The 280,000-nt window shown below is 46.9% G+C and overlaps 18 protein-coding genes across 37 annotated transcripts in view; 12 read left to right on the top strand and 6 right to left on the bottom strand.

The window, feature by feature from the left end:
• ZG16 (zymogen granule protein 16) overlaps window positions 1-1,101 on the top strand; it is a 4,887-nt gene extending 3,786 nt beyond the window's left edge. Inside the window, exon 4 of the mRNA XM_033171041.1 lies at window positions 488-1,101. Coding sequence (XP_033026932.1) covers window positions 488-809 — 322 coding nt within the window. The 3' untranslated portion in view covers window positions 810-1,101. The remainder of the gene's footprint in view (window positions 1-487) is intronic.
• A 42,709-nt stretch (window positions 1,102-43,810) lies between these two features.
• DOC2A (double C2 domain alpha) lies at window positions 43,811-56,647 on the top strand. The gene is made up of 10 exons (XM_033170458.1): window positions 43,811-44,077; window positions 49,170-49,249; window positions 51,393-51,467; window positions 52,479-52,588; window positions 52,709-52,835; window positions 53,668-53,727; window positions 55,110-55,267; window positions 55,637-55,718; window positions 55,851-55,947; window positions 56,290-56,647. The coding sequence occupies exons 1-10, from the start codon at window positions 43,846-43,848 to the stop codon at window positions 56,427-56,429; spliced, it is 1,161 nt and encodes a 386-aa protein (XP_033026349.1). The 5' UTR covers window positions 43,811-43,845; the 3' UTR covers window positions 56,430-56,647.
• A 2,989-nt stretch (window positions 56,648-59,636) lies between these two features.
• Window positions 59,637-71,082, bottom strand: INO80E (INO80 complex subunit E). 2 transcript variants are annotated; one of them, XM_033169768.1, is made up of 7 exons: window positions 70,915-71,081; window positions 66,264-66,334; window positions 65,540-65,592; window positions 64,930-65,005; window positions 63,652-63,769; window positions 61,392-61,520; window positions 59,637-60,492 (listed from the first exon to the last, which is right to left on the bottom strand). In XM_033169768.1, exons 1-7 carry the CDS (start codon window positions 71,002-71,004, stop codon window positions 60,289-60,291), a joined length of 741 nt encoding a protein of 246 aa, XP_033025659.1. In that variant the 5' UTR covers window positions 71,005-71,081; the 3' UTR covers window positions 59,637-60,288. The 2 variants fall into 2 exon arrangements, with proteins under 2 accessions (XP_033025659.1, XP_033025660.1); XM_033169769.1 differs by lacking the exon at window positions 61,392-61,520 and having other exon boundaries at window positions 70,915-71,082.
• A 459-nt stretch (window positions 71,083-71,541) lies between these two features.
• HIRIP3 (HIRA interacting protein 3) lies at window positions 71,542-81,550 on the top strand. Its single transcript, XM_033169958.1, has 7 exons — window positions 71,542-71,722; window positions 73,569-73,689; window positions 73,843-73,996; window positions 76,340-77,790; window positions 78,510-78,684; window positions 79,914-80,012; window positions 80,762-81,550. Exons 1-7 carry the CDS (start codon window positions 71,646-71,648, stop codon window positions 80,902-80,904), a joined length of 2,220 nt encoding a protein of 739 aa, XP_033025849.1. The 5' UTR covers window positions 71,542-71,645; the 3' UTR covers window positions 80,905-81,550.
• A 1,467-nt stretch (window positions 81,551-83,017) lies between these two features.
• On the bottom strand, window positions 83,018-89,896 carry LOC117058290 (dual specificity protein phosphatase 14-like). 5 transcript variants are annotated; one of them, XM_033169361.1, is made up of 2 exons: window positions 89,767-89,896; window positions 83,018-85,748 (listed from the first exon to the last, which is right to left on the bottom strand). In XM_033169361.1, exon 2 carries the CDS (start codon window positions 85,741-85,743, stop codon window positions 85,099-85,101), a length of 645 nt encoding a protein of 214 aa, XP_033025252.1. In that variant the 5' UTR covers window positions 85,744-85,748; window positions 89,767-89,896; the 3' UTR covers window positions 83,018-85,098. The 5 variants fall into 5 exon arrangements, with proteins under 5 accessions (XP_033025252.1, XP_033025255.1, XP_033025254.1 ...); XM_033169364.1 differs by lacking the exon at window positions 89,767-89,896 and adding an exon at window positions 89,179-89,202; XM_033169363.1 differs by lacking the exon at window positions 89,767-89,896 and adding an exon at window positions 88,451-88,815.
• An 8,199-nt stretch (window positions 89,897-98,095) lies between these two features.
• Window positions 98,096-121,418, bottom strand: SEZ6L2 (seizure related 6 homolog like 2). The gene is made up of 18 exons (XM_033169484.1): window positions 121,138-121,418; window positions 117,133-117,360; window positions 116,272-116,589; window positions 116,017-116,150; window positions 114,551-114,743; window positions 111,579-111,764; window positions 110,017-110,188; window positions 109,421-109,584; window positions 107,350-107,544; window positions 105,496-105,634; window positions 104,094-104,290; window positions 103,067-103,261; window positions 101,767-101,958; window positions 101,322-101,513; window positions 101,152-101,190; window positions 100,910-101,027; window positions 100,480-100,582; window positions 98,096-98,662 (listed from the first exon to the last, which is right to left on the bottom strand). Exons 1-18 carry the CDS (start codon window positions 121,208-121,210, stop codon window positions 98,633-98,635), a joined length of 2,868 nt encoding a protein of 955 aa, XP_033025375.1. The 5' UTR covers window positions 121,211-121,418; the 3' UTR covers window positions 98,096-98,632.
• Window positions 121,419-127,942: 6,524 nt separating this feature from the next.
• Window positions 127,943-132,165, top strand: ASPHD1 (aspartate beta-hydroxylase domain containing 1). Its single transcript, XM_033170585.1, has 3 exons — window positions 127,943-129,116; window positions 131,206-131,319; window positions 131,902-132,165. Exons 1-3 carry the CDS (start codon window positions 128,360-128,362, stop codon window positions 132,009-132,011), a joined length of 981 nt encoding a protein of 326 aa, XP_033026476.1. The 5' UTR covers window positions 127,943-128,359; the 3' UTR covers window positions 132,012-132,165.
• Window positions 132,166-135,242: 3,077 nt separating this feature from the next.
• Window positions 135,243-144,349, bottom strand: PAGR1 (PAXIP1 associated glutamate rich protein 1). Of its 2 annotated transcripts, none has more exons than XM_033169369.1 (5): window positions 144,264-144,349; window positions 140,530-140,672; window positions 137,588-137,984; window positions 137,338-137,420; window positions 135,243-135,631 (listed from the first exon to the last, which is right to left on the bottom strand). In XM_033169369.1, the coding sequence occupies exons 3-5, from the start codon at window positions 137,980-137,982 to the stop codon at window positions 135,447-135,449; spliced, it is 663 nt and encodes a 220-aa protein (XP_033025260.1). In that variant the 5' UTR covers window positions 137,983-137,984; window positions 140,530-140,672; window positions 144,264-144,349; the 3' UTR covers window positions 135,243-135,446. The 2 variants fall into 2 exon arrangements, with proteins under 2 accessions (XP_033025260.1, XP_033025259.1); XM_033169368.1 differs by having other exon boundaries at window positions 137,588-137,987.
• KIF22 (kinesin family member 22) lies at window positions 138,065-158,202 on the top strand. The gene is made up of 14 exons (XM_033169367.1): window positions 138,065-138,075; window positions 144,669-144,684; window positions 145,816-146,021; window positions 147,180-147,307; window positions 147,451-147,599; window positions 149,586-150,026; window positions 150,120-150,273; window positions 151,520-151,625; window positions 151,795-151,972; window positions 152,851-152,971; window positions 153,062-153,138; window positions 154,904-155,107; window positions 156,839-156,898; window positions 158,013-158,202. Exons 3-14 carry the CDS (start codon window positions 145,822-145,824, stop codon window positions 158,046-158,048), a joined length of 1,854 nt encoding a protein of 617 aa, XP_033025258.1. The 5' UTR covers window positions 138,065-138,075; window positions 144,669-144,684; window positions 145,816-145,821; the 3' UTR covers window positions 158,049-158,202.
• Window positions 158,203-162,609: 4,407 nt separating this feature from the next.
• On the top strand, window positions 162,610-168,546 carry KCTD13 (potassium channel tetramerization domain containing 13). Its single transcript, XM_033169525.1, has 7 exons — window positions 162,610-162,759; window positions 164,406-164,673; window positions 165,824-165,993; window positions 166,435-166,524; window positions 167,010-167,062; window positions 167,197-167,392; window positions 168,169-168,546. The coding sequence occupies exons 2-7, from the start codon at window positions 164,412-164,414 to the stop codon at window positions 168,409-168,411; spliced, it is 1,014 nt and encodes a 337-aa protein (XP_033025416.1). The 5' UTR covers window positions 162,610-162,759; window positions 164,406-164,411; the 3' UTR covers window positions 168,412-168,546.
• Window positions 168,547-172,769: 4,223 nt separating this feature from the next.
• Window positions 172,770-178,837, top strand: LOC117058329. Of its 2 annotated transcripts, XM_033169444.1 has the most exons (5): window positions 172,770-173,441; window positions 174,241-174,288; window positions 175,895-176,734; window positions 177,464-177,496; window positions 178,468-178,837. In XM_033169444.1, exons 1-5 carry the CDS (start codon window positions 173,330-173,332, stop codon window positions 178,515-178,517), a joined length of 1,083 nt encoding a protein of 360 aa, XP_033025335.1. In that variant the 5' UTR covers window positions 172,770-173,329; the 3' UTR covers window positions 178,518-178,837. The 2 variants fall into 2 exon arrangements, with proteins under 2 accessions (XP_033025335.1, XP_033025336.1); XM_033169445.1 differs by lacking the exon at window positions 174,241-174,288 and having other exon boundaries at window positions 172,772-173,441.
• A 723-nt stretch (window positions 178,838-179,560) lies between these two features.
• Window positions 179,561-185,992, top strand: LOC117058342 (protein ALP1-like). The gene is made up of 2 exons (XM_033169469.1): window positions 179,561-179,652; window positions 184,449-185,992. Exon 2 carries the CDS (start codon window positions 184,621-184,623, stop codon window positions 185,974-185,976), a length of 1,356 nt encoding a protein of 451 aa, XP_033025360.1. The 5' UTR covers window positions 179,561-179,652; window positions 184,449-184,620; the 3' UTR covers window positions 185,977-185,992.
• On the top strand, window positions 180,256-191,671 carry TMEM219 (transmembrane protein 219). The gene is made up of 6 exons (XM_033169470.1): window positions 180,256-180,511; window positions 189,371-189,537; window positions 190,371-190,593; window positions 190,705-190,813; window positions 190,882-190,993; window positions 191,109-191,671. Exons 1-6 carry the CDS (start codon window positions 180,271-180,273, stop codon window positions 191,235-191,237), a joined length of 981 nt encoding a protein of 326 aa, XP_033025361.1. The 5' UTR covers window positions 180,256-180,270; the 3' UTR covers window positions 191,238-191,671.
• Window positions 191,672-196,424: 4,753 nt separating this feature from the next.
• Window positions 196,425-233,578, top strand: TAOK2 (TAO kinase 2). Of its 2 annotated transcripts, XM_033169253.1 has the most exons (20): window positions 196,426-196,809; window positions 206,696-206,868; window positions 207,408-207,479; window positions 207,664-207,765; window positions 208,397-208,442; window positions 208,539-208,635; window positions 210,165-210,278; window positions 210,777-210,868; window positions 211,035-211,128; window positions 211,291-211,372; window positions 211,931-212,098; window positions 212,186-212,398; window positions 213,494-213,622; window positions 214,718-214,954; window positions 216,269-216,397; window positions 217,888-218,091; window positions 219,071-219,310; window positions 226,677-226,889; window positions 228,404-228,586; window positions 230,147-233,578. In XM_033169253.1, the coding sequence occupies exons 2-20, from the start codon at window positions 206,737-206,739 to the stop codon at window positions 230,654-230,656; spliced, it is 3,057 nt and encodes a 1,018-aa protein (XP_033025144.1). In that variant the 5' UTR covers window positions 196,426-196,809; window positions 206,696-206,736; the 3' UTR covers window positions 230,657-233,578. The 2 variants fall into 2 exon arrangements, with proteins under 2 accessions (XP_033025143.1, XP_033025144.1); XM_033169252.1 differs by lacking the exons at window positions 226,677-226,889; window positions 228,404-228,586; window positions 230,147-233,578 and having other exon boundaries at window positions 196,425-196,809; window positions 219,071-222,592.
• A 1,825-nt stretch (window positions 233,579-235,403) lies between these two features.
• LOC117058054 lies at window positions 235,404-246,329 on the top strand. The gene is made up of 8 exons (XM_033168953.1): window positions 235,404-235,612; window positions 237,987-238,164; window positions 239,210-239,396; window positions 240,441-240,522; window positions 240,981-241,059; window positions 243,237-243,314; window positions 244,565-244,690; window positions 246,089-246,329. The coding sequence occupies exons 2-8, from the start codon at window positions 237,994-237,996 to the stop codon at window positions 246,224-246,226; spliced, it is 861 nt and encodes a 286-aa protein (XP_033024844.1). The 5' UTR covers window positions 235,404-235,612; window positions 237,987-237,993; the 3' UTR covers window positions 246,227-246,329.
• Window positions 246,330-247,837: 1,508 nt separating this feature from the next.
• CDIPT (CDP-diacylglycerol--inositol 3-phosphatidyltransferase) lies at window positions 247,838-253,354 on the top strand. Of its 2 annotated transcripts, none has more exons than XM_033168955.1 (6): window positions 247,838-248,284; window positions 249,425-249,559; window positions 250,699-250,852; window positions 251,186-251,267; window positions 252,995-253,076; window positions 253,180-253,354. In XM_033168955.1, the coding sequence occupies exons 1-6, from the start codon at window positions 248,242-248,244 to the stop codon at window positions 253,329-253,331; spliced, it is 648 nt and encodes a 215-aa protein (XP_033024846.1). In that variant the 5' UTR covers window positions 247,838-248,241; the 3' UTR covers window positions 253,332-253,354. The 2 variants fall into 2 exon arrangements, with proteins under 2 accessions (XP_033024846.1, XP_033024847.1); XM_033168956.1 differs by having other exon boundaries at window positions 248,030-248,284; window positions 249,510-249,559.
• Window positions 253,355-260,163: 6,809 nt separating this feature from the next.
• Window positions 260,164-276,049, bottom strand: PRRT2 (proline rich transmembrane protein 2). Of its 3 annotated transcripts, none has more exons than XM_033168960.1 (4): window positions 275,839-276,049; window positions 265,055-265,688; window positions 263,557-263,689; window positions 260,164-261,213 (listed from the first exon to the last, which is right to left on the bottom strand). In XM_033168960.1, the coding sequence occupies exons 2-4, from the start codon at window positions 265,673-265,675 to the stop codon at window positions 261,203-261,205; spliced, it is 765 nt and encodes a 254-aa protein (XP_033024851.1). In that variant the 5' UTR covers window positions 265,676-265,688; window positions 275,839-276,049; the 3' UTR covers window positions 260,164-261,202. The 3 variants fall into 3 exon arrangements, with proteins under 3 accessions (XP_033024851.1, XP_033024848.1, XP_033024849.1); XM_033168957.1 differs by having other exon boundaries at window positions 275,831-276,042; XM_033168958.1 differs by lacking the exon at window positions 275,839-276,049 and adding an exon at window positions 275,609-275,764.
• Window positions 276,050-276,934: 885 nt separating this feature from the next.
• Window positions 276,935-280,000, bottom strand: part of MAZ (MYC associated zinc finger protein) — a 13,362-nt gene continuing 10,296 nt past the window's right edge. For 7 of the 9 annotated variants that reach the window (XM_033169177.1, XM_033169176.1, XM_033169181.1 and 4 more), the window contains 2 exons: window positions 279,253-279,460; window positions 278,137-278,254 (listed from right to left, as the gene is read on the bottom strand). In XM_033169177.1, the coding sequence (XP_033025068.1) occupies window positions 279,273-279,460 (188 nt within the window). In that variant the 3' untranslated portion in view covers window positions 278,137-278,254; window positions 279,253-279,272. Of the gene's footprint in view, window positions 278,255-279,252; window positions 279,461-280,000 lie in introns of all 9 variants that reach the window. The other 2 variants (XM_033169184.1, XM_033169178.1) reach the window with 1 other exon arrangement.

Genomic DNA, 280,000 nt, shown 5'->3' on the forward strand with positions numbered 1-280,000 from the left:
ATATTGTTCATTGAGAAATGTGGCCCTTGACCCAGGAAACACTTCTATTGCTGTTGTACCATACGAGATGACATTTTGGGCTGCCATGGTCGGCAGCCCAAAATGTCATCTCATATGGTGCAACAGCAATAGAAGTGTTTCCTGGGTCAAGGGCCACATTTCTCAGCAACAAATTAGGAATATTTTTTTGGGGGGGGGAATAGGGGGTGTCCTTGCAATCGGCTGAACAATTATGTGAATTGTGCAAGGGAAATGAGTAACAAATGTGAATTTATTGTGCCAAACAAATGATAACATGGAAAGGCTGTAGAGAACTTCTACTAGATCCTTTGGGATGGAAAGGGGTGTACAGGAATCGAGCAGACTTAGGAACCACTGAGACCTTCTGTTTTAAGGGACTTAAGCGTGGCTAACTCTGCACTGGGCTGTTGGCCTATCAGGGAAGATAGAAGATGGCCTAAGATGTCTGCCTTTTACCTTATTCCAGTCTCCAAGTCCGTTACGGCAAGGAGTGGAGCAACTACGTGGGGGGCTCTTCTGGCGACCTGGAGGAAATCTTCCTGCACCCTGGCGAGTCCATCATCCAAGCCACTGGGAAATACAAAACCTACCTCCGCCAACTTGTGTTTGTCACCGACAAGGGGCGCTACTTCCCTTTTGGGAAGGACACAGGCATCAGCTTCAACGCAGCTCCTCTGTACCCAAACACCGTCCTGCGTTACTTCACCGGCAGATCTGGTTCGGTCATTGACGCCATCGCTTTCCACTGGGATTACTACCCCAGTGACTGCCCCTCCTGTGGAAAGTGAGGGAGCACAGAAGGGAGAGACCAGCTGATCAATGGGGCAGGGGGCAGGGACAGCTCAGGGCCTATGTATTTCCACCCAAATCTTGGGGATTTTCTTTCCCCTTATCGACTGATTATTCGTGAGGCAAATAATTTTCCAGCACATTTTCTGTTACCTCTTTTGTTAACTCTGTTGAACCAACGCCTACCTCAACCCTGCCCCATGTTTTCAGAGCTTCCTCTCCTGTCAAACAGCTAGCGCAGCACTGCTGTCGATCGGCATCGAGCAATAAAAAAGCAAATTTGAAATAAGGGATTGTGGATCTCTTTATTTGTTGTCAGTCTTGAATGTGACATCATCACGGCAGTGTGACATCGTCACTGCGACTTAGACAGAGGTCTGAGGTTCTGTTTTGGAGCAAACCCTGCACAGGAGGGGTCAGGAGGCGGGCAGGTGTGGAGGACTCCCTGGTCCTGAATGGGGTAACTGTGCCCCTGAAGGACCAGGTGCGCAGCCTGGGAGTCATTTTGGACTCGCAGCTTTCCATGGAGGCGCAGGTCAGTTCTGTGTCCAGGGCAGCTGTCTACCAGCTCCATCTGGTATACAGGCTGAGACCCTACCTGCCCATGGACTGTCTCGCCAGAGACATGCATGCTCTAGTTATTCATGGGCGCAACATCGTTTGGACTACTGCAATGTGCTCTACATGGGGCTACCTTTGAAGGTGACCCGGAAACTGCAACTAATCCAGAATGCAGCTAGATGGGTGACTGGGAGCAGCTGCCTTGACCACATGATGATGATATAACTGGTAAAAATATAGGGAAGTGAATATGTGACAGTCAGGGGAAGGGAGATTTGTCAGGAAAGAGCAGATTTGTACAGGCCACAAATGTCATCTGCAGCCTGGCCTGCTTACATAGGATAATGTGTTGACTGCTGCACGCGAGAAGGCAATTTTGGAATGTTCCATGAGAACTACCCAAAACACTTGTTTTTTTTATTTAAAGAACAAACTATCTCGCATGAGTGAGAAACAGCCCTCTCTTTATCAAGCCTGTTTTCTTGTTAAAGGGAGGCTTTGTTTACTTTAAATTCAGAAGAGCATGAACAAAATGTGATTCCCCGCGTTTAGTCTGAGGTGGTCCTGCAGCCTCAGAACTCCTTATCTCATTCAGCTGCCGGCGAAAATGAGACCTTGAAGATCTGGGTGTTGACTGGAAGTGCAGGATTCAAGGTCGTCTTGCCCTTTTAGAATTGCACCTGGATTCAGCTGTAAACAAGCCCAAGTTTTAAAAATGGTTATACTTTGGCTTCTATTCTTACGTTGCCCTCTCTGTAATTCTGTAATCTCCCATACAAGGGAATTACCTAACCAAGGCCTGCATAGCTCCCACATAATTTGCTGGACCCAAAGCAATGCTTTTATAGATGTATATCATAATAGCTCAAGAAATTATTTGCACATCAGGTAAGGTGGGCAGACTGAGAAAACCTTTGCAAAAGAAGGGGCATTAAAGAGGGAGAGCTGAAGGAAGAAAATGGAACTGTTGGGTGAACAGAGAAGAATGACAGTCCCAACTGCTGCTTCCTGGCAGGGCTCTTGGGCATTTAACAAATTTATGGCAAACAGAAATTCAGCTGGTAAATTTCTCACTGTCTCTGGATGCTGCCGAGAGAGAGAGAGAGAGAGAGAGAGAGAGAGAGAGAGAGAGAGAGAGAGAGAGAGAGAGAGAGTCCAGATTTTACTTCTTGGACTTCTGCTTGTCATGGAGTTCAAAGAGCCACTGTGGGCACAGTGATCAAGAGTACCAGATGAGGTCTAGTGAGATACAGGTTAGTGTCTCTACTCAGCTGTTAAAGTCAGTCACTTCCTCTCAACCTAGCCTACCTCACAAGGTTGTTGGGAAGCTAAAAAAGAGGGAGCCATTTCTGCTGCCCTAGAGAAAAGGTGGGGCATAGATACTAAATGGCCATGAGCCCTACTTCCAGGAGTGGGCAATGCTCTTTCAACCCCAACAGAAAAAGGGAAATAATTTTAGACAAAGGCTCAAGTTCAGGGGTGGGAAACAGCAAATGCAGGTGCTTATTTGCACCAGTTTCTGCTCCACCAGGGCTGGCTCAAGACGTTTTTCAACCTGAGGCATGATGAGCCATTCCCACCACCCCCCTCCCCTGAGGCTGACTAGCCGGGCAACTGAATCTTGCTTTGGTCGCATTCCCACATTCATTGGGAACTCGGGGAACTGTAGCTCTGGGAGGGCAGTAGAGGTCTCCTAGGCACTCTCAGCACCCTAACAAACTACAGTTCCCATAATTCTTTGGGGGCAAACCATGACGGTGCAAGATGGCGTCAGTGTTTTACACTTATCTTGGGAATGTGGCCTTTGTAAAACAACGCCCTCCATTGCCCCTGAGGGCAACAAGCTAGCTCAGGTACCGTAGGGCAAGGCTGGGCAAGCTGCCCCCACAGCTCCATCCTCCAACACTTTCCGGCCACTGACTCCATGTACCCCCAGCGTCTAATGGTAGGGCCGGCCCTGGCTCTGCTCACGTCTCAGAGTGCATCCTTTCAAAGAGGGAACACTCTCCCTCTTCTCCAAAGGCCTAGGAAAGTTTTTTGCTATTAGAAGGTTAATGCCCATCCGTAATACTGTAGTCTCTAGGTGTGGATGTTTGGCGGGAAGAAATAAGAGGAGGCAACGTCTGTCTTTATTACCCTTCACACATGCACACACCATTTCGGGGTGTGCCTTCAGTCAAGCTTGACCATTATGACTAGAACCAGGGCTTTTTTTCCAGCTGGAACTCAATTCCAGCACCTCTCAGGTGGTGCCATTGCCATTCTGAGAGAATGAGGGAGGCGTTCATGTTGGGTTCCAGCACCTCTTTTTTCTATAAAAATAGCACACAGAGCCATTCCTCAAAACGTATAGCCCTGTTGGCCTTTTATTTAGATATTCCTTACCAAGCTTTATGCTCAATATCTATTTTAATAAGTTATTAGATAGGCTCCACACAAATTATATATTGTGTGAAGGACAAGCGGGCTTCGGAGAGGGATTCAGTAACAACAACCAGTGTTTTATGTTGAATCACATCATTAGAAAATACACCAAAACAGTAAAAACAATCGTTTTGCGGCCTTTATTGATCTCTCTGCTGCTTTTGAGTCCATTAATCACAGCAGGTGGTGGGAGAAACTTCTCAATGCTAACATCGACCACAGGCTTCTCCTACTCATTCGAGAAATGAGAGTCAGAGTTGGTCTTAATGGTGGCTTGCCTGAGGCCTTTAAATTGACCGAAGGAGTGAAACAGAGCTGTATTTTAGCCCCTATGTTTTTAATCTTTATATTAATGATGTAGTTCTTCACCTAGTCCAAGTTCCCTGGCAAATAGATGTATGCTGATGGCATAGTTCTCCTTTCGGTCTCCCACTCGGGACTTACAAATCTATTGATGGTTTTTAGTTCATACTAGCTGGCCCAGCCACGCGTTGCTGTGGGGTTTTTTGCTTTTTTAAATTCTGACCCCGAAAGTATTCTGGAAGCTCCTGTTTTCGTTCTTCCCTGTCCCTAGAGCAGGGGTCAGCAACCTTTTTCAGCCGTGGGCCGGTCCACTGTCCCTCAGACCATGTGAATGAACAAATTCCTATGCCCCACAAATAACCCAGAGATGCATTTTACATAAAAGAACACATTGGTCAGTGGTATTGATCACTTGGGACTGTGTGTGTTGAACATGCGAAGCTGCGGCGGCCATTTTAGGTGAGGGCACTTGGGAAATTTTAAAATGCCTGAGTGTGCAGCGGCCATTTTAAGTGAGGGCACTGGGCACCTTATGGAGGCCTACTGCGGGCCCTGATGACATCAGCAGGCAATCCGCCTTTCTATTGGATGCTGTTGGAGTCTTCATTCCTTTTGCTGGTGAGGTATAATAGGCACGCCACTCCCCCCCCCTTTATCCTTTATTTTAGGTATGACAGGTGTGGTTTTTTTAATTTTTATTATGCCAGATCCTTCCTTGATGGTCAAGTTAAGCTTTGTCATAATATGATGCTGTTTGGTGCAGCGGTTACAGAGAACATAGGTTTCTGGCGTACACACAATGGGAACATTTATATATATATAGATTATAAACAGGAAAGCCTCTCCATAAACTATTCCAAGACTAATCTGATGGTCTTTGGAAAACACAGCCCTAGATATAAATGGAGTTTGGGTCAACATGAATTAGAGCCTACTTGCTCCTTCAGATAGGGTTGCCATATTTCTAGACTTTTCCAGACATAGCTGGTAAACTCTGTCTGGGCGGACATCGCTGAAATGTCCAGGAAAATCCAGACGTATGACAGGCCATGTCAGTAGTGTATATTTTGACTAATTTAATAAGAAATTGCTCAAAAACTATTTTTAAAAAATCTCAACAACTTTGGGCAAAACTAAAAAAAAAAAAAAAAGCAGCTCAACAACATTTGAAATATGGCAACCCTGCTTCAGGTATCTTGGAGTCCTTTTTTGTGAATCCTTGTATTGGAAGTGGCATATTGAGGCAGCAAAATCCAAAGGGCAGTAAAATGGTAGTAAATGTGATCCCACAAATATTGTGTGAAGCTGAAATTTGAGGCGAGGGTTAGAAACGGTTCAAAATAAATTTCTTAGATTATTCTCCTTACCCAATGAAACATCAGCTGCACTTCTACGTAGGGAAGCCAGATGGGACAACAGTCAAGGCAAGAGTAGACTGCTCTCGATTCAACTACCCGGAACGATTACTTCCTTACCCTTCAAGCGATTTCCTGCCATGTGCTATATGGAACCAGGGAACAGTTATTGGTGGAAATCAAACATTCAACGTTGCCTGTATTATTATTATTGAGATTTTGCAGACGTACTCTACTGGGCAGAATCTAGAAGGGACAAGTGGTTAAATCTTCCAAAAGTTCTCTGTGGTTTCCACTCTTAAAAACAGAGCATTTTAGAGCCAGTTATTTGTCTAAACTCTTGCCTTTTCCATTAAGATTTTCCTTTATTGAGGTGCATTTCCAAGCAATGCCCTCAGCTGTGCTGGATGGGCGTTATAACAAGATAGACTCTGTACATGCAGGCAACTGCAAATAGAAGACATCCTTCATTATTTGTTACATTGCCCATTACACAAAGAACCTAGGAGACACCTTCTAAATCCCCGGTTTGTTAGAGAAAGCAATCTCTCCTTGGCAGAGAGGGTTCTGTAGCTGCTGAGTGACTCAAACGCCTCAGTGACTCGTAAAGTGGCCTATTTCATGCTGGTGGCAAGAAAGAATTGGACAAAATAGTAGTAAATTGTAAGGGAGATTCGTAGGTATAATTTGAAATACACTGTATATACTGTAGTCACTGGGGCTCCCCATCTATAGTCTCGCTTGCATTGCATGGTTCTGTTAGTTTAAACAGAGGGTTTGTTCTATGTTTTTGTTGACTGTGTTGGTTTTATCATGGCCTGCGGCTAGCGCAGTAAACTTATTGAACTGAGCTGAAATATACAACATGTCACAACAGTGGTCGAGGCAAACCTCCAGCCGCAAGGACCACTCTTCCACACAAGCTCACCTCAAATCTGCACACACCCAGCCCAGGCAAGGATGCACTACAAACCCAAAAGGCAGGTGCATTGTGCGATGATGCCACAGAGATCTTGATCAGTGCTGTCAAGTATCCCGTTTCCCCCGGGAATCTCCCTTATTTCAAGCAGTTTCCCGCTGCTATCCCTTATTTTTTATATCCCTTTAATTTCCCGTATTTTCAAAGGAAGCAGGTCCTCTCCCTCCCCCTGCTGGCCAGGGACTGGGAAGACCTCACCTCCTTGCAGCCTCAAAGCAAGCGGGAGCCATTTCCCACGCTTACAGGCGTCGTAGCCCACGGGCAGCGTTTCCAAAATACAGTAAGCCTACTGCGCGCGTTCACATCAGTGCCGCCCACTTTTGCTTCTGGCTCCGCCCACCACTGCCATGTGACTGTCCCCGGGATAGGTGAGGCTGCTGATCCCTTATTTTCAAATCCGAAACTTGACAGCTATGATCTTGATTTTTTTTATTTATTTAAAAAGTAGCTAAAAGCATGAAAGGGGAAAGGCCCGTGTTGAGCACCACCATAAAAGCTCTTACATAATTTCAAGATAGGGGTTTTCCTTTGGAAAGATGTCAAAAATGAGAAAATGTATAAAACCCGGAGGGTGGAGCAATGCCGTTAGACCGGTACATCGTGCCACCTGCAGCTTCTCAGGAAACTTCCATTCCTGAAAGTGAAAAATATTTTCAGGGACCACTTTGAAGTAAAGATAACTCTGCGTAATACACAAATAAGGACATAGCCACGGTAAGACAAGGAACCTATTACAAAATTTACTTGTGCAACGCGGCAGGCTATAAAGCGAAGCTGCGGAATATGAGAAGTTCTTGCTGTGACAGAGATTGGGCACTCACTGCTGTACAGTTCTGTTTGTATTTATTAGGGCCCTCTTGCATGCTGGGCTGTGGATTTTAATGAATTGTTAAGTAAAGACACAGAATGAAAAGCTCACATGGAAGTGGACTTTGTTTCCCCAGTCTTAATCCAACAAAGGGTGCTTCCAGACTGTTGCTATTTGGGAGTGCGACTGAAGTCACCTACGAGTAAATCCAGGTTGTGCAATTGTATTTGGTTGGGAAACAGGCTTCTCTCTCCAAATTCAGGCTTTCTGTGAAAAGGAAAGTGATAGGAAAATGCACTGGAATGTGTGGGGTCACACTTGCTTTGATGCAGCAGCATCTAACCTCTCCAGAAACAGATCAGGATGAGTGCTCACTAAATACCGTGTTTCTCCTAAAATAAGACACCGTTTTATATATTTTTTTGCTCAAAAAAACACAGTATGGCTTATTTTCAGGGGATGTCTTATTTTAACCGTGTCGCATCGGTACGCTGCATAGCCACGCCTCTCCAGGCTGTTTTAATGGGAGGTACCATGTCACTATGGCTTATTTTCGGGGTATGGCTTATTTTTGGGGAACGGCTTATATTTCGCAAATGCATAGAAATCCTGCTATGGCTTATTTTATGGCTATGTCTTATTTTAGGAGAAACAGGATAGCCAGTGTCATCTAACCTCCCCACAAGCAAATTGGGATGAATGTGCAACAGACAGGGTGTCTCGAAGTACCCAAAGACTCCGGCCAATACTCCAATACTGGCCCTCAACTGCATGAAACATTTAAGAACAGAATGACAAGCAGAAATTCAGCATATGAAAGTTCTTTTTCCTCCCAGCATGCAGAGTCAATGACAGCAAAAGCTTCACCAGCTGAATTTCTGCTTGCCAGGGTAACTGTTCAAAGCAGCCACAGGACCCTACCTGGAAGCCAACGTTGGCACCGTTATTTCACATCCACTCAGCATTCTTAGGGCCAAAGCAGGTGTTAAATGCAAATCTTTGCTTTTAAAGTGCAACTTTTTTCAAATAGCAAAGTGTGCCATCTTTTTTTCAGGGGAGCTGATAATTAGTGGCATAAGATCGGACACGGGGGTAACTTAACCCCTTCCACCCATCCTGCAGTTTTGAAGAATATCTTTCCTCTGAAGGTGCTCTGAAGGCAATGGGGGATGGCAGGCAAGCACTCATCTGAACCAGGGTGGAAGACAAGGAGGGAGTGACTGCCAGTGGCAGCCCCTGCCACAGCAGCACCCAGGCGAAGGTAGAGAAAACGTCCACCATCCCAGGAAAACACACAGAAGGAAAGTTGATGCAAGATTATTTGGCCAAGAGCAATGTTGGGGAAGACACCGATGTGAGTTCCACCTTCTTCATAGATTACAGGTTTATAAGGAGGCATTTCCTCGCCTTGCTTTTATACATGCGTAGCAGTTGTGATTCTTGCTTTGCTCCTTTGGACTAGATGCTCCTTTGGGTCCATCCCAACTCTGCTTTATCTGCACATACATTTTTGACATGCTCTTAATACAGGCTGGGTGAGGGGAATTACTGGGTTCCCCTTATGGAACCACTATAGGAGAGGCAGCATGCGAAGGGTCCTCCGAAATCTGGAGCCAGCCTTGATCAAAGAATGCAGCATGGAAGGGAAGTCTGTGCACACAGGGGGAAGATCCTTGGGTCATCAAAAGTATTGTTATGGGTTTGGGAGGGTCAATCTGCACGATAACCCAGATCCCTTCCAAACCTGTGATCTGGTGCATGTGAGCAAGAGTCTATGAGAGCAAACCAGCCAAACCACTTCCTTTCTTAAGGTGGCCAGCTAAGTACAGTCGTACCTTAGATCTCAAACGCCTTGGCTCCCAAACAAATCGGCTCCCCGATCAAAACCCGGAAGTGAGTGTTCCGGTTTTCGAACTATTTTCGAACATCTGGCACAGCTTCTGCGGCTTCCGATTGGCTGCAGGAGCTTCCTGCAGCCAATCAGAAGCCACACTTTGGAAGCCGAACGGACTTCCAGAACGGATTCCGCTCAATGTCCAAGGTACGACTGTACTGCGATTTACAAATTCAAATAGGTTGCCCTAGAGACAAAGGAGTGGGTCTTTTGCTACCCCACCTGGCTGGGTCCCCTGTTATCCAAGGAGGAAGAACAATAGGCTGGGTGGAGGGCTGTAAGAGTGTGTGTTGGGCTGATGCTGGAAGCTGGATACACAGAGGCACAACTTAGTCTGTGGTGCACTTGGAGTTCCTCTGGAAACCTAATGGGGAAGCAAGATCTATCGGGATGTTAACGCTGTGACCCCCGACCCCCTCCAGTGTTATACTCCAAAACTTCTGAAAGGCTGCTTTACAGTATCCAAAACTTCCAGACAGCTGCTTTGCAGTATCCACACTTACCTGGGAATAAGAACCATTGCATTTGTATTTATTTCATTTTCAAGAAAACATGAAGAGACAGAGAGGAGGTATGATAGTCATCTTCAAATATCTAAAAGGCTGACACGCGGAGGATGGAGCTGCATGCAACAGCATACAGTTAAACCCTCATTTCCAAATTAAGACACTTGATTAAGATGTGGGATGAAGGAGAAAACAGTTTGGTAGCATAAAAATAAACAAACAGCCTACACTCTAGAGTCTAAATAGCGAGACAATCTTAAAAGAGAAATCTCAAACTCACCGGTGAGAGGAGCAAGGCTAACCCATGGTGACAAATTTTTTAAAAGAGAAAATAGTCCCCATTTGAAACACTGTAGAATCAGAGCAGGCGGGTGATGTGGGGAAGGAGGACCCTCCAATCTGGGTATTGCCATGTGGGTCTGGGTAAACTGCAAGGGAAATGGCACAGCTCAACAGGTAGGGCTCTATAAAACTGAACCACCTGGATAGCTCAGCTGGTGCTGATAAAAACCAATGTTGCAGGTTCGATCCCCGTACAGGACAGCTGCATGTTCCTGCATTGCAGGGGGTGGGACTAGATGATCCCTAGGGTCCCTTCTAAATCAATGATTCTATGATTCCATGACTGCTGAGGGAGAAGGGCCATTAGCAATCTTCCACTGCTCAGGAAGGCAGAAATAAAAAGTGGGAAGTGGGAAAGGTTGCTACTTAGATAAAGAAGGTCACTCACCTCTTCAAATTCAGCCTGTATTCCCATTGTGCATGGAAGATGCTTGAAATGTGAGAGATTGGTTTTCTGTGTGATGGGGAAGCCTGGCTATGATGCAGGTTTGCTTTTTATTAGCTGGACCTGATTGCTCGCTTCTTTGCAGTCGCCCCCTGCTCATGTCTGGTGAGTTTGTGCCTTGAAGGAGACCTCCAGAATCCCTCTCTCCTTTGGTGAGGGTCCTGACAATGATCAAAAGTTAATACCTGGTTGCAATGTGCAGATTTAGCCTTCAGGTGGAGACATTTGGCTGCAAGAAGCCAGCTGCACCACAAGAGATCAGGGATTAAGAAGAACCCAATACCTTTCTTAAATGGAAGGCAAAATCAGATGGAAACAGGGACTCTTGGCTTGTCCGGAAGTGGTGAATGGTATGATAGAAAGAGTACTGTCTGGCGTATAAGACTACTTTTTAATCCAGGAAAATCTTCTCAAAAGTCGGGGGTTGTCTTATACGCCGGGTGGAGAATCTGCAGTCGAGTATATCTCAAACTCTATATTTTAACTGGAAAAGTTGAGGGTCGTCTTATACGCCCAGTTGTCTTATACGCCGGAAAATACGGTAATAATGGCCACCGGCTGCATCTTTGCCATATATTTAAAGCACATCCCCACCAGCCAAAAATCATGGGAACTGTAGTTTACTCCTACAGTTCCCAGCACCCTTAGCAACCTATAGTTCCCAGGAATCTTCTTTGAGGGGGAATATGCTTTAAATGTAGGTGTGCATGCAACCATGATCTCTGAACTCTTGTTCACTGGGAGAAATGTGGGATCTGATTTCTGTGTCATGAAGGGGCCGGGAGACAGATATATGAAGGCTTCTTCTAGGAAGGAAATATTGCTTAGTGGTTGCAGGCACAGCTGTCAATTTTTCCCTTTTCTTGCGAAGAATCCTATTCAGAATAAGGGAATTTCCCTTAAAAAGGGGGGAAATTTGACAGCTATGGTTGGAGGGGATGGGCTGAAGGAAACCAGCACTCCTGATGGTTTGGTGAAGTAATCCCAGAAACAACATTAAAACCTAAGGGTGGCAGGTTTTACAACACAAATAGTTTTGTTCAATTGTAGCAAGGAATCTCTCCCATGACAATGTGTTATTTTTACTGCCGTTCCGTTTAGTGTGTCAGTCAAATTTCCACCCCTTCTACAAACCTCACTAATCACTCAGTAATGAGCAATTGGCCTGTAAAACAAAGGAAATGGCACAATGAGGTGTGAGCAGCCAGTCGAACTCCATGTGCCTGACTTTTCAGCTGAGATATTTGGTGGTGGTGGGATGGTGTCATTTGGAGAAAGAGTGGAATAAATGACCAAGCATAAAAAAACCACTACACATATTACTCAAGAGTGGATGACTAGTGGAACTCCCTGCTGCTGTTGCATGCAGTAATCAACCCAGTGAAATCTCTCTGATATTTAAGTGGTCATCTGCATAAATACATACAGTATATAGAAGTGCAGTACAATGTTCCAAAAATGAGCTTCAGAGAATGCTCTAGCTCTTGCCCTGTGTCAGATTGGAGTGCCTTTATTCTTTTGTGTAGGAATAAATGGACACGACTCTGACATAAGATTTGCTATATTCAGAAACCTGTGGGAGATGGTTTAAAACTCCCTGGATAATCTGTCGTTGCCTTTAAGGTAGCCATACTGGGGGGAAAGAAACTTCAGTGTGAAACTGCTAATTTAACACTTGGCTTAACATTGCTTTTTAATAAGAGGGGTTTTTTAATTAAAAAAATGAGTTGCATAATTATAACTTGGAGAGATTTATTTTCCACAGGGACTTAAAACAGTGCCGTACTAGCTGCAGAAGAGCCTCAGATTATTTTTTCCTGAACTACAAAAGTCTGAAGCAGCATAATATATATCACATAGAGAGTTTTCTTTACTGAAAAAAATGAATGATTAATTCCCTCCCAAAAATGTATGTTATTAAAAATTGTGTGTGTATGAATTTGTCGTCTGAGCTCACAAAACAAGGAGATGCACTTTTCCAACCAAATGCCACTGAAGGAGACTTTATAGATTGAAACACATGTGTTACACCTGGGCAGCTGTGTCTTTTTTTTCATTGCTGTGGGGCAGCCAGTTTGAAAGATATATTCAGCCAACACAGTTGTGATATTTTAGAATATATTCATGTGATGCTATATACAGCTCGCATAAGGTAAAGGTAAAGGGACCCCTGACCATCAGGTTCAGTCGTGTCCGACTCTGGGGTTGCGGCGCTCATCTCGCTCTATAGGCCGAGGGAGCCAGCATTTGTCCGCAGACAGCTTCCAGGTCATGTGGCCAGCATGACAAAGCCGCTTCTGGCGAACCAGAGCAGCGCACGGAAACGCCGTTTACCTTCCCGCTGGAGCGGTCCCTATTTATCTACTTGCATACCCACATTTTAATTCTAGAATCAATGGAGATGGAGGACCAAGGTTTTCCCCCTACATAGTCCACACACAATCTATATCTACTGCATTCCCCCCCCCCCTTTTGCCCCTTCTTGAGAAATTGGTTTCAGTCCAAAAATGAAAGCTCATTACAGATTAATTCTGCCTTGCCCTGCTACATTAGGGTTGGTGCATACACAGGCAAAGTGTAAAGCCACATCAGATTGGTTATTACTGCATATTCTATAAGCCACAGACTCATTCCTTGTAAAGCTGTAAGAACTATTCATACTGTACCCATAAAAATACACGAGGCTTATTTAGTACCTTATTCTTTTGCAACAAATTTGTTAAGTTTTTAAGCTGCATCAAGATTCTTTGTTGTTTTCACTGCAACCGACTAGGAAGGCTGGTTAGTCCACTCGAGCAGCCTTCTCCAACCTGGTGCCCCCCTCCTGATGTTTTGGACTACAGCTCCCATGCTGACTGCGTCTGATGGGAGTTGTAGTGCAAAACATCAAGAGGGCACCCTGGTTGGCGAAAGCTGCTCTAGAAGACCTTCAAGCAGAAAAGTGGAAGCCAACGGAGAGAACGGAAAAGAGAAATACCATGATTGTAAAAAGGATAAAACAAGTGTACCAGTGTGAGAGCCAGTGTGGTGTAGTGGTTAAGAGCGGTAGACTCGTTATCTGGTGAACCGGGTTCGCGTCTCCACTCCTCCACATGCAGCTGCTGGGTGACCTTGGGCTAGTCACACTTCTCTGAAGTCCCTCAGCCCCACTCACCTCACAGAGTGTTTGTTGTGGGGGAGGAAGGGAAAGGAGAATGTTAGCCGCTTTGAGACTCCTTTGGGTAGTGAAAAGCGGGATATCAAATCCAAACTCTTCTTCTTCTTCTTCTTCTTCTACCAATTTGAAATATATTTACATAACATTTTACGCTTGTGTTTATATTTTAGAACAAAAGGTGCTCTTTCATTTATTTCTGGAGACGTTAAATAAATACAGTTGCAGAAGTAGTCAAATACTTTTGCAAGGTTGTAACGATTTCGGTTCTGTTTCATTCTTTTATACTGTACGCGTATCAGTACAAACATATGCAGATTTATAGAAGTCAACACTAGCATTTCTTGGTGGGAAACCAGATGGAAATGACCTGTGAGAAGACTTAAACTTCAAGTTATGGCTGGGTAATCCTAGGCCCGCCCTCAAAGCAGCCCACGGTTGGCTACAGTTGTGAAAATACAATGCCAATCATTTTGGAGAATACACTAGGAGTCTACTTTGGCTTCTTGAAAACACCTGGCAGTGGAAGAAGACATGATCAGCAGTTCCCGAGTTCCTGGGCCAAAAACCAAGATTCAATAAACCAGCTCTGCGGATCCCATATTTTTATTTCCTGTAGGTCAGCTTTCCTGGCAGGTTATAGGGAAAGTGATGAGAATCAGCAGGTAATATAAAGCTTTCTATAAATAATAAAGAGGAAGTATTATTATACTTGTGTTGAGAACAACTTGTGTGTGGAAATTGTACTGAGAACAACTAGCCTTTCTGCACAAGGAGTCTGAGGAACAACAGAGTCTGTAACACCTAGATTCCTCCCAATTCATTTATTTCTTTATTTTTCATAACAAAATAAAAAATAAAAAAATCAATCCTTCCAGTAGCACCTTAGAGACCAACTAAGTTTGTTCTTGGTATGAGCTTTCGTGTGCATGCACACTTCTTCAGATACACTGAAACAGAAGTCACCAGACCCTTATATATAGTGAGAGAGTGGGGAGGGGTATTACTCAGAAGGGTGGTAGGAATGGGTGATCGGCTGATAGGTGTGGAAAACCTGTTGACGACTGTTAACGACTGCAATTGGTCTTACAGGAAAAAGCAAGGGGTGAGATGGCTAAAAATAGCTTTGTCATGTATAATGAGATAAGAATCCAATGTCTCTGTTCAGGCCAGGTCTCTCCATGGTTTTAAGTTTGGTAATGAGTTGCAATTCGGCAACTTCTCTTTCCAGTCTATTTCTGAAATTCCTTTGTAATAAGACAGCTACTTTGAGATCCTGTATAGAATGTCCTGGGACGTTCATACACAGTTCACCTTTCCTCCAAGGAGCTCAGAGTTGCAGGCTTGGGCTTCCTTCACTCGGCAAATACCACAACGTTCTTGGGCAGCCAATACACAAAGAGCGATAGATTATGGATAACTGTAAGTTGTCCTTTTATACGCGCTTCTCTGGATAGAAACACCTGAAGTCTGTGAACTGCCCTGAGACCTTTGGATGAAGGGCAGTATATAAATTTAATGAATGAATAAAATAAGAAATGAAGCACGAGCCCTCCCAAAACAGTTAAGAGTGGCTTAAAGCTCTCTGGTGCCCTATTGCAACAAACCTACTTTTAAAAAAAGTAATTTTTGCACTGTGGAAATGCAAATGGGATGAACAAAGGATTAAGTGGGAAAGGTGTAAAGAAAACCCGCAAGCAAACAAGGGTGGAATGCTCATTGCCATGTAACCTCCCTGTAAACAAAAAGGAACAAATGCTCAATGAAGTCTAGAAATCGGTAGTGGCTCAGTGGTAGAGAACCTGCTTCACGTGTCCCAGGTTCCCAGGTTCAATCCCCAGCACCTCCCATTAGGACTGGAAGAGATCCCTGTCTGAATCTCTGCTGGTTGGGTGCAGACAATCCTGAGCTTGATGGACCAACTGGCCTGGCTCAGTGAGAGGCAGCTTCGGATGTGCTTCACTGCATAAGCTTTGTGCAAGCAAATCGAGATGAATGCTGAATATAGCGGCATTCTGGAGAAGTCCATTCTAGACAGGCAGCCATGGGGGGAGCCAGAAAAGATTAACCAAAACACAGGACCTTGCGGCTGGCCGGGGTGGGGGTGGGGGTTGGGCTTGCCCAAAACTGTGCCAGGAAACATTTCCAGCAGTGTGAATTTTATGCAAACGCGTTAAATGATTCATATGGAGCATAGATTATAAAAAAACAACAATTGCCCACCAGGGGTTTGGATGGCACAAAGCTACGGTACCCTAAATTGCAGACAGCGCTAGAAGAACGACGGACTCTCGGGAAGCTCTGCTTGGAAACACATTTATTTACCGATGAAAGGGTTGGGCAAGTGTTGATGCAAAGCACAGCTGGAATTGCCAGCTAGGGATAGAACCTGTGGCAGAAAGGGCTATAGGACAAAGACATTGTGCAGGAACCATTATTCTTCTTTTGCAAATAGGTCTTTCCCCCAAGGTGCTGTAACAAGCAACAAAGACTCCAGAGTTGGCTGGCTGGCTGGCTGGCTGATTTGCAGGGGCCTGTGGCAGCACGGGAGGGCGTTTTAAGCTCCCTAGCAATATGGGGATTTATTCTCAAGAGCAGCTAGACTCAAGTAGCAGTGGCTTTGTGTGTGTGTACTTAAGGACTCTCTGTTGTTGGTTCATCAGACAGCTTTGAAGCTTCTCTCTCATCCTCAGTGCTCCCCAGCTGTAAAAGTCAATGTGCATCTTCCCACAGGGGTGGAGCAAGGGGGGGCGTAGGGGGCAATCCGACTCGGGTGCCGCCCTGGGGGGGGGGGTGACACTCAGGGCAGCGGCGTGGGGCGCGGCAACTTTTAAGGCTGCAGCGCACGAACAGCAGCACAGTGCGAACAGCAGCACAATAGCGTGCTAGGGAGCGGCGCCCCGCCCCCAGGGGGGTGCCCCCACGTTTGCCGCCCCAGGCAGCAAAGCGGCTCCCTACACCCCTGATCTTCCCCCAAAGTCTGGTTTATATTGCTGAAACTTCATTCTGGAAGAGAGAGAGGTGTGACAGCATAGAAATTTTCCCCAGATCAGGTGGAGCCCTGAACGGGTTGGAAAGATGTAGGTCCAGCAAGCGATCTGGGGCAGAGGGAGAAGATACAGACAGGTCAGATCACTCATTGTGGATCCATCTGGACTCTAGTACAAAACGAAGCTGTTCTGAGGCAAAACCCCGCAGAGAGATCAGCTAATGGGTGACTTGTTTTGAGGAGAGCTGTCTCAACCAAGGCTGACTGATTTAAAATGCAGTTAGGCCATCCTTTTCTCAGTTTGGATCGAAGCTGCTTCAGGGATGAACACATCAAAACTCAGCGTTTCATAAGAAACGACAGGCTCAATTCAGGACAGGGAATAGATATGGATTGTGGCTAACATCACCCACATCTACACCATACATTTGAATGCCACTGTGAACGGTCATGGCTTCCCCCAAATTCTGGGAGCTGTAGTTTGTTTTGGGTGCTGAAAGTTGTTAGGAGACTTCTATTTTCCTTATAATGCTAAAATTCCCAGATTTGTTTTAACAGTCAGCCCTTCTTCCCAGGGAACTCTGGGAACTGTAGCTCTGTGCGGGGAATAGGGGGCCTCCTAACATCTCTCTCAGCACCCAGGACAAACTACAGCTCCCATAATTATTTGGGATAAGACTATCTGAAGTGGCATTGCAGTGCTTCAAATGTATGGTGTGTGGGGCCATTTTGTGTTCCCAAACCAGCAGCGGGAACACATGGGAGCTAACAGCAGTGTGTACACAGTCTGAGCCCTTTTATATTCCCTGGGTCTAACCATACTTTTGAGGCCCTGTGTCCTTGTTGAGGCACATGGTGCTTTAACAGGCAAACACTTGGGCCTAGAGCCTCACATGCGGTGACCTCTCCATGTTTTTTTCACCTTTTGTATGGTAGAGATGCCATATTTCAAAAAGTGTAAATCCCAAAATCCCTGAAGTTGTTTGCTGCCTCCTCTCCCTGTGTGTCATTGCTGGAAGCCAGAATCAGGACGGATCACATCTTCTTCTGTCGCTGTACATCCCTGTGAGGGCTGCTGTTTTACTTGCTAAATTAACATGCAGCTTGAAGCTGACTGCATATTGAATCCCTTTTCTGGGAGATAGCTGGCTCAGCTGCTTGCAATCACACAGAGGGGCACTTGGTTGGGAAAAATAAGAGAGCTTAGGTTTATTACTGGAAATGCATTATTATTGGATAGCAAAGCGTTCCTAGTTCTAGCAAAAGCTAAGTTGGAGATACAAAGAGTCGTGCCTGCTATTTGATCTCAGCAGAGGTAGACCCAAGGCTGGCCTTTATCTAAAAGGTCCAAAGGAGAAGTGAAGAGGGAGCCCGGAAGTGAGAGCTGCAACCGAAGAATATTAGTTTAAGGTCAGCACAGGGGGGGGGGGGGAAACATACCAATGAGCCAGTTTAGGAATTGGGAGGCTCCCTTCTCTGTTTTAACCCCATGCAAATCCTTCTTAGTGCGGGAATGTTAAGGAAGGTAGGAGAGGATCTATTGTTTTGATATTATCCCTCCTCACTCGCGCTAGTGAGTAAACAGCAGGGCACAATCCTTTTGCAACTTATTGGAAGCAAGTTGATGAATCCTTTAATTAAGCAATCCAGTTTGGCTTGTCCAGTCTGGATTGTTCCTGGTAAGTTTCCCCTTTTTTTCCCTCTTAAAATACAGTAATAATAACACAGTGCAGTCTTCTTTAAATGTAAGAATAGAGTTTTACTCACATTCAGTTCACAGCAGTAATCTGAAGGCAGGCTTTATCTTGTGCTTACAGTGAAAAGAAGTCTGAGCTACAGTGAAAAGAAATCTCAGACTTTCTGCTTGTGGGCTCCATCCTACGCGAAGGTTGAGCCATGCGCTGGCTGAGAGCCAGGGGAGCAAGAGTCCAAGAGTAAGAGAGAGATGGTTGCGTGGCCAGCCCTTTTATCTGGTCAGCTAGGGTCATGCCCTTCTGCCTGGTCACACACAGGGGGAGGAAGCTCCAGAGAAGGTATGACAGAAAGTCCTCCCTTTCTGGAGCCACATTTCCCCGTGTATCCATAATAGGGAACAGGAAAATGTTGTACTTGACTGCTCTAGTAATAATACATCCCACACTCAGAAAGCTAAAGTGAATAGCTTCCAACAAGCATTGGACATTATCAGAACCGGCTCTACCATTAGGCAGAATGAGCCGGCTCCGTCAGGCAGCTGGTGCATGGGTAGGAGAGAGCGGTAGAGCTGTGTTGCCATGCAGCCTGCTCCGTGCCCACTAATCTAGGCTGCTGCCCTTAGGAAGGTGCTCTCCCATCTCCAGAGCTGAAATAAGGGCCAGTGTTTGGTCTGGGAAACAACAGAGGGTAATGGGCTGGAGGATCTAGTCAGGGAAGAAAGATCCGCTAAGAGAAATAACTGTCCGTAGAGATTGGGGGGGAGGCAGTTTGATCAAGGAGGGGTGAGGCAAAGACCAGAGGAAGCAGAGGTGAAAGTGAATAGCTGAGGCCTGAATATTAAACTATTCGTCCCCAGTGTGTGAACATTGCTTTGATGGTGAAGATCAGAAGAAGGGAGCCTGTGGCTGGATCAGGCGAAGAGGCAGCCTGGTGTAAAGGCTTCACTCGAAGAAACTCGCACAATGTTAAACAAAAAAACAACAACAAAAAAAACCCAGCTAAACTGCTCAAGCAGCTGGAAGTAAAAGTGGAAGAGCTTTGGGATCAGAGTTTTGGAGAACTGTTATCAAGCACACTTAAGAACCCAGGGTAAATATCAAAATCCCTTAATATGCATCATATCCATTTAATAAACAATCATAGTTCATCCTGTTGTCAATTCCATGCCTAAGCCTAGCCTACTAGGCCACAAGAAGGCTTTAAAGGCATTCTAAGAGACTGGCAGCAGCAGAAAAGTGTCACATTGAGGAATTTGTGTTATTGCGGCACAAAGTTCCATACAGCCTGAAATGTAAAAATTCAAGAAGCACAAATACCTAAATATACGCATATATATTCAAGATACTTGGAGGCCTCACAGAAATTGGCCTTCTCTGGTGTCAGGAAACCGCCCTCCCCATGGCCGGTAGCATCCCGGGATCGTTTGCAGTACAGGGAACCGCCTCCTTTGTTCACCAGTTCGTCATCCCCCTCCTCAGGAGGAAGTGACCATTCCTCCAGTGGGGAGGGGGAGTTGGAGGCAGGAAGTCTGCGCAGGGGCTGTGAAGGGATGGCAGAGCCTGAGTACCAAGGGGAAAGCGGAGAACAGGGACAGTTTCCTGCGCCCCGAGTTCGCAGACAGGAAAGACGTGGAAGGGGGAGGCGGGGGTTCAGGATCCCGCGCCTCTTTTGCTGGACCAAGAACCGGAAGGGTTCATTCCTGGACTCTGCGGAGGGATGAGATGGACGTTTGAACTTTGGCTCCACTGTAAATATCTGCACAATAAAGAACTTAGTTTTTAGAAGTTCTGCGTTCGGCTGATTTCAACCACTGAACGTCCTTACATCTGGGATGCAATCAAGGGTCACTATGGAAATCTGGTAGATTGAGAAACTCCACTGGCCAGGACAGTTACCCAACAGCTAATCGTTGTCAACCTACCTTTCAAACAAAGAAACAACAAGGAATCTTCTTCTTTTTTTGCTTGAAATGAGTAAATTATGTTTCAGATCCTTTGCTTTATGGATTGGAAGTATTTTGCTAGTGACTATGACATGTGCTTCCTTTCTAATAATCTCTTATTGCCAGATCACAGCCTCACAGAATGCAAGCACTCTTTATCTCAAAAGGGTGGCTTCAAGACTGGTTCTTATCCCTGAAATGTTTAAGTCATGTCTCTGTATCAGGGACCCCTCACTCACCGCCATAGTGCCACTGTCATGAAGTGTAAGAACTCTCTTGGGCTCAAGATAAGCACAAAGACAGTTTCTTCACCCACAACGTGAACCCAGCTTCAAAGTTTATGTTACAAACATGCATATCAGCAAGTCAAATGCTGGATCAGCGAGACAGTTCCTTATCAAGGAGGTTGTCAACCTTGTATTAACATCTCATGAATCAGGCAGGGTGTCTTTATTTTCTTCTGCCGACTGGCACATGAATTTTGATTTATATATAGATTCAGCCTTCAGTTTACCGAAGACATAAAGTGCAAATATTTTAAGAGCAATTGCAAAATCGCTTAAGGTATTAGAGAGCTGGAAGTGTGTTCAGGGCAATATCACTGGAACCAGACAACAGACACTTACCACAGCTGTCCTTTACCCAGTTCAAACTGGACCATAGTGAGAACCTGCAGAACGGTTGTTTGTTGTGGTTGGTTAGTGCTCACCATGGGATAGGAAAAGGTGTTTGTTTGGAGGAAAGAAACAGCACTATCCAAAAATGCCCTTCATCTTTGCTGGGTTAGATCAAAACTCTCTTTACTGCTGCAGCACCGTCTCACTAAATAATTTGTCTCCATGGAAGATCACAAGTAGATCACGACAGGCAGACACCCCCTGCTGTTTATTTCAGAGATGTGGAAACCAGACATACAAGTGGGGACAGCAACAAAATTGTGATGCTAAAAGGAATGTTCCTGTTCAGGATTTTGTCAGAATCTAAGCAGAGCATTCCATTCCTGTTCCACCCCCCCCCCCAACCTCCCGTGCTCCATTACTATTTTCCAGTTGGCATTCTACAGAGCATGCTCAGTCTTTAGGATGTATGTGGGAGGGGGGAGGCGTTGCCCTCTTGCCAGCTGGGGAACCGCAAGGGAAGAAGGCTCAGAGCCCAGGGAGTAGAGGTGGGATGACAATGAGTGGTCAGAGGGAGAAGATGGAAGAGACTGAGAGGAGGAGGTGTTGGAAGCTGAAGAGGTAGCAGAGCTTAGTGATGGGAGTTGTAGTTCAAGAACATCTGGGTTGAGAAAGCCTGCTCTAGAGAAGCCTGCTCTAGAGGGTCCATCTTCCTCAGCTCCCTGCTCTTCTCTCCCAATTAACCTCCGTCTCCTGAGCTTAAGAAATGCAGAGAAGATTGCCCCAAGGTCTCGGATTCGGGCCCTGAAATCTCAGGTTCTGGGATGTTCCTGATCTGGCAACTCTGGGGAACAACATGGTCCGTTTGCTTATCCAGTCATCCCCCACTGTGCCATGCCCAATAAATCCCTCAACATAATCAAAACATAAACAAAAAAACCCCCACCTAAGAACATTTGAGGGACTAAGGAGCCGAGGAATAAGAAAGCAGTGCAATTAAAAATGTAATCATGGTTACAAAAGAAAAGCAACTAGGAAAAAAGAATCCCCCAAGGTTGTGTGTGTGCATAAGAAATATGAGATAATTTAAAAGGATGAGAAAACAAGCTGGAAAGCTCATCTGATTCCACAACATTCTCAGAAGCAAAAATAAAATATGGATTTTGCTTTCAGCTTCTTAAGACAGTATACTAATGAAAGACAAATGTTTTCAAAAGGGGAAGGGAATAATAGGCTTTGGTGATTCAAAGACAGTGAGGGATTGTTAGGCCTTTTCCCCCCAATTACTGGACTTGTGGCACAGAAGCCCAGAGAGAGGGAAGAAACAGAAAGTTAAAGCTATAATTGAAAAGGTTCTGGGTTCTGGGATATGGGCCATATCCTGAACTTGAGGCAGCTTCACCTTCAAACAGAAAACCTGTTTCCTCGGAAGTCCCCGAGGGGCAGAATGACTGGCCACCTTCCAAAATATAGTAAATGCAATTCTTCTGACATTTGGCTAGTTTCCTGGCTACCAGATGACAAAGAAAGTGAGCAAATCGAAGAGTGAGAGATGAAAGGGTCAGAATCCAGCTCTGAGCACGGAGCAACAATTGTTTTCTTGCCCACCGTACACCACACAACAATACAGACCTGTTGGTTACAATCACACAGCATTAAAGACAGTAATACAAAAAGATTCCAAGGAGGAGGAAGAGAAAGAGAAAGAGAGAGAGAGAGAGAGAGAGAGAGAGAGAGAGAGAGAGAGAGAGGTTGTTGCTTATGTACCCAAAATGGCGCCACACAAACACACACAAGGAAGGGATCAATAGGCTTGGGGCAACTTTAAGGTTTGCAGAAGTACAAAAATACTTGACAGTATTTTTTTCCCCAAGGCAGGGGAAGAAACCCCCAAACAGCCAAGTGCCCAGCATGATCAGCAGCCCCACAATATTGACTGACAGTTGTGAGGGGAGAGAACCAGGAATTGAATAAAACGGCAGGGATTCCAAATGACAGCACTTCAATATTTTGTTGCAGCCCCACACACCTGTGCCACTGCTAACAGCCTTGGTTTGACTGGTCTGCCATGAATTTGTCCAATCTTTTCAGAAAACCCTCTCAGATGCAGAAGCTGTGGCTTGGGAGAAACTTTGGTGGGTTCGTCCCAGAGCGGTGCTGTAATGTTAAAAGGTGAGGCGAGTCCCTGACGGCAGCCAGGCAGGCAAGAACTGAGCACCAAGGCCCACCTGAGCCACCCCCATCCAGGTGGTGACAGGGCCTGTAAATGTTACAGCAGTGCCTCAGGACGCAATTATGGAAAAAGAGACCCATGCTGACATCGCATACTCTCCAACATTTCTCTGATGAAAATAGGAACATCCTATTCAATAGGATGGGCTCCATGATCACTGCAGATGGTGACAGCACTCACGAAATTAAAAGACGCCTGCTTCTTGGGAGGAAAGCAATGACAAACCTAGACAGCATCTTAAAAAGCAGAGACATTAGCTTGCCGACAAAGGTCCGTATAGTTAAAGCTATGGTTTTCCCAGTAGTAATGTATGGAAGTGAGAGCTGGACCATAAAGAAGACTGATCGTCGAATAATTGATGCTTTTGAATTATGGTGCTGAAGGAGACTCTTGAGAATCCCATGGACGGCAAAAAGACCAAACTTATCCATCCTTAAGGAAATCAGCCCTGGGTGCTCACTGGAAGGACAGATCCTGAAGTTGAGGCTCCAGTACTTTGGCCACCTCATGAGAAGAGAAGACTCCCTAGAAAAGACCCTGTTGGGAAAGATGGAGGGCACAAGAAGAAGGGGACGACAGAGGATGAGATGGTTGGACAGTGTTCTCGAAGCGACTAGCATGAGTTTGGCCAAACTGCGGGAGGCAGTGAAAGATAGGTGTGCCTGGCATGATCTGGTCCATGGGGTCACGAAGAGTCGGACATGACTGAATGACTGAACAACAACAACAACAACATTCAATACTACTACTACTACTACTACTACTACTACTAATAATAATAATAATAATAATATTTATACACCACTCATCTGACTGGGTTGGCTCAGCTTTCTGGGCAGCTTCCAACATATATAAAAACGCAATCAAACATTAAACATTTAAAAACTTCCCTATGCAGGGTCACAATACCCTCCAACCTGTCTCCAATGAAAATAGGAACATCCTAAGGAAAAGCGGGATATTCCAGGATCAAATCAGAAACTGAGACGGCTTCTGTAAATCCCTGGAAAATAGGGACACTTGGAGGGTCTGCCAGAGGTGTAACTGGGGGGTGGGGGGGGCAGTGGGTGCCACAATGTGTGTGTGGGGGGGGTGACACCGTGCCCGAGCCACACGTGTCTCCTGGGAGTGACACAGTAGCTCGGGAGCCTGCAGGCTCTGCGCTGCCAAAAACGCTCTTCAGCTGAGAGGAAGGTGGCTGGTGGACTCCCTGCAGGTTCTGCGCTGCTCGAAAAAGCAATGTGGGAATGCAGGGTGCCGGAGCCAAAAGGGGCTTGGGCACTGGGTTTCTAGTGCACTAGCCCACCCTGCCTCGCGGGCACTTTGCCCTACCTCCCATGCACTGGGCGCCCAAGTAGCTAGTCTGCCACTGGTCTGCTATTGTGAGTGTTGTGTATTGATTCAAGGGTTATCATATCTGTATTACTATTGTCTATATTCACATTAGGGGAAAGTAACTGCCTTCCTGTTCCAGAAGGAACAGCTACTGTTGGTTCATTCAAGTTGCTGCATTTGGATCCTCAGTCTTATTGGTTCCCACCAAAAGGCAGCTTTGTGATTGCTTGAGATTGTTCCCTCCAAAATGTATCCTTTCTAGCCAGTCTACTGTCCCTATAAATGTAGCTTCCCTCTCCTCAATTCCCCAGTCTTGTTTACTTGAATAAAGAGTGTTACATGAAGAAGCTGTCTTCTGCCTGCTGTGTCAGAGAGCCGAAGTCACTTGCTGAATCACTATTCCCACACTACAACACTGATATCTTGAGCAGGGGCAAGGAAGCATTTTCAGCCCAAGAACTTCATTACCACATGGGCAACAACCAGACAAAACAGAAAAAGGAAAACCCACATTCAAAATCAGGAGGCCGACAAAAGCCAGAAAAACTGATACCTTCAAATACCAGGAATAGCTGCAAGTCCCCGAATGCCCTCTGAAAAAAGAGCTTCCCAAGAAGAGTGAATTGTGTTGCAGATGTCTGACTTCAGGGTTATCAGCATGGATGGCCCTGGCTGGATTATCTGTGTCCAGGACAAGCTGAACTCAGCACACCAGACTAAGCTACCAAGGCTATTTAGGCTTTCAGGGACAAAGCTGGATTCATGAGAACTCCTAAATTGTGAATGTGATGAAAGTCGGGCTGCAACCCCACCTTGGGGAGGGCAAAGGCCGGCTGACCATTCCATGAGAGCCAGACACCAACAACGCCTCCATCTTGTCAGGAGTAACCTTTCCGTGTACTGACCTTCATTCTGCTGCTGTTCCCAGATGCTTTGTGATGTAAAGGTTAAAAGGGTCCAGCAGCAGGTGGTGGGGATGTCAGATGACCTAGAGAGCAACTGGCAATCAAAGCAGACAGGGCTAGATGGGCAAACGGCCTGATCCAGTACAAGGCAGCTTCATATCTTCAAATTTATGTAGGGATTCACTAACTCAAAAGGAGTAGAATCTACTTTGTACTGCTCACAGATTCATATACTGTACCTTGCAGTCTATCCTTGCCCATCCTTCCCTATAGGCACAGCTTTGTGTGCAGTTTCTATGGTATAGAAGTCTGGATTTCTCAAATCTATATGTGGTTGTTGTTGTGGTTGTCCACCCATCTGACTGGGTTGCCCCAGTCATTCTGGGGCATTATGGAATAATGTTTACTATGGAATAAACAAATTTACATATGCAGGACAGGAGGGAATAATTTCTTCTTCTGATCATCAGAGGGAGCAGCAGAAAGCTTTTGCCCTGCGTTCTCTTGACAGCATTCTGAGAAAATGTTTTTTGAACCAAAAAGGTGTGAGGGAAAGGCAGTCTGAACATGCTCAGAGGCATTCCCATCTTGAATGTACTTTGGGCATTGAAAACCAGCCCCAATCCCTGACATTGCCACACACTTTGAAGCTACCCTTTGAAGCCTTGAAGGCTAGAAACTTGATTTATTTTTTAATGAAAGACGCTTCTCGGGATACTACATTTTGAACTTTTCTTTTGCTTGCATCAAGGCACAGAATGATGCACGACCCACCCCCCACCCCCCGCATCCGAACAGTTGTACATGACTGCAAACATGGCTGGACCAGTTGTTTGGGAAAGGTATTTCTCCCTCTCCTCACTCCCACTCTTTGCCACCAGCTTGGGACCCCCACCATCTGCCACCAGCGAAAACACGGCTGTCTGCACAATCCCAGCTGCGATGTTTTGCGTTTCGTGACATACCCAAGGGCTGAGCTGCTTGATCTCCCACCCACACCTTTTTGCCACACAGCATCCAACCTGCAGTGCGCTATGAGCCACGTAGTCAGTGCCAAGTGCCAGACCTTTGCTACTCTGCAGGAAAAGGAGGCAAAAAGAAAAGCCCATCCGTTCAGACAGAAACGCAGTATTGAACTTGCTCAGACCATGGGAAGAGACCACAAGGGCCATCCAGTCCAACCCCCTGCCAAACAGGAAACACCATCAAAGCATTCCTGACAGATGGCTGTCAAGCCTCCGCTTAAAGACCTCCAAAGAAGGAGACTCCACCACCCTCCTTGGCAGCAAATTCCACTGTCGAACAGCTCTTACTGTCAGGAAGTTCTTCCTAATGTTTAGGTGAAATCTTCTTTCTTGTAGTTTGAATCCATTGCTCCGTGTCCGCTTCTCTGGAGCAGCAGAAAACAACCTTTCTCCCTCCTCTTGTTTGTTTGTTTGTGTGCATAATGTATAAAATGTATGTAGTGTATATACACCTTCTTCCTCTTTCTCCTATGCTTTCCTTCTTAGGGCTTGTTCGTCCCTTTTACCATGTTTTTAAAAATTATAAAATAAGAAAATAGTGATGGAATGAATGGTGTGAGGCCGGGACACAACCCACTCTGGGGTACACAGAAAAACCAGAGTTAAAAAGAAAGCCTCTATTTCTGTCACTGAAATGAACACATAGTCTTCCCTTGTTTATACCTGCCTCCAGTGTCTTCATTGCCATCCTCTGGAAAGATTCATTTTGTTTGATATCCTTAAATCTGAAGGAAAGGAAATGCATAACTTAGGTTATGTTCACGTTACTGCTTACTCTGCATGCAATGCGCTGCCACTGCTGGTTTTTGAAGCCACATTCACAGGATGTTAGCCACAACCCATATGGATCCTGTTGTTTTTTGTTAAATACTGCTCTGCAGCGAGTTTCTTACTCCATCCAGCTTCAATCCGACAAAAAAAAAATCTGGATGTGGGGTAAGCAGTAATGTGGCAGCCTCGTGAATCGCAGTTCCGAGGGCGGAGGAAGCAGGATTGCAGGGCCAGGGAAACCAAAATGTTCATGCACCCTCAAGGGAAGACATCCCTGCAAAATGCAGCTTGAAACGCAGCAGAAGGGGGCTGACCTCACTGAATGTTATGCCGTTAAATGCGAACATCCCCTTGGAAGACAAATGGGTTTATTATGGCATCAGCCTCCATGGACCAGAGCCCTCTCTGTGCAAACCTGTTAATATTTATAAGTCCATTAATATGTAAGATGCCACAAGATTCCTTTTTGGTTTGTCTCAAGCTGAACTTGTTCTTTAAACAAGGGGGGGGCCTCTCAAAATAATGAGCATGGTGAAGTGCACTTTATAGCCCTGATGACCCAGGGGGTGGGGTGGCCGGAGCGTTGCACTGGAACCTGAGAGACCACGGTTCAGATCCCTTCCCCTGAGTGACCTTGGCCCGTTTACTGTCTCTCAGCTTAACTACCTCACAGGGTTGTTTTCGGAGATGAAGAGAACCATGTTTGCCGCCTTCAGCTCCTCGGAGGCAGGTTGAATAGATATCTTCATACTGTATAACACTTATATCCCAGCTGTCTTGTAAGGAGCTGAATATTTTATTCTTAATTACTACTGTTCTTTCCTTTCTCCTCTCTGCTTTGAAGCCTTGATTCCATGAGTTCATCAGAGATGGGGGTCATGTCAGCATGCAACAGGTCAGAGAAAAGTTAAGCGGACAAGGAAGAAAAGAGTCCCTCGGAGTTTGTGCAGAGTGCATTTCCTTTGTAACCAAAGTCTGTCCATCTCCTATAGAACTGGGAGGGTAGATAGGACCCAGTATCTCTCTTATTTCCTCAAGTAATTCATTAGTTCAGCACATCAAGGAATATGATGATTTAACTGGTGCATATTAGTTGTTTTTATCACATTAAACATCAGGAAGCTGCTTGACAGTGGAGCAGAAGGTGATGGACTCCTTCCTTGGAGGTTTTAAGCAGAGGTGGGATGACCATCTGTCATGTATGATCTAGCCGATTTCCCTGAATTGCAGGGGGTTGGGCTAGATGACCCTCGGGATCCCTTCCAACTCTAGAATTCTTTGATTGCATACCAGCCAACATTTCTCCAATGAAAATAGGGACGTCCCATTCCATAATGATAATTTTACTATTTATACCCCCTACCATCTTATTTGGTTGCCCCAGCCACTCTGGGCAGCTTCCAACATATATAAAAACATAATAATAAACATTTTTAAAAACTTCCCTATACAGTGGACGCTCAGGTTATGGACGTAATCCGTGAAGGAGGCACATCCGCAACCCACAGCGTTCGTATCCTGCAGTGTTGCGTCTGCGCACGCGCGTGAGGCAATTCGACACTTCTGCACATGCGCAAAGCGCAATTTAGCACTTCTGCACATGTGCGAGTGCCAAAACCCGGAAGTAACCCATTCCGGTACTTCTGGGTTCGGCGCGGAGCACAACCCAAAAAGACGAAACCCACAGCGGCCGTAACATGAGGTATGACTGTACCGGATTGCCTTCAGATGGCTTAGGGTCAGAAATGCTTACCTCCAACATTTCTCCAATGAAAATAGGGACATCCTAAGGAAAAGTAAGACATTCCGGGATCAAATCTGAAAGCTGGTTTGGGGGGTCCCTTTGCAGCAGAAAAGGCAGAATAGAAAGTTTCTACAACTTTCCCACCCACCCCAGCCTGCACATGTACCCCCACCTCTCAAATCCGCTCAGCTCTATTCCTCTCCCAGAACCCCCAGGGATCTTGGCTGCCAGCCCTTCTGCTTCAGAACAACCTGTTGTTCTTCAGCCTTTATTGCTGAGAAGTTTTCATCCATTTGAGGGGGGAAATAATCCTACGTGCAGAACTCTTTGTTTTTGTCAGCATCTGCCAATATTTCTTTTGCCCTTAAGGTAACCCAGCTGTTTATACAAGATCGAGATCAATGTGCTGTTGCTAAGATGGAAGAAGGGGAGATAAGGGTGGAGATGGATGGATGGATGGATGGATGGATGGATAGATGGATAAGATTTTTTATGACTAGGATTCCTAAGAGAGCTGCAAATGTATTTCCAGCAGCAATTTACCACAGAATTTATCGAGACAAGCCAACCACTGTTGTTGAGTTCACTCATTTGGCCAGTGGCACTTTGGCATTAACTTGCTATTTAGGAAGGATATTGACAAGCTGGAATGTGTGCAGAGGAGGGCAACCAAGGTGATCAAGAGGCCAGAAACCAAGCCTTATGAGGAACGGTTGAAGGAGCTGGATATGTTTAGCCTGGAAAAGAGGCAACAGAGAGGAGATAATGATGGCCATCTTCGAATATCTTAAGGGCTGTCACATAAAAGATGGAGCAAGCTTGTTCCCTCCTGCTCTGGAGGGTAGGACTCGCTCGAACCAATGGTTTCAAGTTTCAAGAAAGGAGATTCCGATTAAAAATCAGGAAGAACTTTCTGACAGAAGAGCTGTTCCACAGCGGAATGGTCTCCCTCAGGAGGTTGTGGACTCTCCTTCCTTGGTGGCTTTTAAGCAGAGGCTGGAAGACCATTTGTCTTGGATGCTATAGTTGAGATTCCTGCATTGCAGGGCGTTGGACTAGATGACCCTCAGGGTCCCTTCCAACTCTACAATTCTGAGATTCTATGATCCAGTGGTTGTAGTCTACCCCTGTGTCCCTCCGCCTGCCCACCTTGATGGTTGAAAGAGGCCATTTAGACAGCTCTATAAGAGAGTATCAAGCCTTCAGTCCTCCCTGGCACGGAAACAGCTGGGTGAAATAGCCTTTTCAGACACTGTGTTCTTCTCCATGGTTGATTCAAGAGATTAAGCAGATATTCACTGTTTTCACCTCAGATATTTCACATTCAGTTATGCTGCTGCGGCATTCATGCCAGTACAAAAAGAGAGGAAGAGAGAGGTTGTGAATAATACAGCGACTCATTGTATCACGAAACAGTGCAACCTGCACATTACTGTGCCTACTTTCTGAAACATCCCACACTCTGGAAATCTTGCCTTTTCATCCTAGATGTGTGGCAGATTTTGGTGTCTCTTCGCTAATGAGGGAAAGGTATTCCGTGCATGCTTAAAGGTGCTCTCATCTTTCTTCCTTACTTCGCATACCTTACAGCTGACTCCTCGCAGCCAATGCAAATTTATGTCCAGTACTTGTTTATTGTATATTTATCGTTTATTACTTGTGCTTACAGGCACCACCAGATGTGGCCCCAAGGCAGGTTACAAAACTGTCACAATTGCAAGAGGTCACTTTTACAAGAACAACCTCCAACACACATGAGGCAGGAGGAAAAGTCCACCAGAAATCTCATTCTCCTCAAAGTGCTTCAGGGCCTAATTAATCTCTAGGACTCCTGAGCTCTTGCACAAAACCTGGGCTGGAGTTCCTCCAAGACGGTGAACTGGTAAAACTCAGACTGGAATCGCTTTAATGTTACGACGACTATTAAGAAACAAAATGAATTAAAATCGTAAAATAAAAACACAAGACAAGGTGCAGTACTGCCAAAGTAACAAAACTGCAGTGCAAGAATTGGGGAATGACTTGAGCGACAGCTTGTTTAAAACCATGCCTTTCTGTGCTCGGTTTTCTAGCCTGTAAAATGGGAGACATAGCAGCCTTCCTCAAAGGCCTGTTGTAGTATGATAGTATGATTCATAAATATTAGAAATGAGGGTGAAGGCGGGTAACGAATCAGAACCATTGGCGCTTGCAATTTAGAAATGCTCTAAAGTGATGACAAAACCTCCTGGCAAAAACTCAAGCTTAGTCAAATCCAAGCACCTCAGCTTATTACCACATAGGCACAGGTTCCTCCATTCTCCAGGGAGAGGGGAAGTCATGCTCAGGCATCAGAAAACAATTCCAACCTTCCCAGGCAAGTCATAAAACCATCATCAGCGAAAGAAGTACGCTAACTTCTCAAAATAACGTTTGTTGCCATCACAAACTCACACAAGAAGGATGTTGCTTTTGAACAGTCACATTCCCCAAAGCAGAAATTGTCAGCCCCCAAACTCATCCCCCCACATCCCTTCCTCACACACACCACAAACCGCAAGGGATTATGCTGAACCTCAAAATGCTAATGGCTCACAGAAACACATTGACAAAAGATCAGAAACAATTACAGACACCTAAGATCAAAATCTTTCTAGCCAGGTAAAAAAAGGAGTTGAAAGGAGGTGTTGCAAAGCTAAGCCACACACCGACAGGGAAAGGAGTTATATAACACATGAAGCAATCCCTGCACATACAGATTTTCTCTCACTTACTCATACTTTTATTACAGATGCATGCACCTGAAGAAATCGTCATAGGACGCACAAATAGGAGAGCAATCTTACAGAAAGTGCTAATTATCCCAAAGGGTCATAAACAGCGGAAATAACCGCACACAAACTTCACCCTCAGGTACCCTCACCAAGACACACAAACAGGGAGTGGGAGGGCAGGTGTGGGGATAACAAAAAGAGGGGAAGGAGGGAGGGAGGGGTGGATGGAGGGAGGGAGGGGTGGACAAGGTGCACAAGTAAATGGGTTGGCAGGATGTGGGGGTGTGAAGGCCGCAAGGGAGACACAGAAAGCAAGGCGAGATGGCTTATCATTAATAAAGGCGTCTCAGGTAGAGACTGTGGCAGTCAGACAAAGAGTTGGGAAAGGCTAGAGACGGAGGTGTCTGCGGCTTGGAGCTGACGGAGGGATCCCTGTACAAAACAACACCTACGCCGCCACCCCCCAGCTGCGGCTATATTGCAGCTATGGTCGAGGGATTTCCGCCCTCCTTCGGGCAGTCACCCTTTTAGCCTGTTTCTGGCTGCCATTACACACACACACACACACACACACACAGAGGGCACAGCAGTATCACAGGCCAGAGGAGGAAGGAGAGGATCCTCTACAATACAGGGCTAACCTGACTAATAGGCAGAGGGAGGCAGCTGCCTCAGGCAGCTAATTTATAGATACTGTACTTGTACTACCAGGGAAGGGAAATGTGGGTGAGATTTTCTGCTTCAGGTGCCAAAATAACTTGGCTAGTCCTGGGTACTCTGCTTTAGGACTTGGAGATACAGGGAGCAATGAGCTGTTTTTGCCTCAGGCCATAAAAAAATGACTTGAGCTGGCCCCGCCTATATCCACAGTCAATTTCAGAGGCACTGTCAGCACCCCACAGAGGATCCCTAAAGCCGAAGTCACCCACGTCTAGCTCCTATTGTATAGGAAGAGGAACAACACACTGTTACTAGGCCGGCCAGCAGTTTTAAGGGGAGTGCAAGCTTTCAGGTATCACAGCACTCTTCATCAATCAGCATGAGTATTCAGAAGGTGGAATAAATTGCTGCATGTCCGTTTTATATTTTATTTCACATTGATCTCCGTGTGTATGTGTGTGTGTGCACGCGCGCGCGCACACACACTCTTTCCTGAAATGAAGCTGAAGGTTTTATCAGCAGGCTGGCAAGTGTTACAACAAAGAGTTTTAGAAAGCCTTGGTTGAGGCCAGAGCTGTCATTGATCGAAGAACAGATCTAGACAGGGAAGGAAACAAAAGGAGTGTGAGGTGGGGAAAAAGACTAATTGGGCCAGCATGAAGCCGCCAAACGAGACTATGGATTTAAAGGTTAGAGATTCTCCTCAGCTCCCCATAAAATTCCCCTACTGCCTGTCAAATGGCCGCCCCCGTTGGGATATAATTAAGAAATGGGGCCCAGCTGGTGAGGTGAGACCAAAATGACAGGTGTCACTCAGAGAATGGAGCCTCAGCTGGAAAAGGATAGAGAGATTGAATTGGCTGGTCCAAAAAGGCAGGGAGGGTTATCAGGGTATCAGTGTGTGTTTCGGGTGGGGGGAATCTTTGCTTTGTTGAGGAGGGCCTTGGCGCCAGTCCAGAAAAGGTTGGCATCGGATAGGGGGTGGCAGGTGGGGACAAAGGGAAATGCGTCAGCCTCGGCGAAGGAGGGAGGGTTAACAAGGCGATGTTTTAGGATCTCATTAGCACAGTGTGACTTGCTTTCTCACCACGGAACCTGCCACTTAATTAGGTCTCTGCTGGGACACAAGCAAGCAGATGCGTCACTCATTACTTCCCTGCCTTTGCTTTATGACAGGACTCCTGGGTTTTGTGGGAGGAAAGTAGGGCCTAATGGGACATGCGAGAAAGGCAGAGGAGTCAGGATTCCGCCACAGGAAAGCGAAGGAGCTACTGGTTAGACGGAGAGGGTACTGGAAGCCGGGCAGGTGTTTGAAGAGAGTGAAGGGTCTGATGGGTCCATCAACAAGAGAGACACCACAGATTGGCCATGGTGGCCAACCACCTGTGTCTTGGTCTCAGTTGCTCCCATATGTAAAATGGGTATGCTAACGGCCTGAGAAGGAAAGGAAAAATAGCAAGGAACCAATCGGAAGGAAAGAAGGGCACCTTATTGGGAGAAGCATGAAAAAGAGAATAGGGCTCCAGCACTGTTATCATGCAAGCAACACCTGTTGAAATCCCCTCTTCTTCACGACTATTAAGGTCACTCTAGGGAACCTCCAGGTTTGTGAAAATAATATGGTGCCACCCGTGTTTCGAACTCGGTTCTTCCTCAGGGACACACTTAAGCAACCATCCTAGTTTCTCCACACTGTTGCAAAATCATTGAAACTGGACTGGAATTGGTTGTTTAAGAGTGCCCCTGAGAAAGAGCTCAATTCAAAATGCATCAGGCTCAATAATAATTATAAAATCTTTTGCATAAAGGGCACTCGGAACATAATTTAAAACCAACCAGCTGATTTGAAAAGAATTTTCCTCCCCTTTAGAAGTCTTTCAGGCACATTCCTGGTTTTCTTCTGAACAGATTTCTGGAAGTTTCAAAATGTGTGGTTTTCCACAGTACTTTCTAGAGGCAAGTTGGTACTTGATTAATTTGCTGGACAATTTACAGCCATGTTTGACTGACTAATTTTTTATTGAATCTATTTTGAGCTACTCTCTCCCAGCTGTTCTGGAGCAATCTCTATATTCCCTCTCAACACAATCCTAAAGTCCTCCCCAAACCTCAGCTTTACTAGATGCTTTCCAAACCTCATTTCAAATGTGTTCTTCCTGGTATCTCCCAGACTATTATCCAGACTTCTATGCCATTTTGGCTACATTCCTGTCTCCTGCGGCTTAAATTGTCCCCCAGATGACAGACTAACTGCAACTGTAAAGGATGCACCCCCCCCCAAAAAAAACTACAAATGGGAAAAGGGCCCAGCCTTTTCCATTACCAACAGACACATCCACCCTCCTGTTAATCATTTATCCTGTCATAAAAGCACACCCTTCTCGTTATAAATCAACCCCTGAAAGTAAAACTGCCTGTTACCAAAAGAAAGTAGAAAATAGGCAAGATCAGATTCAGGACACCGGAGTTCTGTATAGCCAGCTGTATTCTGGAGATCCCATTTACCGGTGACCCATAAATCACACTTTATCTTCTGCCAGCACTTACACATTGGAGCTAGCCTGAAACAAATGCAGACAGACAGACACGCATGCACAGACTTCTCAGGCCCTCTCCTGTCTCTGAAATCTTCCGTTGTGACTGATATATTTCTGCCCTGAACATTAGCCAAGCAACAAGAGAGGCTACCATCCATGCCACAATGACTTAGAAGGGAAGGCGAGAGGCCAGGGGGCGCCATATTTTGGTGTCACACAGGGCGCTGATGAAATTTGAAAGCCCACCATCCACTAGTGACCCAGGGCCTCTACTCAGCCAGCCATGAAGTTAACTGGGGTGGCAGGTCACTGATCCTCTAGGACAGGGGTAGGCAACCTAAGGCCCGTGGGCCAGATGCGGCCCAATCGCCTTCTTAATCCGGCCCGCGGACGGTCCGGGAATCAGTGTGTTTTTATTTTATATATATTTTTATTGAATAATTTCTTGATTTACAAAGGAATTGCAATGTCTCTCTCGTATTTTTCCGTATAACATTTTTACAAATCAGTTTTTGTTGTTGAGACATTAGGAAGAAAAGGGGGAGAGAGGTGGGTGGGATGGGGGTATAGGTGAGGTGGGGTGATGATGTTTCTATTTTACTTAATATGAGTAGGGTTTGTTGTCAGCGTTGTTTGTGTAACCAGTAACCTGAAACTGATACGGCGACAAACAGAAGAAGACACCTTCACCCCGGTATGGTTCCCCTTCATCACACACACACAGCCCAACAAGACAGTGACAAAAATCTACCGACAGCATACAAATCAATATGGCTAACCTGATCCAAAACACCCATCAACCCCACTCACACAGGAAACCAAAGATAACCACAGCCAACCACAAATGAACAATCACACCCTACGCCAACCCCAACCTCTCTCACTGGCAATGGAGCACAAGCGAACAACAGAGAACCCACACAAACAACGCTGGCATCAGCGTGTTTTTATGTGAGTAGAATGTGTCTTTTTATTTAAAATGCATCTCTAGGTTATTTGTGGGGCCTGCCTGGTGTTTTTACATGAGTAGAATGTGTGCTTTCCTCCCTGTATAAAAGCCCCTTTTGTGTATGAACTGTGGGAACATGGGGTATCTCCCTAGAGCAGGGGTCAGCAACCTCCCTAGAGCAGGGGTCAGCCATGGGCCAGTCCACCGTCCCTCAGACCATGTGGTGGGTCGGACTATGTTTTTTTTTGGGGGGATGAACGAATAGAATGTGTGCTTTTATTTAAAATGCCTCTCTGGGTTATTTGTGGGGCATAGGAATTCGTTCACCCCCCCAAAAAAAAAACATAGTCCGGCCCACCACATGGTCTGAGGGACGGTGGACTGGCCCATGGCTGAAAAAAGTTGCTGACCCCTGCTCTAGGGAGATACCCCATGTTCCCACAGTTCATACACAAAAGGGGCTTTTATACAGGGAGGAATGAGGGCCACATACGCGGACTGATGGGTGTGATGATCGTACCGAAGGTCACAGGATACAGGATGGAAAGCTACGATTGGTCAAATCTTCTTAGTCTTCGCGCAGAGGGTCACATGGTCCTCTTCCATAGCATCACTGGCGTAACGGTTATTTCTCTCCCCGTTATTGGGGAGCACACAGGTGGAAAGGACCGCGAGCCCATGGGGCAAAGCGGAGGCATGCAGTCAGCGCCAGCCTCACCCACCCATCAAGACAACCTCCATAATAGAGAAGCATCGGAAGGCAACCCTCTAGCAACCACACCATGTTGGGTCTCATACAGGAGGAAGTTAAGAAGAGCGCTGAGAAAACCCTGAGATCTGAGGCACATCTGGATATCTGGAGGGATCAGGTATTGCTGATGAGTTGTTGGTGTTTTTTTGGGGGGGGGGGTAAGGGGAGTTTGGACGAGGTCCTGGCAGAAATGCAAGCTTCCAATTCCCGCCTTTGTTCAGCTCCCTCGACGCCTCCAGAGACAGGTGTCGGCGCCCAGATCCTCGAACCAAAATATCACACACACACACACACACACACACACACACAAACAAACAGAAGCTTCTGTTCAAGATGCCCCCCCCCCAACAGCCCCGGAGGCGGGAGTGAAAATGTTTCCAGGAATAGCAGCTGAAGACAGAAACGTGCCAAGCAAAATCTGGACAGTCTGTGCTAGGATAATCAGGGGGCTTGGGAAGAGGGAAGCGGGTAGGGTGGGTTGGGTTGGGGTGGGGAGAGCAGAGTTGTGGCACAGGGTGGGTGAGAGAGGAATCCACCATTTCCAGAGGTGCCCCTTCCTTGCTTCTCGATGCCACCCTGCCAACCGCTCTACGTTTCCCAAATGCCAGAGTCACGGCGTGTACAGTGTCTGGGACAGAGACAAAATGTCACCCGCCAGTTGGACGGCAACTGCATTATAATCAGGCAGCCAATTAATAAGAGAGAGAGATATCACATAAAACTATTATAATTCCTTTTCGCACGCCCACCCTGCTTCGCAGCGGGGAGCCTGGGACTGCCTTTCAGGTGGCAATGAGAAGATGGGGTCGGGTGGGGCAATTGGCAAAAGTGGTCCATATCCCATCCCCCTGCAGTTTATCTGCTTAATTAAACTCTCTGTTCTCCAGTCTCTCGGCCCCTCTTGCTTCAGAAAGTGACAGATAGCGGAGAAAATTAATGGCTGCAAAGGGAATTAAATTGATCCCTTTTCTCGCTGTGGTTCAGAAGGAAATAAACCCGTAAAGGCCAGATACTGGGGCCTGTGATGTTAACACCAACGCAGCCGCCAGCAGACGGATTGTCCAAGAATAAGTTCCAGTGCCCCCTAGAGGGGAAAGATCCCTCCCCAAAATCCAAGTTTCTCGTAGCATTTTTTGTACGTGGCCTGAGCACCATTCATGCTAGTGCATGTGTGAATGCGGTTAATGCAAGAGGGGAAGTGAAAAAATAGGTGTTCAATGTACATTCTAGCCAATGCACCTTTTGCATTCACATAAAAAGAGGCAGGAAATGTATTTAGAGTCATGTGCAAACACCACTATGTAGAGAGGGGTAATATATATATATATATATGCTGCCAGTGTGGAAATAGTGCTCCTAGCTTAGGGATGATAAATTTGAACGCAGAATGAATTAAATCTACATGCAATTGCTAAAGGAACATCCTGATGAATGAAAATGGCAGTTTTTCAAATATGACATTTTTTAAAAAAGACAAAACAAAATGCCACCGCTCACTTTCACAGAACAGAAAGCCATCTTATTTCTGACAGTTTTGCGAAGGCAGGTACCTCGCTGCCTTTCTTTGAGTTATGAATTTAACTGTCAAGTTCAGAGATAACACAAGCTGACACTGTAAATGTTCTTCCAATCAGCCAGACGTTTGGGGCTCAGACTTTTAAAGCCGAGCAGAAGCAAGAAATATGTGTGGTTCTTCTTTGCAATGGCAGCAATGCTGAACACTTGCTGCAAGGCCCAAATGCGACTGTAAAATACACAGGGTTTTCTTTTAAAACCTGTGTTTCACAGTCCTTTACTCAATCCAAGGTCGTTTCTGAAGCACCATAAAGAGTTTTCTTTCCCAAGGTTAGTTTATTTGGTTAATCAGTATGCTTTTTGAATCTGTGATTAAAACTCCAGTTGATGAATTGCCCTGGTTAATTGATCTTGCAGCTTCCAGCCCTAGTTAAAATCTTATCATGAGCCTAGATGTATTAATTAAGCATCTATACACCTCCTGGGATCCCAGGAGTTGTGGATCCCATTTTCCCCTGCTCTCCTACTCCAAACCTAGGAGACTTTGGGACAGAAGGCACTCTGAACCTGCACATTTTGGGTCACCCCAGACATCCTTTTTATTAATGATCATTTGTGCACAGGATGCTATCAGGGAGGTCAGACGCAACCCTGCTTTTGATACACAATTTGCATGTGCAAAAGGTTTTGAGGCGGTTCTACTGCTTTATTTCCAATCAGTGCATATCCTGTAACTTCTTGCTGAAATCCCATAACTTTTCATAACACAGATTTGTGGAGGGCAGGGCGGGGTTGTCCTGCTTTTGTTGTGCTATACCCCCTCCGGAGAGCAATAATGTAGCAGCACTGGGGAAGCATTGCAGAACAACCGATAAAGCAGAATAAACCCACCACAAGCGCACCATGTTGTGTCACAAACATGTTGCGGAATACACCCTCCAGTCTGGAGTGGGGGCCTTATTCTGGTCCACATATTCCAGGCAGGCCCTCGCAAACCATGACTCTGATTAAGCCCCACTTTCCAAGAAACTCAGGATTTGTGGCCAGGCTCCCCTGCCTATTGAAAACGCAGGTTTATCTATTTGACTAACACACTTAAAATGTCATTCAACAGCATATGCAGCAGCATCACAAATATTTCCTGGTCTGGAGTAGGTCCAGGACAGGGTTGCCATAGTAACAGAGGGGAGGGAGGGAGGGGGGAGAGCAAAAAAACTTCAGTCCCCCAAAACTCAAGGGACGCAATAATGCCACGCAGCTTCAGATATTTTAAAGGTCCTCTGGGCTGCATTTGCAACCTCACGACACAACCCACATAAAATGAAAACAGAGTGGCAAGCTGAGTAGAATTCACAGTCGGGGGCGGGGGGGGGAGGCATCCCCACCCCTGTGGGGTGGGCAAGAACTTGTGGGTTGAGATGGCAGGGCCATGGTCCAGAGCTTACATGTTCTGCGCTGCTACTTCTTCGGAGAAACCCACAGACTGGGTTTTAAAACATGCTTGGGTCAATGAATTGCTTCCATATTCTTCCCGTCACTAACGTGCCCATACAGCTCCTGTGCCTTCTTGCCTTTTGCCCAACCCTGGCACGATTTTCTCCATGCCCAGGTTCAATACACACACACAACTTGCACAAACTGCCCTGCCATGGGGCATGTAACACTCCCTCCCTCCCTCCCCACCCACACTCGGAGTTAAGCCAATGACTTTTCATCCTTTTACCCTGGCCCCAAACCTCTTGGGCCATCTCCCCACTGAATCACCCACATCTACAAACACACCACTTTTTTCTTTACTTTTCCCTATACAGTGTCTCGCTGCAGGGTGGGTGGGTTTCCATCCATTCTCCATACTTGCAAATACTCTTCTCTTTCACACACACACACACACACACACACACACTGAACACAAACACACAATTCCCATCCAGTCTGTCACATCAGACCCCTTCCCCTGTCTGTAGCCCATTCCTTCCCTTGACAATCCATTGCATTGGTGGGTGTTTTAAACTGCATTTTCCATGTGGTTTTGCAAAGCTTGTGGTTTGTTTGCTTGTTTGTTTTTAACAAAAATCCCCACCTACCCTAAGACTAAAGCATATGATGGGACCAGGGCTTTTTAAAAAAAATAAATGCAAAATTCTTCAACCTGTTATCTTTCCTTCCCCCCTATTCACAATGTACACACTTAGAGGGAGATTTAGGATATGTATAGTCGATCCAACCCTTTACTTTCTACTTAAATATTGCAGATCAGAAATGCTTGTATCGTCCCCTATTCCTATGTTATCAAGCCCCAATCTTTAGATCTGATTATCAGATGCCAGATCACTCTCTCTGGGTGTAAATACATGCACAGACATACAGCCAGTTTTCTCTTGCTAGACACAGGCATTCAGTCCAAACAGATCAAGTCAATCCTTCATCGTCTATCGAATCTAATCTATGTATTGCATATCAGATCTCTGCACCCTGCACCTCCCTTTCCCGGTTCTCCATTGTCTCCACCTCCCTGCCTGCAACCCCCCCTCCCTTGCGCTCTCTCTCTCCTTCCCTCCCTCTCCCTCTCTAAGTCTGTGGGATCCCCCAATCGACCGCCTCTCATTCGCTTCGCTATCCCCCTCCCCACCGTTACCTGTTGACAGGAGCAGCCCCAGGTAGGATGGGGGCACAGGGTGGGGGGGTTGGGGTCCCGTGGATGTGAGGATAAGGTGCAAGCACTACTTTGGGGGAAGGTGGGGAGACAGTTGTGGGGGGCAAGTTGGGGGAAAGGGGGTGGGATGTGGGGTTCCAGGTTCTGGAGGAGTTTCTGAAGAAGTGGGGGAGTTGGAAGAGTTGCTTGAGAGGTCTTTTTGTGCATTGGGGTGGGGTGGGGTCTAGTGCAATTTGGGGGGGGAGGTTGGTGGGGGGGTAGAAGAGGCAGCTTCTAGGGGCAGTTTTTAGGGTGTGGGGCTGGTGCAAGATGGAATCACAGGGAAGGGGCGATTCAGGCATCTCTCTTGGAGTCCGGTGGGGAATTAAGGATGTATTTGGAAAGTAAGGGGGGGAGAAGTGAAGAGGTAAATTGCTTCGAAGTGGGGTGGACGGTCTGGGGGAAGGGAATAAGTCAGGGGGGAGAGCAAGGTGTTAGGTAATTACAAGTTATTTGCATTTATTTACATATGTGTGGGGCAGATGCTGGGCAGGAAGATCCGAGGGCAATTCTGAGAGTAGGTGAAACTGATTGAGAATTGACAAGTGAAGAGAGAGAGAAATTCACACAGACATAAAAGAAATAATAATAAAAAGACGACTCAATTTAGCAAACTCATTCTATTAATATCGGTTAATAATCCAATACCAATTAATTAAAAATAACCCTCGCAGGAACGCCGGTCTCTAAAGAAACTGTCATATCAAAATGCCATTATGCTTCTGGCGATGCAATTTCCTTATTCAATTAGAATCGGCTCACTACCACACACACACACACACACACAAACCCAGCACAGTAAATGAATTCTACAGCTTTTGCCCGTGTGTCTACGGAGTTGTAAATCTTCCTGCTTGGCCCATCGACGTTCCATTACAACATGACATCGATTTGTGAATGCTTCATTTAATGTCACTTCTGTGGGATTTCATAGAAACAAACAAAAAACAGAAGTCACTCGCCATGCGAGCCTGTATTGTCTACTCAGGAGTAAGCCCCACTGAGTTCAGTGAGAATTACTCCCAGGTAAGTATGTGCAGGATTGCAGCCTCAGTGCATGGATGGACCTCTGAAGAGCTCAGTTCTGATGCTTCAGAGGAGGGGGGGGGGAAGAGCCATCAGTTTTGCCCATTGCGCCTCACTCTGTAACTTTTGACTTTCAATAAAGGAACGTAAAACTCATTTGTAAAAAGATGGACAGAAGAGAGCAGATTTCCTGCATAATGTGAACAGATGCAGCTGAAAGTTCTTCCACGGTATTTTCCAGCAAAAGAGAGAGAAAAATCCACCATTAGCCGAAGCATTCCTTTCAATTTTACTGGGAAAGTTTCCCTTCTTTAGAGAATGGGAAGCATACAGAAAATGGGCACCAGCACAGATCTTTGTGGGGCTCAGTTGACACCCATAAGGTGTGAAGGAAGGCTCTCTAAACAAACATTGGACTCGGGAACCAGCTGTAAGGAATCAGACATCAGCCTGCCTGGTTAAGAAAAGGCCAACACATTTAAGGACTCTATCTTAGGGAAACGATGACTGGGGAAGGATCACAGTCAAGGAGCATAAATTTACACTTGGTGTGGAAAGAGAAAAATTATCTCTCCCTCATAACACGTGAATTTGGGATTATCCAGTAAAATTGATGTGTAAAAGATCAGGGTACAGGAAACATTTCTTAACATGATGTGTAATTGGTTTATGGAATTTGCTGTCGCAGGATGTAGTGGTTTAGATGGCTTTAAAGGGGGATGAGAAAATTTCATTGGGGGGGGGGGCGTCTATTGTTCCCTCTAATAGTTAACTTGGAATTGGAGCCACTGAGGGTAGAGGGGGGGATTTTCACATGCTTGCATAAGTACCCCCACAAAAAACTTTTGTAAAAATAAATAAATCCCTAGAGTGAGGGTGGGGAGGGCTTAAACAACCCATTAAGGGCTGAGCATGCTCAGTAGCCATGGAATTGTTGCTGTTGGCATCCTTCTGCCTCCAGAGACAATGGAGTGTGCCTTCAAACCATTGTGTTAGCAGCACCGAAGTGACCTCCTAGGAAACAATCCTGAGCAGTGCATATGGAGGTCCTGGGTTGCCCCAGACGATAAGATCCCTCTTTTGGCCTCGCTGATGTGGTCCAAAGGAAAGCAGGGCAATAGGTTTGGCACCAGCTTGGCTGCAGGAGTTGCCGGAAGGTGTACAAGGCACCACCCAGCCATCTTAGGGATTCCTCTCTGGATTTGTGTAGGGTTTACTCCCTAGCCTTTTCTTCTCCTGAAGGCATCCTGCAAAGCAGCAGAGGTTTAGGATCGGAGCTCTTCTTCTCCTACATGGGCTACCTTCCCAGGTTGAGCAAATCAGAGGGTGGAATGGAGTGCCCTGGTGGGAGGCATGGCTGGCTGGCACCCGAAGCTGGAGTACTCTTGCTAGGTGAAGATTCACTGGAACACTTCGCTGCATGTCTCACTCATTGATGGCTGTCAGTCAAGGTGGGCTATTTGGAACCACAATAGTCAGAGGAGGCACTATGCCCCTACTACCTGCTAGGAGTTTGCTAAGGGTGCTGGGAATTGTAGCTCTGTGGTGGTTGAACCACAGTTCCCAGGATTCTGTGGGGGAAGTAATGTGCTTTAAATACATGGTGTGCGCGCATCCTTCAACCGCTGAACAAACCTGGGCACACTTACCTGAGAGTGACGGCCCCATGAAGACTTAAAGGTAAAGGGACCCCTGACCATTAGGTCCAGTCGCGGATGACTCTGGGGTTGCAGCGCTCATCTCGCTTTACTGGCCGAAGGAGCCGGCGTATAGCTTCCAGGTCATGTGGCCAGCACGACTAAGCTGCTTCTGGTTTACCTTCCCGCTGGAGCGGTACCTATTTATCTACTTGCACTTTGTGCTTTTGAACTGCTATGTTGGCAAGAGCAGGGACCAAGCAACGGGAGCTCACCCCGTCGCGGGGATTCGAATCGCCAACCTTCTGATCGGCCAGCCCTAGGCTCTGTGATTTAACCCACAGTGCCACCTGTGTCCCATGCAGACTTACTTCAGAGTAATTAGACACAGGATTGTGTTCCACTTCAGCCAACATCTGGTGCTCACGGTAGAATAATGAATCAAAATAAACATCTCTTTTCATCTTCCACAGCTGACTGCACGTCCAATGACCGTCCGACGTGGAGAACGTGCTCCAGTCCCTATCAGGGAACACATGGCCATTGATGTGTCCCCAGGGCCAATCCGGCCCATTGCCCAAATATCTGCCTATTTCCCACATCCTGGGCTGGACGGAGTGTTGGCGACACGAGACAGAATGAGGGGTCAAGGGGCTGCAGCCATGCCCCCTGGAACCGGGGAAGGAGAACCGGCGGACGGAGACGATTCTGATGAGTACAGTGAGTATGAACCCTCCCTTCCATGCCTTTGAAGGGGAGAGGACCCAGGTGTTCTGGATCAAACCATCTATTCATTCCATGGAGGGTGGAGAGGGGTGTAGGCGGCCTGAACCACATATCTGATGCATGCATGTTCACACATGCAGACTCTCTCTCTCACACACACACTGGCTGTCATTTTATGCACCAGCTCTTGCCTTTGCACATTTTCACAGCCACACAGGTGCGTGAGTGCATACACACCACCTGCTTAATTACACTGAAAGCAAACTTACCCTCCAAAGAATCCTGGAATCTGTAGTTTGTTAAGGGTGCTGGGAACTGTAGCTCTGTGGGGTGAACTACAGTTCCCAGGACTCTTTGGGGGAAAGCCATGTGCTTTAAATGTTGAGTGAATGTGCAGCTAGTAGCTCTGCCTTATGTGCATACGTACAGGCACAAATTCAAGACATTTTCACACATTTAAAGGTCCATAAATTTTCCACATACTGTCACCCAGCGCTTTACTGCAACAGTCCTGCCACCCCCTTTTTATACCTCTATTTTCTCTCTCACACACTTACTTCCTTAGACACTATCTCTCCCCTGCATCTGAGAACATAACAGTGTTGCATTTTGTCACAATGCATTTCATGCAGTGGTTCTCAGAAACACCAAGCCTTTCAGATGATCTATACTTCCCAGCTCTCCCATATCACAAACACAAACTTGCCTAAATTTTACACAAGAATTCCCACTCAGAAGGGGTGCCCCGTAGAACCTCCTTTACATGTGGAGTCAATACATTGAGAGGGCTCTTGTGGCCAGCCCTGTTTTCACCACACAATGACTCAGCAATCACATCACTCTCACTCACAGCCTTGCATGCAGACCCTCATTCTTCCTCCCTGCCTCCTCGTATACACACATCAAGGCATCCCTGAGACACACGCTGACCTGCGAGAGGAAGCCCCCCTAACCTTACTTCTGGACTTACCTCTGAAGATAGGGACGCGGGTGGCGCTCCGGTGTAAACCACTGTGTCTCTTGGGCTTGCTGATTAGAAGGTTGGCAGTTTGAACCGTTGCTCTGTCCCAGCTCCTGCCAACCTAGCAGTTCGAAAGCACGCCAGTGCAAGTAGATAAATAGGTACCACTGCAGCGGGAAGGTAAATGGCGTTTCCATATGCTCTGGCTTCTGTCACAGTGTCGTTGCGCCAGAAGTGGCTTAGTCATGTTGGCCACATGACCCAGAAAGCTGTCTGTGGACAAACGCTGGCTCCCTCAGCCTGAAAGCGAGATGAGTGCTGCACCCCACAGTCGCCTTTGACTGGACTTAACCGTCCAGAGGTCATTTACCTTTACCTTTTACCTCTGAAGAAGCATGGATAGGATTGTGCTGCACATCTCCTGTCTCAATAATACGAGTTGTGCACCAAGGCTGCCAACTTAAGAAGACTCCTTTGGAAGTCTGAAAAGTGACAGAGGCCAACATGACTTACTTTAGTCAATGTGCTGAGATTTAGGCCAGGATTTGAGATACTTCAATGCTCACACAGGTACACACCTGTGCTCTTCTTCACACACATTTCTGTGTTCTCTCTTTCTCTCTCTCCCTCTCCCATACGTACACCTCCCCACAACTATTTATCACAAACAACTTTTCTCAGTTCACACACAGGCAAAACTTCCAAATATTTGCCTTCTTATCATAATAGTACTAGGAGTCCCCATCCATCGCAAAGATCCTATGGCAGTAAGGTTGGGGTCTGGACAGCAGAAGTAATGCTCAAGTCAAGGGCTGGCAATCTTTCTTCAGCCAGAGGGCCACATTCGCCTGTAAGCAACCTACCAGGTGCTGTGTGCCAGTGGTCTGGGGAGACAGGGCTTAGCCTGGGAAGTGTCCCGAGGGCCAGACAGCGCAGCCTAGAGGGCCGCCATCTGTATATTTATTGAATTTGTATGCCGTCCTTCATCCGTACATTTCAGGGAGGTTCGCAACATAAAAAAACAAGGTAAAAACACAATACATAATAAAAACAAGAACAAACCACAATACAAACCAATAACACCCCCCATGCACCTAGGCCTGAGGTCCCCCAGCCCCTGACTTAGTGGTTAAACCTGCCAGACAGATTTGGCTTTGTTTAAGTAACAGGCACAGGTGATGTGTTGCCAAAGGAATTAACGGTTGGAGAGCCTTCTGACTCGCTGTGAGAACATTTTGTGTGCATCCCCCGTGGGCCATAAACCGTGGGGCAAACCTTGGTTCCAACTCTGCTGAGTCAGAAGAGATCTACACCACGAGCCCCGGTTGGGACGACATCTGAGCGAAACCAAAGCTTAGCTCGGTGCAGCAGAATAGCAGAAAGAGCTGGGCGGAGCCAAGCAGCTGCAATCTCCTCTCTCAGTCGGCAGCACAGTTGTCCGTTTGCACTAAGCTGTGACTTGGCTTAGCATGGCAGGCAAACCAGGCCACCACGCTGTACACACCACAGCCCCAGCAGTCATCGAGAAGCACTCTGGTGCAGAGAGCAGAAGCTTTCTGCTCCCATATGGTACCAATTCACAAGAGACGCACACAGAGATGCAGTCACACACTTCTGGGGACAAACTCGCACATAGCAAATGGCTCGCTCAGCCACCTTCTCTAACAAAAACAAACCCACACAAACTGACACCCTCAGTGACACAACAGCCTGCCTTTAAGAGAAAGACGGTTTCGTATTCTCGTCTACGCATGTGCACACAACACACTTGCACGCAAGCAAGCTCATAGAGTTGCATGTGTAGTTACACACACTAGAAAGGAGGGAGGGAAGGGAAGGTGGAGGGGTGGAAGGATGAATGGATTGGGGTGGTGGTGGTAAGGGAGAGCCAGAGTGGAGGAAGACAGAAAGGAAGATGGATAGATCAAAGCAGAGGGATGGATGGGAAGAGACAGAAGGACAGAAAGGTAAAATGTCCATGCCAGAGGATGGATGGATTTTGATGGCCGTAAAGCAATTTATGAACCAGTGCAAGTAAAGATGCGCCCAGGTGGAAAGAAGCAGGGACAAATCTGTAGGTGGACTGACACATAAGCCCATTTTATACAGTCTTCCAACCATGCAGCCTGGATGTGGTAGGTGGGGGAGCAGCAGAATTGCACCGCTCTCCCTGTTCCCCATCTCCATGTGTTCCCCAGCTTTGTGTGCACAGAGCTACAAGTGTACCACTTGCACAGGCTCTCTGTCCATGCAGCCTGCTTCTCTCTTGACTGTGCGGGGAACACCTGTGCATGTACGACTTGCAAGCATGTAGGCTGTTCTGTGTACCCAGAACTGAGGTATACAGCGGCTGGAGATGCAGACAAAAGCATGGTCCTCTTCTGCCTCCACGTATTTCGACTTTGTGGGTGGAAAACTGTGTGCGGAAGGGATCTGCGGCTAAAGAGCAGTAAGTAAGATGCACGGAGTAGGTAGACGCCTACGTTTTTGCCACACCAGGTTTCTACCCCACAATATATGGAGTGGTAACAATGCCTTTCAGCATGTGCAGATCACAGAACCTTGAGTACTACAGCTTCTCCCCACTCACCTGAGATCAGAAGGTAGGCCATGCAGGTTCAAAGGGTGTGATCACATGACTCCCAGGCAAGATCCAACTCTGCTCAGAGATCTGCCCTGGTTGCTGATTTGATATCAGGCCAGGTTCAATGTGTTATTATTAGTATTTGTTGATGTTTAGTCGTTTAGTAGTGTCCAACTCTTCATGACCCCATGGACCAGAGCACGCCAGGCACTCCTGTCTTCCACTGCCTCCCGCAGTTTGGTCAGGCTCATGTTGGTAGCTTCGAGAACACTGTCCAACCATCTTGTCCTCTGTTGTCCCCTTCTCCTTGTGCCCTCCATCTTTCCCAACATCAGGGTCTTTTCCAGGGAGTCTTCTCTTCTCATGAGGTGGCTATGGAGCCTCAGCTTCAGGATCTGTCCTTCCAGTGAGCACTCAGGGCTGATTTCCTTCAGAATGGATAGGTTTGATCTTCTTGCAGTCCATGGGACTCTCAAGAGTATTAGGTAGTAGTAGTAGTAGTAGTAGTAGTAGTAGTAGTAGTAGTAGTATACAAAACCCTTAACAACTTGCTTTACCTATGAGATCCCCTTACCCCACATATTCCCACTCAACCACTTCAATTGGTGGAATTGGCACAGCTACAGGTGCCACAGAATACCCATTCAGCAGGGGTAAGAATTTGATTGTTTAATGCACTTTGGAACTCCCCGTCTATTGAGATCAACAGGTGACTTCACTGTACACTTTTCAGTGCCTGCTAAAAACATTCTTACTTAGACGAGCCTACCCAGATGCTTAGAAAGCTGAGGCAATTTTAATCTGTTTTCTGTATTTTAACTTTTGTATGTTTTAAAGCAGGGTTGCGAATTTTTCTCCATTTTATTGTTCTATCTTTTTGTAGACTGCTTTGAGGGTGGTTGTTGTTTTTACATACAAGTACCGTATAAATTTTATTAAATAAATACATAAATGACAAGAAGCTTCCATTGCTGTAAAAACAAAAAGAACATGCACACACATACACACACACTTTTCCTAGACCTGATGGTTGTAAAGACGGAATCAGAACTATATGGGTTATGCCTGATAAAGTATACCAATGGGAAGGGAGTTCAGCAGGTTTTACAGTACTCAGGATATAGGGCTCTGTTGCACCGCTCAGCCCCTTTGATTCTCCCCTCCCCGAGCAGAAGCAAAATAAATTATGCATACTTAGGTAAATTGGCTTAACTGGTATGATTTATGCAGGTCGCAGCATAACATCCCAGTTTTATTAGTGCCTGGGTTATCTGGGAGAGGTGGGGTTTCGATTATTATTATTTCAATCTCAAAGAAAACAGCTGCATTTATATGCCAGATGGCTGACAGATGACTTCTACACAAACCTATAGTGGTGAGCAGTGCAGAAAGGTAGACAGGTAATATAGGGAGATGGAGGGAGCTCAATATGCAGGCAGATTGTGAGTATGATTACAAGGAAGAGAAAGGAAAATGAAAATTCAGATGCAACTGACTGATTCCTTTTCTCCATTCTGTTTGGCACCCGATTCCTTTACTAGCATCGCTTGGGACCCTTGAATTTGACATTCTCTATGATCCCGAAAACTGCACCCTTGACTGCACCATCCTACGGGCCAAGGTAATGATGGCAATCTGGCAAAGTGCCACCAAAACAACCGCTCTCCTGCTCTCCTGCAAATGGATGATGCCTTTTGATTCCGACCCGCAGGCTTTCTGCATTATGTGTCTCGTTTTCACAACAGAGGGACATGATTTAATAAGAGAGGCCACACAAGGAGGGAAAATCTCATTATGGAGCCAACGCTGCTCATTTTCAGTCTGTTTCTTTTCTCTCGCCTGCATTTCAACCCGTTCCTTCTCCTCCAAGCCTCTGGAAAGCAGAGAGGCTCACTCAAAGGCCCACCTCTCTCACACAAACCCCCGTGGACTTCAGCTGGCTCTGTTTGCACAACCCTACCCTCACATACATGCCAACAAACACAAGCCCCCTCTCCCCTGCCAGCTGGTGGGCTTGCAGCATCTTCAAGCACCTCGGCGACGCGCCAGGCAACCGGGTATCCGCAGGCATCTGGGGTTGCCGTGGCAACAGAGAAGGGATGGGGAAAGCAAGGGAAACAATGCGGCAGTTCAGAACCACAGCAAAAGTAACGCTTGCCCTCCATCATCATTACCCAGAGCCCCACCACCACACCTCAGGCTCCCCCACCCCCCACGATTGATGACCATTAATCCCACCCAACATAGCTTTCTCTTCTCTTTGCTCCCCTAGGTTGCAGGGGCTTCCTCCCAAACTATTCTGGGTGTGTTAACATGATGTGTTTTTTGTTTTTCCTGCCTTATATATAACTGGAAGTGCCATTTTCCCTGTGGTAATCCTTCAACGAAACCAATTTAGCTTGATGCTTTAGCAGTGGCTCTGAACAGTGTTTAAGAAATCACAACACGAACCTTTCCAAGACTCAGAATAATTTATTTTAGCCACGAGTGGCGTTGAGTCTGTGTTCCCTTCAACAAAGGCAAGCCGACACTTTTATTGGGATTATTCAAGAAGCCCTCTCTGCCCGAACACTTGTCTCGTCCCAGATTCTGCAAAGCTCACTGAGGCTCTCCCCAGAGTTCTCCTGTGTTTCTTATGCCCCATAAACAACCTCACTCTAATTCTGGCTTCATACATAGAAGAATGCTTTTGAAGAGTGTCTAAAAACTTCCATTGGCTCAGAAGGCAGCAACCAGCTTATTGTCTAGGGCAGGCATAGGCAAACTCAGCCTTTCAGATGTTTTGGGACTACAACTCCCATCATCCCTAGTTAACAGGACTGGTGGTCAGGGATGATGGGAGTTGTAATCCCAAAACATCTGGAGGGCCGGGTTTGTCTATGCCTGATCTAGGGTGAGGTGCCCAGAGCATATTATACCAGTTCTATATCCATATCTCTGGCTCCCTATTCATTTGCAGGCCTGATTCAGAGTGCAAGTCTTAACCTTTAAGTCCCTAAATCAGCGGTGGGGAAACAGTGGCCTACCAGATGTTGTTGGACTTCAGCTCCCATCACACCCAGCCAACATAGCTAGTCATCAGGGATGATGGGAGTTGTAGTCCTTCAGCATTGGGGTGAAGGCACAGATACTCCCATCTCTGCTGTACCTGCAGTTGGGACTCCCTCCTCCCCTCCTGCTTGGACATGTGGCTCAGCAACGATTTCTGTCCCTTACCCTGGCATCTGAAATACAGTGGAAGAGAAGGAACACCAGGCAAAGCTAAATTTTGGGCGGCCCATAAGACCACCTCATTGCTTGCTTTTAGTCAAGCAGCAGAGACTTGGCTTCTTAAGCATTTGTATGGAAGGGGATAATCCTTTGCATTACTGATTTGGCTTCGGCTTGAGGTATCAGCTGATTTAAAAAAAAAAAATCTGCTGCAGGTTTGGTTTGCTTTGCTGTTGCTTGTGCTTTGGTTGTTTCTATTTCTTCATTATGTTAACGACCTCAGAGGTCTGTCCATGGAAAAGTGGGATGTTAGCCATGGCATTCAAAACATTTATACTGTAAGTCAAGATATGCAGTAGAAACACTGTGCATAAGGTCAAGACAACTGTCACACTTCTTCCTGCTTCTGTGTAGGAATGTGGTCGTGTGTGCAACAGTCTAAGGACTGCGTGTCTGAGAAAAAGAGCATGAAGCATTCTCTTGAGATGTTAATGAAATGTATAAGGACAATATTTTGTTTAAAGGGGAACTGATCATGGTCTTCTTATTCTCAGGGTCTGAAACCGATGGATTTCAATGGCCTGGCTGACCCCTATGTCAAACTGCACCTTCTGCCCGGAGCCTGCAAGGTAAACATGGCTTCAGGTTCACCTCCACTTTCACTGTCTCACAGTTCCTGAGCCTAGCACTATCCAATATACACATGCAAAGCTACCACCACCAACAAGCCATGCAGAGAAAAGATGAGGTGTGTAACCAAGCTGGCGATATTGTGTCCCTATAGAACAGGAGGAAGGCAGTGTTTCTCAGGCCCCATCAGTGCCAAACATTTAAAGCAGTACAGTGTTACCTCTGGTTACGTACTTAATTCGTTCTGGAGGTCTGTTCTTAACCTGAAACTGTTCTTAACCTGAAGCACCATTTGAGGTAATGGGACTTCCTGCTGCTGCTGCTGCACCGCCAGAGCACGATTTCTGTTCTTATCCTGAAGCAAAGTTCTTAACCTGAAGCGTTATTTCTGGGTTAGCAGAGTATGTAACCTGAAGCGTATGTAACCCGAGGTACCACTGTATCATAACATTTCATACAGTCTTCACTTCCCCCAAAGAATCTTGAGAACTGTAGTTAACGGTACTGAGCGTTGTTAGGTGACCCGTTACCCTCACAGAGCTACAATTCCCAGAGTTCACTTACTCATGCATCTATGCCTCCAGTAGGTTTTGCTCCCAGGTTAACACTGAGCAAGCGACAAATAAGTTGAAGGACTGTTCCCCCTGTTTCTTTGTAGCTAAGCAGAGTAGCTCATGCAGCCGGCCTCTCACTCCAACATACAGGGAGAAAGAGATGGAGCAAGCCAGAGCCACGCACTTCAGTAGACTAGGCCACATCAGGCAAATATCAGAAACCAGACTATTCTACTGCAGTCTCCTTAAAATACATTCAATAAAGCACACTTTGGAAAAGGGGCTATCAGTAATTATCAGGAGAGAATAGAAAGACATTGATAATTCCATGCCACCATTCTCCTGTTTTCAGCCTAGGAAACAGGTAAGCCTCTGGTCTTACTAGAATATTTTGCTCTTCCATTCCAATTCCTCCCCGCCCACCCCCCACCCCCCAAAAAACCTTATCCTTTCCAGGCGAACAAACTGAAAACACGAACCCAGCACAACACTCTCAACCCTGTGTGGAATGAGGCTCTGACTTACAATGGAATAACAGCTGAGGATATGGCCCGGAAAACTCTGCGGTAAGACCCCCCGCCCCACCCCGCTGACCTAAAATCCCAATCTACAGGGCCCTCTTTCATTCCCATACTCTCTTTGGCATTCACACCCTTGGATCCTTTTTCTCTCTTTCTGCTTCCCAGAATCTCCGTCTGTGATGAGGACAAACTGACCCACAACGAGTTCATTGGAGAGACCCGGGTGCCCCTGAGGCGCCTCCGGCCTGGCCAGAAGAGACACTTCAATCTGTGCTTGGAAAGACAACAACCAGTGAGTCAAGCACAAGCGGGTTGCGTATCTCACAATGAGTCAGGATCTATTGGTTTATTTTACGAATTGATAAGGATCCTCAAGCACATCCTCTAGCTGCTTGGCTGCCCAGCCACTTGTCCCCCTGTCCCAACCCCCACTAACAGCTTGTGGGCCCTCCACTCCATGGGACCTGTCTGAGTTTCTCCCCATGCTCTGCCAAACTCGGTGCTTTCTGCCGATCACCAGCATCTCATAACTGATTCTTCTTTGCCAGCAGTTGGAATAGTTGTGAATGCTTCATGGCGTAAAAAGCCCAGCTAACTCACAACGAGTGGAGGTAAAAAGACTTGTAGGCAGCAACCTGTCTGTAGCATATTTTATGCGCATGATTTTTGTGATCCCCCAGTGGGCTAGAAGGTGTCTCAGAAGGGGCAAGGAGGGGAGATAACTCAGGATTTTGAGTGGTGAGGATGAGTCTCCTTGCTGCTCCCCAGCGACCAACAAAAGCAAAATACATCGCCTTACCAGCAAGTGTACAGTTCCACAGAATTCAGATTTTATAGGTGTAGTAGATTAACACATCTCTATCCTGTCACTGATTTCCACCCACCCACCACCCATGCACGGGATATATTGCATTTTGATTCTATTAGGTTAATCCCTTATGCCTACAAGTCATCATAGTTGTGTACCAGTCTGTACTTCCAAATGTCAGGGGAGTTTTTCCTCTCCCTCCTGTGTGCACTTGCTCACTCATTCTCTCCCTTGACTCCTCCAACTTTGCTCATATTTCTGTTTGGAAGAGCAGGGAAAACCGATTTTTTTCCTCAAACATCGCTTCCCTCAACAGCTGGCATCCCCTTCTTCCATGACAGCAGCTCTGCGTGGCATCTCCTGTTACCTGAGAGAGGTGAGAGCGTATTCCCGCCCCCTTCCTATTCCTAGCATTATAAAACCTGTAGCTTAAGAGTGAGGAACTTGAGGGCCACATTTTTCAGCCTGAGGGCCACATTCTCTTCCAGACAACCTTTGAGTGGGTTACATGTCAATGGTGGGTGGGACCAGAGCTAAAAGTAGACAGAGCAACAAATGTGAATTTTACCTCTGTACAGTTTCAACACACACACACACACTTTACACACGCTTTTTACCCTCAATAAGAGCAAGCAGGAACCGTTATACGAGTTCAATGACTTATTCCAGCCAGGCAAAAACACCCAAGGAAGATGCAAATCGGGGTGGTGTTTGACCCTGGATACGGGTCCCAAAGACCAGATACAGAAACTTGGAGAACCACATTTGGTCCCTACTGTCTCAGGCTTTCCATCTCTGCTATAGGTTCTCTCATCTCTCAAGGAAAGGACTTACCCTTAAATAGCCAAAGGAAAAAACCAGAAACAATTATATCAAGTTAAAGGACTATGAGGCAACAAGCATCAGTGCATACCAGCTGGAAGCAAAGCAGCCCAAGCAATAGTCGGAATACTGTACTGCCGCCACCATAAGTAGGCCTACTGGCCAAATCCCAGCTGACCAATGTGAAGTATCTCTTGATATAATTTAGTTATATAATTAGGGCCCAGAACTTAAGCCTGCCAAGCAGGCTCTTTCCTCCAAATATTATTCAGCTGTGAAGAAAAGCTGTATGGTCCTCTGTAGCAAAGTGATTACAATGTTGGACTACCGGTAGGAGTGGAGGGCCCCAGTTTTTTAATTCCAATTTCAACCATTAAAAATAAATTACCATGGAGGAGACTTCCAGTCAACACCTCTCAACCTAAGCTACCTCACAGGGTTGTTGTGAGGAGAAAAATCGGGGGGGGGGGGGGAATAGGGTAAACATGTACTTTGGTTATTTGTAGTATTTTGCCCTGCTATCATGCTCACCCTCAGACACATCTTTCTTCTAAACCACTTCAGAGGTTTATTATTATTAATTATTACTATTACTACTACAATAGTCATGTGGTATATTCATTTTTGTGACATAAATAAATAGGGTTGAGTCAGAAATATGTTGCCAGGCTGAAATTTCGGGATAGCGGGCCTGACGGGATAGAGGATCAAGTCAATGTTAGCAGGCAATGTGCCAAGGAAATGCCAGGGAGGGAGAGCTGCCTGCCAAGCATGGGTGAAGGAGGCCCGAGAGGCTTTCTGAAGCCTTAACCTGGGGTGTCAAAATGCCCAAGCTGCCCAGCCCTGACAGGCTGCAAAGGTTTGTTTTCGGGAGGCTTCTGGGTGGATATTTTGCACAAAAGCACTCCATGCTGTTTCCTTTTCCTCACTCCATAGCTAGAACCCCCAGCTGGCTGGGCCCTGGAAGAAAGGGGTCGTATCCTGCTCGCCCTCACGTACATCTCCGAGCGCCGTGGATTGCTGGTGTCTATTCTTCGCTGTGCCCACTTAGCTGCCATGGATGTGTGTGGATACTCAGATCCTTATGTAAAAACGTGAGGAATTGTGCTTACACTTGGCCATAAGAGAGAGGCCTACCCTTTCGCTTAGCCTGCAGGCATATTCAGAAGACTAAAAGAAAAAGGAAATCCCATTTTTAGGAAAGCTTTCAGGGATTGTTTTAAAACGAACATGGAATCAACTTCATTACAATGCTGTGTCTGTGTAGTCATTTTGCATTTTCTTCTGTATTTCCAGCGTTTTTGATTTTACAACATAATGTTCTGCAGCTGTACGGTGGTGGTTTTTAGCACTTGCATGCAGAATTTTAAGGGTGGCTCGCAGCCTTTTGGGGGAAGGAGACAGAAAGGAAGACGACAAATAGTCTAGACAAACAGGCTCACTCCCCGTTGTTGTTTTGGCAGGTACCTGAGGCCAGACGTAGAGAAGAAGTCAAAGCATAAAACAACCGTGAAGAAGAAGACACTGAATCCAGAATATAATGAGGTGAAGAAAGAAAGACGAGAGAAGTAACTGCATGTTCTGGGACTTGGGAGGCACAGTCGGAGCGAGGGGAAGTTGAAGAGCCAACATGCTTCAATAATTCTAATTTTGTCTCTTTTCTGTGCCCCACAACAGGACTTTTTCTATGAGATCGAACAGCCAGATCTTGGTCAGAAATCCCTGGAGATAACAGTTTGGGATTACGACATTGGGAAATCTAATGACTTCATTGGTGAGAAGAGCAAGGGGAGGTGGCCGGGTTACAAAATGTGGATATGCCTTCTGGGACCCTCAACCAACGTCATAGATTTATAAAGTGGCTCTCTCATGGGACCGTGGAAACTGCCATTTCTTGTGAGCGGCTGTCTCTATGATAAGATTTGCAGATGCCCCACCAAATTAAAGCTACCAAAATTCTTTGCTAGAGAAGCCACAACACCAAAACTGGTATAAAACAGACAGAGGCATGCCCACTACTTCACAGGATGTCCCACGGGGGGGGGGGGGTCCCTGTGCTTTAGGGTAGAAGGCGCTATTTGCAAACATCAAGGACCAATTTATCTTTCTTTTACAGGTGGGGTGACCCTCGGTCTAGGGGCCCCTGGAGAATGCCGACAGCACTGGCTCTCATGCCTTCAGACCCCCGACTGCCGCCTTGAGCACTGGCACACGCTCACCAACGAGCTCCCAGAATCCTCCACTTTCGGCCCCTGAGAAGCCACCTCGATTGCCTATATAGAGTTGCATCCTCCCGCCCTGCCTGCCTGCCAAAAAAAGGGAGGGGCACAGCACCAGGGGCCCCTCCTTTGCACGAGGACGTTTGCACGTTTTGAAAATTACTTGTCGTTGGTGTCCATTTATATTACGCTCTAGGGAAGGGCTTAAATGGAATGAATCGTCTCTTCTGGTTCCATGTGTTTTAAGGCATTGGGGAGTGGGAGGTGGTCATAGCAGAGTGGAGGAGCCAAGGAAGAACAGGAGGAGCCCAGGAAGCCACTTGCAGAAAAAGAATTTGAATCTATGAAAAGTCACAGAAATAATTATCCATCCTCTTCCTCTCTTAACACCTTTCTTTCCAAGCTGACCATCGCTCTGAAATCCCACTACTTTCAAAACAAGGCTTAGCTTGTATTTTAAGGGACAAGATATTTGCTGGCACACAAAATTTGAAGCATCGGTTTAGATTTCTTTTTCTTTTTTTAAAGCATATTAAAAACCCACTTCCCCATATGTAATTTCTTTCAGCGGTCCAAAATATATTTCCTTCCTCTTTCCACACCAGCTCCTTTCGCTACTCAACTTAACTTCAGAGTGCCAAATACAATTTATACTCCTAAATTGCTGGAGAAAAAAAAATATGGAACTTCCTGCATGGATTATAGGGGCATTCATCTGGCACACCTCTTCCTGCTAACTCATTGTTAGAGGCCTGCCGACATAACTGTTTATCCCTTGTTAGAGACTCTGCAGTCTCTCTTGTTACAAGCAAGGTTGACCCCACCACCACCCAAGCAGTTTTAAAAACAAGGTTGCAGGAAATTTTTGTGCTGTTAATTCTTGCTTCCATTTCTGTCAGAAAGCTCAAATCACTGGAGGAGATCCAGGCCGAGAGCAATCCTAACAGCGGGCTGCCCAGCCTCTTCTTAAAGACTTCCAGTAAGGGACAGCACCTCATCTCTGGGCAACTGAGTCCCCATTGTGGAACTGCTATTTCTATTAAAAAAAGTTTCTCCTAATGTTAAGCCAACACCTGCTCTTCCTGTAACTTAAGCCCATTACATCCAGTGACAGTCCTGCGCTCTGGTGCAGCAGAGCAAGTCTTCTATGTAAGACCCCTTTAGGTATTTGAAAGGTGCTTTCTTCTCCAGGTTAAACATACCCGGTTCCTTCAACCTTTCCTCATAGGGATTGTTTTCCATACCCTTAACCATCTTCCCTGCCCTTCTCTATATCCTTCTTAAAGTGTAGCATCCACAAATGGACAAAGTACTCCAGAAGAAGTCCAACTAGCACAGAATAAAGTGGAACTATTACTTCTCATGTCTTGGAAATGACGGCTGTATTAATGCCGCCTAAAATTGTATGAGTCTTACACAGTACTACTGGCTCATGTTCAGCTCAAGAGCAACTAGTCCTGGGATCCTCTTCATTTTTACTGCTGCTTCCACACTATACCTGTGCACTTGATTAGGGCCATGATTATTTTGCCTAAATGCAAAACTCTGCATTTGTTTCTGTTGAATCTCATTTTTCTTCCGTCCACTTTCCAGTTTCCCAGGCTATCTTTTCCTAGTTCATAGCATTTAATCAGCTTGCAAATCACACTATCATGGGGGACTCTATTAGGTGTTTTGCTGAAACCAAGATCATTGCATTCAGTCGTTCTTCAATCCACTAAACTAGTAACTTGATTTTATACACACACACACACACACACACACACACACTCATACACATACATACACACACACATACACACCTCCCTCACACACACAGTATATATAGACACACATTTATTCTTTGCAATCCGTGCAGGCTTCAAGGTGCTTGCGAACTGACTCCCTTGAAATCTATTCTAGTTATTCTCCCTAGCACTGAAGTCAGATAGACTCGTTTCACAGATCCTCCTTTTCAAGATTTGGAACAACAATTGCCTTCAGCCCTGTGGCACTTCACCTGTTCTCCAGGATCTCCCAAAGATGATTAAGACAGAAGTTATGAGTACACCAGTGAGTTCCTTTTAGTACCCTCTAGGATGCAATTCATCTGGTCCTTGAGACAAAGTAATTTCAGGTAGTGAGGCATTTCCTGATGAAATTTCTTACCAATCTCAAACAGAAGCACTGGCCACACCACTCATGTGCTGACTATGCTACTTATGGAAGATGGAACACAATTCCCCTTTGTGGGGGGGAGACAAGAGGCAAAATAGCAACCGAGCAATCCAGCCTTCTGTGACACCTGTTAATATTTCACCATCCTTACTGAGAAACAGGCCTAGTGTCCTTCCTCTTCCTTCAAACACATCTTTTTATTGTTCTTGGTAGCATTCACCAGCCTCAGCTTATTCTGATCTGCTTTCCCAGCAAGTCTGGACTACACAATCCTAGTCTGCCCTTCCATCCATTTCTTATACAATACATGCCTTTTTAAAATCTTCAGCTCATTAGGCTTTTCTACAGCTGCACTGGCTTTAAGGGGGAAAAGGTCCCATTTTCTTTTCTCGCTGGCTTGTTTGAGATGGCTCCCATTTTCTTCTCTCATTGGAATAGTGCCTTTAGTAACTCCTTTTGGGATTTATCCTGGTCAATGCTGCAAATTCTGATAGAGAGTCATGGGAACAGGCAGTAGGCATAAGCCAGGGAGACTTATGTGTCCATCACATACTTCCAGGCCTAGCCTGGCCATACTTTTAGACAGGATAGGGAGGCCTGCCACAAACAACTGCGTTTGTGGTACCATTAAGGGCAGCACATTGTCATGTATTTAACTTAATGTTCTTTTAGTAACAATTTGGGGGACCCATTTGACCTTTCCACATCAGGCACAAAACCATCTTTATTCATCTCAGCTAGACACACATCTCCCCATCAAACATTTCACTTGTTCATTAGAAGACACTCAGTACCCAAGTGACACACCCATTTTCTGGGTAAAATGTGAATCAGCTCTTAGAAAGGCAGTCTTCCATCTATCCTTTTGAGCAAATGTTTGCAGCTAGGCAAAAATTTGGCATTTGCTCTTACCTTAAAATTCCTGTCACCCAGGCATGAATCACGACATTTTTTGTCCAGTTTCTAAAGATTACTGTGTGTGCGCGCACTTCTATTTGTAACGACGGGATGGTTTCTTGTATACATCCTACTACCACTTTAAAATATCTGTAGCAAAAATAATAATAAAAACATCGCAACAAGTAGCAAAATTTGGGTGCTTACTAGAAACCATCTAGTAAAATATATATATTTTAAAACACTGGTGATCTTTCTATTTTATGTAGAACAATCCCCAAGTGGGTTCTGAAGGATAAACTTCTCCACAAAAAAATTTCGGAAGCAGATTGACTTCAAATGTTTACATGCGCAGCGAAAACCTCTCCTAGTCCTTAAAAACGTTCACTTTTTTCTCCCCTCAGGAGATTTCCAGCACTTTTTCAGAGTTCCCTGCCTTTAAAGGGATTTTTTCTTTTGTAGTTAAAAAAGAAGAAGATTCTTCCCACCTCGTAAAGGGATGCACTTTTTCACAAAGATTTTTCTTAATCAATACAGTTTGTAGATGAAGGTACATGACTGAAGAGAATCAAGAAACCTCTGGCCTCAGTAGGAGGCAAATTCTTCTAAGGGCTCATGGGGTTTAGGAGAAGAGGGAAGTTTGGGGTGGGGGTTTGGGGGAGGGTATGTGTAGAAACTGCAACTGGAATTTTTTATATATATAAAAAATCCCATTTATTGACTGGTTTGCATGTTTTTTGGAGTCTGTAAACAAAAATAAAAATAAAAATTGTGGGGCGCAATCCCCACGCACACCACTGTGAGGCCTGTGTCCTTTGAGCAGAGAGTGCCGCTTGCCACTGTCACTCGGGAATGTCGATTACCAATTCATCATCACCATCCAGAGGGTCTTCGCCACTTCCCTCCCCTGTGTCACTGAACATCTGGTGGGGCACCGTACTGAGGATGGTGGGCGGCGGCAGCTTGGGGGTCCCGCGGGGCGAAGGAAAGGGCAACCCCACCACCACAGATGAACAGTCAGAGTGGGAGGTGGGGGGCAGCGGGAGCTGCAGTGGGGAAAAGAACAAGAAATTGTGGGTGGGAGAGTGATCCAGGCAGCGCCGAACCTCCTTCTCCTGCCTTGCATTCTCTGGTCCCACACAGAAAGGAGCAGCACGTTGCCCACCCCCGTATGAAATGGCAGAATTTTGCAGAAAATTCCTTCCACACAGAGTAACACTGTACTTATTTTAGCCTGCCCAAGCCCATAACATTTGACGTCTCTTCTAGAACTTTCCATGCTTGCTACCGAGAGCTTAGCGTTTATCCAGGATGTGTAAGGACAGCATGAGCGAGCCTTCCAATAATTTACAGGGTGGGTCTGCAATGTTGTACGTAGCACTGAGACCCACCCAAGAGAACCTCCTCTTTCTGCCATGCCCCACATCGTTTTCTTCTTACAATGCCTCTGTGTCTTTTGGCTAAAAAGGTGCCGTATTGATGGGTTCAAACAATCCCCCATAACAAACAAAAATTGTTCTGTGAGGCAAAGTGAAATTTCCCAGCGGCTCGCTCAGAAAAACCCTCCACAATTCCCAGGGTTCCCTGGAGAGAAGCCATGATACCACAGAGGTTCAAAATGAGTTTTTTTAAGTTTGCAGCCTAGTTGCAGCTTCATTGCTTTTCTGTGTTATCATGCCCTACTGTGTTCAATGAGAATAATTCAATCTACACGTGCATAGAAAACTTCACAATGTGTATGTGTATATCTACATAGAAAAGAGAGAGAAAAACACACCAAAAATTATATTCTATTCTCCCCACCCCCAAATTATATTGCAATACAGCAATATGAGCCCCAAATTTAATTCAGTCCCCTACATTCAGACTTCAACCTGTCCACAGTGGATTGCAGACACCCTCCGCCCCCCCCCACCCCACCCCACCGACACAGTCTAGATGGTACCTTGAGCTTGCGGGGCCTTTGGGGCCGCCTGGCAGAGCGGGTGGCGTTGGCATCAGGTTGGGGGGGCCCAGGCTCAGGCTCTAGTGCCAGGTAGTCAGAGGGGAAGGGAGCATAAGGGGGTGAGGCCAGCTGGGTGGGAAAGAGGTGGAGGCGGGGTGGGGAGATGGAATAAGAAATCAAAGTATGAATGATGAGCATGCAAGCCCCAGAAAGGGGTTCCGAGTAAGAAGCCACACACATACAATTTGAGAAATCTATGCCTGTGAGCTTGAGCTGGTCAAACATCACCACCAACCATCTTAAGATCAGACCAGAAGGCCATCCAATCCAGTCCCCTCCCAGCAACTCATGTTCAGAGGTAGCGTGCCTCTTAATATGGAGGTTCTACATAGCCGTAACAGCTAAGTAGCTTTTGGCAGACCTCTCCCCCTCTGCAGATTTTTCCAAACTTTTCTTAAAGCCACCTGAGCTAGTTGCCACCACACTAGTTGCCACCACACCCCAGCGGCAGCGGACTCTTTAAGCAATTGCACATTTTGTGAAGCAATATTTTCTTTGGTCGATGCTGAATCTTCTCCCCATCATTTTCACTGGGTGAGCCCAAGTTCTGGTATTATGAAAGGGGGGGGGGAGTCTCTCTCCACCTTCTCCACACCATGTGTCATTTTATAAATCTTTTACCACAGCCTTCCCTACTCTAGTGCCTGCCTCAAGTTTCAGATGACAAGTCCCATCAGCCTCAGACTTAATTCTGAATAGACATGCATTAGGATTGCTTGGTTAGTCATCCCTCCCACCTACCCACCCCTAAAAGGCATAAAACTTTAGCCCTTCCTTGGCAGTGGAAGGGTTCCAGTTTCTTGATCATTTTGGCTGCCCTTTTCAAGCAAACGTCAAGCCTTCGTTGAAATGGGCCTTCTCTTTGAGGGGACCGGATGTACATACAAAACATGACTGACTACCCAAACACATTCCTCAGACCCAAACACTGCATGGGTGTGCATTATTATACAAGGTGTAGGTAACTAAACATCACCCCCCCCACCCCGCATACCAGTATGATGAACTCACTTCTCCCAACATATTATGCTATCTCTGGCCAAGGCAGAGAGAGGCTCAATTTCATGTCTATGTTATATAGCATGTTAGCAACCACAAATAAATGTTGTAATAGAAAATAATGAAGCGAAATGGAGGTGGTATGGGAAGGAGAGGGTGAGGAACAGCCTTGGGCGTTCTGACATCCATATCCAATGTCAGTTCAGCCCTTGAAGTTAGGGAAGCCATTTTGAGATAGAGGGCCAGAGTACACATTATGGCCATAATGAGAAACGCTGACAGGAACAGAATACCGCTACTGGCTCAACCGTGGAACTTTTTTGGTTATCCTGCCAAACTCAGCAGCAATACCAAAGACGCCAGAGTGACCATTTTGAATGCTGGCCAAGAATCTTAGCCAGAGTGGGCAATGGCGTTCAAGCGTCTGTCAGCGCAGCCATGTTGGATAGTAGGCCTACACAAGATGAGCGCCTTTGTTTCGTCTTGGCCTCGGAAAGCAAAGGGAACTTCATTGCCACTCTAATCCCTGACAGCATTGCCTCATCTCTATGGTAGGCCATGTTAAAGGTCAGGTTAGCTGAACTAAAATCTAGCCAAGCCATCTCATATTTACCCCACACATTTAAAGCACTAGGTTGCCACTTGGAACAGGCATGGCTTCTTCCCCCAAAGAATTCTGGGAGTTTTGGTAAGGGTGCCGAGAGTTCTTAGAGAGAGCCAGTGTGGTGTAGTGGTTAAGAGCGATAGTTTCGTAATCTGGGGAACCGGGTTCGCGTCTCCGCTCCTCCACATGCAGCTGCTGGGTGGCCTTGGGCTAGTCACACTTCTCTGAAGTCTCTCAGCCCCACTCACCTCACAGAGTGTTTGTTGTGGGGGAGGAAGGGAAAGGAGAATGTTAGCCGCTTTGAGACTCCTTCGGGTAGTGAAAAGCGGGATATCAAATCCAAACTCTTCTTCTCTTCTTCTTCTTAGGGAGCCCCCTATTCCCCTCTCAGAGCTACAATTCCCAGGGTGGTTTAACAGTCAATCCCTCTTCCCAGGGATCTCTATCCCTATCTCTCAGTGGCTTTAAACCTACAGGGCGAAGGTGACCCAAGTCTTTCCCTAGTTCACAGCATCTGAAGGCAGTGCCCGCAAGGTTTGATTTGAGCAGCCCTATCCTACCCAGTCCTTTTACCCAGGCAGAAATGGAGTTACTCACAGAGGTCAAGTAGGGAGATGGCGTCCCTGAAGCCGGGAGCCCAAAGCCGGAAGTTGGCTGGAGGGAAAGGCCTGAAGACGAAGGGGATGAAGCGCTGCCAAGCTGCGGACTTTGTTTTCTGTGGGCAGAGAAGGAGAAAGGAGTTGTGGATGAAAAGTTGCCACGAGCGCAAGCCACAAGGCCAGGGCACCTATGGGCATGGTTTGCGCATGGTGCCAAAGAAATCATACTGAATGGCTCAGTTTACACATCACACATCTACCCTGTACATGCCTATCATTACTCAATTACAATTGGATTTATACCCCACCTTTCCCTTTAAAGAAGCCCAGGGTGCCAAAATAGTAAATACTTTTTTGTATTCTAAAAAATAAAATAAAATCCAGAGTTGCCAGGAACAGTGTCTTTCAGCGATCAAATGTTCAGGTAAAATTTCTCTTGGAAGCCAGTACTGAGGGAGGGAGACACACCTCACCAGAGAGGGCATTTCACAGACTGGGAATGGCCACTGGAAAGACCCGTCACAGGTCAACACCAACCAGGCAGCCCCCAGTGGCAGCTCCACCACCACCACCAAGGCTGTATCTGCTGATCATGTCTCTTCCCCACTTGTACTGGGAGGAAACAAGACAGAAATAAATATTGGTTTGGTTTGTTACGTATTTTGTGTTCTCATTTTGCATTTTTATGCTGTAAACCTCCCTGCAACCTTCGGATGGAGAACGGTATATAAATTTAATAAATGAACTTTAAAAAACAAAGCCATGATAGCTGGCACAGTGTTCAGTCCAACCTTGGGATTATGGTTTGTTTTGCTCCAAAAAAAAAAAACCCCACCACCAGTAAGCCAAGAACAACAAAACATGGCTACAGACCATGGTTTAGTTGGGAGCCACAAAGCCAGGAATGACTGTTTATGTTTCCTCCCAGTATGTTTGGGGTAGGGGAAAGCAGGGGTGATTTGCTTATGCGCCGTAATGTGTGGTTTATGGCTTACTGCGGCATGCAGTGGACAATCAGCAAAACATACATCTTTGCTTCCTGTAAAGATCACCCCCTTGGCATATACCTAAAAGTGGTCCTGCAAAGTCATGTAGGAAAACAACATATGGTCTTTTTGCTTCCTAAAAAGGGAGAACATTTTAAAAACATGCTGAACTTGGGCCAAGCAGAAGGATTCTGCCCACTGGGGGAGCCCACAGAATATATCATCCCGTGGTTGATTGCAGTGATCTTCGACACTGATCCTTACCCTTCATCCTGGGCTCACACACTCACCTCTTTAGGGACTGTGGCTCTGACCCCTTGGGGACCTCCCCATCACTATTGTCAGAGGAGGCTGTTGCCTCCGAGTCTGAAATGGAAAATTAGTTTCAGTCAGATCTCCATACCAACGTTCGGCCGAGGAACTAACATACATGGGGGTAATTTTATCCATACAACACCTTTGCGAGGCAGGTTAGACCACGACACAATTTGGGCTAGATTATCCTGTAATCTTCAAGGCTGAGTGGTGGATTTGAACTTGTGTCTTCCCAGCCTAAGCTCATGCTGCTTCACTGCACTGATTCATATGATCAACTCCTAGCCCAAGAGCTCTTGCCCCAGATCCTCCTCATTTTGGGCCTCAAACTGCCGACATTTAGGATTAAGCTATAATGTCCTTTCAAATTACTTTTAGCTACCAGTCTTTCTACCACCACATTTATTGAATTATACACTACCGTGACATAATCATGACACTGCTCTGTTATCTTGGACAAGGCTGTTACTGCTGCTGTGGAAACATTTCATTTTCTTCCACTTCTTTGCACATGTCCAAGACAGTGTGGGTGGGCCACCCTCCCCAAAGCACACAACCAGAAGAAAGTCGTGAGCCTTGAATTACCTGATGATTCTTCATCCACGTTCTCATACTGGAGCAGGCGATCAAGCAGAAAACTGGAAACAGGAAATGATCAGGAGGAGAGGAAGTCACAATCTCAAATGCAACACTTAATTTCTAAGTGGAGAATGTTTGAGGCCAGCACTCTGCTACCTGCATCAGAAGCCCTGCTCTTCAAACCCAAGTGCACAGAAAATTCAGTAGCAGAAGAAAGGCACTCTGCACGTACACTGAGGCACTTCCCTCTATTTTTAGTGCTCAAAGTCTCAAATACTGCTCTGGTATTGAAAACAAAGTCTGGATCTCAATGATAGACATCTTTGACATAAACTAAGTCCTGCTGCCACCTCCGATATCCTGTTCCTGCTCCCTCCCCTCCAATTATGGAACAGACACCTTTTAAAGGCAGAGCTCGCGTGCAACATTATTAGTAGCTTTTCAGGCAGAAACCAGACAGGTGCAGTTTTCCCTATCATGAGATGCGTTGAGGTCTACTGATTTTCCCCTGTCACATAGCTTTTAAGGACCCAGGAACCCTGCCAAAAAGAGATGGCAACCCTACCTATTATTTATTTGTTTGTAGAATTGATATCCCGCCCTTCATCACTAAAATATTTCATTTCTCCCGCACCAGGCCCATAAGCATCTCTCAGTGTCAGCTCCACAACCTCCCCCATCATCTCCCCATTCTGCATCCCCTCTGCCCTTCTCTGTCGCATCAGCTCACCTTTTATCCCGTGAAACTTTTAAGAGTTTCCTTTGCGCTTTTCTCAGTTCTTCCTGGAAACATTCTTGTTCCTGAGAAATAACCAGAGAGACCATGCAAGTCAGACTGAGACCTTAAAACAATATTAATATTACATTTTTATTCATATTGAACAAAAATTATTTTATTGTGAATGGATGTAAAGGTGGGAAAATTTGTTAAAATTTGTCTCTGTGAGTAAAGTGGGGGGGGGGGGGAAGAAGCTGGTAGTACTGGTTTCTTAACTGTCTAGTGAAATGCCCTTGTAAAATGCATTGACAAAGCCAAAACAATACCTTCCTTGGTGGGAAAGGACTTTTTGTTTTGGAATTTAATCTTAGAGGGGAAGCTGGGAAAGGGGGAGAGATTCCACCCCCCTCCACCTTAAATTAGAAATGGTAGAAGAAAAAAATCCAATGTTGAAACAAACCAGCAAGGTTGTAAGTCAAAAGAATATAAAATATGAATTTTACGATTTGCTTTCAGAATTTAAAAGAGAATTGTGCGAGATAAAGGAAAACGTAGATAAAACAGCTTCTCAAATCCGGGAAAATACTAATTTACTTTCAGAGGCTTTGGGACAACTTAAAGAGGTAAACATACAAACCACTGAGGTGGCAAAGGTTGAGGTGGTAGGCTCGAGGAAAATACAAGGGAAAGTAAGGGTGATCCACAGTAAAAACGGCACCTCGTGTGAATTGATCAGGGAGGATTTTACTTTGATGGAGACGAAACAGGAAGGAAGGGGAAAAGGTATGAGAGGCTACAATATGTGGTGGCAATGTAAAGTTATTAAGAAGGCCTGGGAGGTAACATACAGGTGAAAATCGAAAAATTAGAATATCGTGGAAAGGTTCATTTCTTTCAGTAATTCAACTTAAAAGGTGAAACTAATATATGATAGACTCATGACATGCAAAGCAAGGTATGTCAAGCCTTTATTTGTTATAATTATGATGATGATTATGGCGTACAGCTGATGAGAACCCCAAATTACCGGTAACAATTTCAACTTTGGGGTTTTCATCAGCTGTACGCCATAATCTTCACAATTATAACAAACAAAGGCTTGACATATCTCGCTTTGCGTGTCATGAGTCTATCTCATATATTAAACTCCAGTAGCTAATGAAAACAATCGCTTACATAAATGGACTTTTCCACGATATTCTAATTTTTCGAGTTTCAACTGTATAAAAATCTGAAGAGAATGTTGAAAATGACATTTGTTTTTTTTAAAAAATAGAAGCTATGATTCTGAAAGGTACAGGACTTAATGGATTTACTGGGCAAAAGAATTTGTTCCTGCACCTGAGAGTGGACACCAGGCCAAGACCAGCCCAACCCCATAGAAGGAAGAAGCCACCGCCAAAGAAGATTGGTAAAATAAATTAGTCAACTATGCAGGACATATTAGGCAATTTGAAACCCAAAAGGACATTGGTTTTCTCTCTTTTTTCTTTTATAAATAAGGGAAATGTTTAAAGCATAACCTTTGTAGATAGGCTTTTACATTAGTTGAACTTTTAAAAGTCACTTGTAATAAGATGAATAGGCCTAAGGTTTAAAAATTGCATTGTCAAGAATATAAGATTTTAAGGACGTGCATGAATAAGAGTAAAATAATGGAACCAGAAGGGGGAGTGGAGGGAAGTCTATTAAGATTACGGTCTAAGTTTTTTAATGTGAATATTATTATTGCTTTTTATTTTGGTTGTTTTTGGAAAATTAATAAAATGTTATCAAAAAAAGAGAGAAAAGAATGCCAACCCGTTAGTCAGCCATTCTGGAATTAATTGCAGGACAACAAAGTGTGATTTTTGCAAGCTCTTGTGATAACTATGAGAATTATATTTTGAACCTGAAAGGATAAATACCCACCATCTAAACTCTTGCTACATTTGAACCTACTTTTTAGAAATGCAAATCTCGCTTGGATATCTTTTTGGACAGCAAATATTGAACTATATGTCTAAACTAAAATTGATGTATTGACAGTTACTGTATCATTAATGTGAGCCGACAAGAGTTTTTCTTTTACTTTCCTTTTGTTTTCCCCCCCCCCTTTACTAAATTAGCAATAAACATTTTTTTTTAAAAAAAAAAAAACACTGTCAAATCACTTAATCAAATAATATTTATATGCCAGAGGGAAGGGGTGCTTTTTTGATTTCTACCAAAGGGTCAGCTCTGCCCCCAAAAATCATCACTATCTACAATGAGGGGGGGAAAGTATTTTATCCCCTGCTAAATTTGCCCGTTTGCCCTCTGACGAAGAAATGACCAGTCCATAATTTTAATGGTAGGTTTATTGTAGCTGTGAGAGACAGAACAACAACAGGAAAAACCCCAGAAACCCAGAAGACAAAAGTCAGAGATTGATGTGCATTATAATGAGTGAAATAAGTATTTGATCCCCTATCAACCAGCCAGATGTCAGGCTACCTGGTATTTTCACTGTATGTAACTAGCTGATATTAGAAGCACCTGCTGTAAGGGAGAGGTCTTACCTATAATCCCATCTCGTTACAGTACCTGTACAAAAGACACCTGTCGACAGAAGCAATCAATCCAGCAGATTCCAAAGTAGCCACCATGACCAATACCAAAGAGCTGTCCAAGGATGTCAGGGACAAAATTGTAGACCTGCACAAGTTTGGACTGGGCTACAAGACTATTGCCAAGCAGCTTGGTGAGAAGGTGACAACAGTTGGTGCAATAATTCGCAAATGGAAGAAACACAAAATAACGGTCAACCTCCCTCGGTCTGGGGCTCCGTGCAAGATCTCATCTCGTGGAGTTGCAATGATCATGAGAACGGTGATGAAGCAGCCCAGAACTACACGGGGAGAACTTGTCAATGATCTCAGGGCAGCTGGGACCATAGTCACCATGAAAACAGTTGGTAACACAGTACGCCGTGAAGGACAGATGTTGCAGAGCCTGGAAGGTCCACTTGCTCAAGACAGCACATGTACAGGCCCGTCTGCAGTTTGCCAATGCATATCTGAATGACCCAGGGGAGAACTGGGTGAAAGTGTTGTGGTCAGATGAGACCAAAATCAAGCTCTTTGGCATCAACTCAACTCGCCATGTTTGGAGGAGGAATGCTGTCTATGACCCCAAGAACACCATCCCCACCGTCAAACGTATTATGCTTTGGGGGTGTTTTCCTGCTAAGGTGACAGGACACCTTCACCATGTATTGTCAAATCTTGGGTGAGCACCTCCTTCCCTCAGCCAGGGCATTGAAAATGGGTTGAGGATGGGTATTCCAGCATGACAATGACCGAAAACACACAGCCAAGGCAACAAAGGAGTGGCTCAAGAAGAAGCACATTAAGGACCTGGAGTGGCCTAGACAGTCTCCAGACCTTAATCCCATCAAAAATCTATGGAGGGAGCTGAAGGTTTGAGTAACTACACATCAGCCTCGAAATATTACTGACTTGGAGAGGATCTGCAAAGAGTGGGACAAAATACCTCCTGAGATGTGTGCAAACCTGGTGGCCACCTACAAGAAACGTCTGACCTCTAATTACCAGCAAGGGTTTTGCCACCAAGCACTAAGTCATCTTTTGCAAAGGGATCAACTACTTATTTCACTCATTATAATGCACATCAATCTCTGACTTTTGTCTTCTGGGTTTCTGGGGTTTTTCCTGTTGTTATTCTGTCTCTCACAGCTACAATAAACCTACCATTAAAATTATGGACTGGTCATTTCTTCGTCAGAGGGCAAACGGGCAAATTTAGCAGGGGAACAAATACTTTTTCGCCTCACTGTACATAGCACGACATTTCACACTAGTCTTCTATTCCTTTGTTTCATAGAGATTCCTTGCTGTTCTGCTGGTTTTAAAATGCCTTCATTGAATATACTGTAAATGTTTTAACTGTGGTGAGCTGCTCTCCAGACTGAAGAGCAGGATATTAAATGGCTATAAGAAAGCACTTCACACAATTCTTTTTTAAAATGGTCAGACAATAACCCTGCAAAGTAGGTTAGCACTATAAGCTCCCACATATTGCTCACTCTTAACCTACAGCTGCCTATCACAGAGCTCATGGTAAATATAAGATTTGAAACAGGAATGCAGAACAGAAACAGCTTCTCCAGTTCCCTGCTCCCCAAATCCCCAGAAGAGCCCCCCAAACCTAGCACACACCCTCCACGTCACACTAGGTTTCGAAAGATGAAATCCTAGGCATGGTTTTTTTTAGGGAACAAACCCCACTGAAACCAACCCCGCTCTGAGCTCCCTTACAAGTGAGCAGGCTATCCAGTCTCGGTCCAATAAAGTTTTTAAGATCTACTCGGCTCTCCCTATAAAAACAAAAGCGCGGGTTGATTCAACAGATCTTAACTCAGGACCCCCCACGTGCTCTTTCACCCCACGAGACCAGGATGCCCACAATGTTTTGGACACATGGAATCGGAAGCATGATGACACAGCATAAACTGCCCACCCTCGGCTCCCACCCTGTTTCTCATTCATCCGTAACTCACGCTGCTGCCTGCAAACGTAAATACTGCCGCCACCTTCAAAAATAACATTACCTGCTCCCCCAGCGGTCCTTCCCTCCAGTGCCTCCCCTCTCCCCACCGCCCCCCCCCCTCCAAGCTCCTCACATAGATCAGGAACTTCAGCCTTCTCTTCAAGGCCCTGTAGCGCCTTTTGTAGCCCCCGCTGCCAGGATCAGGCTCTCCCGCCCCGTTCATGCCCACCTGGGGGAGCAACTGGAGGCAAGAACTGAGACTGGGAAGAGAGAGAGCGCGGAGTGGTGGTGGGGTGGGAAAGGTTACAGTGGAAGAACTACATTTCCCGGCGTGCTCCGGGAAGAAACCTCAGCAAAGCGGATGGGCAGGAGGAGCAGGACTACGACTCCCAGCATGCCTCGGGGCGGGGAGGCTCTTTCCACAACAACCAATCCCCGAATTTTTAATTTTTTATTATCTGGAGTACCTATTATTCAAACATGGCGCTTTTGAGAGGCCCAAACTCAGGGAATTAAACAAAGGGCAGCGCTGCGTAATATAAAGACAACGTTTCCTAATTGGACGCGCGTTGGCTTGTCACACCCGGAAGTACCCGTTACCTACCCGTTGCTACGGGCACGTACGCGTTGCAAAGACTACGTTTCCCGTCATGCCCAGCGACGCCGTCGAATCCCCTCCCATTGGCTCATTTGCGAACCACACCTCTCGTGCCCTGCGTCGCTCCCCTATTTCTCCACCCGCCACCGTGAGAGGCTCCTCCGGTCGCTGCTGCTGCGGTCGCTGTTACCCGGGACTACAATTCCCAGTAAGCCTTGCGGGGAGAAGGACCGCTTCAGCTCGGAGGAGCCCGTTGGCGGGAAAGGATGGCAGCGGATCCCGCGGAGCTGCAGAGCATGGAAGCCTTCGTCAGGGCTCTTTTCCAGGAAAAGCCCGATCTCAGGTGAGAGTCCGAGGCTGCTCAAGGCTTCCAGCTGAGGGGGCGCCTGCAAGGCTTAAGCCAAAGCCGGGGCCGGCGGCGTTTGGCCCTGAAACCTGCTTTTCGCGCTCGGAACTAAGGAAGACTGGGGTGCACCTGAGAATGTGCAGAGTGCGTTTGCCCCACCGCTGAAGTAAACCGCACAGCCGGCCCCTTTCGCGTCGGGGAAGGCGGTGGGGAAAGGCGCTTCCTCGGGAATGGGTGTGACACGAGAAAAGATTGAACCGCTGAGCACAAACCCGCTGGCACCTTTTGCCAAGAAGATCTGGTCGTGGTCAGTCGCTGGCCGGGGGTGGGTGGGTGTCCAGAATATCCCTCTGACATACTAAGGACGGTGGATCCTGAATCTCTTTTACAAACTTACACCTGCTGATACACAATTAAAGAATTCCTTCCAGTAGCACCTTAGAGACCAACTAAGTTTGTTATTGGTATGAGCTTTCGTGTGCATCTTACCAATAACAAACTTAGTTGGTCTCTAAGGTGCTACTGGAAGGAATTGTTTTATTTTGTTTTGACTACAGCAGACCAACATGGCTACCTACCTGTAACTAGAACTATTGATAAACAGATGCTCTACTGACATCTTAACAGATACATGCCAGACCAGTTTTCCAGGGAGGGGTAAGCCCCTTACATGCCAAGCAATTTTATCTATTAGCAGGATTTACAAGTGAACTATTTTGGGGGAGGTATTCTCCCTCATCTCCTTCCTTCTACTGCAGAGAAATAGTTGAGGTCATTTAAGAGAATCTAAATGGCTTCAGAATTACTCGCTACATCTTTTCAGAATATGGTTTATATACCTATGTATGTGCATCCATCCTGTGTATTTTGAACATTTATTTTATTGTTTTAACATCTTGGAGTTGGGCGGGCGGGGTGGGTACACATATAGGGTGGTGCTGTGGTCTAAACCATTGAGCCTCTTGAGCTTGCCAATCAGAAGGTTGGTGGTTCAAATCCCCAGGACGGGGTGAGCCCCCTTTGCTCTGTCCCAGCTCCCGCTAACCTAGCAGTTCGAAAGCACACTAATGCAAGTAGATAAATAGGTACTGCAGCAGCGGGAAGGTAAACGGCGTTTCCTTACACTCTGGCTCCTGTCACAGTGTTCTGTTGTGCAAGAAGCGGTTTAGTCATGCTCGCCACATGACCCGGAAAGCTGTCTGGGGGCAAATGCTGGGTCCCTCAGCCTGAAAAGTGAGATGAGCATCGCAATTCAATAGTCACCTTTGATTGGACTTAACCGTCCAGGGGTCTTTTACCTTTTACACACATAGGCCAGTTCTCTGGTAACAAGCCCAATGTCTAGGATGAGTGAGCCCACAGACACCAGCTGTGACCATTTAGCTCAAGTACTAAACCGGGAGGTTGTGGACATGTAAAATCCTACATGGCTAAGGACCTACATACTCTGTGCATTGCCTGCTCCCATATAAGCCTGCCCATATGTTGTATTTATCAAGCACTTGCTACATGGCAACACACAAGAAGGTGCTCTCAGGACTGGCAGATCAATAACAGAATGCCCTCCTTTCTCAGATTTAACAGGTGCCGACGCTGTTGGGCTTTTGGTGCCAAATAAAAATGTGTTTATTTGCCCCAGCTTTCGGTTAATCCGTTCATTGGTGCTGGAGATGGGTATGTTTGTCTTGCTGGTTCCGTGTGACTTGGTGGCTGTTGATATTTTATTATTGTATTGTTTTTATATGCATTGGAACTGGAGATGAAACTGGAAATGAAATTAACAATGAATGTGTCACTATTCAACAAAAGCCTAATTCCTCACCATTATTGCTTTCTCTTGCAGCATCCTCACGAATGCTATGGTCCGGAAGAAATATCTCCTCCATGCCGGGCGGAAGAGTATGGCTAAAGAGCAAAAGGAGCAACTCAAGCAGCTGGTGGAACAAGAGTTAGACCGGATGGAGGTGCGGGCAATGTTAGCGGGCAAAGGGCAGGGCAGCACTTTCGCTGGGAGAGCCAGCTGGAGAGAGAGGGAAGGTGTGCTGTGCCACCGGGGGGCAGTGAAAGGCGTCCAAATGGTTAAAGCTGGAAACTTTTCATTTTGATGTCATCTACAGGAGGATGATACCGCAAATGCCGTAGAGTTCGTGGCAGAATTCAAGACTCACGTCAACTCCACGAGCCAGAAGCGACCTCGCTGCAACTTTGATACCTCTGGCGAGGAGTTAGAAATCCAAGAGCTGAAGAAGCAGCGAACTGGAACCATGCTAGGTACGTGACAAGGTTGCAAAATGCTGTCCTGTATGCAAATACTCCCTGGCGTAGTCTTTAGTCTCTCGCTTGTGGAAGGGTCTTTCTTAAGGTTGGGTTTTCCACAATTATTTGTAAATGGCAGGCAGGCAGTTTTTTGGGAATGATTATTTTTCCCACCTGTTTACCATCCTTTCCTTGTGATTTGCAACCGCAGGGGAGTATCTGAGACTCTTGGAGCATGAGAGTCTGTGTGTGTGTGTGTGTGTGTGTGTGTCTGTTGTGTGATTGTTTAAAGCCATTGCACAGTACATGAGGAAGTGCTGCTACTTACCTGTCCGATATGCACTGATTTCAATTTGCTTGGATGACCTTGCTTTCTGGCAGGAAATTGCTGGGACCTTCCTCTGAAGGACATGCAGTCCAGATAATGGACTGATAGCAGCACATAATTGAAATCAGCTTCTCTTGTTTTAAAAATCCAGTCTTCTATCCCACACTGAGGCCCTTCCATCCATCACTGATGGCTTGCTTAGCTTCAGCCAGATTCCTGCATCATAGAATTGTAGAGTTGGAAGGATTCTGTTAGTTATGTTGAGAATTACCTTAATGGAGATCTGTGTTGGCTGCATTTTTATGTGTAGAGAGAAAGGGCTTTCACAGAAAGCCCGTGGTTACCTCCTTTATAGGCTCTCTGCCGCTTTCAGAACACATTTTTAAATGTATAAAAGAATGGAAAAGCTATATGCCCTTGGAACACTAGCATGTCTCTTAATTATCAAAATGCAGAGACAAAATAGAAAATTCTTTCCAGTAGCACCTTAGAGACCAACTGAGTTTGTTCTTGGTTGGTCTCTAAGGTGCAACTCAGTTGGTCTCTAAGGTGCAACTCAGTTGGTCTCTAAGGTGCTACTGGAAAGAATTTTCTATTTTGTTTCGACTATGGCAGACCAACACGGCTGCCCACCTGTAACTGGAAAAATGCAGAGAGTTTTTCATGTAAGGGGGAACATTCATTCGTGTTTTCTGAACACACATTACCTCCACCACTGTTGGCTTTCTCCTCCATGGGTAGATCCCTGTTCTGGCTTGAGCCTAAAAACAGGCCTCGCAGGGAGGAGGCGGCCATAAGGGAAGCACCACATCTTCTGAGTGTAGATGATGGTGGTCTGAGGTGGTAGAACATCTCTGGGCTATTTGCCTGGAACTCAGGTTGGCACTACTGCGGTGCCACGTCATACCTGCTCTGCATTGGTGCGAAGTCAATTGATTAGTGGGGCAGCACCTGCACTTGGGAACTCCCTGCCTCTTGAGATCAGGCTGTCGTCTTCACTGTACGCTTTTCGGCGCCTGCTAAAAACATTCTTTTTTTTTTAGACAAGCTTACCCAGATGCTTGGAAAGCTGAGGTAGTTTTGATCTGTTTTAGTATTTTAACTCTTGTACGTTTTACAGAAGGGCTGTGAACCTACTTTATTGTTTTATCTTTTCGTAGACCGCTTTGAGGTTTGTTAGTTTTTTACAATCAAGTCGTGTATATATTTTATGAAATAAATAATAAATAAATACTGAGTCTCTAAACACTTTTAATAAACACTTACCCTTTAAAAAAAAGTTATGTTACTATTTTTCCTTTATTTATGGTATTTCAGGTTTGTAATTCTTCTCTCTCCAGTAGAAAATAGGACAGTGGGATATTGTTATGCTCCACTTTCTTGAAAGCAGTAAAAACACCATCCTTCCCAGAGGCTTCTAAGTTGCCCCTCTGCAAGCAGCAATTCGTTTTTTTCTGCCCTTGCTTGAAGCAGGCCAGTTTAATCACTGGTGTTGTTTGGGCCTTTAACTGCTGTTTTCTTGTGAGTGCAGTTACATTGTGTGTGTTTGGTTTGCCCTTTTTTGAGGTTTTTCCCCTCAGCAGGTTGTTTTTTGTTTGTTATTAGATGGGTTTTTACCTCAGATCACCGATTCCTACTTGCTTTCCTCTGTGGCATTTTCTCTCCTCTGCTGGTTGCTAAATTAATTCTACTGAGTCGGCAAATAAAATTGTGTTTTTTATTCTTTGCTTTTAAAAAAAAATCCGAACATACATTAAAAAGAAACAGGGTGGGAAATAATTTGAATTAAAGTTGGATACGGGTGTATTCCTCATAATGGGTTGCTATGCATTACAGGGCTATGCTATTATGGAGGGGGCACTCGTGACCCTATTGGCTCCACCACCAGCAGTTGCGACAACATTGGGGATGCCTGGTCGCCTGCAGACAGTTGTTAACTTGCCACAGGTGACCAGGCAAATTTGCAGCCAGGTAGACTGATTAGTGCCCCTTCTCAATATCTGTCATGTTGCTCACTTTTTATTTTCCAGAAGTCGAGTCTGATGATGAAGATTCTGGGATTGATTCCAAGAAGATACCACTCCATTGTGACCCTAAGCATGTTGGAGCTGGGAAATCTTCTAGTTCCTCCGACCAACGAGATTCCGGAGCAGAAGGGCAGGTTGGCGGATCTGAGAGTGATGGGCAAATTGCAAAGAAGATAAAGAGGGAAGGACCCCAGAGGGGAAAAGGTAGCAAACCAACCAGGGGGCAGCAGAGCAGGAGACAGAGAGAACGATCAGGGAGTGAGTCAAAGGAGACAACAGAAGAAGAACAGAGTGACCTTGAAGAGATTAGAAAACAGAAGGCAGCAAAAGGCCAAAGAATTGAATCAGAGAGTGACTTTGAACAAGAGCTAAGCAACTACATGCCCCAGAAAAAGAAAGGGTTTGGCAAACAACAGAAGCGGACTGAGACAGTGGACAAAGGAAAGAACAGAAATATGGATGAGCAAAGGATAAAAAAGGAAGAAGAGTCGGAAGAGGACATGGAGCTGCCCAAGGCACAAAAAATGTGCAAGGGGGGAAGAATTGATTGGAGTGAGAGTGAAGAGGAGATGAAGGGCAGTGGCGGGGGAAAGGCTCAGAACAGGCCAAGACGAAGACATTTGAAGGATCAAGGTGAGAGTGAGAGTGAGGATGAATCAGAGAGCGATTCAGAGGAAGGGCAGCCCAGCAGGCAAAACAAGATGAGGAGAAATAGTAAACAAAGCAGGGAAAGTGTGAGGGCAGAGGAGCTGGGGAGGGATTCAGACAGTGCCGGAGGCAAAAGTTGGACGAAGAAGGAAATGCACAACGCAGCAAGGGGGGCAAGTGAGAAATGGAGCCATAACTCAGAGAGCGATTCTGAAGACGATGGGGAGTTCAAGAGGCAGGCCAGCAAAGGAATGAAAAAGACACACAAGAGGAAGGAACTGGAGGAGAAAAAGCAGGGAAAGCATAAGCTTCCCAAGCGAAGCACAAGCAGGGAAGAATCGGAAAGCGAGACAAATGAGTGTAAGAGCTCAGAGCAAAAAAGAAAAGGGACCAAGAAGCCCAGCAGTAGCAAAGATGAATCGTGCAGTGAGACAGAGGAGATGGAAAGGGGCAAAAGCAAATCCAAGATGTCTGGGAGCAGTGACAAATCAGAGGATGGGTCAGAAGAGTGGGGAAGTGGGAAGCGGAGAAAGAAAAGAGAGCTTAAAAAGAAGGGCAAGAGTGTGTCTGGGAGCGAATATAGCTCAGAGGAAGAGTCGCTGATAAAGAAAGGAGAGAGGTCCCAGACAATGCATACCATCGCTGAAAAGGATCTGGAGACAGATTCAGAGGACAGTGGAAGTGAATTGGTGGGAAGGAAAAAAGGCCAGCAGAAGACGGGAATGCAGAAGCCCCAAAGAAGGAGGGAAGTGAATTCAAGCTCAGGAGATGAAGATGACCCCCGTTCTTCCAAACGCAAAGGAAAGGTAAGGAGCTCTTTGCTTGGCAATGCCAAACATTTATTTATAGCTCAGTACAATTGCGGGCACAGTTCGTCCTCTCCCTCCCCGGCCCCCAGCGTGTGTTAAGATATTCCCAAGACTGATATTTACTCAAGTCTTTTGTGTTCCAGGTGGCAGTTCCAGCACCATAATGTGGTCAGTCTATATTCAGCCTGGCCATGGAGTGTAGTCTGGCACAAGCTTTTGTTCTCGAAAGTAACCTGAATCATTGTGCGAATGTCAGGCACGCAGGGAGCACAGAGTTTTGGGATTAATGGCCAGTGGGGCCCTCAGTCTAAGCAAGCTGCCCACCTTTACTCTTTCCTTTTGCTTCTATATCGAAAATCAAATTTGTGTGTGTGTATTTTAACTATGCATCCTGCCTTTCAGGATACACATCCTTCCAAGGCATTTCACTTAAGACCATAGGAAGAGAGTCTCAGACCATTGGCCCATCTATCTCATTGTTGTCTACATTGACTGGCAGCAGCATCTTTCCCAGCCCTGTGTGGAGAGGTTGGGGATAGAGCCTGGGGACCTTCTGCATGAAAAGCTAAAGCCCTTCCACTAGCATGCAGCACCCAAAAGGGATATAAGGCACAGTGTGGTTATTCTAAAGGAATTGATGCCTTTTGAAAATACAGCGTTTTTATGGACCCCATGTCAGGTTTTGCGATCTCTTCCCCATTACCCACCTGCTGCAGGACAAAGAGCATCACTCCAGGAAGCATGAGGAGCACTCTTCAATCCGACGCCTGAAACGCTACATCCGGGAGTGCGGTGCCCATCGGAATTACAAGAAGCTGCTTAGCGGTTGCCACTCCCGCAAAGCTCAGTTGAAGGTGCTCAAAGAGGAGCTGGAAAACCTCGGCCTGAAGGGTAGGTGCAAGTTGGATGCTTTAGGCAGAAACTGGGACAGGCAGGAAAAGCCTATTTTCAAGGGGAGGAGAGAGGGAGAGAGAGGCTGGATCCAGGAACTAAGAGTCAGCAGCACTGTGTGTGCTTGCTTCCAAACCCCACATTCAGACCAAGGAAGTTGTGGATGCTGCAACCAGCCTGTAGGAGTTACGCACGCACAGCCCATGTTCAAAGTCAATGGCTGATCTTGTCAAAACAAAATGAAATAAAAAAATTCCTTCCAGTAGCACCTTAGAGACCAACTAAGTTTGTTCTTGGTATGAGCTTTCATGTGCAATGTGCATGCACACTTCTTCAGATACCTGAAGGCTGATCTTGTGCGATTATGGAAAGAGCTGTTGGGAGTCCCATGGCCACACGCGCCGCCTTCACTACTGCAATTCCTACTTGGGGGTCCTCTGGTTCAGAAATTTAAACAGGTGTCTCTGGAGACTTATCTTTTACAGCCCCAAAAGCCAGATTCTTTACATATCTTTTAATGTGTTGGACGACTGTTCCTTCTGTTTCAGCATTGGCTGCCAGTGACTCTCCAGCACTTTAGGCAGGGGACTTTTCCAGCCCTAACTGGTGATGCCAAGGCTTGAAGCGTGGACCTTCTGCATGCAGAGCATATGTTCTGTCACTGCGCTAAAGCCCTTCTCTAGTTTCTCCCATCCATCAAGGTTTCTTTGGTTTGTGAGACTTGAAGAGAACTTGCTTTCATAGAATCATAGAGTTAGAAGAGACCACAAGGGCCATCCAGTCCAACCCCCTGCCAAGCAGGAAACACCATCAAAGCATTCCTGACAGATGGCTATCAAGCCTCCACTTAAAGACCTCCAAAGAAGGAGATTCCACCACACTCCTTGGCAGCAAATGCCACTGTCGAACAGCTCTTACTGTCAGGAAGTTCTTCCTAATGTTTAGGTGGAATCTTCTTTCTTGTAGTTTGAATCCATTGCCCCGTGTCCGCTTCTCTGGAGCAGCAGAAAACAACCTTTCACCCTCCTCTATATGACATTCTCACTACTACATCCCCACGTTTGAATTTGTACCCATCAGGCTCTTTTAAAGGCGCTGTACCTCAGGGAAATTACAGCAACATCTTTTTCAGAGTGTGGCTATTTTTGAGTCTTACCCTTCTGAGCACAGGGGGATGCTTGCCCATGTGTCTCACTTCTTGGCCTGTGTTTTCCCTCCCCTTTTCTCAGGGGCACCATCTCTGGCCAAGTGCAAGGCCTTGAAGCAGAAGCGGGAAGTGGCCGCCGAAATTGCTTCGCTTGATCTCTGCAACATCATAGCCACACAAGGTAAAGGTGGAAGGAGCCAAAGAGAAGGGGCATGGCTAGTGGTAGATAGGAAGAAACCTGGAAACTTTTAACTTCCTGATTTCTGCCTTTGTTTTGCATGTGTATTTGAGCCTACCTGCCCCGTGCAGGGTGATATCCAGCTAAGTCACACTGAGAGCAGGCCCACTGACATCAGTGGATTTAACATACTAAAGCCCATTTGATTTCAGCACTCCCACTGTTTGATTAACATTTAATATCGCTCATCGTCTGGTGGGAAAACTGGAAATCAGACTTTGGGCTTGTGATGCTTCTTCCCAATCTTGGATATGCTACTTTTTTAATTGATTGTTGTTTACTTCCAGTCTTGTTTTTGCGTCTTATTTCTGACCAAAGGATGCACGTCAACAGTTCCTTTTGGTGATCAAGTAAATACTACAGATATTCCAGATTCTTTTTTCCCCCTTCTTTTTCTTTTGCATGCATGCATGCAGGGAGGGCGGGGAAGGAAAAAGGGCACGGGTGTAAGAAAAATGATGGTGGACTTTTAGGGGTGTTGTTTGGATGGGAGGGGAGTGAATGCTGTAAGAGGGGAGAAGCCAAGAGGGGGTTTTGCTTGAAGGCATGTGCTTCACATCTTGTGGTTGTGAGCACAGAGCAAGTGGGCTTGGTCCATGGAGGCCTGCAAGTATCCTTAGAGCCGCAGCTGTTGCCTCTTCATGTGAAACTCTTTTCTGTCTCTCTCCGCCACCCCCCTTTTCTTCACACAGGCCGCCCAAGGCGTCAAAATGTCTGGAGTCTCTACAGCAAGCCTAAGCAGCTCGGCTCCCCAGAAGATTCACCCATCCACAGTCCTGTTAGGGACTGGTCCCACCTTAAAGGTGTCATCAGTTCAGATGGGGAAAGCGATTGACTCCAGGGTTGGAGGAAGCGTAGGCATTCGTGGGTTGCTTGTTGCCCTAGTTTTGAGGGGAAACGCAAGTTGGTCTGACCCTGACAACCAAGAGAGAGGGCGTTGTGATGTTTTTGGCCCATTTCCCCCCCACTCGACATGCATGACAAAACAAAGATAATGTTAATATTTTTGTTGCCGTTTCCCCATCACCAGCATGAAAGGCGGGACACACATGTCTCTGCTGAGGGCAAAGGTTCATCCCTTCCCAAAAATATTTGTACTGCTAAGGGAGATGGGCAGAAAGAGAGAGCACCAGTTCCTTCAAATAGCTGTATTATAGTTGCGGTATGGTCACCTTCTCCTGTGACCCTTCTTTCCAAGAGTGAACAAGAATCCTAAACAAGAACACATGCAAGAGTATATTGCAAAGGAGGGGGTGTGGGGCTTCATTTCCCACATGGTCTGGTACCTTGCCTCTTTTCATATTTTGTGGCATTCTCTTCCCTCTGGGCACCTCCTAAAGGAGAACGAAATTGATTCACTTGGTTGGAGGACAGATGTGCCTTTGCAATGTGGACCACATTTAATTATGGATGTTATTCTGGAGATTTTACAGCTAAAATGTATTATATTTGTTAATAAATGTTGGACTTTCTAAGTGAGACTCCGTACACCCTCCCGATTGCTCTTTTCATGAACATATAGGCTGAGTAATTCACCATAATCCCAACAACTGATGCGGAAGCTGGATCTGTCAAAACGTCTTAATTATTGCAGCTTTTCCTAGAAGGGCAAACTTCTAGATCTCGTGGAACCAGAGGCTCTAGCATATTGGGAATGGAGCTTCTGTGGCTGCGTGGCTCTTCCCCCTGTAACATGACCCCACACTGCTGGGGAGTGCAGGTGCTGTGGGCTGCAGTGACCTCACCCATTTGGCTACAGACTTGGCTTATTCACACCGATGCACACACCCCTACAGTCTAAGAATCGGCCACAGGGAAGTTGCTCCAGATCCCTTAACGTTGCCTCACTTGCCCAGACTTCTCATCCTGTCACGGCAACATGCTTTGTACCGATCTTTGAATGCATACAAAAAATGGCAGTGGAGAGTTTTGCAATAGCTAAAGAAAGTTAAAATATAGCAAGGTCCTAATAAAGTATATGGGTGTGGCATGTGCTGACTAGCCAAGGATTAAATCTAGGCTCTTAAGCATACGAAACATATGCTCTATCATGGAGCTGTGTGGTCCCTCTCCCTCACATGAATGCAAAAACAAAACAAAACACCATTTTATGAAACTCAAAAACCAATAGGCAATAACACTGCAGGGAGCGGCTCGTTTACATTTTTTATATTTATTAAGATATTTTGTCATTGAACTGAAGCAATAAGAAACCCTAACTTTAATTAATATAGATTTTTTTTTTCTTTTAATCCTCTAGTATTTACAAAGTATACAGAACTGCAGAGGTTTTATGTACATATTCACCACTTGAAAGGAAGACCAGCTTATTATGCTCCATCCCCTGTAACAAGTTCCTCCTCAGACAGCAGTAGTTCTGTTTCTGAGCCCAATTCAGAGATACTTTCGGAGGACAGTATATGCTAAATGTCTCTACACTGACCAGTCCTGTGTTCAGTCTTAGAAGATAGGACTCTTTGTTTGGTGTTAATTCACCTATTAAGATGCCAGGCCTTTGGGGAGATTTTAATGCTCTTCTCTAACTTGGGGGTTCAGTGTCTAATTTTGAAGCAGGAATATGTAGTTGTGCAAGTAAAAAGTTCTCTTTCCATATGTCACTTTCAGCTCAAAATCCTTCCTCTCTCATGCAAGACTATCCTTAAACAGCCCAAACCTTTGGGCTTTGACCCCTATACTTGAAAACATACAGAGTGAGGGGTTTTTTAGTTTTGCTCAAAAGCAACATAGCTTTCCCTCAGTCTTTTCAATAGATGAATGGTCAGCTGCTAAGAGGTTTGACATAAGGAACCACTGTGCTAGCGTTAGTCTACAAAAGAAAACCTAATATGTCATGTATATGTTTAGAATTCCTTAACCAAAAAAAATTACACTTCTACATTTTCATTAACACTGCCAATAGTAGAGATGACAATGTTGACAAAAATGAATACATTGCCCACTTCAATTTATTCATGGTGAGTATGGTATGTGTGGGGCAGTCGTCCACCTTCAAATATGAGAGAGGGTCCTGAGTTGCCAATTGCTTATCTATGCTTCAAGACATTTCGAATGTAGTAGAAATTTTGCAGTGAGAACAGAGGAATTCAAAAACCCCACCTCCACACACACACACACACTATAAATTAGCCTTGAAATATTCAGCCAGTAAGCAATCCTTTTCTCAGATGCCACACAGGCCTACTTTAGCTATGAGCTTCTAGAACTTTCTAGCCAGGCTTGACTGACAGGCAAGGTTCTGGTGGGAAATAGCTCTGAAAAGTCAGTGCAGGTTAAAACTTCCAAAAGTGAGGGTGAAGTATGTTCTTGTTCTGAATAAAAAAGCACTGCTGTGGAAGTCCTGGTTAACCACACCTTTTACAATACAGTACTATAATAAAAACCAGAAACGAATAGAAATGAAACAACAACCAAGGGGTTGCTGAGTGTTAAGTCCATCCATCCAACAGGGCAATAACTTTGCTAAGGAAACTTCTTTAAAACAGGGGTCTCTCTATCTGGAACATCGTTATTTGGTGAATATTTAAAATGACAAAATTTGTGCTTTCCAATAATTTCTTTAAAGCATTCTGAAACCTGTACCTCCAGAGCTAATTTATATGGCAGAACACCCTGTGTAACTTCTAAAACGTATTCCATTTGGAATATTTTACTCCCCGCTACCTCACAGCTACTTAGTGTAGTCTGGGTAACTCTAGGCCTTGAACATCCAAAGCTGTCCCCATGACTTTCAAATATTAAAATTAATTTGAAATAAAACGGCTGAATTTTAACTGAACACACACTTGACTCTGGATTCACCTCCGCCTCTGGTATAGTCAGAAAATCTTCAAATAGAACCCAGTTCCCCTTCACTAGCATACTTAACTGTGGATCCGTCTCCTCAGATGTTATATTTACCCCCATAACTATTGTTATCCTATCATTTTGTCCTCTCTGTGGCATTAAAAGCTTTTAAAAACACATGCACACATTCTACTGAGAGGGATTTTTTGTCCAGAAAACGTTGCTCTCAACTTGTGATTAGAAAATGGTTTGCCCTTCCCCACACAATGCCAGAACCCCACCATATTGTTCATTATTCCTGAGGAAGCGAGGTAACAGGCTTTTAATGCTGAACAGTAATTCCCCAGTGTCAGAAATAAGATATATTTTTTACTTTGTCCCCTCCCCACTGGACAATTTACCTTTCTTTGTGCTTTTTGCCCTCCACAGTTAGCCCTGTACTGAGGTATAATATGAACATTAATCCTCTGTTCCCCACACGAGTGGATTTTCCTGGGTTGGAACAGTATTATACTGAAACAGCAATATTCATTATACCCATGGGCTGCTGGGTTGTAGCCTGCACAGTGAAAATTATTGTACTGAAGACTCCCTCTGCTTTCCGGAGCTGAAATGTACCAGCTGCCCTTGGAAGTTCGATCATCTTCAGCTTCTTCACTTCTGCCTCCTTATTGGCAAAGCAGTCCTTTAACAATGTGTGCCTTGGGAGCAATGTTAACATTAATGCCTGTCATTACTGCTAAGATTTCACTCTTGGGAGGGGGGGAGTTTATTGTGTTTGTTAAAACCAAAGTAAACCCAGGCCCTATTGCCGGGAAGTAATTCTGAAGCTGTCTTCAATAAATTATTTTTCTCCCTTTCCTCCTCACAAAGGGAGGGTCAATTTATTCAGATCTCGAAGCTCTGCTTTAGATAAATATATTTACTGCCTATATTCTGCTATTAACCATCTTCTCTTAATACAAGCAAAACTATGTAAGTTCTTAGTAACATTTGACGTGGCGGAACCAGTCAATCACACTGAAATGGCCAAGCAACTCAAGGTCTTTTTCATGATCTAATCATATGGCAAGGTCTCACAAAAAAAGACTATCGTAACAGCATTTTCTTACCAAAGTCCACCATGCCGGAAGTTCTTAGTAGCGGTCCGAACATGGTGGAACGTTTTGATCCTAAATTCAAGCAGCCCGCGTCACCCAACCACATTCCCAAAGTTGCCCAGAGTCTATCTGAAGTTCCACAGGGGGACCAGCCCCCGGGTCTCTTTCTCGTAGATATCTGGGACCAAGCCAATGGGTGAGGGCACCATCTTGACGGTGTTCTTGCCAAACAGCTTGCGTTCGTACTCAATGAGTTGTCTCCAGAAGCCGACATTGGGCCTGACGACGGGTCGCCTGCTCTTCACCCACTCGTGGGCGTCCAAGAGGCTCAACCGGTGGTATTTCATCAAGTAGGCAATACAGAGGGAGGCAGATCTACTGACCCCTGCCACGCAATGGACAAGGGTTCTTCCGTTCTTCTTCCCCGTCTGGTGTATCCTGTCGGCCACAGAGTCAAAGTACAAGGACAGCGGAGCGTGAGGGAGGTCAGGGACAGGCACCTTGACGTAGTCAATATCTGGCCAGTTGGCGTTGGGGATTTCCATGGTGGCGTTCACGACACAAGTCACTGCCCTGGAGTAGACCATGTGCCTGTTGGACGCAGCATTGCCAGAGGAGAGGTAGAGGCAAGGGGAGATCTGAGCGATGCCTCCTAAGACGGACAGAGTGTTCCCAGCGGCAGGGGAAGAAGGCTTGGCCACAGAAGGAGGCGGAGAACGGCGGAAGAAGCCGTGGTTCCGGAAATTCATGGCAGATGGTTCAGCGTACATAACAGCTAGGGGGGAAGAAAGAGGTGATAAAGTTCAAAGAACTGGTGCACTTAAACAAACAAACAAAAAATAGTTAAAAGATGCATGATTCCATTCTTTCACTTGAGCAGCTGCTACTGAGAGTTTGGCAGGCTCCCGGAGAGCAAAAGTCCCCATGCCCTGATTCTGCCTCTTCCTTTTCTGCTACCCCCCTATTCTAACAAATACAGGAACAAGCATGGGATTTGGGTAGGCGTGGGGTGAGGCAGATGTGGGAAATGAACATGCAATTTTTTTAAGTACTGTAGGTGGAAGGGATGGATGGATAGGTTATTTGTGGCACTGTGAAACAGGAGAGAAAGGCGGGTGGATGAGCAGACAGAGCAAAGCGAGGTGATAAGAGGAGCGAACGGGATGCAAAGATGGGGGTGTAGAGCGAGAGAGATCAGAGTTCTGCTTCCGTGCAAAGCCAGACGTCTCCCAATAGCCGGCCTACCTCAGTCATTCCGTAGTAGCTGCTGCTCTCATCTCAGGGTTAGGTTGGAGGGAGGGAGAAAGGGAAGGAGCTAGAAACTGTGATGCTGCAGGAATGATGCGACATGGTGGGAAAATGGAGGAATAGAGAGAGGGAGTGGACAGCTTCTTAAAGGGCCAGCGGACTCTTTACCGGTCCCTCCCCATTCGACCCACCCTACCTAACCCATGCCCATTCCTAATTGGCTATCTGCTCCCCACCCTCTTTGCCATCACAGCCATGGGCTCAAAGCGTGACTCATACTCAATGATTATTGGTGCAAAGGGAGGGTGACAGTTTTGCACCAGAGGTTCCCTCCTCCTGTATAGGAGGGGGGGGCATGTTTGTAATAATCCCTCATAGTTTTTGCTTCTCCTCCCAATGTTCACCCTCTCGTTCAACAATCTGACCCCATCTCACCTCCACAATAACTACCACCAAGATCCAACTAAAAGACCATCCCCTCAGTTTAAAACAAAAACAAAACAAAACAGGGTATTGTGGTCCTAACTAGGTATTTCTGGTTTGTCCTGAAATTTGAGATGCCCGGGCTACATATATGTGACATCATGGGGTCTACTAGGCTGTGAGTATACAAAATGCTTCATTGATGCATTCTGTAAGGATTGTAGTGGGAATGCTAGATCCTGGAGAATAATGCTGGTTTTTGCTGGGGCATTCAAAAATATACTCATTTTCCTATTAATCGGGCTCAACACATAGTCAGTTCAGATATACCACCAAGCACAATTATAACTTGCCACTCCAATTTACTTTAACGCACACAGAGGGGTCCTTGTTCTATTTCTCTTCTTAACTTAAGTGGAGTTCATTCAACCGTTCTTGTGGGGTGCTTTCAGGCACAACTACCCTTGAAAACTCGATGAGGATACAAGTCCAGGGAGGGCATATACTTAAGATCTAACACAGAGCAGTTGGCACCCATGCTTTAAACCAATCTTCAGTGATCAAAATCAATAGAATTCCTGGACTTTGAAAGGCCCCCGCCCCCCAATGCATATTCTTAGGTAGCAGGTCGTGTATTTGTTTGTGTGTATGTGTTAATGCTGAGGGGAAATGGTAAGGAGGTCTTATGAATTAGCAAGCAGAATGTGTTCTATGCCTGCTTCCTCTTCACTCAAATTGGCAGTTCCCCCACAACCACCTTTGCTCCCTGTTTTGATGCAACAGAAGTCCAGTCTGAACGGCTCTTGAGGGATCCTCACTTTGGATGACAGTCCCCATCTATTTTATCTCTTCATCCACTCACCTAAAAATCTCTCATTCTCAACCTCCTTTGTTTATAGACATGACTGTGATATTGAATCACATTCCTTTCAAACCTCAAAATGTATAAACCTCTAGCCCCCTCTCCCTATTGCCTGCCACCAATAAACCCACACCCCTGGGCCCTTAACCTCTGGCTCTGCACCCTATAAAATGCACAATTTCCACATGTATATCTAATCCCTTAGCCCAGTGTTTTAACTCTTTTAGCTAACACAGGCAGACATGGATGGCTTTACCACTACCAAACTCCTCCCCCCCCCCCCCGCTCCCCTGGTATTGTTTACTACCTAAACTGATTATGAGTTCTGGAGAATCTGAATGCTAGCACGCTATTTTGTGATCATTGCCTTTTGCTGGCCCAAATAAAGGTACCTAATATTGATTTTTTTAATTAAGCGTTGCAGCATCTAACACTGATTATGTCAAAAGCACTCCCTGCAATTGTGTGTCCTCAGTACTTCAGAATCATACTAGAGAGCACAGCACAGTGCTTGTGTGTGTGTGTGTGGAGTCATGCCTCTCGATAAGGGTGTGGTAGTTATTGTGGGTCGACTCGCTTTAAATCTTACATTTATCTTGCTCCCGTGTCACCACCAAAGCTGATCCCATGTGCTCCTCCTCTCAGTACCCCAAATTATTTGCCTCAAACTCCCGCTATTCAAATAAACACACATCTAAGAACACCCCCAGCTGCCACTCCAGACCTTCCCTCCCCACCCACTCAACTTCAGAAATCATGAACCCTTCTGCACAAACAAATAGCAACACCAAAATCAGTTGTCCCCTCTACTCCAAACAACCCCAAACTTTGAAAAAGGAAATGTATGGTTTTTTAAAAATTACCAGGCAGTGCTGTCTTTCAATGGAAGCTCTGAGAACAGCTCTCAAAAACTCTCCCCACGAAAGAAACCCTCTCTGTCCCACCTAAATGGTTTTGAGGAAGGAGGCTAACAGGCGAGAAGACGTCTGAATGTCTCTGTTTCTGATCGATCTCGTAATCCCCTTCTTCTCTGCTTTCAAACAGATCTTCCTTTACAGGTGTATCTAGAATCTATTTTAATAAATACTATATATCTCTATATAGATTTTTCTCCCTCGGCCTTGCTTCTTCTCTCCCAGCGCCTCTTTCCTTCTGGGTGGGGATCAGGAGTTTCCTTCTCTGGCTCCCCCCCAGCATTGCCTATATACCACCCTTGCCAGCCCCCTCCCCTCCTGGACCACTCAAGCGTTGGAGGTAACAAAAGGTTGCCATGGCGATGGGATGCGGGGGAGGATGCTGTCGTCAGAGCCAGTGACACAAGCCGGGGCTCGCGAAGGAGGAAGAGAGGAGGAGGAGGGATTGAAAACCCACGGATTTTCCCTTCCCGCCTCCACTTCCGGGGTAGATTCTCCTCCCTCCGCTGCAAACTGTGGAGGTTAAACCCCCTCTTCTAGCTGCCTTGGAGACTTAAGTGTTACAAAATTAACCTCAAGATTAGGCAATATTACTGATTAGGGGGAGCCTTAGCAGCAAGTCCGAAAAGGCTGCACTCCAGGAAATAAGAGGAGGGCAACATTATCTCCCCCACTATTTTCTGTGCGTGGAAAATATTCAAGCAGCAGGACGGGACACTGTCCTCTCTCTAATCACGGGCTGCGGCATTCACACGTACACAGAGAAGTACCAACTGCGAACTCGTCTTCGGGTCACCGTTTTTGGGGAAGCTCACGCTACTGCGGAGGGCCTCCCTCCACCCTCTTCCTCCCCCCGCCAGCTCTGTGCGTCACAATCCGCCCATCATCCTCGCCCCACTCTCACGCTTCCACGTTCCTGTGAGCGAGGAAGGTGCGGGGAACACGCGTGAGTCACAGCGAAGGTGCTAACCGAGCTTCCAGTCCCTGGAGGAGAAGCGATTGCAAAGCTCTGTTGTGAGAGAGAGGGAGGGCGCGGGCTCCAGAGGTGGGATAAGAAAGCCCCGGGGTGGCGGCGGCGGCGAGGGGGAGGCTACAAGTTAGGATCGAGCGGCACCCTGTGCTAGGACACGGCAATAAATTGAGTGGATGTGGGACACTGAGGACCGGTATGGAAAGGTATATGGCAGAGCTGCCGCCCTAAAATTAATATCCTCCCGCCCCAGGGATTTATTTTCCTTGAAGGAAAAAGGTGGCCTTTTAAAGCTCCGTGTTCAGGGGCAGTGTATCTGCAAATTGCAGCCCTTGGAAGCGTGCAACAGCAATAGAGCGGGCGTTTGCCTTCGTACCTTGGTCGTGGACTTCCGGGAGACATCTGGCCCGTCGCTGTAGGAGACGGGACGCAAAACCAGAAGGACTTTGCTCTCTGACCCAGCAGGGCCGTTTTTAATTTTCAGCTGCGTTTCTCTTTTTAAGCCACGCCTCCTCCAGGCACACTTTGTCACGGAAAGAAGCCAATCTGTCCCTGCTTAACAGATTGGTAACATTGCCCCAGAAGCTGGTGCGTTGCAGGCAAGTTCGCGTTCGATGCTGAGAAAGGATTTCTTGCATTTATTTAATACATTTATAAACCGCCTGTCCAGAGGAAACGCTTCAGGAAACAATGTGCAAATACGAAATTGCCCCATCGTCAAGCAGTGCAAAACATATTTAAAACTTTCAAAACATCTGAGAGCCACAATGATCTTAAAAGATAAATAGCGGGATCCGCCTGCAGTTCTGTTACGTGCTCAAAAGTCACGGATAGTAATCCTAAAGTTTGCACCTCCCGCTTTAGTGAACACAAGGGAATACAGTACAGTATACCCAAACGGAGGGAAAAATCATGGCCTTGTATCTAGATTATTACGGAAAGCGTGACTCAGCTTATCGCCTTCTTCCTTCCTCACCTCCTATGCGGAAAGCGTCAAAGCGCTACCGTATTTTGCGGGTTAAAACCCGCCTCTCCTCAAAATAATAGTGCGCATTACCGTAACTACTGAGTTGTGTGCCACTTTGTAAATAACGCATAAGATGCATGCTGCCATAGTAAAGGATTCGAAACATTGCAGGATGCAATGGAGTACTGTAAACAGGAGATAAGAAAACTACCACAATTGCGGGCATATATAGCTCCATGTGAAAAAAGATATACAGTAAGTGTTTAATAGAGGAATAAAATATATATCTAGGACATCGACATTCTAAGGCTGGGGTTTTTTTATGGCTGTATTCTGCGACATGTCATTGACACATTATTAGTGCATTAGTTAAAGTAACTGCCTGATAGTCATTGGTAGTGGATTTATAATGGACTGTCCATACATCATTGAAACAAAATAAAATAAAAAATTCCTTCCAGTAGCACCTTAGAAACCAACTAAGTTTGTTCTTGGTATGAGCTTTCGTGTGCATGCTCACTTCTTCAGATACTTTATTAGCTGTTCTGTGATGCTTCCCCAGTGTTACTGCATCGTTGCCATCTGGAGGGGCACTTTTGCTCTGTAGCACAACAAAAGTAAGATTTTTTTTTTTAAGTGGAAGATTTGCGTTCTAAAAAGCTGCTGGATTTCAGGATGAAATCACAGCCCACGCATTGATTGGGAAGGGAGCAGTATATCCGCGCCAAAACTTTTGCAGGCACAAACAATATTGGAAGCAGGATTGGGAATAGCCACCCCCAATACCTCACGAGAGCAGAAATAATCAGGGACGCACAATAAAGGCTCCGGAAGGACCCTTAGCAAGGCAACCAGAGTAAAAAGGTGAAACGGAGCAACTATAAACATCCTGCGATAAACCAACAGTTTTGGGGGGCACTGTGCAGGCAGGCTGCCTGTCACACACAACTCTATTCTCCAGCCAAGGGCCATGGAGGAGGAAAGGAAAACCAGAGACACCATCATCTGCCCATCTCTCACTGCCTAATGACAGGACTGCTCCCATGTGTAGAAGGGGACATTGCAGCAAGAGTGGCTTTTCTCATCCCTACATGACCAATTGCACGTGCCTGCTAAAATTCCCTCTTTTACGCAGCTGCAGCTGCTCTACAAACTTATGAGTTTATAGATATATAAGCCAGTGTGGTGTAGTGTAGTGGTTAGACTCAGGGTTGGGCCAGGGTTCAAATCTCCACTTAGCCATGAAGCTCACTAGGGTGACCTTGGGCCGCTCACTGCCTCTCAACCTAGCCTACCTCACAGGGTTGGTGTGGGGATTAAATGAGGAGTGGGGGAGGACAATAAAAAGGTGGGGTTGAAAGAAAAATACATGCCCTGTCCCCTCTTCCCCACATTTCATTGCACAATAACCCAGGGGAATGTTGATTGATTAGGGGTCTGCTGGTGATGCCTAAATTACCTCAGAGGACTGCAGTTTTCAGGGTCTCCTGTGGAGAAGAAATGGCTGTTTAACTAATTAATGCATGAAATGCAAAGGGAAATGCTTATTCTGCAATTGGTCGCCCTGCACCAGAGCAAAACTACAGAAAATTGTTAATTCGGTGTTTTTCAGTGCTTCAGACTAGAACATGCCAGTAAATAATAAGAAAATGGACTTGACCACATACAGAAGGCAGGTTCCTTCAGCACTAAATTACCACAGCCCATTCTCACATGTCTGGGATTATGAGCACAGTTAGAAATCCAGTGCTAGTCACTGCCAGGTCTCCTGGAGTGAAAAGGCTTAGTTGTCATAGCAGCAAAAGCTGGCCTCCCAGTCTTGTTACCCTGCTTGCTGTTTGCCCACAGCAAAGGACTGTGGTTGTGTTTTGTCCAGCAGGACATCCATGTTTTTTAACAGCCCCAGCACACCAAGTAACACTTTTCCTGGCATGTAGGGAAGGGATGGGACAGAAATTAATTGGCTGCAACTTCCTGCCTGTCAGCAGTCCAATACCCAAGAAGGCAAAGGGCAAAACACTGGCGTATATTCACCCCTCCTCAAAGCCATTGTTGACGTAGCTCTCATCTTTCAAATTATTCCATTTGCATTGTACAGCATGTACCTTGGAATTGATGGGATCTACTTTACTGAATTAAATGTGCCAGGAATCAACAGGCTTGTATTTGTATAAGTCTGGATAAAGACCTCTGGATGTAAAATACGACTACATTTACTAAATAAATTAAAGCAATTCTGCTTTTTTTTAAAAAAGGAGAGAGATACACTCCACAAAATATTAATCAGTGCACTAGACACAACCCTCCCTCTGAGGTAGTAAGTGGCTTGTCTAAGAAGTTAAGGGATACCAGGCTGAGTGTCAGTATTTATATAAGCAGGGCTAAAAAGGTAAAGGTAAAGGACCCCTGACAGTTAAGTTCAGTCACAGATGACTCTGGGGTTGCAGTGCTCATCTCGCTTTACAGGCTGAGGGAGCCAGCGTTTGTCCATAGACAGTTTTTCCGGGTCATGTGGCCAGCATGACTAAGCTGCTTCTGGCACAATGGAGCACCAAAATCCAAGCAGCGCACGGAAACGTCATTTATCTTCCCGCCGGAGCGGTACCTATTTATCTACTTGCACTTTGACGTGCTTTCAAACGGCTAGGTTGGCAGGAGCTGGGACTGAGCAACGGGAGCTCACCCCGTCGCGGGGATTCGAACCGCCGACATTCTGATCGGCAAGCCCAAGAGGCTCAGTGGCTACTGCACCCTTAACAAGCAGCTGACAAACCAATAATTTGCAGGAGCTTTCCTTGACATAGGATTGAAAAGCCTCCCTTGCTAAAGGTCTGCTTTTGTTATTGTTGTTTAGTTGTGTCCGACTCTTCATGACCCCATGGACCAGAGCACGCCAGGCACTCCTGTCTTCCACTGCCTCCCGCAGTTTGGTCAGGCTCATGTTGGTAGCTTCGAGAACACCGTCCAACCATCTCATCCTCTGTCGTCCCCTTCTCCTTGTGCCCTCCATCTTTCCCAACACCAGGGTCTTTTCCAGGGAGTCTTCTCTTCTCATGAGGTGGCCAAAGTATTGGAGTCTCAGCTTCAGGATCTGTCCTTCCAGTGAGCACTCAGGGCTGATTTCCTTAAGAATGCTATTCAGATCTTAAAAAGTGCATGAGTGCCCTTCCTAGGAGGGTGGCAACCACAGACAGCAGTGTTATATTTGAGTGAACTGTCTGGTCACGGGCTTCTTAATACCCTGTCAAGGCTTTTGAAACAAGTATTTAATTACACCCTGGCTGGACCATGAAGATGTGTGGTAGGCGTCAGAGAAGGAAAAGTAGGGCAGCAGCTCACAGGAACTGGGCAGGTTGCCGTCCCCCTAACAACATTTTTATTTACACGTGACCAGGTTTACCTCCATGTTTTGAGAAGGCTGGCCTCTGATAAAGGATCAGGAAAATGGTTCATATTCTGGCTCATATTCCGATGGCTAATATTCTGCACAGCTGGCAATGGCAGCTCTTTTCTAGTTGGGGGGAGGAGGAGGCATCCTGTTTAGAAATAGGGCACACTCTGAGGGCTCATCCACTCTTACCTTTTGCCCCTTACGCTTTCTAGATACTTTAAAGCACCCCACCCCACCCCCGATGGTCTTTCACTGCGAAAACCTGCTAAATGCTGAATTGGAACAAATGGCAATTAGGTGTTGTTGTTTTTTGCAGATTGCTGTTCGCTCTGATTCAGCGGTGAAGATCAGGTTTTCATGGGGAAAGCGCTCGGACAAGGCACTTGAAAGCGTGGGCATGTGCCTAGTAAGGCAGCACAAAAGGAAGTCTGGGTGAACCCTGAGAATGTCTGGAAAGTTCTGCTATAGGGCACCTAAGCTGAAAAAGAGGGTGCTCCCACACTTCTAGCCCTTTTGGGCTACCAAATCAAGTGCTTCCACAATCAGCTGAGGATTAGTGTGGTTCCACAAGGCAGAGGACATGGCACTGCTCTTTGCCTGTGAACATACTGCACTGCCCATTCATACAAGCAGGTGTAACACTACTGGTAGAGGCATTTCCAGTGCAGTGCAAATGGCCATGGTCCCCTCACCCTGTTCCTTTTGAAGAACACTACACACACATGTGCAGAAGTGCCACTGCACCAGAGTTTTGTGTGTGTGTGTTGTCGGAGAGAAATTATGCAATTGGAATGCTGATGTGTAGGTAGAAACTAGACACGTTAAGTGTATTAATAAGCACAATGTTAGGAGACAGCAGGTACCCTAATTATCTAATGGTACTATATGCTGTTTCCATACTTAAAACTGCCCAAACCATATTAAAATGCCTTCTTCTTTTGGGCAAGAACCTCTAATTCTTCACCTTTGGGCATGTCATGCTTCATTGCATCTTTGCAGATACTCATTTTTTGCACTCTATGCCTTTACACCCCATGTTCCTTCTTCTGCAGCAAAGCCAAAACGGAAGCCCTGGGGTTGCACTCAGCCAAATGCTGGCGTATTATAATCAATATTTCCAGAGTTAGGCCCTGCTTTTGATTCTGAGCACAATGCACTAACAAGCTTCTCGGCACCAGCACTATGGGGTTTGTAATTTGGCAGCCCTGCAAATAATTTTACCTTGTCTCGCTTAAAGCCATGGGGTGGGGAGCACACACTCAGCGCCCTGTATTTCATCGGTGGTGCTACACCCACCAGTTCCCCCCCCCCCCCCGTTCCCCAACACAAGAGAAATACTGAACCAATCCAGAGAACTGCTACATACTAATGTCTTCATCCATTTGCTCACTAAATTCCTCCATCTCCTCTTCAGTCCTTTCATACGGTCCAGAACAGTCATAGGCCTCGAAAGTTGGATGGGTTGGATGGCAAACCATCCCTCCTCTCGCACACAAACATTCGTCTCTTCCCTTTTGCAGCATAGAGGTACAGACACCGCAGCTTTTACAAATGGTGCGTTTTATTTATTGCTCCAAAATAAAAGCAAATGAGGGTGGGGCGGGGAATACCTAAGGGCTGAAAAATAGGGGTGTCGGGGGTTATGGATGCAAAAGGAAGCATTCCCCAGAAATCCCATCTCCCTTGCGGACGGGGTGGGGGTGGGTGGAGTTTACACCCCACTGTCCCTTTCCCCAACATGAATGGAACTATGAGGGGAACCATGCTGCCCACAGAGGGTGGGGAGAACCTGGAGAAAAGTGATCCCTTTTGCCCTTTTCCAAAATGCAAGAGAACGGTCAGGGGGGGGGGGGGAGAGAGAAGAGTCGATCCAACAAGTTTGATAATACGGGAGATGAGAAGCGGACGGATGGGGAAGTGATATATCTATATCCAGCCCCATATTGGAGGTAGGTGGACGGATGTAGTTATTAAAGGGGGCAAACGCCTCCCCTGCCCCATATACACCCTTGGGGGACTTGAGATTTCGTTCCCTCTAGGGTGTGTGATTTGGCATTCTCCCATAAGCTTGCAGAGAATGTCCTAAGGGAATGAGGTCTCTTCCTAGCACTTGATTTCTTAAAACATTATTTTCATACATTTGGCACTGTGGATCTTGCCTTTTTTCCCTTTTCTTTTCTTTTTTGCAAACCCCTAAGTGAGGGAGAGCACACAAAATGCTTTCTCAGCATCCTTAAAGTGGGTGTCAAGTGACAGTTAATGACTTTCTATTCTGATGATTAAAGGGGGAAACCTCTCCCTTGCTTGCAGTATGTATTCTGAAAGAGTAAATGCCCTTCTGCCCAGAAAGCAGACACTAACACCTAGTGCACATGTAATTTTCCTGACAAATGGGTATGGCACCTTTTAATAAGAAAACCAGCATTTAAAAGGATTAAAATGATTTTTCGAATGTAAATATCCATCTGTGTTCTATAATTCAAGGGATACTATGGAGAACTAGAGGCTAGAAAGCCTCGTTATTTTTATTCTTTTTATAAGCACGCTAGAGAAATATACAGGGTTTTTTCCCCCTTCATTTTAAAAGGCAGCAAACTAAAATAAAAAATAAATATTGGCACAATTGTTCTTAAAAGCAGGTGTAAGATTATTGGCTTTCAATGGTTTTTTTTTTTTAATTGAGTCATAAAAAATACCTGCCTATGCTATAGCCTTAGAAATTCCTTTGTCCTCAAATCACTACAGCCCAACATTTTGTTTTTAAGGGAACTTGCTCACTAGGGAAATAACCACTCCACTTCATTCCTTAGTAGACAAATCTGAGATTCATTTTCCACCTGCATGTTAATCTGAAAAGGCGGAAATTGAGGGAAATTATGGGAAATTTATATGAGGTTACAACGCAGTGGGAAATTCTCCTGTGGGAGCTCCATTAAAACGAAGAACATAACCACATAAGTGAATCAATGGGGCTTGTTCATGAGAACTTCCCAGAGGCTCATGCCCTAAAAGTCTATGGACCACCAGATTTCACATTTTAAGAGTCTCTGCAATGAATGAAGACTCAGGGGCTGTTTCCCCCCAGTGGAATATTTATTCAAAAATGAGAGCATATGAGTCTTATTTTTATTTGGGGGGGGGCAGACATCCCAAAACGTTTTCTTGCCTCAGACAGAAAATTTAAAAAAAAACGATCCCCTCTCCAACGTGAAAACAAACTAAATGATTGAGAAGCTGCTGCCTGAGGCTGGGCCACCTCACCATGCCAAAAATTCTTAAGCAAGCATCTTATAGTGGGATCTGTATTTTGCAGGACCTTTTCGACAGGGGGCAGGGGGTGGTTTTTCTTGCTTTTAGTGAGGTTGGTAGGAGGATTAGAGGAAGAATGGCAGGCGTGTAATCAGAAAGCCCTTAGTAGGAAGCCCCACTGAACGCAGCAGGATTTCATGCCAAGTAAATATACGTAAGAGTCGCACTATAAAGCTGCTATTAACAGTGCCTTCTTTTTTGCAGGATCTATCAAGAGCCCCCTGAATATAATGCTTAATTACAAAGGTGCCATCTAAGCAGAGTGTGTCACCTTAATATCTCTACGAACCCGTTGCTGGTTTCTTTCTCATAGGGCCACCCCGGTTCACCATGTGGGGCCTTTGCAAAACCCATCTATGCTATGGTATGGTCAGGTGGAAGTACAATGTTCTGTGACCCTGCTCTTCCCCATCTCAAATGACAGGAGGTGTTGGTTTTATTTCAGGGGATGTAAATGGATTTTCCTCAGTTGCACAAGAACATAGCAGAAGTATGTTCTGCTGAACTCAACAGGACTCACTCCCATGTAAAGTGTTTAGAATTAGGGTTTCTTCATTTAGCAGGGGTGGCTAACACCCGGGCCCAGGAGCCTGATGTGGCTCCTCCAATTTTTCTTGCCCTCCAAGACCCCACTGATTTTTGGCTGTGGGGTTAAATAGATATGGTGTTGGGCTGGGCAGAGAGCTTTCCGTCTCTCTGCCAAGCCCAGTCCCCAATGGGGATGCCAATTGCCCCCCTCCCAGGTCACCAGATTGATCATTTGATGAGTAGGGAGGGAACAATAGCCTCCCCCATCCCTTCGTCCTCAAATAATCTGCATGGATCAGCTGAGGAGCAGGGGGGGAAAAGGTTAGCCACCCCCCCAGATTAACAGCATCTATCAGTTTTCAGTTGTGTTATTCTACTGTTTTATGCCATTCCCTTTGGCACCAAGTACAGCTTGCTTACGGCAAGGTCTCCTACAAGCGCCACAAAATGCTGGTTTCGAGTGATGTTACTGTACAATCTACTTTCCAAAGTGTGTGTTGTTGTTGTTGTTGTTGTTGTTTTAATGGCAGCACCTAAAACTGATATCCGCCTCCTTAGAAAAGACGCGGGGGGGACAAGACAAGGGAAGAAAGGGATGAGGCGCAACCCCTCCTTTCTCAACCACTAAGGAAATAATAAACAACGGGTGGGGAGGGGGGGAAGTGAGTTAGTAAACAAACAAATAAACAAAGAAGTAAAGAAAGGTAAAGAAACGGGTAAAGCAGAAAAAAACCTGTGTGCGTGTGTGTGTGTTGTCTGTGAAACGCGTTTGGCACATTGAAGAGGGTATTTACAAGGAGTGGGGAGGGGGAAGTGGACGGTGTCCAAAGCTGGGAGAGTGGACAGTGAGGCAGCAACATGGGGAGGAATGGAGGAAGGTGAATCTGTGGGGCAGAGAGGAGAAGCCCCCCCTCTTCCCGGCTGTTTCCCCTAAACTCCCCCGAAACCACCTTCCACTATTCCCTCCTTAAATAGGAATCGTTCTCAGTCGCTGATCCTCAAACCCGCTCAGGTTGGGGGGGAAGAACACGGATCCTCTGACACCTTCTAGATGGAAACTTCGTATTCTCTGGTGTCCTGCCAGCGGAGAGAAGTTGAGAGGAGGGAAAGGGCGCGTTATCATCCGGGTGGAGTTTTGCCAACGCTTTCCCCGTCCCGAACCACCCCAAACATCAGAGGAATTTGGCAGCTAGGAAGTTAATGCCGGTTGATTTACAAAATGCTTCTGGGAAGCCACTTTTAGTCCAAGACTCAGAACTCAACCACGCGTGATGTAAAATGTGTCAACTAGCATCAGTTTGTGGAGTTGATATTTATTGGGGCCGCAGCAGGAGTGATGGGGGGGGGGGCTTTTCTTCCTCTGCTTTGATCCTGAGGAAAATTCCTCCTCTGGAAACTGAACGTGCATTGGGAGCACCCCCAACCCCCAAAAGAACTACTATGTTTGGAAAAGCAACAGAATATAAGCAGAGTTCTGCTGGATCATCTTAGCCCAGAATTCTGTTCACTCAGTGGCCATCCAGATGCCCATAGAAGCAGACGAGAATGCAACAGCACTCTCCCCCCTTGATACAGCCTCCAAAGGGGGAACATAGCCATGCCGGCTAATAGCCACAGACAGCCTCGTCCTCCCTGAATTAGTTTAATACTCTTTCAAAGCCATCCAAGTTGGTGGCTGCTGCTACATCTTGCGCTGAAATGTGCCCTTGAACTCTGATAAGGCTTTCTTGCTTGCCTTGAGGACAGAGAAGGCTGTGCGGGTGGGAAGAAGCTAGTCTACTATAGAAAGGTAAAATTCCCATTTCTTGCTCTGCCAATTTTGCCTCTGGCCCTCCCACTCCTGGCATGCGGCCCCTAGAAGACTGGCTTCCCCAGAAGGGAAGAAAAATATTTCCCATCCCTGTTAAAGAACATTATCTTTCAAAAGCTACAGAGTGATTTTTTCTGGCATCCCAGTTTGTTGCTCAGCGTGCACATATCCTGGCTTATAGTCCCTTAAGACAAAAGATAGTCATGGATAGTCTCTCTCTGTGGATTGGATGTGGGGTAGCAGACCAGCCTCCACTTACACATGCAGGACATAACAGAAATTTTACAAGATTACAAAAACAGGGTGATTTTTCAGAGGGTGTTTTTTTTTTTAATCACCCCTAAGGAAACCAAACAACAATGCAGCCCCTGGAGCTTCTCATGCCCCAGAAACTGCTATAAGATATTTATTGATATTTATTTTAAAACACAAACCACGCGGAGCAGAGATAGAGAACCAAGGTCCAAGTGTGGCCCTCCAAATCTCTCCAACTGGCCCTCGATTGCTCGGGCCACTTCTGCCTCTGGCCACATCCACTATTAGCCTATGGTCCCTGGAAGGGAATGTGGTCCTTGGGCTGAAAAACATTCCTCCCCCTTGCAATAAAGCATGGCGGGCCTTTTCTGCAGTGGCTCCCCGTTTGTGGAATGCTCTCCCCAGGGAGGTTCATCTGGCACCTTCATTATACACATTTGTCATTGTTGTTTAGTCATTTAGTTGTGTCTTCGTGACCCCATGGACCAGAGCACGCCAGGCATTCCTATTCAACATTCCTATCCAACTAGGCCTTTGCCTGATTAATGCCCTTTTAAATGTGTTTGTGGGAAGGGGTGGTGGTTATGGTTTAGTTCTGCTCTATTTATTTTGTGTTTTTATCCTGTATTTTTATCTTGTGGACCACCCTGAGATCTTCGGATGAAGGGCAGTATATAATTTTAAGAAATACTACTATACTACCTTCTGCCACCTAATATTATTTTCAAAACTGATTTTTAAAAAAGTGGTGTTTTCACAGACATTCCTGTCCCATTTAGCAACCTTCTTCCCCATTCCCCCGCCTGCCGCAGGACAAAGAGCATCTCACCCCAGCTTCGTAGAGAGGGTTGTTGAAGTCAGACTCCACAGTGATGGGGCTGTAGCTGTGGGAGCTGGAGAAGGAGAAGCCAAAAAGGGTCTTTCCTTGGAACCTGGGGGTGGGGAAGAGGAGGAGGAGAAGGAGAAGATAGAACAAAGCAAGCCAGTCGGGCTGCCAGGGCCCTGGCACTCCCTCCCCCCAGTTTTTAAGAAGGGGGCTGAGCACCCTCAATATCCAGCGGTGACGTCACACAAATCCTCTCCATTCCAATTTAATATTCTCACAGCACCAAAGAACCACAGCCTTCTGCCTTTGTCGGGCAGGTGCAAGTTGCTCCATTGCAACCTATTACATCCAATGCCACTCGGCCCTTGCCCACCCATTGGCCAAGGCCCAACTCCACCCTCTGCCCCCCAAGATCTGTGGAGGCTTGGCTCACTTGGTGTAGTAGACATAGATGCCACCAATCAGTAGGATAACGAGGAGGATGGGCAGGAAGATGGCCAGGGCGATGTTGCCACCTTCCATCTGGTGGGAAGGATCTGTCGTTTGGGTGACTGCAAAACAAAAGGCGCGACCGGAACGTGCGAGTGACCTCAGTAGCAGACCCAGTGGCAAATTCACCCACCCTCTTGCCCTGGCCCTCCCTTCCCAAGCTCCCCATCACAATCCCATCCTCACCTTCTAGCTTCCGGCCATCCAGTAACTCTTCATAGGCCACTGGGGGAGGGAAAGAGACCAAGGGGGGCGTTTAGAGAGCAGCAAGAGGCAATCACGACAGAGGGGGGCGGGTGGGATGGGGAGTGGGCAGGCCACATGTGACGGCAACTGGAGCGGGGAGAACACCATACCTTTGCACAAAGGAGGCTGGCTGGTCCACTGGGACGGGTGGCCAGGTATGCAGGTGATCGTCACTTCGCCGATGAGCTCAAAGCCTTCGTAGCAGAAGAAGCGCAGGGATTCTCCCGCCTGGTAGTGGTGCTTGTAAAGCGTTTGGTACCCATTCTCTGGGACGCCAGGGTTCAGGCAGGGCTCGTATTTCACTGTAAGAGAGACCAAGGGGCCTTTGGTTCCAAACTGGAAGGCCAAATTGGCCACCCTGCACATGTTCCCTTAAAAATCCCGATGCGGCAGCTATGGTTCTCTTCCCCTGCTCGACCTCCCGCACTCCTGTAATCTTCCCTTCTGGGCTCCAGGTGCTGCCCAGTTACCCCCTTGCCCAGAACGGCTTTTCCCCTGCCAGCTCGGCCAACACAGCTTCTTCCCTTCTCAGTAGGACCCCACTTCTTTACTCACAGACGCATTTGGGCACCCGGTCGCTCCACTTGGGGGTGCCCGTGTCCCGGTTGTAGCAGGTCAGCGTGCTGCTCCCTTCCACCACGTAGCCCTCATGGCAGAAATATTGGACGTGGGAGCCAATGGAGAAACGTTGGTCTGAGACGCTGCGCTTGCCGTTGCTGATCTCCCCAGGGTCAGCGCAGTTCACAACTTTGGGAAAGAAGCAGAGGGAGAGGGAGAGGAAGGAAAACGGGTTTGAGAAATGGGCCCTGTGGATCTCCCCTTCCCTCCCTGTTGAGGTGCTATGCCTCACAACGTGGAAACTAATATTCTTCCTGATACAGTGCAGACATGGGACATGGGGTCTGTGGCTGCCCAACAGCCTCTTATCTTCTGTTCTTAAGTGAAACCAGTTTCTAGTTCTTTGTGTTGCGGTCAAAATCCTGCATGGCAGCGATGGAGAACCTTTCTGGCTCCACAGGCCAGATGTTTATCAGGAACTCTGCAAATCTGATAGGTGAGTGGAGCTGCCCAAATGCCAATCACTTGATGTCACATACATATGACATCATTTGGTGGAAGCATGGCATGGTTCAAACGAAGGGGAATAGCGGATGTTTCAGTGCAAACCCCTTCAAAGGCAATGCTGCCTGCAAGGTGATTTGAAGTCCCAAACAGGCAAGATTCAGCACAAACCCCTTCCTGGTTCAGAAAAGAAGTTGCACCGAAACTGCAGCTAAAACAAAGCAGAGGGCAGAGCTCTTAAGCATCTGAATCCAGCAGGCTTGGCCTCTCCTTGCATCAGCCAATGTGTTGGGAGGTCAATCCTGCTTAGCACAGCAGCAAACTTTCTTGCGCACCCAAAGTGAGCAGGGCTGCCTTAACAGCTGATGCTTGGGAATCCAATCCTACTTTACACAATGCTTGAGAGGCTCCCAGCGTCGTGGCAGATTTAGCATGGCTTGCCCAAAACAGCCTTGCAGGTCAAATGAGGAAGCTTGTTGGGCCTTGGAGGTTTCCCACCTTTGCTTTTGTGTCCATTTGAAAGCTCAGAAACTAAACATGGATCTTGAGTAAGGCTTTCAGTAGTCCATGGCTACTTCATAACTCCTGGCAGGTGCCCCGTTTCCATCCCTTGGGACCCAATGTTTTTTGCACCACAATGGCTCTCACTCCAGCAGGTATTGCTTACCCTCTTTCTTCACCCTCCTGCTACCCAGGTCCCTGCTGGTATATTCTGAGTCCGGGGGGGTAAAAGAAAAAAGGATGCCTTTCCTGGGGTAAAAACCATCCCACTGCTGGCCCTAGGAAGACTTACTCTTCTGGCAAGTGGGAGGGCTGTTGCTCCACGACAGGTCCCACTGGCAGGTGAGGATGTCGGATCCCACTATGTCATAGCCTGGCTCGCATTGGTACGTCACCACTGTGCCGCGGATGACCGCAGCGTGAGAAGCTGTGCGCCAGCCAAACTCCACCTCGGGCAGCTCGGGGCAAGTGTCGTTTCGTGGAACCTCTGCAAGAGCAGGGAGGAGAGGAAGGAGTTAGGGACTACCATCCCTCAGGCCATGTTCACCGCCACCGCCACCTATGTGTCTCCTTCTCCCAATTTCCCGTGGTATGCGGGGAGTCCTACAGGCCCGTCCTCCCAAACAACTCTCCTAGGATAATAGTGAGATGGCAACAAGCTGAAGGGAAATCCCAGATCAGGGATTCTGCACACAACAGTATGGGGCTTTCTGTTTGGTGAGTGAAGTCCATTGTTCCATGGACAAATAGAATGACTTGATACGGACAGCAAGGGGAGTGTGTGTGTGTGTGTGTGTGTGTGTGTGAGAGAGAGAGAGAGAGAGAGAGAGAGGGAAACATTATAGAATATCTTGTTCTTCTGGTTAATGATTGTCTCACAGGAAAAGACCCCTGCAATAACACTGTCAAGGTAACAAAATTTGAACCTACATTGGGTATTTAAAATCTATGTAGCAATCCAGGCTGGAATGGTAGCAGGACTGGTGTCAGCAGTGGGATAACCATGTTTTCCCAATCTATCTCTCCACAAAACTAAAAACAGGCAAGAATGGTCCCTTCTTCTCCCCTATGCTTTTCTTTTCCCTCACCCCAGCCTGCTTTTTCGGCCTTCCTTTCTTTTTCAGTGGGGAATCTCAGACAAGCAGAGCATGTGAGAACATCCTCCCCACACCACCCCGCCATGATCCCCTATGAAGTTTCCAAACAACTTTGGGGTCTGGCATGATAAGACTATCTTTGCAGGATGTGTCAGAAATACGTTTGTTTCCTATGGCGTTTCCATCATTTCCCACCCATCGCTCAGGGCTTCTTTCTCATACCCTTGTACCGCACCAGGAATCCCTGGCTGAGTCCAAAAAGGGGGTCCCCAGGATCCGACTGAAACTGGAGGGTGACAGCTGGGCCTGAAGAGTAAAGGCTGAAGCGGGGATGGGGACCCAAGTACTGGCCAAGGATCCGGGCTGTCAGGTCCCCCCCGTCAAAGATGGTCAGCACATCGGATTTGCGAATGTTGAGGCTAGAAGGAGAATTGGGGTCGAGGGGAAGAGAGACACACAAACAGGAACCCCCGTTAAAAAGGAAAGAGGAAGAGCAAAGTGGCAGGATTACCGGTAGGTCGCTTAACCTGCTCCAACATTTCTCTCTTCCAGACTAATGGAAGGATGCATAGACAGGCGAATAAATGAATGGATGGATGGTTCGAGAACCACAAGCTTTCTAGGACCGTTAAGGAAAATGAGGTTCTTTAAAGGAAGTTTGTTTTTAGCATGCAGAAACAGGGACATGTTTTACAATGTGGAGATGTTCAATCAGGTAACCTCAAAGCAAGTACTTGAGAGTGCATTTGCAAAAGCAGTGTGGCAACCATCAGACTAAGGGATAGCAGAATCCAGTCAGCCAGACAGCTATTCTTTTTTAATATAAATAATTACTTCGCTGTGGTTTCTTCCTGTTCAGAGACAGTGTTCAAACTATTGTGAGGTTGTTGGGTTTTTTGTTTTGTTTTTTAAGAATGGGTGTTATCTCATCACTGTGACTTGTAAGTGCATATATAGGGGTTGCTGTTGTTTTCTGCTTGGTGTGAGGGTTGTTCCATTTTCTCAGGCCTCCAGATTTTTATGTGGGTTTGGGGAGAAAGATAGGATTACAAATGGAATTATAAATAAATAACCTTCCTTTTTGCATCATTTATACCAAGCGGTTATTTTCTCTCATCACTTTACTCCTATATATCTTAATCATGATCGCAAACTTCATGGGGGAAAGACCTTGTCATTGCCATTTCCCGTCAAGTCCTAGTACAGTGCCAGTGGCAAAGAAAATCACCAGGAGCAGCAGCGTAATAATTATTGTTTAAATAGTTTTCCTGCTTGTGTTGATGATTAAGAACACCGCTTCCCTTCAACATCCTCCTCCTGAAATGTAGAAATTTGCACCTAAAAATACCAAGAACTTGCCATAGAGTCTGCTTTGACCAGGCACTGCCTGTGTCACAAAAGGCATCCTATTTTGTCAGATGAGACATCTCCAAATCTTATGCAAGGACCTTACCATATTAAATGGGTGAGATGAATGACTTGAACAATCAATCTAATGATGGATGGTGGTTTCGGAAGACCATGTGAGGACAATGTGGGATGTCGATGCCTGAATCATGAGGATCCGCCCCCCCCCCAAAAAGGGGTGGTGGTGCTGATGGTGACGGCAGAAGGTGGCACCTACATCTCGATGTCCAGCAGCACTCGTTTCTCCTCTTGCACCCGGATGCCCCAGACGCAGTCCTGGCCTTTCCCATAGGACTGGGGCCAATCAGGGGAAAGGACGACGCCTGTTGACTCAGAGAGCTCCCCCCCACATAAGGCTGGAGGGGGAAATAACACAACAGTCAGGAAGAGGCCACATGTTGAACCAGAAGGTGCATCGGCACTGCCCACCTAAGCCAGTTTTAAACTAGATCCTTCTGTGGAATTGTGGGAAGATAAACCCAGGCCCCAGACCTCATTGCCCTGAAGACTGTGACTCAACACCTCTTCTGACACTGCAAGCATATCAAAGAGACCTGGAGGCTATTATGAAGTGTCACGTTGTAGGCTGAAACACCAACCAGCTGTGCAAAACTAAAAGTCTACTCTGTGAATTGAAATTACCCTAAATAACCAGTGTTGGAAATGTAAAGAAAAAGAGGGTACCTTCTACCATATGTGGTGGGTTTGTAAGAAAGTGAAGGCTTTCTGGGAAATGATACATAATGAACTTTTTTAAAAATGTTGAAATATACTGTACATTTATAAAGAAACCAGAAGCCTTCCTATTAGGTATTGTAGGTAGAGAAATACATAAGCAAGATAAAACATTGTTTTTGTATGCAACAACTGCAGCAAGAATAATATTGGCCCAAAAATGGAAACAGGAAGAGATCCCAACAAAAGAAGAGTGGCAGATGAAGTTAATGGACTATGCAGAGTTGGCGAAACTAACCGGGAAAATTCGGAACCAGCAGGACCAGACCTTTTTGAAAGACTGGAATAAATTTACATTGTATTTGAGAGACAATTGTAAACAATTGACATCATTAGTAGCGCTACAAGAAGTTTTGTAAGGTTAGAGATATCAATTAGTATCAATAGGATGTTTAAATGTTGTATTTAAGATTTGGATTTAAGGGTAATAATAATAATAATAATAATAATAATAACAACAACAACAAAATGCAATATAAGAGCATAATTAGGAAAACCATTAGCTGAGGAGGAGGGCAGTCTCAGGCCAAGATGGCCAAGTTGTCTTTATATATTATATGTAAGATGGATGTTTTGTCAATTTTTTTTTATAAAATTCAGTAAAAAAAAAAAATTAAATGTGTTTGCTTGGAAGCAAGACCCATTCATTCCAATGGCACCTGCGGACAGATAAGTGCCTGTAGGATTAGCACTAAATATACTCATTAACTTGAAAATGTATTATGTTTTCCTGAGCCAACCTGTAGAATAGGAGGCTTCAGTCTGAGGAGAAATTTTCTCTGTCTGAATCCTTCTTCAACAGGGGGTTCCAAATCACCCTGGCCTTGCTTGGGGAGTGGCATCAAAACCTTAGGAGACCCGAGACCGCCATTTTTCCATTTGGTTTTCAGACTTCATAAAGGCAAGGGCTGCACCAAGGGCAAGCAGCCCCCCCCCATCCCAACAAGGAGATGATTTATGGACCCTCCTTATTTATGGACCCATAATTAACAAATACTGTTTTTCTTTCAGAGATCTTAACCCAACTCACTCACCTATAAACAGACTTTGCCCCTTCTGTCCTCCCAGAATTGCTTTTTTCTTTTCCTGGTGCCACCAGCGCAATCTCTCCTGACTTATATTTCCTTCCACTCATTCTCACCCTGCCCCCTTTTGTCTTGCCCATGTCCCTAAGCAGTTATGTGAACTGATAAACACAACAGAAAAAAAATGAATCTTGATGCACTGCATCGCTGATCACTTGTACACATTCATAAGGCAGAGTTATAAAGAAATTCAAGAACAAAATGGAAAGAGTTGGCATCAAATGGCACGGCTGAGTAGGCTGAGAGATTACCTTTGCAGGTGGGCTCGCTCTCATTCCAGCGGGGGTCTCTTGAATCAATGCACTCGATGGCAGAAGGCCCCTGTTCAAGCATGTATCCGGCACTGCAGGCAAATTCAACCACAGTCCCCATGCGATACAGTGGGTCTGATGTGCTGAAATTTCCATGTGCCAGGAATGGTTCATAACAACGGTCTTCATCAAAAGCTGCCAGGAGAAGGAGCAAGAGAGTCAGGAAAGTTCCCCAGGTGCCCATTTCTGGCCCCTCCCTTTGCTGTATCAGTGCTGGCCAGTAGATGGCAGTAGTCATACATCCACTGCTGATTAGGAATCTGCAGGCAAACGCCTTGGTGATGGTTAGTTCAAATCAGTATGTGACATTCAGCTGTACCAGCACCGACTGATTCTGGTTGCCAGAAAATGGGAAGAAAAACAACAACCCCAAACAAATCTGAAGAAGTGTGCATGCACACAAAAGCTCATACCAAGAACTAACTTAGTTGGTCTCTAAGGTGCTACTGGAAGGATTTTTTGATTTTATATTTTGTTTTGACTATGGCAGACCAACACAGCTACCTACCTGTAACTGGAACTATGGAAGGCACCACATTGAACCCCAGACAAAATAGCCTAATGAAGACTGAGCATGTTCAGTGAGAATGAAATGCTGACTCACAGTTGGGGAAAAAAGGCAAAACAGGTGGGAAAGAATTGAGTTTTTGCAACCCTGATACTTTGTTGCAGTGCCACACTTATACTAAGGTTACCAGACATCCCTGTTTCCCGGTGTTGTAAGAATATTAAGATTATATATATATATAATATATATATATATATATATATATATATATATAATTGTTCATAAGTGTACCAAGCAAACATGTACATGAATGTATGGGCCACATGTCTGAAGCAGCACCATTTTGACTCCCAGCTAACCAAGTATTTCTCTGCAAGAAGAGAAGACAATAGGAAAAGCTTCCCAATTCTCTTTCATAATGTAACCATGATGTATCTGGCGGGGTGGTGGTCTTGGGTTACACCCCTTCAGTGACGTTTGTATGATGTTTCTGGGGGTGGTCTTGAACAACAGCATGGGCAATTTCAAAGATTTCTTATATAAGGGCAGGCACTCCTTTGTTCTAGGTCCCTCCCCTGCTCTCCTGTGTGTGGGGAGGTTACCCTGTTGCAACAGCGAGAATAAAGACTTTGCTTCTCAATCTTCTCCCATTGGCCTCTGTTATATTCTCCTACCAATGGAGAACCTACAAAGGGCTCTTGTGTACCCCATAAGGGAAAAAGGCAGATATTTGTTTATTACACCGGGGACAGTCCCCGGATTTACAAATCAGTCTTCTGACAAAATCCATCTATTTATTAGGAAGTTGAAAGAGTCCCCAGATTGATTGAAAAAAAAAATCTGGTAACCTTAACTTATACCCAAAAAGATTAAGCCATTCTCCAAAATTTTAATATAATGCGAAATTATAGAATTATATGAGGGACGCGGGTGGCATTGTAGGGACGCGGGTGGTGCTGTGGTCTAAACCGCTGAGCCTAGGGCTTGCCGATCGGAAGGTTGGCGGTTCAAATTCCCACGACTGGGTGAGCTCCCGTTGCTTGGTCCCAGCTCCTGCCAACTTAGCAGTTCGAAAGTGCAAGTAGATAAATAGGTACCACTGCGGCAGGAAGGTAAACGGCGTTTCCGTGCGCTGCTCTGGTTCGCCAGAAGCAGCTTAGTCATGCTGGCCACATGACCCAGAAGCTGTATGCGGAAAAACACCGGCTCCCTCGGCCAGTAAAGTGAGATGAGCGCCACAACCCCAGAGTCGTTCGTGATTGGACTTAACTGTCAGGGGTCCTTTACCTTTACCTTATGAGTCCACTAAATGCAATATTCTGCATTTGCTCCAAGACAATATTTTATACGGTGATAAATACGTACACTTGATTATACTTACTGTGATTTAATCGGTCACCCAGAATTACAAATCAGAAGCAACCAATACCAGATGCCGGTTTCCACGCTGGCTTGCTCCTGCCATTTCTGAGAGCACCTAAGTGGAGAGGTCTCTGTTCTCACCTTCATAGCGCAGGCTAAGGATGAGAGGTGTGGCCGGGCCCTCACTGGTGAGCTCCACAATGAGAGACTGGGCATCGCTCAGCAACCCCCGTTCTGGGACATCGTCCATATCCGAGTCGTAGATGATCGGGGAAAAGGCGCTGCTCCCACTGCGGATCATCAGTCTGGAGAGCAGAGCAGAGGAAAAAAAGCCCTGTGTGACTGGGCCTGCTCCTCCTCAAAGCACTATATTAGTTTACCTCAAAGCTCCTGAGAGCTTCAATCTAACTTAAGAGGACTGCTCCAAACCTCTGCCTCCCACTGCTCCCCCCCCCCACCAAGCCCTAGAGATCTTGACTGCTGCCATCCAGCTCCCCTTAATTAGTTGAACTAACATCTTCTCCGATGTGCTTACCTTCTCTTGCTCTCCCTGTTCCCACATTTCCTTCCCTTGATGTCTCCTCCCCTCCCCTCAACCACTTCTTGTCCTTTCTCTCCTCTGCCCCGTTCTCCCCTCCAGCTGCAAATACTTCCTCTCTGCTCCCTGTCAGCTTTTCTACCTCTCCGCCACCCTCATCTCCTTCTCCTGCAGCGCCCGTGCATCAGTATTTCCTCACTTGTCGTTGTCTTCGTCCAGAGCCACTCTCTCAAAGTGCAGGTGAAGCCTCTGGCCTTCGGGCGCCTCCACCAACCAGCGGCAGGTGAGGTTCCGGCCGTGAGGCCCCCCAGGAGCCTCAGGAGCCACAATGCGCCCACGAGTGGCATTGTGGACTGTACCTCCACAGGAAGCTAGTGAGGGACAAAGGCCAGATATTGCTATATTAGTAATTTGTTGCTGTTTAGTCATTTAGTCGTGTCTGACTCTTCGTGACCCCATGGACCAGAGCACGCCAGGCACTCCTGTCTTCCACATATTAGTAATAGCAGTGTGATATATCCCAAAACCTAATAATCAGCTCACTGAACAACCCTGATTTCCACTGTTTTGAGAAAGAGAGAATCTTTTCTATTTATTTCCTCTCTGCTCCACTTATCCTTTTATAAACCCCTATTAAACAGTCACAAGATTCTTCTCTGTGTTATGAATTATGAAACACAAGAAAGAGTGTCACACTCTAACCTACTTGGCTAGAGTATAATAATAATAATAATAATAATAATAATAATAATAATAATAATAATAATAATTTATTTATACCTTGCCCATCTGGCTAGGTTTCTCCAGCCACTCTGGGCAGCTCCCAGCAGAATAATAATAATAGCGATAAAAGATCAAACATAAAATCGTCCCTAAACAGGGCTGCCTTCGGATGTCTTCTAAAAGTCAGATAGTGGTACCTTTGTTCTCAAACGCCTTGGTATTCAAACAACTTGGAACCCAAACACTGCAAACCCGGAAGTAAATGTTCCAGTCTGCTTGGAAGCTGAACATGCTCCATTTTGAGTGTTATGCTTCTGTTTTGAGTGCCACACTTCAGTTTTGAGTGTTACGCTGAGGTCTGTCTGTTTTTCCAATTTATTTTGCGTTTTTGTAGCTCTTTTTTTGTGTGACTGTGTGGAACCCAGTTCAGCTACTGACTGATTGTGTGACTGCAGTACATTGTTTATTGCTTTCATTTTATGGATCAATGGTCTCGTTAGATAGTAAAATCTATGTTAAATTGCTGTTTCAGGGGTTGTTTTGAAAAGTCTGGAACGGATTGATACAGTTTGCATTACTTTCTATGGGAAAGTGCGCCTTGGTTTTGGAACACTTTGGTTTTGGAACGGATTTCTGGGACGGATTAAGTTTGAGAACCCAAGGTACCACTGTAGTTTATTTCCTTGACATCTGATGGGAGGGCGTTCCACAGGGTGAGCAACACTGCAGAGAAGGCCCTTTGCCTGGTTCCATGTAACTTCACTTCTCAGTGAGGGAACCAGCAGAAGACCCTCGGAGGAGGACCTTCCTTTGGTCAACAGTCTACCCCACTTCTGCCTTTCCCCAAGGCTACCCTGTTCCATTCTAGAATCATAGAGTTGTAGAAAGGGACCCAGAGGATCATCTCATCCAACCCCGTGCAATGCAAGAATATGCAGCTGGCCCATACGGGGATCGAACCCGCAACCCTTGGCAATTTCGGCACTATGCTCCAGCCAAATGAGCCACAACCCCACATTGCTTTGGCCACTCACTCACCCACACATGCAGGGCTCGTGCCGCTCCAGCGAGGGCGGCTGACGTTGAGGCAGATGAGTGTTTCTTCCCCTCGCAGGTGAAAGCCAGACTCGCACTTAAAAGTGGCAGAACCACCTGGGTGGAGGTCAGTCACCATGACATCGCCATTCTCAGGTCGGCTGGGGAAGCCGCAGCTCAGGAGGAAAGCTAGAATTGGGGGACAGGGTGGGGGCAGCGAAGGAATGCGGCGTCAAAAAGAAGCACATGGCCCGAGGCCAAAAGAATGAGAACTGGGAAGGATCGAGGAGGGGGAAATTTGCAGCATTCAGCGACTGATTTAATGACTTCCATCAAAATCAAGCCTGAATTTGCATATAGCTTTTTCTAAAGGTGGAAGGTGCTGGATGACAGCTGATCGGCACATTTCACTTTTTGCTACAATGTTTTTATTGTGAAATTGTATGCTGCTCAGCAGTCAGTTGAAATTTTTTAATATAAGCATTAGAAAATTGAGAGAGTTAAAAAAAACACCCCACATTTGGCTATACTCTGGGCTTCTTGCTTTTAACCCTTTCTGCCAACACATTTTCAGGTTTATTTCCATAAACACGAGGGCTGGAAACTTAGCTTTACAAAACAAAAGTTGAAATTTGCATGTTTCTCACAAGCTCCCAAACCTCTACTTCCATAGATGAGTGTGTGGTGGGAGGGCACTGATTCTTAGTTATGGAAACATCAATCCTTCAGCCCAAAACATGGCTGAAACTCCGTCAAAAGAACAACAATATGGTAACATAAAGGGCAGCAGCTGAAGAAGGATAAACGTCTGCAGCCCCATCTGTTGGTAGAGAAGCTAAATAACGCAACCAAGGATTTGTAACTGGCAGGCATAATGAGAATGCAAGAGGAGCCATGCAGGATCCGGCCAGTCGCCTATTCCAGCATCCTAGTCTCATAGTGGTCAACCAGATGCCTATGAGAAGCCGGCAAAGAGGACCTGATCACAACAGCACTCTTGCCTCGCCTGGTTTCCAACAACTGGTAAACCATAGGCTCCAATCCAAATCACTGATCCAGGTATCTTGGATTGTCAGGCCATATTGCAACGTAAAGGAAAGAGATGATGTTGATCACATGGTGAACCACAACATTTCTGCCAGGGGAAAACTGTGCCACTTTAAGCATGAGGGCCTTTGTTTCAGGCATCTGTAGAGGCAGCCCAGATAAACAGTTTAGGTCCTCTCCAAGTTGTTGCCCAAGTCCCAGATATCCTTCTTCTGTTCTTCGCTCCTCAGTCTCTAACTCTCAAGCTAGGACCGTGTACCATCTCTAGGATTTCTCTCAGGTCTTGCAGAGCACTCTGACCCTGCTCCTGTGACTCTTAGGTCAGATAATAACGTGGCTCAAACTAGACCCAAATGGCAGCAGACCCATTTGTTTAAACCTGAGTCTGCCTCATCACTTGTTGTTGTTGTTGTTGTTGTTGTTAACACTGTACACAGACATTAAAAAACCCATACTAATGACAAAAACAAATCATGTAACAAATGGATTACATCTAAACATGCTCTCGCACCATATTAATAAATGAGATATCTCTGTAGAGGGGGGTGCTTTACTCTGCTAGTATTCAAGCCATGGTTTCCCAACCTAACAAAAGTCTACTATTTCTTTGTCATCATTCTTAGTCACTCTTAGTCAACTTAGGCTTAAAAAGCATAGCTAAATACCACATTTTCACATTCTTCATTGTCAGGGACTAATGATATTCTACACTTTGCCTCAATTATATTGTGTCCACCGGTTACTGCCTGCAGTATTTTCACTCCCCAAGAACCTTTCTCTCACTTCTACTACCAGAAGATGTTAGTACTGTATTTCATGCCTCCAATGCTGCAGATGAGATTGGTGTAAACCACATGCCTGTCTGGGAAGAATGTGGGAACAGAAGACAGTCTTATCTCTTCCACTGTATGTACTATTGTACTGTACTTTTGCTTTTACTTGTCCTGTTTTTCCTCTCAGAGCTGGAGAGAGAGGACGCCATGAATCCTTTGTCTGTACATAGTGTGTAAATAAATATGTAGGTTAGCTCTACAATGTCTCACGCTTCTTGCTGTGTTATGCTAGAAGATTAGTGTACATATATCATTTGATGTATGTCGCTGAAGCGCACTGGAGGAGAAGGGAAATGCCTTTTCCAGAGCTGCGCATACCAGAGGACTCTCGGAGTTCGGGGCTGCAGGGGCACCCCAGGGCGTTTTCCAACCGAACTTTCACTATCAGAAGCAAATGGCTAGGACCCCTCACCCACATGTACCTTTTGATCTAAAAATGAGACCTGCATCTCACCTTATATGCAACTTTAAGCAAACAGGATTTTCATGCAATTTGGTGAGCCCTGCATTTAGACTAGGGGTCAGCAAACTTTTTCAGCAGGGGGGCGGTCCACTGTCCCTCAGACCTTGTGGAGGGGCTGGACTATATGGGGGGGGGGGGATGAACAAATTCCTATGCCCCACAAATATCCCAGAGATGCATTTTAAATAAAAGCACACATTCTACTCATGTAAAAACACGCTGATTCCCGGACCGTCCGCAGGCTGGATTGAGAAGGCGATTGGGCCAGATCCGGCCCCCGGGCCTTAGTTTGCCTACCCATGATTTAGACAAACAGATCACAATTGTTGTCGTGCTGCATATAAATAATCATCACCTTGTAAGATCCAGCTTGGTCCTGAGTTACTCCAACTGAGGACTGGTTCCCAACAGATCTGATTTTATTATTTATTTGATTTATATCCTGCCCTAACTCCTAAAGAAGGTCAGGGTGGCATGTCTTACAGCCTATAGCCTGGTTTAAACAAGTCACTTCAAAACTTCACAAAACCACTGGCCTGTTTTTAAAGTGTTAAAAACCACTTACTTTAAACATGGTTGGTAAATTGCTCCTTCACATATTTCAAGGGGTGACTAAAATGCCCATTTCTTACCTTGGTAGTGAAATTTGAAGATTCCAGGGGTGGTGGTGTGGTAGCTCTGAAAGTGGATCAACACCTGATTGGTTGGGCTGCGGATCACTTGCCCCTCAACCATCAGGGACTCATTGGCCAAGACAACAGGCTTCTCCCCTCCCAGGCCCTCTACGGTCAGTGAATCTTCCTTGGATAGGTTTAGACTCTGCACCTGGGGGTGGAAGGTGGACAAAGTCAGGACAAAGAATGGAAGAAAAAAGAGCTCTCCCTCTCTTGGACTGAAACCCAGAACAAATGATTTACAAGGACACGTCTAAGCTTATCCACCCTCCAAACACAACCACGACTTTTTGTCTGAGAATAAAAAAATAATAACACCATTATTTTTGTTGTAAGAATATTAAGGTCTTATATATATAATAATTGTTCATAAGTGTACCAAGCAAACATGTACATGAATGTATGGGCCACATGTCTGAAGCAGTACCATTTTGACTCCCAGCTGACCAAGTATTTCTCTGCAAGGAGAGAAAACAATAGGAAAAGCTTTCCAATTCTCTTTGGGACTTACACCTCCCTGTAAATACAGTCTGGCAAGTATCTGTTAAGCTGAGCACACTATCAATATATCAATATGTGTAAAAGATTCAGGAACTAAGTATTTACCATTTCAGAGGAATGGCCAGCTACCCAGGAAAGGCAATCAGATAAGGCATTATCATATAAACTGGCAGGTAGGGGAAAACAAACTTCTCAGATTTCTGCTCAAATTTGTTGGATACCACCTTTTTCATAATGTAACCATGATGTATCTGGGGTGGTGGTCTTGAGTTACACCCCTTCAGTGACGTCTGTATGATGTTTCTGGGGGTGGTCTTGAACGGCAGCATGGGCAATTTCAAATATTTCTATATAAGGGCAGGCACTCCTTTGTTCTAGGACCTAGGTCCCTCCCCTGCTCTCCTGTGTGTGGGGAGGTTACCCTGTTGCAACAGCGAAAATAAAGACTTTGCTTCTCAATCTTCTCCGGTTGGCCTCTGTTATATTCTCCTACCAATGGAGAACCTACAAAGGGCTCTTGTGTACCCCATAAGGGAAAAGGGCAGATTTTTGTTTATTACATTTTCCTCTAAGGCCTGAGAATTTTGGCTGGGGACACAAAATGTAAACCTATTTGCGAGAAAGACTGTAATGCAAGATGTTGTTATTTCTCTGAAGGAAGCAAATAAATTTCAGTCATGGTCAGCATCGCTAGGTTGAGAGAAGGTATTTTCTAGTCTCCAACACCTAGAAGCAGTTGGCAGCAAACAAGCAGATTTTTCTTTTTGTCTTGCAGACAGGAAAATGAGACAAATCTGAAGGACATAAACCAAAGGTAACCAGAAAAGACCAAGTTTTATGCTACCTGCTCATCCTCTTTTAAAAAACACATAGAACAGCGAACATCTCTCAACTTCAGACTAGCGCTTTTTCTTGTAGCTTACCTGCACTTCTATCCCGTAGCCCATATAAACAGAGATTGTGTAGGTGCAATCCAGGCCCCCATAGAAAGTAGCGCCCGCGTAGTCCGGAGATTCCACGTAGCCTTCCACGTCAGTGATGTTGTTGTTGCACAGTACTTGGGAAGGAAGACACAACAATGAAAATCAAAATGGCTTCACGCTGCCTTAAGGAAGCACACTTTCAAGCAAGTCCACCGACTCTGGAATCTGTCCACACTCCACATCCTCATCCCTCACCTGGCGTGTGCACAGTCGTGATGGTTGTCGTTGTGATAAGTGTGGTGGTGGTCTCCTCGTCGCCTTCGGGGATGAAGGCCGTGGTCGTGGCCGAGATGTGTTGGCCGGCAGACCCGGTCTCATCAGGTGGAGGTGGGAGGCGGGGGGGAGCAGCCGCTGTGGAAGCCGGAGGGGTCGTAAGGAGGAAGCCAGTGGGCGGTGCAGCAGTGGTCAAAGGGGAAGGACCTGTGGCTGCAGCTTCAGAGGCTTCGGGGACCACCCCACCATCCAAGTGCTGGACAGGAGGGTGGAATGGGGGCAGCGTGGAAGGGCTACCTCCTAGGACAACACGATGGCGGTGGTGGGAGAGAAGGAAAGAACAGGGGAAGGGAAATCAGAACGGATGACAGGGAAACACGTACATTTGTAGCCCCCCACCACACCTTTCCAATAGCCACTCTGCAAAGTGCATACCGCTTTTCTGGCAGTAAACCAATGACTTATCTATTAGAAATAGTTGGTGGCTGGTGCTCAATGGGACTGGTAGGGCGGAAGGCTGGGAGGCCAGCAGTAGGTGGCGCTAGAGCAAATGACAGGCACAGCCACACACACCCTTGACTGTTTGTTAAGTAAGAAGGCTGAGGTTTGTGGGTGTGTGCCCCAACACCCCAATGGACCAGCTGCCACTGTATTTATTACCAATATTTACCAAACTGGAATGTTTATTCCAGTTAATAATCAAACCTACTTTATCCATAGTACTCCACCCACACTTTCCCACACAAGCCACCCCATTTTACTTCAGCCATGCCCAAAGAGGGCGCCACAACCTCGCCCTTCCTCCCCCCACCCTCCTCCAGTTGATTGATTTATTTTTCTCACCAGGGATGGGCTCCTCCATCAACTCGCCCCCCAGAAACTCCTTCCTCAGCAATGCCCCCTGCAGCAACTCAGAGAGGCCTTCGGGGCTGGGGGGTGAGGACCCCCTCACCTCAGCTGAGACCCCCAGTTCCTCCTCCTTGGGTCCACCCATGGCCTCCGATGACAGGGCCTCCAGCTGCGGGGAGGGGGTAGCCGGGACCACATCATCATTTTCCCAGAGGGGCAGGCCTGCAGTGAAGGAAGGGTGAATGGAAACCTATCAGCTTTTGAGCTTCCCCGGAGGAAGACTCGGGAGGACATGCAATAAATGAAGAAGTCGACAAACAATACAGGCCTCCACATCTCCGTCCACCACAATCCAGATCTTGCATCGTCCTCCTTACGTCCCTCAGCACAGAACAAAACTAAGCCTACCAGGTCCATGTGCCCTGCACAGTGGGTTGCAGCCAATGCTAGTCCTGCTCAGAGTAGACCCATTGACGTTATTAGACATGACCAACTTATGTTCCTTCATTTCAGTGGGTCTACCCTGAGTAGGAGAGAGGAAGCAGTGTGGCCTGGCCACATACTGGACTTGGCAATACTTGACTGAAACGAGGCTTCATAATTTCAGCAAGGCCCGCCTGGTGGGATATGGAAATGGCTGCAGGCCTCGTGGCAGCACGGACTTAGGCCTGACAATCCACCTCCGTTCAAAGTCATGCCCCTTGTCCTTGTCTAGGAAGGAGGAAAAGGTGGGTCTGAGTGGGCACAAGGTCGGCTGAGGAGGAAGAAGTCACTTGGCCACTGATCGGTGGTAATGGAAGCCCAGCCACTCCCACCCATAGGTCAACTGTCCATCCCTGAAATATGGCCTTGCTTGGTGGTGGGGGGAAAGGCATGCATAACAGTGGCCACCACTTCCATTGCTTCAGCACTTCTGTTATAACATTTGGCCACCTCTGTGTTTTAACTTGAGGGAGAAGAGGTACCCCTAGTCCTCTTAGCATTTGTGTAGACTCCTTTTGGGTTTTTTTTTTTTTTAAGAAAGCTACAGGAGGGTGATGCTTTGGCTAAAACAGTGGCGGTTCTTATAGACTGCAAAGGGTCCCTCCACACAAACGTCCCTTCCCTAACTGGAGCACTGGGCCGCATGCCTGCTTATTGCCCCAAATGGAAATAAATTCCAGAAAGTCGAAATATATCTTAGTCCTGCCTCCCCACCCACCCTGGTTATCTTGCTTTCTCAGTTGTTCATTAATCCAGACAAAAAGAATTTGTGTGGTCATTAACATACAGTTCAATGGGGCTTACTCACTAAACTAGAGAAGTGTTCTAGGATTGCAGCCCAAACTACACTTTTCTTTAAGTGTGGTAAAAATGAGATATTTCCCCCCTCGCTGATTCAGTCTGTTTTTATAATCCTATATGTCTTGTTCCAGATTCAATCAGGGGTGTTCTCATAACCATTAAGAGGGTCTAAATCTACTGAACGAACTCTTATTGGAAGAACTCTTATTGTTTTTCTCAATGCTGGTTGGATGAACATACTGGTTAAAAAAGGATGAAGAGGCCGTTCATTTAGAAGTTAGGCCTTATGAACAAAATGGGTGATTAGTGTGTGTTTAAGGTGGAGTAATTTATCTGTGATAAAGTGGCACTGTCGGCAAACTGCGCAGCTGAAGGGTGGCAAGAAGGCAAGTGAACTGTAGAGACGTGATCTTGTTGAGAGTAAAGCGGTAGCTAAAATGCAAACTGGGAGGTAACTAATGTGTGTTAAGTGCTCTTGTGAATGCCTGCCTGCCTGCCTGCCTCCCTCCTCCCATTTTACTGCAGAAGGCTGCGTCATTTAGCTCCATATTTTACACATTAAGTTTGGCCTTGTTGCTGGGAAAATAGAAGGGGAAAGAGCCTGTGGCTAGGACGCAGGGTGCTGATTGAAAGGTGGTTGGCAGGCACTAAGAGACAGCTCAGGGATGGGATAGCAGGGGGTTTGCGGATCACGGTCTGAAGGGCCTTGAATGATGAGTCCCGCACATCACTCTTGCTGCCTTGATGTGACAAGTTCGGCAGTGACAGCCGCCGCCGCCGTAGGCGTCTGACAGCATGTGAGATCCTGGCAGCTGCTGGCGAGCCATTAATTGCTCTGAACTCGCTCCATTAAGAAGGCCAGCTGCCTGGCAGGCCTTGTGGGCCCAGTCATTCGCCACCCCACAGTAAAGTGGCAGAGAGACCCCCACGGAGTGGGAAGGCTTGCCTCACCCATCCCATTTAGGGATCCGTCAGCCACTCCTAGCCAGCCAGCCACCCCTTCAATGAGACGGATGTCAAAAATCAAAAAGCAGCTGCCTCTGGGGTGGGAAAGAGAACGGTTGTTAAGACAGGAAAAAGATAACCTTCTGTGGAAGGCCACATTACGGTAATTTGGTGGCACATCACACACGCAGCATCTCCTAAGTGAGTGACTGCTCACATATAACCTCCCCTTGCCATTAAAAAAATATAAAATTCAACGAAGGTGGGTGTCACCTGTGATTTCAAGATAGTATAGGAAGGAACACAGTTAACTGGAATCCAGATAAACATCTAGTCTCCACACCCAAATGGAAAAATCTATGCTTCCCGAATCCTTAGTTCCTGCAGTGCATCAATAATAACCCCATCCTTCATGGAGTGCAGGGCCTAGCCTCATCTTTCACCATTCTGCCTCACAACCCTTCTGCCTTCCCACATCTAGTTTTCTTGCTGCCATGGTACTTTAAGGCCTTGAAAATGCAGCAGCCTGCTAACCCAGCTGAGCACCCCACATACGACCAACAACACTGAGCTTCTTCCCCACCTTAACTGCATTGCAAAGCTGCATGATCGCTGATCCTGTTTGGAAATGCATTGCCCAAGCAAGCCTGCCCCCCCCCCCCTTTTCCATTATGCTATACAGTTCCCCAAATCTCTTCAGCTCTTTACAACCCTGCATGCTGTACACCCCAGAACTGAATGACAATGAAGAAGAAACACAATCCCTATGTTTGGGCACCCCTTTTCTGATTTTACAAAGAGGTCCATTTTTATTAAGAGGGACCTTATAAACCTTGTTTGTTTCTACGTTGCATGAAAAATCATGTCTCCTTTTAGCAATGCAGAAATCCTGAATCTGTTTTTCTTTGCAGTGTTGTATGTAACACCCCACTTTCTTTCTTTTTCTTACACACATCAGCATCTATTTGTACCCCAATTCTTTGACCGCCACGTTTCAAAATTCAACTCAACTCCCAACCCCAAATGTCCTGTCTGCACTCATATCAATCAAGGGTGAGCCCCAAATTTCTGCTTCACTTACAATGTTCTGCAACAACCTGACACCCCTCCCCCGTTATTAATAATTGGTTCCCTTGAAGCCTGTGCTCCCCTTTACAATGTTGCGGGGGGGGGCATACTAATAATCAAAAGCAAAGGCAGTTTATGGACCCCTTTGTACTATATTTTGTAATCTTTTTAAACAGAATATTTCCCTGTCCATTTCCCCTAGAACACCCTTGATTATCATTCGTTTGCTATGGATGCTTGGTACTCCTCAGATCTCTGTATTCCACCTCTACAAACCCCAAAGAGGATCAACCCCCCTTTTTTGCAAGGAGGCACAGAACCTCCCAGCTCTGTGCAACAATTTTTCCATCCCTCGTTTCATTTTGCAAGCGCTTATAAGAACCCTGGTAGCCTTCGTGTACCCTCCCATCACAATCTCATACCCAAAGCTGTTTTAATATCCATGTGTTTCCATGCAAGGCAGAAAAATATTTCAGGTTTCTTTTTTAAGGTGCGTTTGGAAATACTGCTCATATGCCTGCAACACCGCTTTCACAACATATCCACCTGCCATTTGCACCCTGGGGGGGTGGGGAAGATGAGGATGCATTTTCAATCCCCTTTCCTTTGGTACAAAACACTGTCAAAATGCAACAAGCCCATTCCGTTTTGGTACACACACACACACCCAAACCCCTCTCCCGACAAAGCCGGCCCCCTTACCTTGTAGAAGAGGCACAGAGCTAAGCAGCAGAAGGAACAGCATTTTGGACGCTGCTTTTTCCGAACAGCCCATTTTGGATTTCTTCAGACCTGCAGAATACCTAGTCTAGCTATTTCCTTCTCCTACCAGGCAAGGGAGCCGTGGAGCCAGGAGCCTGCTTAGCAAATGAAAATGCAGTAGATTCCCTTGCAATGGCTATTCCTGTGTTATTTTCTTTTTCCTCTTTTTTCCTCTCCCTTTCAAAAGCAATCTAGGATTTGTCTTTCAGAAATAGTCAGTTGGCTATTTCTGAAATATTTTTGCTGCTCATTAGTTGTTCTTTTGCAAACGTACAACACTTATTTTAAAAAAACAACAACACAGAGATGAATCATATAGACACCTTCCTTTAGATAAATATACATACATATTTTAAAGGTGAAGCAGTGTAACACCTTTTCATTTTCAGTTCCAGGCCTCTTTGACAAATAATGCCTCCCTCTGTCTCTCTTGTGGTTTTTGCCCACAGAATAGCAGTTACCTAAGCCCACTTTAACAGAGAAAATGCGGGATGCAGAGATGCATTTCTTTGCATATGAAAAGGCACTGGCTCCCTGGTTTCTCAGCAGAAGTGGATCATCCTGTCTTTCCACAAACCCATATGACACCTTATAAACCCTTCAGCAAAACCTGTGAACAAGCCCACCTACACACCTATCTGAAAAATCACATATAGATTCCTGTTATTTCAGAGACTTTACATTTATTAGCCATGGCACATTGTTCCCCCCCTCCCCTCTCAATCTTGCCAAAGCAATTCAGATTCAGTTGCCAAAAAAAGAGAGATCAGATGGATGCAGTAATCTGCCCTTTAAAAAAAATAGTACAGTAAAACCTTGGGTGCCTATCAATTTGTTTGGCAAATCAAGTAGCGCTCTCTCTCTCTCTCTCTCTCTCTCTCTCTCTCTCTCTGGCTCTCTCTGTCCTTGACAATGAAACGCAATGGATGGCAGGCTGTGCATTTCCAACAGAAATGCAGCCGGTAGCTACAGATTATTCTGGGTCCTAGGGTAGCCTTTTGCAGAATGTGGAATCTAGATCCTCCACTCCCACCCTAGAGGGTGCCTATAGGTATATGACTTACAAATGCAATGAAGGAAAAATAACTACCTGATCTTTTTTTAAAAAAAAAAATTAAATGAAAATAATGCAATGCTTGTTTGCAAGCAGCACTGAGGCCTTAACTAAAATGCAGCCTTTGGATCTGCAAAATAATACCTACAGATAAGCAGATCTCTTAAATAAATACATGGGAGGGGAAAAATAAAACTATGCTTCTTTAATAGGCAGTGGGCTGGAATTTTAGAAGAAAAAACAACAACCCATGTTGACTCTGATATGACTGTCCGCTAAACATGGGTCACATTTAGATACCGTACTTCCTTTTGAGAGATGCAGGTGGTAGGACTTTAAAACGTACCACAACAAGGTGCTTAAGTAGCTTAGTCCATTTTACAAAAGAAGAGCAGCTTTTATGCAGTTCTTGCGAATTCAACTCAGGTATTCAGGCAGAGATATTGGATTTGCATCTATTCAATACCATCAGTTTCTCTGTATTTTATGCCACCTTCAGTATCTTAGCTCATGATGGGTTTTTGCAAACTACAGGCCTCAGTTTTATCACAAATGTAGTTAATTGTCCTCAAATTCTTATATACCTCATCACTCTGTATTCAGCAATGTTGCCTTTATTTCCTTTCCTTTTTTTTGCAATGGTCCAGAATTATTGGGGGCAGGGGGTTACAGTTTATCCCTGTCCTTTAGTAAGCTGCTCATTTTACCTCCCTTTCTCCCAAAATTAGATGTTACTTAATTTGCAAACTCCTGTACCCATATATGGGTATCCCTCCCAACAACCTCTGCCATCAAATATATCGCTCCCACAAACCTCTTCAGCAAGGCAAAAGCAGCAACAACAACAACCCTGCCCCCTTGCATCACAGACTGTGGGAGGGAGGGGGGGAGAGAGAGAGAGAATATCAAAGTGGGTGGGTGAAAGTTCCTGAAATGAATGGATGTGGGGGCCAAGAGGAGTTATGCACTAGTGGTGGTGGGGGTGTTGGATGGAGAGACATTCGAATAGGGTGGGGTGGCTGTTGTTGGGGAACAGCAGAAAGGAGGGGAATCTCTCTTCTTTGGCTGTTTCAACTTAATCTTCACAATGGTTGCTATGGGAGTTGCAGTGGGAGAGCGGTTGCTAAGGGAGGCACTGTGGTTGCCAGGCAGTTGCTAAGATAGGTACCAGAGACTGGTAGGGAAGTTGCTAAGGGCAATACCAGGGATGACGGATGTGCAGTTTCAGGGCTTGGTTGCAATATGAGAGGGGGCTGGACAGCAGGAAATAAGCCAAGGGTCTTATTCTGCTAGTTTTCAAGCTGTGTTCTGGATCACCCTTGGGTTTCTCAATGAGAAAAGCAGCCATGACACACAAGCTTATTTGAAAAACATGTTGTCCCTTGCACCTGCCCTATGCAACCCAAAGGGAGTGATGATGGGTGAGTCCTAGGCTTCTGGAACGAACCCGAAGCATGCATAACCAAACTGAACACATATTCTTCGTCTTTATCTCCATCTTTCTTGTCTTGCGCCCTGCCCCCTGCCCTGGTTGTCAATTTTTAGACTGTAAGCTTTGCAGGGCAGGGACCAGCAGCGTTCCTGTAGTTTGTAAGAGTGCCATGCATATTTATAGTGCTAATAGATCATAAATATTAATATTACAGTGGTACCTTGGGTTACATACGCTTTAGGTTACAAACTCCGCTAACCCAGAAATAACGCTTCAGGTTAAGAACTTTGCTTCAGGATAAGAACAGAAATTGTGCTCTGGCGGCGCAGCGGCAGCGGGAGGTCCCATTAGCTAAAGTGGTGCTTCAGGTTAAGAACAGTTTCAGGTTAAGAACGGACCTCCAGAACGAATTAAGTTCTTAACCTGAGGTACCACTGTATAGGGCAAGCTGCCTATTCATCATGTGGAGCAGTTCTGAGGACCAAGAAGCAGTGGCAGAGGAAGCCTCCATGCCACCCGGGGGGGCGGGGTGGAGGCACCCCCCTGGGGGCGGGGCGTTGCGCCGTCGCGACGCATGTGTCGTAACGTCGTGACGCATGTCAGGGTGGGCTGTGCATGTGCGGAAATGCCACAGGTGTGCAGCCCACCCGGCCCAGCGCTGCTGCGACCAGGCGACCCGCCGAGTGGGTGGTGGGACGTGGGGCTGCCCCGTCCAGGGTGGCCCCACGCCCCGCCACCCACTTGGCGGGTCGCCCGGTCGCTGCAGGAGCAGTGGTGCCAACTCGGATGCACTGCACATGCCCGGAATTTCTGGGCATGTGCAGTGCATCCAGCCCGGCGCTGCTGCTCCTACGGCGACCGGGTGGGCAGCAGCTTGTGGGCTGCCCCTTCCGTGCTGCTTTACAGATGAGGCAGCCCCACAAGCCGCCACTCGCTTGGCAGTTCGCTCATTTGCCGTGGGAGCAGCAGGGGCGGGGTGCCAGGCGGCGGAGAGTGGTGGGAGGGGCCGGGGAGTGTCACCCTCCCTCCCCTGCGCCCTACGCCCCTCCCTTGCTACGCCACTGCCAAGAAGTGAGTGTGCATCCTAAACACATACCCCCACACACTCCCCCCAGTCCTTTGCTATCTACGAGAGTTCCTTTGCAAACAAATGTTGAGCATAGAAAAATGCTTTATATCAGAACAATTTGCCCATCTAGTGCAGTATTGCTTACTCTGACTGGCAACAGTTTTACAGAGTCTCAGGCAGAGGGCCTTCTCATCATCTCCTACTGAATATATTGCCACCCAGAGACCCCTTAGGTGGAAAGATGGGGTCTAAATAAAATAAAAGGTAAAATGGTAGATATCCCCTGGATGGTTAAGTCCAGCCAAAGGCGACTGTGGGGTGTGGCATTCATCTCGCTTCAGGTCAACGGAGCCGGCGTTTGTCCACAGACAGCTTTCTGGGTCATGTGGTCAGCATGACTAAACTAAACTGCTTCTGGAGCAACGGGACACTGTGACAGAAACCAGAGCGCATGGAAACGCCTTTTACCTTCCTGCTGCAGTGGTACCTATTTATCTATGTGCACTAGCATGCTTTCGAAGGTGGGCAGGAGTTGGGACAGAGCAACAGGAGCCCACTCCATTGCGGGGATTCGAACCGCTGACCTTCCGATTGGCAAGACGAAGAAGCTCAGTGGTTTAGATCACAGCACCACCCGTGTCCCAGTTTTACCTTAACCTTAAATAAAATAATAAAATGAAGAAAGAAATATTTTAAATGATTTCTAGATGGGTGGTGAGTATGAACTGGAACAAGACTGAGAAACCTCAGGCCTGGGAGCTGAATACAGCCTTCTAGGGCTCTCTGTTTGACTCTGAGTATTCTCCATGGGGCACATACTTTCCCCAGCCATGCACCCTTTCGGCAGGCTACGTTCGTTACTGCCTTTGCTTTGCACCCTTGCAGAGTGGCTTTGCCTAACTGGAATGGGTCCTTGAACTGTGATAATGCCTCTTACTTTGTTGGATTGAGGATAGAAAGGAGTGGACATGTGTAGAAGCTAGGCTACTGTACAGAGATGAATTTCACATATATTGGTCTTTCCACTTTTGTCTCTGGCCCCGCCCACCACTGCCATGTGGCCCCCAGAAGGGAATGTGGCCCTTGAGCTGAAAATGGATTCCCAACGCTGAGTTAAGGTGTTTTGTTTTTGTTTTGTTTTTTTGCTAAAGTTTTGTATGTGTGTTGGGTGTGTGTGTGTCACTGAGTGTAGCCTGTAAAAAGATGCTTCCTGGCAGATACCACTGGGCACTCCAAAAGAGAGGCAAAACATATTTGTGGGGTTTCTCACAGGACTGTGTTGCCCTGCCACTAGGCAGAATTAGGTCTCCACCCCAGGCAGCTGATTTTGGGTGCTCTGAGAAGACACAAATTGTAATTTGCTAATTATTACGGCATTTTTTTATTCCCAGGGAGAGGGTGTTTGTGGAATCTTATTGAGTTACAAAATAACCTCGTCAGCCTTGGGCGTTATGTACATTGGTATGTGTGTTTCCACTTCTTGTTTCACCTCAAGGAACTGAACAACCCCAGAAGCATAATCAACCACCAACTCTGAACTGCCCACCACTCTAAAAATCTCCAGTAGCAGGCGACATAAGAAGTTCTGCCTCAGGCCCTGGAGAGCTGCTGCCCACCAGAGGAGACAATACTTAAGCAGTTTTTTTTGTCAGGCTCTGGTCCATGAAGTTTCCTTGGGGGTTGGTTGCCGTGGGAACGGCTGAGGAAGTAGCTGCCAGCAAGGGGCTAAATATGGCAGTTGCTGGTGGAGCAGATTATCCCTGGAGAGCATAGAAATGCAGAGATGACCAGGAGGGTCATCTAGCCAAACTCCCTGCAATGCAGGAATCTTTAGCCGAATGTGGGGCTCGAACCCATGACCCTGGGATTAAGAGTCTCATGCTCTACTGGACTGATGGAGCAGGGAAAGGGAACAACTTTCTGACCCTCCAGATGGGGTTGGTCTCCCAACTTCCATCCTGTGGATGGTGAGCGGTCATGGGTGATGGGTGTAGAAGCCAACTGCTGGGGCCAAGGTCCCAAGTTCGGCCCCCTCAATAAAATATTTGAGGGTGTCAGCCCCCACCCCCCAAGTTAATGGGCATTGCCATTAAATTTGTCGTGTGTGTGTGTGTGTGTGTGTGTGTGCTGTGTCTTATGATTGATTATGCCTTCCCCCCCCCCCCGCGCCTCCAGTATCTTATTCAAGTTGCCAGTATTTATTCAATATTTTATTCAAGCTGGCACCCCTGATGATGGGTGTTGGGACCCCCGACAACACCACAGGCCCTCCACCTCTGCTGCAGAGGAGTCTTGGCATGGTTCATGGATGATGGGGTGAGGAAGGAAATGCTGGCGTAACCAATGGAGAGCCGGGAAGGTCAAGGTGAATGCTAGGGAGGAGCAGTTGCTAGGCGCGAGGTTGCTAGGCCCGTTGCTAGGGAAGGAGGTTGCTACCGGCACCGGGGCAGGGATGATCTCCGTGGGCGAGCCCATGCTGCAGCGGGGGGGGGGTGTTGATGAGCTCGGCCCCAGAACAGTGACGCTGCCCCCCCCTTTTACTGCAAACCTGTGCCTGGCTGGGTCGCCTTCTGCAGTGCACGTGTGGACCCCGTGGGACTCAGGGAGGGACCCTCGCTCCTTTCCCCATGTGCTGTAATGCACTCACTCCCGAGAGTGGGGCGGGCGGTGGGGGGGGGCGGCTGTTGATACAGGGCCCCGTTGCCCATTGCCGAGATAGATGCATCAGCCCGGGGGTGGAGTGGGGGGGGGACGCGCGTCTCTTTACGCAGCGATGCCTGGCCTGGTGCTGATACGAGGAAGGAGACAGACGTCAAAGGGAGGGAGGCATCCCGGGCCGGGCGGAAGGGTGTGCTCGGCGGGTGCGCGGGGAAAGGGAAGGGGGGCACCCTAATCTTTTCCCGGATGTCTCCTGCAGCCTACGTGCACGGGGAGGAATTAGGAAAACAGCAATAGAGGAGGCTGCACATGGAACCGGGCTGAGGCGGAGGGGAGATCAGAGGAGGGATCGCAAAGTGACTGGGGAAGCTGAAAGAGCAGGCAGCAATATCAGAGGACTGGAGGGACTGCAAGCCGTCAGGTAGAGATGAGGAGGGGGGTGAGAGAGGGATGGAGGGGATGAAAGGCGGGGAGGCAGGAAGAAGAAGAATATTTGGGGGGGGGGAGGCTCAAGTAGGGAGGAGCGATTAAGGGGGGAGTTGAGGATGAGGAGGGGGTAAATACATGGGTGGAGATAGATGCCCAGAAATATTGTGGGTGGGCTGCGAAGAGCAAATGTGGAGAGATTTACTGGCCCAGAATACAGCAAAACAGAGCCAAGACCTTAATGGGTGGGGTGGCGGGAGGAGGAAATGAGGAATGTAGCAGTGTGGAAATGACTGAGTCAATGGGGCTTGAAGCCAGCCACCCTCAGAAAACAAAGCAAAGCGGCAGGGGAATGTCTAGGTCCGTGTAGCAGCGGCTGAGCAAAATACTGAATGAGGTGCACCTGGTTAAGAGCAAGGGGTTAAAAGGGCACCCGACCAATAGGGCAGGGGTCAGATGTTGAAGAATGGGAAGGCTGCAAGGAGCTGCCTGTGCTCATAGGGTGCTCTAAGCCCACCTGAAGATGCCCTCTATCATGGCCGACTGGGGTCTGCACGGCCTTCTCTCGCCACTCCTCCCTGACACTTCGTCTTGGCGCCCTCGGCCAGAGCCCACCATAGCCGTGCTGGGCTCCCTGGCATTGCTGTTTGTTTGGTACTGCTACCGTGTGGGGAGCGGGCAAACGGCCCCTGCCTCTCACCAGCAGGGCATGCCCACGGAGGAGCGATGCCCTCGCCGTGCCCTCGGGAGCGATGCTGCCAACCAGCGCCTGTATCGCAGCCTGCGAGACTACGCCAAGCGCTACTCATGGTCAGGCATGAACCGGCTGCACAAAGGCATCCGAGACCAGGCCCATTACCAGCTGGGCGAGCGCCTGGCGATCCAGAAACCCAGCGCCTTCTACCTCCCGGACTTGCCTTCTGCCCCCTACTTCCCCCGTGAGTCCCAGCGCCACGATGTGGAGATCCTCGAACTCAGCTTCCCGGCCATCTTGCGAGAGTTCGAGGGCATCGCATGGGACTTTGCGCCTGGAGCGCCAACCCCTCGGGGGTGGACGGCCAACGCCAACCCTGGCTGCCATAGCTATTACCTCTACCGGCAAGGGGAGTGCGTGGCACAGAACTGTCGCAGCTGCCCGTGGACATACCGGGCACTCAGTGCGCTGCGCACCTTCATCAATGCCAACCGCTTTGGAAACGCTTGCTTCAGCGTCTTGCAGCCTGGAACTGTGCTGCCCGGGACCTACGGGCCAACCAACACCCGGGTGCGATGCCATTTAGGTGAGCAAATGCTGGAAGAACAGCAAGGCAGGCAAGATATGGGGGCTTCAGTGTGTGGGGAAGCTTGCAAGGTCAGCGTCTTCCGCCATGCATGCGTTGTCCACTTCCTGGAAATTCTTGAGTCCCTAAACAGGAGGCAGAAGACTTCCGTTGTTTATAAGCATCAGAAATAAGCACCCCTTAGGGGTCATTTTTAGGGCTGCAATATATAGTTGAGTAATCAGTCAGCTTAATATTCAATTGACTGAAAAGGTGCCCTAGATCAATCGGCCAACTAGAAAATCTGTTAAATTGTTTGGAATAATGCAATGACTTTCCAAAAAAAAAAAACATGCAGGTGGAAAGTGGCATCATAGAAGAGGCATTTCTTCCTGTGCGTGGGAATGCTTCTTCTAGTAAGATTTTGGCTCTGCCTTGAGGCACCTCTAGAAATCAAAAGAATGCTTTCTTTCTCTTTAGAGCTGTTGTTTTTATATGTTGAAATGTATGGTTTATGCATCAATTAATCAGCTAAAGCTCATACAGTTAATTAACAATATTTCTTTAAACAGAGCAACAGCCCTAATCATTTTATGGCAAAGGAATCTCATAAGACCTTTTTAGAGGCTAGCAGTTAAGAGTTGGCCTTCAGTCTGGGAAACTTTGGTGGCTTTGGACGAGTCACTGGCAGCTTCCTCACTTTAATTTCCTCATATGAAAACAGAAATAATCATCTATCTTGCAGGGTAGTTGTTAGGTTCAATCATTAACCATTGTAAAGCATGTAGTTGTAGTAGTAGTAGTAGATTAGTTGGATATATGGAAGTGGAATAACAGTAGACCTGAAGTTGCCTTCAGCAAGAAAATGTAATGGTATCACACAGCTGTTCAGACCTTGAGTGTCTTTTATTTATTTATTTATTTATTTTTAAAAAGCAAGTTTCTAGCTCTCAGGTATATTTGAAAATATGCAATATTCTCAAAGAGCTCTAGTATGCATAAGGCAAATTTTTATGCCCTGCATTGCCCCAGGCTCGCTCCTTCCTTCCTTCCATCCATCCATCCATAACGTTTTATTGGGTTTTACAAGCAAGGCTCATAGGAATAATGATTGAGACAAATAAATAGACCAAGTCCTGTTCCACCCTTTCTGATCTCCGGTAACGGCCTGGTTTGCCTGTCATAGTAAGCCTACGTGTGGCACAAACATGTTGGCTTCCTAATACGTCACAGAAGAAACAGGAACTTGCACCTGCTGTGCTCTTCCCTGAACTATTTTGGGTCAGACCAGACATGAGCTCAGCCAAGGATCATACTTCAGGTCTCTTCTCTTTAACCACTACCTCTAACCGTGGGGCCTACCTTGGCTACAAATCGTGGTTAAAGGTGAGACACCCTGACCATGGATGTCAGCTTACTTGCCATGAAAAAGCCTGTGGGGGACAGGGAGCAAAATGGCTGCCATTTCCTCCTCCTCCTCTGTTTGCCCTAAGCTATGGTTTGGCCTCCTGTGACGTGTGAATGCAGCCTATGCGTCCCTCCTCCCCAGAAACCTTCTGTTACGCCTCACCCACATATTTCCGTCTTGCTCTGTTATTTGCAAGCAAAATCAGGCAGACAACGCCCCCAATTCCCCACGAAGACTCAGATAAAGACTGTCAAAAAAAAAATTATATAAGTGCTTTGCTTTTTGTGCCCATCCTCTCTTTCTTTCTCTCTCACCCACCCACCCACCATGAAGTCTTTTTCTAGAAGGAGCTCTGCATACAAGCATCTTATCCACACCTTTCAGGATTGGGATGGGGCGAGAGAGAAGCAGCATTTCCTCCTGGGAAGGAAGGAAGCAGCGAAGTGGGCCTGCAAAGGCAACAGCAGGGCCTGCTTCGGATAAGGGTGTCGCCCCCTTCCCAACCCAAAGAAAGCCAGTATCCAGCAACTGCCCTGTTGGAAGGAACATCTGGTGGTTGCTTTTGGTCTTTTTAAACGTATCTTAAATTTTATTCAGTGCTTTGAGATGCTAGTCGAAAAGTGAGCTCTAAATCTGCTGAATAAATACACAAACTTAGGAAGCTCCCTTGTTACAGCAGCCACTTCTTTCTTCCATTTCTAGGGCTGAAGGTACCTCCTGGCTGTGAGTTGGTGGTGGGGGGTGAGCCTCAGTGCTGGTCCGAAGGATACTGCCTCCTAGTAGACGACTCCTTCCTGCATACCACGGCTCACAATGGTAAGAGAATGGACAGTGGGCTTTACAGGCTAAGACTACACATCTGATGCCCTCAAGATGTTTTGAACTACAGCACCATCCAGCATGGCCAATAATCAGGGATGCTGGGAGTTGTAGTCCAAAGTATATGGAGGAACTCTGGCCTAGGGCATTAAACTAAGTTTGCTCCCCCCCCCTTTTTAAAGAAATCATAGCAGGGGTTGGGCCTAGGGAAATTATACACTCAGCCTCAGTTTCCCAGTCTGTGAAATGGGAAGGGAAACATGTCACTGCAGATTTGGCAATCCGTTTGTCAGGGGGTGGCCTGCCTTACTGCCTGCTGTGCTCACCCATATGACTTCTCTTCAAGAGATATAACCTCTTTAAAAATAGTAGGGAGCTGACATAATGCCATCCTGCTTGAAACATTGATGGCTGATCACCTATGGGTAGATCTTTACTCACCATGGGCAACCAACGGTGTGTGAATTTATGCAGCTGAGCTGCCTCGACAGGATTTTGTGACGCCCTCACAAGATTTAAGGATCTTTCATAATTTGAGGGTTGCAATCTAAAAGATAACTCTAACCATATTTGTTGCAGGTTCTCCCACTGATGGCCCACGGGTGATATTTATTGTTGATCTCTGGCATCCCAATGTGGCAGGACCTGAGCGACAGGCGTTAGACTATATCTTTGCCCCTGGTCGGTAGGTTGCCTGCTCAGGATCAGGCATTGTAGCCAAGGGGGCGAGGAGAAACCCCATAATGCCACCAATAGTGTTTGCTGCTCTTCACAATCATCAAAGCCTCCCACAATATTGCCTTGGAATGGAAACTCTTTATTTTACCATTGTGCAGACTGAATTGGGGGTTGATGCCTCTACCCACTTCCAACTTTGGAGTTCTGCATCTGATCTAAAACCTACGCAGGGATGTATCACAGATGGGGCGGGGGGGGGGGCTCCTTTTCTCTCTCTCTCACTGTGATGCTGTGACCTAAAACATTTGTTCTATAGACCTTTGTGACATGGTGTACATTGGTTCCTCTTCTTGCCATTCTGTTGGTGGTAGACGCTGATCTGGACGGGTCCTTGTGGCCTGTTCTCATCTCCTGTGAGTCTGGGGTTATTCAAGTGCAAGTGCTGCTGTCTAAAGTCCAGGACCAGAAGGCCTCTAAGTTCTACTGAAGTTCAACAATCCTGATTTTAGTAGCATGGACTTCTCCAGTTTTTTGGGGGGAAATGGGTGGGGTGGGGAAGAGAAGCAAGCCAAGGTGAGCACTATTTCCACCTGTCTGTGATCATTTGTTAACTCCCACCCTGCATCTGTTACCGCGACGTTTGTGTGGCAGGATTTAATCCGAAAAAGCCTTGCTAATTAACCTGCACCCCAATAAAATAATTAGAACCCTCTGCCTCTTGTCTCAATTTTTCTCTACTGTGGGGGGAAAAATCAGAATCCATTTTACTAGTGGCTCAATGTGAGTTTTATATGCCTTTGTCCATGGAGTTTTCTTGGCAGGGATACTGGAGTGGCTTGCCAGTTCCTTCTTCAGGTGGATCACGTTTAGTCAAAACTCTCCACTATGGCCCATCCATCTTGGGTGGCCCTGCATGGCATAGCTCATAGCTTCTCTGAGTTATTCAAGCCCCTTCGCCACGACAAGGCAGTGATCCATGGAGTCACGAAGAGTCGGACACGACTAAACGACTAAACAACAACAATGTGAGTTGTGAGGCGTGGCAGAGCCACAGGCCATGAAGGAAGCAAACCGTGGCCTGAAGTATTGCTGTCACCCCGACAATGCCTCAGACCGAGACGTCACTGCTCAGAAACTTTGACAAAATCCAGTCTGGGAAAAGTCTACTAATTGGATCAAGGACGTCAATAGCCTGAGGGAGCAATATGTCACTGCAGATCTGCATGCGAGTTATTAAAATAATGGGTATGACTGTATGCATGGGAGGGGCGGGGAGAGAATTATTGGCGCAGGCCTCCACCATGACCAGAATACTGACACACAAAAGAAGACAAGTCCTTCTGCCTGCCTTTTACATCCATATGTTTTGCCTGCATCCCTATCTTGCCGGCTGTGACTTGGAATCAGCCTTGACAGCTTATAACCCATCTACCCGGTTTCTGTGGCTGTAACCCAAAACACACTTGAAGGCTGCAAAATCCTAACTGTATCTACTCAAAAGTAAGTCCCTTTGAACTCCATGGGGCTTGCTCCCACGTAAGTGGGGTTAGGAATGCAGCCTTTACCCAGCTGAGGGTAGGACTCGAACCAATGGCTTCAAGTTACAAGAAAGGAGATTCCGACTAAACATCAAGAACTTTCTGACAGTAAGGGCTGTTTCACAGTGGAACAGACTCCCTCGGGAGGTTCACTGGGGTTTTTAAAGCAGAGGTTAGATGGCCATGTCATGGATGCTTTAGTTGTGATTCCTGCATTGCAGGGGGGTTGGACTAGATGACCCTTGGGATACCTTCCAACTCCACAATACTATGATTCTAGCTATGGACATGGATAGACTTCCAAGTAAACATGCATTGTAAGTAACTGGGCATGCTTATTAAATTTCAATACCAGCTTCTTAAAAAAATTGGTTTTTTTAATAATAAAAAGTGTCAAAAATCTGCTACTGGATTAGAAAGAAAAATCACATTGCATTCCCATTTTTTGACAAAATAAAGAGACTTTGACTTGATCTGTCGAAGTCTGACATACCCAGTTTTCTTCCGTGTTCCTCCTGAACAAGCTTTTTCTGCACCTGCCAGAAAACATCTAACAAACACATTTCCTTCCCAGTACATACAGTTCCAGGAGCAAGAGTGTCATTGCATCCTCGCCTGGGTCAGGAGGTGGGAAGAGAGAACAGCTTGCCACACACACACCTGCTCATGCTGCTTTCCTGGGTAAAGGTAAAGGGACCCTTGACTGTTGGGTCTAGTCATGGATGACTGGGGTTGCAGCGCTCATCTCCCTTTATTGGCCGAGGGAGCCAGCGTACAGCTTCCGGGTCATGTGGCCAGCATGACTAAGCCGCTTCTGGCGAACCAAAGCAGCGCATGGAAATGCCGTTTACCTTCCCGCCGGAGCGGTACCTATTTATCTACTTGCACTTTGCTTTCGAACTGCTAGGTTGGCAGGAGCAGGGACTGAGCAATGGGAGCTCACCCCGCCGTGGGGATTTGAACCGCCGACCTTCTGATCGGCAAGACCTAGGCTCAGTGGTTTAGACCACAGCGCCACCTGCGTCCCTCATATAATCCTCTAAATACACATTATCTTAGAATTTTGGAGAATGGCTTAATCTGCAAATAGAAACAGGGTCCTAACATTTGAAGGTTGTCTTAGTAAGTCCAATTATGATTTAACTTTTTGAGTATAAGTTAAGGTTACCAGATTTTTTTCAATGAACCCGCGGACACTTTTCAACTTCCTACTAAATAGATGGATTTTGTCAGAGGACTGATTTGTAAATCCGGGGACTGTCCCTGAAAACAGGGACGTCTGGTAACCTTAGTATAAGTGTGGCACTTATACCTTCTGATTGGCAAGCCCAAGAGGCTCAGTGGTTTAGACCACAGCGCCACCCGCGCCCCTGCTTTCCTGGGTAGCAGTCCACAAATTTTGGCTGGCCTTGATAGTCACAATGTGTATGTACCAGGAGCTCCTCCAAGCAGCACTATCTGGTGTTGCTGCCCCTGACCTCACATCCCTGAAGACAGCATGTTCAGCAACAATCCCCTGCTCCCTCTCTCCAGGTCCAAGCGTGGGGCAGAGAGGTGAGGGGGTGGAGATTTATCGCTGCAGGCGCCCTGTGCTTTGAAGGCCCTCCAAGGCCGCCGAAAGCAGAGCACCACTGTGGGGAAGGCACTCTGTACCCTCACCAAACTCTTAAGGTCGTAAGAACAAAAAGAAGAGAATTTAACAAGTAAAAACAAACTCGCTAGCTTTTATTTACACTCAAATAACCCAAAGCAAGTGCTTCCTGCCTGTCAGTGCAAGATGCAAACCAAAGTACATTGTCTGACCCAATGGGTCCGTCCAGCAATTTCCTTCCCCTCGCATTGAACCCACGAGTCCACAGTTCCACTTGGCCCGAAAGGATTTAAAAGGTCCCATTGCCTCCACTGCACTCAGTATTTGCGCTGGCGCAGGAAGAGACCTGGTGGCCGTTTTGGAGTGGGCACATCATCTGAGTCAAGGTCAAAGAGGTCTCGGCCCGTCTTCATTATCTGTTCCTCTAAGACTTTGTGGCGCTTCATATCGGACAGCACCTTGTCCATGCGAGCCTCCCTCTTCTGGCTCTTAGCTGAGGTCCCTGAAAACAAAATAAACACCAGTTAGGATCTGTGGACTCAGTGGGAAGTGTAAGTTGGGTCCAGGTTTTTTTTTAAAAAAATGAGAGGTAGGCTTCAAATGCAAGGTGCCAGGAAACCATTGTTCTTCCCTAATCTACACTCTGTTTTCACAGCAGTAAGAGGGTCTGCATGTCCCTACATTTTGCACAGGTTTAAAGTTCCCTCACCTCTTCTTTGAGGAACTTTAAAGTATTTTGTAAACAGCTTTGAAGTTTTTTTCTCTCTAATCAAGTGGTGTATAAATTTTATCCAATAAAAAAATAAGCATGCTATGTAGGTCTTCCTGTCCATACCATTATCCCTTTCCTATATTCCTCCCTCAGTTCTAGACCAGGTGTGGAGAACATTTGGCCCCCCAGATGATGCTGAACTACGGCTCCCATCATCCCTGGCCACTGGCCATGCTTGATGGGAGTTGTAGTCAAACAACATCTGGAAGGCCACTGGTTCTCCCCACACCTGGTCTAGACAACAGGAAACTGTCAGCCAATTTGCCCTAACTTACGTAGGGGAGTCTCACATGTTAAACCTTTGGGGCAGAGGTAAGGGACTTCAGCCAGGATTCTCAGAGCAACATTCTGGAGTTCTGGCATTTAAATAGGGATGGAGAATCTGCAGCTTGTGGGCTGGATCCAGACCATTGTGGCATTTCTTCCAGCATGCCTGAGGAGAGCTTTATATTTGTGGATCAGATTGCCTGACAGCTGGGCCTTATGAGCACCTTCAGAGCCGTCTCATCCATAGAGGCCGGTGGCGCGGCGCGCCAGGGCGCCCCAGGGGCGCCCCCGTGAGCCCGCCGGCATACCGGGCTCCCCCTCCCCAACCAGCCCCCGCCCCCATGGGCAGGCAGGCACTCGCGCGCCGGCCCTCGCCTCCCGGAGCCCCAGCTGGAGCGGCGCGGGGCTTTGCGCGACCTTCCAGCACTCCAGCTGGGGCTCTGGGAAGCGAGGGCGGCCGGCTTGCAGCCCACCCTCCCGCCGGTGCGCGAGCGCCCGCCCGCCCCCCCTCATCCTACGCCCGCCGGAGCGCGGGCGCCCGCTCCAACGCCACGCCTCTCATCCCCTGCTCGCCCACCCCCCCTCCCGAGGGGCGGCCAACGCGGGAGGGAGGCGGGCGGAGAGGTGGCAGGCTGGGGGCGCCGAGGGATCGTCGCGCCAGGGCGGCCGATCCCTCTAAGACGGGCCTGAGCACCTTCATAGCTTTCCCCAAGTGAGAGGCTGACTTCCTGTTTGGAGAGGGACCCTTTTGAAAGCGCTTTCAGGCCAGCTGATGGACAACCCATTCTGTGCCTTCGAAGGTGAACGCCCTGCTCATGTTAGATGTCAGCAGGCCTGATCCAAACTTTCAAAGCACTAACAGAAACGAGAGGCGACCCTACCTTTTGGAGGCGGGGATGGGTGGGTGGGTGGGCCAATGGTCCCCGGTTGTAGTGGGAGGAAGGTTCCCCACCTTGAGAGATGAGTGTCAGAATTGTGAAAGAAGTAAGCCAGAACAGGGTGCATGAGAGCATGATCTCAATTCTGAGGCTGCAAATGGGGCTCCTCAAAAGAGAACAAGGACAATCGAGCATGACTCCAGCATTCTCTGGAAAGTGTGTGTGTTTAGGGAGAAATCCAATGGTCCCAGTACAGCCAGGGTGGGTGGGTGGCTTTCCTTTTCAACATACCAGGAGTTCTCCGACGATTGATCAAGGAGCTCTTAGGGGAGGCAGGCTCATCATCGAAGTCAAACTCTGTTGGCACGTGAGGCCTGCAGCAAAGAGAGAAAAATGGGAATCCGCCCAGCACCAGAGCCTGTAGTCCCTCCCTCCTTTCCGGTCCCCAAAACTACCTCAGATTTTGCATCCTTCCCCAAACTCCCTCTTCAAGTCAAATATTACCCATCTCCCAGCAAAAAACAAATACACGCGCTCTCACTTCTCTTCCTCTTCTTCTTCCTGGTTCTCCAGCTGCCCATCAGATTTATCCTCATCTTCGCTGTCAGGCTCTGGGGTAGGGTTGCGCCGGGGTAGGATCTCTGCCTGGATCTCTAGGGTCCCCTGGGCAGCAATGAGCTCATAGAGGCGCCGGATCTCCTCAGGGGGAGGCATCCAGCTGTCTGGGGACTCCAGTTCCTCATCGCTGCAGGGGACGCACCAATCCTCCTCGGCCGACTCGTCTCCCTTCGCCATCTGCTCTCCATCTCTCTCCCCAGGTGCGCCATCTTGTTCCTCGGTGGTCGGAGGTGGCTCTGAGGCAGGCTCATCTTCCACTGCCAAGGACTGCATCCCCGAGGTGACTTCGCCTTCCTCCACGGTGCTGGCCTCCTCCATGGCCGCTGGAGAGACAGAGGCCACAGAACTGAGAGAGGCAGGGCAAACAGTAAGACTTGAGAACCCTAACATAACCGGGCAAGGACCCGCCTGGTACAAGATGGCGGCCATCTTGGAAAAACCCTACAGCAAAATGTGAGCTAGCGTGGTGCAGAGTGTGGGTGGTTGGTTGTTCCATGCCTGCAAGATTATCTTTCTCTTTTGGCACCAGAGACTCCTCTCCAAACTTTCACATTCTCCAATGAGAGTTTTCTTGGGAGCGCAGAGATGGGGCTCAAAAAAAGATGAATTGCCAGTGTTTCCTAACTAACTCCTTAGATACACCTCTGATAGTTGCCTGTAGTTGAGGGAGTAGGGTTAGCTGTCATGAAAAGTGTAGAAACAAACTGTATGTCCTGGGAAGACTTCTTATGCCTCCTCTTTCTTGCTGCCTCCGCCAGCAAATTCAGAGACATCTCAGCTCTGTCTCTTAACACCTTTCAGATCAATAATCCCTTGATCTGCCCCAGCCTTCCCATAAATAATGAAGTGGAATTCGCCCCTGTTCGGAGGAAGCGCCCAGATAAAGATATCTTTGAAGTTGCCAATTGTTATTCATTCTGCCATTGTGCTGCAAGAAAAACCAGGAAGCCTGTGGCTCAAGCAAGGGTAAGAGCAAGGAGGGAGAGGCACAGATGGGGAAGATGTCTCAGGATGCATCAACCAGGCCTTATATCAGACTGAGAGATGAATCAAGGTTCTGGTGGCCCATCCTTGCAACCTCCATATTGGAGAAAACCTTCCCACGGCTCCCAGTGTAAGGGGGGGGGGGAGACATGATACCATGAAGAAAAAACTGCTTCCCTCCAAGGCCATAACTCAGAGATGCTCCATCAGAGTGGATTTGATTTAAATCACTAGTCAGTAAGACTTGATTTAAATCATTTTTTTTACAGAAAGACTCATTCTTGCTGGTATAATCTTAATATTTACAACCAGATGAAGGATTCATTTTTGGAATAATAAATTTTCAGAGTAGTTTTTACAGTTATATCAAAAAGTACTGATTTGGTTATACTATCAGAAATGCAAAACAGGTAATTATGAAATTATTGTTTATATTTGGACAACTTTTCTGCTGTACTTTATTGGAAGGAGAAAAATAATTATTTCCTTAATAACAATTTAGCAATTTATTTAACTAAAACAATAACATTATAGCATATGTATCCATGTTTGTTAACTGATGTAGTTAAATGATTAAAAAAACAACAACTTAGAATGAGTTTTAGCACACATTAAAAACTTAAAACAAATTCTTATTTTTTGATGAATATCCTTTGGACTATAATGTAACACTTTTATTTCTTCCAGAAGCATTTTATTTTAAAAATCCAATATAAATATTTTTTTCTTTAAATAAAAAGAAATATGATTTTTTTAAAAATCATTTATTTTTATCCACCCTGTGCTCCATCCAGGGAACCTGCAGAATCAGAGGACCCCAAGAGTCCTTACAGGTCCCATCCCACACCCTGGATCTAGGCATATGCACCCTGACTTTGTGGTCTTATAACTTCATTCAGTCCAAGACTGCAGCATTAGCCAGTCCAGTTCAGAGCTCTACTCAGTCCCGAGGATCCAAAAACTTAACTCCTCCCCAGGGAGCTATGTTGCAATAATGGTAATGGGATAATTGATTACGAAAAGCGCCAGGGGTGGGGTTTCGAAGTCCTGAATCTCTGCTTTAGACTCCAGAGACAAGCTCCTTACAACCAATTGTGAATCCTATAAAGCTGCAAATGCATACTAGCTAGACACTAGCAAGATGAGTCAGACAGAGTCAAGCCATAGTCAGTGTTCAGGTCCATTCAGGAAGGCCATTCTCCCAGGCTAACTTCCAGATGAGACATCCTTGATTTGACTACCTGCCCAATCTCCCAATCCCTAGCAGCTCTCATTTTACCCAGTCACCTTTCTGACTCTCATGCTGGTCCCTTCTCACTGGCCACATTTTCAGTTCCACTTGGCATACTTTAGATTAACAGTCCCCTGAGGTAGTGTGACCCTATTTTGGGGGTCAGCTGGGTGGCAGTTTTATAAAGGGCCCCCAAATATACATGTCTATTGTCCCCAGATTTAACAGATCCCTTTCTCCCAGCAACCTGATTAAGCAGCTCACTTGCTCTTCAGCGACAGTCTTCAGGCTTTTGATAACCCTGACTGGCATCATTAGACAGCTTCCTTGCTGTTCAGTACATTGGCTGTCAAGCCGCAGACCTCGCTAGACAGCTCCACTGCCAAGCCCAGAAGACTGAGAATAGGACAGCAGCCAAAGAACAGTTCTCTTGCCAGGAAACTCAGTTTTCCCTCTTCCACGCTCTCACTGCACTTAGGCAATCAATATGATCCAGGAAGTTCTACCACTGCAGTACAGCTATATTCTGCAAACATTTAGACCTTGGGCTCGTTCCTCACAGCTGCTCATAAGGACCTCCATTGTGGGTTTTTGTTTTTAGATGGCCCCGCAGAACCAAACATCACACTGGCCACAACAAGATAAAATACCTTTTATTAGGAGCCCAAGCAGGGGCAAAGATCAGCAGGAAGACCCTGCTGAAAGTCTCTTCCACTGGATATAAAAATTGATATGCAGAGAAGCAATGTCTTCACAACTGCGGCTTCCTAAAGATGATGGTCTCAGCCCAACCCTGCAGTGATTTAGAAGGCAAAATATTACTTTTCACCCTTAAGCAGTGTTAAGAAACTCAGACAAATAAGCTAAGCGCCAAATGGCGCCTTAAACATGGGCTACGGTCGCCACAATGGAATGTCTAGGCGCCATCCCCCCAATGAAATTTGTTATTATTATTCTTCCTTTCATTTCTTTATCGCTTTATATTTTGAAGAAAAAGTCTCAAATCTGTTTACAACACATTGAAAGATCAAATAAAGCAATACAGAATAAAACAAATTCAAGCTTCAAGGAAAATATTTCAGATCCTCCTCTAAGTGACATTTTGCTCTCCCCATATTTATTTACCTAATTTATATAGCCAGTGCAAATTCAAATTCAAATTTATTGCGGCTATAAGCCCATAAAAACATAAAATATGGAATATATGACATAAAGTTACAGCAAACCATAGACCCTGGAGTCATAGGGAAACAAACCACAGCACAAATACAAGTTTTAAAATTGCAACCAGGGAGCAGAAAACAAAAGTATTAGTGGTCGTGTAGTTGGCCACAGCGCCTTTTTTGAGATATGACAGAGTTTAGAAACCTTGCCACCTGCAAGGTTGTATAGGAGTCATTGTCTTGCAGGAGTAAGGCAAGGTGTGACTCAGCTGGTGCACCTGTAAGTTTCTGAGTTATTGATCTTAGTAATTTTGCCCGAGCCTCACTATGCAGGGAACAGATAAAGATTATATGATGGAGAGATTCCGTCGACTTTTTATCACAATCACAAAAGGCGGAAACTAGGCCCTTGGAAAATCTATGTCTCAAGACATTAGAAGGAAATACATTAAACCTCGCTTTGGTGAAAGCGAATCGGTGCCCAGCAGTGGAGAGGGAGGATAGGTATAGAGGGACATGATGTAATGGAACAACTCCAAAATTCCGAGGCGAGCAGACACCCCCACCCAGCATATGATTACGCTGCAGCTCCAAATCGTCCAGTCTTTGTTTGATTAATCTTTTGCCGAAGCAAGGTCTAAATTAAGTGAATCTGAAGGAGAGATTCCAAAAGACAGAAGTTTGGCGTGGATTTTCCCAGTCCAAGGGTTTGCAAATTCGTCACGCCAAAGACATTGGACGAGATAATGGCTCGGTAATCTATGCCAAAGAGTTAACCAGTAGGTGAATATTCGTTTTCATAACAGAGTCTCTAGTGAAGGAATCTTCAATTCTAGTCATATAGCTGCATTACTAACACACGTAGGGAGTTTTAAAAGCCGGCGAAGAAACTGATTTTGCAGCACCTCCAGCGGGGCCATTGGTAGTGCAGTGTAGTGGTTTGTGTGTCGGACTAGGACCTGGGAGACCAGGGTTCAAATCCCAACTTAGCCATGAAGGTCACTGGGTGACCTTGGGCCAGTCACAGCCTCTTAACCTACTTCACAGGGTTGTTGTAGGGATTGACTGAGAAGGTGGGTGAACCATGTACTCCTTGGAGAAAAAGGCAAGATATAAATGCAATAAATGAGCTTTCCTGCTTACTTGCTTAAGAAGGAGAGGCCAGCCAGATGGAGATGTCAGTCACCATTGGCATCCAGAGATCTCCAGGTGGTCACAATTGGAACTGCACCAGTCGCAAAACACACCTGGCTAATTTCTAATACTGTATTGACCTTAAGGTCTATAGACGATGACTGCATAGTTCAACTAAGCTTATCTGCATTCTTTCTTTTTTTTAACCAGGCATTGCTGGGTTTTAAATGTAATATTTTAAGTCGTAGTGTAGTAGCTGAGAGACAGACAACATAATCCAATACAGGATCAAATATCCTATCCTATGCAGAAGTTCAGTGGAACATAATCCGATACAGGATCGGATATCCTATCCTATGCAGAAGTTTAGTGGGACTTACCTCTAGGTATGTGTGCACAGAACTACAGCCTAAGCTACAAATCAGGCAACCCCCAGGTTGAATCTTGTCTAGTCTACCATGAAATCATTAGGTGGCTGTCTACTCTCACAGCAACGTAATAAGCTGCCTTATACTGAATCAGACCATTGGTCCATCTAGCTCAGTGATGTCTACATTGATGGGCAGTGGCTTTCAAGGATTTCAGACTGGGGAGATGCTGAGGATTGAACCCAGGATTGAAATCAGATGCTGTGCCCGAGCCACAGGCTCTCCCTCTCTTTCTCAGCTCAGTCCTTCCCTCCTGCAAAGTGGGTGAAGATGATACAGTACTGAGTTACTTCTTTACTGGGCTAGGTAAGGATTGCTACTAGAATAACTAGATGACTTTATGCGAAGTACTTAAAAACGTAATGCAGGTATTTAAAGCAATATCCTTTAACGAAGGGATGGGGGAATTGTGACCTTCCAGATGTTGCTGGATTATGGCTCCCATCATCCCTCACCAATGGCTCGGCTGGCTGAGGCTGATGGGAAGGCAACATCATCTACAGGGCAACAGGTTTCCTATCTCTGATTTAATGTAAGTAAACAACTCTCAGCTATCACACCAAAGCATAAACCAAATAAAAGGACAATATTGTTGAAAATGCAGCAAGCAAATAAAGTTACACACACATCAACTTGGACATTCCAAGGAAAGCAGATAGAAGTTTCATGGGCAATGATCCCTGGCTTTAGCTTTCTTTTGGAGAAGAGATTGCTGGAGACCAGTGCCATTTTTGTAATTCCCAAATATTCAGGTAGAGGACAGAAGATGGAGGCAAAAAATATAAGCACTGCTGCCAAGCAAGGATCTTAAATCAGTTGTCCAGCGAGAGGAAGCTTCTACACCAGTTCTTAAACTGTTTTCAGAAAGCTGCCATTTGATCAGTTTCAAGCAGGAATCCCACCCCAACCCAGAACTAGAATTTGCCAGGCATACCACTTTCCACAGCCTCTTAAAATTTTCTTACAAAAAGTTAATGGTTGGGAGAAAAGCACTCCTATGAGCTTCTACTGGTTACTCTGGACCCTCAACATACCTGACAGCAGCTATAATATTAAACTAACATTCCTTTCTTCCTTTGCTTTTATTTTTTTACAGAGTAATCAGGCCTATGCTATTTTTTTTTTTTTAAAAAAGAAGTGTCTTGACCATCCACTTTGGAGAAGAGCTGTGCAGCTAACTCCAAAGCTACATCCTTCTTTTAGTTAAGTATGACCATGATCCAAAGTTATGCGTTTCTTACGGCCCATTGAGTTCAATGGCGGAGTTAAGCCCGAACAGCTACTCCTAAGTAAGTCATCCCATTGAGCACGGCATCTTGCTCCCTTGTACAGTATTAATAAGTAAAAAAGGACATTGCACGAGGTTCTATACTTTTGCCACTGAAACAAATAAATCCACGGCACTCCTAAAATGCTTAACTTTGGCTGCATCGTGCTCAAAGTCAACTAAAAGAAGATCTATTGTTTTAGGATCCTGCCCCGCCCCTTTTAATTTTTTAAAAAAGTCACTCTGCACATGCTCAAAGACACTTCATCGGATCATTTCTTCCACGGCTCGGCACTAAACACGAACCACCGTCGCTGATTAAGTCTTGCGGGGGCTTCATCACGGCGTGTAGCCTGCGAGGGAAGGGAGGGAGGGAGGACTCGTTCACCCACCCGCGGCGGGTCTTATCCGGACCTCGAAGCTCGCGCCCTTCCCTTCCATCTCGGTTTCCTACTCCCCGGACCAACCAAGGATCAAAAGCAGAGCGGCGCACAACCGATCACCCAAAACCAGCCCCCAAAAGTCGAGTCTAAGAACAATCGATCGCTGCTGCTGCTGCTGCTGCTGCTGCTTCCTGGAGAGCCGGTACTCAAAAGTACCCGTCACTTTCTCAACTGCGCACGCGCCGCTTAAAAGGGAAGTGCGGGGGGGGGGAAACTTGTTCTATGCGCAGGCGCAGTGACCAACGGCTGGGTCCTTCCCGCTCTCCAATTGGCCGCTTTCTCCTTCCTGGGGCGGGCTTAGCGCCAAATACAAATGAAGTCCGGGAGCTGCTCGGAATCGCGTTTGGGAGCGAGTGAAGGCGGGAGAGGGGTAAGTGGCCCCCCCGACTGCGCGTCTCTGGGCGCCAGTTGCCGGTTGTGGCGAGCGGGCGGAGCGGGGTCGCTTCTGTGCCCGCTGCTGTGCCCGCGGCCTGCTTTGGGGCTTCCCGTTGTGGTCACGCGGCTAGTCACCGCAAGAGCCTTTGTTCGCAGAATCTTAAGAGTTGGAAGGGACCCCGGCTGTCATCTAGCGCAGGCACCCCCAAACTTCGGCCCTTCAGATGTTTTGGACTACAGTTCCCATCATCCCTGACCACTGGTCCTGTTAGCTAGGGATCATGGGAGTTGTAGGCCAAAACATCTGGAGGGCCGCAGTTTGGGGATGCCTGATCTAGTGCAACCCACTGCAATGCAGGGATCTCAGCTAAAGCATCCATGGCAGATGGATTAAAAATCTCCAAGGGAAGGAGAATCCACCAGCTCCTGAGGAAGACCTTTCCACTGTCGAGGAGCTCTTACTGTCAGAAAGCTCTTCCTGAGGTTTAGTCGGAACCTCCTTTATTGTAACTTGAAGCCACTGGTTCGAGTCCTGCCCTCCAGAGCAGGAGAGAATGAGCTGGTTCCCTCCTCCATGGGACAGCCCTTGAGATATTTGAAGATGGCTATCCTATCTCCTCTCAGTCTCCTCTTTTCCAGGCTAAACATACTCAGCATACCTCTACCACAGAAATTTGAGAGCGTGGCCAGGATACCTGATAATGTTTTACTGATTGCATTACCTGGCCAGTCTGTCCATTCTTTTGCGAGGGTAAATGCTTTAGTTCTAGAATCCAGGTCACAGGCCACCCTTTCCTGCACAAATATGCCCTTAAAACAGGATTTGTAAGTGAAAGGACTTACAAGGAAATAGGGGAAATATTTAGAGACATTAGGGGAACCAAGATGGTTTTTGGGGATTGTTTTGTGTGCTAAAATAATGTGTGATTTTCTCAGGGAATATTTCTTAAAATTTGAAGGACAAAAGATTGGTTTTCTGTGGAGTGTGTGTGCATCCTAAAATTTTATAACTAGAACCACCCCAAATGGGACCTTCAGTAATGATCTCAGTTCACATATGAGCTGGTGTGGAGTTCAGTACTACTTCTGGTACTTGTATCTCACCCTGCACTTTTCCTCTTCTTAGATATCAATGACATCTAGTCAACGATTAAGCCGTTATGAAGCCCAGCGAACCCCCAGCAATGCACTGGCTCGAGTTCGGGTTTGTGTGCGATTGCGGCCAAGCGTGGGAACAGGAGAGGGAAAGGAAGCACCTTGTGTACGTGGCGTGGACGCTTGCTCCCTGGAGATCCTGAACATGAGAAATAATATGGAGACAATGAAATACAAGTGAGTTGGGTAGAGAGAGTTGGGAAGAACCAGGCTTCATGTAGGTTGTGGCCCTATGGTACCCCTGTTGTTGGTTTTTAACAGGGGAATTAGTTGGAACTGAGTAGTGTCTGGAGGAATAGCAGTCCTTCTCTTCCAGTATGAGAAGCAACAGTGGCCTTCCTCTAGGCCCCTTGCTGCCTTGCAACTGACAGGATAGGTAAGGGAAACCACTGGCTTAAAGTGACTGCTTCTGCCTGTTTTGCCACTGCTGTTCTTTGATTGTCTAGGCATGACGGGTTGCTGCTGGGTTGTTAGCAGGCTCTGCATATTTGGCTGAGCTCTGAAAGTTTTTGGGGCGAGAGCAGGAAGTTATGCTTAAAGAGTTGGTTACTGGCTTGTGTGCTTGCAGGCGAGGGCTTATCGGCAAAATTGGCTGCCCTCTCAGCGTGAGGGGAGGGAGGCAAGGGAGAGAGTGAACAAAGGAGGGAGAGATGGTGCCTGTCTTCCTGCTGAGAAAAGTACAGTCATACCTCTGGATACGTTCGCTGCGGGTTGCGTTCGTCACGGTATACAAACGCGCCAAACCCAGAAGTGCCGGCACAGGTTACTTCTGAGTTTGGCGATTCACACATGCACAGAAACGCCAAATCGCGTTTTGCGCATGCGCAGAAATGCCAAATTGCGCTGCACACTTGCACAGACGTGACACTTCATGTTGCGAACGTGGCTCCAGAACGGATCCTGTTCGCAACCAGAGGTACCACTGTATTGGTTCAGTTGAGTCCCCCACCCTACCCTGAGAAGCTGTCAGTCCCTACCTTTCGTTCACATTTCCCTCGCAGTATATTGCTTGGTTGAAACAATTGATGTCATTTCAAAACCGGCTTTGGACAGTATAGCAATTTATTGCACAGCCCTAAATAGCACTCTGGTTTCCAACAGGCATCTGGTTGGCCACTGTGAGAACAGGATGGTGTGTCATTGCCCTGATCCAGCAGGGCCCTTCTTCTGTTGACAATAGTCTGTATAACATGAAGAATGGGGGTATGCTAGGGGGAAAGCTCCTAAGGGACACCCGCCACTCCTTCTGCAAAGCCTCCTGTTACTTATCCCTGCTGTAGAAATTGCTTTCGGAGAAGCCAGCAGGCCTCAATCCCACTTCTCTATTCCCACCAGATTTGACGCTTGTTACAGTGCAACGGCCACACAGCATGATGTCTACATGGGGTCAGTTCAGCCTATCTTGCACCATCTGCTGGAAGGGCAGAATGCCAGCATCTTGGCGTATGGGCCTACCGGAGCAGGTGACTATAAAACAGTGCACAAAGGGATGAACCCAACCTAGAGTTGCTGGGGTGGGCTGGGGCTTGGAATTAGGCCGAGGGAGGACGTGATGGTTTTTCCTCTCTCTCCACATCTCTTTTGTTCCCCCTCCCTAAAATGGCAGGGAAGACACACACCATGTTGGGGAGTCCGGAGCAGCCGGGGGTGATTCCAAGAGCAGTTCGGAATCTCTTGCAGATGACAAGGGATGCTTCGGGGGATGAACGGAAGTACTCGCTCTCTATGTCATACCTGGAAATCTACCAAGAGAAGGTAATGGGTGCTGGACAAAATGCGTAAGAGGGGAAAACTGAGCCTAGTATATAAGAATGGTGGGATCTATGAGGAAGAAAGCAGCTTAGAACAAGATGGGGCTGAGGAGTCATTGGGGAGAGCATGACCTAATTAGACTACAGCAAGTGATACTGGCAACAGATTTGCACGCACTCTGGCCTCCTTTTTTGTTGTATTGAAGACTGGCAGTGTTTTGAGCCCTGGGAAGTTCATTAATGTGACCAGAACTCCGCCCTGTTCCCATTTGGTATTTAAGAGATCAGTGTGTCATCTGCTACTAGTCTGATCTGGAGAGGGTCCCGTCTCAGTGTCTGCTGATGCTGTCACATGTGTGCTTTGGCCCTGCTTGAAGATCGGTGAAGAACTGAGGCGTGGCTGATGGGAATGGGGAAAGAGACTGGGCAGCTGGTTCAAAAGCAAGCCGAAATGGCTGCAAAGGGGGAGAGAAGAAAGGAAAGAGCAGTAGAAGGGCAGGGAAGACAGATGGAGTAAGGCAGGGGTCGGGAACTTTTGGCCCTCCAGATATTGCCGGACTGTAGCTTCCATCTTCCCTGACCATTGGGCATACTGAGGGGAGTTGGAGTCCTACAAGCTCTGGAGGGCCTTAGGTTATTTATGCTTGGGGGAAGCAGACAGAATGGAGCCTGGGAAGGAGGAGAATGCTTGAATACAAGTGGAGAAAGGACAGGGAGGAGGGGGAAATTTGGAGGAGTGAACAGAGTATGGCATGGAAGTTAGATGGAGACTAAAGGTGATGAGCCAGAAGTGCCCAAGAGAAAGGAGGTCTCTTACAGAGGAGGGCAAGAGGTGAACTAGAGAACTTATTCAGTGTTGCAAAAGGCTGGATTTGCATCCTACTTGATCAAACCACACAATCAGTTCAAGTAAACTTATGTTGTTCTCCTTCTGAGAAGCCAGGGGATTTAAGTGAGGTGGGGTCTGAGTAGAAATGTAAAATTTCCGAAAATTTTGAAGCTCGGAAACCCCCCCCCCGGGGGTTTTCTGTTTTTTTCGGGGGGAAACAGAAATTTTTGGAAAAATTGAAAAAAATGCTACATTAGCACTTCTTTTTTCTTTTCCAGATTGAAAGTCATTCTGTTACTTTAGAAACATAAAATATAACTATGGACAGTTTTAATGGGCATAAAATTATCACAACTAGCATATTAAAAATATAGTGTATCCAAACAATTACCTGGTATTACAAACAAAATTTAAAAATAATATTTATTTGTATTTGTAACAAATGGAGCAACAATCTCCTGAACTGTTTACTAGTTTATGTGGAACAAAAAAAAACTCCACAAAACAATTTTTAAAAATCCAGAAGTAACAATTATTCATATTTCCTCTCCACAGTATTAAAAAAAAACATTTTCATAAAAAGAACTGAAGAAGGAAGTGTGACTAAGTTTCAATGAATGAGCATGAAATTTAATCAGAATCATTTTCTGAGCTGTAATTAAGTATATACTTTCAGGCCTTTTTTGTTGCTCTATACTTTCTTCCAGTGCTTTGAGGCCTAGTGAAGAGGAACGGAAGCAATGCATAACACACACATGCAAAAACAAAACTGAAACCTTTTTCTTGTCTGGTGACAACAGCACCTCCTAAAGGAAGAAATGTATCTTGTTCTTGCATTGGAGAGTTCAGTTTGTAACCTAGGACTTGCTTGTCCTCACAGAAATTAGAATAATCTGATATACCATACATATTTTTTTAGAAATGATTTATAAAATATTTGAACCCCTTATCTTAAAATATTTTATTCATCATGTTAAAATAAAACATTCCATAATCTAGTTTTTATTTTTCCAATTTTTCGGGAAAAAACAAAAAAGGCTTCAGGAAAAAAACGGGGGGAAACCCGTTTTTTCCGAATCTTTCCAGTTTTTTTTTTACGGGCCTTCACATCTCTATGTTTGAGGTGCCACCTGGACCAACACTAGTCTGCTTGTTCCCCAGGTCTTGGACCTCCTAAAGCCCTCCCTCCGTGACTTACCAATCCGGGAGGATCAAAACCACCACATTCTGGTGCCTGGTCTGATGCAGAGAGAGATAACCAGCTTCTCAGACTTTGAGAAATATTTCTTGCCTGCCAGCAGCAACCGTACAGTGGCATCCACACAGCTGAATCATCGCTCGAGCCGCAGTCACACCGTCCTGCTGGTGTACGTGAGCCAGACCCGGGGCTGGCCGCCATACGCCCAGCAGACTGCCAAGCTTTGCCTTATCGACTTAGCCGGCTCGGAGGACAACCGGCGGACAGGCAACAGAGGGGTGCGCCTGAAGGAGAGCGGGGCCATCAACACGTCACTCTTTGTGCTTAGCAAGGTGGTTGATGCCCTCAACAAGGGGCTGCCTCGCGTACCCTACAGAGACAGCAAACTCACTCGCCTGCTGCAGGTAGCTGGGTGGGTGCCTGGGTTCATTGGTGGGGCTGTGGATTTGGGAAGAGCTGCATTTTATTTTGCTGAGCATATTTCTCTTTCCTTAAAGGATTCGTTGGGAGGTAGTGCTCACAGCCTGATCATTACAAATATCGCCCCTGAGAGGAAGTACTACTTTGACACGCTCACAAGCCTCAACTTTGCTGCCAAATCCAAGAAAGTGGTGAACAAACCCTTCATGCAAGAAACTCTGCTGGATGTTGGTGAGGAAAGGAGCTGGCCTGAAAACAACAGAATTCGGCAGAAGTGGGGCAAAACAAGGTTTTTTGGGGGAGAAAGGAAGGGCAGGATTCTTGGGCTACCCCTGAACAGAGTGGGGTGTAGTATATAGATTCACTGCCCCAGATTTCTTTATCACGGTTCAGATGCATATACACCAGAACCATTCATGGTCTGTCCTTTTCATCAATGACCAGCTGACTCTTGTCAGAACCAGTCTGTGCCTTGCAGTCATCGGGGGAGGAGGGTCTGCTTTGGATTCCTGTGCCTACTGAGATAATGTGAGTGGTGTCAAGGGTTAGGGCCTCTTCAGTGGTGGCACCCCGATTCTGGAACACCTTCCCCAGGTCCATGTTTTAGGTATCAAGTAAAAACATTTTTGCCCTTTCTGTCTTCATCTTAAGCTGCTTTTATAGGGTGGATATGTTTATACTTATGTTGTGTTTTTAGTTCTATTTTGTGATTGTGGCTCCCCCCCCCCCCCCGGGTATTTTTTTGAAAAACATTTTAATATCAGTTAAGTTATTCTGATACTGTATGTAGTTTGTAAGCTGATGGTTTGTAAGGTGACTTGCAATGCTTTTGATAAGGCTGGGATATTTTTCACAATTTGTTCTTTGTTGTTATCCCACCATTGGATACAAATTATTCCAAGGCATTTTACCAGTAACTTTGTAATAAAATTACAACAAAGAATATCCAAACAAACAGGATCCTTTCTGCAGCCCAGTCGGTGGTAGGTGGCCCAGTGGTGGTGAAGGAAGGCAGTCCAGGTGGAGCAGGCATATGCAGCGGCGCGTACGCAGAGCGTAAAATGCACTGCGCATGCGTGCCACACCATAGTGCCGGGCGGACCCCGAACGGACCGTGGGGCAGAGCGGCCTCGCCCCGCAGCCTGCTTGCATGCCGCCGAGCAGGTTTGTGAGTAGGCTGCAGGGTAAGCCCACTCTGGCCCGCCTGGCGCCACAGCACGCGTGCACAGTGCGTCGTACGCACTGCGCAGGCGTGCCATAGCGGCGGTGCCAGGCGGGACCTGGGCAGGCCGCGGGGTGGAGCAGCCTTGCCCCGCAGCCTGCTTGCATGCCATTGAGCAGGTTTGCGAGCCTCCGCCCCGCGGCCCATCCAGGGCACGCCGGCGGGGCGGGGCCGTCCGAAGAGTCACACCCCCTCCCCCTGGGCTCCAAGGTCCAATAAACACATCAAATAAATAAACACATCCTCCCCACACAGCAGCATCAAAAAGACCATGCCCAACTTCCAGTGATGCAGGCCCTGAAGCCAAGAGACCTTGTCCAGAGGAGAAACAGCCCAGCTTGGTTGAAGAGAAGCCAGTCAGGTGAGACACCAAACATTTTATAGGCTTCGGCAAGCAGAGCTTCTGTGGTGCAGTCAAATTCTTTCCTGCCACTTCATGAGGATGGTCACTCCACCCTTAAAGCATTGAGCAGCTCTCTCTGGCTTGTTAGAAAAGGTAGGCCCTACTTTCTGGTCTCTTTCCCCACCAGTTCCTTGCTGCCGATGGAGAATCTTGAGCCAGCCTTGGCTGAAAAGCTGCTGCAATTGGAGGCCTTGGAAACACAGCAGGCTGGGGCAGAAAGTTGTGCGATGCCCCTCCTCAACACCCCACGCAGGGAGCGGCTGGAATTTCGGAGGCTGCTGGATGAGACTCGGCGTGAGCTGCAGGTGAAGCCTTTGCTCTTTCTCTATGTCCCATCGTGATCCCTCAAAGAACTGCAATGGGCTACCTCCCGTAAACAAACGCAATGCCTTGTTTATTGCGAGGTCTGCGGTGTTTCATTTGTTGGATCAAATTTTTAAATTTCTATGTGTGGTTACTATGTTTCTTCCCTTACAGCAACTCACTTTTTTTCTAAAGCTTCTGAAGTGAGTGGCAGGCAGTAAATAGAACCCTTAGTGGGTTAAGTTAATGGGTGGATCCAAGGACTGAAAACTATGAAAGGGGCAGGGAAAGTGCACTAAAGGGAAAGTGAGGGAACAGCAGCTCTTTTTTTTAGGACTCCAGGGATTCCTTTTGCCTGGTGTCCAAACAACTCACTTATCAATCACAGCTCCAACTTCACTCATTGGCTACAAACAATGATGGGCGAGAGCAGCCAAGCTGGTTCAAGTCACAGAAGCTTCTTAAAATGTTACCTGCACATTTTGCTCCTTAGCTTTTTTTTCTAGGAGGGCTATTTGTTGTTGCTGTTGTTTTAAACTCAGGAAGGCCCTGCCTGGGGTGCCAGTGAAGCCTTTGTCAGGGCAACTCTGGTTAATCCAGTGGCTCCAATGTACTGTAAAGGCAGCTTTGAAGGAAGAAAGAGATGTAGCACTAAGTAAGTCCTGTAGGAGGGGATTCTTATATAAATTGAACTGTGTCCATCTTGCACTGAGAACCTGCTTCATTACGGCCCTGGCAATTTTTACAGTTGGCACCACAATACGATCCTTGTTGGGCTGGGAACCTGATGGCAGGCCCACGCATTCCTGGAGGCTACTGAACGCACACCCCGTCCCCTCCATCTGAATATGTGCTTATTCTGTTCTTCCTCTCCCTACAGAGGCTTAAGAAGAAGCAGCTGGAAATGGAAACCAAGGTCCTGCAGGACAAAGAGCATGGACGTGGTTCATCGGTGCCTGCCAAACGCCAAGGAACAGCAGTGGTATTGCCCTTCCAGCAAGGTAAAAGGGGCGCTGGGTCTGGAAAACAGGACTCCCTTCTCATGCTCCTCCCTCCTATGAGATCACAGCTCTCCTTCCTTACTTCTCCAGTGCAGCACCCGGAGAACTCTGAGAACGAAGATAGCATCATCATTGTAAAGCAAAAGAAGGGAGGTCGGAAGAAGAAGGTGCGTAAGGGGATGGGGGGGGGCTTTGTTGAACTTGGGGCTGGTGATGGTGGGAAGCAGAGTTGTTTAACAGGTGTATATAACACTTAGGTTTTGAGGCAGTTTACAAACATGGCTTAATAAAGTTATATATGGATTCTGCCAGGGCAGGCTTCCCCCTGTAGATCTTCTGCCCTAGAACAAAGAACAGATTCCCTTACCTATTGCCTGTTGTTGGTTCATGTTCAGACTGCCTCAGCCTCAGCACTGGGGCAAAGATCAAGCCTTACCCAGAAAGATACACATCCGCCCTCACCCACACACCATGTTTCTGGATCAAAACTGGGAGTGGAACAGGTAGCAGTAGCCAGATCAGAAAAATCAGGGCTGTTCCTGCTGACCACATGCTTTTTCTCCTTTTCCCTGTTTTAAGCAAATTTAAATTCTTACAGGTAAGGTTGGTGGGAAGCAGCCTGAAATGGTTTATTCCAGGAGCAGAAACAAAGTAGCTTTGCAAGTGTCTTGAGGGAGCCAGATCAAAGTTCTGGACTCACTGCCTCAGACCAGCAGTCTCTCTCTCTCAGCTGTTAGGCCCAGAGCTCGCCCTGTCCAGCTGCCTCACTGGAGACTGAACTTTGGGCATGGGCTGAATTGATTCTTTTCAAACCTTCCATGTTGTCAAGCATGCAGCAGAACACACATTACAGAGGATCCTGGAGGATGGTGTAGACCAGGGGTCAGCAAGCTTTTTGGGGGGTGGGCCGGTTCACCGCACCACAAACCTCCTGGTGGGCCACAGTGCATGTGTATGCGCACGCATGCGCACATGGCAGAGGGGGCTTCTCTCTCCCCCCCAGCCCCTCCCATCCTATCTACCTAGGGTACTGCCGAGAGGCAGAGGCTGGTGGCGGTAGCGATGGAGGAGGAACAAGCAGCCCAAAAGGGCTGCTTTCAAGTTGCTTGTTCCTCCTTCGCCACCGCTGACAGCCTCTGCCACTCGCAAGGGCAGGCACAGGAGCCGTGCTTCGCAGAGTGGCGGCACGGGCGGCGGCAAATAGCTTGCTCCGACGAAGGGCTGCTGGAAACGTGCTTGACCACCTCAGCCCAGCCCCCTTCCTCCTCTTGGCCACACGCAGCCACTGCTCGCCCATTGGCCAGGGCCTCAAACCTTAGCAAGCAATTGGCCAACGATTTGCTGCACCAGGAGGGAGGAGGTTCCACTGTGGTGATGGGGGGGGGTGTTGGCAGCGGGGGGGGGGGGGAGGCGCCCGTGCAGCGGAAAAAACAAAAACCTTGGAATTCCCATGCCGATCCACAGAACTGGCCCATGGGCCTTAGGTTGCTGACCTCTGGTCTAGACCATCAACCTGAGAGAAGTGCTTTTTGTAAGTCTCTCTGAGAGTGCGTTCAGCTAAAGGGCAGGGTTATAAATACTGTAAATAAGGTTGCTCTGGCAGTTTCCAGTGGGCCTGCTTCAGGGACATGGCTCTCAGCAGATTCCAAAAACCCTGACACAGGCCTGTGAAACAAGAGAAGGTAAACTCAGCAGTGGCAGTTGTCTGTCTTATCTTCTGGAGAACTTAATTCTGCACACCTGATATGTCATTTGAAGAACCCCTGATAAGTGAAAGGCAAAAGATTTATACAATCTGAGGAGAAGCCAGGGTATGTTTGTGATTGGTGCATTCAGTGAAAGAATATGAGATGAGGGTGAGATGAGGGCCAGTCAGGAAACAGACGGGTGTGACACCACACCACTTCTTTTTATGATGCATGCTATATCCAGGATTCGGCTCCTGGCTCTGAAAACAAGGTTCCCTCTGAGTGGGAGATGGTGGTTCGGCCTGATCTGATGGCCCGCACCAAGGAGAACATCCTGGCTGTCCTGAACACAGGCTCTGTGAAGGATCTCATGGCCCTGCACCAGATTGGCAAGAAGAAGGCTCATCGCATTGTGGCCTGGAGAGGAGAGCACGGGTCCTTTGAAAAGGTAAGTGGGCAGAGGTGCTCTTCCATCATTTGAGGTACATGCAGGTGCAGCTACTGTGCAGAGGAAATTAATCTTCAGGTAGGAGGTAGGCCATGCAAGGCTTTAACACATTCAGACCTGGCTCAAGTTCAGAGCGTTGAAGTCTAGTGGGCAGAGCATTAAGTCTTGGAGGACTCCTGCTTCAGCCTTTAGCTCAGCAGGGAGCCTTGGAGTTTGGAATACTGGCTCATTCTTAAATCTGGGAGGGGAAGGGAGCAGCTCCCTATTCTTGTAAGTGGTGGGTCAGAATAAAGGTCCACCTAGTCTAACGTTTTTGTAGCAAGCCAGAAGCTTCTGGGAAGCCCACCAGCATGGCATGAAAGCAATATTCCCTCCCCCAAGCAGTTAGAATTCGGAGGCTAATAATAATAATAATAATAATAATAATAATAATAATAATAATATTTGTACCCCACCCATCTGGCTTGGTTTCCCCAGCCACTCTGGGCAGTTCACTATAGAATATTAAAAACGTAAGACATTGAACATTAAAAACTTCTCTAAACAGGCCTGCCTTCATAAGTTCTCTAAAAGTCAGGTAGTTGTTTATTTCCTTGACATCTGATGGAAGGGCGTTTCACAGGGTGGGTGCCACTACCGAGAAGGCCCTCTGCAGAATGCAGAATGCTGCAGTGTGATTGCTGACAGGAGTGAGGCCTTGTCAGTGGGTAAAACCTGTGCTTGGAGATCTGTACTGGTTGCCGATTTCCTACCGGGCCAAGTTCCAGCTGCCACTATTAGTATATAAAGGCCCTTAACAACTTGGGACCAGTTTACCTATAAGATCGTCTTGCCCCACATATTTCCACTCAACCAGTTCAATTGGCAGAATTGGCACTACAGTGGTACCTCTGGTTACGAACGGGATCCGTTCCGGAGCCCGGTTTGTAACCCGTCACGTTCTTAACCTGAAGCGCTGCATCTGCGCATGTGCACGATGCGATTCGGCGCTTCTGCAAACGGCATCATTTGGCGCGTCTGCGCATGCGCGAACCGCCGAACCCGGAAGTAACACGTTCCATTACTTCCGGGTTTGGCGAGTTCGTAACCCGTGTCGTACGCATCCTGAAGCATGCGTAACTCGAGGTATGACTGTACTAAGCTGCCACATAATACCTGCATTCGTAAGAACCCGATTGTTTAATGTGGCAGCATCTGCACTTTGGAACTCCCTGCCTTTTGAGATCAAGAAGTGCCTTCACTGTATTCTTTGGCGCTTGCTAAAAACATTATTGCTTAGGCAAGCCTACCCAGATGCTTAGGAAGTTGAGGTAATGTTAATCTGTTTTAGTATTTTAACTTTTGTATGCTTTACAGTAGGGTTGTGAATATTTCTCCATTATCTTGTTTTATCTTTTTGTAAACTACTTAGAGGTTGTAATTTTTTAAAAATCAAGTGGTGTATAATTTTTTTGAAATAAAAAATAAAAATAAATAAATATTACCTTTGAATGTGGAGGTTTCATTTGGCAAATTGTGGCCAATTGTTGAGAGAGACTAGAAATGCCAGATGCTGAGCAAAGCAAAATGCTCTACTACTGCAGTATTGCTATTCCCTCAGAATATTATTTCTTTTTGCTGTGGACCTGAGATCTATGGATGAGGGGGTGGTATACAAATTTAATAATTAAATCTCTCCATGATTTTGCAGCTTTGTGTTACCTACACATTTCTCCTTCCTCCTTTTCTCAGGTAGAGGACCTTGGGAAAGTGGACGGCATCTCTGCCAAACAAGTAGCTTCTTTTCTGAAGGTGTGTATTTAATTCTGTTCCGTCACTGTGGCTATAAGCTTATCTGGAGTAGAGTCCATCACATTAGATGAATGGAGTGTTATCCTTGGACGGCAGATGAATAGGTAGAGAGGGGGAAACTGTAAACAGAAGTTTAAGTTTGTCATGAAATGCAAGGAGCACAGCAGCCTAGTGTACAGCAGCAAAAGTTACTATCCAGAACTTTTTCTACCTGTTCCTTGGGAAACAGCTTGGCAGACTGGCAGGTGTAGGATCAATTTCTCCGTCTCCCTGCTTCATTTCCCTCCTGGGTACAAAGGAAAAGGCTTGCTCTTCTCTCAGAGCCTGCATAGAAATCAAGTAGGCTGGTGGGGGATGATTTGCTTCCCCCCCCCCCCAATATCACTCCATCCCTCATATCAGCCTGTTGTTTAGTCGTGTCCGACTCTTCGTGACCCCATGGACCAGAGCACGCCAGGCATTCCTGTCTTCCATATCAGCCTACCTACATTATTACTATCCTGGCCACAAAAAAGAAAGCTCATTCCTCTGCAGCCAACATAGAATGCAGATTAGTGGGTCCCTACCATCACCAGCCCACCTAGCAGTTCAAAAGCATGTCAAAGTGCAAGTAGATAAATAGGTACTGCTCCGGCAGGAAGGTAAACAGCGTTTCCATGCGTTGCTCTGGTTCACCAGAAGCGGCTTTGTCATGCTGGCCACATGACCCGGAAGCTGTACGCCAGCTCCCTCGGCCAGTAATGCGAGATAAGCGCTGCAACCCCAGAGTCGGACACGACTGGACCTAATGGTCAGGGGTCCCTTTACCTTTACCCTTTACCATCACCAGCCAGCTTGCTAGCCTGAATGGAATTTCCTATTCCCTGTGGCAGCTTTTTGCCAACCTCATGCCCTCCAGCTGTCCAAAGTAGGCCCCAGGCTGGTGAAAGCTGGCCTGTGGTGTCCAAGTGAGTATTTCAAACGCAAGGCTGAAATACAGGTTGTGATAATTCTTTGTAAAGCTTAAATGTATGCATTGTAATCTAGTATGCACTGGATTTAAAAGGTGCTAATGTTACAAATAACAGAGGAATTAAAATTCTTGCTCTTCTCTCTCCCCTACCCCCTTTCCTAGGTAAATATCCTGACCAACATTGGAAATCTTAAGTAACCGGTTTGGTTCTGGAAAGCATCTTCTCCCTACATTGAATTGGGTTTTTATTATATTTTAGCTTTGGTGCTTTTAAATATATTAAGCATATAAAAGTAGTACAGAAAACTTGTACATCTCAAATGGTTATTTTATATAGCTGTACGCGGCCACGCGTTGCTGTGGCTCAGAGTGGTTAAGTGGATGCAGGCCCGCTTCCCTGCCGGATTCAGAGTTGGGGGGGGTTCCTGAGGGAGGGGCCTTCCCCCCCTTAGACATTTCCCTCGAATATCTCTCCCCCCCCCCCCCCCGTATTGGAAGGAGACCCTGTTTTTGTCTGCCTCCCCACAGCTTTTACCTTTGAACTCCTGCCTGCCTCCTCTCCGTCTCCCCCCCTGTACTGGAAGGAGACCCATTTTTCTCCCGTTGAACTACCACCTGCCTCCTCTCCGTCCATCCCCCCATACTGGAAGGAGACTTGGTTTTTGCCTGCCTCCCTACAGCTTCTCCCGTTGAACTCACGCCTGCATTGCGTGTGTCGTTGCCAGTCAATACCCTATTGGTGGAGCTGCCCTCGCCTCCCGCTCCCCCTCCCTCCCTCTGCTGAAGTTTGATCCATCACCTCCCCTTTTCCTTTCATCGCCCAGCAATAGCCTATTGGCAGAGCATTCCTCGGCTCCCATGTGTTGCTCTATAGCTTATGTTGCTTTTACGTCCAACAGATGGCGCTGTTTTTGTCGAAAACCATGTTTTTACCTGTAACGTGTGGCATCTATATAATATTTTTACATAAAACACGCCAGGATTGGAATGCAACATTGTGTCAAAATTTCAAAGCAATCGGTGCAGAACTTTGGGAGATTATCAATTAGGGACAAACGAACATTTACATTTTTATTTATATAGATTGCCACCACCAACTTTCTACTTTTGGTTACAAAAAGTAAGAAAGAAGAGCCCTGCTAGATTGTAACAAAAGCCCATCAAGTGCAGTATCCTCGTCTTGCAGTGGGCATTCAGAGGCCTGTGAGATGCCTGCAACAGCAACTGTCTGCACCTTGATTCCCAGAAAATACCGGTAATTGTCAGAGGCATGCTTCCTTTTGACAGCCCTTGTGGCTAAAAGTCACTGATAGCCTTATTCACCATGAATTTGTCAAATTCTATCTAAAACCATCCTAGTTGACTGCTTTCACTCCTCTGGGAACAAATTCCCACGGAAACTCCTTACACGAAGAAGTGCTTTCTTTTGTATGAAATCAGTGCATAAAAGATGCCAAAATCAAAGTGAGGGGAAAACCACACGTGAGGGGAAATGTATTAGGATGGATAAAAAAGAAATAATTGTTGGTGATGCTTAGGATTGCTATTTAAATGTGTTACCCACTCTTCACCATCAGGCTCCCAACAATTAAATGTCTGTATTAAAAGCAGTTTATTTTTTAATTAATTTTCAAACATTAAAATGCAGAGTTCTTTCGAACCCTTAGACCTCCCTCCATGGGTTCCATCTTTAAGATTAAATTTACTACATCTTTTACCCTTATCTATTATAACCATAAAGGTAAAGGTACCCCTCACCATTAGGTCCAGTTGCGGACGACTCTGAGGCTGCGGCATTCATCTCGCTCTATGGGCCGAGGGAGCCGCCGTTTGTCTGCAGACAGCTTCTGGGTCATGTGGCCAGCATGACTAAGCTGCTTCTGGTGAACCAGAGCAGCACATGGAAACGCCGCTTACCTTCCTGCCGGAGCGGTTCCTATTTATCTACTTGCACTTTGACGTGCTTTCGAACTGCTAGGTTTGCAGGAGCTGGGACCGAGCAATGGGAGCTCACCCCATTGCGGGGATTTGAACCGCCGACCTTCTGATCGGCAAGCCCTAGGCTCAGTGGGTTAGACCACAGCGTCACCCGCTTTATTATATAACCTAATTACCATTAAAACAATTCCACATTACAAATTATTATATCCAAAGTCTCTAGCCCATCACTGCCTTAACTTCTTTGTCTTTTGTTATACCATTCTAAAAGTAATTTTTACATTTTTGATAGCACCTTCACATTATTTTTGAACAGATCTGTTTCAAACCTCGAACTCATTGTATCAAAACCTTTCTTTTTGTCAACCTTAAAAACATTTAATTGGTGATACTGTAACCAATCCATTAACTGTTCTCTAATATCATTTCCCCCCAATTTTAATTGGTCTCGTGTCTCTTTTAACAAATCGTTATAGGTGACCCACTCACCTCTCATATTTACTTCTTTAACTGAAATTGCTTCCAATGGAGAGAGCCACCATGATGTTCTTCGTTCTAATAGATTCTTGTACCTATCCCATACCTCATAGATTAATTTTCTTATCAAATGGTTCAGGAATCCTTTATGTACTTTTGTTTTATCATACCACAAATATGTGTGCCACCCAAATCTATTATCATGATCCTCCAGATCTAATAAATTGTGTTTTTTAACAAGATCCATTCCTGCAACCAGCAGAGGCAGGACACTTCATAATATAACTTCAAATCTGGCAGGGGTGGGGTCCTAAAAACACACATCTAAGGTGCCAAGGGCCAGGAGAGAAGTTTGTCTTTAGCATCTGCTGAAAGCTGTATAGTAATTGTGCTAGACACACCTGTCAGGTGGGAATTCCACAGCGTAATGGTTGACACAGATTAAAATTCTTGTTCCACTGTAAGTGGTCAGAAGTTCTGGTCAGTCAAACCAGTGATTCTCAAACACCTGTTTTGATGAGGGTTTATCTTCCCAGAGCTGAATTAAGGGGACAGACCCAGCCCTAACAGTTTACTTCTGGGGGGGGGGGAGATGCTCGACCCAGCCCATCATGCTTTTGCGTGAGGTACTGTTTGCAACATCCTATCTCACTGGGAGGCAAGTGCAGAGCACTGACAGAGGCTCAGATGCAATAAGCAACTGTGACTATGCATTTCTATGAATGTGTAAGTGTATGTCTAGAGACAATGGATAGAACAAACACCATTAGCTGTACTGCTGCATAAGCTGTACTGCTGGGTAATACAATAAAAATTGTTTTTTTAAAAAATCAGAAAAGATCAGCAGCAGCGATAGGGAGAGGCACAAAAATATTACTTGACTCTGAAAAAGGAGGCAATTGAAGCCTTAAGAGAAAAAAAGCACAAAGCATTTATAAAACCTTACCTGACTGAAGCCTAGAAAAGCCCAAAATGCCCAAGGGCAGGGGCGAAACTAGGCTTTATTTCAAAGGAGTCAAGACCCTTTCTGGTACACCCTCCGTACATAATCACACACTGGGAGTCTTAATGGCGCCCCTGCCAATGGGAAAGCCTGATCAATCTGGGGTGTTTATATTTACCATATGAATACTTCATGCTTTGCCTTAAACAGGGCAACAACTGCAAACAAAATAGGCCATATAGCCTCATCAAGAGTTGGAGGGCAGGATGCTGTTTATTGTCCTGCATATGGCACCTCACCCTCACCGTGATCAACTCCTGCCTGGAAACATGTCCCCACTGTGGAAGGATGCGTGGATCCAGAATCAGCCTCCATGGTCACTCACTATTAAGACTGTGTTCATGGAAGACAATCTTACCCAGCTACAAGTGATCACCAAAGATGGCAGCATACCATGTGGCAGATGCCCATGCCTCTGGGGTTGGCCTTCAGCAGGGCACCAAGCCGTTAGTGTGAGCCGACACTGCCCTGTGGAACTCCTTGTCAACAGAAGTCTTGGTGGGAGCTGTTTGGATGGGCCTTCGGAACTTCCATTTTGTTTTACCAGCCAAGTTTTATGGATATGCTATTGATAATGGATATGCTAATTGATTATGGATAATGCTATTTTCTATTTGCATTGCTGAAGCCTCTGTCTTCGTGGTACACACACATTCCAAAAGCGCAGTTTATGAACATTTTAAGGAACATACCCCTTCAAGAGGGAAGGATGCGAAGCTGGACGAAGCCATGGGAACTGCTGGAGGGGCGTGTAGAATCATGGAGCTGGAAGGGATCCCAGGGTCATCTAGTCCAACCCCTGCAATTCAGGAATTTCAGCTAAAACATCCATTCCTAATAAGGAGGGGGGAGGAACCACTCAGGGGAGCAGACAGGAGAGGATCAAGAAGAGGGGGGGGGGGAAGTACAGCAATATTGCCTGTGCTGTTGAGGTGGAACCTGCGAGCTCCTTCAGCCCCTGCGACGCTGTTGGCACAAACAAACCAGAATACAAGGCGCTTTAGCTGCCCTGACTGGAAGAACGGCGCATGCTCCAGTTGCTGCGCGTTAGTTAACGGTTCCCCCCCCCCGTCCAGTAGCGCGCGTGCGCAAAAGAGAGCACGGCGCCTTTTCCGAGGCGCGTGGGGTTCTTGCATAAACCAAACGCTCAGTGCGGCTCACGGTTGCTTGTATGCGCACGCGCAGCGCCCTCCCTTCTTGCTTCCTCGAGCATTTTGCCTCAATGGCCTCGCCTTCTGGCGCAGGCGCACTTCTGCTCCTCCGCCCCTGGGAGGGAAGCGCCGTCCCGGTCTCTGTGTCTTGCTCAATGCGGGCGGGTACCCGGATGTAGAGGCTAACTGCCAAGCGAAGTGACCAGAGTGCGAGCGAAGGCTCCGAAGTGCATGCGCAGTCGCTGTCCCTTGTTCCCCTTGTCCGGCCGTTGGGCCCTGAGTCCGGGCGGGGCTGAAGGGGAGGCGCCTGGGCTGAGCCCACCCCGGTCTCCCTCGGGAGGTGAGTGGCTGGGGGGCGGCGGAAGGGCCGGGTGTCGCAGGCCTCCCGGGACGAAGGGAGACTGAGGGGAAAAGGCCCAAACGGAGACGAGCCAGGGTTGGGAAGAGGCCCATCCAGCACCTCTTCATTGGCTTCGTCTGCTCAGGCCCTGAAGGCCCCGCAGAGCAGCCAGCAAAATGGAAGCAACCCAGGCAGCAGTAAATGGAAAGACAGGTTGCGGGTGGGCTGGCAGGAAGATCGCCGGCAAATCAGTGCTGAGGAGCAAGGAGGGAGCCGAGTGAGGGTGGCTGGGGCGGGGAGGGCAGAAGGAGGAAAGAAGAGCCCGAGGGGCAAAAAGAGGAGTGCAAACACGGGACACTCTCCTGTTGTTTCTTGCTGACGTGACTCACAGGACCCGGAGCTGGTTTGGTTTATATATTTATTTACAAACCAGCACCCTGCCCTTCTAATGCCCATGCACCGTTTAGGGTGGCTAACAGCTAAATACAATACATCTCCCCACCCCCCAAAAAAATAATAAAACAAGCATTGGATAAATACTTAATCATCTGATAAAGCAAGTGCCTGCCTAAACAGGAAGGTTTTTGCTCCATGGTGAAATACTGTAAGAGGGGTACGGACAAAGAAGCGTCTTCCTTTAATTTCCACTGAACCTCAACTGTAATGAAGCTGCAAATGATCTACTTTCTTCCCAGAGAATTGACCAGAAACGGGATGGGAAGATAGTGTGGGGGTGTGTGTGTGTGTGTGAGGAGAGGTATGTGTCAAACAGCAGTGAGACAGGTGGGTCTGAAACAGTCCTAAACGTTTTACAATATTGTGCAGAGCACCCTTCACCAACCTGGCACCCTCCCTATGTTCTGGGCTACCACACCCATTAGCCCCAGCCAATGGGGCCATTGATGTGAGTCAGTGGCCTGCAGTGACATTTTTCATAGGGAAGTTAGATTCCTGCATTGCAGGGGGTTGGACTAGATGAGCCTTGTGGCCCTTTCCACTCTATGATTCTAAGTTCTACGAGTCCCTGCACATACTGTACCTTTCAACCAGTAGTGTGGGGATAACAATACTGGTTGCCTTACAGGGTTGTTGCACTAATAACAATAAATAATAATAATCATTTTATTATTTAAACCCTGTTCATCTGGCTGGGTTTCCCCAGCCACTCTGGGTAGCTTGCAGCATATATAAAAACATAGTAAACATAAACTAGGCTAGTCCCACTAGTCCAAGAAGTGGGTGTCCCTGATGTAAGTTGTAGTCCAAAACATCTGGTGAGCATCTAATTGATGGAGGCTCTGCTCGGCTATGAAAGTTAGAAGTGTGTGCAAGGGGTGGAAGTTTGAGACAAAAGGCTCCACAGGCCCTACTCCAGAGTTTTCCAAACTTTTCAAATTGGTGACACACTTTTTGGACATGCATCATTTCATGATACAGTAATTTAGTTTTACTAGCAAATCGGAGGTTAAACCAACCCAAGAGAAATGCAGGGTAGCATTTGTGCGACATGCCTACACACTGCAGCTGACACACTAACGTGTCGCGACACGCAGTTTGAAAAGCTCTGCCCTACTCCATCCAATCCAAGCCCCTTTGCAGGTAATGTGGTTTGAGAAGGCCTCCCTGTTCAATTTCTGTTTCTGCAGGTGGTTATGTCAGCTGAGGCCACGGCAGACCAGGTCCCACCCCTGGAGAATTGTGCCCCGCTAGTCCCAATCCAGCAGCGACGGGATGGCAGCGGAGGGGTAGCCGGTGTGACCTTTGATCTCAAACCCCTTAACCCCAGCAGCAAGTATGTCAAGCTGAACGTGGGAGGGTCACTGCATTACACTACAGTGCAAACCCTCACCAAGCAAGACACCATGCTCAAGGCTATGTTCAGTGGCAGGATGGAGGTGCTCACAGATAGTGAAGGTAAGTGTCCAGGCATCACACAGTCTGTCTCCCCACCCAACCCTTCTCCGAATACAGGTTTCCTGCTCAGCTGAGATTATATGGTATAGTAAAATAAATAAACTTTAATAGTTTTTGGACCAAAAGCCCACAAAGCCATGAACAGCACCACTGCATATTACAAAAGAAATATACAGGAAAAGTGTAATGCATTTAATAGATCAATCAAAGTGATATTAAAAAAATAGCATGAAAATTCAGTCAAGAATATAAATTATGTAATAGGAACTAGTTATCAATAAGTGTGGCACATTGGAGGTGACAGAAATCTGCCATTCTATATGGCTTCTTTGCAGAAGCAAAGAAATCCGTCAGAACTACCGGTACCTCACACCTGCTTCTGATAGGATGAACAGTGAACCCCTGGGGGGAAATTCAGGTTCATATATGATCAGCTTTCTTGTCAAAGACAATGTTTGATAACTTGGTATCAAGGATCTGTTACAGCTAGATGCTTACATTTTGTGAGATAAAATATCCTAAATTTCCTCAAGGACCTACCGGTATCCTAAATACCTCAAGAACCACCTCCTTCCATATGAACCTATCCAGACCCTGAGATCCTCCTCCGAGGCCCTTCTTCGTGTGCCTCCTCCACAAGAGGTCTGCAGGGTGGCAACACGAGAGCAGGCCTTTTCTGCAGTGGCTCCCTATTTGTGAAATGCTCTCCCCAGGGAGGTTCGCCTGTCGCCTTCATTATACACCTTTAGGTGCCAGGCAGAAATGTTGCATTTTAACCAGGTCTTTGGTCGACTGACATTCAGTGCCCTTTTAAAATGTGTTGGTGGGGTTATTGGGTTGTTACTGCTTTTATTTTGATTATGTATTCTGTGTTTCTATATCATGGTTTTATCCTGTGAACCGCCCTGAGACCAGCGGGTATAGGGTGGTATACAAATTAAATAGAAAATAAAATAAAATATTGTAGCTTCATTAGCAAAATTATATACAAAGACAGCAACATTTGGATCTCCCTCTAAATGTTTTAAAGTATTCTCCAGAACAGAGCTACTTTTAATTTTATGCACAAGAGATCCTTCTCTCCTGGTCTCTGCTTCTGCCCCCAAAAGACCTTTTGTTCAGGGACTAAAATTCTGTTCTTCCTTTCCAGGTTGGATCTTGATTGACCGAAGTGGGCGCCATTTTGGAACCATCCTGAACTACTTGCGCGATGGCTCTGTGTCCCTCCCTGAATCCCAGCGGGAGCTGGAGGAAGTGCTATCTGAGGCCCGGTACTACTTGATCCAAGGCTTGGTTGAGGACTGTCAGCTTGCCCTGCAGGTGAGCTGGTCACCTGCTGAGCAGTTAGGAGGCAGGCAGACTCCTCTGAGCCTCAAGCAGTTTGAAGGAACTGGGGAGACGAAGAGGTGAGTTAGCAAGGCCCACTTGTCTTAGCCTGATTTGGACGACCTGCTACTTGGCCTCTCCCTCTCAGAACTGTCTCCCACAGTGATTGTTCCATCTGGTGGTTGTAACCATCATGAATATTATCTAAAAACTGATTCCCCAGTTTGCACATTTTTCTTCTTCCTCCCCATCCTTCCACCCTTTAATTTTGTTACATGTGTTAAATAAACTGTATGTCATTTGTTTTAATTTATAAACTCCCATGATTGCACTGGTAAAAAGGCAGTACTGTACATAAATGTGGTATTTTAATAATATGTGGCATGTTCTAGGGCTTCTAATAAGGTTGTAATATATTTGTATCTTTCTGCCTAGCAAAAGAGTGAGGCCTATGATCCCCTCTGCCATATCCCCATGGTGACCTCTCCCAAGGAGGAGCAGCAGATCATCTCAAGCTGTTCCAAGGTAAAGAGGCTGTGAAGTCACATAAGGCTCAAGTCGAAGAAGTTCATGTAGATTTGCGCCATTTTAGACTGCTTGACTTAGATGTGTTCTTGCTTGTTTAGGGCCAGTGAGGTGATACCCATGAGTGCAGATGGCATCTGCCACCATTAGTGAAGTCCTAAGTTGCAAAGCTTCTTAGCCTTCTAGCTAAAATCAAGCATTGCCTACTATAAGACTTAGGTTGGAACACCAGTCTCGTGACCCATTCAAGACATGAAGACTTGCCATGTGACACAGTTTATCACATGGAAATATTTTAGCATCTTCCACATTGTTGACACAGCATAAAATGGGTCTGATGTGAACACACTCATACCAGAAGTTAGAACATATATGAACATTTCATGAAATCACTGTAGTTCGGCCAATGGCAAAGGTGACAGTTTCTCTTATGTAGGTTAAAGACAGTTCCCACCATATTTATCCTTCTTTTCCTCCTTTCTTAGCCTGTGGTGAAATTGCTGCATAACCGAAGTAATAACAAGTATTCATATACAAGGTAAGATGCAACACACACACCCAACTGCTGGAATTGGGCGTAGCTTGGTATTGTTTCTTGACTCCCACCTCCTGGCTAATAGAGGTGTCTTAAGAGAGATCACACCACCATTTCTCTTGTTCTCACCCCTCCAGTAACTCTGATGACAACTTGCTGAAGAATATCGAACTGTTTGACAAGCTGGCTCTGCGGTTCAATGGCCGAGTACTCTTCATCAAAGATGTTCTTGGGGATGAAATCTGCTGCTGGTCGTTTTATGGGCAGGGCCGCAAGATTGCCGAAGTCTGCTGCACCTCCATTGTATATGCTACCGAGAAGAAGCAGACCAAGGTAATGTGCAGACCTTTGAGCTTCAGATATGAGCTTTCCCCTTCCGGATAAATTGTACCTGCTCTCCAATTTGTCTGATCTTGCTCCTTCCCTCCCTCTCTCCGTGGTGTCTGCCCGAAAAAGGCTACTGCCAACCATCAAAGCAGAAACAAATAAGGAAGTAAGGAAGTTGGCTGTTTGGATAAGTGAATTTCCTTTACGTTCTGATAAGTGAATTTTTGGATAGCAAGCATGTGGATCGCAGAACCTGTGTGTACTGCTTTTTGGGGAAGCATCACATATTTTCTTTGAAAAAACAATATAAATTAAAACTATATTATAAAGCAATAAAGAGAGAGCCACAGGGAATAAAGCTTTTTGAAAGCGAGGCCTCTCCTTCCTTCAGGGCATGGTGGTCCTTAGGTAGCCCTCTGGTGGCATTTGGTGGAGGGAGTGGTCCCATACATGGGAGAACAGAACCTGAGAGGAAGAAGAGGTTTTCCCCATGGGCACTCAAATGACTCTCTGGATAAAGTACTACTTCAGGTCAACTCTCCCAGTTCCAGTTCTTCCCACCTAGTGAAACAGCAGCCCTGCTTACATTTTTATGCATCAAGGAGTTCAGAGCAGCTGTTGAGTTTTAGCCTTGCACTATGTGAGTTAGGTTAAACTGAAAAAAACTAAAGCTCAAGTTCACCAAGCAATGATTTGAACCTAGAACCAAACACTTGCACCACACTGTGGACAGAACTGGTGTTGCTCAGTATGCTCTTGCTTTGCTGCCCCCATGTGCACAGGTGGAGTTCCCAGAGGCACGGATCTTTGAGGAAACCCTGAACATCCTGATTTACGAGACGCCACGAGTGCCAGACAAGGCCCTCCTGGAGGCAACAGGTGGGGTGGCAGGTGGAGGTGGAGGCCCCCTCCGTGCAGGTGATGACGAAGATGGACGGGAGCACCGTGTCCGGCGCATACATGTCCGTAGGCACATCATGCATGATGAACGTCCTCACGGCCACCAAGCTGTTTTCAAAGACTGATCCCGTCTCGCTCGCAATGTCATTACTCCATCCATTTAGTGCCAAAGGAGGACCTGTTTTCTCCTTTTGATCTTTCACCTCAAGGTCTTCTCATTGGTGTTTGCATCCTTTTCTAACCCCTCTCTCCCTCTAGGCTGCTTTTCTGCTCTCTTGCTATCCCTTGACTTTATTAAGCCCTCCTTTTTATTGTGACAATTGACCTCTTGGTCTGCCCCTTCATTTTACTGGCATGCTCTTTCCAGCTGTTAATTTCCCCTAATGCTTCAGTCTTAAACACCTCGCCTTCCACTTCCCCTCACCATCCCACCTGTCTCATAATCTGCAAGACACCGCTGAAACCTGGATTGTGGTCCTTTATTGAAAACCACCTGATCCTGAACCTTTCCAACCTGAGACCTTTCCAACCTGAGACCTTTCCAACCTGAGACCGACTGACTGTCCTCTAAACTTAGGTTCCATGGAACAACAACAACATTATAACTGAGAGAGCTATATGTGAGCAAAGCATATTAATTGGGGGACCCTACATTCCATCTCGTCTTAATACTGGGCCTTTGGTGACTTCCATATTGTAACACTGTTATTGGTCTCTTTCAAAGGTCACAAACTTTGTACCTTTAACCTTTGCATTAGAGCAGGAGGTGGCAGTCATGAAATTGATTCTATTACGTATTGTCCTTCTGGGAAAGATGTCAGTCAGATAACAGCTGCTATTTTTTTTTAAAAAAAATTGTCTGGGTCAAAAACACAGTTTGACTGTCTCTTTAAGTGTTGTGTGACCTGGACCTTGATTCCATCCAAACTCTTCTGTCCCACTTACAGGTACGACTTATATAAAAATATGTTAGATGCTTCAATCTCACACTTCATAGGCATCTACACACCATTACAAAACAGTGGAACATGGTCAAATGACTCCCTTCAGACATAGATCTGTGTAGGTATAGAAGCCTTGCTTCTTCCTGCAGAGTTTGAGCACTTGTACTCTGCCCCTGGAATGCCTTCATCCCCTTGTTTTCCATAAGGTTGGGCAGAGGGGGAATCGGGGGTCCTCCAGAATACATTGGCCTACCAACTCCCATCAGCCCCAGGTGGCATAGCCAGTGATCAGGTTTGATGGGAGTTGTAGTCCATCCATAACTGGCGGGCCACCATTTCCCCATCCTGCCACAGGGAATGGTATACTGCTTCATACCAACTTCAGCAAAGTGTAATATGGGACATTTCAACAGCCCTTTCAGTCAATTGTCTGATGGAACAGGGTTTGGATATTCTTAAATGATGGTGGTGGATGGAGAGGAAGGGTGAAATTGCATTCTGTAAATGCAGACTGGTGCAGGTAACTACTGGAGAGAAGGTATTATTTTCCTCCATTCTTTTTTTCCCCTCTGTATATCCTCCCCTCCCTGGAGGAGGTAACTTTCTTGAATTAATTATTGTAATTTTTTTGTATTTGCATAATTTATTTTAAAAATGTTTTTTTCTATTAAATTATTGTAATAAAGGTACCTGCTTAAAAATAGGAAAGTTTCCTGGGATGTGTGTTTTAACTGGATAAGGATCTGTATCTCCAGGGCTTTTCCATGTCTAGACAGGCACATTTCCCAAAAAATATTAGTGACTTTAGTGAGCTGGATCATCCGTTTGTCTAATCTAGGGGGTTGTGTTTATTGGACAATTACAGCTGCTAAAGAGTAAGGAGTTTTTGGCATAATTGGCAGCACACGTGTGAAATCTTACCTTGTTAACACATGGGCAGTTTGTTTGTTCATCTGCTGCCTGTGGCTTGCTGCAATAGTGGAAGGAAATAAGGTGAGCTTCCTTCTGGATTTTTAAGAACCTAAATTTGAAGTTACAGGTAGGTAGCCGTGTTGGTCTGCCATAGTAAAAAAAATAAAAATCCTTCCAGTAGCACCTTGGAGACCAACTAAGTTTGTTCTTGGTATGAGCTTTCATGTGCATGCACACTTCTAGTGCACACGAAAGGTCATACCAAGAACAAACTTAGTTGGTCTCTAAGGTGCTACTGGAAGCATTTTATTTTTTTTACTAAATTTGAAGGTGGGTGCAAGTTTTCTCCAATTCTCCCCTTCTGGATTGTAGCAGTGGAGAGCGTTTCAGCAGTCTGGTGGATGCCTTGGATTTTGTGAAGAGAGATGCTTATGGGGAAGGGGATCTGTATGTTGAATGCCTCAGGCCAGAGGAAATGGAAGGTCTACTGACATTATCCAGACTGCTGGTATTTAATTGGAGAACATTATAGTATGCCTGCCTTTCTATAATAGTATCCCTTGATTCATGATGGCAGCTGCTGCTGTAATTGGGGACTTGGAGAAGAAGCAGAAGGGCTGGGCAGGCTTGAGGGGCTACAATGCAGTGGCTGGATGAGAGTTTTAATTTTAAGAAACCATATTTTGGTAACTTGGTATTCCTGCTTCCATATCTTGGTAGTTTCCTATCTCGTCTCGAAGGAGAGTCAGACAGAGGTATGTTGCTAGTATAGATTCTCATACAGTACTAGGATTAAACTATGGCTTTTGCCCATTCAGAGCAGAACTTCTTTACAATGTATCTCAATCTAATAGGCAGCTGAGCCTTGCACTAGTTTCTGCATTTTAACTGCATCCTCCTGTGCAAGAACACACCTTCCCTGTGTGGTTGATTCTTCCAAATAGAAGCAGCTATAATACAAAAACTTAATTTAATCCTCAACAATTATCTACACCTTTCAAGTTGTCAAGGGTTAAAGTAGCAAAAACATGCAGGCCTTGAGGGAATGAAGTTAACAAACCTTAGATTACTGTGCTGGAAATTAGTCTTCTCTCAGCTGCAATTAGGCTGTGTTAGGTTTGTTAATAGCAATTGCCCAACAGTATAAAAAAACAAACAAAATTTACAAAATGACCCAGTCCCTACACTAGTAGTGCTGCACAGTATCTCTGCAGGGGTTTTTATATTATTATTAATTAAACATGAAATACCTAGTGTTACAATTAAGTGATGATAAACTTTAACTCTTATATGTACACTGTAGTTTGCAATTAATCTGCAAATAATCTGCATATTTTTATATATATATAAAAGCCCCACTGAGCTCTATGTGAGTCACCACCTAGTAAAGGGTATTATTTACGATTGTATTTAAAGTATTTTTACCCTACCCTTCAGCTGACCAAGGCACCCGAAGCGGTTTACAGTAATGAGTAATATGGTCCCCTCCTTTACATCTAAAACACTTGACACAAAAGGAAACGAGATTGGAAGGTGGGGAGCATTAGGGCTGCGATCCTGACCTGGGAGTAAGCCCCACTGAATTTAATGGCGCTTACTTCTGAGCAGACGTGGCGGGGTTTGCAGCCTTAGTTGCAAAATCCTTACAGCTGTTATTCCTAGGACTGAGCGGGGCCGAAGCAAGAGTCCTGTGGCTGCTACTCCTTTGGTTTATGGATGGGGCCAAGTCGGTCTCGCCCTTTTCATAATGTTCTTCGGGGGCAGTACGGAGAGTAGCCTATATATGAGAAAATATATAAAATTATTTGGCGAGGGGTGGGAAAGCACACTATGCTTTTAAGCTCCACAAGAAAAACGCAACCAACCCTATTATACGAAAGAAAGCGGGTGGATCAAGAAGTGAGTGGGTCAAAAAAAGAGGAGGGAGAAAGGGGGGGGAAGCAACTCCCTCTGGTCACGTGATAGACAAAGCGGTCACATGATACAGGGCGGGTCACGCGGCAAGGTAACCTCCCCGGAAGCTACGGCACTTTGAGGATCAGGTGACCAGAGGAGGCCAAAGGGGGAAACCGGTCACGTGGCGGGGGCTGGCTGGGTGAATGTGCCGGGCGGGCTTGGCTGAATCGCCTGGGCCTGAGGAAGGTGAAGGGAGGAGAGCGAGACTGGAGCGCAGGGGGGCCGCCTTGTAGTTGGGGGGCAGCCGGCCAGAGGCAAAGCGGGCAGCTGGGGCTTGGGGCGGAAGCGACGGGGCTCCTTGAGTCGGGGCCTTCCTGGGGAGGTTCTTTTTTTTAATTTAAAAAAGGAAAAAAGGATCACCCTTCAGGCGGAGGGTTCCTGGCTGTGATTTTGAGAGCGTCAGGCTGGGCCTAGAGTTATCTGAGCTCTGACGAAACAAGGGCCTCAATTGACGGAACGGGGAAAGGGAGGCCAAAAAGGTTGGAAAAGGCTGCGAAGGAAGTTTGCGACCCCCCAAAAGCGGGGGCGGTAGATCTGGGCTGGTGGGTTGCTTTTTTCTTTTTAAAGCAAAGACTACCGGGCAGCAAAGCTGTTAGTAAAGCTTGCGGGGTGGGTGGGAGTCGCCTCGAGTGTGGGGGTGTAAGCAAGGGCGGTGCGGGGTGGGAAGAAGCTTTTTTTTTTGCTGCGCGTAAGGAAGAAAGCTTCTGTTACGGTTGTAGGGAGGTGCCGCGTTTGGGACTTTATCCTTGGTTTGGTTGGTTTTTCAGCCGAGAAGCGCTAACTGGGGTGGGTGGGGTAGCGTAGGGCATACAGACAGCTAAAGCGGAAAACGAGGGGGCAACTTCCTCCCGAAGTTTTATACAGGTGTTTGTATACAGCGTAGGGTGCTGAAGCTTAACTTGCAGAGGTGGAAAGGAGTGTAGGTACTTTGGTCCTTTAAGCTGCTGTAGCATCTCAGAAGTTGGGGAGCTCTGCAGGGTACCTGGCAACTTTCTCTGCCATTGAGGTGACTTTTGCCGCTGCGAGAGAGTGAATAGCTTTCAGGAACAGGATACTAATTTGCAGTGCAGGGAAACAGAGCAAGAGTAGAGTCACTGGGCACGCTGTGGTGTTGTGCTTGAAAAGGAGGCTGAGAGCAAGACTGTAGTCAGGACCCTGGGGTTTAGGAATACCTTCCACATCCTCGAAGCTCTATTGCTGTTGGGATCTGCATCACACACAGTCAGAGGCCATGCAGAAGGAGGAGCTGGGAATGGATGAAAATCGCAACCCAGAGGAGGAGCTGCGTCTCCTCGGTGGAAAGAAGGAAAAATGCCACAACCTCAGCAACCGCATCCGGACAGGTAACTTAAGATGCATCCAGTATTTTTTCTTCTTCTAAGTCACTTCTACGAAGTCACCTCTGGTCCTCGAGAAGATGTTGGACTCCAACTCCCATGAGCACTGTCAGCATGACCATTGGTCAGGGATGATGGAAGTTGTAGCCCAGCAACACCTGGAGAGCCACAAGTTCCCCAACTCTTCACCATAGCCTACTCAAGACTGGCTACTAAAAACCCAGCTTCTTGAGCACCCAGAGCTTTGGTGTTGGTGCATAGCATTTTGAAATATTTCCTTTAGTTCCCGACGACCTCAGCTGATCCTTGCCCTTATCAATCCATTCACACACCCCAAACTCCTTGCATGCACCTGTTATCCATTTAGTCCAAAACTAAACTGAACTCCTGGGACAAGCAAGCTTTTTCCACCACTAGAGCACATCCTTATTTCAATTTCCTTTACCTCAGCCCTATAGTATCTACCTGATTTGTGGAGCTGTGAACTCCCATCCCCCAAGCTAAGTTTCCTGCTCCCCCCCCCAAAAGAATTGGACAACCCATGTTGGGAAATCCTACCCTAAACCATCAGCTGCTGCATCTCCATAGAATGATGCAGACCTGCTCCTTACCTGGTAAATCTCAACTTACTGGATCACACTCCCTTCCCAGAGTTTGTTTCCTTTTCCTTCCTGGGGCGGGTCCTATTTGGTTATTAATTCAGTGGCTCTGGTTTGATTAACTGCCTTTTGTAACATGCATCTAAATTCTACCTATCCTTAATGCATCTAAATGTTGAAAATAAAACCTTCTTTCTGTCACGCAGGGGGTGGAGCAGAGCTGGGCTACAGGCCAAGCCAGGTCTCCAGAGAAGGTGTGTTGTACTGAACTGGGATTGGCCTTTTCCTTTCTGTCATGCTTTTTCTGCATGTTTCTGTTCCAGAGGTGGCTGCACCTCACTGCTGGGTGAGGTACATTAATTCTGAGAACCTAGAGCCCTGAATGCCCACCCTCTATGCTCCCCATCTTCTCTTCCCTGTTGAAAAGATATGGAGAAGAAGTGATTATCTGCCACCGTGCTTCTTTACTAGATACCCATTTGGGAAAAGTAGCATGTTCTTCATATCCTTTTCCTCCTCCTGTTACACTCCTGGGGTATACTTAGGAGAGGAATGAAGCCCTACAGATGGGAAAACAACGACTCTTTAATTCTCTGGGCAGCAGGGCCAGAGCTCAGTGGCCTACAGGAAGGGATCCTAGAATTATTGGATAAGGGCATGGGTTCCCAAACTAAGGCCCGGGGGCCGGATGCGGCCCAATCGCCTTCTAGATCCGGCCCGCAGACAAGTCCGGGAATCATTGTGTTTTTACATGAGTAGAATGTGTCCTTTTATTTAAAATGCATCTCTGGGTTATTTGTGGGGCCTGCCTGGTGTTTTTACATGAGTAGAATTGTGCTTTTATTTAAAATGCATCTCTGCGTTATTTGTGGGGTATAGGAATCTGTTCATATTTTTTTCAAAATATAGTCCCGCCCCCCACAAGGTCTGAGGGACAGTGGGCTGGCCCCCTGCTGAAAAAGTTTGCTGACCCCTGGGAAAGGGTTGAGGAACCTGAAATTGGTTAGGGCTTGAGAGAAGGGATCTCATACGTTTGAGTTTTCAGCATGAACACCTCTGGTTCCGTTCGCCCCCTTTGCTCATCACAATGTAGAGAAGCTTAGAAACCCGAAGACAGAATGTTTTGAATGCTAAATAACCAGAAAAGTGGGGAGTGGGCTAAACCAACCTCAGAAGTGGTATTTTCATATATCTCCTGCTGTTGCTGAACTACAACTTCCATCAGCCCCTGTCAGTTTGGCCATAAAGGTGCAAAATGTGGTTCGGCAGCTTCTGGAGGGCAAAAGGTTCCTTGTACTTGTCTTAGTTTATAATTTATTAGTAAATATCAGAAGAGGAACCCCCCCTTTTAATGACTAAATATCACTGTTTTGGAATTGACTGAGTTAGCAGCACGGAAAGGGGTTCTGAAATCACTTGATTGATGTGAAGATTTTAGCCACCTGTACACCACAGATAAATGACCTCAAGGGTATTTTAACCCCATGGGCATCTTCTGCCTCATCTATGACCTGTTGACCCCAAACTGAGAGAGGTGAATGTGTCTGCATTCCAGAGTAACAAAAGTCAGAATTATGTTCAAATATTTAAATGTCATATTTAAGCATCTTTTAATTCCCCAACTTTCTTAGCAAATCTCCAAACACTAACTGAGCAGTCTTTGGTCTTTTGGGAGGGTCAGAATGAAGTGTGCTGAAGCACCATTATTGTTGATGGTGCACTTGACAAGAGTTAACATAAGCTCCCCACCCTCCAAAATAAAAAATGGGGTTGCTGCTCTGAGGTGCTTACATTCTAGGTGTGAGAGGGTGACAAAGGGACATGAGACAGGTCTTCACCCTTTCTCTTCTTCCTCTTCAGGTGCATGGGAGTCCAACGGGTATACTGCACCCTCTGAGATAGCTGACGAACCCAGTGTTCCCCTGAGCCCTTCCAACAGCCTCAACATCCGCAATCTCCAGTTGTCTGAGCGGGACCCTCCTGTTGCCCACCATCCCCACCGCTACCCTCATCGCTTTTACCATGCCCGCCCCTTCCATGCTACAGCATACCGCAAGACCTACCGAGGCAGCCCCTCAGACCGCAAGGAATGGGGACCTAGCACAAACGGCCATCACTGTGCTCCTGAGAGCATCTCCAACGGGCGGTGGCAGCACCGGCGCCGCGGCTATTCTGACCCACCCTCCCCGTCATCGTCTCCCGAATCTGAACGAGGCAGCACCGTCAAAGCCAGTGAGAAGCCTGCCACCACATCTAATGTCGCCAACGCAGCCACCGAGGATTCTGGGAAGGAAACATGGTCGCTCTTCCGGCCACTTCCCGCTTTCCCGGTCGATAGCAGCAGTGCCCGGATCATCCCCAAGATCTCTTATGCCAGCAAGCTGAAAGAGAACCTGGATCAACCGGGGAAAGCCTGCCATGTTCCTGCCTCAGCCGTCCGCACCACCAATAGCCTCCCCAACTGTGTCTTGGCGCCACCCCCAAGTAGCCCCCCGCCATCTGACAGCAGTCGGCGACAGCACCTGGGAGCCATCTTTCAGAATGAGTGGGGCCTCTCCTTTATCAACGAGCCGGGGGCTGGGCATGGAGGGGGTGGCGGGACGGCACCAGACGTGGATGAACGAGATGCAGATGCTGGAGCATCCTGGGAGAAAATGGAAGTTAGCGACTGGCAGGCTGCAAAAAATTACCATCTGGATGGTAAGGTGCTGGAAGGAGGCCAGTGTGTCATTGGGCGTGAGGGAAAGGGAGGAGAACGAGTGCATGTGTGCTGAGGCTTGAGATCTGTCCCATTGGTAGTTGAGCATAGTCAAGAGAGAAGGGATGGAGGACACAAGGAAATGCTTCATTTGGAAAGCTAGGGATGTTTGTGGAGATGGTGAGTGAATGGGCAGTCACACAGCACAAAGAACCTTTGCAGTTCATGAAAGTGGAGAGGTGTTGGGTAGTATTGGCTGTCAGAAGAAATAAAGGACAATCTTTTCACTGCTCTGAGATTAAATTCTACTATAGTTTACATTTGCTCCACAGACTAGGGCATGAATTACTTTGGGTAGAAGATCAAACAGCCTATCCCCACCTTTTCTGATTACTTTGTTAGCTATTGTTTTTAGAAGGCTAAGAGAGGCCCTGGTTGGGATAAAGAAGTAGTTATAGATGGATATCATTTAGCTCCCTCATAATTTAAGCATTGCTCCAGATAGCACAGATTCCCACATCCAGTTTTATGTAGCTTGGGGAAAGGTTTGGATGGGTATGTGACCTTCAGTGCACTGAGACCCCAACTTTTCTCAGTGTGGCTGAACTTTAGGGGCATTGTCTTGAGAAGTGAGCAGCTTCAGTTGTGTTGGAGGGTTTGGGGGCACTGGGGCTTATTTACAAACAGTGCTTGGCTTCTTCTAATTTCCCTTTCCCCCCCTTCTAATACAGAATGGAGACATATATGGGAGCTACACATTCAAGGTAAGCAAATGGAGGTGCCTGGGCCTAAATCAGTGGCTTCATAAATATGACCTTTGGGGCTCAACAGTGGGCTGGATAGCTTCAAGTTAAAGGGGGTATTAAGATTTGTAGTAATGTACAACAATGTTAAGTGGAGGGGACCAGAGTCCTAGGACAGGGATGTGACTCTTAAAAATTGTGGATGTGTAATTCATACTTTCCAATCCTTGCCATATATTCAGTTGCATCTCCCTCTCTATTGTGTCACACATGCAAAAAACCACAAATTTAATCTGACCACTCCTGTTTTGAAAAAATCCAGCCTTTTGTGAGGATTGCTTTCAGAAGCTGAGGGGCACTGATTCTACATTTTAATACTGTGTCTTTTCGTGGTTTGCTTTTTAATGCTGTGTCCTAGATGTGTTTGAGTGCATAGCTTTGAAGCCTTAACTAGTAGGAGGTGTTGGCTTTTGATCATCTAACACAAGTTTCAAATTAGACTTTTAAATGAAAATGCTTCTTACCCCACATCATTGCCTGGAGAACTCAAGACAGTGATACTGAAGACAAGTGCCACTGCCAGCCTAGGCCCATGGGCCAGGCAGGTTTTCTATTCATGTTGTAGCAGGCAGGAGCAGGTAGATGCTATCTGAAAAACTGGGGTGATTGGTTCTGTGCAGTATGGGGAGGTGAATAAACTGGGCCTAATGAAGTTGTGTGATGGGAGATGGGAAAGAGAAGTAGAGCTGCTGAAATCCACAACTATCTGATGTTGGATGTGGGGCTGCCTTAAACAATTCAACCAAATCACAAAACAGCTGCATATGTGGGAGCAGATTAATGAAGGGGCCTGTTCTGTGGCCAACTATTGAGGACAGTAGGGGGGGAAGTGGGGCTTCAAGCAGGTGTGTGTGTGTGTGTACACATTATCTATGGCACATCTCCCTTCAAGGCATTGTTCCTGTTGCCATCACTTTTTCTTTTCCATCTAGATCCTAGCAGAGTGACGGTCTACACAGACACCTTCGATGGGAAGGGTTAACGTCAATAATTCCCAGGGGAAGCACCGCTAAGACATGAGGGGGGGCACATGGGGAGAGGCAAGATGCCCACCCCACCCCCCTTGAAGACTGGAGAAGCCCAAGCATCTTGAAAGGGGAAGCTCTGCCACCTGCCTACCTCCCTCCCTTTGCTGTTATAGCTCAAATTGTCTCGGTGGGGCTAACGCCTCACCTCTTTTTCTCTCTTGCTCTCTCTCTTTCTCTCTGATTTAATGCTCTGGTTTTTAATTTCTTCACATGGTTTTTAATTTCTCTGGATTCCCCTGAAAATAAAGGCAAAAAAAGAATTTATTTAAATTCACTTCTCTCACCTTGTCAGTGTCTCATTATTCATTGCTACGCAGGTGTGTTACCAGCATGGGGTAGGTAGTGATGTGGCTCAAGGCACTGAAAATGGTTTGGGAGGGAAATTATTTTAAGGGGTAGAGATGGAAAACGTGAATGATTTTTTGAAAGCACAAAGGAAAAGCTTTGGGAGGTTTATTACAAGGAACTATTAATATATGGCTGAGAAATAGTTTTATTTGTTTATCCACTGAAGAATTTATAAGCTGCATTCTCATAAATATTGACAAGGTGGTATGCAACATACAAGATAACACCTGTCTATAAACAGTTTTCAGAAGATGTCTTAAAGAAGGCAGGGGTGATTTCTACTGAATTATGTGACTTGATCAACTTGATTTAATAGAAATAAAATATTTGCTTGGTGTGTCTTCTGCCACCATAGTGACAAGACTATGCTAAGCATAACTTTACTTCTAGGCATCTCTTAGAGGTACAGTGCTGATTTACCTAAATGCTAATTAATGGGTTGATACTCTTTATTTCTATTTGCTGAGCTTCTAAGCTGGTTGTCACTGTAAAAAAGCCCCTCACTTCTAAAAACAAGATTGCCACCTTAAAAGCCAGTGAACTAATGTGACTGTAACAGGACTGCGTCTTTGGGTAGGGGTATGTCATAAGCACATTTACTGAAGAGTAAAGCCTGCAGAGCACAATGGGGCTTCTCAGTAAAGATGCTTAGTTGCAGTGGTAATGAGGAAGTGTGTGAAATAAATCCCCACCACAATTTATCATGAAAGCCAAAGGAAGGAGCCATCTGTGTCCTGTTGGGTAAGTGCAATGTTGATAGCCTTCATAGGGGCAAAACGTTTTCTAAAACCAGCTGCTTCGTAGAAAAATACAGAAAGCTATGAGCCTGAGCTATGAGCCCAATTTTTCCCCGCCCCCCGAAATAGTATTAAAATCAATTGGATAGGTCCAAGTAAACATCGCAAGGTCTGAATTGCTTATTTGAACCTGAGCCTCCTTTAATTCAAACGTGAGCCTGGGTTGCTTTGCAGTTACTCTTCTGGGCTTAAAAAACACAAGTAGACACGTAACAAAAAATGAGCCACATAACTTACTGTTCCTGACCTGCACAGGGGGAGGAGAAAATGCGCTCTTTGTTGGTTTGCCTCTTTTAAAAGGTGAATATTTCATAAGAGTTGAGCTAAATGAAGCTAAAACCGTTTTTGACGATACAATATATTAATGATCTATAAATAAGTACTCTTTGCCCTCGACCAAAATGGCTCTCAAAGCTTCCAGAAGTTGTGGTAGCTCTATACTCTTCGGAAGACTCTCCTCTATGGTCCCGATCAGCCGTTATACGGGAAGGCGCGCGGCCTCCTCCCTTCCGAGGCCTAAGTCGATGACGTGATTTACAGTATAGGGAGCGGCACTGTTTCTATGGCGGGAGGGCAGCGCGGGGCGCGAGCGCGTCACTCCAAAGCGCCCATTCGCCCGCGGATTGAGAGTGGCGCGGAGGAGTCTCGACTGCGCCTGCGCGCGAGAGTAATACCTGATAGGATTCCTTTGCAGGAGTTAGGAAATGGGTGTGCGCAGCTGCCTCTTAAAGGGACAGAATCCTTGAGTAAAAGGGGAAGTCGCCTGAGCGCCAACGTGGAGGGGAGTAGAGAACAGGACGGAGGTAAGATGAGGTTGCACCTTTCTTAACTGTGTACCATTCTTGCATTTCTTCCCCCTGGGTCTGTTCTCCATCTGGTTATTCCCATCTAAATCCTTTTGTTCAGCTATTAGGTTGGCTTTTGGAACAAAATACTCAAGGATTTAGGTTTCGAAGAATGTAGCCCCTTGGGGGGGTAAAATAGGGGGGGTTGCCCTCATTTGCTCCCTCACACCGAGTCACCCCATTGGGCCATCTCGTATTGTTTGCTCTGACTGGCAGCTGCTCTCCAGGGTCTTTCTCAAGCTGAACGCTTTTATCTGCATGGCCAGAGGTTGAACTTGCATTTTCTGAATGCAAAATATTGACTTTGCCTCTGAACGATGGCACCTCTCAGTCAGGGAAAATCACAATTGGTATGCTGCAATCCTTTGCATATATATGCCCAGAAGTGAGTCCCACAGTGGAGCTTATTTCTTAGTGCATAGAATTGCAACCTTGTGTGCATTTGTTGAGAGAGATTAATACACTCCCATATTTCTGGAGCTTAGACTATTTACAAGTGAATGCATTTTTTTCTCAGTGCACAGCTGAAAAGGAAGTTATATGTCTACCTTCCATGTGAAATACTGCATTTTCCCATTATCATTAATTATTCCTAAAGCACTTCTTAGCAAGCAGTCCTGGTTTTCAGTGCTCTTCTTGTCACTATGGAAGTCAGTCAGCCACATCATTGTTTCTCACCATGCTTGATGGACTTTTTCAATTAAGAAAGTTTGTACATGGATCTCCTAACCCAATTCCTGTGGTGGAGCGGGTGATGTGCCAGACTAGTACTAGGGGGACCAAGATCCAAACCCCCATTCAACTATGAAGCTCACAGGGTGGTCAGTCACTATCTTTCAGCCTAACCCACAGGGTTGTTGTGAAGATATAATGCAGGGACAGCTATGTATGCCTCTTTGAGCTCCTTGGAGGAAAGGTGGAATATTGTGTATTAAACGAATAACACACTGCTGTACCACACTAAACATCTTCACATGTGCTTACTTACATTTCTCTCTAACCCCAAAGCTTATTTTGAGCTGGGAGCTTAACCTGCCGGGAACCTGTTTTGAATGCTACCGGTACCACTGAACCATGAAATAACAGTAAGCCTTGTAGACTAGTTCTCATCTGGTGAGGGGGCTCTGGTTTGCACATGGCATGCTGCCTTTTGGCTTTCCCTCCACAGACGCAATAGCTGAGCAGGCAGTTTCGTAAAGATAGGTCAGGATTCAGTTATCCTATTCCACTAGCAGAAGCCAACACAAAGACTCCTACTAGCCTAATAGGGCTTCACTCACCTTACGCCTCTCCCAAATCTGCTCTGAAGGGTCATGAGAACCCCCAGAACAGTTCACAGGGAGGAGAGGGGAAGTTGTTCCATCAAGCAAGCAGCAGATAGAACACTATCTCCTTAGCACTAGCCGGAATTCCACCCATAATTGTTGTTTTTTAAATCATAATTGTCCCCTCAGTACAGTGGTACCTCGGGTTAAGAACTTAATTCGTTTTGGAGGTCTGTTCTTAACCTGAGGCACCACATTAGCTAATGGGGCTTCCCACGGCCGCCACGATTTCTGTTCTCATCCTGAAGCAACGTTCTGAATCCAAGGTACTATTTCTGGGTTAGCAGTGTCTGTAACCTGAAGTGTCTGTAACCCGATGTACCACTGTAATTTATTAAGAGAATGCTGGTGTAGCATAGTGCCTAAGAGACTGAGCTATGAGTCAGAAGTCAGGACTGGTTTGGATCTTACCTCTGCCCTGAGCTCACAAGGTGGCTTGGGGAAGCAATTCTCCCTCAGCCTCACCCCTGTTGCCATATTGGGGGATAATACCGACTTACAGGCTTGCAACTGGATGATGCATGTGAACTACTGTGAGCATTGGAAGCAGTCTAGGAATATGAGGTATTGTTATTAACAGGACAAAAGACGCCTCTACAGTTGTAATGTGAGCAGGCTGTGTGCTCCCATTGCACATTAGTGTCCATGCATTCACACGTGCAGGCACCCCCAAACTCAGCCTCCAGCTGTTTTGGGACTACAACTCCCATCATCCCTAGCTAACAGAACCAGTGGTCAGGGATGGTGGGAATTTTAGTCCCAAAACATCTGGAGGGCCAAGTTTGGGGGTGCCTGCACACGTAGGTGCATTTGAGATGAAACACACTTCTAGTGTGTGTGTTTGTGTGTGAGAGATGAATGCTGGAGAATGAGAGCTCTAGTATGTGATTGCTAACGTGATTTTGGTAACAAATTCCCAAAGGCAGGGCCACACCTGGGAAAAAGGGACAGATGGGATGAATAAGGAGCTTCCCAGTAGATCCTTTGTTAGAGTTTAAACCAAACCACTTTCTGTCTCCAGACTGTCTTTCCATGCCACTGTCTTGGCCACCCTTTCCCTCTTCCCTATGCCCAGTCACTGTTCTCTTTGTTGTCTTTAGCAACTGAGTATGGGATGATGATCAGATTAAATCAGGGGTCAGCAACCTTTTTCAGCCGTGGGCCAGTACACCGTCCCTCAGACCTTGTGGGGGGCTGGACTATTATTTGGGGGGGGGGAGATGAATGAATTCCTATGCCACACAAATAATCCAGAGATGCATTTTAAATAAAAGGACACATTCTACTCGTGTAAAAACACGCTGATTCCCGGACAGTCCACGGGCCAGATTGAGAAGGCAATTGGGCTGCATCCGGCCCTCGGGCCTTAGGTTGCCTACCCCTGGATTAAATGAAGGGCTCTTCTGCCTTTCAAATAAGTATTTAGAAGATACAGTGGCTTGTACAGAACTACGTAGGAACCCAGGCCGCCATTGAAGCTGGTACCTGTATTGGTAATGGGGTTCCAAAGCTCTCTCTATCTATGTGGTTTACATCCAGCCCTAACCATGTTATTATTTAAAAGCAAATAGCACTGAGTTCAGTGCGATTTGCTTCCAAGCAAGGATGCGCAGGGTTGCAGCCCTAATGTACTGAGGACACACAGAAAACCGTGTTGCATGAGAAAAATCAATAATCCCTGTGGAAGGGAGAGTGGGGGAGTTATTGTAGCAGAGAACATGTAGATCAGTTCCCAATGTTCTTCGTTGTTTTTTGTAGTAAGTCAAAGCTAGGCATTAAATGACTTCTGGGCGTTTTGCTAAGGATGGTGGAAGAGCAACTGAACTGAATTATTTGGGTCAGTAGGCCAACAGAACTGCTCTGATTCCGTGAGCTTTAACCATTGAGGACACATTAGCATTCTGCTCATTTCACAGAAAAGAGGATTTAAAACTGTTCATTTCGCTATAGTCATGGTTCAAATGGAATATCTAGGGGGAAATAAAGTACAGCTGTCTCACTAACTTGAGCCGAGGTGGAGTTCTGGAAAAGTGGTAATATTTTAAATCTCACAGGGTTTACCTCAGAACCTGATTTTCAAGATAGCCTAATTTCCTCTGAGCATGTATAGAGCGCTTTCCCATCACTGCTGAGTAACTCCTGTTGGGCTGAGCACACCTGAAACAAGCAGGGATGCTGAACATCTGAAGCCAATAAAGTTACAAATCAGATATCAGGTGGTTGACCAGTTTTGAGATAAAGTCCTAGCTTCAGAGAGTAGGCAGTTACTGGAGGTGGGTGTGGGTTGATGTAAGATGAACACTATGGGAGTAATATAGCAATGTGATTGAGGGGTGGTCAGCTGGAAGACTGTTTATGGGCGCTGGAGGGAAGCTGGGATGGGGAAGACAGAACAGAGCCATTATCAACTCTGAAACCTTTAAGAATTTTGAAATGTAGAATAGGCAGAGATTGGACCTTTCCCAAGTGTGGTGGAATAATTTTCTTATGCTCAATCTATTTTGCTGTTTAAAAAAGGCCTTCACGGTAGAAATACAAATATGATTCAGTTACAATATATTGCCCTTCAGCTCAACAGCACCTTTCCGGCTGAAGCATAAGGACTGGTGATGTCTCGTCCCTGCCCAGCGACATCATCCCTGCCTTGGCTAAGGGTGTAGCAAGGGGAAGGTTTTTCTCGTAGCACCTTCACGCCACTTCCTCCCGAGCCTTCTACAAGCTTCATCAAGAGTGTCTGGATAAATGGATCAGGAGTGCCTGGCTCTGGTTGCTGCCTGCGTCCAAACCTCCCAGTTGCTAGTGCAGCAATGGATGCTGAACAGGCGCACGGTGATTTTCGCCATAGCGAGGATTCTGCAGAGGAGGCGCTTCCGCAGGTCGGCTGCGGTGCTGAGGCGCATCCTCTCGGCCAGCGTCCGCCGCAAGAGAGCCCTGCTGCGGCTTCACCGGAACGCCATCGTCTCTGTGGTCACCATGGTGTACTCGTCTTCTCCTGCACTGCACTACGAGCACGAGCTGATGGCCTTGTCTGAGCGCTCCCACTGGATGCTTCCGAGGTGCAGCGAATGGTGGGAGAGGATGATCAACTCCGAGCAGGATGACAAGTGCTGGATTTCCTTGTTCAGGATGTCGCGGTCCACACTGATGTACATCGCCGAGGAGCTGCGCCCCGCCCTGCAGCGCCGGGACACGGGCATGCGGTCTCACATCCCTGTGGAGAAAAGGGTCGCCATGACTATCTGGAAGCTGGCGCACCACGACAGCTACAAGACTGTCTCGGAGCTCTTCGGGGTGGGGATTTCGTCGGCCTGCTCGATATTTGAAGAGGTGTGTGAGGAAATAAACAGCAGGCTGCTGGCCCAAATCATTAAGCTGGGAGACCCACAGGAGATCATTGAGGGCTTCAAGGAGATGGGCTTCCCCAATTGCCTCGGCGCAATCGATGCAATCCACATCTCCATCCTCTGCCCCCCGTTCTCTGCCGACTCCTACATTAATTGCAAGGGTTTCTATTCTATGGTGCTGCAGGCCCTGGTGGACAGCAAATCCCGGTTCACTGATATCTACGTCGGCTTTCCGGAGAGGTCCCACGACTCCCGCATCTTGCACAACTCTCCGTTCTTCAACAGCATGGACGAAGGCGCTTTTGGGCCACAGACTCCAACGGTGCTGGAAGGCGTTTCTATGACCCCTGTCATAATTGGGGATCCTGCCTATCCACTTCGCCCCTGGCTCATGAAGCCGTACCCAGCGCCAAAAACGGGGGCCCAGGAAAAATTCAACGAGAGGCTCGCCAAGTGCCGGGCGTGCGTGGAGAGAGCTTTCGGGGTCCTGAGAGCTCGCTGGAGGTGCCTGCAGATGAGGCTGGATGTGAGGGAGAAGCTCATTCCTGTGGTCATAGCCACCTGCTGTATCCTGCACAATATCTGCGAGTTCAAAGGGGATGAGTTGCTGGAGCCGTTGGAAAGCCCCGCAGTGGCTGAAAGCCAGAATGCTTCCGCCAGGCCAAGGGTGCCCTTGTCAGAGGCTGGACTGACCAAGAGAGCTTGCCAGATCAGGGCTGCTTATTGCTCCTATTTTGAAAAGAACCCTGTGTAAAAATGGAGGGGGGGGGGGTGGAGAGACAAAGCAGGCTCATTTGTCCATGTAATTTCATGGGTGTGTATGACCTGGTTACAGTGTGCAGACCCTGTATTGCTGACACCTACTATGTGGTAATTTTCTACATGTCAAATAAAAAGGCTATGACTTTGAGTGGCCTGCTGCTATATTTTCTAAGAGATGGGATTTTTAAAAAGGCAATTGCTATGGTAAAAGCATAGGGTGGGACTGGGACCAATGATGGTGTAAAATAGAAGAGTGAGCAGTTTTTCTTAAAGGGGATTTATATACTCACCACTCTGTCTCTAAAACAGTAACAAAAAGACATGCTATACCTGCCTAACGAAAATGGAAGTTCATGGACAAATTTTCTAGCCTGTTAGAAAACACACTCTGGCTGCAATCCTATGCACACTTACCTGGGACTATCTCTTACTGAACTCTCTGGGACTTTCTGTGTAATCCTATCATGTTCACCCAGAAATATCTCAAGATGTTTCGGTTGGCTAGTCAGGTATCCAGATGCTTGTGGGGAAAATCCACAAAGGTCATAAAGATGCATGTTACTCCAGCCTCTCCAATACTAAATGCAGGTTTTATGCTACTTTGCTACATGAAGGTATCGTCTTCTGGGTGTCATCCAAAAGCTGTTTCAGTGTTGCAGGTTCACCCAGGGCTTCTTATAGAGGACTTGCCTCCTGTGTGGCATAATGTAGGAAGCAATCCTGAAAAACCACAACTATTTTTCCCCAGCACCACCACAAACACTCAATAACGCAATACATATCTAAGATCAGGGCTTCTAGGCAGCCTTAAACTCTCCTCCAACCAATGCCTCTTCATTTAATCGGCGATTTAGGAGAAAGATGCTGGGAGATGGATATGAAAGGGGGGGGGGGCAACGTACAGATTGTCTTAGCCTTTTGAGGACATGGTGGCTGCTATGTGGATCATAGTGGGATGTAGGAAATCAAAAAGGACCAAGTGTCCCTCAGTTGTCCAGCACTCTACTTTTGAAAGTGTGTCAGTCGATTGTTCTGTATTTAGCAGTTACCTTGGGACACAGGAGGGTGTTGGAAAAGTTGGTTGTGAGGATAACCAGGCAAAATGGCATTAGCAGAACTTTCAGTGTTGGAGAACATAACAACAGCTTTGCTGAATCAAGCCAAAGGTCCATCTAGTCTAGTATCCCCTTTCCCACAGTGGTAAACTATATGCTTCTGGGAAGCTCATAAACAGGCATGTATTATCAGGTATGCCTACCCCTTAAGTTTGGAGGTTGTATGTAGCCTTCCCTTACACTAATAGCAAATTCGTTCTCCCAAGTGTGGATCCTTGTGCAGCTAAAAGTACATGATGAGTGCACATGGAAGAGTTATTCAGGAAGAACTGAACATGCTCAGGGGCTATAGAATATTGACTGTCCTGTTGAATGGAGGGAGGAATGGACAAGCGGGAGGAGGGAAAATGGAATATCCAGGAAAAGGGCATGGCTGGCTGGCAGGAATTCCAAATAGGAGCCTCCATACTACAACTTTTTGTTGCAGGTTCCACTTGTCATGATTAATAGCTAATGGTAAAACACATTCATTCTCCATGAAAGTGTGTTTAATCCATCTATGCTAGTGCCCATCACCACATCATGCAGTGTGGCAGGGAACCATTTGTGGACTTAAAAAGAGCTCATTATGATCGTGTGCGCAGAGCCAAGGGCTAATCTGTATGTTAAGAATGTATGAAGGGTCTGCTAGATCAGGCCAATGGCCCATCCAGTTCTTATAGTGGCCAGCCAAATGCCTATCGGATATCTGCAAGCACAACAGCCCTGTCCTCACATGCAATTCCATGCAGCTGACATTCCCACCAGCGAAGGTACAGGAGACAGGAGATTGGATGCTGCACAATGATCTTGCTAGCAGTTCGCTGCAGTAACTGCTAGCAAGTTGCTTGTGTGATATAAACAAACCAACATTTGTGGGGTATGCAGCATAAAACAAGTATGAAACTACACACTCACATGCAATTCTTAAGAAATATGGGGAGAAACTGTCTCACAAGACCAGAAGACTCAAAGGAAGGAAGCCTTATGTAACAAAGGAATGGAACAAAACTTGAGAAATCAAACCAATGTGGTGTTCAGTTTCCCACAGTTTATGCTGCTTATTCATTTTGTGTGTGGGGGGGTTCTCTCTTTTGGTGAATTTTGAGGACACACACGAAGATCAGCATCCCCATTTTTTTTTAAAAAAAAATTTATTTAAACAAAGGAAAATGTGAACAACAACAGTACATCATGTGGTGTGGCACATTATACTTTAAGATTTGACAGAGATTGTTAAAAATGACCTCCTTATAAAGTTTCCCCCCCTTCCTTATCCCTGACAAATAACGCTACACTGCGAGAAGACTTGGCAATGATGAGATTGCCATGTTGGGTGGAGCAGATGAAGCAACTCTGGGTTGCAAATATCCAACTTTCACCTATAATTCCAGCTCTTTCTTTCCAACTTAATTGTGTTGAAATTTACCACCTTCATCAGAAATATAGAGAAGCAGGAAAACCTGTCAAGTAGGAAAACTTTACCTGTATCTCCTTGAGTGGGACGTTATTTCATACAAGCAGTCATCCAGCCAGTTGTGAAGATCAAGAATCTAGTGGTTGCTAACTTCAAAAGTTGGCACTTCTAAGTCCCCCCCGCCCCCAATGCATAGATTTGAAGCTAATTTAAATAATGAGGTGTGCATAGTGCAGTCTTCCCTGAGAGCCTTACTACGTCAAGATACACATGGGCAGTGGTTCCTTGTCTAAAAACACCCCACAGTCAAAAGATATTCATTTTATTAATTTTTGAATTGCCTTTCACGTCTCAATCTGAATTACAATATAAGCAACTAACATACTTTTAAAAGCAATACAAGATGGAGACTTTTTCATCCAGATGGAAATGTTTGTTGAAACAAAATGTCTCCAGGTATTTTTGGAAAGCACATAAAAAATGAATACGAAGTTGCAGTATATCATCTTTCCATTTACATGGCGATCTTGAGGCAGGGGCAATCTCAAGCGAACCAATTCCCATTTTATTTTCAGCAAGTTTAGTCCCTTTAGACAACCAGACCGCATGCACGCTAAATATTTAAATAATCACCGAGCAATTAAGAGATTGAATGAATATATTTTGGTGTTATTTCCATTCACATTTCTGGGACACGATATGCCTTTAAAAAAAAATTAAAGTAAAGCTTATGATTGTACCGCACAAAGTGCAAAGGGTAATAGGTAGCACACTGCCAGCCTTTTCGTTTCCCTTGATTCTGGCTGGTTCCAGCAGAAGTTTCAGCTTCTTCTAGTGCTGGGATGACACTGCAACCTTCTTACCCTCATTCCTAGGGCTGACCATGGTCATCTGCTCCCTGCTGGGCTCCCTGCGTGTCTGCCTGGAGCGACACCCACCTCTGGTCACCTTCTTCTTTTGCCTCCTTTCGTTGGCTGTTGCCTTTGTTGGTTTTGCTGCCTACATCCAGTCACATGATGTTCAGAATCCTGATGTCAAAGAGGTGAGCTAGAGATGATCACCTTAAGTAGAAAATCAGACCAAAATGCCGGGGATGGAACTGGGTTGTGGTTGTAAAGGACGCATGAGAGACTTTAGGAGGCAGTGGTGGGTGCTCTACCTTCTCCTTGGTCTCTTGCTAACTGTTTAGGCTCAGCAACTGAATGGTTCCCTTACTGAAACTTTCAGGATGGTTGGGTATCTTCTCGGATGGAATGCACAGAATTTCCTTAATTCTGGGCTGTGATGGGTATGTTAGGTGTTCATTACAGAGGCAGACTTGTGTGATTCATCTTTTGGCAATTGTTTTTATTTATTTCCATTTTCTAACAGACTTGAGAGATTTACCCGAATTTGAACAGCTGCATTGACTTGCTCCCAAAAACAGTGTGGCCTGTGTTGGCTGCTGTTATCATACCATAATGACACAAGCTAAACATTCATGAATTACAGAAGGGTTGGGTGTTGTTGGTTTTTACAAATACGCTGTAAGAAACTGTCCTTGAAAAGATAGTCCCGAATGGTTACTATCAGAAGAAGTGGGAAACAAAAGAATAGGATCTTCAACAATACAAAATTTTAAATTAGTAGGTGCATCTATATCTGAAATATTCAAACATCCAGGTGTTCTGAGAGGTTTTATGGTACTTTTTTTTAATATAGTTGCCGTCTTTCAATTTTCTAGCTGTTAAGAGCAAAAGGGAATTTTTAGAGGCAAGACTGGGTGAAATTGGAAAGGTACTTTAAAAGGCAGAAGCAAATGGAAAAAATTGCAATTAAGAGAACAGAATCAACTAAGAGTCAATTCTCATTCCTTTTCCCTCCTTAATCTCTAAGGACTGGAATTCTCTGCTAAAGTCTCTGGCACACTTAATGTTCTGTATCCCAAATAAGACGCAGGAAAGTGCCTTGACACCATCTCCCTCCACAACCACTGCTGAGACCCCTACAGCAGTCTCTGTCATGGTTGGCTTGACCTTTGACCTCCACTACGGCACAGATCCTCCCAATGGTACACGCCTAGGTCTGACAGTCACTGGGGAAAAACTGGGTCTCAAAGGTGAGTGATTTCTCACTCCTGACCAATTGCAACACCCTCCCAAAGATTTCAGGAACTCTGGTTCCGTGTCCGTCTCCCCTTGACCTTTCCTTCCATCAACTCCAACCACAGGTCCAGATGCCCAGGAATCAATCCACTTCCTGACTATCATCACGAACTCAGTCTCCCATGTGAACTGCCTTAGCATCACTGCACCTTCATCCCTTCTCCCCAAGACCAGGTGAGCCAAGAGATTTAGTTTCAAGGAGTTCTTAACCCATTAATGCAATACTCCCATCTTGTCCCCAGACAACCACCTAAATGTGTGATAGAGGAATGGGACATGCATCAAGAAGAGACAGGAATTTGTTACCAGCCACATTACCAGACTAATCCTGCCCTGTCCAGCATGCTGGATCAGGTAAGATGAATGTGGGCAGTGACAGTATCTGGACCTGGGGATTCTGGGTTTCTTCAGGATGCAAGCTGGATTATAAGGGGAGGAGCATTCACTGTTGCACTCCTTTCACTCTCAGGCGGATCGTGCCCTCTGCAGCCAGCGGCTCCTGATGACCAGTGCTTTCCTTCTCTGCCTCTGTGCCATACTATGTTGTGCAGCTGGCCTGTGCTATCCTAACCCCAGAGACAAGTGGGGGCAAATCTAAGTGGGTCCAGCAAATGCTGCAGCGAAGCCAGGTAGCCTGTCCATTTGCCCTGCTTTCTCCAAGCACCTGGATCATACAATGCTCCCCATATTTCAGATCTGAAGTTAGCCCATGTACTCTTGTGACAGCTGAGCTGTGAATAAGAGTTTAACTCCTATCTTGGTTCACTGTGGGGTCACTGTACGAACTCCTATGAGAGCGGATGTTGCAATAAATAACATACAAATGATAGGAGCATTTGTTTTTTGTATTGTAAGTGGCTGTACCATTAACACAAATTGAATCATGTAGTATTTCTCAGGTAGTTACTGAAGGAGCTTCACATGTGGTTGAGTAGGTTAATGACTACCGTAGCATTATCCTAAATGGGACTACCATGCCTTTGACAGTAAATATTCTGTTAGAATGAGGAGCTTTGGCTGCAGGTTAACATAGTTTCATTTTTAAAAAAATGAATTAAAATAAAAAACCCAGTATATAACATAGTATCATTGATCAATGGGGTCAGGGAATGTGATCATAAGAAACCCAATGTTTCTTGCTGGTGTGAGTTTGTGTCATGGTTTGCTTACTTATTGCTTGTGTTTTATGTATGTATTTCCCACTTTTTAATCAAAAGATGCACAAAACACCTTACAACATTTTTTTTAAATGATAAAGTTAGACAAGACTCTACGACAAAGCTTACCAGAACTATAATAAAAGCAGACAGTTTAAAACCAACTGTCAGATTAAAAGCAGAGAGCAGTAATTAGAATAGAAATATTAAAAACTCACTGGAGTCTTCTACGACTGCTTGAAGGTGAAAAGGAAAGCAACCCAGCAGATCTCAACAGGAAGGGCATTCAATCATTATGGGATAACCACTGAGGTTTTATCTCAAATACCCACCCAAGGTTGAAGAGCAGAGCATCTGAAGCTAACATATAACCTACCAAAGACTTTACTTTATCTCTGTCTCATTAAGGCAGTTTAATAAACACATCTTACATCAAAAGTTCAGAAGATTCACAGGCATGGACTTTGGTGAGTCAGGGTTAGAGGGAGAAGATCCTTGTTCATAGCGACCTCCCTAATGTAAGGTGGAGGAGGGTCTGAAATGTGTGCAATTTTGCATCCTACTTCCTAACTGGAGCTGGCTTAGAGGCCTCATTCCTTTGAGCCTGAAGCATTCAACCTGAACTCCCTGCCTTTGGCAGAGAAGTGATCATGGCACAGCAATGCTAGCGGAGTGCTGGATACGCCTTACTCTTTACATGAGTCACCCATTGGAAAGGAAGGGATCTTCCAGGGCATTCCTTTCTATCAGGACAGTAATCTCTCATCAATGTTAAAGGGATCACAAGATGGCATCCTTTTGTGCATAAACCACAATTTTCATGCCATTGATTCCATCTTATGGGTTACTGATAGTTAACTCAACCCAGGTTTCAGCCAAACTGCACTACCAAATAGGAGAATCAGTTAACAGGTGCCTGAACCAAAATTTAGCCAGCCACTTAAAATTAATGTGTGAAATTCAGTCACACCACCTCTGCTGCTTCTGAGTCTTTGTGTCCCTATCCCCCTGCTTGCCAGGCTTACAGTGCTGCAGTGACAGCAGAAGCCATAACTGGTAGAATGTCTCTGGCTACACATAGCAACCCAATTCCCCCTTGGCTGCTCCCTTCCTTCCTGTGTAAAGTACCCAGACCCTCCTGTCTCTAACCCTCCTTTTCCAATTCCATGACCCTACCACCCATTGCTTCCTCAGGCCACTGCTTGTCAGGTCACTGCCTACTTTGTTCCCCTTCCTTTCTCTACCATGTTTCTAGATCAGGGGTTCCCAAACTGCGCTTCACAGGACACACACACTTCATTCAGGTGATCCATGACATGATCTGTGGCTACTGAAGACAAGAGATGGCATATCCATTGTATTAAATACTTATGATTTTAATTGTATTTCTTCTATTAGTTGTGTATTGTATTAGTTTGAATTCTATAAAAATTGTAATGCACAGTGTATTACAGTTGCTAAACAGGCAGAAAAACCATTAAGTGGTCTCCCACGATGCTAAGCAGTTTTCAAGTGGACCATGGATGGAAACCACTGTTCTAGATCACTCTCCCTATTTCTCCTTCCATCTGCCACATAAAATTCTACTCAACTTAAATGCTTTGAAATTCCTTTTGATATGTAATTTATCCTTGTTGCCCTTTCATGTCTCAATCCCCTCTTTCTACCCTACCTCCAGGTTCCTGTTCCTACAGGGAACCAGGCAGAGGGCCTTCTCGGTAGTGGTGCCCGCCCTATGGAACACCCTCCCAGCAGAGGTCAAAGAGATAAATAACTATCTGACATTCAGAAAATACCTGAAGGCAGCCCTGTTTAGGGAAGTTTTTAACCTGTGATATTTTAATGTATTTTAATATCTGTTGGAGGCCGCCCATTAAATATTAAATCAACTAGTTGCTTTTTTGCCATGGGAACGCAAAGCGACTTACAATATTTTAATCAAAAAACAAATACATATCATCACAGCCAACCACAAACAAACAACCACACTCCAAGCCAACTCTGACCTCTCTCACCGCCAAACGAGCACAAGCAAACAACAGAGAACCTACATAAACAATGCTGACACCAAACCCTACTCATATCAAGTAAAAAAGAAACATAGTCACCCCACCCCACCTACCTCCCCGTGCCACCCACTTCTTCCCCCTTCTTTTCTAATGTCTCACCAACACAGACTTATAAAAATGTTATATTGAAAAATTCGAAAGAGACAATGTACTACCTTTGAAAATCTTTAATAAAAAAACCAAAAAACAACAACAAATACATGGTGTTATAGAACTTTTTTGGGGGGGCGGTCCCCCCAGGAAGGAGGAAAAAGAGGTTTCCTGCCCTGCTGTGGACCATGCAGTAAGATCTGGACTCCATTCATGCAGACTGAAAAGTGTAAATAGGCAAATAAACCTTATTTCTGAAAGCATGGCAGTCTCCACCGTGTCTTCTATTCTCCAATGGGACACAGACCCTGTGTGTGTGTGTGTGTGTGCCTTTGGCACCAAATGCTCCAGCCACTGCTGGGTGGAGAGAGGGCCAGGCTCCGGGCTTTTGTAACAATACATTAAAATCTGCATTTGAAAAAAAATCTGCGTTGAAAAAAGAAGCCAGTTTCTCCACTCTGCCCCTTCATTCAGTTTCCTTGTCTTGGGTCTCCCTGTCCATTAGGTTCTCTACCTCCTCTTAGGGCCATCACAATCCTCAACCATTCCCCTGCGATGTTTTAATGACCCCTCCTTCCCAACCAACCAACCAACCCTCTTTTCCTCACAGAAGGTGGACCACGATCTGCTCTGAACTGTCCCAGCCAATGCACCAGCCCAGCCAATCAGTGTCCGAGACGTCACCGGACTTAACAATGTACAGGCTGTGCTGTATTAGCATCGGCGGAGTCAACAAGCGAGGCTAAATCACGTGACACTGGGGAGGGGGTTGTCCCAAACCAGGTAGAGCTTTTTGATTTTGTGAAGATTTTTGGAGTGTTTCTATTTTGCCGCCTTTTCATTTTTGCTTGATTTGGGGCGTTTCAAATTTACGGCCAAAAGGGCCGTACGATTTATTCCGCCGCCGCCGCCCCTTTGAGAAAGGACGATTATATCTCGCCTTGGTCCCAATTGCGCAGGTGCCAAGGTGCTGCTGTTCCCATATTAGGCGAGGGAAAGGTCACACTAAGGAAGACCGCGCGGCACCTGAACGTTCCGTCGAGTGAAAGGGGAGCCTGACCCCGCCCTCCTTCAGAGGGGTTCGGGCGAGTGGCCGCGCGCTCGTTCTGTGTCCGTGCAGTGACGCTTTAACGGTCGCCCACAGCGTCCTTTATTCCTCCCCCCATCCCTTCAACAGCTGTCTCCCTTCCCCCGTTTTCTATGCGCGCGCGCGCGCCTGTTTTTTCGGAATCCTGCCCCAGTAACAGCTGAGCCCTAGGAGCTCCGCCCCCAACAATGCCAATTTACCAATCACATTCCGCCTCCACCGTATGTCCCAATCAAAACTGGCTCGAGGGCATGTGCAGTCCCAATCTGACTCCTTTCATTGAACAGCAATTTTCCCCTCTCAGCCAACCAGAACGCCGACCTCCTTGTTTGCCCTCGCCCTTCCAGGAGCCCCTCCTCCTCCAAGCCCGGCGCGCCTTCCTCGCCCCTTTGCCCGGTTTCAGACATCCGCCCGCACTCTTTTTTCGTATTGTCAAGGAAAGCCAGTCCCGCCCATCAACGCCGCAGCAACCCAATGAACGCAGGGCCCTCGCGAGCGACTCGGCTCGCTCACTCGCTCCCTTTTATCAGTGCACATGCGCTTTGTTTCATCCAGCAACATCTTGTTCCCTCACAGCTCACGCTTGGTTAACTCTCTCTCCCTCTCTCTCTCTCTCCAGAACGCCCTTACCAAGGCGCAAGTCGTACGATACGTCTCGGCTCCGCTCTACGCATGCGGCCGTTCCTTGGCTTCGGAAAGGCGTTCGGCGCGTGTCCAGTCCGCGGCGCATGCGGCTTTCTCCCGGCTCCCTCCCACGGCTCCCTGCGCGTGCGCCCTCTCCTCCGCCGCGCGCCGCCGCCTATGCGCATGCGTCCGGGGCTCTCTCTGCCTTGGTTCCGGTCTGGCTCCTGCCTTGGGCGCCATCTTGGATTTGGGGACAACTGGAGTGAGTGAGTGAGTGAGAAGGCAGAGGAGCCCGAGGAGGCGAAAGAGGGGAGGGGGGGCCGGATAGCGCCAGGCCCCCCATCCCCACAGTACTCCACATCACCGACCCCACCCTCTGCTGTAGAGAGGTAGCCCCTCCCTTTCCCTAGCCCTCCGCCCCGCAGGGCTCCCTGGACGTTGGAGGATTTCTGGGGCTCCTGTAGGACCACCCCGCCCCCGTCCGCCCACCCCGCCCCGGCCCCTCCTGACCCCCCGCCCCAGTTTCCCCGTGAGGGCGGTGGCGCGTTCCGCTTCAGAGGTGCAAGCCTGAGTCCCCTCCGCATCCATTACCTGTGGGTCCTTTATAGCTCACCCCACCTGAAATATATGACAGGGGCTGCAACGTCCCACTTAGCCCGCGCCTTCTTTCCCTTAATAGGCTTCCCTTTGGCTTCCCAAAGAGTCGTCTGTCGGTAGGGCTTCTTGTATGTTAGAGATTTCCCCGCCTCTGATTTGGGATATTCTCTCTTCTCCCCCCCCCCTTCCCCGCCCTGAAGAGTCTCCGTAGAATTGGGTCTGCTAGGAGACTCCTCATTCACCTTTTCAAAGGGATGCCCCCATCCTTTCCCTTTAAGTAGAGCCCCCTGCACGTCTTCGCTTCTGCGGATCCTTTCTTCCCTAGCCAAGCAAGAGAGAGGGAGAGATACTCTAGGTGCCCTATGTCTCCTACGCAGAGGCCTCTCTCGTCCAGGGGAGCCAGTGACAGTTCCCTCTAAACCCTCTTCCTTGATTGGAGGAGTTGGGGAAGAGGAGGAGGAGGTCGGGGGTGTACTCCCCACCCCCAATATCCTGGAGCTGGAGCCGCAAGGGGAACAGTATCAAGGCAGCTGCCGAGACTTACAGGTGAGACCTGAACGTACTAATACAGGGGAGAGGTGAAGGGATGTGTGTTTTGGTGGTGGTGGTGGTGGTGGGGAGGCTGGGAAGATAACAGAAGGTGAACGTTTGCAGAACAAAGAGGTTGTATGCACCAATTTTGTGGAAATCCGATTTTCTTTCTTTCTGCTTCCCCCGCCTTCCCCCAACAATCATGCCTCCTATGTTGAGAAGCACACGCCCTCCCACCCCACCCCGAACTCATTTTCTTCTAAAGGCTTAATGAAGGAGTAGCAACTTGCAGCTTTCCCCTGCCACATCTGGGCCCCACTTCTCTCTTCTGGAGAAGCCAGGAGCTCTGTTCAACAGAACATGGATCCTGGGTTTCCATTCTGCCACCTCAAATCCTTGGCTTCTTTTTATTGAGAATAGAAAGTGACACCACCACCTCCATCCCTCCCAAAAAATCTCCTTTGCAACCTAGCAATTGGATCTCACTATGACTGTTAGATTCCATTTCTTGACTTTGCAACTTAGAGCCCCTGGCTCCTAGTCCTGTTTCTCTCCATTAGATCTTGTTCAGCTTTTAAGGAAACCTAGAGGCCTGTTTTTATGCCCTTAAATATTTGATGACAAGGTTGGGGATGTAGGTGTTACTGAGGTAGGTTAGCATGATGACTATTGGCCTCCCTAGGAATCATCATCCAGGCTGAAACTTTGTTGTAAATATTGAGCATGCAACCAGGAGTGAATTTTGGGGAAATGGGATGATTGCCCTTGGCTTGCGGTCTGGGGTTGGATTTTAATGTAGCATGCTACCAAAAGTTTTGTATGTGTGTTTTTCATGGGTAGGAGTAAGACATGGTGGAACTGTATTTGGTTGCAGGGGCGCATCACACTGATACTGCAGAGTAATGAGGTTTAACATGACCACTTGGAAGGAAGGAGGATGAATGGTTTGTCCTAAATGCTGGATGGTGTTCAATTTGACATCCTTTTCAGCTACAGGGACCACTTCCCACTGGGCCTGCTCTTTTTGTAATCTGAAAAAGATTTAATGTCAAAGAAACCCATATTCCACAGAGGAAAATAAAATTCAGCATTCAATATAACATTGCACAAAAAATTCAATTCTCTTAATATGCAGGAGTTTCACATTTAATTAAGAGTTTTAGGTAAATTGAGCATTATTTTGGTGGTGTGAAAGTGCTGTTAAGAGGCAGTACCTATAAGCAGTGGGGTATGAGAAAGCCAGTACTGTATTCCTTGAGCAATGGCAGTTGTCTGTTTCTCTCCCCCCCACCGCCGCCCACCCTGTGGACCACGATTGTTTTCAGATATCTCTCTAGAAACATGGGGGCTAGTACCTTTAAAGAAGAGGTCTTCAGCAGTCTAGATTTCTGTACATGTCATGTCTCAGAAGATCAATTAATGAATCATGGCCTGTTTATCGAGCCCATTAACACAAAGCACACAAGTTTCAAGACTTCCACTTTCATGGATTGTATTGCTGCTTGACCTGGGTCAAAAAATGGGAGTTGGGAATATTACTACCTCAAGGGACTGCACATTTCTCTGGGACATACCAGTTCAAGGTAGGAATTTAAAATGAGTGAGAAAAAGGGGTGTTTCATGTGGTGTGCATCCAACAATTTTCATCGTAGCTTGAATGTCATTCTAGAAGATTTCAGGAAAGGTTTTGTGTGGCATGCTTCTATCAAGGATGAGTAAGAGTCCTTGAGCACTGTGTTGCTTTTGGGGCTCCTCAATCCGCTGTCCAGCCCTGTCCCAATAGGCAGTAGTTTTATCATGCAAGATGGGGCCCAGTATCTACTTGGTTGCTTTTTGACAAAGCTTTTCCTGTGATATTTTTATGAAGGCTCTTTCTGAAGTGTTTGGCCACCGAGATAATGGGATAAATTGCTTTTCTTTTGTTGACAGGAGCTCCTCAGACTTTTAGCCCAGCTGATTCTCTCTTGTGACCAGTAACTCCCTTATTTTAGTCTGTTTAGTTGGGTACAGCCTTGCAAATGAATGCCCCAAAGTTACTAATCTGTCCACATATGCTGATTCAGTCATTTCAATTATATAAACAGCCCAAAAGAAAGGAAAAGAACCAACACTTTTCCAGTTTTTCTGACTTACAGCACAGTTCTGTGACAAGTTGGAAACATGTCCTATTGAGTTCAATGAGGCTTATTCCCATGTAAGTGAGGTTAGAATTGCAGCCCCAGTCCCCTAATACACATGTCCATTTAAAACCCTGGTTCTGCCCCTGTTGCTACAAAGAGCATGACTTCTCAATGAGCATTTAGGATTTTTCCTTTGCTGGATTTTCCCTACCTACGTTCTTGATTATAATACACTTATTTCTTCCAGTAATCTAAAACAGAATCATGAGCCTCTTTTCAGCTGGACATGTTATCATGAGAGAGGTTTTATCCTGGAATATTCAGATGTTCTTTTAAAAAGAATGATTATGATGGTATAACAAAAGTGTTGCTTTGAGCCAAAGGATGGCAAACAAGCCAACCCAGACCAAGAATAAAAGCATCCTACCCCTCTTGCCCAGGCATTACTTAAGGGAGGTGGAGTTGTTTCTATATTTGTGGCTGCTGATTCTGTGTTAAGAGGCTGCCTCTTTTTGCACATCTTACTACGATGTGACATAAACTAATAATTGGTAACACTCTTTGATCAGATAAATTTAACAGCCCAAAGTTTCTAACTTTGATCTTGCCCTTTGTCAGAGAATACGTTGAGAAGAGCTGGCAAGCAGAGGGATGAATGAGAGTTCAAGTATAATGTCTGAAAGGACACATGCAGAAGCTTGAGATATGATTAGAACGTCTTTCTTTCACACACGCACACCCCCTCCCCCTCGACACATACAAAAGTTCCCCTTTAGACACTATGGAGGACTTGCAAAAAGTGGAAGTGTTTTCTATAACATCCAACGCCAGTCTTGTTTTCTGCCTTTAGTTTTCAGTTTAATCTGGTTTGGTGAGAGTCTGTCTTATGTACATCTCATGACTACAGGCCTTTCCATGGGCTTAACATATGTGACAGGGTATGCAAAAACTAAATCGCCTCACTAGTCTGGGCAAATGCAATATTTTCTTCTGGCCAGCAAAGGGCATTTGTTAAGGTAACTGAACTCCTTCCAATTCTTTCTTAAAATAGTTTTCTAATGGTTGCAGCAAAATCTCTGGAAATGACTGCATTGTGTTCTCAAAGCATTATTTTCTGTCATGCTGTTGTGGTAGAATACAACCCCTAGGGCTTGCTTCTGAGTTACCCACAGGTTACTCAGTAAGCACTGTATTCTTCCAGCACAGAAGGAATTGGTAGTGCGGGGGAGAAGACCCCCTGGAATGAAAGCATCCTAGAACCTCTGAAAGGAAAGAGGCCAGGACAGGGTATTTCATAATATTTAGGAAAGAGACTTTAAGGTTGGAGTCCATTTACCTGGAGTAAGCTCCATTGAATTCAGAAGGGCTTAGGTCTAAGTAGGCATGTAGGATGGCTCTGTATGATTTGTAACCCTATATACTTAATTGAGATGAACCCCATTGAGCACTGTAGGAGTTGCTTCTGAGTAAACATTCAAAGGATTGTGCTGCCTGGGAAGGAAGGACTAGGAAGCAGTAACAGAACAGAGATGTGCTTCTGTGGACCCAGGATGCTGTAGCCTTGCTGAAGCTAAGAAGGTCTGGGCCTGGTTAGTTCCTGGATGGCAAGAGTACCTGGGGACTGTCTTGAGTTCCATGATGGAAAAAAGACAGGATATACATCTATTAAATATAGAAATTGCTGCCGTAATTTTTTTATAAGCATTTCATTATCCTTGTAGTTGCAGTGCAAAGCCAGCAAATATGAAGAGAGCAGCAACAGGTGAAGGGCAGCTCTTCTGCTGTTTTGTGGCTGGAGCTATAATGCGTTTCCTAGGTTTCTATCAAGAGGGTATTCAAATGGGCCACGTGTGAGTATTTTGGAGGCTTAAGTAATGAGAAGAGATCAGAAGCCCTTTGTGGAGGTGTAGCGGCCTCCCTCAAGCAAGTTCAACAAACTGGACCAGAGTTTGTCCTATCTTTCATTCTACGATATTATTTCATTGCCCATTGGTGGCATTTGGTACAAGGTGCTGTCTAAAAGCATTTACTGGGCCAGTGAAGAAAGAAAGAAAACACATAACTTGCTTCTCTGCCACTACCACAAAGGACAGTGGCTAACATTTGGAGATTGGGAGCAGTCCAGACATCGTGGCTTCCAGTGTTTCACTCTTGGCTGCAGGCAGGTGATCTTTAGACCTCTTGATTTTGGGTGCGTGGGGAAATCCACATGTGCCACAACTGTGGCATTATCCCGCTTTCAAATACCTAAAGCCCATCTGTGGGTATTGGGTAATTCTGCCCCCTTCCTCTCTAGGTTCAGATGGCTCTTCCTTGCTCCATATCCCCAGCACTGATGATGTTTTGCATTAGGGAGAACCTGATGGAGTTTATGTGTTCTTCACTTTTTAATGGGACTTCAGCAGCCTAATGCTACTGTCTCCTTGTGTATCTGTTTTCGCCTGAGATTTAATGACTTTATGTTTGTGGAAACTGTGCCTTAGGATTTTATAGGAAATTCTTTCCAGTAGCACCTTAGAGACCAACTGAGTTTGTTCTTGGTAAGAGCTTTCGTGTGCATGCACACTTCTTCAGATACAGTGTGTATCTGAAGAAGTGTGCATGCACACGAAAGCTCATACCAAGAACAAACTCAGTTGGTCTCTAAGGTGCTACTGGAAAGAATTTCCTATTTTGTTTCGACTATGGCAGACCAACACGGCTACCCACCTGTAACTGGAACTTAGGATTTTATATTTCACTGTTGCCAAGTGTATGCTGTCATAAGTTACCTAGCTTTAATTGCCAAATTAGACCTGAGGCCTCATGACCACTTCTCTTAAGACTTTCCCCTTACCAGCTTTCACTGTATATTGTTTCACTGATTAAACCCAGAATAATCAGGCTGTTCTTTTAGTTCTTCTGTTTTCTTTAATCTCTGTATCTTAAAGAATGCAGCGTAAACCGCTCAATGCTTGATATATTTCAGGTGGTAAAATAGAGGCAACATCACCAGTTTTGGCTTACCAGGCACACATAACAACCCAGCAGCTTTTGAGGAAAAACCCTTATTAGTAGATGGGGTACAGTGGCAAACACTTGGGGTGGACATTGGCATACTAGGTAATGCATTTTTGTTCCTTTGGCCAGCACAGTTGAGCCCATTATTGTCAACCTACTAAGCTTGTTGCTACTCCCTGTCAGAAATATGCTACCCCTCTTTGCCACCCAGGCATATAAGGTGCATTGTCTTCAGGAGATCCTCAAGTTACTTCCTCAGTTTGTGAAAATGAACTGAAGGATTTAGGATCACTATCTGCAGTTCTCTAAATTGTTGGAGCTAGAAAGCCACTAAGGTCAAGCGTCCATCTCCCAGCCTTTGGCTAGACGCTTAATTTTTCACAACCTGTCCACCCACCCACCCTTGGTGAATGTCATTCTGGGTGGCGTGTGTTCTGCAAGCAGATTGTTGAAACTGGCAGCAGGTCCTGTGTCAGAGCTGCCTGACTAATTTTCATAACTCACTATAGCTGGATTGAGCAAGTGAGCCAAAGCACATGCTATAGAAAAAGCAAGGTGTATTGTTTGTCCTGGGTGGTTAACTCCTTTCCAAATGTGCTTATCCAGTATAGCAGGGATGAGGAACCTTTTTCGGCCCGATGGCTGCTTTCCCTTCTAGGCAGCCTTCTGAGGGTCACATGCTGGTGGTGCACAGGCAAAAGTGGGCAGAGCAACCTTTGAACAGTAGGTTAGTTTCTGTGAAAAACTCACACTCCCCTTTATCTTTCTGCCATCCAGGCAAGCAAGAGGCATTATCAGAGTTCAAAGACACCTTCCAGCCAGGCAGTCAAGCAGGGCCAGTGAGAGCTGTTGCCTGGGGAGAGGGGAATGCCTGGGGAAAGTTCTGAGGGCCACATAGAGAGGCTTGAGGGGCCTGAGGTTCCCCACCCCTGTGTTACACTCTGCAGATGAGAAGAAAGCCTTAAGCCATGCCTTCAGCACAGGTCCTTTTTACTAGTTATATTAAAATAGATTATTAAAGATTATATATTCTTTTTGTGTTTATTGGAAGTGTCTTGTGCATTGATGTAAGTCCCATGAGAACTCCTGGAAAAGTGGCATAGAAGTATGCTGGCAAATGGTAACTGCTGCTTTCTGTGTCTAATTGCAGCCTCCCAAAGCTTCAGCAGAAGCAACAAAATCTTGCATGACTCTTAAGACTCACAGGCCTATAAACTGGTTCCACTTTTAGTCTGCACATCTTGGGTCAAATGTGACATCCAGACCTGATGATGGTGACCTGAAAGCAGGTCTACTGTTCCATGTTGGGTGAGAGCCTGATCTACTTTTGCTCTCCTTTTTGCAGACAATACAGATTATGCTGCAGAGGGCGTTTCTGTGTAAGGAGTAGCCCTAGATGACTTCTCTGAATTCATTGTATACCCCTGTTCCCTTGACTTTAGCCTGGAACCTCAAAACCAAACTGCTTAGTGAAGTGAGGTACAGCAGAAGGATGCCTTCCCACCCGCATTGCTGCCAGGCTGGCCTTGTGGTTTGCCTTTTTGCTTTGGATTGTTCCCTGGGAAGCAACTGAACAATGCAAGGATTTCCTCTCGCTGACATGGCCTGCCTGCAAGCTCTTGATTTCCTTGTTTTTCTGTTCATTGGGTGGAGGAGGGGAGTTGGTTCAATGAGCCCATCCCAGAAGGTGAAGAGGTACCCCAAGAAACTTGTTTTGGCAAACGGAGTTTAGATGCAGGTTGCTCAAAAGGCAAAGGCCATGGGCCTTGTTTTTCTAATGTTCATCTAGCCAGCCTGGCCTGACCCATTCCCATAGGCAAAGACTCCAGGGGGTTACATCCAGCTGACTAATTTCAGTGACAAGGAATGGATCTGCAGTCCAGACCTACAATATGTTTTAGCCCATATGAATACCCTGCTGGTTCATTCAGCTGATGGAGGCCTGCATAGGATTAGCAATAAGGTCAGAATAGTGGCTTATACCTGCATTAAGCATAGACTCAAAAATGGTGAGGTTCCCCCTCTGGGAAGCAGGGTACCCATGTTGGGCCAGGGTGGGAGGCAGCATGGCAGCCCACCTCTCTTCCCATTTTGTGTAGGGTCATAAGTTGCAGCTACTGCAAGCAGCAAACACATTCTCCTGCTGAAGGATCTCTCCCAGGGAATTTAGGTTGGTACGTCTGGAAATTTGAGTTGTTTGCTGTAGGGTTGAGAGCTAGAGTCTAGGCTGCCTGGATTTGTCTCTGTTCCCTTTTAGAAGCTTCGGCCTCTTGTGCAATATAATGCCACATCAAGAAGTATGGATCATCTTGCCATAGAATTTATTGATTGATTTAGAGCACTTGTACCCCACTCTTTAACCTAAAAGTCTCCAGGAGTGGCTTACATACAATGGCTTGCAAGACAGCCCCTGCCTGCAGGCTTACAATCTGAAATGTATTTCTGCTCTTTTTTTCTTCTCCTTTTTACTTTCTGCCACCTGCATCTTTTACTCTTAAAGACCTTGATTAAAATAAACTCCATAGATTTACCGATTGGGGCAGTGTGTTGCAGGGAAAACATTTCAATGTAGTGATATGCAACTGTTTCATATGTGGATAGTAAGCTTTTAACATAAAATTGTATGATGGGGGTGATATTTTCCCAGTGGTTAACAGCTCTGAGCACCTCTTTGAGGACTAATCAGGAGTAAGCAACTTCTGTACAGTGGTACCTCGGGTTAAGAACTTAATTCGTTCCGGAGATCCGTTCTTAACCTGAAACTGTTCTTACCTGAGGTACCACTTTAGCTAATGGAGCCTCCCACTGCTGCCACGCGATTTCTGTTCTCATCCTGAAGCAAAGTTCTTAACCCGAGGTACTAATTCTGGGTTAGCGGAGTCTGTAACCTGAGGTACCACTGTACTATCTATGCTTCCTGTGTACAGGGTTATTGGCCTCTGGGCCCAGTTCAAGGTGATCACATTAGTGAGCCCTAAAAAGCTCAGGCCCCAAATATCTGAAAGACTGCCTCCACCCCTTCCAAAGTTGTTGGGTGTTAGGGGGGTCCCTTGGTATCCTGATCCTCAGAAGTGTGGGGAAGAGTGGCCCAGGAGAGCCCTTTCTTTGTGGAACTCCCTCCCCACAGAGTCATGTGCAGCATCTTCATTGGACAGCTTTTGCTGTCTGTAAAAGACACACTTCTTTGCCCTGGCCCTTGTTTTTTTTGGGGGGGGGGGAACCGAACTTTTGTTGGATTTATACCGTTCTGTTCCATTCAGAGAGGATTTACTATGTTATTATCATTGCAACGGTCTTATCCGTTTTTATCACTGTATATTATAATACTGTAACTCACCCTGGAACCTGATGGAGAAGGGCAGGTATAAAATCTTAGAAATAAATAAATTACCTAGTCCACTTCTTCTGTACCAAGCCCAGTAAAATTCCAGGCAAGCCTCTCAAAAGTCTCATTTGCTACATGTCCCCTTCAGTCCCTCACAACTGACTGACTTCAGTTTACCCAAGAAAAGGAATGGGGAACCTGTGGCCTTCAAGATGGTAGTGGACTATTTAACTCACGTTATTTCTAACCATTGCCTTATTCTAACAGGGGTTGGAGTGCCAACAACCTCTGGGGGTCCTCCCCATCCATCCCTGCTCTAGAAATAATTGTTAAGGAAAGCAGCACAAGATAGCCAAATCACAAAAGCAACCTTGGAACGGTTGCACTTGATTATTTTTGGTTTTGTTTATACATCCTTGGGAGTAATTGCCATCAAAGAAGTAGTCTTTAAAGAAGATCTTGTTAATTTCTCCTTCCTCCCTAACTTGACTTTCAACAAGAGCAGAAGGGAAACTAAAGCAAGAAAGAAGTTTATTAAGCTGAGACAATTCTTAGTGAGAATGTGGCTGCTTTGCCATGCAGGTTTTTGCCCACTGCAAGGGGAAGGTGGCACTGCACATGCCAGTCCGTTGAGCTGAAGCTCAGTCCTTCCACACTGAAGAGGGAAAACCCAGCAAGAACCTTCATCCTGTCATAGAAGGAGCAAGTCACGGAGGTTATTTTAGTTGAGAAAGCAGCAGGGACAAGTGTGCTCTGAGTCAGAGTGTATTGTATCTCAGGGAGATACTCCTGAGTTTTCTTAGGAACAATTGGAGCCTGTAATTTATTTTCTAAAAGAAATTTGCTTGCCAGGGTATATTGTGGTTAGAGCAGAAAAGTTGGAAAACTTAGAGATAAGCAAAGTTTCAGGTGCATGCAGTTCCCCAATTCAGTACATTTTCAGTTCCCAATTGAATGCTGCTGCTAGTGCAGCAGGAGCACAACATGAAGAGGAGAAACAGCTGTATCTTCTCTGAGCTCTATGAAGTCTTACCCCATTTGCTGGCATTGGTGCCCCTCCCCTGCTTCCAAATTCTTCTTGATTACCATTCTACACCACTTCTCTTATTTTTGTGGGTGGGAACTTGCGACTCCTGGATTCTCTTGTGAAGGGTGTCCTGTATGAGCAGTGACTAGATTGGATGCAGCTGTGGAAGATTCCCCATCCTGGCTGATTTAGCAAAAGAATGGGCCTTTTGTAGGGAGTCTGATATGTTTTTATAACCTGTCTTACTTCCACTAAGGAACTCAATGCAACCCACTGTACATGAGGTTCTTAGATGTCCCTCCCCCAGTCCAGTCCCCTCACTGACCAGGCCTAGATATGTTTAGTTTCAGGAAGGTAGCCTCATTGTGTGTCCTATCAGACCATGTCTTACCCTCGGTGAGCTTGCTAAACTCTGTTTCCCCACCTTAGGAGAAGGGCAAAGGTGAAGCCCAGCCTCCTCCACGGCCGCCATGCCGTCTAATGCCCGGGCTGGCAGCTTGAAGGACCCTGAGGTGGCTGAACTGTTCTTCAAGGATGACCCCGAAAAGCTCTTTGTTGACCTGCGGGAGATTGGTCATGGCAGCTTCGGAGCAGTCTACTTTGTGAGTGTTGAAGGAGTGGGGGGGGCGATATTGCTGGAATTGAACACACCCCTCTAGGCTCACTTAAAGCATGCCCTCCAGATCCTCCTTCCTCATTAGCATCACACCTCTTTGCCCTCCCTGTGGAGAAGATTACTAGTTATAACCTCTGCATGTATGCTCCAGGTTCGGAAACAGTATGCTCCTGAATTTCAGCTGCTGGGGAACAACAACTGGAGAGGGCTGTTACCTTCCCCCCTCTCCCCCCCCCCCAGCTTATGGGCTTGTTGACCACTGTGGGAAACAGGATTGGAGTGAACTGACTCTTGGTCAGATTCATCCATGCTTCCTTTCTCATTCTTATGAAATGGGTTCCTTCTACTTCCTACATGCCTCTGACCGGTGGACATCTCTGGGTGTGAGAATGCCCTCTTGATCAGCATTACTTTTTCCAGGCAGAGAAGCCAGCCTCTGCTCAGCCCTATGAATTGACTGCCTCTGAATCTGGCCATTGCTCCCCCACCCCCCAACAGCTTCCTGACACTCTGTTCCTTCCACAGGCCCGAGACATACGTAACAACGAAGTGGTGGCCATCAAGAAAATGTCCTACAGCGGGAAACAGTCTAATGAGGTTTGTGCTTCACACTTCTGACAACAATAGTCGCAGCTGGCCTGCCAGCAGACCTTGGTGATTAAGTTCCCTTGGTCTCTAGACTGACTGAGAGTGCCCTGGATCCATTGGGCTTTGTCCCATTGTCTCCTTCATCTGGAATTCAGGCTTCTCCATGCTTAGGCTCCCTTTGTGTATCTTCCAGAAATGGCAGGATATTATCAAAGAGGTGAAGTTTCTGCAAAAGCTGCGGCACCCGAACACCATTGAATACAAAGGCTGCTATCTACGGGAACATACAGCATGGGTAAGATGAGAGGGGAAGCTGCTCACATTAACCTTTTGGGCTCCGGGAAGATTTTCTGATCTTTGAATGATGGAGGTTTTGAATGGGTGCAGGAGAGGTATGAGTGGTGGTTGGGTTTCTTGCTTAGGTTAAAGAGCAAGTATGGATCTTACAGAAGAGAGAGAGAGAGATTTTTACAGACGAAGCAAAATTCATTCATGGAAGTGGCGGCCACATGATGTGGTTGTGGCTGCTGCTTTAAGACGACTTTATAAAAGGGGGGGGGCAGGGCTAGGCAAATGCATGGAGGATAAGACTATCTGTGGTTGTTAACCATGATAGCTAAATGCAACCTCCATGTGTAGAAGCAGTATACCTCTGAATACCAGTTGACAGGAGGGCAACAGGATGGGAGGGCAGTTGCCTTCTGACCTGCTTATGGGTTTCCTGAAGGCATCTTGTTGGCTACTGTGGGGAACAGGATGCTGGACTAAATGGACCTTTGGTCTGATTTAGCAGGGGCTCTTCCTATGTTCTTAAGTGAATCGGAAGTCCCAGGTATGTAACGGTTTGGGGGACTGGTTGGCAGGTGGGGTTCAGAGGAATGTTCGGCCCTGTGCTAACTTCCTTCCCTGCCTTCTTACCCCATCAGCTGGTAATGGAGTACTGCCTGGGCTCTGCCTCGGACTTGCTGGAAGGTGAGTACTCAAGACCATGTGAGATGGGTAGACATTCTATATCCCTTTGTCCTACACTTATATGTGATGCTCTCTCCTCCCTCCCATGTTTCCTAGTGCACAAGAAACCGCTGCAGGAAGTAGAGATTGCAGCCATAACACATGGTGCCCTGCAGGGACTTGCATACCTGCATTCGCACAACATGATCCACAGGTGAGATGAGCAGTCCTGCCCTGTGTGCCCACATCTTCCCATGCTGTTTTTAGGCATAGTCCACAGTAGCCTGGATGGCAGAATGGCTACTTACCACGAGGGTGCAGTCCTTATGGACCCTTCTGATTTTAAATTGAATTCTTTGCTACTTTTAACTGCCACAACAAGGCATATTTGCATTTGATTCATGCAAGCGATTCCTATGGGGTTTTCAGCACAGAGACAGAAAATAAACTTTATGTATGAGCTGAATGCAAAACTTCAGAGAAAGCTGCTTGAAACATCCTGCATTGTAATGGCACAATATGGCCTTGATGCTGCTGCACCATAAAATCTGTATACTTCCTCCCTTCCTCCCACTTTACATCTAGAGAAATTGTGGCAAATGGCAGCTTTTGGTTTAAAACTGCAAGGTCAGACAGTCTGGCTGTGTTCATATATAATGGTAAGCCATGCTTGGTTTTAACGTAAGATTTATTCAACAAAGCATGGGTTGTCTTTCAGGCAAGCAAATAAGCCAAGAACTTCTTTCTCCGAAACTTGCTTTGTTTTCCAGCTGTTCTTACCTCCTGCCTCCATAGTTTGACCACTCCACCCTTGATGCTTACTAGACAACTCACGGTTGAGCAAGGAGATCACACCAAACCATAATTAGCCATGTTTTCACATCATGGTTTGTTGCCAGAAAACAAACCATTGTTAGCCTGCTGGTGTGGATCTGGCTTAGTGTTGTTTGCAAACCAGGTCTCTTTTGCTCGAGTTTCTCTATCTCTATCCTAACCTTGTATATTTTGTTGTTCATGCCCTTTGCGTGATCCACAGACAGGATGACAAAGCCCCCCACAGTATAATTTGCAAGCCGTTGTTTATTGGGTTCCAGCACATGTCAGGGTCCACATGAATACATTGGCATGTGTTGGGAGAGTGGGACCATGCACGCCATCAGGCCCCTCTGCCACATCTCCAATGCCCCATCCTTACACGCATTTATGTATTCCATGTACATCCCACTTGTCCTCCATGGCCCTCAAGGTGGCGTAGATGGTTCTCCCTCCCCCCATATTATCCTCATAAGAACCCTCTGAAGGTAGGTTAGGCTGAGAGACAGTGACTGGTCCAAAGTCACCTAGCGAGTGGTATGCCTGAATGAGGATTTTACACTTATTCTTCCTGGTCCAATACTCTAACCACAACACCCCTCTGGCTCTGCTTTAGGACTGAAACAGAAAGCCTTCTGTTCACACATAGGCCCCCTCTGTGACTTAGAACCATGTGTGATCTGGTTATAATTGTGTAAGAGGTTGGCCACTTGAATAAGGCTAAGCAGTTCACCCTAAACATCTCCATCTAACCCCCCCCCCCCCCGGGCATGCAGTTTTCAGTGCACACACCTCCTGCCATGATTCCATCCTCCTGCTCCCCCCCCCCACTGTTTCTCACACTTGTTTTCCCTCTCTGCCCGCCTTCCAGTCCATGATTATCTCTGCTCCCATGTGCAGTTCTTAACCACTAAGCCTTGCCTTTTCCAGAGATGTGAAAGCTGGGAATATCCTGCTGACTGAGCCAGGACAAGTGAAACTGGGGGACTTTGGCTCGGCCTCCATCATTGCTCCCGCTAACTCCTTTGTTGGCACCCCATACTGGTAAGAGAGCAAGAACTGGGTGTTTGTGTGACCCGGGAGACAAGTGGGAAGATCTGTGGCAAGAAGCAATTGTAGGCCTTGCCCTTCATTAGGAGGGTAGTGTTTGCATGAAAATATGGCAGGGCAAATTGGGAGTGAGGTTTGATGTGTGCGAACTTGGTTCCTTGAAAAGCAAAGAGAATTTAGTGGATTTGATAGGGCCTGCATTTTCTGGAGGGAAGAGTTAGAGATGTTGGAAAGTAGAAAAGCAAAGTGGTACTGCATGGAAGCAGAGGGTTGCCCTTTTTTGCAGATAAAATGTCGTATATCGGGGTGGCTCTGTAGACGTTGTTGCTCTCCAGTTTCCATCATCCCTGACCGTTGACTTGGCTGGCTGGTGCCAATGGGAGTTGTAGCCCATGACATTTGGGGACACTACATTCATTACCACCCCAGCTATAGATTCTTAACAAGCTGTGAATCATGATCTCAGGCCACTCTGCTCTTTCCTCTTTCCAGGATGGCTCCCGAGGTGATCCTAGCCATGGACGAGGGGCAGTACGACGGCAAGGTGGATGTCTGGTCACTTGGCATCACGTGCATCGAACTTGGTATGGGATGAGCACTTAGGAATAGAGAAGGTGGTGTGCTCCAAGTACCTCCTTGCCCTGGCAAGCTTGGAGCTGCCGGATTTCTTAAGGTGGGGGAGGCTGGAGGGGAAAAGTATTGGGGGAAAGTGAAATGCCGCTGTTAACAGCAGTGTCCCTGTATCCCCAGCGGAGCGCAAACCACCCCTCTTTAACATGAATGCTATGAGTGCCTTATACCACATCGCCCAGAATGATTCTCCGCTGCTCCAGTCCAGTCACTGGTAAGAAAGGCCCCCAAATCATGTGTTTATGAAAACAAAGGGTGTTCTAGGACCTTGGAAATAGGGGTTGATGGGTTTAGAGCTGGGACCGGTGACAGAAGTTGAGGTTGGAGTTGGAAAGAAGGCAGGCCTCCTGGATTGCTCTTTCTTTACTTCTTTCAGGTCTGAATATTTCCGGAACTTTGTGGATTCGTGCCTGCAGAAGATCCCCCAGGACCGCCCAACCTCCGATGTGCTGCTCAAGGTACTGCTCAGCTCAGCTGCACCCCTGAATAGGGGCCTTCTGTCTCCTCTACCTGTGGTCCAATTATGTCTCTGAAACTTTGGTCACAGCACAGCCCTGTCTGTGTGACAGTGAAAGTGAGGCTGAGGGCAGAAGAAGAAAGCTGTTTTCCTATTAGAAAATTCATTGAGAGGAAAAAAGATGCCGAGGACTGCCAAGACGTGGAATTAGCTAGGTAACATGAGGTGGGGGGGTGTAGGTGGAGAGTTGTCACGTGGGATTAGCCTTCATAAGTAACTTCCTTCAACATTGTTCCCCAGGAGACAACTATACAAATCTTCCCCTTTGTTTTTCATTGTTAAAAAGATGCTCCACCTGTGAAAAACAATTTTTAAATGTTTTGGTTAAAGTATTTGCGGTTCCTCATCACTTTGATTCACCTCCCAGACAAGCTGAGAGTGCACTGTGTACATTAGTTTGAGTTGTTAGTGGAACAGAATTGATCCAGTTGAAGTGGATTTGTGAAAAACTTGCTCTGGAGAACCATTTTCAACCAAACTCATGCTCATTCTTCCCCAGCATCGCTTCCTCTTGAGGGAACGTCCCCAGACAGTTATCATGGACCTGATCCAGCGAACCAAGGATGCTGTGCGGGAGCTGGACAACCTGCAGTACCGCAAGATGAAGAAAATCCTTTTCCAGGAGGCACAGAATGGCCCAAATGCAGAGGCACCAGAAGAGGAGGAGGTTAGTGGTTCTACCTGGTTACCCAAGGCAGCTTCTTCCCCGCTCCGGCTTCCTCCCCAACTTCTTACCCTCTCTATGTTGTTCTAGGAGGTGGAGCAGTTTCTCCACCGTACAGGCACCATCAATAGCATGGAGAGTAGCCATTCGGTGCCCAGCATGTCCATCAGCGCTAGCAGCCAGAGCAGCAGTGTCAACAGCCTGGCGGATGCCTCCGATGACGACGATGGGGCTGAGATTGCCATGATGCAGGAAGGCGAGCACACAGTCACCTCCAACAGCTCTGTCATCCATCGCCTCCCGGTACAGGATACATGTGCTTTGGCAGTGGGAGGGTCTGAAAGATAACAGAAGGGAGCAGGATTGAGTGGGCTTGGAAAGCAAAGTCACTTGTGCCTTTCCATGATCAGAGCCCAAAGAAGCGTGGAGCCAGGCATGCTGAGTTACTGTTGTAGTGAAGGGCAAAATTTAGGGAGCAGCTCAGGTTGGGAGGTGGTAAAGATGTGGGAATCACAGGTTGGTCCTGCCTGGGTGAGTGAATTGTGGGAGTGGCCCACCTCTGAACATGGGTTGGATTCACACGATATGATAGGAATGGTGGTGGGGAGCAAGGCAGTAGAGATCAAAGAGTTTGGGTCTGCGGCTAAAGCATCCTTAGTTCTGAAAGCCTATTAGGCCCATTGCTTCACAGCTAATCTCATTTTAAGCATAGATTTATCCCACCTTCCCCACTCTGCCCAGAAACTAATGGTTGTAAAAGACACACCTGACTGTGGGATTTGGGGGGAATTTTCCTGTACGAATTAGGTTAATTTGCATATGCTCATATTTCATTGGACCATGTTCAGTTTGCATCATCAGAAAATGTTCTGATGCCCTAGAGCAGGAGTCGGCAACCTGATGCCCTCCACATGTCGTTGGAGCAACTCCCATGATCCCTGACCATTAGCCATGCTGGCTGAGGCTGATAGGAGTTGTAGTCCAAGAACACCTGGAGGACACCTTGTTGTCTACTCCTGCCCGAGAGAGTGATCTATTTTTACATGCTTATTTGTATTTACTGTGCACAATGCTTTGAAATTGCCACGCTTGCTTGCTTGCCTGTTTGTTATATTTGCAATTGGCATCCATTCATTGTTAGTAGTAAACCTGTAGAACAGAAAAATTCCCATGGAAGAATAAAACATTAATTTCTGCCCCACCAAGGCAAATTTAAGCCCAATGGAGCCATTTCCCTCCTCACTGGGTGGGGTAATTAAATTGTGTCCCACTCATCCTCACACAGCTGTGACGCTTTCTGTTGACCCAGCTCATCCAACATAAAGAGAGGTGGGCAGAGAAGGTGTTAGAACCATGTAGGTTTTGCATTTCTCACAGGCCTGTTTTGGTGCTTCTCAGGGCCACGACAACCTGTACGATGACCCGTACCAGCCTGAGATGGAGCCCCAGAGCTCATCATCTGCTGCCCGGCGCCGTGCCTACTGCCGCAACCGAGACCACTTTGCGACCATCCGTACAGCTTCTCTGGTGACAAAGCATGATTCCCCCCCCCCTCCAAACCAAGTTCAGTCTCTTCATTGTTCATGGCCCAGCACCTTGTTTTTATGTGGAGGCTGCAGAAGCTGCAGGGTTTACACAACTTCTTCCCAAGTAGTAGGTTCTGCTTCCTCCTGAATCCTCATTTCTCAAGATGAGATGGGATTCTTGCTAGCTGTATAAAAAATGAGAATTCATGTCCTGCAGAAGTATTAAGGGCTCAGGATGCAGCCCCCACAACCTGGCATCTTTCACATGTTTCATGCTACAACTCCCAGCAGCCCCAGAGGGTGCCAGGATGGAGGGAAACTGGCCCCAAAGTGGCCCATTTAGAAAAGGAATGGGCAGATTCTGGGGGGAAAGATTTGTCATGGACTATTAACATCTATTGTTGTTTTTAGGTACAGCTTCCTATTGTAGGAAAGGAGCAGAGGGGGAGAATCATGGAGTCCTAGAAGTCCCAAGTTCAATACTCTTGCCTTTTGGGCATTTCCCCAACGCACTTTGTAACCAAGGGAGGCCAGGAATGTTCTTTTGGAGAGAGAAAAAGGAAACTCTGTTTCTGTGTTGGGCTGCTGAAACTTAAGCAATGAATTGATTCCTTAATTGATTAATAAATCTAATATATGAATAAAAAAGTAGCTCCAGAGAGCCACACCATTTTTGATGATGCATGCATACGGTGCAGCAGGACATTGTTAGAAGGGGGACATCTCAGAGAGGGAGTGGGGTGCAGCTGTGTGCCAAACCTTGAGTCTCATGGAAGAAAGAGGGGTGTAAATGTAATAAAGTAAAAACAGGATGGTGCCTGCTACCAGCAACTTTATCAGTACCTATAATAATTTAAAAGTTCCAAATTTAATGATTGGTGCTTGATAAGGATGGATTAATTGGCAAGATGTGGCAGGCCTCGTTCTCAGTTAACAGGCTCTTGTGGGCAGGGTGTTGAGGGTGGCCCAGGAAAGGGTGATGCTGAGCTTCTTCCTCCCCTTAACAGGATGCAGCTCCAATTCAGGAGTAGGCCCCCAAGCAGTGGGGCCTGCACTCAGGGTTGCCTAACTTTTACCTCCTGCCGCCCTTCCCCAGGTGACTCGCCAGATCCAGGAGCACGAGCAAGACTCGGCACTGCGGGACCAGATGAGCGGCTACAAGCGGATGCGGCGCCAGCACCAGAAGCAGCTGCTGGCTCTGGAGAACAAGCTCCGAGCGGAGCTGGACGAGCACCAGCTGCGCCTCGACAAGGAGCTGGAGGCCCATCGCAGCAACTTCTCTGCTGAGGCTGAGAAACTGGCCAAGAAGCACCAAGCTATATTTGAGAAGGAGGTGAGCGCAGTGCCTTGCCAGAGCGGGGGAAATACTGTGGGAGACAGTTGTGATGGCGTTTACGGGGACAGGAGGAAGGCAGAGAGCTTGTGGCCTCCCTAGTGGAGGAGCTCCCGTAGGAAAGTGGAGTTCCTCGGGCTGTTGAATAACCACATGCTCAGCGCTGGCTCCTGGTTTTGGGGAAGCATTACCCAGGACAGATGGGGTGTTCTTGCAGCAGCGAGCCTTGCTCCTTGCCGCCATCATCGCCAACTGCTACTGTTGCTCCTCCTCTTCATCTTTGCTGCCACTCGCTTGACTGCCAGGCAGTGAGCCAGGGAGCAAGTAGGCAGTGTCCTCTGTGGATCCTCCTTTGCCTACTGCTTCCCCGTTGCCTGGGCCAGGCTGAGAGGCAGTAGGGAAGGGCAGGTGTAGGGGGCTCTTGTCATCGGACCCCCTGGAACGGTGCCTGGACCCTCTGCAAATGCCTGGCCTCTTGACACTGGCCCTACGTGTGCTGGAGGGGTGTGTTAAAAACCAGCCAAAATAAAAAGAGTTCCTCCTTTTTGGTTTCCCTTCCATTCTGACCAGATTACTTGGGGTGATCCAAGCTTGTTGCTGAGAGGGTCTCTTCTTTGGCTCCTGTTATAGCTGTGGCTCTTCCCTTCCCTTCTGGCCAGATCAGCTGTGACCTGGTAGCTCAGTGCTTTGGGATCGTTTCAGTCAGCAGCTGCTGCTGCTGCTGGCATCATTTTTCCTCTTAAAAGCAGATACTTTTGCTTATGGGGAAGGGCAGTAGCTCAGTGGTGGAGCTTGCCTTGCATGCAGAAGGTCCCAAGTTCAATCTCTGGTCGAGACCCCTGCCTGAAACCCCAGAGAGCCACTGCTGGCCAGTGTAGACAATACTGAGCTAGATGACCAATGCTCTGGCTCAGTGCAAGGCAGCTTCTTATGCTCCTGTGTTTGTATCAGAGGACATCCAGCTTCAACAATAGCCAGGCCTGAATGCTAAGCCCTGCTCCCCTCCCTCCACCCAAACACATTAAAAATGGTGAGTTGAAAACCATGCTAACAATGCAAATTTGCCTATTTCTGCTGGACATAGGCAAGCTCCTTGAGACTCCAACTCGGTTTCCCACTCTGGCTTTGGTCATTCTACCAGTTTGCCCACACCCCCATAATGGCAATTATATTTTCTTTCTCCCACACTTCAAACACTTTCCTGTGCTTGCATGGAGTTACGCTACTACACACACAGCCCTGAGTGTGACCAAACTGTCTTCATCCTTCCTTTGTGAGTGAATTTCCTTTCTCTCTCACCCATCCCCTGTACAGGCAAAGGCAGCCCTGGCTGAAGAGAAGAAGTTTCAGCAACATATCTTGGGCCAGCAGAAAAAGGAGTTGGGCAACTTGCTGGAGTCGCAGAAGCGGCAGTATAAGCTACGCAAGGAGCAACTTAAAGAGGTACCTGCTTTTTAAGAGAAGCAAAGCATGCAGGAGGGGAGGGGGAGGGTCACATCAGCTTGGCAGCCTTCTTTTGGGAAGTCCTGGGGTCTCATCCCAGCCTCCGTGTTTTCCCCCCTTGTGCTGTGTTCCAATTCCATGGGTGGGTGAGGGATGTGTGGCCTCTGAATCTGCCACTGCTAATTTCTGGTTCTCTTAGTTCAGTCTGTGGTACTACCGCCTGATAATTCAGTGACCTGAAATTAGAGTCCTTGAAGAAGCTTATTCAGGAATCAATCATACAATCTTTAGGAGGGGTGCATATAAAATATAAAATTTAAAATGTCAGGGGCATCACATGCCCCACCCTGTGTCAGGAAATACTCAAGAGTTGCCTCAATGCTGAAGATTCTCACAGTTCCCTGCAATCCATGGCTGACTTCCTGCTTATGAAGAGTGAGCTAGTGCCCTTGAGCTGTTTCCTTGAGACTGGATCAGTGGCTCTTCTCTCTCTTTGGTGGGCAGAAGCCCACCACGGGAAATGTTTGCCAAAGGCTGGACTTCCAGCAGTGTCTGCACTCCTCATTCAGTGAGAACAAGACAAATGAGTGATCTCAAATGAAGGAGCAGTTAGAGAAAGTTTAGCAACAAGTGTATTCTGTGGAAGTTCCTTTGGAACTCTGCAGCTGGTCTGCACACTCACTCTCCATCCATATAGTCACCAGCTGCACCCAGGTGTTCTTTGCCCAGTTTTATCCCTGGGTATAGGGCAGCAGTGGGGAACCTCTGGCTTGTGGGCTACAGCAAGCCTGGCTGGAGGCCTTAGCTGGCCCATAATGCCTTTCTTCCCGAACCACAGCCACCTGACCTACATTTGATGTCTTAGGCATGTAAACATGCGGCTGCAAAGGTACAACCAAGAGCCCTAAAGTGCTCTTGGTTGTTCCTTGGCAGGCAAGGCTCACATCCGGTAATTCCAAATTTGGCCCATCCTTGCCAAAAGTGAGCATTGCAATTGGCACCAACCAACACTGATTTTGTCAGTGTTTTTAGCCATGACAGATTTAAACATCCATCAGTTGTGCTCTGGAGTTCCCAGTCAGGAGCCACCAAGCACAGCTGATTCTTGCCCCAACAGAGGGTTGTAACCAAGACCAATCAGTTGACCGGCACTGACTGAAACCCCTGCTGGGATTGGCTGCAGGGATCTTTCTTTGCAGCCCAGCTTGAGGAACATAGATCAGGGGTCAGCAACCTAAGGCCTATGGGCCAGAAGAGTTCAGGAAAGAAACGAGCACGCTTAGAATGCACCCCCTTTCTTTGCAGCTAGGTCACCATGGTGACATCAGATGATTGACAGGTGGGTGGACCCGTCAAGGTGGCCCACGGTGGGAGAGCTCAAGCTCCCTTCCGCTAGCCAGATCCTGTTCTCCGCCCATGCTGTGTAGGAGGAGATACCATCATACTTCATTGTGTCCCATTTCTCATGACTTTTTGTTTTCCTCTCTCAGGAGCTGCAGGAGAATCAGAGCACACCCAAGCGGGAGAAGCAAGAGTGGCTGCTGAGGCAGAAGGAGAACATGCAGCACTACCAAGCAGAGGAAGAGGCCAACCTTCTGCGCCGCCAGCGGCAGTACTTTGAGCTGCAGTGCCGCCAGTACAAGCGCAAGATGCTGCTGGCCCGCCACAACTTGGACCAGGACCTGTTGCGAGAGGTGAGAGTCTGGCGATGGCTGTGGGGAAGGGATGGTGTTTTCACAGGAGGGCCAGGGCTTCATGAGGGGTTGTTTTGGTGAGTGGGTGGCACCACTATTGTCCCAGAAGAACAGACATTGACAGGGGATGTCTGGGTATCTGCCCCAAGGAGCCAGCAAGTACGATGCAGTATGATGAGAACAGGAGCTAATAATATTTGTACCCCGCCCTCTGACAGGGTTGCCCCAGTCACTCTGGGCAGCTGCCAACACAACAAAACAGGGATGCCTCCAGGTGTCTTCTAGAAGTTGTGAAGTTCTTTATCTTCTTGACATATGATGGGAGGGTGTTTCACAGGCAGGGTGCCACTGCCAAGAAGGCCCTTGGAACTAGATCTCAGTGTCTTGGCTGAACAGTGGGGGCGGAGACTCTTCTTCTGGTATACAGAGCCGAGCCCGTTTAGTGCTAATGAAATTGTGGCCACTTCTGCTAAAATATGGTGTCAGCAAGTTGATCTCGTCTCCAAAACAATTAATTCTCCACTGAAGCAATACTAATTCTATGTGTCCACATGCATACATGCAAAATTCTGCAAAACCTTCATAAACCTCCTTATATAAACCATTATAAACTATTTGCTGAACATCTCCTGTTTATACTAATCATAGAGCCTAACCACTAACACCTGCATTCTAGCATCATCTGGAAGCTTTGCTAGAAAATAGTGTTCTTTAAATTGGAAGAGAGCTGGGTGTTGCTCAAGATGCTGGCTTTTGCCTCCAGTCCCAAATTCTGTGTTTTCATAGGCTTGGAGGGAGAGTGCCTGCAGCCCTTACATTAGAACAAGGGGGAATGAGACAATTGTTATTCTCAGGCCCTAGGGAGAAGAATGCGGCCATAAGAAAGAATGCTGACCCTTTTAAGAGCCTTGATGCCAGGAAGAAGCAAGTCTCCATGGGAGGTGCAGTTCTAACGCCTTTCCCTTGCTTCCTCCCTCAGGAGCTGAACAAAAAGCAGACCCAGAAGGACCTGGAGTGCGCCATGCTTCTGCGCCAGCACGAATCCACGCAGGAACTGGAGTTCCGGCACCTGCACACCGTCCAGCGCACCCGCACAGAGCTCACCCGCCTGCAGCACCAAACAGAGCTCTCCAACCAGCTGGAGTACAACAAGCGCCGGGAGCAGGAGCTGCGCCAGAAACACGCCATGGAGGTCCGGCAGCAGCCTAAGAGCCTCAAAGTAGGTGCTCCCTACACCCCGCCTTGCTGCCAGTGGTGCCCTGACGGGCAGGATGCAAGGGGTCTGGAGCCAGGGCAGGGGCACCCGGGGGTTGTGGAAATGGACACAAATGAGGACGGAAGTCTAGAGCCTGTGCAGGACCACTTGTGTGAGCCTGGTCTCTGTGACTGTGCAGCCAGGGTTCAGAAATGCCTGGCAGATGCAGAATCTAAATGTGCACACTTTGGGCCACTAGACTCAAGAGGACGTGAATCGGCTGTTTCGGAGTCTGGTAGCCCTTGTCATGATGATCTAGGCCGATGCAAACCTATTGGAGAGGTTCTGGAGCCAACTCAGGGTGTTGTTGTAGACACAGGAATAAAATGTCCCAACCTTTTAGGGAAGTGTAGCCATGAAATGGGGGTTCTGGAGCCAGAGCTAGACTGCCATGGGCATGTGGTTTTAGAGTATGGCCTGGAGGAGGAGGAGGATCTAGAACTGGATGCAGTGCATATTGGGGATCTTGTACAGGACTGGTCGCAAAAGGGGGTTGGAGATCTGGATGAGCAGGGTTTGGAGGCCTTGGTGCCTGAATCAAAGCGTCCTGGGGGTGTGAAGCCTGATTGGCAATGCCTGGCAAGTGAAATTCCAGATGGGCAGGAAGCTGCAGCTTTAGAGCAGAGACAGGAGTGTCTTTGGCTCAATGGGAAGGACGAGGAAGTCCTAGATCCAGACAGAAAAGAAGGTTGGGTTCCAGATTTCAGTGAAACAAGCTTGAAACAGCAAGAACACTGTGCAGAGGGAGTTGCTGATCTAGAAGTAAGCCAGAGGTTTTTTGGAATGCGGGATCACTTTGGAGAGGGCTCTGGGGTTCTGTTGTCCATTCGGGGGCGGCCAGGCATTCCAGAGCCTGATGGGCAAGAGGCTGATAAGCTGGATCCATTCACATGTGAAGGCAATTTATACCCTCATGCCTTACCCACTGTCCTAGAAGAGGGGGCCCTGCGAGGCCCAGGAGATGGCTGCCCAGCCCCTGAAGACCCCTACAGCCAGCAGGCCAGCAGCAAAGCCCGCCCTGTCCCACCTCCCGTGGCCGCCATGCTGCCCCATGCTCTCTGCGTGGTCTTGGCACTGTTAGTCTCTGCCTACCCATGTGCGCCAACTCTCTTGCTGCTCCTCGCTGCACTGTGGGCGCAGGGTGGCGGGTTTCAGGATATCCTCCTGGCCCTCGAAGGGGCTCTAGTGGGCCTGGGGGTTACGTACACCTTGTTGCACTCTGTCTTCCTCCTTTCTGGAGCGTCCTTTCTCCTCCTGGCCAAGATGGCGGGGGCAGTGGGTGTGGTGGGGCTGAGTGCCAGTAGGGAGCGCCTGTACGTTCCTGTCATCCTCCTGGCTTCCTACCTGTTAGCTTCTCCCTGGCTTTTCCTGCCCTTTTACCTCTTGGGGGCACTCGCACGCCACAGCCTGAGGGGATTCCCCCGCCGCGCCCGCCGCTTCTGGCTCCTGGCCCTGCTCCGTCTCCCACGCCCAGCTTTCCGCATCCTCCAGCGCCTGGGGTTGGTCACCGAGCAGGGGCTGTTCCGCCTCTTCCCCAAAACCAACAAAGGCGGCTTCCGCAGCCGCATCCCGGTGCTGTCCCGCCAGCGCCAGCCATCCCTGCCCTGGCACCGCAAGGCTGCGGCCCTTCTTGCCAAGCCGATTTGCAGCATCAACAAGATCCTCACGGAGGTGATTTGTGCTCAGCTGCCTCCTTCAGCCCTGCATTGCCTCAAGGGACTGCATGTCTTGCGAGAGGAAAGGCCTTCCCGCATTCCCCGCCTGACAGCCAGGCCCCGGGGGCATTCCGTAGGGTCAGTGAGGCGCATTAGTAGGAGGAGAAGTGTGCAAGGAAGCCAGCCTGCCAGGAGACCCTGGAGATAGGGAGCCCTTGGAGGGCTCCACATCCTGTTCTAAAATGGTGAAACAGCCCATTCCAGTGGGATTCTGGCATCCTGGTCCTCTGGTCTCCCACTCAGAATTCTGGGAGGTTGGCCAGTCTCTGGACTTACGGCAGAGCAAGTGACAGTATTTACTCTGAAAACCTACTACTTTCCATCCAGTGTTGTGGTATTGGTATAGAGAACCCAACAGCAAGGGGAGAGAATTTAATGTCTTAAGGCCAGGGACCCCTCTGAGCCTTTGATAAAAGGAGTTTTGAAGTTGCGGGAGGACCAGAAGTTTGTGCTAGCTCCTTATTGTTTTACACAATGGGGGCGGGGTGGAGCGTTGTTGAGTGTTCATTACCCTAACGAGGAAAGAATCACCTGATGACGCCCTTTTGAGCTGGCTGTTTGGGTGGGTTGGGTACTTTTTGGCGCCCGTTCCAGCCAGCTGGGAGAAGATGTGGAGATGTGGGTTAAGCTGAAGAGATTTCCAAGCCCCTTATAACTGAGGTGTGAGGTGCATGTGTGCTAGTGTCTGAAGTCGAAAGGTCCTGTTCAGTGTGCCCCAAGGAAAAGAGGAGTTTGCCAAGGGGGCAGGGGGCTGCAGTTTGCAGAATACTCCACTCTTACAACCATTTTCCAGTAACCTCTTTTTTAAAAGTCCAGGCACTCGTTTCCATCTTTAACCTACTTTGAACAATGAGGAGATAAGTACGGTCCTCCATTTCCTTCAAACATACGACCCCCAAAGAAGGTAGCGGGTGTTGGGGCTGAATATACAGTCATCAAAATAAACGGGCTTCTGTTCATTATCAGCTCCTGAAATGGTCAGTTTCCATATCGCCTTAAATTTTATCATTCTCCCTCCCTCTCCCCCACTGAACCTTGTTTCAATTGATCTGGAAACTTGTGAACCTAAAGGGGTGTACTTGTTTCAAGAAATCAGACTCCTCCCAGCTTCTAAGGGCTTAACTAATTTTAGGTGATTCTTTCGCCGTTAATATATATATTTCCACCATTCTACAAATATATATATCTATTTATCATTTTCCACCCTAATTGTAACAACCTCCCTTCACTTCAATTTTTTTTTACTTGAATGTACATATTTCAAGCTGACTTTTAATTTTATGTTTGTGTATGTTTGTGATTTTTTTTGGCTAAGTTTTATATAAAATCAGTTTTTGTGGGGAGGGACAAAGAGCTAATGTGAGATTTTTTTATAAAAAAAAGACTGAAAACGGGAGAATTTTTTTTTTAATCCAACTTATTGCTACAGGTTTTTCATTTGAAAGCACAATGGGCCAATCAAGCAGTTCTCTCTCTCTCTCTCTCTCTCTCTCTCTCTCTCTCTCTTGCCCTTTTAAAAGAAATCTTCAAATGCCACAAGCCAGGACTTTGAAGTAATGGTTAGGGTTTTAACCAGTTTGCTTTAGTGGACCTACGTAAGAAAGGAAAAGTTAAATTTGCCATTGAGCACCTCCCCAAATGCTGGGATAGCTGGTAGTTTTTCAGGTGGTGAACCAACCTTTTTGTTGGCTCTGTGAAACTTGTTGAAGCACAGGGACCATTCTAGGGATAGCAGTGCCTCAAGCTCTCCCCTTTCCCAGGGAGCCAGCTGTTTCACCTTTCCTACCCCAGGATCTGAATGTCCCCATTACTCTGGGATCTCTGTCCTCAGTCACCCACAGCTTGAGCTGTGGCAATGGCATCAGAGTGCCTGGCCCTTTCACACCTGGATGAGATGCTTGCCTTTTGTAGCACAAGTAACAACCATGTTGAAGAATTCCGGGTAACGCAGAAGCTCCCGTAGTCTTGCAGTGATTTACTCGTGTCATTTTTTAAAAAAAGATTACCTTGCCTATTTTAACTCTCTATCCCAGCCTTGTGCCCACCAGATGTTTTGGACTACAACTCCAGGCCATGCTGGCTGGGCTGATGGGCCCTAAACATCTGGGGAGCACAAAGTTGGGAAAGGATGCTCTACTCTGGTAATCACCCAGATGCTGCAATATCTCAATCAAGTTCATATATGAAGAGCTTTGCTGATAGATGTGGTTTCTTTGTTTTTGGAGAAAAAAAATGACTTATTTAAAAGTCGATCTTTGGCAGCCAAATAGGCACTAAATTAAAAAAAAAAAAATTAAAAGCCAAACTGGGGTGGTTGAGCTTGAATGTCTTTAGAGAGTAATCCTGAGAGTAAATCCCATTTTTGTCGTTTGTTTTTACAGCTAGTAAGTAAATTTAGATACCCAGACAAAGCAAGGATTTTTCACATTCCCATGACACACCAACCGTGTTTTATGCTGTTAAATCATTTTGTAACTAACAGCCTACAGTTCTAGTTTAATTGGTGCCTCATTTTTAATTTGTTTCCTTTGTGCATTTTTACATATTTTCCCCAGCTTGTGGTCTGATTCTGTTACTACAGCCTTTAAAAAAACTAAACAAACAAAAAAACCAAGTTGAGATTATCCCCAACTTTGTCTTAATTCTGCATTTATCTATCTAGTTTTGGTCCCATTTTGTACATCAAGTGCTTGTCCTGTGTTTCTCCCTTTTTTGGTTCATCTGTGGTCTTTTTTATTTATTTCCAATTTTGTTCAAATCATGGATTTATTTTTTAGCATTCCTCCATTTTTTGGCCAGACTTATTTTCATTAATCCAAATTCTGTTTTGTCCATTTTAATAGTGTACTTGTATTTCTTCCTATTTTGTGTGTGTGCGTTTGAGCTGTGGTTTCCCCCTTATCCTCCTTGCATTTTTTCCCCTCTGTTAAATATTTTTTATTTATTTCTCCCATTTTGTGCGGGGAAGGTATTCATCTGTGGTTTATTTATTTCTCCCTTCCCTGTTGTGGATGCATGTGAAACTTTGAAGGAAAAATAAAAAGAATTCTGCACCACACTTCACCACCTCTGCATTGTGAGTTTTGAGTTTGGTTTTATTTATTTCTCAATTTTTAAAAATAATAAAATGAGGCACTTTAAGCTTAGGAGCTGGGCTACGAGTCTGTTTTCACACCTCTGTTGCCCCCAAACACCTTCTATTTAAGCTTCCCTCTCCCTGAAATTTTGCACCATGTGTTTGTAAAAGTTTGGAGTATTATTCAAAACCTAAATCGGAGGGGATCTATGCATTTCCTTCTTCACCCCACTATTACCAATAATTTTGAGAAGCTGTAACTGCCCATAACTTTCTACACTCAGGGGTGGTGGGAATGTTCCTGAAATTATTTAGAATACTCAAGGAGACGAGGGGGGAATGAATCTGGGCAATTTTATTAGCCTGCCTGTTTTACATCATTTCCTGCTATATATTCAAAAGTGGAACTGCTCCTGCAACCCCCACCGCCCAAAATGAACAACAGCCCAATCAGCTTGGTATCTGATGCACTTGTTTCTAAGGGACATTGGAAAGCAATACATTTGAGTCATGAAAATGTGCATCTGGGTGAGGCAGCTGCCTCAGGCAATCGGTTTTGGGGTACCATTTGGGAGGTTGCTTTGGGAGGCTGCTTTTTTGCATGTAGTACAACCCTCTGGGAACATCTCTGTGAGGATCATTCTAGAATTCTTCCTGGTGGTTTGTGCCCTGTGTGAATACATTGGGGGGGGGGGGGCGGCTTGACTTGTGCCAGCCTTTATTCTCTGCGATCTGGAGTACCACGGAATAATTGTGCACACAGCTTCCATGCAGAAATAACACGTGGGCTCCAAAATAAACACAGACCCACAGCTTTGAGGTGGGTTCCTGCTGCATCATATGACAAAGGTCCCCTCTCCCAGAGGCTTCCCAGAGGTCAGCCACGGCAGTGACAAAAGTGTGCGTGTTCCACCTGCCTTACATTAGTCTCAGTTCAAAAAGCATCCTTCTGCTTAATCTTTAAGCATCTTCCTCCCTGACCCCCCAGCTGTGAGGCTCAGTTTTCCTTCTGAGGCATAAGAGTTGCCTCCCATCCTCCCCACGCTGCCACTGCCTGCCCATTCCTGGCGCCCATGTAAGGTGTCCGCCCTCATTGATCCCATTCGTTACACAAGGTACTTTGGTATTCGCTCTGTGTGTTTGATGATAACATTTTTGTAGACCACCTCCTAACCAGGTGGCGGCACAGAAATAGAAACTCAACTTAGCTTTCTCCCAACCTCTGGCTCCTAACTGGGAAGTTTTAAATGTTTGTGGTGCACCCCATACATTCTCCCCAGCCCCAGTGCGTTCCTTAAATAACCTGAACACTGCTTAGATAAGGAGAGGGCAGAGAAGAGGTATCTTTTTCAAAGGGGTGGTGGGGTTTGAGGTCTTCCCCACTCACTAACCCAAATGGGATCAACTGGAAGGCATCCCAATGAGAGTCTCAGATAAAGGACAGCTCTGAAAAGAGTTGCCTGGTGTACAGTGACCATTCAGTAAAACAAATGCTGGAGACAAAAATGGGGTGGGTTTTGAACAATTTAAAAAAAAATCTATATACCCTGCCTTTCAGTTAAACACTAATTTGGTTGCTGGACTTACCTTGTGTGGAGTGTGTTTGTGTCTTTTTAGCACAGGACTAGGCTACTTGTGGGATCGGAAGGCTCAGCCTGTTCCCTAGTGCAGCCACAGGAGAAAATACACACATGCACACACACTCTCAGAGGTACACCCCTTCCTTACTTTGTGTGAACAGCAGCAGAGGCTCAGCTTCCAAAGTTCTCCCCCTGAGCATCTCGGTTGTGGGTGTGAGCCCAAGACGCAAGCAGCTAGGACCTTGAAGAGTGTAAGGCGAGAATTCGAACTTAGTCAATATTTGACTTGGGGGTGGAGTGGGGGGTTGAAAAGCCCTTTTGCCAGTGTTGGGGCTCATACTAGAACGGGAGTGAACAGAGCCAAGGCTGCTGACCCTTCAGCCAACTCTCAGCATGGTCCTACTTGGAAATTAGTCGCACCAGGTCTGCTGCTTTGTCATAATCACCGATAATTCCCCTTATGTCCTGCCTTTCTCCTATGTTGAATATATGAAGCTGCCCGATTCCAAGTCAGGCTGCCGGTCTGCCCAGCTGAGTGCTGCATATTCTTGGCTGGCATTCTCTTGGCTCTGCAGGCTTGGGCCTAGTGCATCCTCACCATATAGATCCTTTAACTGTAGGTGCCAGAGAGACTGAACCTGGGACATTCTGCATGGGAGCCTCTAGGAAACACATCACATTTAAGTGGCTTTGCCTTCGGTGGGAATTGTCGCTTGGTTAAATGAAGGACAGGGTCTCCCCACCAAAACCCTACTGGTGGGAGTTGTTTGTCTAACACGTGCTCCTGTCTCTCTCTCTCTCTCTCTCTCTCTCCCTGCCTGTCTCTCCATCCCTTTTTTTCTTTCACAATCTCATCCTGTGTTCACCATTCTTCCCCTCCCTCCTTTGGTTGCTTGGGCTTGCCTTTTCTTTTCGGTTCTTCTCCCCTGTTCTCCTCCTTTCTCTTCCTCCTACCCCAGTCCAAGGAGCTGCAAATTAAAAAGCAGTTCCAGGACACCTGCAAGATCCAGACACGACAATACAAGGCCCTCCGCAACCACCTCTTGGAGACCACTCCGAAGAGCGAGCACAAAGGCATCCTCAAGCGCCTGAAGGACGAGCAGACCCGCAAGCTGGCCATCCTAGCTGAGCAGTACGACCACAGCATCAATGAAATGCTCTCCACCCAGGCCGTAGGTATCCCCACTATGACCCCCTGCCCCCGGGGAGAAGGAGGGAACTGACCCCTTTCTCCATCAGTGAGGGGAGAGTTGTGTTGTCATTACGCTCTTAAAAATCAAGCAGCAAAACTTGAGTTTCGTGCCCTTCCAGTGAGAGTATCCCCCATTCTTGTTACCTTCATTCCAATCTGTGAGAGTATTTTGCAAATAGAGCCCTTCCGGGTGAATCAACTTGTTCCAACTACAGTGGTACCTTGGTTCTCGAACTTAATCCGTTCTGGGAGTCCGTTCGACTCCCGAAACCATTTGAAAACCAAGGCACGGCTTCCAGTTGGCTGCAGGAACCTCCTGCACTCAAGCGGAAGCCACGTCGTATGTTCGGCTTCCGAAAAACGTTCACAAACCAGAACACTTGCTTCCGGGTTTGCGGTGTTCAGGAGCCGATTTGTTTCGCAACTAACCCGTTTGGGAACCAAGGTTTGACTGTACTTTGTGGAGGGCACAGCATTTGGGCTCCCTTGGTGCAGTTTATGCAGCTCTAGCTCATAGTGAGGAAGCCCACCTATCCTAAAAGATGGTGTTGGTTTTAGGCCACTTAACTGTCATGCTTCCTTCAACCCCACCAAAAAAAAATCCTGGGAAGAAGAGTTTGGTGAGGGATGTCGGAAGCATTCTAAGAGCTCAAGCTCACCCTTGCCAAACTACAATTCCCAGGGTTCCATGAGAAGAGGGATGGATCGCTAAAACACTTGAGTTTGTAGTACGGATGTGTCCTAGGTCATACAATGCTCCTGGTGGTGCCTCACCATCTCGGTATCTCTTCCTCACTCAAAAGCATCCTTTTGAGGTTGGTCGATCTTAGTTTTTTATTTACTGAGGCTGATGGAGACCCACTTAACCAAAGCTACCTAGTGAGAGTGGTGGCGGCCGAGGTGGAGTTTGACCTCTTGAGTACAAAGGGCCCAAGGATCAATCTGCCACTTGTTATGCAACAATAAGGTGTGCCCCCTTTTTCCAGCTGTGTCTCATGTGACTCTCACATGTGCTAGGCAGAAGTCCCACAGGTGTTGCTTCTCTTTAGAAGTGAGAAGGCTCTTCTTCACCTATTGATTCTCCACCCCACCCCCTTGTTAATGTAGCTCTTACCAACCTGCCACGCAAAAGCTCCATTTTGATCTATGAACTGCCCTGTGGTCCTTGGATAAAAAACAGTATATTGATTATCTAAATAACAATAACAGTTAACAACCTGGTTCCAATGGGTCCTCCCCCGTGATAGCATTACAAAGCAGGGTGGGGGACCGGATTATTATTTTATTTTTTACTGTTCAGGGACAGAGCCAAATGTGTCTAAGCCCTGCTTCAGAAGTTGCTGCTGCTGCTGCAACAACTGTGGGAGAGGCCTTGTGGCCGTGTTGGGTGAAGAGCATCAGCCTTTCTCTCCAGAAACAGCTACCCTCTCCCTAGGTCAGCCCTGAGCCTGCTGTGTGCCCCTTCCTTATCTCTTCCTTTCCCCCCCCCCCCAGCTGCGGTTGGATGAAACGCAGGAGGCAGAATACCAGGTCCTGCGGATGCAGCTGCAGCAAGAGCTGGAGCTGCTCAATGCCTATCAGAGCAAAATCAAGATCCACACCGAGGCGCAGCATGAAAGGGAGATCAAGGAGCTTGAGCAGAGGGTATCCATCCGCCGGGCACTGCTGGAGCAAAGAGTACGTGCAAACAGCCTTCCTTCCTCCTCCTCCTCTTGGAAAACCCACGGTCTTGGTTCCTTAACACACGGCACCAACCTCTCAGACCTACACGCCTCTCCCCTCTTGCCTGTCTCACCCAGATGGCTAGAAGTGTTAGTTTTCCCCTGGTTCCAAGCTCCTAAAATACTAACTCACGATCCCAAAAGGCATCCATCCTTCTGAGGCCACCTTGCACCAAAACTTTTAATTGGAATTTAAAGCCCTCACGGCTGCCTTCTCTATTTCTCTCTCTCTCCCCCACCCACAAAAGAGAACAGGAGTTCTTGCGTGAACTGCTCTGGGCTTTGTTAATGGAATCCCCGGAGCTCCTCGTGAAAGTGCACTCTGGGAAAGGGAGAGCCATGATGGTTTAAACAGCTTTCGTATTGATTGCGATGCAAGTCAGCCCTCCTTAAAAGCTTGGGGAAGGGCTGACTTGATGGGTTTGCTGTAAGGTGAATAATGGAGAGGGACCGAGAGCTACAGTCGAAAGCCCATTACACGTTCATTAGAAAGAGATGAAATATCGGGATCCTCCTGCGTAGGTTAGACCGAAGGGTCTGGTGGTGGCCGGCGGTAGGGCTAGGTGATAATCTGGTTTTCAACACCACAATATACCACTTTGCAATATACAGATATATCACAATGTCTGAAATAAGGGTGGAACTATGTAGATACGTTGGCTCGCCTCACGGTTTTTCCCAGCATTGTGATTTTTGCATAGCATGCGCACACACGCGCACATCATAATTTGCAAAATATTGCCAAGTCAAAAATTATGAAACTGATTTCACTTCAACCAGTTTTGGACGATGTATCACCCAACCCTAGCCAGCCATAAGGCTCCTCAGCGAGGATGAGGCTTCTGCAGCCCTGCAGATGCTTTTGGACTCCCAACAACTACAGCCAGCATGCACAGTGGCCAGGAAGGATCAGAGTCCAGCAGTGTCTGATTTCCTCACCCCTGGTTTTTAGACCCGGTTTGTCCCATCCTGGGTTAATGCTCTCCTCCTTAACCAAACCCCGGTGTCCCTGCTGTTGCTTCTCTAAGCCTCAGTAGCCATTTTCTGTAGCTAACTGGGAAGTCCAACCCCACTGTCACAATAGCAATATTTATACAACTTTTTTTTTTTAAAGCAAGCTGTGTTCCCATTATTATACAACCTACCTCCCAGGTACTTCTGACCACAGACTTTGCAGCCTTAGAGGACTGGCAAGGAAGTCGATCTTATACACGCTTACTGGAGAGCAATCTCCATTGAGCTCACTGGGGTCTACTTCGGATGCAGCAGGCATCGGATCGCATTCGGAGCATTTGCTCAGAGAGCTCTTCTGGCAGCTGCCATGCTAACAGTATGGCAGAGACTTACAAAAGAAATTGCCAAAATGCTTGCTGTGTGCTAAGGGTTGTAAGCTGCTAGCATGGAAGCCATAGTCCGGCAACAACCTGCATGGCCGTCGGCTCCCCATCTCCCTTCTAAACTCTGTGTGTGTATGTGTGTGTGTTTATTTTAAATTTTTGCCTTTGTCACCCTCTAGATTGAGGAGGAGATGTTGGCCTTGCAGAATGAGCGATCCGACCGCATCCGGAGCCTCTTGGAGCGCCAAGCCCGGGAGATTGAAGCCTTCGACTCTGAGAGCATGCGCCTGGGCTTCAGCAACATGGCGCTCACAGGCATTCCAGCTGAAGCCTTCAACCAAGGCTACACTGCCCCCCCTCAGCCCTGGCCGTCCCGCCCCGTCCCCCGCAGCGGCTCCCACTGGAGCCACGGTGTCCAGAACACAGCCGGAGCCCCCCACGCGTGGCGGCAGCCTCCCATGCTTGCCCCGCCCCCTTCGGCTTGGCTCCACCCTCCTTCCTCCTCCCCTTCCTCCTCCTCTTCCTCCACGTCATCCGCCCCTGGGGGCCGCTCCAATGTGGTCATGCTGAGGAACAGCCCCCAGCCGCTGCGGCGCACAGCTTCTGGAGGCCAGTCGGACCAGGGCATCAGCCGCTCGGCCAGCGTCACCTCCCACATCCTCAACGGGTCGCACTTCTCCTACTCGTGAGGCGATGGGGAGAGAACAGGGAAACTTTGCTGGAGGGAGACGGGGGAATTGGCTGGTGGAAAGGAGGAGGGGAGGAGGAGGCAGGGGGGGCGGCATGTTTGCCGGGGCTCAGCAAGCTAGAACTGGGAGAAACCGAACCGCAGTGTGAAGGCTCCTCAGTCATCATCTGTGGCCTTTGACTTGCCACCCACCTTGCAAGCGCAGAGACACAGAAGATTGGACTGTGCGGCGGAAGGTTGCACTCATGCCCTCTGGAGCATGGCTGGGGCCTCCTCCTCAGATCGTGGTTTCCTATCCCCTGCCAAATGGATGGAGACACCGAAGCTTCTGAACGTGACGTTGGCAATCGGTTTTTTGCGTCCCTGGTGGTTGTCAGCCGCTTCCCCCAGCGTTGCCACAATCTGTAGATGAAGAGAGGCAGAGAGCGGTGCCCCAGCAGCGGAGACTAAATTGTGTCTTCAGGATGTGGCTGAATATTCCCAGGACGAGGGGCGGGTGGGGAGAAAGGCCCCCCACATCGCAGCAAATCCAGAATTATTGATTGTGCATCCATAGCTTGCCCCACGTGCTGCATTCAGAGCTGATGTGCTCAGGAGAGCCTGTTCTGTGTCTCCTGCGTCATGGTTCCTTTCAATCAGTTCAGGCAGTGAGAGAGAGAGAAATTACATTACTGGGCGTGGATTTTGGGAGAACCCTGGATTGCCATTGGTAGCGGCCGATCGGTGCATGCATAGAATTGCCAGATTGACAGTGAAAGAACTTTGCCTCCTTCCTGAGGCGTGGGCAATGGCTTCTGATCCTGCCCGGGTTCACAGGCGACCATAACCGAAATCCATTGTTTCTGGACCGTTCTCCGCTCCCAGAACCTTCCTTACCTCACCACAGTCTGTGGCTGGAGAAGGAAATGTAAATTGCAAGCTGCTCTGGGCTCTTTATCTGCATCGCCCCATTTCTCACAGAGGCGGCCTCCTCCAGCTCCTCCTGACTCGGCGCCAGGCTAGTCCCATGGGATGGAGCGGGGAAAGAGGTTCCGGAACCAGGCCTCGCGTTCCTGTCATGAACCAGAATGTAGATTTTAAACGGTGCCCTCTACATACCCGCCCCAAATGTCTGTTTTGAGACGCGGATTTTAGCCCATGCCAGCCCAGGGATGTGTTTTTGTGTTAATACTCACCACCTTACCCACATTGATTACATCTCTCCCCCCCCCCCCTCTGAAGGAAAAACCGCCCCACCACTCTTGCCATCCAGAGGGACTTTGAATGGCAGGCCTTCCTCTGCCATCCGGTCCTGAGCATTAAATTTAGTTTCCTGGCCCAGCCAAAACCTCTGGAAGGTCAGGCTCCCTCTCTGGCCGAGGGCATCGGAAGGTCACTTGCTTCCGTTGCACCCAGTTGCTTCCTTAAGCCACCTCTTCCCCCCAGAAACCACCGTGCCCCCCTACAAATTCGCCTCCTGTCATACCTGCTGTCCTCCAGACACTTCTCAACATCGCTCCCATACACCCCACCTGCCCAGTTTAGACTCGCCAGATCTGCAGCCCTGAGTTCGTATTTGCATGCAGGAGATCGGCTGCAGAATCTGAGCACCCAGCAGAACGAAGGACACCTGTCGTTTCAGAAGCCACCTTCAACCCATCTCCTTCCTATACATTCTCACCACCCCCAGAACTGTTCCTACCCCCTGGAAAAAAACTTACTTGGTTACAGAATACCCAGTATGAACAAACCCCAAGGCCGGCTACCCAGGGTTTGGGATCAGGGTCAGCCTGTCAGAATCGGCAAACTATATATCTGTGGCCAGTTGCCCTCTCCTCCTCCTGTACTTAAGAACCAAACCTCTGGTGGAAAATGGGCCCCTAGTTCTGCTAGAGCGATAATTTATCTGAGTCAGACCAACATATCCCACCAGTCGACATGAAGCCGCCAGGTTGGTTTGCCCAGCTAAGAGGGAGGGGAGTTTTGCAAGTGGTCTGTTTCAACTCTGACCAGCTAAAGGAGACATAAAGGGGGGGGGACATTTTGCATGTTCAAAGCTCTTCTGAGTTGGGGGCCCAATTGGGAGGGGCGGCGGCATCATGTTGAAATCATGTTTGATAACTCTTGTGCGAAGTCAGCTTTCAGAGGTTGGTCTCCCCCTTTTTGTTTTGTTCTGAACCATCTCTCAAAGTTTTCACCATGTAGGGAGGAATACTAGATTCTTGGCCACAGCAGGTGAAGAGCTGTGATCAAACTGTACCATTTGAACCCATATTTTAAAAAAATACCCCTGCTGCTGATGTGAAAATTGGAAGCTGGGAAGATATCTCTAGGGTAGCCTCCTCCCGGCACACTAGCTTTGTTAAATGCATAGCTGTTTCTTGTTTCCCATCTGGAATCATTTGGCCATGTTGGCTCTCTGAAGTGGAACAGTATAGGAAGTTCTACCAGCTGTTTGTGTGAATTAAGCCCAAGGATCAGCCAGCAGTGTTGGCATTACATTGACTCTACAAAAGGAGCCACATAAACCCCTTTTTTCGGGAAGACTGAGGAAATCCAAGCTTTCTTTGAAACGTGAAACAAAACTTCCACATCTCACAAATCCCTCCTAGAGACCAGGGGAAACTTCCATTTCTCACTAGTGAGGGATGGAAAGTCCGAAGGGTTGTGTGTGGAAGCGAAGGAGAGCCGCATGTTCCTGGAAAGCAGAAATGGGTTACAGAATTCTCGCAAGGAGTAAAATGAGACAGGGAAGATCTTGAAGTAGAAATTTTCCATCTGTTGGCGGGAAATGTGGTGTAGTCCTTCTTTATCTGTGGAAGACATTGTAGTTTGTTAAATTCCCGCCTCCCGCCCTCATATTTTGGCCAGGAACTGAATCATTTTTTTCATTGTAAGCAGCTGAAGTATGTCTTGTCCTTTACGACACACAACCCTATTAAAATCCCCCTCCCCCCCTTCCTTACCAAACGCTGCTGCCTACACCTGTCCCCCTCCCACACACCCAATCCCAAGGGCACTGGTTTGGCTACAACCATAAAATTATCCTATCTAAACTTCTCAGACTTCTCCCAGAACCCTCTTCAAGTTCCTCAAGCTAATTTTGTGATTGAACAAGGCCACTGTTTTAAACCAGAGGGGTTGGGGGTGGGTGGGAGGGGAGAACTGAATGGGATCTTTTGTTACTTCAAGGTGTTCAGTTAGTGATTTCTGCCTGCCTGGGATTGGGAAATGGGGTTTTGGGTGGGCTGGAGGGGCTTGATGTATTATAATAATTAATCCTTTTGCTTTAAAAAAAATTCTGTTTTTTGGTGCCATAACTTTCCCCATGTACAGTTTACCTCTTCCAGTCTTTTTCTTTTCTCTTTTTGCGCTTTCCTCCCCTCCCCCTCCCCAGTTTTTTCCCCTGTCTCCCTCTGTGTGGGTGATTAAAAACTAATGTGAGTGTGTGTATGTATGTGTGTATGTCTTTTTTTATATATGAAGAAAAAATGTTGGCGGGGGGGGGGAACTTAGACATATGTGTCCTATGGAATGTATTAGAAAATAAAACACTTTTTAAAAACAAACAGGAACGGGGTGGGTGATCTTGAATCTTACTTGGGAGAGCAAAAACTGGAAAGAGAACACAAAGATGGAACTGGTTGCTCTCTAGAGGGCTACCAGTAGGAGAGATTTTGGGGTGGGGTGAGAAATCTTTTAATAAAAATGTTGACTATTAAAAAAAAAAAGTATTCTGTCTCTTTGGGGTTTTGAAAGGGAATGCGGTCAAGGCATTGAGATCTTATCCAACCCAGGTTCCCATGGGACAAGATCCTAAAGTTTTTTTTTTAATGTCTGGATAACTGATTAACACATCAGTTGCCCCATTTTATACACATACAGGGAGGTTAAAGGATTTCTGACTCCTTTCAAGTCATGTATACATGTGGGGTGGAGTTCCTGAAACATATTAACATCATTATTCTATACACAACCAATTAGTGTAGTGGTCACTCAGTTGAATTAATCTGGAATAACGGGTACTTTTGTCTATATGTACCCTACCATGTGGAATTCATAAGACTTGGTCTCCAGACCCTTTATCATCTTGGTCAACCTCCTCTGCACATGTTCCAATTTGTCAATATCCTTAAATTGTGGTACCCAGAGCTGGAAACAGGACAGGTGTGGTCTGACCAAAGCAGAATAGAGTAGGACGATGACTTCTCTTGATCGGAACAGTATCCTCCTGTTGATGCAGCTTAGAATAGCATTAGCTTTTATTCCTGCGGTATCACGCTGTTGACACATGTTAAGCAGTCTACTAAGGCCCCTAGATCCTTTTCACGTACAACTGGCATTCCAGGTGTCCCCCATTTTATATTTTTTGCAGCTGGTTGTTCTTGCCCAAGTGTAGAACCTGACATTTGTCCCTATTAAAATTAAATTTGTTACTTTGTTAAGGCCATATTGAATCCTGATTCAATCCTGTCCCAGTTTGGCATCATCGGCAGATTTGATTAGCATCCTCTCAATACCTTCATCCAAGTCATTTATAAAGATGTTGAACAACAATGATGGTGCTTGGGTTTCCTAAATCTACATTCCTTCCTTCTCAGACTTGAACAAATATATATATTTGGGCTCAGAAGCAAGTTGAATTCAAGTGACCACTCACCATATCTGTGTGTGTGTGTGTGTATTCACTTATCTGATAATAACAAGGTTGAATTTCCTTCTGGAAGACCCTCTTTCCCCTACTCACAAGCCTGCAGTTGTATACGTGCTCCATCTCAGCCTCTGCAGGTCTGCCCTGTTCAGCCTCTGAAACATTCAACCCTCTTACATTACAAGGAATTCCATCGCCTAGCAACTGGGCTCTGGAAGCATTCCCATGGCAACTGCATCCCTGGCAGTTGGCTACCAATTGAAGGAGCATCTTGGTTGCATCCTACCCCCACAGGACAGGGCTTGAAAGGGAAGGAAGGGGCTGATGGTTTGTATCTTAACAGCTCGAGGGCCTTTTCTGCATAGAAAATGGGAGGTGTGAAGGTGAAGTCCCCTGAATAGGAAGGGCATTTGCCACTAAGCCACATTGTGTTCCCACTTGCTCAATTTCCAGGCCACCAACTTCATATTCAGTGAGAGGGTCCTGTCCATTAAGTGTTGGCTCCAGAGGCAATGCTAGAGGGTGCCTCCCAAAAAATTTCCCCTTTTCCTTTAAAAAACACACACACAAAACCAAAAAAAAACTTTGCTTACAGGGAAGCTGGGAATGCTGTAAAGTATAGTGTTGGTAAGACTCCAGGCAATTGCCCTCTTTTTAATTTGTTCAGAGGCGGTACTTTGTAGTAGCATATGCGAATTTGTGTCATTGGGCTGTAGCTACCTGGCTGAGCATACGAGGTTGCAGGTTCAATCCCTCGCAAATCCAGGTAGCACTTGCAGAAGTTACGCCCTGCCTGAAACCCTGGAGAGCCATGCTGCCAGTCAGTGTAAACAGTACTGAACTAAGTAGACCTGACTCACAAGAGCAGCTTCCTAAGCCACCTAGCAAACACCCTTCTTAGTACATCAGACTCCCGTTTGGGCACAGCGGAATCAGCTGACAAAATCTAGCATGTTAGAATTGCTTGATCTGTGCACTCACTGGTGCCCCGCCCTTTCTCTCGCTTCCCATACAATCCTGGCTCAGAATGCCATTAGTTGCAGGTTACACGATTTCCAGAAGTGCACCAGGCCAGGGCTACACCAAGTTTGCGATTGCCCCTGAGGGTCTCCAAGCGTGGGTAGAGTGTCTCCTCCCATCAGTCCCTCTTACGCTGTTTCTGCATTTTTAGTCATGGGTACACACACAAAGCAAGCAGGAAATTGGCAGTACTCTGCTCTTGTCACATTTGCAAGCGAGGAGAGAGAGGGTGAGGAAAGAGGTATATGAACTTACATCTTAATTCACAGCACTAGTCATAAACAAGAGAGAAACTTGTGGGTTCTGCCTGCTTTAAGAACAAAAATTGCCCTCAGGGAAGGCAGAAGTCTGTAACTCATAGACAAATGTGCAATACAATAGTCTGCACCTGCTGGTTAAAGGAAGGGCAAATCTTATGTTTTCCCAAGGAGCTCTGCATTGCCTGCAAAATATCAGTGATGGGTATTTTTGGATTCATGAAGCTAAGAAGGTTTGGGCCTGGTCATAGGTGACCACTCTTATGCCACCTTGTGTTCCGTGATGGGATACAAATGTAAGAAAATAATATTAAGAAACAAAAGCAACAACAAATTGCTTCAGAGACAGGTCCAGAAGCCTTTGAAAGCCGCACTTATTGCAAATATGAACTTAGGCTAACTTACGTTTTTATGGGGACACCAGAAATGAAGACTTATGATCTTTCTGCCCAATATATTTAAAGTTTTTTTTTATCCCATCCTTTGATAATTAAACAGGAATCTAAGACAGTGTGCGTTTTAAAATGTCAATCTAAAATACATGATAGCTAAACGACAAATTGTGTCTTCAACCAGCCACAGATGCGAACAGATTAGAGTGGCTGGATCTCTCACGGTTGTGGTTGGCCTCCATCCATCTGCACTTGCAGGGGTGAATTTCTCAAAGCCATTTCAAAAGCCATGAAGTGCCCGAGAAAACAAGCCAATCTCTACCTGGTGTTTAAAAATTAATTTTTTCAGCAAGTAAGCAAGCAGAAAAGCAGGGGATTCACATCATTGAAATGTCTCTAGTCAGAAAGCCCCCATTGCTGTTAAGATGAAAGTCTTCAGTCTTGGGCCTCCTTAAATGATCTCAGTCACTGGAGAGATTCATGTGAGAATACCGTAAATGGCAAGCAATTTTTTTATTTTTTTTAGTTCATAGCATTTATATCTCACTTTCTTCTCCAAGGAACTCAAGATAGTATACATGGTTTCCCCTGATCCCATTTAATCCCCATAATAACCTTGCAAGGCAAGTTAGGCTGAAAGGCAATGGTTGGCCCAAGGTTACCCAGTGACCTTCATGGCTGAGGTGGGACTTGAACCCAGGTCCTAGTCCAACCCTCTAACTGCTAACACTGTGCTGCTCTCCCCATAGAATTAGTATTAACGATACATGTTGTGGATACATGTCCCAAGTTCAAAATCATGTGTTCTGGCAATTCAGTGAAGGATAAAAGATATTCTAGCTCATAATCATATTCTTCAGAGAGAAAGAGAAATGTCTCCGGTTCGTGCTCTGGATAGAAGAGTCAAGCCTCATTGCCCAACAACTGCTTCTGAAATGGATTCTTTCAGCCGCTGTTTGCTCCTCCTTCTTTTTAACGCCTATTACACATTCCGTTCCCTGCCCAGTGTCCATCTTTCCCACTCTTTCTTAGATCCGAAATGGAAGAGAGCTGTCACACCCCCAAGAATAGCCCTCCTCGGGACGATAAGGCTGCCCCAACTGGCTTTGCACCCAGAATATCGGAAGCCATGGCTGAGTACTTGGTGAACACTGTGGCCGGCACTGCCAAAATGGTCCAGGCTTCTGTGGAAGCGCAAAAGTCTGCTCAGGTACTTGAGCCCAGGCTCTAGCAATGACCAGTAATAGAGAGACTGAATGAGAGAAATAATTCTCTTGCTCAAAACTCCCAGTATCATTTCTCAGCCTTTGCACACAGATACTAGTTGAAAAGGGTTCACTGGGCCGGGGGGGGGGGTGGTTTAGGCTGAAGCAGGCTTCCTCAAACTCGTCCCTCCAGATGTTTTGAGACTACAGTTCCCATCATCCCTGATCCCACTGGTCCTGCTAGCTAGGGATCATGGGAGTTGTAGGCCAAAAACATCTGGAGGGCCGAGTTTGAGGAAGCCTGGCTGAAGGATAGTTTCTAGCCCAAGTCATCCAACCTTGGGCTGAGGGATGATTTGAACCCTGATCTCTCTCCCCCCCCCCCATTCTAACACTGGCTCCATCCAATGCCCTGAACACTTAACAATCTTCAGGGTTCATTTAAAGCGCTTTAAATGTATGGTGTGTGTACACAGCCACTGTAACAGGTGTGTAACAACCAGCCTTTAACACATTTGCTGCCAGTGTCAAAGGGGGGGGGAGGCTTTTACAATGTTTCACCCATTTTGTGGAAGGAGATCAGGCAAGCATCCAACAATAGGGTGCTTTTGCAGACAGTTAAAGACCTTTCCTTTTTCTTGGACATTTCCTGACTGGTTGTTGTTGTTGTTGTTGTTGTTGTTGTTGTTGTTGTTCAGGCTGTTGGAGTTGCTGCAATTATACGAGTATGTTGACATTTCAGTGGTTATTTGTGGGTTTTAATGGTTTTTGCGTATTGTGAACTATTGTGAGATGTGTAAGCTTATAAACGAAAAGATATGTAAGATTTGTAAATAAATCAGTATGTAAGATTTAAAAATAAATGAATAAAATGGTTGTCATTTATAAAAGACCCATGGCACAGTTAAGAGTGATAAAAAATGAGCTCTTTTTATAGCAGTTTTATGTAGGAATCTTTTGTATCTGGGGCCTGGCATGGCTTCTAGAGACAATTGTGTGGAACTCAAACCCTGCATAGCCGTGACTTGTCCCCCTCTGCCTTCTCTCCAGCTCGCTTGTTTCCATGCAGAACAGACCCTGGCCCAGGCTCGGCTGAGCTACATGGCAGCACGGGGTTTGGCCGAGCGACTTTTGGGGTTCCTGAAACCCCCTGACTACCAAGGGCTCTTCCAGCTCCTGACAGAGCCCCCGCTACCCTATTCCGAATTCTGCACCATTATCCGACGTACAGAAAATGGTCAGTATCAATATCCCTGTTGCTGGGAGTTTGTTTTTCTGCCTGGACACCCATTGTCTCTGTCACTGTCCTTCTGGATCCTGCCTACTCCCTCAGTAGCCCCCAGCCCACCCATTCTTATGGGGGTCACACCCACTGACCCCCATATCTTCACCTACTTCAGATTCTGCGTGAAGCTAAGAATTCAGTAGGTGTGGCCTCCATAAGAATGGACGGGGCTACTGAGAGTAGGCAGGATTCAGATGATGTGTGGCACGGTGAATGGAGCAACAGAGCCTTTTCATGGGTGGCCCCTCAACTGTGGCATATACAGTGGTACCTCGGTTTAAGAACAGTCCTGTTTACGAACGATTTGGTTTATGAACTCTGCAAAACCGGAAGTACAGCGGTACCTCAGGTTAAGAACTTTAGCTAATGGGACCTCCTACTGTTGCTGCGCTGCCGCCACACGATTTCTGTTCTCATCCTTAAGTAAAGTTCTTAACCCGAGGTACTATTTCTGGATTAAGTTCGTAAACCAAGGTACCACTGTACTCTCCCCGAGGAGGCCTGCCTGGAGCTCTTGTTACTAGAATTATTATTGCTCACCATATTTCTGCACTTCACCATGCTATTCCAAGGCAGGTTACAAGAGCTTTAGAAATACAATATTAAAATGTTAAAATTAATTACAGTCAAGCGATTATGGTGGGTCCTACCATTTAGGGCCTAGCAGAAGTATTATTTCTGTTTTCCCAGGTTTCTTTTTAAAGAACTGCTAATGTTACCATTTTTAATTTAGTGCAGTTCAATTTTACTCTCTCCTTCAATGGGCTGCTGTTGTTTTAGTTTGCTGTAATAACTTGTGGGCATTAATAATAATAATAATAATAATAATAATAATAATAATAATAATAATAATAATAATACTTTGCTATTTTTATTTATGTTTTTACTTTTGCTTCTTACTGCCTTGCCAGCAACTCTGCACATGTAAATTTGTGTTGAAGGTGCAGGATATATAAATCATTAAAGAAAGCCCCCCCCCTTCCTCCTGCCCTGCAGCACTCCTGCACCCTGTTCTGAAGTGCAAGCCAGGATTCCCAGCCAGACGAGAACCAAGCCCAGGCTCTGAATTCACCTGTCCGTGAGTAACCTTGTGGGAGGAGCTAGTCAAGGAAGTGGCAAACCCATTATCTTAACGTTGGTGAGATCGTGGTGCTGATAACGCCAAGGTTGCAGGTTCAATCCCTGTATGGGATGGCTGCATATTCCCGCATTGCAGGGGGAGTTGGACTAGATCAGTGTTTTTCAAGCACTGTTCCGTGGCACACTAGTGTGCCGCGAGATGTTGCCTGGTGTGCCATGGGGAAAATTGAAAAATTCAAGAGAATTACTTTATATATAGTCAATATAGGCACAGAGTTAAATTTTTTAACATTTTCTAATGGTGGTGTGCCTCGTGATTTTTTTCATGAAACAAGTGTGCCTTTGCCCAAAAAAGGTTGAAAAACACTGGACTAGATGATCCTCAGGGTCCTTTACAACTCTACAATTCCACACTTTTTTATATATATGCTTTTATTTTTATGCTCCTCTTTCCAGACCAGACCTTAGCGATGATGGCCTTCAAGGAGGGGGTCATGACTTCCGGTGCTTCATATCCTCTTGTGCCTGTGAAACAGTGAGTGATATGCGTCCCTTGTGGTCTTCAACCTATAGGTTTTGTGGGGGCTTCCCCCCCCCCACCAATATCCGATGAGCAGGGCCTGGTTGTAATCTGCCCTCTGACGAGAGGAAGGCATTCGGCACATGCTGAGATGTAATGCAGCTTTGAAGCCGAGGGTATAGGCTTGCAGCCATGGGCGTAGCCGAGGGGCGGCAGCTGCCCCCCCCCCGTAATCAATAAAAATAAATAAAAATACACAGCAAACTGAGGTTCTGCGCGCGCGCGCCCCCACCACCAAGAGGTCTGCCCCTCCCTAACAAAAACCCTGGCTACGCCCAGGCTTGCAGCCACGTCAGAATATTTTTTTTAAATGTAGTGCTGGGAGGTGGTTATATTACCATTATGACCACAGCAGACGGGGAGGCGCAATTTAACCATTTGCTCTTCAACTGTGTTCTCGACAGAAATTAGCGATAAAAAAAGAGGATGGTTGATGGCTCTGTGAGGGGAGAGGACAGTCCAGGTGCCACAGGAGCAAGCTCTGGGTTCTCTTTTTTCCCTGTCTGCCTTCCTAAAAACCCTCCCCACCGAGCAGTTGTTGGCACTCTCAAATTTAAACGGAGATTTCCAGATCCAGTTGTCCATAAAAAAACAGAACAGGGAACCAAAGGAGGGCAGAAACCAGAAAAGTGCCAGGGGCCAGGTGGCAGCAGAGCCTATGCGTCTCTCACCTGTGTTATGTAATTAACTCTATTTAACCAGGCATTTGGCTGAGTAAACAATCTATGGCCTTTTAAATGTGTTGGCGGGATAGGGTGACTGGCTTCCCCCCTTTTGTTGTGATATGTATTTTGTGTTTCCTTTTGTATTTTATGCTGTAAACTGCACTGTGATCTTTGGATGGAGGGTGGTATATAGATTTAATTATCACTGTTAATAATAAAGGGAAATGTCAGCAGTGGGCCCCCTGAGCCCTGCACAGCTGGCAGCAGGCCTGATAGCTGAGTGAGGTGGGTGGGGCTTAATCTGAAGTAGGAGGGGCTAAGGGGAATCGGGGAAATAACAGGAAGCAAAAATTTTAATTTACAGGTGAAACTTGAAAAATTAGAATATCGTGGAAAGGTTCATTTCTTTCAGTAATTCAACTTAAAAGGTGAAACTAATATATGAGATAGACTCATGACATGCAAAGCGACATATGTCAAGCCTTTATTTGTTATAATTGTGATGATTATGGCGTACAGCTGATGAGAACCCCAAATTAACAATCTCAACTTTGGGGTTTTCATCAGCTCTATGCCATAATCAGCACAATTATAACAAGCAAAGGCTTGACATATCTCGCTTTGCCTGTCATGAGTCTATCTCATATATTAAACTCCAGTAGCTAATGAAAACAATTGCTTACATAAATGGACTTTTCCACGATATTCTAATTTTTTGAGTTTCACCTGTATTTGGGAGACCACTGTAAGCAGATGAAAACATTAGCAGGGTTTTAATAACACTTGTAATGTAACAAACACTATGAACAATATGAAGAGATATAAAATATGGATTATGAAATAATACACAGTTGAAAATGTTGACAATAGGACCCAGGGAGGGGATGGTGGGAAGTCAGGAGATTCTGAGAAATCTCTAAATATCAATATGTACTTGGTACTGTTGTATCACGCGGGTGGTGCTGTGGGTTAAACCACAGAGCCTAGAGCTTGCTGATCAGAAGGTTGGCGGTTCAAATCCCTGCAAGAGGTTGAGCTCCCATTGCTCGGTCCCTGCTCCTGCCAACCTAGCAGTTTGAAAGCACGAAGTGCAAGTAGATAAATAGGTACCGCTCCGGCAGGAAGGTAAATGGCGTTTCCGTGCGCTGCTCTGGTTTGCCAGAAGTGGCTTAGTCATGCTGGCCCCATGACCCAGAAGCTGTGTGCTGGCTCCCTCGGCCAATAAAGCAAGATGAGCGCCACAGCCCCAGAGTCGTCTGCAACTGGACCTAAAGGTCAGGGGTCCCTTTACCTTTACCTTTTTACTGTTGTATCTTTACACTTGTAAAACCAAATAATTTTTTTTATGGGAATAGCAGGAAGCACTATGGAGATCCTGTGAAATAGTGTGGAGGGGCCTAATAAGAGAGAGTGGGGAGGGGGGTTGCTCCGGGGTCTCCCCTTCCATCCTTCCCTTTTCTCCCACAGCAGGATGAGGACTGCAAAGAGGAAGACGAGGGTCTGTCTCTGCATATTCGAGGGCGAAACCCCTCACGCCATAAGCAAGTACGTGCCCTCAAACCGCTGTTCAGTATCGTTATAGAAATCAGGCTTGGCTTTTGCAGCCCAGCTCCCCACCAAGCGACTTTGGATCCCTTGAGGTCCGCTATTGGTCAGAGAAATAAATGAAGACATTAATCACATATAAGAAAGCAAGGCTGGGTGCTGAGCCCGATCTTTATGGATCAGTTGCAACAGGATCTCCCCCTCCCACAAAAGAAAGAAGAAGAGCCCCAAACAAAGTGGGGAGCTACTTTTGAAACTTGCGCCCAGCTGCCTTGACAAGAAAGACACAAAATGTCATAGAAGGAGGGGCTGCCCAGTGAAACTGGGGCATGCGTAATTTGCATGGTTTCTAACTTACCAGTCATGACACTTTGTGAATTGCCCTCTGTCATTCATATTTCTGACCCATTTAACCACCCCTTTATATATTGTAACTATCCTGTCCGGGATCCATTATTCTTGCCCCTGCTGCAACCTCCCACTTTGATACTCAATAGACCTCCATTTGACAGGTCTCAGCTTCTATTGACAAGCCACCCAAACTGCAGATTTATGGTATGCTGGCAGCCCATTGAGGAGTTTTCAATTTTCCTGGCTACAGAGGTGGCTGCCAGCATGACTCGTCTGCCCCCCTTTCATTTCTAAACTAGAAGGTGCTGGAGTTCTGGCCTGGGAACCTATTTTTCCTAAGGAATCTGGCATTTGGGAAGCTGCCTGTGGTCACTAACTTGTGAGCAAGAGATTCTGCAGAGGGGTCTTGTGTGGTACTTTAAAGCCTGAATTTTGTGGCATAAGCTTTTGTGAACTAGCAACCACCATACCAGATGCAGGAAATGTATCCTCAGTAGGCAGATAGAAATATACTGTGACAACTTGACAGGCCCTACCTCTTCCATTTAATGGCTTTTGGGTCCCACCCCTAAATACCGGGGGGCGGGGGTTGTCTTCCCATCTGTACTTGTGTGTTTGTGTGTGCCTAACCTGCCAGCTGAGGACAGCTCCTCCTGCATCTGATGAAGTCAGCCTTAGTCTGTGAAAACAGATGTGGTAATGAATCCGTCTGTCTTCAAAGTGCCACAAGGCCTTCTGTTGTTTTTGCTGCAAACCCTAACACGGATCACCTCTCAAATTTGTTATTACTACTAGTAGTATGTTTCTTGGAAATGTGGGATTTGGCTCCTAGGACTGAAAAATGGCTTTGAAGATGCCCAGACATTTCCTCGGTCCTATATGCTTTCTTCCCTTATCAGGTGGAGACTGTGCTTCTGGAAGATCAGATGGGGTATGTGACCCAGCGCCGGCCCCGACGGTCCCCCTCAGCTGGTGTGGAGGGGCTTTCGCCCCTAGTATCTGAGCAGGACCTCAGCACCATTCAGGTATTGACTCTCCGGGCATAAGGCATCAGGGAAAATTTGAAAGGACAGGTGGTAGAGGCAAGAGGAGCAGGATTTGTTTGTTTAATGTTTATTTATTACATTTATGTACAATCTTTCCCCCCCAAGCAGCTCAAGGTGGTGTACTTGGTTCTTCCTTCCCATTCCCCCCCCCCCCCACAGCAACCCTGTGAGGTAGGCTAGACTGAGAGGCAGTGACTGGCCCAAGATCACCCAGTGAGTTTCATTGGCTGAGTTGGGATCTGAACCTTAGTCTCACAGGTCCTAGTCCAACACTTTAAAGTCTGTTATACTACAGGGACTTCCAAATCTACTGGCGTAGGAATGCACTGATGGGAACATTGTCATCAGCTGAGAAAGAGAGACTGGATAGGAGACCAAGTTGGAGGGAGGGAGGACAGCCTGCCAGGCCCCATCCACGACTTGTGAGTCACAACTCCAGACAAGAAGTAGGGCACTAGGGTTACATTGATTATACCACAAAGCAAACAAACTTTTAACTGGAGTCCTTAAAAACTGTGAAGAATTCCTTGACAGTTTGGGAGGCAACACATAGTGACACCAGTGGATCTTTTCTGCATTTATAGATGCAAATCTAAGGTTTACCCATTTTATCCCCAGAACAACCCTGCAAAGTAGGCTATACCGACAGCAACTGTTACTGGCCTCTAGGTCATCCTGCAAGCATCATGCCTTGTTGTGGATGTGAACCCAGCTCTCCCTAGTCCAACACACTGGTTGCCATACTTCATAGTTATGCAAAGGCAAGAATTTCGGCAGATGTAGGTCTTTGCACACCTGCAAGCCACAATCTCTTCTTCTACGGAGCCTGCCCCTCTTTTTCCTGTCCTCAACCCAACCTGTTCAGAATGCACCCAAGTATCAGCTGTAACTCCTGCCCACGTCCCCAGGCTGAGGGAGGAGGGAGAGAGAAAGAAGAGGATTTCCCTTGTGCGTGGGACTATAGAACACTCCATTTTTCTTATTTTCAGAAATTCTGAAACGTTTAGCGTCACCACACTTCAGTCACGGGTTCTATACTAGCATGGCTGGGGGTGGGTTGCCAACTTTGGGGGAAGTTGTGTTGTCAGGGATGACTCTAATTTTGGATGTGTTTCAATGAATATATGAAACATGTAAAAGAGCAAGGTCTGTTTCCCTCTGGGAGGGTGGCAACCCTAACCCCACACTTCCAGAGGACCTACCTTTGGACCAAGTCTAGAGCTGGGGAACTTTGACCATGAATCATCACATTCCTTGGTATAATCATAGCCACATTCTATGCCAAGTAGGAAACAGACTTTTTCAGTGTCAGGGTGGTGGTGGAGGTGCTTAGAAACTGTGTTTTGCTTCTTATTTTCTTCCTTCCCTGCACTACAGCCCCTGATCTGCTGCCCATCCCGCCAGGGTGGGCCAGGCAAGTTCCTGAGCAAAGTGTCTCGGCGCAAGGATCAGCCTCAGCCAGAGAATTCGGACAGCGACCCCGACCAGCCAGAGGCTTCGTCTGAGGACACCTGATCAACCTGGCTCCAGACCCACTGTATTCACAAGAGAGAATAATAAACACTCCGCTTGAACCCCTCTCCCATTTCCCTCCAGGATCTGGAGGGGGAAAGGACAACGCATCTCTCACACATTCCATCGGAGAGAGCCAACATGGCACCCTCCAGATGTTGGTCAGCTATGGCTCCCACCATCCCTGGCCATTGGCCATGCTGGCTGGGGCTGTTGGGGAGTTATAATCTGAAGGGCACCAGGTTGGCTATCCTTGCAATAATCACAGCAAGCAGGATTGGGAAGGGGAGGAAAGCTGCAAAGCATGCTGGGTTAATTGCCATATGATGCATTCTGGGTAAACATCAGGTTCTGTCCATGAAGGGATTGAAGAACCATTCAAAGCAGCTGGCACTGCCACCTCTTTCAAAATATATTTAAATAAAATGCAAATGAACAAACAAGCGAAAACCCTGGCCATTGCATATACATGAGTGAATTCATATACTGTACAGCCTGCATATCTGTTCACAGATTAGGTGGCAATCCTATTAGCAAGCAAGCAAGAGGTGGTGTGGTGTAATGGACTGAGTGCTGGACTTGGCCAAGGAGTCCTGAGTTCAAATCCCAGCTGGACCCATGCGATACACACACACACCCCTCGGTTTTCAAACGTCTCCATTTTCAAACACTGTAAACCTGCAAGTAAATGTCTCTGTTTTCGAACGTGCCTCAGAAGTCGAACATGCCATGCGGCTTTTGCTTAGTGCAAGATCCTGAGGCCTAGCTGTCGGCTATTGAGTTTTCAGTTTTCGAACATTTCAGAACTCGAGCAGTCTTGCGGAACTGATTACATTCGAAAACAGAGGTACTGTTTACTGTTAAATTTATACATAGCCCTGGTGAAAGTTCATCACACTGATATAAATACTATACTATTACAAAAGCCAGGTGCCCACCCTAAATCTGTAACAATACCAAAGCGTGCCAGTAGCCACTATTAACTCCATTAAAGCAACAACTATGGAAATTGAAATCAGCCATATTTTATCTGGTGATTCTTTACCCCTTCATGTGCCATCTTCAGTTGCCCGGCAGCTTGTAATTAAAACTCTTATCAAGCAAAGAAGAAATGATTAGAAAGTCCACCGATTCAAATCATGTTTTCGAAATTTATTTCATACTCCGTTAAGAAATACCACTCATTAAAAAAACATGTTTGTTTATTTGTTAAGTTGTCAAAACAGGAAAAAAAAGATGATCTCTCGAGGTAAAAGTTCTGCTTTCAGTTGCAAGATATTATTAAAGGCGGCTACTTCCTTGCTAAAGACTTTTGTACAGCAATTCTTACTATCAAGACTAAAGCAAGATACAGTACAGAAGCACTGGATCTGGCGAGCCTTTCAGCGTGGGGAAATACAGTACAGTAATAGTTCCCTTTACATACTTTCTGACTGGCCAATAAGAAAACAGGAGGGTCCGAAGGAGCCGGCCCAGGGAAGCCGGAAGCGCTCCAAAGCCAACCTCCATGTCGGCGGCTGTTCGGCCAACTCTCTCTAATGGAGCTTTTCTGAAGCCTCGGTCCTCCGAGTACTCTAGGAGCGGAGTAACCATAAATCACAGGAAGAAGACGAGGAAAAGTGGCCCTTCTAGCCCGGCTTCTTGTTGGTGGGACTACACCAAAACGAAAGTCGGCAGGGGAGCGTATGGAGACGAAACCATTGGCGTTCCGAAATGTCCCTCTCCCCCGGGGAAGGGGGCGGGAGTGCAGTTTTTAAAGAGACAGGCAGACATTTTCCTTTCCGAACCTGAGCAGAGTAGCTGAAGGTTGCGGAAACCGGGGGAAGCTGCGTGCATTGGGCCAAAGCAGGAAGGCAAAAAGCGGGGAGCGGGAGTCTCCGAGTCCGTCGCGAGGACAAGAAAGAGCGGGCGGAATACGAGGGGCTCCTGCACCGGGTGGGCGCTGCGTGGTCCGAGCGTTGCATCGGATCTCGGGGCTTGCAAGGAGGTTCCGCCGCCGAGCAACAGCTGGCCGCGAGATGAAGCAAGAAAACATCTTCCTCTTCGTCCCCAACCTCATCGGTACGTTCCCCGGGGCGCCGGGCGGGGTAGAGGAGGAGGCTGCGATCCTGAAACACGTTGGGCTGCGTGCGCGCCATCCAATTAAAAGCGCGCTGCTCCTCCTCCCCGAAATGCTGGGAAGTGTAGTTTACCCGGCACGGACTTTTTAGCCCTCGCAAACCACCATTCCCAGGATTCATATGTGCTTTAAGTATGCTTTAAATGGATGGCGTGTGTGTTCGCATCCTAAATGAGTAGACCGACTGGAATGAATGGGGGCCTGCGTTAGTCACGCCCATTAATCTCGATGAGGCAGCCCTGCTGTGGCTAATGTTAAATGCAATCCATGAGCTCCGGGAAGAGCCTCATAAACCCAGCTGAACTGCACAGGGGGAGTCGCTTCTGTGTAAACGTGCTTAGGGTGGGGTGTTGTGATGCTCTTCTAGGGAGGACAGGCCTGGCCCTAGTTCTGGAGACATGACCTAGTTCTGGGCCTCTCGAGATGTTCAGAAGCAGTAGAGCTCCAAATCCCGGTGCTGGGAGACAGACACAGGTGGGTGAAGGCTCCTTGCCTTCATGCTCCGTTTATAGACTTCCCGAATGCATCCTGGAAAACCGGATGCCGATGCCAGACTAGATCGACCTTTGGTCTGATCTCGCTTGGTAAAAGCTGAGAAGTGCATCGTGCTCCGGCCCCTTCCCTGCCTCCGGGCCTTCTGCTTCAACACTCCCGTCTATTTCCTGCCCTGTTATTTTCACAAGTGTTAATCTGCAGCTGAAGGCAGCAGCAGCATCCGGACTTTCTTCTCCAGATTAGATCTGGCAGGCAGGCAAGTGACTCACCTGTCTCTTGTAGGCTCAGTCTGGACCCTTTCATTTCTTACGGTTGATTGTAGCTTTCAATGCCAAAAACAGAAGAGGAAAAGGGTGTTTCCAAAATAGAGTCTGTTCCTCCTTCTCTTCAACACTCCTGAAGGAACCTTACTGATCTTTGAGTGACTCTTGCCTAGATATCTGGGGAGGTGGGGTTGTGGGTAGCAAAGGAGGGGGAAACCAACTAGAATTTGCATGACCCATTTCTCCAGTTTTCTGGGGGCTGCAGGGCTTGGGGGTTAAAAGATTCCAGGACAGTGTCTCATCTTGCTTCCTTGTCCTTTGCAGGTTACGCCCGCATAATCTTCGCTTTTATCGCTTTCTATTTTATGCCAACCTCCCACATAATAGCATCCTTCTTTTACCTCCTGAGCGGTTTCCTTGATGCCTTCGATGGCTATGCGGCTCGGGCCCTCAACCAAGGTAAGGCTCAGTCTGCAAAGCCTTCCAATGTGTGCCTCAAGGCAGAGGGGGCCACAGGGTGGCCGCATACAAGCCATACACTGAAAACACATGGCTTCATGAACAGAAAACTCTAGTTCCCAGGATTCTTTTGGGATGCTTTTAAATGGATGGAATGTATGCATTCTGTGTGGTATGGAATAATTTGTTGTGGTGTAATGCAGTCCGTTTGAATATATATATAGAGAGAAAGAATGAGTGAGTGAGAGTGTCAGGGAGCACATATATGAGGAGTTGAAGCTGTCCCACACAGAGTTAGATCACTGGTCCATCTATTTCAGTGCTGCCTGCTCTGAATGGCGGCAGCAGCTCTCTACAGTCTCAGGCAAAAGCCTGTCTAACTGACCCAGTTGAAGATGCTGGAGGATGCACCCGAGACCTCCTGCTGAGCTGCATTCCGTCCTCGGAAGAAGACTGAGGTTGCCGTGTTGCTTAAGACTATGAGCTACAAGGTCCCTGGCTCAAAGCTTGGTTCAGGTTTGAGCTCACTGGGTGGCAGCAGGCAAGGTGCTATCACTCAGCCTTACCCACCCTCAGATCTGTACTTTGCTGCCGCTGCAACAAGGCGCTGCCTGCCTGAACCTCCCCTGCGAGCAGCAGCCACAAAGAAGGAGGGTCTGTGCCCTGGCTCCTTTGTGCAAAGTGCCCCCCACCCCACTTCCTCTTGCCGCAGTGCTACTCTTTGCCTCACGCTCCCTTCCAGAAATCTACAGGAATAATGCCTGGTTCTGGGTAAAGCCCTCCAGATCTGCAACTGTAGCCAAAAGGAAGTGTGTCCAAATAGAATGAGATTTTCTTGCTGAGGCGGGAAGGTTTCACAAGGTTTCCGTCTGTGTAAGCTGCACACCGAAACCTGTTGTTTTCAAGTGTGCCTGCCTGGACCACACAACACATGGCCTCACAGCAGAAGCACAGCCACCTGTGGCCGTCACCTGCCTGGGGCAGCAAAAACTTGTCAAGCACATAGCAAGCCACAATATATGCATTAAAACTTTGATGGGTTGGGGGTTACGTGTGGCTGCAGTCTCTGCTGTATGCATAGCTTCCTCCCCATTGGTTTACAGCACCTTTGCCTTTCTCATGTGTGCTGTCCTTCCCAGGCACCCGCTTTGGCGCCATGCTGGACATGTTGACGGACCGCTGCGCCACCATGTGCCTGCTGGTGAACCTCGCTATGCTCTACCCTGAATCTGCCCTTTGGTTCCAACTCAGCATGAGCCTTGACGTTGCCTCCCATTGGCTCCATCTCCACAGGTACCAGCTGGGGAAAGGAGGGACTCTGCCCTCTATGGCGGCATCAGAAGTTGCCTTGTACAATATTGGACAATGATGTCCAGGTCTGGCTCAGCCTCGCCTGCTGTGACTCGCAGCAGGGTCTCGGGCTGAAAGGGAGCCTTTTGTATCGCCCGTATGCCTATTCCTTTTAAATGGAGGTGCCGGAGACCGAACCTGGGGTCTTCTGCGAACAACCCAGATGCTCTGCCGCTCAGCTATGGTGCCTCCCCTGCTGGGATAGAGAGGCATGGAAGGGAAGAGAGGCTGAGCACTCCTGGCTCCCATTTTAACTACCTTCTCTGCTCCCACCAGCACCGTGGTAAAAGGTGCGGAGAGCCACAAGACCATCGACTTGTCAGGGAATCCAATCCTGCGGGTGTATTACAGCTCCCGGGTGAGTGATAATTTCTTTAGATCTCTCCCTCCCTCCCCCCTCTCTCTGAACTGTCTCTCCCTCTCTCTGAACTGTCTCTCTCCCTCTCTCTGAATTGTTCCTACTACATTTCTCCAGGCTCCCATCCTTTAAAAAAAATTATGTTCAAAAGCTTTATTGAACAAATGACAAAACAAATAAAGCAAGAAGATGGGGGGATGGGGACAGATGTAGTGTGATAAACTACCAAAAAAACAAAAAACAGCTCTTTCATTAAGGCAAGAGAAATCAGAATTGTTGGTGCAAGGCTGATGTAATTGAGTAATTTCCTATTTCTGCTGCTTCCTATGGATCCTTTCCCCTTGGAATCAAAATAGAAATATCACTTGCTATCACATTTCCTCAAAGGCAAAATACTGCCCTATTCGTTCCCCTCCACCACCAGAGTGTCTCACAATCTATATTGGGAGATCCCTCCCTCTGTCCTAGTTCTGCCCCACTCTCCACTCCAAATCTTGTATTTGGAAGCCTTCTTGTAAAGTATGAACAGAAAGGGATGTCATTAAAAAATATACCACAGTACGCAATGAACTATGGGAGATTTAATTTCCTCTCAATCCCCTGCAGATTTAGCTGTCTGCTCGAAGAGGGTTTGTGGCCATTGTATCATATTTTAAGAGTTTGGGAGAGTGTTTCATATTTCACTTCTGCAACATCTCCATTGGCTTCCAGTTAGTTTCAAGGCCTGGTTTTTAAAAGGGCTCTTTTGGACCTTTTAAAGCCCCAGGTCATCTGGTTCCAGGATTGTTTGTTTGTAATGCACTTTATATCAAATGGTCCCAGGATGGGATACGCGGATCATTAGAGCAATCCCAGTTGCAAATCAAGAGTGGATAAAGACAGTAAATAAACTTAAAACACAGGGGCCAGTTGTGACACTATTAAGTTGATATGGGTAACAATTCCAGAATGTCTGAGCAAATTAACCAGGTCTTAAGCTAGTGCCAAAACAAAATCAAAGTTGTTTCTGAGTTGTCTTCAACAGCAGCCCCACATTACAGTGATCCAGGCAGAACGTTATTAGTGTTGCTGTAGCCAGGCTATCTCTATCCAGAAATGGTTGTGGCTGGAAAAGCAACAGAAGTTGTCCAAATGCAGCTTCAGTCCCCAAACCAGGCCTGAAACCAAGCTGGAAGATCCTCTTCCGAGCACCTTGAAATATGCCCAGAAAAGGGGATATTTGCAGCTGGGCAGTAGTTGTCGTGCACCTCCAAGTCCAGCTTCCCGTATGAGGCTGTCTGTATCTTAAGTTCCCCCTCGGGGTCCTTGCCCCGGGGGATCAGGGACTTCTCTGTGACGGCATCAAAGCAATAGAGCTCTCTTCCTAGAGAACCCACCTGACTCCTTCATTGTTGGTCATCAGAAGGCAGGCCAAGGCTGCCCTTTTCTGCAAAGCGTTGGGACTATCCGACCATTGGGATAATGTGCCTGCTACTTACATTGTTTCCCTCTTGGATTGTAGTATTAGTAGTACCAGCAGTTACTTGCGTACATGATGCTGTACTGCATGCTTGTAAGCTGATTTAGCGGATATTGCAGTCTGCACACGTTTCTGAATAAACTAGCAACCAAACAGAGCTGACGTCCTTATGTGTGCAGTGGACACGCCCTTCGGAGTAACTCAGATAGCTTTTCTTTGCTCTCTTTACTCTGGCCTGGTTTGACATGGTTTCTCCTCCTCCTTCCAGACTGTCCTCTTCATCATGTGCGCTGGGAATGAGCTCTTCTACTGTATGCTGTATTTGCTGTGTTTTGGGGAAGGACCAGAAAGTGAGTATGCTAAGCCAGAGGGATGATGCCTAGGGGTCGTTGGGCATTTCAAAGGACTCCTTCCTTACCCCCACCCCCACCCCCTTTTTTTTTCTTTTCCCAGTCCTGCCCGGACAGGCTGGCCTCTACCGCCTAGTCCTGTGGGTTTGTGCCCCAATCGCCATCGCCAAGAGCCTCATCAGCCTGGTCCACCTGATCTGTGCCTCGTGCAATATGGCTGCTCTGGACGTCGCGGAACGTGCAAAGAGGAAGTAGCGTCGAAAGACCCCAGCGGAGGGGGGGGGGCAGAAGAATCGCTCCCTTTCACGCTTGCAATGGGACCAGCTTATCATCCCTCGCCGTGACGGGGTTAGCCACTCCACTTGCGCAGCTCTTGCTTGATGTGATGACCCCACCTCCCCACGAATGTATAGGATGATGGGAGTACGTCCTGCCCCTCCCGGCTCCTTCCTGCATTCCCATGATGCTTTGCACTTAGGAGAAGATTGGCTGGTAGGGAGGAATATTGACTTCGCCCGTGGGCTGAAAAGGAGGGATTGGATCGGCCATTTTGAGGGGCAGCTAAATAGACCTTCGTTTCGAGCTTTTTGGTTCCGTGCTTCAAAACTTGCTGCATGCTTGGGCAGGGTGGGACAAAATTCAGCCACAAGAGAAGTACCTTTTCGTTTCCCAAAAGTGCGTGGGAGTATTGCTCTTGAGTTAGGAGGCCATATCATTCCCAAAATTCCCAAGTATATCTAGGCCTGGGCAGCGAATGAATTGGCCAGTTGGTGGCCATTTGATTTGGATTATACTAAGAAGAGCATTTGAAAATGACTATCCTAGGTTCTTAGGAAAGAAGCCCCATTGAGGCTTGAGGTCTTTGTGCAGTATTATCCATCTTAAGATTATCTCTGGCTGTAAATTTCTGCATCTACTTTAGCCGATGGTCCATGTTCCTTAGACATGCTTGGCCGTAAACAGCCATTTGGATCCGGCTCCCAGATTCTCTTCTCCTCACAATGCTTTGCTTGTGAGATCACCTGCATTCAATTTTCTGTTGTTGTTGGCTGTTTTTGCTACATAGAGCTGTAGGCTTCTAAATACCCTGGAGGAGCACAGGGCATAGAGGAGCCATTTTGTAGCATTGCTATTGAACATTACCTTGGCCCGCTGTTTCTTCACACAACTTTCTCCACCTTCTTTGTACACAATTTTGGACTGACTATAGTTGAGATTGGCTGTTCTTTCCCCCTCAATCATGCATGTGCAATTTTGAAAGAGTGCAGTAGAATTCGAATGTGAGGTAAACACTGGGCAGCTTTAGCAGCCATCTTGGCCAGTCTGGCTTCTCCATCCTTTCTTCCTCTGAAGGCAGAGCAATTATTTGTGGGTTTCTCCCCCTGTTTCTGAGCTCTTGGTAGTTCCCTGAGATATTCTGGGTCCTGTCCTTGCACGCCTGTCTTCCTTTCTTCAATCATTTGTTCATGAGCATAAGTTGCCATATCACATCACAGTTGTGTTGTGTTTTTGTTGTTATCAGTGATGGCTAGGTTTACAGTGACATGGTAGCCATCCTAGCCACTCCTATATTTTAAGGCTAAGTAGGGAACCTTTGGCCCTCCAGATGTTGCTGAACTACAACTCCCATCAGCCCCAGCAAGCATAACCAGTGACCTGGGATTATGAGAGTTGTAGTTCAGCATCATCTGGAGGGCTAAAGGTTCCCGACATCCACTTTAAAGCCTCCTTCTCTCAGCTCCCCACAAAAGCCAGTTCTTCCTTTTGACAAGAGGAGATAGAGGTGACTGATGAAGGGGACTGTGGAGATGGGATTTGGCGGCCATCTTAGAAAAACCACATTAAGGACCTGAAGACTTGGCAGCTGTATTGGAGGAAACCGACTTCAGGTAACCTGCCCCGTGTCTTCGTATATTGAGCCAAACTAGATTATTATTTGCTAGAAACTTCCCTCATCCAAACGGTGCGGTGGGGCAGAGGGACGCACAGGTGCTGAGGGGAATTATTGCTTCTGTGGATTGCCGTGCGCTGTCTCCTGCCGGATGGGGAGCAGTTGTTACCTTGCCATGTCCTCTCGTCTCCTTCGCAGCGTCACTGCCACACCCTCACGACCCCCCAGCGGTGTGTAATTTGTATGTAGGTTTTTAAAAAATTAAGACTTGGTGCAATAAGACACCCCCCTCTCTCAACGGAGTGGGAGTTGCTGTAATAAAGACAACTGTGTAACCATCTGATTGTGTGTGTTTTGAATTTGGTGGGAGGTTTTATATAAGCATTTTGAAGGACAACTGGGTTGTTGGGGGCCGGTTGATCAGCCACAGTTCCCAGCTCTGAATCTAACTGCATTCTGAAAGGGTCGAGAAAGACAATCTGGTCAAGTGCTCACAGTGCCTTGTGTGTTTAGATTTGGTCCTGGATCCTAATCTCACGGATGAGGTTGATCAAATTGCACACTCTTGATTATGTGGGCAGTTTTGAGTCTTTGGGAAGGAGGAAGGAGGCTCTAGGATGCTGTCTGAGTCTCGTGACTCCTTCCCAAAGCCTAGTGCCTCCTTACCGGGCTTTGGGAAGGCAGTGCAAGTGCTTGTGGCAGTGTGTGTGTGTGTGCAAATGTTGCAGAAGGCCACCAGAAAAGACATTGAGGGCTACATTTTGGACCACCCTGAATTAAATTCAGTTTTCCTTGTGAGTTTTCTTGTTGGGCAGAGAATTGGCACAAACTCGAGAGCTTTGCAGGAAAGAGGGACAGACACGGCCTTCATGCATCTGAGTTTATTTACTCGATTCATGCGTTGATACAAAAATCTGTAGCAGTTTATAATTTGACCTTCTCCCGCCCCACCCCGCCCACCATTTCTTTATACAAACTGATAATAGGATTTGTAATATTTCTTGGAACTCCCCACCCCACCCCCCACACAAAAACCAAAAACAAAATTCTGAATCTTATGAAAGGATTTGATTGGTCCCAGATTCAGGAAGACCCCACCCTTTCCTGTTTTTAATATAATAATTTTAATTAGCAGGCACAAATAATGCAGAACCAAGCAGAAAAATGAACAGTAACAAATAAGTTACAAAATAAGCAAATATAGTGAATAAAAGTGTTGACCCATTTTTGCTCAACAATATGTTACGAGCGCTATATGGAAAACAATGAACTGTGGTTTGTCTTTTGGAATGATGGCATGAGTGAAATTGGTTCTCCTGGCAGAAATAGACCTGCTTCCGCATCTCCCCATCAGGAAAGATGGTGGAAATTTATATTTTCACTTGAGACAGTGTTGCAGAGGGATAGGAACTGTCAGGCTATGACGTTTCCTGTTCCCTCCTCAACGCTGCTACATATGAAGGCACGCTTAGTGCTCCACGAAGTGAAAAACTAAGTCTCAAAAACGGGGGTGGGGGGGAAGGAAATACAAAATAAAATCTCCCTCTTGTTCTTTCCCCCCTAAAAACCTCGCCCCGCTCTGAATTGTATAATAGTAAAGCAAACTTCATTCTTTAGCATCCAAAATTTTGCCCCACCCCCAAATATGAAAACATCTATCAAGCATCATGTCAAAGATATAGGTTATGTGGTTTTTCATTCAATAACGGATATGTGTAAATGTAAAACCCCTCTCCCCCAACAAACAGTCTCTCCCATCGTTCCAAAGGCGCCTCTTCAAATTCTGATTTTAACCCCCCTTCATGCCGCACCCTCTACTGTCCCCCAGGGTCGGGTGGTGGTTTAAAGCATGGTTGTGAGCGTAAAACAAGGCAACAGATTATTTTGTAGACTGGGGGGTGGGTGGGTGGGTGGGAAGGAAGGGGCAACGGGTAAAGTAGCTTTGAGAGAACATCTGCCACAACGGAACCTCTCTCCTTTCAGATTGCATTGTGGACCCCAAATTGGATCCGAAGTCTCAGATCAGCAGTCGATTATACTTAGCAGGTCACTTGGAGCTAGCTGCTACAGGATGGCGGTTGCAGGACGATGGTCCTTCTCTCCAAGTGGACTGTTGGCCAATCCACTGCCCTCCTTGCTAAAGAGAGGACTGGATACCTCCCTCTCGGTGGGCTGGCTATAACCAAGCGGGCTCCAGTTACTGATCCCTGTGCAAAGTTCTAATTCTTCCCTCACTGTTATTTGCAATCCACCCCAAAACAATTCCTTGTTCCTGACGCCGTCCTGTTTGAGATTTGGGTTTCCTGAATCCCGCTGAACCCACCTCTCCTTCCATCTCCCACCAAACCGAACCCTATTTTCCCTCCTCTAAGAGACTGCCGTTCACCTGCTAGCCTCCTCGCCACTTTCCTGACTCCTTTCCCCCTCAAAGCCGTCCTTCCTATTGACCCTCACACCATAGTACACTCCGAGCTCTCTCTCCTCCCTTCCAAGTTTCTGATTCACCCCCTCATCTTTCCCTCCCCCCCCCAAAATATAAGCATATAAAAACATGCATATTAGAATACTTGCATTTCAACATCAAAATACAACAGCTTTCCCCTGCCATCCCATCCCACCTTAGAGAGTTACAGTCTCCAGGAAGCGGGAGAAAAACAACAAAATTGCCCTGCCTTCTACACCATGCACCCATCAAAGGGAGAGCAAAATTACTATTTTTCTGAGGGATAGTTGAGGGAAGGCCAGAGGTTAATAATTCGTGCAGATGGGATTAACCAGGGGGGGAGTTTAAGGTCACCCCCCTCACCCTAAATAAAGCCCTGTGACATCCTCCGAGCACAGATTTTAAAGGAGGAGGCCATTATACCACCCCTTCCCCCATATTCCCACCCCACCCCTCCCCAGCCCCATTGAATAACAGTCTGAGAAACAAAGCAAAAAATTAGTCACATTGTGCCGGGTGAAAATTCGTGTCTGACACACACACAATTCTTTGCTGGTGCCCTTCCCCCACCCACCCCACCCACCCAGTTGTCTCTGTCCAGTAGCATACACAGTTGTCCATCAGGCCCTTTAAAAATAGTTGTTGTTGTTGTTTGGTATGGAGTGTATGCTCTCTTGTGTATTCCTCCGTCAGTGAAGTACAGTTCGACTCTCCTCTACCAGCGCCCCTTTCGTGTTCTGTTGCTCCGCTTACCAGTGTGGTCTTAACACTCTTCTCCAGCCTTTCACTCCTCAGGGCTCGCTCCTATCTGCTTCCCTTCGCAGGACACCCAACACACACACAGTTCCTCTTCCAGCGGATTTTAAACCGGCCTGGGTCATCATTTTCACATCCAGAGGGAGTTTGTAGCCTTTGGTGGTTCCTTCGCCCATCCCACACTCACTCTTGCACCACCAGCTGATCTCATACATCATTCTGTAATTCTCTGTGTATAACTTTCCCCATCCAGCAGTTTTTCAACTTGTTTTCAGGGAGGGGGCGCGTCTTATCACACATCTCTCTCAGTCTCTCTCTCTCACTCACACATTTCTGCTTTGAGGCTCTTTTCCTGGCCTTGGTGTTTTCTCACTCCTTAGTTCCTGCTCTGTTTCTTTTGTCACGAGTGTGTGATTGCTGACCTCCCCTAGCCAATACGTTTTCTGCCTTTCAGAAATGGCCAGAACTGAGCAAACACATTCAGATTTCCTGGTGTGGCCGGCGAACTTAATGCCAAAGGGCTTGGCCTAAACAGCCCTCTGTGCCCTCCTGACTGCCTCCATTGCCTCTTTTGTGTGCTCCAATCTGCCCTGTTGCTGCCCTAAATCCATGCCAGCTTGGGATAAAGGCAGGATATAAATAAGGAAACGTCTCAGCTGACTCCCACCCCAACCGGATACTTTCAGTTTCTCTTAATCAGTGTTCGGCCAAGCTTCGCTTCTCCTAAATAGCCACATATGCCAACATGACAAACACCAAAATAGCTTAAAGACTAAACAATGTATTATGGCACAAATGTAGTTCGTGGAAGTTTATGCCATGACAATTTGATGGCCTTTAAGGTGCCACAAGGCCCTTAGTCTTGCAGCAAAAGCAACAAAACAATATTATTTATGGTGTTTTTGTCTTCTGTTACCACGTTAAGTCGGGCTTGAGAAGAAACACAGGGAATGTGGGCTAGGGGTAAAAAAGGCTGCCCTTTGGATAAGGACATCATGAAAACCACACAAAAACCATGCACATGCCCGTGGTGCATCAAATGCACTTCAAAAAATGCCATGTGTAGGCATCCCCGCTTCTCTGAAAACGTAAACACAACAGAGGATTGTCTCACCTCGAAGACTAATTTATTGCTGCATGAGCTTCTGTAGACCAGAGTCTACCTTATCAGATGAATGGAGTATACATAATTGGGAGACAGGACAGGGCGGACAAATATAAGCAAGATCGGAGAGAAATGTGCTGGAAAAAGTACGGAATGTGACAGCTGTCAATGCCCAAATAAATGCATCATCAAAGCTGTGTTGATGGTAACACCTACATCATGGCATTGGTAAGCTACGTGTACGTATTGGCTTACCAAGGTCAGGATGCCTGTGTTATCATCAATACTGCTTTGTCAACTAGTTTGCCTACATTTTATGTCATTGTCACAATCTGAACTTCTTGCATTATGTTTCGCTCTGACCTCACTCCTCACCCCGCCCTTTAGATGTGCCTGCAAACTCAGGTTACCACTTGATTCATCTGTACATGACAGCTTAAGCCACAACACACCACTCTTTTAAGGGGCCACAGACCTCTTCTGTTGTATTTGCTGCAACAGACTAACAAGGCTACCCCTTGTTCTTGCCTTTCCCTGCTTCCATTTAGACCCATGTATGCAACCCAACACCTTCTGGCCCTGCCCTAATACCAGCGACTGGTCTTCTAGAGGAAAAAGAGATACCTTGGCCCATGCCCTCTTTTTTCTGAATGTGGTGCCTACTAATACTGTTCTCTATCCTTCCCAGTTTCATTCATTCCAGCAACTTCCTCATGTACAAATGCAGCAGCGCCAGTTGTATTCCTTCATGACTGGTGGGTTTTTGTTCCCCCGCTGGCTCATTTGCCATTCTTCCAACTTCTTGAGCTGCCTTTCCCCCCCCTTCTTCCTCCTCTTTTGTACTTGCGCCTTCAGCTTGGAGAGTAACGTCACCCCCCGCCCCAGAAAACCCACCACCACTCTTACCGGTCCGTTCCCTTCTTTGCAAGGCCCTTGGCTCATTCTTTCTCCTCCATTGCCTCGTCCACAATTTCCACTTTTACGCTCCGACTTCCACTGGTCCCATTTGTTATTTTGCTCAGAGCTGTATTCCCTTGACATTGATTTTATTCATTTCTCCAGCCAATACCATAAATTTCACTGTCGTTCTCTTTCCTGTTGAGTGGCTGGGTGATGGATTCGGTTATACAAGCCAACCTCCACGCCTCTGTGTGTGTGTGTGTGTGCGCCACCAATTCCAGGCAGCTTTGGCCTCCTTGTTAGCACGCCTCCTCTGATGCAACAGTTAACTCACTACTACAAACTCCCACCTGCAAAACGCTCGGTGGGCTCTGGCGGGCTCTTCTCTGCTTGTTCCTGCTTGCTGTCTTTGTAAACACGACGGATGAGAGCAAGAGACCTAAGAAGTGTTTCCTCTTTTGCTGCTGCTGGTTCTGTTCATTTGTTCCCAGCAAACATGTAAACATGCTCCCCACCTCCTTCCCAGGGGGGTGGGGAAAAAGAGCTTTTCTCCGGCAGGTTCTTGTAAACATGGAATATCGAAAGAGTTTTATTTGCTGTCGAAATTTGGCAGTGGATGGAAGATGGGCGGATGGGTCATTGGTTGAACAGATGACTGAATGGATGGAAGGAAGGAGAGTGAGAGAGAGTGCAGAGAGAGGGAGAAAATGGCGGAGAGGAAAGAGGAGATAAGAATATCTCCCCATCTAATTTTTGTTTTCTTTTTTTCCTGTTTCACCTTATTTTTGGTTAGCTAAAATCCCTAGAAGGATGGGACACATGCAAGCATAGCAAAGATGTTGTTTCTCTCAGTTTCACTCTCTCGTGTCCCTCTCTCTTTCTCTCTCTCATCTCCATTCTTGTGCTCCTGTTTTTGCATGGTTCAGAGATGGATGGGGACATGGGATGGATGTTCTGTACTCATGCTGGCTCCCAGCTCCAAAGATGAACCTTTCGGTGCTAGGGATGAAGTGGCAAGTTGAGTGCCGCCTTCACTGGAACACTGAGGGGCGGGTGAGGAAGGAGAGGGATTCAGGGGCAGGGAGGGGGGAGCAGGGGCAAGGCGGGTTGGGGTTGGGGGAACGGAATAAGAACACAGGGAAGGAGAACAGAAGAAGGAGATTTTTACTACCTGGAAAGAAACATGAAGGGGAAAACATTTTCACACATGCCCCAATTCAACCTCCCCACACCTGGCTTCCACTAGAATCTGGAGCATGTGGGAACAGGTCATTGGGAAAGCAACATGGAGGCTAAGGAGGCAACGCCAGGGGAAGGTCTGATGGATGCACTTATTTTCTCCTTTTTTTTTGTTTTGGCTACTTCAGGTATGTTGGCAGTAGGAAGCAGGGAAGTTAGGATGGGAAAGGGTTCTGAGAAGACATTGGTAGTTATGAAGATGGCCTGCTGCGTAGAATTAGGGCCAAGGTTGTGGTTGAAGGCCAAGGCCAACATAACCTTACGAAAAGCACTGTGTAATGTAGCCATCCAAATGTTTTTGGGATTCCCATTTCCATCAGTCCTGGTCAAAGGTCAGGGTTAGTGGGAGTTGTAACATCTGGAGGAAACATCTGGAGGACCACAGGTTCCCCATATCTGGGATAATGTGTAATAATTTTTTTTGGGGGGGAAGCAATAGCTGTGCTCGGGGAGGGGGGTTGCTCTGAGGGGAGGACGTGAAAAGCAGAGCATACAGCAAAAGGGAGAAAACTGACCATTTCAAGAAGCTGCCATTTCCCCCAGAGGGCTAGGAAGAAAATGGAGGTGTTGGGGACAACTTTATGAGGAAAAGAAAAGCTCTTTTCTTTTGAGAAGGGAAGGCATGGAACTCGCCTCACTCCTCAGGTAACAGTGATACTGACTTGCTCTCCTGAACTCTCAAAATACTTTTGTAATTGTACACAGCAGGGTATCAAAGGGGTAGGAGAGGCAGTACCTTTCTTTGATTTGGTTTCTAACACACACCCCCCCCCCAAATACCCCTTATTGGCACTCTTCTAGAGTGCCAATAATAGGACAAGGGGGACTGGCAACAAAATGTTGTGGCGTGGAGTGCTCCCTATGTTCCAGTCAGTCAGCCATGCTTCCTCCATCCCATCTTGCCACGCCCACCCTTGGCTTTCCTTCCCAACAGACACTCAGCATGATTCCTGAGCATGCTTAGCCCTTCCTGGGCTCCTTCGGGTTTGGGGGCTTAGTGGAATTTCTTCTATCCCCCCCCCCCGAAACATCATCTCCTGCAAAATCACTCCCTTTTTTTTCCTCAGAAGCAAAATCCCCCCCTTTTTTTCCTCAGAAGCCCCATTTTGGCTACAAAATTAATTTAGCACCTGCAAAATATACATACATATATATATATATATATATATATATATATATATATATATATATATATATATATATATATATAATCTATCCACTGATAAGCCTCTCTCTTAAGAAGGGCAACTCTTACAAAGACAGCCAATTTGGAGCAGCTTCTCCTTACTTTAAGCAGCCCCCTCTATTCCATTGGCTCAGAGAGAGGTCACAATCTGACACAAACATATATTCTTGACTAGAAATTGCACCATCTATTTATTTATTTATTTCATAAAATACATACACCCCTTGACTATAAAGTAAAATTGATTTACAACAGACTAAGCTCTGAGTGCCATGGCAGATGCTGACTTTTTAAACCAGGGGTCAGCAAACTTTTTCAGCAGGGGGCCGGTCCACTGTCCCTCAGACCTTGGGGGGGGGGCAGGGGCGGACTATATTTTGAAAAAAAAAATATGAACGAATTCCTATGCCCCACAAATAACCCAGAGATGCATTTTAAATAAAAGGACACATTCTACTCATGTAAAAACACGCTGATTCCCGGACCGTCCGCAGGCCGCATTTAGAAGGCGATTGGGCTGCATCTGGCCCCCGGGCCTTAGTTTGGGGACCCCTGTTTTTAAACGGTAATATTAAGGATTCTAAGAATAATATATTCTACTCTGACCTGATGGTGTCCCACAGGTCGCAGGTCCCCCTCAGAAGCACTCAGGCAATCAGGATCCAGCCCAAATACGCTGTCAGGTGGTGTGTGTGCAAATGAGCCGTCATTAGTGTTTCCATCCCTAGGCTCACTACGTCCCATAATGCTTTGCTAAGCCCTTCTCCGGCCAAATTGATCACAAATGTTACTTTTTTTTCTTTCAAAAACCCAAAAATCCCTGGAATCCTATTCTGCTGGTTTCTTTGTACTGCAGCAGAAGACTGGGCAAGGGGGTGGGTGGCTTAGAGCTTAAAGGACAATGATGTTTAAACAAGGTTTCTAGAGCCCTCTCCACCCCCTGGTTCTCGGGATACTCACCTCCGAAGTTGATGGCGCAAGATGCCACGATGATGAGCACCCCCCCGACCAACGCGACAATACTCAGCAGCTTCGCTACCCGTCCCAGGCGCCGGGCCCCGTCAATGTCTCCTTGCTGGAAGCTGTTCCGGGACTGGCGAGGAATTAAACAAGAAAAAAGAGGAGCAAGGGTTTGATGATTGTCCCAGCATACCTAATAGAAGTAGCAGCCTTTTGGTTAAAAGGAAGAACAGGGAGAATTGAAAGAGAAAACTCTACACTTGCCTACATTGTCACAGGAAAATGGGCCCACACTCAGGGGGCCCTTAGCATGGTGCCACCCACACCCAAGGCAGTGTGTGCTTTCTTCTGCTCCTTCTCCTATGCAGCAGCAGCCCCTGCCTTCTGCTGTAGATTTCATAGATCTATAGGCTGGGGCCACCATATTCATCAAGAAAGCAGGCAGTCACCACAGAGGATACCACTAAAACAGCCATCCAGGGGGGTCAGCGGGGAGGTGCATGGCAGCAGAGCTGAGTCAAGCCGGTGAGGGGCCCTTCTGAACCCCTGGGGCCCTCGCCCACTGCCTCACCTGGCTGGCTGCTGGGGAAAGAGCCATGGTTGTGGGGCGAGAGTCTTGCTGTGCTGTGCCAGGCTGGGTCCTCAGCACCTTCAACGAAACGCATCTCTGGCAGCAGGGGAATGGAAGGACCTTTGCCAAAGAGCCTGACAATCCGCTGCCAGTTCAAGGGGACAGCAGCCAGGGGGACTCACGGCCTGACCTGTCGCGAGGCAGCTGCATCAGTGCACGTGGTTTGGGAGAGGACCTAATGCTATGGCAGTGGCAAGAAGCCAAGAAGTTGAGATCCTTCTTGGCTGCTGCTTGGATGGAAGCAGCCCCTGAGCTTCCTAACGGGAGAACGAGACACAAGAAAACAGAACTGTGTAAGCCTGTGATCCTATGCCCACCTGGAAGTAAACCTCGTGTAGCTCAACGGAACTTACTCCTGAGTAGACACAAAAAGGACTGCAGAGTGAGAGACTCGTAGGGTGGCTAGCGTGTGCCCAAAATGGATTTGGGTGGATTGGGAATGGTCAGCTGGCACGAGCTGCCAAACCTATTTTGTTACATTTAGCGGGTTTTAACAAACAGGAGACCTGAAGGAAACTTTCTAGTAGGTTGGTCAACTCTTGGAGAGGTGTCCCAGACTGCCTTCTTGTGTGGGTAGATTTACCTGTGAGGAGGTGCTCCAGTCTGAGGTTTTAAGCAGCAGACTGAGTCACTTCCAAGCTAAATGGCCTTGCTCCTTGGCTGAGGAGGGGATTGACCAACAACCTCAAGGGGCAAACGAAAGAGAAAAGTGACAAGGAAGTGGGGACAGCCTTGGTGCTGGTGGGTGTATCAAAGCAGCAGGTGGCTCTCCTAGTGTTCCAGGACACACAAACCAAATACATACACACACACACACACACACACACACACACACAAACACACAGGCGCCACTCCCTTTGCACTTACCATGACAGAATACACAAAGGCGACAATGTTGATAGGCCAGATTGGGCAGAAACAGGAGAGGGCAGCAATGAATATGTAGTCTCTGGGTTTCTCCCCAGCTTCACCAGCTGCCGATCCTGTTGCAGAGGCCTGCCGGCTCAGGCTGGCCCGCGGAGACCCCGCGGATCCCGCTAAGTGCACCTGAGACCCGGACAAACTGCCCCTCGCGACAGCCCTTGGGCCGCCATTGACGCTGTGGTGGTGATGCTTCAGATCATTCAACGACGCCGATTTGGAGCGGGCTGGGGGGCTAGTGGGTGGGGCCGGGGTGTTCCCTATCTCCTCAACTGAGCCAGCCCTAATCCCCGGGGGGTCCCCATTCTCCTGCGGCTCCCCCACCGTCTCCTCCTCAATGGTCACCGTCACCATCACAGGCGATGCGGGGGTCTCTGGGCCTTTGGGGCTCTTAGGTGGGGACTGCGGCTTGGGCTGCTCCTCCAGCTTCCCCTCCTGCTCCTGCTCCTGCTCCTCCTCCTTCTCCTGGGCATGATCCTGAGGCTTCCCCTGTTCCTGCTTCTCCTCCTCCTTCCCTTGCTGCTCCTGTTCTGGGGGAGCCTCGTTCTTCTCAGCGTCGTCAGACATGGCAGGCAGCTACCTGGATTAGAGGAGAATTAGAGGAGGGGGGGATGTTTAGGGTGGAGAACCAGCCATCTTTTCCCCTCCCTGCCTGGTACTGGGTTGAACCTGATCTGCAGAACCAAGGTCCAGTGCTTCTCAACTTGCAGGCAAGTTCCCAGAGTCCTCCAACCCCCTAGCAGCCTTCAGTATCCCTTTGAGCTGCCTAAAGCAGGGATGGTTAACTTGATGGCCTTCAGAGGCGGTTGTGTTCCATTTCTCATCATTCCTGGCTGTGCTGGAGATAACCCCTCCCAGTGCTTTTTTTCTTTAAAAAAAAATGTTTAGGGGTATTCTCATTTTCCTACTCATATTGAAATACTGCCTTTCAATGAGGCCAAACTTAGATTCACAATATGTTTAGGGGTATGCGTACCCCTGCATCCCCCCCCCCCCCAGAAAAAAGCACTGCCCCCTCCACTTGTCTAAAGCGATGCACATGCCTTTCTAACAACACAATTATCTCATAATATATAATGTAAATGGAACACAACCGCCTCTGAAGGCCATCAAGTTACCCACCCCTGATTTAGGCAGCTCAAAGGGATACTGAAGGCTGCTAGGGATTTGGAGGACTAATCCCCAATCTTTGGTGCTGGAAGACCTGCCTGGAGCTACTTAGGTGAAAGGGAAAGCACGAATTCAGGGGCATTCTGTTCATATTTTAGTATGTATTACATTATATATTATGAGATAATTGTGTTGTTAGAAAGGCATGTGCAGCACCTGTTATGTTATTCCATATATAGGAGCAATTAAAATAAACGAAAACCTTGCATCACGGCTGAATTCATATTTCCATAACATGCTAAAAGCCATTCACCTTTCTTTACAAACCGAGCATCATATACGGTACTTTATTTCTCTTGAGCACATATCTAATAAGAAGTAGCAAATTTTTGCAGCGACATCCCATATCCTATAAAAAACCAATCGCATAGAAGAGAGGCAATGTTATTTCCTCCCTCCTCCCATATGCAGCTGTCACAATTTTTGCAACCGTTGATAAGATGGTCAACCTTTTTGCACATCGACCTGATCCACACATCGCTTTAGACAAGTGGAGGGGGCAGTGCTTTTTTCTAAGGGGTGGGATGTAGGGGTACGCATACCCCTAAACATATTGTGAATCTAAGTTTGGCCTCATTGAAGGGCAGTATTTCAATATGAGTAGGAATATGAGAATACCCCTAAACATTTTTTTTAAAGAAAAAAAGCACTGGGAGGGGTTATCTCCAGCACAGCCAGGAATGATGAGAATACATACTAAAATATGAACAGAATGCCCCTGAATTCGTGCTTTCCCTTTCACCTAAGTAGCTCCAGGCAGGTCTTCCAGCACCAAAGATTGGGGGTTAGTATTTATTGCCTTCTCTTTCAGCAGCATTCCATTTTCATTTATTTTTTGCTGTGTAATGGGTGGCACCCATCCAGGTGAGGACACTCACTCAACAAGGCCAACCCAAGACACTCTGCTGCCTGAGGCAAAATAAAACATTGCATCCCCTCTGGATCCGACTTCAGCACTGACAATGGGACTCACATCTGAGTCAGCAGGCTAGCTTAGCAGGGCGCTGTGTGACATACATCGCTCTACCTCATACCTAAGGGACCGCCTCTCCTGGTATGTCCCGTGTAGGACCTTAAGGTCCTCAAATAATAATCTTTTGGAGGTCCCGAGCAACAAAGATGCTAGGTTGGCCTCAACTAGGGCCAGGGCCTTCTCAGTATTGGCCCCGACTTGGTGGAACAGTCTATCACAAGAGACCAGGTCCCTGCGGGATTTGGCATCTTTCCGCAGGGCCTGCAAGACGGAGCTGTTCCACCTGGCCTTTGGGTTGGTTTCTGTTTGATATTTATGCTTCATTCTTTTATTGGTGGGTTATTTGAAAATGAGACTGCAGTTTTAATATTGAATTTTTAAATTTGTATTTTAATCTGTTATTTTAAATTGATTGTGTTTATGTTTTTGCTGTGGTTTTAGTTAGTGTTAGCCGCCCTGAGCCCGGTTTTTGGCTGGGAAGGGCGGGGTAAAATAAAAAAATTATTATTATTATTATTATTATTATTATTATTATTATTATTATTATTACCTTCAACAGAGAGAGGTGGCTGGGAGGTTCAGAAAGAACAGTCAAGGACTGATACCACTGCCCACCCCCCTGTGACACCTGAGGCAGTTTCCTCACTCTGCCTCATGATCCAGCTGGCCCCACCACCCAAATACACAACCTTCGCTACCATCATCATCTTTCCAACCAACACAACCCCATATTGCCATTCCACTGAACGGCACATGCGCTGTTAGAAATTAGCCAGGCGCCAGGTGTGGTTCCAATCGTAACTACGTGGAGATTTCTGGGTGCCAGGTTGGCGGCCACAATTTAAAAACCTCTGCCTTAGTCCATTGTTTATTCCATTTCCACTGTGTGCGTTTCTCCTCCTTGCATACTGGGACAAGTGAATTGTTGTGAGAGCAAGCTACAGTCAAGTAACGCAGATGAGATCATAGAATCATAGAACCGTAGCACTGGAAAGGGCCCCCAGGATCATCCAGTCCAACCCCCTGGACAACCCCGTTGTGGCGGCTGTAACCTAGATTTAAGACGCCATTTGACACCTTGCTTATATATCTGAGTTTCTAGCACTGGGCACATGTCAATCTAAGTGATGCACACAGCCCTTCTGTTACTGAGAGAACAACCTGGCTCCAATATACAGTATCTAAAGAGCCCCCACGGACCCTTTACTGTTTTGTCCCATCATGATCTACAAGAAGGACTAAGAAACTACTTATTACTTTATGAAAAGCATTTGCATTCCGCCTTTCATGTCATGGAGAAGCTTATGTGGGAGACGTGTGTTTTTAGTTGCCAGTGGGAGCACCCAGCAGTTGGCACATCTCCAGAGGCAACTCATTTCACACAAGTTGGGAGCCTGCATGTAGGAGGTCTTCCCTACAGTACCATTTAGCAGACCCAGGAAACCTGTGGCACACTTAACAGGGCCCCCTCCACAGATTGCGTTTATGTTAAGTTTCGCCCAGTTTCTTATTTGGCAGAGACTCAGACTCAGCTTTTACGTTGCCCTTGGAAATGGACTTGGAGGAATGCTTAAGGAAGAGCCTAGTGCTGCCAACGAAACCGTAAGGCAGTAATGTTAAGCATAAACTCAAGGTGCCATTTCAGATTTCAGTAGTGGGTGGATGAGGGTGAGAAAGAGATTTACCGGTAAGTAGTTGGGAGATAAGATTCTAGAGCAGATCATTAAGCAAACGGTCTGTGAGCACCTAGAAAGGAACGCTGTGATCACTAAAAGTCAGTATGGGTTTCTGAAAAATAAGTCATGTCAGACCAATCTGATCTCATTTTTTGACGGAATTACAAGCCTGGTAGATGAAGGGAACGCTGTGGATGTAGCCTATCTTGATTTCAATAAGGCCTTTGACAAGGTGCCCCATGATATTCTTGTAAAGAAGCTGGTAAAATGCGGGCTAGACAATGCTACCATTCAGTGGATTTGTAACTGGCTGGCTGACCGAACCCAAAGGGTGCTCATTAATGGCTCCTCTTCATCCTGGAGAGAAGTGACTAGTGGGGTGCCACAGGGTTCTGTCTTGGGCCCAGTCTTATTCAACATCTTTATCAATGACTTGGATGATGGGCTTGAGGGCATCCTGATCAAGTATGCAGATGACACCAAATTGGGAGGGGTGGGTAATACCCCCGAGGACAGGATCACACTTCAAAATGACCGTAACAGATTAGAGAACTGGGCCAAAGCAAACAAGATGAATTTTAACAGGGAGAAATGTAAAGTAGTACACTTGGGCAAAAAATATGAAAGGCACAAATACAGGATGGGTGACACCTGGCTTGAGAGCAGTACATGTGAAAAGGATCTAGGAGTCTTGGTAGACCATAAACTTGACATGAGTCAACAGTGTGATGCAGCAGCTAAAAAAGCCAATGCAATTCTGAGCTGCATCAATAGGAGTATAGCATCTAGATCAAGGGAAGTAATAGTACCACTGTATTCCGCTCTGGTCAGACCTCACCTGGAATACTGTGTCCAGTTCAAGAAGGATACTGACAAGCTGGAACCAAATGGTCAAAGGTCTGTAAACGATGCCTTATGAGTAACGGCTTAGGGAGCTGAGTATGCTTAGCCTGGAGAAGAGAAAGTTAAGGGGTGATATGATAGCCATGTTCAAATATATAAAAGGATGTCATATAGAGGAGGGAGAAAGGTTGTTTTCTACTGCTCCAGAGAAGCGGACACGGAGCAATGGATTCCAACTACAAGAAAGAAGATTCCACCTAAACATTAGGAAGAACTTCCTGACAGTAAGAGCTGTTCGACAGTGGAATTTGATGCCAAGGAGTGTGGTGGAGTCTCCTTCTTTGGAGGTCTTTAAGCAGAGGCTTGACAGCTATCTGTCAGGAATGCTTTGATGGTGTTTCCTGCTTGGCAGGAGGTTGGACTAGATGGCCCTTGTGGTCTCTTCCATCTCTATGATTCTATGATTCTAAATTGCAAAAAGCAAAACAAAAAAACCCAACATGTACACATACTTTAAGACATACCATTGCATAAAGGAAAATTGTTGTGTGTGTGTGTGTGTGTGTGTGTGTGTGTGTGTAATCTGTGTTGTGATGGCAACTACGACAGTTTTTATTCACAGAGGATAAAGACCTGCCTCCCCCCTTTTTGAATGCAAAGAGATTTGTCTCTCTGGCAAGCTCACCTTGTATGCATCTCTTTTCTGTTGCTTAACAATTGGCTACATAGCGTACATAATATTGAATGGGCTGGAGAGCAGAGAATGGGCTGGAGAGCAGCTAAGTGCTCCATCATATGGGGCCATCCCTGAATGGCGTTTCTAACACCAACACTCCAGATGCAATATCTATGCTTTTCTCTTTCCAGAAACAAAACTGGGGAAAGCAGTCTTTGAAAGCTGACCTAAGGAGGTAGAAATGGAATTCAAACAAGAAATAAATGCGCCCGTTTTAAATCAATAAAGTAGCTGCAAACACTAGCCCACTTGAAAACACACGCCAAAACGATTATTATCAGTGACATGCACAAAACTAAAGGCATCCTCTTGCCTCTTAGGAACTGTGAGAAGGGCTAAGTACAAACGGAAATATGGGGGGGGGGAACGGACCTCTGACCCTCTGAAAACATCAGGCATTAAACTGGCAGCTCTGGTCAGTGGACCACTTCACACGTAAAACGGACTCCCTGACAGGGCCCTATAGATAGTCAAAGGCAGCTCCTTTGCAAATGTACCTCTATGATGCATATTTGCAAGCAGGTGTTTATTGCATTCCCTTCTAAAAATGCCCTGCGTAAACTGGCCTTCTGGACTGCTTGCACCACAGCTATCAGTGCAAACAAGTGGACCCGCCATTCGTCTCTGGCTGATACGCCACCTATACCTGGAAGCTGCCTTAGACCAGATCAGACCATCAGGTATTTTTTACACTGGCTGGGGGCAGCTCTCCAGTATTCCAGGAAGGAATTGAACCTAAGACCTTCTGCATGCAAAGCAGATGCTCTTCCAGCTGAGCTACAGTTGTTCACCTAGTGCTGGGAGATCAAGGCACTGTTGTGCATGCTTTGGTGGCTTCCAGATTAGAGCCCTCTGAAGCCCTCCACATATGCTTGAAACTTCAGCTAGCGGAAAATGCAGCACTTCCTAGTGGGCATCCTGTTGGGATACTGCCCTGGCACAGGCTGCAGTTCCTCTATAGTTGTGTAACACCAAAGCAGACTCTCATCCTATATCAGGCTGTTAACTGCAAAGCATTATCAGAAGACACAAGGTCCCAAATGAATGTGCGAAAGCAGAGCTGTATGCATGATTATATACATTTCTATCCCGTTTTTCTTCCATCATAGAATTCAATATGATGTACATCTCCCATCCAGGCAGTGACCAGACCCAGATGTGCTTAGTTTCATTGAGTGGTGGCCTTCAGACTGCACTCTAGAACTCACAAAGTCAGATGAGACCAAGGACACACACAAACACACACAAACAAACAAACAAACACACACAACTCCAAAACATCCAGTGTAACAAATACCTTGCATCGGATTATCAGGAATTGGAAATGATCAGGACAGTTCACATCTGACCCAAGGAGAGAGACCGTAGAACTGGTATGCAGAACCAAGAGCATCTTTTGCCACAGTGAGATGAGCAAAACAGAAGCAGACTCTCACTACATACAGGGAATGTGTATGCAGAATTGAACTGCGGGTTGGTATTGGAGGGGAGAAGTAGGGGGCGGAACCATATTGAATTATCTTAATTTTATTGATTCTGCAGAGGAGAAATTAAATCTTGGCAGGCATAATTATTCCATCAGACTCCTTCCTAAATCATGCTAGCCTCTGCTTAGGTGAGTTATCACTAATCTCCACCTTAAATCCCTTTCAACCAGAGACTTCACAAGGAAATTTCAGGGTGGGAACTGACCAACCTTGGTCCCCCTCTTCTTTCCCCCTTCCTTCAATTCAGTTCTTTGACAGGGGATAGACTATATGAGTGATGCTGTGGGTTGATAATCTTCAACAAAAGATGTTACAACTTCTGCACTTTCAGGTCTGACCTACCTCTCAAAGAACTGGGGCGCCTGGCCTGGACACAGTATACTGTGATGTTAAAATGTGCAAAGGCAATGCAATTTTAGAAGGTATGATCAGTTGCAGGGAGAGGGAGAGGGCATGGATCATGGGAAGAAAATAGAAGCTAGAGGGAGCTGGTATAGATCTTGTAGAGAGGAAAAAGGAAACCTTAACTATGTGAAGGGCACCAAATCACATGGGAGGGAGAGGAGGGGAGCGGATGGGATGGATGGGGAAGCCCCATGGGCCATCTCTGACCTACAGGCCAGAGGCATATCCCCCACAGCTGACAGACTGTGCTTATTTCCCTGTGGATACCACTGGGACTGATCCTGATTCAAATGGAACTTACTCTCACAGGTAAATGTGCATATGATTTGCAGGCAGACTTTGGCTTTATGCTCAGACTTCAGAGCACAATCCATTGGGAGGGTTTCTGCACAAGCACCACTGAAATTAATGGGAAATGTGAAATATATTATTTGGAGGGAAGCAACAACCAGGGGAAATTTAGAGTTCTTCTCTAGAGGGATAAATGGGTTAGGAAATCGTATGTCAAGGATGCAGGAGGCTGTGTTCATGCATTCCTTCCTACAATCTGGCCAAGTGGTTCTCCAAAGCTGTTTTAGTCCCCCGCCCCTGTTGTTTGTAAGAGGGAAGAGTGGCAGGGATGTGTGTGTTTTTTCCTCTTAAGAAAGTGCTACAACAGTTGTCATGAGATACTGGTTCTCATTACCATGTTCCTGCTTCCTGACTGACACACTCTTTGAATGAGACACAGACAGACAACATGATTAAAACACTGGCTGGCACAAGGATGCCATAACAGATTCTCTGGCTGACACAGCCATCCGATTATTATGGAGCCCGGAGGCATGGAACACCTCCACATGACTAAGGCAGTTGTGCTTGACATCCTGCTCTTTGCTGATCCACATAGTGCAACGGGCATCCACACAATTTCTCTAGTACCCATTCAGCAGGTACACCAAGAAGGCTGACATGTGGCACGGCCACCACTTTGTGCAATTCAGACGCACAGAGACCTGATTTGTTCTTGAGGCAGATTATTATTTTATGACAAACCCCAATGCAATGGACACTGATAATTAAAAACGTTACCTTATTTCCACACACTTGCATGTGCCCTGCACACATTTTGATTGCCTGCTGTGCAGCAGATGTATCCACAGCAGTAAATCCTGGGCAATCACATAGAGATCTTTGCCTGACACCTCCGATTTGCCTGACCACCCGATCTCTGTGTTTGACAGCCTCAACAATTCCTCCCCAGTTACTGGCTCTGGCAACCAGCTGCTGTCTTCCTCAAATGGAGGATCTGCCATGGGGAGGCCGATTCCCCCATCTGTTGAAGCCATATGCCACTGAAGTCATCCTGACAGGCCCCCATGGTCAAGCCACCAATGGTCTCACCCACTCTCTCCTTCACCCACCTACAGCCTTGCCATTACATCACATCCTTGGTCCACTGCTAAGCATTTTCTCTTATAAGAAGAGGACACACACACACACACACACACACACAGCATAGTGCTGATGCAGACTCTCCTTTGACTTAGGGTAGTTCTGTGTGCTTTGTCCCTTGAAAGTCCAGCCTCTGCAAGCAGTCACACATTATGCTTGCTGCAAAGATGGTCCTGCCAAGAGACCTATTAGGTGGCTTAAGGAGAGCTGTTGGTCTTCCGACAGGTTCTTCTGTCAAACAGAATGGGAATTATTGTACATTAAAGCATGCAAGCACCATAAAATCATCTAAGTCTCATTTATACTGCAGGTAGCTGAGGAGTGAGCTTGGAAACCAGCTTGGGGGCCACACATCAGAGAGATAGTGCTTGACCCTACCTTGGAAGGAATTTCCTATCTCAGATAAATCACCTGTTTTGGGACAGAGGATCTCACGTGTGAATGTATCCTGTGCTTTAGGCAACATTCCTCCCTCCCTTCCCTTTCTCCAAGACCACACCCAACTGGGCAAACCCACCTTGGCATCCCCCCTACCAGAGCCGCCCCTCTCTTTGGGCTGCTTGCTTCCACACACTCAAGCCCCACACAGTCCCTCCTTCTCCCTCCTCCTGTACCAGGGGCAGTTTCTCCTTCACATCATCCATCCACAATCACCTTCCCACCGCCCAAACCGCTTCCCTTGGTGACTCCCGCTTCTATCCTTCATCTTACCCCTGGTGGGAGCTCACCTCCACAAATCCTTCCCTCCTCACCTGTTTTGCCTGTTTACGCCCCCCTCTCCCCCTCCTCCCAGTGACTTCACTCCCCGCACCCAACTTCCCTAGACCACACGACCAACGCCTTCTGCTACCAAGGACAGCTCCTTGAAACGCTTTTCTAACTCTGAGACGCGTCTGTATCTCCTCCTCACATCCACCCTGGTCCCCAGCTTCAAAGGGGAAAAGCAACCCCCCCCCCCTTCTTCAACCTGCCAGCCATTCACTGCCCCCTTGTTTACTAAAACCCCTTTCAGAGAGACTTATATGGGGAAATCCTTCCTGCACGGGTCTACTCAGCAGCTGGTCCCATTGAATTCCTTGGGACTTACTTCCAGAAAAGAGAGTATCGGATTGTAGCTTTAGCAAAGGCTCGCCACAGCCCTCCCCCCTGCCCCCTTCCCTCTTCGCCTCCTCCTAAACACCCACTGCCCTCCCCTCTCAATTTATTTCCAACTTCCTTCTCACGCCCTCCTTCCTTCACACCCATTTCTGAGCAAGGCTGTGCCAGAGCTTCTGCACACTCAGCCTCCCTCTCCCTTAGGCAGCCCGTCCAACTCTTCGACCCATTTCTCTTGTTAAGAAACACACGCGCGCGCGTACACACGGGATCGAGACCCTCCAACATCTCCCAAAACCAGCTTTCTTCCTCCTCCCTCTCGCTGCACCTTTTCCTCTCCATTCCCTTTATCCCATAGTTGACACCAGCAGCCGGCGACGGGATTCGGTTGCCCTACATATCCACCCCCACCCACTACTCCCTGCTGCCCCGCCCTCACTTCACATCCCTACACCCCCACTGCCAGATGCCTCCATGAGCCCCCCATCTTCCAGCCCCCCATCTCCATCGCCACCCCTTGGAGTGCCCCCCCTCCCCTTTTCCCATTCACACCCATCTCTGCTTGCTCCCTTCAGTCCCCCCCGCCCGCTTGCCGCAGCACCGTTATCCTTTCAGACAAATAGATAAAGAGGGTTGAGGGGGGGTTAAGGATGGACCAAGGCAGGGTCTCTCTTCTCCTACCTGGGCTCCCGGCTGTGTCCAGTTGGCAGAAGGGGGTGGGGTGGGCAAATGGCTGGCAGGATTAGTGCCCCCCCTTACGCACACATCACACCCCTCCCTCTTTCTGCTGTATCCCTCCTTCTCTCCCCTCCCCTTCTCTCCCTGGCTTCAGAGGGAGGAATAGATGGGAAAATGCAGCCTCCGCCCCCCTTCCCTCCCCCCCCACAAACCCACCCCTCTTACTTGCTCACTCGGCAGCTTTGTCTGCAAAGACGCCCCTTCCCCTCCTTTTGCACTAGTGTGTGCATCAAATGGTCTAATCGACCCTGCTTCTTCAAGGCAAGCTGGTTGAGGTTTGGGGGAGGGAGTTGTGGTTTGGGTTTTATGAAGAATCAGCTGATCGGGCGGGGGCAAGACATTAGCAGAAATGGTGTTGGTACTGGAAGCGTCCCACATATTCTGTATCTCCTCTCCACCTCAACCCCCCTGGAATAGACCAAAACTTCACGTCAGCAAGCCACAAGTGCAATGAGCATCAAAGGACTAAGAAGTCCCAGCACTGCCACCATTGCCTCCCCCTCCTCCTCCTCGGGGACTGCCCAGAGGCCCAAATGTGTGCTGAATAAAAATGGGAGCTGGCAGATGGGGCTGAAGGGTGCCTGGGAAGACCCCATGAGTGGGACCTGAGGGTGCGGTACTGAAGGGGATCCCAGGCTGGGAGAAGGAGGGAAAAACTGTGCCCTCCATCCAGCTGAGCTCAGCAAGCTGATGTGGGAAATTTTCTGCACCAATCTGTTTTTGGGGAATCCTGGCTCCACAGCCCTCCCTCCTCCCCCTCCGGGAGAAAATTATATAAAATCTCTCGCTTCCAGTTTCTCATCCATTATTTATAACCTGCCCTGGCTGCTGCACAAGGGAGGGAGGAAAGGGCCCACAATTAACCCGCCTCGCTCACACCATGCTACAGCTCCGGTGCAGCATTTGCTGTCTACCAACCAGCAAGCAATCCCACTGCCACTCCCGCCACCCAGATGTCCAGCCACAAGGCAGCATTTGCTCCTTCTCCTAGAAAGGGGAGTTTGATGCAGCAACCATGAAAAAAAAAGAGAAGAGATCCTCCTGGGTAATCACAGGAAGCAAGGAAGTGCATTGGGAAACCCACTTAGAGCTGAGAATTGTGACCTGCTGCCAGATCCATTAGACATTTTAAATAGGCATAAAGGTCCTGAGAGGAGATTCTGATGGTGTAAGAGAGTAGGCATAACAAGAGAGGCTAGCAAACATAGTACTTCCCCCTTTACACTCAAAGTGACACAGAAACGGTCTGACAATAAACAGACAAGAGTGTGGATTTTTTTTCCTTCAATGTTTTTACTAAAATCTTTTGCTGTTGAGACACAGATCCAGAAAGGGTACATGGGAGAAGGAAAGATGTGGGGTGAGGGAGGGAACAGGGAGAAAGGATAGATGGACACAGCTTCATTACATTTTGTGTTAACAAAACAAAACAAAAAAAAAACCACAAAGGGAGTTTATTTTAAATGTCAGGGGATTTTTTTTTTTTAATATATATAATACAAAAAAGCGAGGACTCTAACCCCAAACTGTGGGGGTTGCATGCAACAAGAAAGGTTTTCAGCGGGTGGGGCATCAATGCTTGGTGTGGGGGGCTGACACGCTTGGAACACGAATCACGAGAGAAGCTGAGGGAATGGAGCATTAAAACAGACACCATGAAAGAATGAGGTGCTTGGGCAAGGAGGGAAATTCAGAGCAGTTCCTCAGCAGGGGAATGGAGGGCACTCCACACTGAAGCCATGGAGAAATCCAACCATTTTCCATCCCATCCCACTGCAGCCCCCTGCCACCCCAGACTTGAGCTCCTGGCACCTACAATGCCCCTCAATCCTGATTTTCATCCCCATTCTAACTTCTTTTTGGGTTTCCCAAGTTCTGTCAACCCCTCAACCAACACAACTCTATTCCCAACTCTGGCCTCCCCCCACCCCGAGCTGCAATCTTGCCCCACAATTTTGTCCCACAGATATCCCATCCTTGAGCCCTCCTCATTCTGTTCCTGAGCTGAGCTTGTTAAGTCTTTCCCGTCCCATTGTCTCACTCTTTTTGTGTAGCTGATTTAGGGGCAATAGGGAGCACTGCTGGAATGAGCAAGAGACTTATGGTGACGAAGACTGTAGCTATTTGGCTAAGGACAGGAGAGGGTGCATGGGTTTATGGGACTCTTGTGGGGCTAGACGTTAAGGGGACTAGAGCAGGGGAATCAATAAAACAAGGGTGCTCTCTGAATGCACACACAGCCCTTCCATGGCCCTCTGAACAAGAGCTGCTGCTTTGGCTGGGCAGGTGCTTTCCCAACACCACTATTTTACGAGCACAGGCAGGGGAGAGAATGAATGAAACCACCATTAAATTAAACACCCAAATATGGCCACTGCATATCCATCTGGGCTTGGAGGCTCCAGCTGCCAGTGAGGGAGAGGGATGGGACTGGGAGGGTTGGCTTCTGCCTCCCCACTCCCAGAAATCACCAGGGCTGTGTGGGGAGGGCTTGGCTCACAACCGAAGCTCCCTCCATGGGCAGCACCGTGACAGCGGCGGGAGGTGGGGCCGAGACTGCTGCCGCGAGGGGGCAGACCTCACCCGTACCTGTGGAGGAAGACAGATGCACAAAGTCAATGGGGTTTCTCACGCTCAGAAATTTAACACAGATGTGTAGCCTGATTCCTTCCACCCTCCCCCTGCTGTAAGCTGCAGTAGAAGACACAGCTGGTTTCACGTAGTAAGGAAGAGATGGATGCAGCTGCCCCTTCCTCCAAAGCACCATATTTATCCATGTCCTGCAGGGAAGTGCCCTTCCTTAAAAGGCTGAAAAATAAAGCAAGGTTGAAAGAACTCACTAGCTCTAACTTGAAATTAACTGCAGACAATAGAGCTAACTGGGGTTTATCACTTAAATTGTTGTCCTAATGCATAATAAAGGTTAAACTTTCACAGGAAAGTTTTCTCAGGGGACTCCAGCTCTCACAGTTCTCCAAGATGCATGACACATAGGGAATATGTCCATAGCAGTGACTGGCGCTAGAAAATCTCCCACTACATTACAGCATCTCATGGGAATAGATTCACTTACTGCTGCCCCATGATCAGTAGTATCTCAAAAGCAACAGTTACGCCTAATGTTGGACATGAGGCAAAGTAACAAAGAGCAAAAAGGAGACAAAACACCCATCGATGTACCCTGTCTGCTGCTAACTTCAAAATATTAATGGTAGTCTATATTTCTTGTTAAAAGTACAATAACTCCATTGACTTTGGAAAAATAAAACAATATTCAGATAAATAAAACATTCAAAGGATTATGTGCACCTTTTCATTAAAAAAAATGAAAGCTCAATCCTGCTTCTATCCTCTTTAGATGAACCTGCAAAAGGATCCTGAGTCACACATAAGCATCCAAACCAAGACAAGCACTGCAATATGCAGGCACTTAAACACTGGCAGAGGGATGCTAATTTAGGATGCAGCCGCCCCAGGGGAGATGGGGTTCTCCCTCTCCCACTGAGAATACAAGGACACATGGGTACCCTATGGGACAGATGGGCTTCCCCTCCCCATTCCCTAGGACAGAAGGAAGCGGCTCTTGCCTGGTGGCCCGGCCAACGTTTCACCGCAGCGGTTGGCCCTCAGTGGCCGCAGCCCCTTCTCCTGCGTGCGTCTGCAGATGCCCGTTGAGCTGAGCCGGGGTCTTGCAGTGCACGCCACACAGCTTGCAAAGGAAACGCTCCAGCCGCGGGGCGGCCAGTCCGTGGTCCTTGACCGCGTGGACCCTGAGGTAGGCCGCTGTGGTGAACCCTACGGGAGGGGGAGAAGGACAAAAACCAGCCAGGTCAGTGTCCGGTCTACTGAAAACGTACTCCAGTGTCCTGTAATGCTTGGCTGTGCCTCACCCTAGAGGCGGCTGCGTCTCAACATCTAGTGAAAGATCCATTGCAACAGGGCTCCCTGATGAAGAGGCAGCTTCTCCACCCCAGAGATGGCTGCATCTTGCCACCAGGTAAGCTCTCTCTGTATGAACAACAGACCCCACTCTAGGGGCAGCTGCATCGCGGCATTGAGGAAGTAAAGGTGAGGAACTTAAGACTCAACACAAAAATATCAGAGCTGTAATCCTAGACCAGATCTAGCTGGATGAGAAGAAGAAAAAAGCAGATTTCCTCCCCCCCCCCAAGCAAATCTATGTTACCTATATTCTCTGCAATATGAAATACTTAAAAGCCATAAAAGACTTGTAAGAAGTGATTAATAGTAAACTGCTGCTTTATGCTTCTGAGAATCCAGTTATCTACAATATGTTGAAGATTTTATTTTAAATATATGGGTAAAGCATAAGAT

This window comes from Lacerta agilis, chromosome 14 (genome assembly GCF_009819535.1).
Source record: "Lacerta agilis isolate rLacAgi1 chromosome 14, rLacAgi1.pri, whole genome shotgun sequence".
Taxonomy (NCBI): domain Eukaryota; kingdom Metazoa; phylum Chordata; class Lepidosauria; order Squamata; family Lacertidae; genus Lacerta; species Lacerta agilis.

Bases quoted from the DNA above. Each gene is read 5' to 3' on its own strand.
- DOC2A (XM_033170458.1), top strand. From the start codon at position 43,846: ATGACCGTCCGACGTGGAGAACGTGCTCCAGTCCCTATCAGGGAACAC. The intron at 53,728-55,109 runs GTGAGAGCGTAT...CTCACTCCATAG, and splicing joins TCTCCTGTTACCTGAGAGAG to CTAGAACCCCCAGCTGGCTG. The intron at 55,268-55,636 runs GTGAGGAATTGT...TTGTTTTGGCAG, and splicing joins TCAGATCCTTATGTAAAAAC to GTACCTGAGGCCAGACGTAG.
- INO80E (XM_033169768.1), bottom strand. From the start codon at position 71,004: ATGAACGGGGCGGGAGAGCCTGATCCTGGCAGCGGGGGCTACAAAAGG. The intron at 65,006-65,539 runs GTAATTCAAGGC...TTTCCATTTCAG, and splicing joins CGTGGATGAAGAATCATCAG to ACTCGGAGGCAACAGCCTCC. The intron at 63,770-64,929 runs GTGAGTGTGTGA...CTCTGCCCACAG, and splicing joins GAGCCACAGTCCCTAAAGAG to AAAACAAAGTCCGCAGCTTG.
- HIRIP3 (XM_033169958.1), top strand. From the start codon at position 71,646: ATGGCAGCGGATCCCGCGGAGCTGCAGAGCATGGAAGCCTTCGTCAGG. The intron at 71,723-73,568 runs GTGAGAGTCCGA...TTTCTCTTGCAG, and splicing joins CAGGAAAAGCCCGATCTCAG to CATCCTCACGAATGCTATGG. The intron at 80,013-80,761 runs GTAAAGGTGGAA...TTCTTCACACAG, and splicing joins CAACATCATAGCCACACAAG to GCCGCCCAAGGCGTCAAAAT.
- LOC117058290 (XM_033169361.1), bottom strand. From the start codon at position 85,743: ATGTACGCTGAACCATCTGCCATGAATTTCCGGAACCACGGCTTCTTC.
- SEZ6L2 (XM_033169484.1), bottom strand. From the start codon at position 121,210: ATGGGCTGTTCGGAAAAAGCAGCGTCCAAAATGCTGTTCCTTCTGCTG. The intron at 110,189-111,578 runs GTGAGTGAGTGG...GTCCCTCACTAG, and splicing joins CACGAGCCCTGCATGTGTGG to CTTCCTGTGGAGGTACAGTC. The intron at 101,191-101,321 runs GTATGGTGTTCT...TCCCTCCCCCAG, and splicing joins CCAGCCTCCTTTGTGCAAAG to TGGCCTATGAAGAGTTACTG.
- ASPHD1 (XM_033170585.1), top strand. From the start codon at position 128,360: ATGCCCTCTATCATGGCCGACTGGGGTCTGCACGGCCTTCTCTCGCCA. The intron at 129,117-131,205 runs GTGAGCAAATGC...TTCCATTTCTAG, and splicing joins CCGGGTGCGATGCCATTTAG to GGCTGAAGGTACCTCCTGGC. The intron at 131,320-131,901 runs GTAAGAGAATGG...TATTTGTTGCAG, and splicing joins GCATACCACGGCTCACAATG to GTTCTCCCACTGATGGCCCA.
- PAGR1 (XM_033169369.1), bottom strand. From the start codon at position 137,982: ATGGAGGAGGCCAGCACCGTGGAGGAAGGCGAAGTCACCTCGGGGATG. The intron at 137,421-137,587 runs GTGAGAGCGCGT...TCTTTGCTGCAG, and splicing joins GAAGAAGAAGAGGAAGAGAA to GCCTCACGTGCCAACAGAGT. The intron at 135,632-137,337 runs GTATGTTGAAAA...TTTTGTTTTCAG, and splicing joins CAATCGTCGGAGAACTCCTG to GGACCTCAGCTAAGAGCCAG.
- KIF22 (XM_033169367.1), top strand. From the start codon at position 145,822: ATGACATCTAGTCAACGATTAAGCCGTTATGAAGCCCAGCGAACCCCC. The intron at 150,274-151,519 runs GTGAGGAAAGGA...CTCCCCACACAG, and splicing joins AGAAACTCTGCTGGATGTTG to CAGCATCAAAAAGACCATGC. The intron at 155,108-156,838 runs GTAAGTGGGCAG...TCCTTTTCTCAG, and splicing joins AGCACGGGTCCTTTGAAAAG to GTAGAGGACCTTGGGAAAGT.
- KCTD13 (XM_033169525.1), top strand. From the start codon at position 164,412: ATGTCAGCTGAGGCCACGGCAGACCAGGTCCCACCCCTGGAGAATTGT. The intron at 164,674-165,823 runs GTAAGTGTCCAG...CTTCCTTTCCAG, and splicing joins GGTGCTCACAGATAGTGAAG to GTTGGATCTTGATTGACCGA. The intron at 167,393-168,168 runs GTAATGTGCAGA...CCATGTGCACAG, and splicing joins CCGAGAAGAAGCAGACCAAG to GTGGAGTTCCCAGAGGCACG.
- LOC117058329 (XM_033169444.1), top strand. From the start codon at position 173,330: ATGCAGAAGGAGGAGCTGGGAATGGATGAAAATCGCAACCCAGAGGAG. The intron at 176,735-177,463 runs GTAAGGTGCTGG...CTTCTAATACAG, and splicing joins AAAAAATTACCATCTGGATG to AATGGAGACATATATGGGAG. The intron at 177,497-178,467 runs GTAAGCAAATGG...TTTTCCATCTAG, and splicing joins ATGGGAGCTACACATTCAAG to ATCCTAGCAGAGTGACGGTC.
- TMEM219 (XM_033169470.1), top strand. From the start codon at position 180,271: ATGGCGGGAGGGCAGCGCGGGGCGCGAGCGCGTCACTCCAAAGCGCCC. The intron at 180,512-189,370 runs GTAAGATGAGGT...CCTCATTCCTAG, and splicing joins GAGTAGAGAACAGGACGGAG to GGCTGACCATGGTCATCTGC. The intron at 189,538-190,370 runs GTGAGCTAGAGA...TTAATCTCTAAG, and splicing joins AGAATCCTGATGTCAAAGAG to GACTGGAATTCTCTGCTAAA.
- LOC117058342 (XM_033169469.1), top strand. From the start codon at position 184,621: ATGGATCAGGAGTGCCTGGCTCTGGTTGCTGCCTGCGTCCAAACCTCC.
- TAOK2 (XM_033169252.1), top strand. From the start codon at position 206,737: ATGCCGTCTAATGCCCGGGCTGGCAGCTTGAAGGACCCTGAGGTGGCT. The intron at 206,869-207,407 runs GTGAGTGTTGAA...TTCCTTCCACAG, and splicing joins GCTTCGGAGCAGTCTACTTT to GCCCGAGACATACGTAACAA. The intron at 216,398-217,887 runs GTACCTGCTTTT...TTCCTCTCTCAG, and splicing joins GCAAGGAGCAACTTAAAGAG to GAGCTGCAGGAGAATCAGAG.
- LOC117058054 (XM_033168953.1), top strand. From the start codon at position 237,994: ATGGAAGAGAGCTGTCACACCCCCAAGAATAGCCCTCCTCGGGACGAT. The intron at 240,523-240,980 runs GTGAGTAACCTT...TCCTCTTTCCAG, and splicing joins GGCTCTGAATTCACCTGTCC to ACCAGACCTTAGCGATGATG. The intron at 244,691-246,088 runs GTATTGACTCTC...CCTGCACTACAG, and splicing joins AGGACCTCAGCACCATTCAG to CCCCTGATCTGCTGCCCATC.
- CDIPT (XM_033168955.1), top strand. From the start codon at position 248,242: ATGAAGCAAGAAAACATCTTCCTCTTCGTCCCCAACCTCATCG. The intron at 249,560-250,698 runs GTAAGGCTCAGT...TGTCCTTCCCAG, and splicing joins GGCTCGGGCCCTCAACCAAG to GCACCCGCTTTGGCGCCATG. The intron at 251,268-252,994 runs GTGAGTGATAAT...TCCTCCTTCCAG, and splicing joins GGGTGTATTACAGCTCCCGG to ACTGTCCTCTTCATCATGTG.
- PRRT2 (XM_033168960.1), bottom strand. From the start codon at position 265,675: ATGTCTGACGACGCTGAGAAGAACGAGGCTCCCCCAGAACAGGAGCAG. The intron at 263,690-265,054 runs GTAAGTGCAAAG...ATTCCTCGCCAG, and splicing joins CCTTTGTGTATTCTGTCATG to TCCCGGAACAGCTTCCAGCA.